This window comes from Rhinoraja longicauda, chromosome 7, assembly GCF_053455715.1.
Source record: "Rhinoraja longicauda isolate Sanriku21f chromosome 7, sRhiLon1.1, whole genome shotgun sequence".
NCBI lineage: Eukaryota > Metazoa > Chordata > Chondrichthyes > Rajiformes > Arhynchobatidae > Rhinoraja > Rhinoraja longicauda.
In genome coordinates, this window is record NC_135959.1 from 48,556,224 (window position 1) to 48,844,581 (window position 288,358).

General features: G+C 43.6%; 3 protein-coding genes across 16 annotated transcripts; 1 reads left to right on the forward strand and 2 right to left on the reverse strand.

The window, feature by feature from the left end:
- Positions 1 to 4,842: 4,842 nt before the first annotated feature.
- On the reverse strand, positions 4,843 to 43,568 carry aasdhppt (aminoadipate-semialdehyde dehydrogenase-phosphopantetheinyl transferase). Its single transcript, XM_078402505.1, has 6 exons — positions 43,274 to 43,568; positions 36,209 to 36,434; positions 23,094 to 23,215; positions 19,592 to 19,753; positions 15,373 to 15,450; positions 4,843 to 10,164 (listed from the first exon to the last, which is right to left on the reverse strand). The coding sequence occupies exons 1-6, from the start codon at positions 43,454 to 43,456 to the stop codon at positions 10,003 to 10,005; spliced, it is 933 nt and encodes a 310-aa protein (XP_078258631.1). The 5' UTR covers positions 43,457 to 43,568; the 3' UTR covers positions 4,843 to 10,002.
- Positions 43,569 to 43,709: 141 nt separating this feature from the next.
- Positions 43,710 to 52,818, forward strand: msantd4 (Myb/SANT-like DNA-binding domain containing 4 with coiled-coils). Of its 2 annotated transcripts, none has more exons than XM_078402521.1 (3): positions 43,710 to 43,870; positions 44,641 to 45,118; positions 47,357 to 52,818. In XM_078402521.1, exons 1-3 carry the CDS (start codon positions 43,866 to 43,868, stop codon positions 47,963 to 47,965), a joined length of 1,092 nt encoding a protein of 363 aa, XP_078258647.1. In that variant the 5' UTR covers positions 43,710 to 43,865; the 3' UTR covers positions 47,966 to 52,818. The 2 variants fall into 2 exon arrangements, with proteins under 2 accessions (XP_078258647.1, XP_078258648.1); XM_078402522.1 differs by lacking the exon at positions 43,710 to 43,870 and adding an exon at positions 43,893 to 44,007.
- Positions 52,819 to 56,793: 3,975 nt separating this feature from the next.
- LOC144595252 (glutamate receptor 4) lies at positions 56,794 to 229,757 on the reverse strand. Of its 13 annotated transcripts, none has more exons than XM_078402511.1 (16): positions 229,261 to 229,757; positions 227,448 to 227,606; positions 201,616 to 201,855; positions 169,009 to 169,193; positions 157,102 to 157,155; positions 155,063 to 155,224; positions 135,555 to 135,722; positions 129,233 to 129,337; positions 122,154 to 122,264; positions 99,372 to 99,578; positions 85,298 to 85,671; positions 68,795 to 68,993; positions 66,444 to 66,691; positions 61,178 to 61,292; positions 58,228 to 58,362; positions 56,794 to 57,870 (listed from the first exon to the last, which is right to left on the reverse strand). In XM_078402511.1, exons 1-16 carry the CDS (start codon positions 229,346 to 229,348, stop codon positions 57,706 to 57,708), a joined length of 2,715 nt encoding a protein of 904 aa, XP_078258637.1. In that variant the 5' UTR covers positions 229,349 to 229,757; the 3' UTR covers positions 56,794 to 57,705. The 13 variants fall into 13 exon arrangements, 12 of the variants coding, with proteins under 12 accessions (XP_078258637.1, XP_078258635.1, XP_078258636.1 ...); XM_078402509.1 differs by having other exon boundaries at positions 58,155 to 58,362; XM_078402510.1 differs by lacking the exon at positions 61,178 to 61,292 and adding an exon at positions 61,851 to 61,965.
- Positions 229,758 to 288,358: the final 58,601 nt, after the last annotated feature.

A 288,358-nucleotide genomic window follows, 5' to 3' on the forward strand; every position in this document is an offset into this window, starting at 1 on the left:
GTAAAGTGAAGGTGACCGTCCCCCTTTTCAGCACCTGGAACGGGCCCTGGTAGACCGGCTGCAGAGGGGGGCGGTGGGAATCCCGCCGGAGGAAAACAAACTCGCAGTCCTGAGTCCGCCGGTACGTGCACTGCTGTACTCCCGTGACTGGAGGTCGGGATTGGGGCCAGGGAACCTACCCGAGCCCGGAGAGAAGCCAAAATTGACGGGATGGACAACGGCAAGGGGGAGGATAAGGGAATAATGTCACCTGGCACCCGCAGGGGCGAGCCGTAGACGAGTTCCGCCGAGGAAGTACCCAGATCAGACTTAGGGGCAGTGCGAATACCGAGGAGGACCCAAGGTAGCTGGTCAGCCCAGTCAGGGCCGGTCAGGCGGGCACAGAGGGACGCCTTCAGCTGTTGGTGGAAGCGCTCCACCATCCCGTTAGCTTGGGGATGATAGGCGGTGGTCTGCTGCAAGCGGGACCCATACAGCTGCGCAAGCGCGGCCCAGAGGGACGAGGTGAACTGGGCGCCCCGGTCAGTAGTGATGATGGCCGGGACGCCGAAACGGGCAACCCAATGTAACGCCAGGGCCCGTGCACAGGAGGCCGCCGAGGTGTCTGACAACAGAAGAGCCTCCGGCCAACGAGTAAACCGGTCGACCACCGTTAGGAGATGAGTATAGCCCCTAGAATAGGGCAATGGACCAACCAAATCCACGTGTGGTAAAAACGGACGGGCGGAACCACGAAATTCTGGAAGTGGCGGTGGACCTTGGAGGTCTGGCACGGGACGCAGGCACGGGCCCAGGCGGCCACCTGCTTCCGCAGGCCGTGCCAGACAAATCGGGCGGCCACCATGGCCGAGGTCGCCCGAATGGACGGGTGTGCCAGGCCATGAATGGCCTCAAAAACCTTACGCCGCAGGGCGGTCGGCACAACCGAGCGAGGGCGGGGAAGGGAAACGTCGCACCAAAGTGTGGTACCTGTGGGGCCGCACGCTACCTGGGCCAACCGCAACCCCGAGGAGGTGGAGGCGTACGCTGAGGCAATTCCTTCCAGGTGCTGAGCCTCCGCCAGCTCCTGGAAATCCACCTCGCCCCCCACCGCAGCAACAGAGGAATTGGCCGGCCGGGACAGGGCATCAGCAATGGCGTTAAGACTACCGTGGCGAACATCTGTGGTGAACTCAGAAATGAGGGTGAGGTGCCGTTGCTGGCGGGCCGACCACGGATCAGAAACCTTAGAAAAAGCAAACGTGAGGGGTTTGTGATCCGTGTAGGCAACAAAAGAGCGGCCCTCCAAAAAATACCGGAAATGGCGAACAGCTAAATAGAGAGCCAGGAGCTCCCTGTCGAAGGCACTGTATTTCAGCTCAGGTCTAGTGAGCTGCCGGCTGAAAAATGCCAGAGGCTGCCAGTGACCGTTGACCTGTTGCTCTAAGACCCCACCCACCGCCACGTCTGAGGCATCCACCGTCAGGGCCGTGGGGGCGGAGGAGCGGGGGTGCACGAGCATGGTGGCATTGGCGAGGGCCAGCTTAACCGCGTCGAAAGTCGCCTCTGCAGCTGTGGACCAGACCAACTCAGCGGGGTTACCCGCGAGGCATTGAAAGAGGGGGCGCATGATCCGAGATGCCGCAGGCACGAACCAGTGATAAAAATTCACCATGCCCACGAATTCCTGCAAGCCCTTGATGGTGGTGGGGAGGGGAAAAGAGCGGACGGCGTCCACCTTAGCGGGCAAAGGAGTGGCACCGGCCGGTGTGACCCGGTGACCCAGGAAATCCACCGTGGACAGGCCGAACTGGCATTTGGACGGGTGGAGGATCAGGCCGTGGTCTTGCAGCCTCTGGAACACAGTGCGAAGGTGGACCAGGTGCTCTGGGACTGAACGACTAGCAACCAGAATGTCATCGAGATAAATAAACATAAAAGACAATCCGCGACCCACATGATCCATGAGACGTTGGAATGCCTGAGCCGCGTTTTTGAGACCGAACGGCATATGCAACCACTCAAATAACCCAAACGGAGTAATCGTAGCCGTCTTGGGAATGTCCGGTGGGTGGACAGGGATCTGATGATATCCCCGCACCAAATCGATCTTCGAAAAAACCGTAGCGCCCTCGAGGCTGGCTGAGAAGTCCTGTATGTGAGGGATCGGATAGCGGTCTGGCCGGGTGGCAGCGTTAAGACGCCAGTAATCCCCACATGGTTTCCACCCCCCAGATGCTTTAGAGACCATATGCAAGGGGGAGGCCCACGGACTGTTTGAAGGACGAACAATCCCCAGTCGTTCCAAATTCAGGAACTCCTCCCGAGCCATGGCCAGCTTGTCGGGAGGTAGGCGTCGCGCCCGGGTGAATACAGGCGGCCCCTCGGTAGGGATGAAGTGGACGACACCGTGCTTATCCGAAGGAGCATCGAACCACTGTACGAGGAGCTGCGGGAAGTCGGCGAGGAAGTCGGCTCTCCCCCCCTCTCCCCGCACCTTTCACTAATGCGCTCCCCCCCCCCCGGACCTTCCACTAATGCGCTCCCCCCCCCGGACCTTTAACTGATGCGCTCCCCCCCCCCCCCCCCCCCGCTCCATTCACACCCCCTCAACTCCTTATCATCCCCCCCCCACAACCCACCCCCTTATCCTCTTCTCACCCACTCCATCCCCAGCCCCATTACCCCCCTCTCTTCCACCCTCCATTCACCCAATTCATCCCCCCTGAACCCCCTTTGAAACTCCCCCAAACCTCTACTAATGCGCTCCCCCCGGACCTTTCACTAATGCGCTCGGGAGGGGGGGGGGGGGCCTCCCCCCGAGCACAGCCGCCCATCCCGGCATGCCTCACGCCTGCCATTCCTCAGATCGGGCCGCGCTGACCGCCGGGAGGTGGACTCGCCTCTCCCGCTCCGAGAGGGGGGCACCCGCCCGACTGACGGCAGTGCTGAGGGGGATGGTGGGTGAAGGGGGGGATGGACTGGGTGAGGTGGGAGGGGGCAGGAGGAGAGGAGGGGAGGAGGAGGAGGGGGGGAGCGCACTCCATTCCCACCTCAATCTCCCGTTAAAACTCTCCCAAGCCCCTCCTGCATTAACTTAAATTGTTTTCAGGTTTTTGTAAGAGCCCCACTCTCCCACTCCATCCACACCCCCTCAACCCCACTTATCATCCCCCGCCACAACCCCCTTATCCTCCCTTCACCCACTCTATCCCCCTCATCCACTCCATCCCCCTCAGCCCCCCCTCCCCCACTCTCCATTCACCCAATTCATCCCCCTTGAGCCCCCTTTAAAACTCCCCCAAACCTCCACTGCATTGGTCTAACACCCTCCCCGTACTCAGCCACTCCATACCCACCTCAACCCCCCCTCACTCAGGCACTCCATTCCCACCTCAAACCCCCCCCTTAAAACTCCCCCAAACCTCTCCTGCATTAACTGAAATTGTGTTTAGAATTTTTGTCAGTGCCCCGCACACACACTCCTTTCCCTCCTCAATCCCCCTTAACTCCCCCAAACCTGTGCTGCATTCATTTAAATGGGCTTCAGGCTTTTTTAATTGCCGCACTCACCCACTCCATCCACACCCCCTCAACCCCACTTATCATCCCCCACACAACCCACCTCAACCCCCTTATCCTCCCCTCAACCCCCTTATCCCCTCTCTTCCATCCCCCATTCGCCCAATTCATCCTCCCTGAACCCCCTTTAAAACTCCCCCAAACCTCAACAGCATTGGTCTAACACCCTCCACTTACTCAGCCACCCCATCCCCTCACTCACGCACTCCATTCCCACCTCAAACCCCCCCCCCCCCACCTACCTTAAAACTCCCCCAAACCGTTCCTGCATTAACTGAAATTGTGTTTAGGATTTTTCTTCAGAGCCCCACTCACGCACTCCATTCCCCCCTTCATCCCCCTTAAAACTCCCCCAAACCTGTGCTGCATTAACAAATTGGTTTCAGGTTTTTTTTTAACGAGCCCCACTCACCCCCTCAACTCCTTATCATCCCCCCCCCCCACCCCCTTATCCTCTTCTCACCCACTCCATCCCCCAGCCCCATTATCCCCCCCTCTCTTCCACCCTCCATTCACCCAATTCATCCCCCCTGAACCCCCTTTGAAACTCCCCCAAACCTCTACTGCATTGGTCTAACATTCAGCCACTCCATCCCCCCGCATTCCCGGGTGGGGGCAGGGGAGGGGCAAGTGGGGGTGGCTAGGGGGGATGCAGTGGGTTAGTAGGGGGAGGAGGGGGGGATTGAGTGGGGGGTTGAGGGTGCTAAAATACAAGAGGCTTTGGGTCTAGGCCTCACTCAATCATACCCTCTCCCCTTCCCTGCCCCCCCCCCCCCCCTCTACGAGGAATGGGTCCAACGGGTCCACTTGGTCTAGTATAATATATATTTCAAAACAATTTAGTCATAAAGCAGTGGCACAGTGGTAGACTTGATGCCTTACAGCGCCAGAATCTCGGGTTTGATTCCAACCATGGGTGCTGTCTGTACAGTTTGTTCGTTTTCCCTGTGATCACGTGGGTTTTCTCCGGTTCCCTCGTACACGCCAAAGTATAGGTTTGTAAGTTAATTGGCGACTGTAAATTGTCCCTCGTGTAGGATAGTGCTGTTGTATAGGGTGATCGTTGGTCAGCATGCACCCAGTGCGCCGAAGGGCCTGTTTCCAAGCTGTTATCTCTAAATTAAAGCTAACACCTTAATGCAAAATGTAGGTTTTATTGATTGAAACCAAAAGCTTTCAGATGTTTTTGCCTTTCAGTTCATGGGATTTTTTTTCTCCAAAAGGGTCAATCACAAATAATTGCATTGTGAACTATCTGTAACCAACAGGAGCGAACACGGCTCCAAAATAAGACGCTGACATCTATGTATGACATTGCTTCAGGAGATTGTTACAGAGAAATACTCTAATAGTCTGCTTCAACTCTTCATATGTGGTCTTCTTGTAGAGTGACAGCAGCCTTTGTCAGATGCCATAACAATTTGAGTCAGAAAGCTGGACTTGGTAATTTGGGAAAAATGAAAGGTCACATCATGTCAGTCTGGAGTGATATTCATTTGACAGGTACAAGCTATTAAGAAGCCACAGCATGGAAAATCGCAACGTTAATTTATTTTGCCTTGTGATCAAGAGAAACAATGTTAGTGTGCCATTTATTAGGTGTTTTTACAAAAATGCCACTTTTTAAATTATATTCTAAATATAGTGCATTTAAAACAATAATTTTGATAAAATAAGAATACAGCAGATTCCAGCAATAATCCATTCAACCCTCTACTGTTCAACATATTTCCCCCATATTCCAGGAATGATGAACTATTAAATTTATTAAAACAATGTTCATTCAGATGATAAAAATTAGAAAAGAAATTAAGGGACATAATATACAGTGCCCTCCATAATGTTTGGGACAAAGACCCACCATTTATTTATTTGCCTCTGTACTCCACAATTTTAGATTTGTAATGGAAAAAATCACATGTGGTTAAAGTGCACATTGTCAGATTTTATTAAAGGCCATTTTTATACATTTTGGTTTCACTATGTAGAAAGTACAGCTGTGTTTATACATAGTCCCCCCATTTCAAGGCACCATAATGTTTGGGACACATGGCTTCATGGGTGTTTGTAATTGCTCAGGTGTGTTTAATTGCCTCCTTAATGCAGGTATAAGAGAGCTCTCAGCACCTAGACTTTCCTCCAGTCTTTCTATCACCTTTGGAAACTGTTATTGCTGTTTATCAACATGGGGACCGAAGCTGTGCCAATGAAAGTCAAAGAAGCCATTATGAGACTGAGAAACAAGAATAAAACTGTTAGAGACATCAGCCAAACCTTAGGCTTACCAAAATCAACTATTTGGAACATCATTAAGAAAGAGAGCACTGGTGAGGTTACTAATCGCACAGGGACTGGCAGGCCAAGGAAGACGTCCACAGCTGATGATAGAATTCTCTCTATAATAAAGAAAAATCCCCACCTGACAGATCAGAAACACTCTTCAGGAGTCAGGTGTGGATTTGTCAATGACTACAGTCCGCAGAAGACTTCATGAATAGAAATACAGTGGCTACACTGGTTAGCCGCAAAAATAGGATTGCCAGGTTATAGTTTGCCAATAAGTACTTAAAAGAGCAATCACTGTTCTGGAAAAAGGGCTTGTGGACGGATGAGATGAAGCTGAACTTATATCAGAGTGATGGCAAGAGCAAAGTATGGAGGAGAGAAGGAACTGCCCAAGATCCAAAGCATACCACCCCATCTGTGAAACATGGTGGTGGGGGGGTTATGGCTTGGGCATGTATGGCTGCTGAAGGAACTGGCTCACATATCTTCATTGATGATACAACTGCTGATGGTAGTAGCATAACGAATTCTGAAGTCTATAGACACATCCCCTTCTATTTCCTTAAAAATTGACTGCTTTTTAGCTGTTTTTAAGACAAGACAAGGCAAGTGAACGGGCCGGTGGCAGTGGTGGCTTCTCTCCTGAGTCTAAAGGGCCTGTCCCACTTAGGCGATTTTAAGGCAACTGCCGGCGACTAGACTGTCGCCGACAGTTCGTCGTCGCGGGTATGATCGTGAGGAGTTTTCCAAGTATCGTAGTGGATCTTACCGCGTCGCTGAGAAATCATCCGGAGTGAAATTTCTCGGCGACAGCTGGCTTGTCGGCAGGTATCGTTGCTTATTGCGGGTGCTGTCGCCTGCTGTCCCCAAATTTGCTAGTTTCACTTAGATGCATTTAGAAGCACATAATATTAAAATAAGCAAAGTCATTTCAAGATACCATAAAATACTTGTGTTTAACCAATTTATTTACTGTCAGGACATTTGACAGGTAGATTGGAGACGACAGTTTGACGGTCAGGTAAGCGTGGGAATTTTTGCGATGTTTATGGCCATCAGCGATTACATTTAAAGTAGGCTCCCAACCCAGATATGCAACCCAGAAACCAGATATGCATCTCCCGTACATTTTCAAAGAATGCCCACACACTTTTCACAAAAATCCATTTAACCACTTTAAAAATTAAATTTCTTAATACTGCCATTAGTAAACTGGAAGTCAATCCAGTTTATGCCTTGTTACCGTGAAGCTTGGTTTTTAAGTAACCCATACAAGTAGATATAGTTCAAAACTCTTACGTATTTACCAACTTGTCAGTGATTTCAGCGAAAATTAGGACCGGAGAAGCATTGACAGCGTGGGGATTTCATGATGTTTCCGAAGACGGTGTAATCTCGACCTGACTCGGCATTGTCGTGGTCATTGTCGTCGGGTAAAAGAAAATTTCGGTGATCTGCTACGACTTTGACAGTCGCGGGCAGTCGCCTAAAAAATTGCCTAAGTGGGACAGGCCCTTTATTTAGTTTTATCATTTATTGGGACCTTTTTTAAAAACCTTTTATCACACAAGGAAATCTTCGTGCTACCAGCCGGGACTAATTTTGTGATTTTTTCCGGAAATTTACTGCTCTTTAGCTGTTTTTAACCTTGAAAACTTTCCTGCCACCCGGCCCAGCTGCAATATACATCATAGAATACTATAGCCTCGCCCGCACCATATTTGACTTCTAATATTGAAGATTGAATCAGTATCACGCTTGGATCCGGAAGACTACGAAGCACATCAACACCTGTGTTGTACTTGCTTCTGACGATTGCCTGTTCCCAACTTGGATTGAGGATTTGTCATGTATGTGAGCCCAGAAGCTGTACGAAAATATGTTGCGTGGAAAAGGGTTGAAACACTCAGCTACCCCCTTTCTAGGCTACCCTAGAGGTCACCTACCATTGTTTATTATTGTTAATTTACTGGCTGGGGACATCAACCTCAACCCAGGGCCAAAAGGCCAGCACCGTGGACATAAACCAAAGTATCCGACTGATTTGTGCCTATTTGCTGTTAAAAACTCTGGCATTCAATGCTCGATGTGCACAAGCTGGTTTCACCTGAACTGCTCCAATGTGTCAAACGACATTCACTCCAAAAATCTAAATGTCATCTGGTTATGTCCATTGTGCGATGTCATCAACTTTGCTAGTTCATTTTTTGACTCGTCAAGCGACCTTACAAGTATGCTCAGCTTGAGCAATTCATTTGAAAGTCTTACATCTCTGAGTGGTGACTCTGATTGTGACATATGGAATCATGTGAATTTAAGATCATCCAGCCCAAATTGTGCTGGTCACTTACACAAAAAAACACTTAAAAAAATTGTTTCCGGGTAGTTTTGTGCAACGACATCCTTCTTTGGTTGGGAAGGGGAATGAGAACATTGTGATCGAGTCTGTGGGCACAAATATTTGAACATAGAAAATAGCAGGAGTGGATTATTCTGCCTAGTCTATGCTTTAATAAGATAAGAAATACATGCCATTTCCTGCATTAATCGAATTTCTGTTGAACCCCATTATCAATATCTATTGATCTTTCTTAAACCTACTCAGTGAAAGGGTCTCCGCAGCCCATTTGTATAATTAATGCTAAAAATTCTTCACCCTCTGAAGAAATCCCTTATTTCCCCTGTTGAGTGGTCAATCTCTGATTTTGAGATACAACCGCTGTTCCAGATACCCCATCCAGGGAAACATCATTTCTGTCAAGCACTTAATGAATTTTGTATTTCAATTAGATCGCTTTCATTTTTCACGCCTGTGTCGTCTCTCCTCATACAACAAACCTGGTATTTCAGCAATAGGGTGAACTTTTCGCTGCACTCCCTCTACTGCAAGTATATCCTGCTTTAGGAAGGGAGCCCAGACCTGTACACAATACAGGTTTCTCCAGAGCTCTACATAATTGGAACAAGACGTCTTGACTCTTGTTCTCCAATCCTGTGCAAGAATCCTTATTTCTATCTTTTCTACCAATGTTGATAACCTCACGTTTTACTTTTTCATTTCATAAGTTCTAGGACCAGAATTAAGCCATTCGGCCCATCAACTGTACTCCGCCATTCAATCATGGCTGATTTATCATTCCCTCTTAACCCCATTCTCCTGCGTTCTCCCTGCAAATCCTGACACCCATACTAATCTAGAATCTGTCAATCACCGCCTTAAAAATACACAATGACTTGACCTCCTCAACCTCTGTGGTAATGAATTCCACAGATTCACCATCTTCGGACTAAAGAAATTCCTCATCTACTTTCTAAAGATACGTCCTTTTATTGAGACTATGGCCTCTGGTCTAAGACTCTCCCACTAATGGGAACATCCTCTCGACATCCACTCTATCCAGGCCTTTCACTAGTCGGTTTCAGTGAGGTCCCCCCTTGTTTCGTCCTGTTCTCGTGTTCTTTCCCATTTATTTAAACTTTCTACGCCCACCTGAAGTCTATCTGCAGTCTTACTGCATTGTCACCAAACATGGATACATTACACTGGTTTCACATCCAGATTATGAACAGCTTTGGATGCTGCATCAATCCCTGTAACACCCCAATAGTCACAGCCTCCCAACCTCAAAATAACCCATTTATTCCTACAGATTTCAGTATATTTATCAGTCCTGGTCAGTAAAAATGCAATCCAATTTTGTTTAATAGTGTGGCATCTTTTCAGCCATTCCTGCTCTTAATCTAAAACTCAGAAATTTCCAATGGAACATGGTTAGCTGGAGTAAAAATACTTCAGAACATATCCTTAAACCTTGAAGGGTTTTAGTATTTTATTACAATAGTGGATTCCTTCATGAATCATGAGAAACAATAGTTTACCTACATATATTTATTCTGTTGTGAAATACTTAGTTGAAAAGCATAATGTGTGTTTTTAAAGCATCTCAGCACATCAGCGTGTCTATGAATCAGTAGTATGAAACCAATGCCTTTGACAAAACCCAAAGTGCACATCAAACATTCAGTATAAGGTTTTCTCTCTCTCATCCCGAGGAAAAGAGAAAAATAGATTGCAAGTGCCTCCGTCCGCCGCCCAGTTTCTGTCATAGTTACTACCTGGGTTTCCACTACTATTCTGCTTCGAGCAGCACCAAGCTATACTGGCATCTTACGCTGGCGACTTGGTTTCTCTTCTTTGGCTTCAAAGTTTTTCCAGTACATAGGATCATCTGGAGCCATGGTAATAGCTGATGAGGTTAGATCCTGATAAGTCAACAGTGTGAACTGGGATGGCTCCTGATTGATATTCTCTTGTACCTAAAGAAGTAAGAGCATTAATGTTAAAGATGTGTAAAAAATTATTGTAATAGTTGGTGAATTATAACTAATGTTCTTATACTTGTTTACAAACGAGCTATATTTGTCCACATATAGCCAGACATTGCATGGAAATTGCAGAGATAACACGAGAAAAAAAGGTGGTGTTGTATCATTATCCTTACAAAACGAGTTATGTTAACAGACACCATTGTAAAATTCATGTAGGTCTTCTAGACAGGACAAAAGTAATTTATTTGTTCATTCTTGCATATCAATCAACTGCCAAATGTTATCTTTGGTCAAGACAGTACTTTCATCACGTTCCCAGTGATGACAATAATATACACTACCTTTAAGCCAGGTATCTCAAAGTTTTATCATCGTATGATAGATTTGCAGATATATGAAGGAATTTGGAATGGGAATAGGGGAGGGGGGCATTGATCAATAATGGATCAACATTTTCTGTTTTAATTCATGCCTCAATCCCACTAACTCATCTGCAGTTACTAGTGCAGATAAACTATTCAATGTTTCCCTTCAGGATTTCCTTGGAAATAAATTATTAAAAATAAACCAAATTTTAGATTCCCACCCCCCCCCACTTCTTAATGACAATTGGTTCTTGGACAATTGGTAGACTTTTAGGACCCTCAAAAACATAACCAAAATTTAGAGCTCATAACTAATGAGTTTAAGAGGAAATATATCCAAGCAGCTCAGTTTTGCAAAACGTTGTCCTCTCTGTCCAAAAAGCATTTGTAAATATTAAAGAAGGGATGCAGAATAAAAGCAACAAAAAAAAAACTGCTGGAAGAACTTGGCAGACAGCATCTGTGAAGGGAAATAGACTGTTGACTTTTTTGGTCAGAGGAAGGTGTCTATTCGAATCGTCGACTGCCCTTTTCCTTCCGCAAATGCTGCAGGACCCTCTCAGTTCTTCTAGCCATTTGCTTTTTGCTCCAGATTCTAGTAGCTGCTGTCTTTTATTTCATACTAGATGACCCGTGGACCCATTGGGTCCCCGTTGTGGGGTTGGGGGTGGGCAAGGGGGGGGGGGGGAAAAGAGGAAAGGGAGCCACCCTCACCCAACTGCGCAGGCACGGCTGCCTGGTCCGGCAAGTGGGAGAGCACTGCACAGACGCGGCTGCCGGGCTGTTGAAACTCCCCCGGAGCTGGGAACGGGCGAGGGGGGAGAGGGAGCCACTCACCCCGGCTCCGGGCGATCAGCAGCAGGAGAGCGGACGCAAGGCACTGCTGCATGTTCGTCCTGCCAGCGGCCATCTTGTTTAAGATTCTCTCTGTTGCCGCGCTGCACTACGGGAGGAAGGTCAGGCACGGGGCACGCTGGGACGGGCACCAGTCCTCAACGGCGACCCTCCCCGCAACTGCGCATGTGCGGATCCGGCGGACACCTTCTTTGACCGTCTCCCATTGTGACTTCGAACACGGAGGTATTACTGCGGAGGCGCTGCTGGCAGGCATGGCAAGTGGGAGCGATTTATTGAAGTTTAAAATGTGAATAACTTTTAAAATATAACTACATCCAGATATACTACATCCACTGGCTCACCCTCATCCATTTTACTTGTTACATCCTCAAAAAATTCCAGAACATTAGTCAAGCAAGATTTCCCCTTCATAAATCCATGCTGACTTGGAACAACCCTATTACTGCTATCACATCTTTAATAATTGACTCCAGCATCTTCCCCACCACTGATGTCAGGCTAACTGGTCTATAATTCTGTTTTTTTTCTCTCTCTCCTTTCTTAAAAAGTGGGATAACAATAGCTACCCTCCAATCCACAGGAACTGATTCAGAATCTTTAGAACATTGGAAAATGATCACCAATGCGTCCACGATTTCTAAAGCCACCTCCTTGAGTAACCTGGGATGCAGACCATCAGACCCTGGGGAATTATCAGCCTTCAGTCCCATCAGTCTACTCAACACCATTTCTTGACTAATGTGAATTTCCTTCAGTTCCTCCGTCACCTTAGATCCTCTGTCCCCATGTATTTCTGGGAGATTGTTTGTGTCATCCTTCGTGAAGACAGAACCAAAGTACCTGTTCAACTCATCTGCCATTTCCTTGTTCCCCATAATAAATTAATCTGTTTGTCTTCAAGGGACCCACATTTATCTTAACTAATCTTTTCCTCTTCACATACCTGAAGAAGCTTTTACTATCCTCCTTTATATTCTTGGTTAGCTTACCTTCGTACTTCATCTTTTTTCCCCGTATTGCCTTTAGATACCTTCTGTTGTTCTCTAAAAATTTCCCCATCTTCTGGCTTACTGCTCATCTTTGCCATGTTATATGTCTTCTCTTTTAGTTTTATACTGTCCTTGTCAGCCACAAGGCTGTACTCCCCTTAGAATCTTTCTTCCTCTTTGGAATGAAGTGATCCTGCATCTTCTGGATTATTCCCAGAAATTCCTGCTATTGCTGTTTCACTGTCATCCCTGTTTGGGTCCCTTTCCAGTCAACTGTGGCCAGCTCCTCCCTCATACCTCCATAGTCCACTTTGTTCAACTGCAATAGATTTTAGATTTAGAGATATAGCGCGGAAACAGGCCCTTCGGCCCACCGGGTTCGCGCCGCCCAGCGATCCCTGCACATTTATCACTATCCTACACACACTAGGGACAATTATTATTATTATTTTTTTACATTTGCCCAGCCAATTAACCTACATACCTGTACGTCTTTGGAATGTGGGAGGAAACCGAGGATCTCGGAGAAAACCCACACAGGTCATGGGGAGAACGTACAAACTCCGTAGACGGCGCCCGTAGTCAGGATCGAACCTGAGTCTCCGGCGCTGCATTCGCTGTAAGGCAGCAACTCCACCGCTGCGCCACCGTGCCGTCCGTAATACTCAACAACCAAGTCTGTAGCCTCCTTTTGCTCTGGTATTTTATTTTTCTTCACATGTTGATATGATGTAATAATGCAAAACTATAATGTTTTATTCTTAATTGTTTACTGTATGTCATGTTGTTACTTGCGAGCAAAGCACCAAAGCAAATTCCTTGTATGTATATATACTTGGCTCATAACATTTATTCAATTCAATTCAATTTACTTCTGATTTTACCTTCTCCCTCTCAAATTGCAGATTAAAACTTATCATATTATGGTCACTACCTCCTAATTGTTCCCTTTCCTCGAGTTCCCTTATCAAATCCGGTTCATTACACAACACTAAATCCAGAATTGCCTTCTTCCTAGTAGGCTCCAGTACAAGCTGCTCTAAGAATCCATGTCAGAGGCACTCTACGAACTCCCTTTCTTGGGGTTCAGTACCAACCTGATTTTCCCAGTCTACCTCGATATTGGAATTTCCGATAACCACCCTAAGATTACTTTTGTTACATGCCAATTTTAACTCCTGATGCAACTTGCACCCCATATCCAGGCTACTGTTTGGGGGCCTGTAGATAACTCCCATTAGGGTCTTTTTACCCGTACAATTTCTCAGTTCTATCCACAATGACTACATCTGATACACCTCGCAAAGGACTGAATTTAATTCCTTACCAACAGAGCTACCCCATGCCCTCTGCCCACCTGTTGGTCTTTTCGATAGGACGTATAACCCAGAATATTCAGTTCCCAGCTCCGATCCTCTTGCAACCATGTCTCTGCAATCCCCACAACATCATGCCTACCAATCTCTAACTGAGCCTCAAGCTCATCCACTTTATTTCTAATACTTCGGGCATTCATATATAACACTTTAAATTCGGTATTCACCTCCCCTCTCACACCAGTTCCTATTTCACCTGCCCTTACTCTCTTGTCACTTCTTGAACTTTCTATCCCATTAATTCGGGTGTCTTTCGTAACCTTTCCTGTACTCGTTCCCTTTCACCCCATCCTTATACTTCCAATGTGTCGACCCCTCCCCCCGCTATTTAGTTTAAACCCACCCATGATGTAGCACTAGCAAACCTGTCTGCCAGAATCCAATTAAGGTGCAACCCGTCCCTTTTGTACAGGTCACCCCTACCCAGAAGAAATCTCAGTGGTCTATAAATCTAAATCCCTGCCCCCTGCACCAGCTCCTCAGCCACATATTCACATCCCGTTTCCCTGTTCCTGCCCTCACCAGCACGAGGTATTGGATGCAAACCAGAGATAACCATCCAAGAGGTCCTGCGTTTCAGCCTTCTTCCAAACTCTCTACTCACATTGCAGAACCTCCTTCCTCTTCTTCCCGGCGTCGTTTGTGCCGACATGCACAACCACTTTCGGCTGCTCTCCTTCCCCCTTGAGGATGCCCAGCAATCGGTCCAAGATGTCTTGGACCCTGGCACCAGGGAGGCAACACACGATCCTCGAGTCTCGCCCGTTGTCACAGAATCTCCTGTCCGTACCTCTCACTATTAAGTCACCTACCAACAAGGTGCTACTTGGCGCCAGGATTTGATTGAAAGACCTGTCCGCCGCTCAGACTGGAAGTGTCGTCCGTCTCGACAGCTTCCAAGAGGGTGTACCTGTTTTCAATAGGCACAGCCACCGGGGTCTCCTGCACTCCACGGTTACTTCCCTTCCTCATCATCACCCACCTTCGCTCATCTTGTATCCTTGGTATAAAAACATCATTGTAGGTCCTGTTCAGGAAGCTCTTGTTTTCCCGGATGGTCCTGAGATCATCAGCTGCTGCTCCTGTTCCCTAACACGGTCCTTCAGGAGCTGCACCTGGACACAATTTTCACAGGTGTAGTTGTCAGAGGCACCAGCAATGTCCCTGACTTCCCACATCCTGCAAGTTACACTTCAACAACTTGCCTGCCATTATTTCAGTAGACAAATCCCAATTGGTTGTGCCTCTCACCTTCTCTACCTTTGAGCGCCGTCTCCTCGCCTCAGTCTACTCGCCGAAGACTTTCAGCCAATACTCGATCTCGCTGCTTCTGGCTGCTGCTTCTCTCCGACCTTCACGGTAAACACTTGAACTTGGCCTTTGGCGCTCTTTTTAAATCTCCGTTCCCTCTGACTCACCCTCTTTCAGCCAATATTCGCTCTCGCTGCTTCTCTACTCGCTCTCGCTGCTTCTCTTTCTACACATTTTGTTGATTGTAAACTTAGACGCTACTGCTACACAAAATTACACAGCTGCATTTTATTAACTTATAAGTTGCTTTTAAAGGAGGCAATGCAGACAGACCTTGTTTAGATAAAATGTTATTACCTCTCCTGGGTATTTGCCGATGGTGTCTTGTTTGCCAAGTGCAACAGCAACATGATGACGATCATCCAGCATAGTTTCCTGATTTAAAAAGAAACATCATTTACAGTTTTGTATACATGGAAATAAAATAAATGAATATGACGGTTTAGACTGAGATTTACTGCAGGCAGAGGCGATTAGTTTAATTTGGCATCATGTTAGGCATGGACATTGTAAGCAGAAGAGCTTGTTCTGAGGCTGTACTGTTCTATGTTCTAAAATGTAAAAAAAACACCAAAGTACCTGCTTTATGTTAGAAGAATGGAAATGCAGTGTTTTATTCTGGTGTTGACTGAGAATCCTCATACATGAAGCATGCTATTAGCATACAGATACAGGAAGCAATTATGTAAAATGGAATGCTCCTTTAATGCAAGAGGTTGGAGACAAAGAGAAAGGAAGTCTTGCTACAACTATACAAGACAGTGTTGTTGTTTTAAAGGACAGAGACATTTTGGATTTAAAGGACAGAGACATTTTGGATGTTATCCTTTGGTCTGAAGATATCCAACCAGGAGCTGGTGCAGTGAAGGTTACCGAGATGAATCCTAGAATGAAGGGACCATGTATAAAGAAAGATTGAGGGAAAAATGGGGGGCGACTTCAATGAAAAATACAAAACTCCATGGAAGCTTTATAGATTGTCCGAGTGTGAATGTCTAAATCCAGCCTCAGGGTAAGAGATAACCTCACTTTAAACAGATGAAGAGCCATCTCTCATTGGAAGACTAGACAGTTTTGGAATTCTCTACACCAGAAGAGGTTGGATGGTGATCTATTAAGAATACCAATGGCTAAGATGACAGATTTGGGTCTTGTGGTTAAGTCCCGCTTCCATGTAAGGTTACCCCTCATGATGAAGATCTTCGCCCTACACAACAATTCCAGTGGATTCTGAGGGATAAAATATACATGCATCTGGGAAGGCAGTGGTTAATCAGTGATAGTCAGCATTGTTTTATGAATGGGAGATAGTGTCTCACGAATTTGATGAGTTTTGTTTAAAATAACCACGGTGGTTGAGGGCAGGACTGCAGACATAGTCTATAAGGGTTTCAGCAAAGCCTTTAAGGTTCTGCATTGCAGGCTGCTTCGAAAGATTAGATTCCATATGGTTCAGGGAGAACTAGCTAACTTTATACGGAAGATGGACACAAAATGCTGGAGTAACAGCGGGACAGGCAGCATCTCTGGATGTTCGGAATTGACTTAAAGGTGTGAAACAAAGGGTGGCGTTTGAAGGTCGTTTTTAAGACCGGAAGCCTTTGACTAGTGGTGCAAGGCCTGATTAGTAAGTTTGCAGATGATACTAAAATAGGTGGTGTCATAGAAAATGAAGAGGTATATAACAAGAACTAATCAACCAATCCCCTCCTGACTTCCTACTTCAGCCAACACCTCTTCCATACTACCTAAGTGTTGATGTTATAATTCCATTATTTTGTTTTCAGCTGGTCTTTGTCTGCTGTTTGTGTGGAGTAAATGGCACTTGCTACTTCATCACTCAATCACCAACACTTTTGATGCTTGTGGTATTACTCCAGAATGGAGAGTTGTCTCTCATTGCCCACTGGCTGCAATTTTTCTCTGTCTCCTTGGTGACACTCCATAAAATGCTGCTTGGAGTTCCTAGCTGGACATTCAGCTGTTTAGTCCATGTATGGATCACAGTTGCAATCAAGAATCTCTTGTTCTAGTAGAACTCATGAGCATTGATGGGAAGTATTTGGCATCTAAGAGCAATGCTGCTGACATCTTCTATCACAACTGATGACTGAGTACAGTAATGGTAAAGCAACTGCAGATGAGATTGGGCCTGCTTTTAGAGGAAGATATTTTTGGGCAATGTTTCCACTTGCTCAATAAATGTGAGTATTGTAGCTACCTTGGGGGCAGCTGCAAATAACCCAAGTCCTCCAAACAGCTTCCAATTTCAGTTATAAACTCTACTCCAGGGATTTGTGTATTGAGACCATGAAAATAAAAGCAAGGCACTGTTATTAAATGTTTACAATGTTTAGATAGGCTCTACGCATGGTCATGGAAAAAGGTATAGCATATAATTCAATCTAATACCACTCATTGAAGGGAAATTGTAATTATGAAACACAAATACTTTTTTTCTGGAAAATAAAAATAATGTATCCAATTGTGGTTTGGCGAGAATGTTTTCAAAGTATTGGCAGGTTTTTTTTGTTTTTTTTTGGCAAATCAATAATGAACAGGCAATCTTACCACATGAAAAATTAAATTACCAGTGGAGCTTTTTGTATGTTGAAAATATGAAATGCACTACCCAGTTACTTTTGAGGCAGATTTTACAACTTTGCAAAACCTAATTTATTATCATATCATATCATATCATATATATACAGCCGGAAACAGGCCTTTTCGGCCCTCCAAGTCCGTGCCGCCCAGCGATCCCCGTGCATTAACACTATCCTACACCTACTAGGGACAATTTTTTACATTTACCCAGCCAATTAACCTACATACCCTGTACGTCTTTGGAGTGTGGGAGGAAACCGAAGATCTCGGAGAAAACCTACGCAGGTCACGGGGAGAACGTACAAACTCCTTACAGTGCAGCACCCGTAGTCAGGATCGAACCCGAGTCTCCGGCGCTGCATTCGCTGTAAAGCAGCAACTCTACCGCTGCGCTACCGCTAATAACATACAGGGAAAGGATAATGTTATTGAATCATATCTCCAATTGAATTGGTGGCACATATAGAGGCATACAGAGACTTACAGTATCACTGACAGCTAAAGCACGATTAGCTTTCAGCTATTCACAACTTTATCAACAATTTGGCAAAGTGGACCAAATGTTACATTTTCAAGTTTGCTGATGGTATTAAACTATGTGGGCTTAAGTGTGGACAAGGATGTGGAGGAGATTTCAGTGAACAAAGATAAGCTGAGTGAATGGGCAAAAACGTGGCAAAGACATTCTAATGTGGAAAAATATGGTGCTACTTACAATGGGCACAAAACAAAAGCAGAGTAATTTTTATTAGTGATGCAGATTTTGTAACTCTGGTATTGAAAGGAATCAAGATATACTTGCACTAAAGTCAATGAAAGTTAACATGGAAGTGTAGCAAGCAAAAAGGAATGCAAATGGTATGGACACAAGCAACTACAGATGCTGGGTTACAAAAAAAGACAAATGCTGGAGTAACTCAGCGGGTCAAGCAACATCTCTGGAGAATGTGGAAGGTGACATTTCATGTTGGGACCCTTCTTCAGACCGATTATCTTGCAAATTATATGTTGGTTTTAATAAGAAGTTGAGAGCACAAGAGTAAAGATGCTCTACACCTATTAGATAGAGCACATTTAAATTTAATTTAACAGCTACATTTAATTGTAGAAAATTCAAATATCCTAAATTCTTTTAAAATCTGCTAAGTATAAAGAAATTACAGGGCACTTGTGTTTATCTAGCCAATCGCTGGGACATGAACATTTTTAGATCCAGATGCTATTCCAATCCATTTCTGTGTCTTAAGTAGACATTTATCAAAACATGTTCAATTTAAAGGTATTGCACTTTAATGACAACTTGCATTTATATAAATCTATAAGATAGAAAAATGCCCCAATGTCTCTCAACAGAAGGGTTAATAAACTGAAAATGGTTGCCAATGTGGCAATAAGAGTTGGATCAAATTCTGCTAAGGAAATTTTGAAAATGCAATGATTTAAAAAGAGGAAGTGTGATAGCTAAAAATACAGCTCCTTCTGCCGCACTCCTGATAGAACAGATAAGAGATTCGATTAAAATAAATAGTGGATTGGGAATTTTGCAGGCTGGGAGGTGGTGTAGATTATTGGTACTGGAGAGTAAGAGCCCATAGATGGATTTAACCCATGCAATCACAGGGAGAACATGCAAACTCCGTACAGAAGCACCTGTAGTCAGGATCAAACCCGGGTGTCTGGCACTGTAAGACAGCAACTCTACCGCTGTGTCGCTCTATAAATGTTATCTTTATGTCTGCAGATAGTCATGGAGGATGAAGTGCAATTTTAAGTTCCATGTATTAAATAATGGTCAAAGATGGGGAAACAAAATCAAGAATACCCATTATTCACTCGAACAAGTAGAAGCAATTAGTGAGTATTTTCAATGAAGAGAACACTGAATAACTTGCACTAAAGTTATGTTATTTACCTCAAACGCCCAGTTTTCTTCCTGTTCTCCATCCAAAAACATTATGGTCTCCTTTTGAACATGGCCTTCTTGTAAATGTAATGGCGAGACATGGAATTCAATTCTCTGCAGATCAAATCCAACGCCAACGCCTACCGCCTTTATAAAGCTTTCTTTCAGAGCCTGGAAATTAACCCATTGCATCTATCAGATATTATTTTAAGGTTTTGTTTCCAAATTAGAAAATCTTCAGTTGTGAAACTTAAAATAGAACAAAAAAATTTGGTATGGTAATCATTACAATAAACCATGTAACCATTATGAATTCACCAACACTTAGAAATCAGATGAAGTACAAGAAAATAAAGTATAATATAAAGGTAATTTTCTTGACAGGTGCCTTCTTAAAACTTAATTCATAAATTGTATCTGTATTAAGTCATTCATTCCTTCAAAAGAGCTATGATGTTTGTCAATCATATTTAGTCATAGTCATACCCTCTAAACCTATGATAGACACAAAAAGCTGGAGTAACTCAGCAGATTGAAGGGTCTCGACCCAAAACGTCACCCTTTCCTTCTCTCCAGAGATGCTGCCTGTCCCGCTGAGCTACTCCAGCTTTTTGTGTCTATCTTCAGTTTAAACCAGCATCTGCAGTTCCTTTCTTACACATTCCCTCTAAACTTATCCTATCCATGTAACTGTCTAAATGTTTCTTAAATGTTGTGATAGTCCCTGCCTCAACTACCTCCTTCGGCAGCTCATTCCATACACCCACTACTCTGTGTAAAAATACCCCTCAGATTCCTATTAAATCTTTCAACTTAAATTATTCTTAGAATAATTTATTCTAAGTCTACTATTACTATTCCTAATAATAGTAGACTTAGAATAGTAGAATAACTATTACTTATTCTACTATTATTGATTAAAGTATGGATTTATAGTATAAATTGAATATTATAATTCAAAACCAAATTAAAGTTCCCTTAATTGACATTTGACTAATTTGATAGTTATTTTACCCTTCCATACTTTTTTGACAAAGGTACTGCATCTACTACTCTTCAATGACAGAGTATAAATTTGTGTAAGATGGATTAAAATAATTAGACTGAGCTTCTATTTCCCTTTGAACACTAGCCCTTGGAGTTTTTGCTCTAACAATTGTTTTGCACCCTCCTCCAAGACTAACAAATTCTTCAACCAGCATTTGATGCAAAATATTTACAGCTGAGTTTTTCACCTCTGCAATTATTCTGCTTCCTTTACCTGTGTCATCCAATTCCAATGTAGTTTTTATTTAACCTTGCTTGGTGTTTTATCATCCCCTAGGAGCCTTTTGCATTAGTTCAATTTCCCTTTCATCTCTCAATTCCACTTTCAGCATTTCTCATGGTTGTCTCTAAAATTATTAATATTTTATTTGAAGTCTTTCTGTTTAGGTCTAAATTAGTTTTCAGGAGATTTTTGATTTATATACGAAAATGTAACATCTTGTGGTTGCATTTGCATTCTCTGCCTTTAAAATCAAGTCCCAGAGTTACTCAGAGTTCCAGCAAACTACCTGTACATTGAGAGCATATTTAAAATAGTCATGTAGGCCAGTGGTTGTGCAGATCCTAGTTTCCTTCTACATTTACAAAGCTCTCAAGATACTGTAATTTAAACTGAGAATTATAAAAAGATATAGTACAGTTGTTGCCAACACCATTTGTGACAAACACAAGTTTCCAAATCTGCTGAATTTCATGAGCTCCATCTGCACTTTATACAACACAAAGTTGGTCTTGCTACTCAAGTCTGAAATAACCAAGGGATCATCAGCAGCACCTCACTAATGAGAAGGTTTCTTAAGAATGACATGGCTTTACCTTTGATGCCAATTTTGTTGGGGGGGGGGGGGGGGGGGGTGTTCATGCGATGCAGAAAAAGAGGCCAAAGATAAATAATACTAGGGGAGGGGGGGAGAATCAATAAATATTTTACCACGTTTGTCTTTTGTGCGCAACAAAACTCTATCTTTGGCATCAAAACATTACATCTTCCTGTTTAGAAACATTCCCCCCCATTCAATGCTCATCCTAGAACTGGACGGCACTCCTCTCGTGTGATACTGCCAAAAATGCTCACGTTAAATCAATCAGGAGCAGATCAATGTGCGCATGCCTGCATGATACAAACTCTCTGGATGATAGATCACTGTGCGACTGTTTTACAACAATGTCAAAAAATGAACCTTTACTAATCCCGAATGCCATTGCTCCCCAGAATAACAAATTGTGTGCTATTAACTATCTTGGCCAGCCTAGAAACAATAATGGACAACGTTATTCTGTATCCCTTTACATGATCTGTTAAGAGATTCATAAAGGACTTCACCAAATGAGGATGGCGATTCTGTCTAGGAAGTTTTGCAAACACGCTTTACATCAAAATATGAAGACTACAATTCATTTAATCTGAAAATCGTTCTTCAAAAGTAAATTACAGAAAAAAATTACTCCAACTTTCTGTTTTTAGTTTAATTTCTTGCTATGCTTTGTTCACTACTTTGATTACAGTGGATCTTGCAGTTTGGATGAACGCGTTTACAATGATCCTTGTATTTTATGTTGTGAACTAATTTCATTTGGGATAATACAGAAGTGACACTAAATGTGGAATTAGTTTGACTGATTTTGAAAGATAAGATTCAATCCCACTGCAGATGGGCTGAGATGTCTGAACATTAGATCATAAAATCACAAGACATAGGAGCAGAATTAATCCCTTCAGCCCATCCAGTCTGCTCAGCCATTTAATCATGGCAGATCTATTGGTGTAAATAATGCCCTAATAAACTATTTACTCGATAGCTTAAGACTGGTAACTTGCATTATGTCACTCTAGGACCACAATTAAAGATGATCCACAGAGCGGGATGAAATTCAGCCCATCATCTAAATGTGTTGCCATGCGTGGAGCATCCCACTGTTCCATTGTTTTAGTAACCCACAATCTTGCTTTAAATAGTTGGCCCTCAGTGATCCCTACCTCAACCATTTCCCAAATGCTCCGTGAACCAAATTATCCTAATTCCTCTCCACGGAGAATTAAAATATAGTGCTATATGATTCTCCACATAGCTATTTTTTCTTCTTTGTTATAACCCATTTTAAATTAAAGGTACCTTCGGAAAAACAGCTGTCTATCTACAATGTTCTTCTTCAATTATAGATTTCACTCAGATAAATTCACCCGATACGCTCTCTGACTTTAATATCTTTTTTGTCGTGGTGCATGTCCAAAACTGGACACGTTGTAAACTGGCATGACCACTGCATCAGCGCATCATTGTTTTTTACAACCATACTCTGTCCTTGTACGACTAACCTTGTGACATGTCCAGTTAAAATAAACACACAGAAGTCACCTGTAAAGCAATATACCAAAGCATATTGCATTTTATATTGCAAAACCTGTAAACCTGTCTTTATTTATCTATGTTGAAATTGGCATCTTTTTAAAAATGAAACATACCCAATGTCTGTAAAACATGTCCAGTTTTTCCCATTCATCACCTGCTGTATGGATGGTATTCCATTCATGATCTGTGAATTGTCTTTTCATAATTCGGAAAAATTCTGCAACAGAGGTGCTACCTAATAAAGGATAAGAAAATGTCCCAATTATTTCACCATTTATTTGGTAAACAAAGCTAAAATAAAACCTACACAATGACGGAATTTCAAATGGTTTGGCTAAGTTGTAGATGGGTCAGTTAGTTAATTTACAGGCAACACAAAAATTTGAGTTGTGTATTGTGAAGGTTGTCGCCAAAGAATATAGTAGAATATAGATCAGTCACAGATATGGGGAAAGAAATGGCAGATGGAGTTTAATCCGAGCAAGTGCGAGATGTTGTACTTTGGGAGGTCAAATGTGGGGAGAGTTAATGTGGGGAGAGTTAATATCAGGACTCTTAATAGCATTGATGTACAGAGGATCTTGGGGTCCAAGCTCATTACCCCCTGGGAGGCTGGACAAACTGGGATTGTTTTCTCTGGAACTCGAGGCTGAGGGGAGAACAGATAGTTTATAGAATTACAAGTGTAAATGGTCAGACCACCCCGCCACTCATGGTGGAAATGTCAAATACAAGAAGGTGTAGCTTTGTCGGGGGTGGCTGGAATGGGCTGCCGTGGTGGTGGTGAAAATCGATGTGATAGTGACATTTAACAGACTTTTAGCTAGGCTAATCTAGTCCACCGCAGGGTACAGATACAGAATAAAGGGAATGACGTTTTTGTGCAAGATAAAGTCCAATTAAAGAAAGTCCCAGGGTCTCCAATTAGGTAGATGGGAGTTCAGGACTGCTCTCTAGTTGGTGATAGGATAGTTCAGTTGCCTCATAGCATCTGGGAAGAAACTGTCCCTAAATCTGTAGTTATTGATTTGTAGTGATTATAGCATTTTCTACAAGCAAATTACACAAGACCGCAAAAGAAAGACAGCAATTTGAAAGGATAGAACAAAAAAAACATTCCTACATTTTGAACACTATTCACTTCATTAAAAAGACTTATTTGCCATTAATTTAAAAGCTGTATAAAGTAACAAATTGAATGCTGCAGAGCAGCCAGCTCAATGCAATACTTTTTTAACAAGATTTATTAACACAGTATTAACCTGCTCAAAGACGCGAGAGATGCGAGAAGTGTAATAGATGATAATCGCATTATCAGTGTTTATAAGCATCCATTTACAGTGCTCAGATCGAATTATTCAGCATCAAATCCCGGCAGCTTTCCGAAGAACTTTAGTTAGTCAATGAGTCAGAGTTAGAAACAGGCCTTTTTGCCCACTGAGTTCGCCCAACATTGAAGTATCCATTTATACAAATCCCATTTTATTCTCATGTTCTCAACAACTCCGCTCAGCTATTACCACTCACTTACATTGGAGGCAATTTACTCCTCCAATATACAAAGCATTTCACTGCACCTAGCTACATGTGACAATAAAGTATAAATGAATTAAATGCTGTCTGATATGGCTGTCTTTGTGTAGAACCACAAGCGATGGGGGAGATATTAAATAACTACTTCCTATCCTTATTCTACTCAGAAGATCATGGAAGCCAAAGGCATGCAGTTGTGATGTTTTAGATCATATACAAATTGCCAAAGAGGAAGTACTAGTTGTTGGTTTTAAAATGCATTAAAATCCCTAGGGCCTCACAGAGTACATCGCCAGACCTTGGGGGAAGCTACGAAGGAAATTGCGGCAGCCCGAGAGATATTTGCACGGTCAGGCACAAGTGAAGTTCTGGAAGACTGGAAGGTGTCTAACGTAATTATTTAAGGGTGGTAAAGACAAGCCAGGGATGTACACGCCAGTGAGCATGACAGCCGTGGTGGGAACGCTGTTGAAGGAGATTCTTAGCAACAGGATCTACAAGCATTTTGATAAGCATGGACTGATTAGGGATAGTCAGCATGACGTTGTGTGTGGGAAATCACATCTCACAAATCTGAGGTAAGTTAGCTAATTTGATTCAAAATTGGCTTGGAGGAAGTAGTTGCTGAAGATTGCTTATCTGATTGGAAGCCTGTCAGGCTTCCACAATGGTCAATGTTGTTGACCACAAGGGTCAATGTTGGGTCTCCTTTCATTTGTCATATACATTGTTGACGATGTTAGTAAATTTGCAGATTATACCAAAATTGGTAGTATTGTAGACAGTGATGAAAGAATTCGACGTTTATAACAGGATGTAGATCAGTTGGGAAGGTGGCCAAGGAATGGCAATTGGAATTTAACTCTGGCAAGTGTGAAGTGTGCATTTTGGTATGTGAAACCAGGGCAGGACTTGCACAGTAAATGGTAGAGTGCTGAAGAGTGTTGCAGAGCAGATCTGGGAGAACAGGCACATGATTCCCTGAAAATGGCAAGTGGGGTGGACAGTAGAGTGAAGGTAGCATTTGGCATGCTCGCCTTCATTGGGAAGGGTATTAAGTACTGCAAGATGTCATTAAATTGGAATGGGTGCAGACGAGATTCACCAGGATGTTACCCCGGCTTGTGGGCTTGACTACCGAGAGTGGTTGGATAGGCTGGAACTTCTTTCTTTGGAGCATAAGAGGTTGAGGGGTAAGCTTAGAGGTGTACAAGATCATGAAGGGCATGGTAAAATGAATGCTCAGTCTAAAATTCAAGGGCATAGGCATAGATGAGGGGCGAGATTTCAGAGGGACATCAGTCGCAACATGCTCACTCAGAGGGTAGTAAGTATCTGAATGAGTTGCTAATGAAAGCTGTAGAAGTGGATTGAATTATGACTTCTAAGAGCCATTTGGACAGATGGATAAGGTTTAGAGGGCTATGGGCCAAATGGGACCAACCCAATATCCCAACTTGGTCTGCAAGAACAGGGTAGGTTGAAGGGTCTGTTTCTGTGCTGTACAGCTCTATTGCTCTTTCACTGTGTTGCAGCTGGTTTGATTGCAAAGGCTGTATGCTGATATTGATATATATTACCAAGTTATTTATAGAAGCTTTCATAGAAGTACTTACATGAACATTTCAGTGCTGATTTTATGCATGACTGTTTATACAGATGCCTTAAATGTTCTGGATTTACCAGATTACAAGAACACGGGACCACTTTATATTAGAAATTTAATGGCTGGGAATTATAAATAACATTTACCCAAGAGGACATTAAATGAACAAGCAACTTTCATCATCAAAAAAAAAAAAAAAAAAAAAAAAAAAAAAATCACAATAAAAATATCTTGGATAAATATAGTGGCTAATAAAATTCCCCTAACTACTTGGTTAGGCTTGCATGTCAGTCTCACATTCTATTTTTGGTTGCAAAGCAAGTTGTTAACTGTACATTTTTCCTCCCTCGATATGGCATTTTAAATTTGACCGAAGAGAATTTGTCTAAGGCATTTTGAAAAACTGTGAAGTAATGAGCATAAAATACAACAGAAGAGTCCAATCAAGTAGTTAGAATGGTTCATTGAGTAACAAATCTGGAACATAAATATCAGGAAAGTTTGCAATAAGATCCCAGTGCATCAGTCACTGAAAGGAAGCATGCAGGTACAGCAGGCAGTGAAGAAACCAATGGAATGTTGGCCTTCATAACAAGAGTTGAGTATAGGTGCAAAGAGGTCCTTCTGCCGTTGTACAGGGCCCTAGTAAGACCGCACCTGGAGTACTGTGTGCAGTTTTGGTCTCCAAATTTGAGGAAGAATATTCTTGTTATTGAGGGGGTGCAGCGGAGGTTTACTAGGTTAATTCCCAGAATGGCGGGACTGTCGTATGTTGAAAGACTGGAGCGACTAGGCTTGTATACACTGGAATTTAGAAAGATGAGAGGGGATCTTATCGAAACATATAACATTATTAAGGGGTTGGACACGTTAGAGGCAGGAAACATGTTCCCAATGTTGGGGGAGTCCAGAACCAGGGGCCACAGTTTAAGAATAAGGGGTAGGTCATTTAGAACAGAGATGAGGAAAAACTTTTTCAGTCAGAGAGTTGTAAATCGGTGGAACTCTCTGCCTCAGAAGGCAGTGGAGGCCAATTCTCTGAATGCATTCAAGAGAGAGCTAGATAGAGCTCTTAAGAATAGCGTAGTCAGGGGGTACGGGGAGAAGGCAGGAACAGGGTACTGAATTGAGAATGATCAGCCATGATCACATTGAATGGTGGTGCTGGCTCGAAGGGCCGAATGGCCTACTCCTGCACCTATTGTCCATTGAAAAAGGAAAAAAGCAGAATTGATGAAAGTCCCTTTAAAATCCCCAACAAATTTAAACCACGAAAAATAAAATACTATACTGTAGGAGTTGCTCGCCACCGTCAAAACGACTGGCTGTCACCAACTAACAATTATCATACTTAAAAAGGTACTTAGGCTTTAAGTAATTTGGTTTAAAGTGCCATCTTCAATTTGTATGCACAATGAAAGAACAGAAAAATTGAGACCCGATGGAGGGCATTTTTGTTAAGCTAATGGTATGGCTTTTACACCTTGGCCAACTTGTGCAATTGATGGCCAAGTCTGAAGTCATTGAAGCATTTCTTGCCAAATTATTACACTTTAAGCATCTTTGCTACTTTCACAATAATTCTTTTAAAGCAGGAAATTAATTCACAAAATCCTATCCTATCATTAAGGTTGGAGAGAATATATAGTGGCGAGGATAGGGAACTTACAGAAAACAAGTTCAGGATTATGGGGTTTTTCCCACCGGGTGGCACCGTCAGTGATGGCAGCCTCGCCTACTGTCTGTCTTTTTTGTTATTTTTAGTGTGTTTTAAAAAATATGTGTTAATGTTCTCTGGTTTGTTTTATGTGGGGGTGGGGGGAATCTGGGGAAACTTTTTTTCAATCTCTTCCCTTGCCGGAGATGTGATTTTTTTTCTGTATTGTATCTTCGGTCGCTGCAGCCCAACATCATGGAGCTGGCGGCCTTGCTCGAGACTGACTTTGAACACCACTGCGGGGCCGTGGACTTACCATCAGAGCTTGTGATTCCTTGCCTGGGATCGATGCTCCAACTGCGGCCTGTGGATTTGAACATCGAGGAGCTCACAGTATCGGGTAGAGACTGATGTCGGGAAGCTCCAAGCCGCAAGAGGTTCAACCAGCCCCGACTCGGGAGTCTGATTGCCCGGTATGCGGGAGCTTGATCACCCCGATGCGGAGGACTCGACCGCCGGTTGCGGGAGCCAAGATTGCCCGATAACGGAAGGTTCGAGTGCCCCGACCGCGGGAGAACAAAGAAGGGAAGAAGATTGAACTTTTTTTTTGCCTTCCATCACAGTGAGGAATGTGGGAGTAGTCACTGTGGTGGATGTTCATGTTATTTGGGTGTCGTTGCTCTTTATTGGCATGACTGTATGGCAATCTGAATTTCACTGTACCTTAATTGGTACATGTGACAATAAATTCACCCTGAAACCTTGAGATAGTAGAGGGATCAGTGCTGGGACTTCAATTATTTAAGACCTACTCATGATTTGGATCAAGGGACCCAGAGACCTGCAGTCAAATTTGCCGATGTACACCTTGAAGAGGATTCTCCAATCTCCAATGTGATAGAAATAGGTTTAGGTTGCGGGTGATAAGTTGGCAAATTGCATAATAATGTGGGAAAACATGAAGTCGTTTAATCACGAAGGAAGAACGAAAAGCAAAATGATTTAAATGAAGTGAGAATACAAATATGGTTGTAGTTCAAAGAGATCTGGGAGCCCTAGAACATGAAACATAAATGTAGCATGCAGACACAATAAATAAGTAGAGAGGCTCATGTCATACAATTATTACAAGGAGTGCTGGGTAAAAATGTAGGGAAATCTTGATGCTATGTTTCAGGGCATTGGTAAGACCGACCTGGAGTACTTGCACTTAATATTTAAAAGTTAGAATATACTTGCATTGCAAACTACAAACGTTTAAGGATTAATTCTCATAATAAGAAGCCGATGAATACATAGAAGTTGAACAGGATGTCCAAAATCCAAGAATCTGGATGAATAAGATCTTATCAATCTTAAGATTATAATATCTTTAAAATTCTGAGGGAAATGACGGGATGGAAACCGACGGAATATTTTCTGTTCTGGTGTATCTAGCACATGGAAACAGTTTCAAAATAAGGAATTGCCCATTTAAGACAGGTGACAAATAATTTCTGAGGTTCATGACTCTTTAGAACTCTCCAAGCCAGGGAGCAGTACAGACAATTATTGAGTATATTCAAAGTGGAGATGGCAAATATGTGAAGTAAAATGGAGTCATAGGATGCATAGAAAGAATGGGAGTGTAGCATTCAGTTTTGGATCATCCGCAACCTTAAAAGGTTCAGTGGACTCTTGTTTCTGCTTCTCATCAATAGAAGTCTGCGTGTTTAACTCATAAGCAACATCACAAATTTATAAAGTGAAGAGCAACCATTCGTCCCAGCAGAAATTCCTTGACATTGAATGACAGTAGTTTTATACAAGTTTTGTTTTGTAAGCATGAGACAATTTGAAATTGATTCAATACTCATCAGACCCATTTGACATTCTACTCTCAAAAGCTCAAAGCATTATTCACGGAGGAGCAGGATTTATCTCGTGCCTCATCCCTCAACCAACTGTGCCAAAAGAGGGTATTTCCTCCTCTACCTCATTATCATTTGAGAGACAATGCTGCACGCAGGTCTCGGCCTAATTTCCTCATGTTACCCCAGTCACTACGCAAAGATAATTCTCCAGTTGTGAAGCACCATGGTTCTTAAATTATATTTTTTACTTCTTACAATTATGAAGTTTTTATTCCAACAACCTACATATTTGAATCCTCCTTTGAGAAGTTATTGAACAGTGCTAAATCTGTCCTCCTGAAATTAATTCTGAATCAGAGCAAATATTGTAGTATTCAATCCACAATAAATCTGATAGGGAACGCGTTACAATTGGCCCCATTCCACGTCATGCCATTTAATCAAGATCCTGATTTATTCTGAAGATTACCTAAAGCTGCCCTTTGTGATCGTGGCAGCTTCAATGCATTCTGATAAGAACACGGTTTGACTGCAGCTCCACTGTCTATAATTCAGTCAGACAATTAAGAATTGAATGAGTTACTGCATTAAACCATACCAAGATTTATTGCTCCTTAAATAGCTTAAGAACATACTCACCGACCAGCAATAAATAGTCTTTGGAAGCATGGCCAATGCCAATATTGCCTCACTGAAATCTCCACCCCAAACTGCAGCATCATCTGTGCTAATTTCTGGGGACTGTATGCATGACTTCTGAGACGAAGCAAGGTGACAAAGGACAAACTAATATTCTTTCACAACCAAATATCCACATCCCTAAATTCCATTTAACATTGATATATGTGACTCTCCTTCCATCCCCGTAAATGTTACACCTCCAATCCATCAAACAATCACATCTAATTTTGGTGACTACAATTTGTGCCTGACTTCCCATTACTATCTCCGATAGACAGATATGAAGACCAACAGTCAACACAATGAAGCCCATCTGTTTTTGGCTTGTAAAGGAAAATGTATCAGATTCAATATAGAGTTTGATATGCTGATTGCAGAAGGATTTCTGGCAGGCGATTTGACTATGTTAACCCTGACTGAATTATGCACTCTGTCTTTTGCACAAATTTGATGGTATAGTGTTACGATAAGAATATCGGATTGGTTCAGAGATCTTAAATTGGGCAAAAAAAAATTGGTCCAAACTAGTCACACAAAGAAAAGACAAACTTTAGAATACGTCAAGTGCCATGCACTAGGCATCTGGACTATATTCCAACCCATGCAATGAACGTGGATATCACTGATCTGTTGGCAAAACCAAGCTCCCGTTAGGCAATAATAGTGGGAAAGCCTGTCTGTATTATCATGCCAAGAAATAGCTTAGGGCCGAGTACATGAAATCACTCCTCAATTCTGCAGCTGCTGCTTGAATGTACAGCTGACTCAAGTTTTGCATGACCTTGAAACTTATTCTGATTTCTCTCGGTAGCAAGCTATTTGATAAGCATTGCCACCCACAATGCAAATTAAGTGAAGATCAGTGATGCAGTGGAGTGGAGAGCAATGAGGGTTTCGGGACTGGAGGATGCCATGGAAAGTGAGACAAGCCCACAAGAGGCATTTATCAGATTGAGAATTTTTCCAATGGACCAAAGTTGAAGGCAAAGAGTATCCTTTCAATCAGTGAAAGATCTTGGTTTTCTATTATTGTCAAAATGCAATTCAAAACTCAATTTTAAAATCTTGCCATGATATACAAAAACAAAAGTTCAATGATTGAACCATTTTCCTTCAGTACAAGAGATCAACTTTGTTCTTCTTGTCACCACATCTCTTATGTCTCCTCGATGCTTCGACAACCAGAAATGGACACAAAGCAAGGTTATATAACTAGACACTTTGCTTGTGACTGCCTCTGACCTATCTTCCATTGCTGTGGTTACATTATTTAACATTCTGGTGGCTTTGTTGGTTGCTGCTCTGCACCAAGTAGAATTATTAATCGTCAGGTTGCACAGATTCCTTAGCCGCTCTCAACCAGTTTTTATGCATTTCAATTTTGTATAGTTTACTACAATGAAGAATGGTGACATTTAGAACCGTAACAATGAATGAGAAGTCTGATGAGTAGTAAGCCTCGCAGAATATTGCAATTTGTATTTTGTGGATCTAATCACAACTGCAGCTCAGAAGCACCATCTTGTGGAATTTGTTCATAATTACTGTGAGGGAATACATTTCATGCAAACTTAGATTTTAATTGTAACAGTGACCTCCTCACGTGTTGAAATGTCAGTTAATTGAAACTATTCAGCGGGTAGTCCATAGAGCTCAGAAGACGATCGGAACACAGCTACCAGCCTTGGAGGCCATCTACAACACACGATGCCTCAGAAAAGCCACCAGCATTCACAAAGGCTCCTCACACCCCTGCAATAGTCTGTTTGAACTTCTACCATCGGGCAGACGCTACAAGGCCTTCTACGCCCGCACCTCCAGACACAGGAGCAGCTTCATCCCCAGGCCCATAGCTGCCATGAACTGTCCTGCTGAGCCGGATGGTCACATCGCACAGTGAACCGGCACAGATCTACTTGCACTTCATTCTGTTTTAAAACTGTTTCTAATTTGTTTCATTGGGTTGTTTAAATTAATACTGATTAGCTAATTAATTTATTGCATCGTATGGGAGGCGCATTCCCAATCTCGTTGTACCCCTGTACAATGACAATAACGATATATTGTATTGTATTGTATTTTCAAGCTGGTCAAGTGTAATGGCCATTGCTGCAACTTCACGAAGCAAGTAGTGAATATATAGGGATTTCCTGGGTTATGAATGGCCCAATTTACAATAAATTGACTTTACACAAATTGTCCCATCCATTTTTAAAGCATTTTATGAGACAATACAAGTTGATTTATCCCAGGAGGGAAATTGACCTGCCAACAGTCATATAAAAACCACAAAATACATGAAACATTAAATTAAAGTGACAAGTGGAAAGGCTTGGGGGATGTGCAAAGATTGCGGAAGTGGGGGGGGTCAGTCTCAGTCTCACACACGGCAGGAGGGGGAGGAAATGTAAAGTTAGATAGTCACAGGGAAGAAGGATCTCCTGTGGCGTTCTGCTTTGCATCTTGGTGGAATCAGTCTGTTGCTGCAGGTATTCCACAAGTTGACCAGTATGTCATGGAGGGGGTGAGCTGTATTGTCCAGGATGTTCCGCAGTTTGAGGAGCATCCTCCCCTCCAAGATCACTTCCATGAATCCAATTCCGCCCCAAGGACGGAGCCAGCCTGCCCGATGAGTTTGTTGATCCTATTGGCATCCGGAGCCTTTGCCCTGCTACCCCAGCACACGGCAGCGAAGATGGCACTGGCTACCACCGATTGGTAGAACATCTGCAGCATCTTACTGCAGAAGTTGTAGGAGCAAAGCCTTCTCAAAAACAGCTGGCTCTGTCTCTTCTTGTACAGGGCCTCAGCGTTCCTGGACCAGTTCAGTTTACTGTCCAGGTACAACCCAAAGTATTTGCACTCCCTAGTAAACTGCACATCCACACCATTGACGGAGACAGGGGTGTTCCTCTCCTCCTAAAGTCCACCACCAACTCATTGGTCTTGTCGGTGTTGAGCTGCAGGCGATTCAGCCTATACCACTCAACAAAGTCGTTGACTACACCTCTGTATTCAGCTTCCTTCCCCTCACTGATGCAGCCCACAATTTCAGGGTCATCTGAAAACTTCTGCAGGTGGCAGGAGTGTAGATGGTAAATAGGAAGGGCGAGAGGATCGTCCCATGTTGCTCACCACCATGCTCGAGACATCGTTCTGTTGCCTGACATATTGTGGTCGTCCAGTCAGGTAGTTGGTGATCCAGGACACCATAGAGCATCCACCTGCATCTTCATCAGTTTGCTCCCAAGCGTGTTTAAAGCACCGAAGTAAAAAATCATGACTTTCACAATGCTTCCCGGCTTACCCAGGTGAGCATAGGAACGATGGAGCAGATGGATGATGGCATCCTCAACCCCATCTTTGATTGGTAAACGAACTGCAGTGGGTCCAGGTAGGGTTTAACCAGAGGTCGCAGGTGAGTGAGCACCTCCAGGGACTTCATGATGTGTGAAGTCAGCACCACCGGTCTATAGTGATTGGAGGAGCTAGGGCTTGGCCTCTTTGGTACAGGAAACAGGCAGAATGCCTTCCACATCCAGGCTCAGGCTGAAGATATGCTGGAGTACTCCACACAACTGGCTGACACACGCCTTGAGTACCCTGGGGCTGACACCTTCGGGAACCGTGGCTTTGCCTGGGCGGAGTCTGCTCAGCTCCTTCCTCACCTGCTCAGCCTTGATGGTCAGGCTTGACAAAGAAAGGGCAGAGGAAGTGGACCAGGGGGATTGAGGGGGAGAGTCTGTCAGGGCGAGGGTGGGCATAGGTCAGACCATCAAAATCTATTAAAAAACAGGTTTAGCTCGTTGGCCCATTCCTGAAGGCCCTCTTCTTCTGGTTGAGATGGGCCTTTATGTCACTGGTGACCCAGGGCTTGTTGTTGGGGAAAGAGTGTACAGTCTCCTCAGAGACAACATTATCCACACAGAACTTTATGTAGCTGGTAACACAGTTCGCAAGTCCATCAAGGTCCTCTCCACTACAGAGTGCATCCCTCTTTGTGACCTCAAAACAACCCTTTAGAGCATTATTGGCCTCTTGTGACCACCTCCTCACTGACTGTGTGGTCACAGGCAGCCTGTGGACCATTGGTTTCTACCTGGGTAGGAGGTAAACCAGGTTGCGGTTGGATCTTCCCAGTGGCGGAAGAGCAATGGAGCCGCAAGCCTCTTTAACATTGGCATATAGCAGGTCCAATGTTTTCTTATCCCTGGTGCGACAGTCAACAAACTGGGTGACAGTGGGTTGGGTAGTGTCCAAAGTCATGTGGTTGAAATTTCCTGAGATTGCAATGAAAGCACTCGGGTGCTGTGTCTGGAGTCTCACGGTGACCGTGTGGATGACATCACATGCGCGTAGCGGGTCGGTGACGGATGAATGTAAACAGCCATCATAATGGCGTGTGAGAATTCCCTGGGCATATAGTGTGGACGGTGATGCACAGCCCTCAGTTCAATGTCCGGGCTACATACACGCTCCTTAACAGTGATGTGACCAGGGTTGCACAATTTGTTGTTAACGAGAGTAGCAAGTCCCCCACCTTTACACTTGCCACTCTCTCTGCAGTTCCTGTCCGCCTGAACAGTCTGAAAGCTGTCCACACTCGCGCTGAACTCAGGGATGTCCTCGTGTAGCCATGTCTCCATGAAACACATCGGTAATAATAATAATTTGTTTCATGGTATTTGTTAATGAATGATAGATTATGTATTCCATTAGTTTAATTATGGGTAGCATTAGGGTTATTATTCAATGAAATGAAAGAGCTGTATTGAATATATGTAGAAATATACAATTCTTGTAGCTGTAGAAAATAGACGGTGAAATCAGCTAGGGGATAGTTCTAAGGAACAGAACCCTTGTGTAAATTAGGGACTGCCTGTACACACAACAGAAACTAACCCTGGAAATGCCCCAGAGATCTGGCAATGCTGATATTAGTGCATCATACTCACTTTTATAAAACCAAATCACTAAAATTGCAACGAGATAACATTTTTATATTGGCTGCTCCAAGCGACCGGAATGAATACAGCTTGCAGTGGCATGGAGCGGCGGTAAAGAACATTGTCATATTGTCTGGCAAGACCAACACCTGCATCTCCAACCCAATGCCATTGCTAGGTAATGACTAACACTTAAAAAATAAATTTGGACAGGCAGGGTACAGGATGGTGTCTAAAACGTGGCAACTCTTGTGTACTGACCTAGTGTGGTCTATCGTCTTACACTCTTATACTTAGTATGACCGTGCCTAACGTGTAGTAGGATTGTCACTAAACTGTATGCAAAACGTCACTGTAGGTGGTACATATGTAGAAAGTAGCATTGAACCATCCATTACTTACTGTGTTTTAGTCATATTTATTGTCGTAATGAATTCAAAATACAAGCAGAGGGCTACAAGGCAGCACTCATGGAAATGTATGGGCCTGGGCAAGTTGGGCTGAAGAGCCTATTTCTGTGCGGTATGACTATGACTATGATAAACCAGGTTCATTCCACTTTTACTTAAAATATGTAGTATACGTCATCATGCTATTGCTGCCGTTTTTCTATTAAAATTCTTGAGCAACCTAGAAAAATGTTGTAAGTTTTTCTTTCCCATTGAAAAATAATACTCTTTGAACTCAAAAAGACTCAGTCACCATTACTGGACAGGGCATAAGCTAGAGAGAATGGAAAAGATACTCAGGGCTGCCTAAGGAAATGATGCAAAGACCATTCACTAAATATTTTCTGCCCGCTTGGAAGAAATCAGGAGAAAGTATAGAGCATTTCTACATGCATGAATGAATTGATAGATATTCTTCCTTAATCCAAGTTTTATTTCTCTACTCTTAGCTACTATGAACTAACAATCTATTTATCTTGAGACAATATCTCAATTTTTCTTACCTGGAAAGTCAGTCTTCATGATATCCACACCAACTTGCAAAATAGGTTCTGCTGCCAAAACAGTATAATCTCCTTGATGTGAAATATTAAAGTTAAAATTTGGGATGATGTTGAGGACAGGAATGGCAAGAAACGGTTTTCCTTTAATCGTCCGTTTTAGCTGGATTTCATTCCAGGAAATCTTCATCTTTTCAGCAATTAACTTCCTGATCATGAGTCGTCCACTCTTTAAAAGAAATTGAAGAGGAACTGAGTCAGTGATGCAAGAATGGAAAGTTGAGACTGTTCAATTGTACAGATATTTGCAACAGTGCAATCAATTCAAATCACAATGAATGGATCTGGTAAGGACAGTATCTGGTCCAGCTTTAATGCTTCAACTGTCTGCTGACATTTGCTCTGCAAACTCATCTCAGTGACAACACAGACAATTTACCAAAAACCTATCAACATCTACAGAACAATATCTAGAAAAATGTTCTTTGTGATCACATTTTTCTTTTTAATTCCAGACGATGGCTCCAAACGCTATGTCAATAATTTTATCACGTAATGATTGCTCCACTGAAATGCTGATATCCCTTGATTTTGAAAATGCTGAAATAGTTATATTCTCAACTGACTTTATTCTATTCAAAATACAGTGCTAGCTCTGTAATTGAAATATTGCTGGATATGAGGGTGGTAATTCTGTGACATTCCTTGCCACGGATAGCTTTGGAGGTCATCATAAGGTCATATGTGATAGGAGCAGAATTAGGCCATTCAGCCGATCAAGTCTACTCCACCATTCAATCATGGCTGATCTATCTCTTTCCCCTAAACCCCATTCTCCTGTCTTCCCATAAACCCTGACACCCGTTATTGTATATTTTTAAAGCATAGAATGACAGGTTCTTGATTAGTGTGTCAAAGATTATGGGGAGAAGGCAGGAGAATAGGGTTGAGATGGTGAGATAGATCAGGCAGGATTGAATGGCTGAATAGTCCAATTCTGCTCCTATGACTTAAGAACTTACGAATGAACATGTTTGTAATGTATGCCTTGAAGGACTAAAAATAAAAGACTAATATTCATTACGATAGATGAAGCATCTTTAGTATTCTTGTTACACTACACTATTTCATTTTCAGTTTTAAATAAGCACCAGGCCAATCAAAATTGCTTTGTTGATTTAAAATATTACGCTGCCTGTTGTGCCAAGAATCCTGAAAGTTAATTAATAATACACAGGAGGTCCGTGTCATATAAACATTATTAAGAACCTAAGAGGTTTAATTACCTTTTTTCCCCCTCTAGGCAACATGCGTTTGAACCTAGTTTCTCTTAAATGAAAAATTTACATCAACTATTCACATTGACTAACTTGTACAATATCAGCATTTTGTTTGCTTAGGCACATTAATACGACATAAGCTTCCAATTTGCTGGGGTAATTGCTCTCAAATTACCAACTATCCACATTATATTTGAAACTCAATGAGGCAGTACAGTGATCAATTTTAGTTTAATCATTCAAGGGGGAGATATATTTAATAGAGTAGTCACTCAGATTTCCTATGTAGATCCTTGGCAAGAAAACTAAGCAGATCTAGCCTATGGAAGGCGATCTTGAAGTATAGAAAAATTGGAAGGATAAACGCTGAGATTACATTTTCCCTCTTGGGTTATGGACAATCTCACATTAAGGTGTTGCTGCTTTAAGTTGTAGGTTGAACGGTAGAATGGGGCGCCAGGACATCTACTCTTCGAACCAGTGCTCTTGCAAGCATGTACAGCGCCGCCGAGTACGCCGCCCCAGCATGGTGCCGCAGCTCTCATACTAGCAGGCTAGGCGCCACCCTCAACGACATCACTGCGGATCATCACTGGCTGCCTACGCCCTACTCCGACAGATCTCCTGCTGGTGCTCGCAGGTATTGCACCCGCCAAGCTTCGCAGAGAGTTCTTCACTCATAGACTGGTGTGCAAGGCCCCATCGGACGCCAAACATCTTTTGCACCACCTCGCCCAGGATTCACAGCAACTGGGACTTGAACGCCTGTCATGCAGCGACCCTCTATGGCTCCGGTTTCAACATACTAGGAGCATGGAGAACCAGCTGGGAACAGAGATCTCGACCTCCTCAATTCAATTGTCGCACCGAACACCACAGCCCCATCCGGCTCGGACATGCCCCGCAAAGAGTGAGTCGCCCTGAACCGGCTCCGCACAGGGTCAGCCGGTTCAATGCCAACATGCATCGTTGGGGGTTGCGTTCATCAGCAGCCTGCGTGTGTGGAGCAGACCAGCAAACAGCGCAGCACGTCATTTTCGACTGCACCGTCCCCCGTCCCCATGGTGGAGGGGTAGACCTCACAGCCCTTGACAACAGCACATTGCAATGGCTACAGCACCTGGACGGTGTTACATAATTTCTGCTGCCTCAAACGCAAGAAGAGGTTGTAGGTTAAAGTAAATTTCTTCCAAGAATTATGAACGTTGGAAATGTCTAACCCAATGGTTGAGTCATCGAATATATTCAAGATGGAGATAGATTTTAGGATTATAGGGAAATCATGGATTGTGGGAAACAAGTAAGAAAGTAGAGTTTCGGCCAAATGTTCTTACAGGAAAAATATATGTTATTACAATAAAAACAGAAAAAGTTGGAAATACTCCATAGGTCAGGCAGATCTGTCAGTTAACATTTCACATTGAAGATTTTGGATGAAGTGACCAATATCAGGGTTAGAGCTCCAGATGTATGCGTTAAAACATGGAAGTTTAAAATGTCCAAGAAATTAGACGCCATTGCATTTGCCCATACATTCTATTTGCTACACTATAACAGAATCCAGCAGCATAAAAAGATGTCAAGAATAAGTTCAATGATCCTGTAAAAACTGGTGCGCTTAAGCTATTTTACTTTAAAATTATGTATTTTTAATTATATTTAAATTATTTTAATCTCTTTGATTTTAAATGCCTCTGACTGGCAGCAAACCAACAAAGTTTGAAAAAACAAAGTGCTGAAGTAGCTCAGCAGGGCAGGCAGCATCCCTGGAGAACATAGTGGGTTATCTCTAACAACCCCGCTCCCATCTCCTCTTCCTCCCCACACCCCCTTTTCTTCCCCGCCCGGACCTGTGCACCACCTGGACTTTGGGCTAGCTCTTTAGCCCTAAAGGCTAAATCTAATTCTTTTGAAAACATCCAGTGAATTGGCATCCACTGCCTTCTGTGGCAGAGAATTCCACAGATTCACAACTCTCTGGGTGAAAAAGTTTTCCCTCATCTCAGTCCTAAATGCCGTATTCTTAAACTGTGACATCTGGTTCTGGACTCCCCCAACACGGGGAACATCTTTTCCTGCTTCTAGCCTGTCCAATCAGAATACTTCAGAACATTTTACTCACCAATAGGCACTGATTTTAAAGAGAAATGCAATTTTATGGAAACGCATACTCTGTCAATACTCAATTTCTTACAATGAGTTCGGTATCTTGATAAGCGCAAGGAATCATGGGATTTGTCAAGGATCATTCGGGATAAACAAAGAGCGTTGCTAGCGAACTTAATGGCTAAACGGCCTGTCCCACTCAGGCGATTTTTTAGGCGACTGTCAAAGTCGTAGCAGATCGCCAACATTTTCTTTTACCCTACGACAACGCCGAGTCAGGTCTATACAAGTCACTTTTTTTGTTTGATTACACCGTCTTCGGAAACATCGCGAAATTCCCACACTTATCAATGCTTCTCCGGCGTCCTAATTTTCGTTAAAATCACTGACAAGTCTGTATAAGAAAATAACTGCAGATGCTGGTACAAATCGACGGTATTTATTCACAAAATGCTGGAGTAACTCAGCAGGTCAGGCAGCATCTCAGGAGAGAAGGAATGGGTGACGTTTTGGGTCGAGACCCTTCTTCAGACTGATGTCAGGGGGGCGGGACAAAGGAAGGATATAGGTGGAGACAGGAAGATAGAGGGAGATCTGGGAAGGGGTAGGGGAAGAGAGGGACAGAGGAACTATCTAAAGTTGGAATTATTTGAGAGTTTTGAAATATAACATCTTGCCCGGGTTACTTGATAACCAAGCTTTACGGGAACAAGGCATAAACTGGATTGACTTCCAGTTTACTAATAGCAGTATTAAGAAATTTAATTTTAAAGTGGATTAAATGGATTTTTGTGCAGAGTGTGGGCATTCTTTGAAAATGTACGGGAGATGCATATCTGGTTTCTGGGTTGCATATCTGGGTTGGGAGCCTACTTTAAATGTAATCGCTGATGGCCATAAACATCGCAAAATTCCCACTTACCTGACCGTCAAACTGTCGTCTCCAATCTACCTGTCAAATGTCCTGACGGTAAATAAATTGATTAAACACAAGTATTTTATGGTATCTATGCATGCTTGTTGACTTCTGATTGAGTTCTGCATGTACATGTGTAAGTAAAGTTGTGGAGTACAAAACTTAGTCACGAGTCTTCTGACTAATCATGTCTCTTCTGATTCCCATTACATTAGATAATTATAATCAGCATTTGACATTCTAATTTTCAGTTATAATCTTGTGATTGTATAAATTAGTTCAATATACTTGCACTAATTTCTTTTGCATTGTAACTTGTACCGTATGTAATGGACGTGCTTACAGATTGTGATTTGATAAGATCCACGCAGCCAAAACAGATAATAAATAAATGCCCAGCACTGAGATGCATTCTCAACTGCACAGAAATATTTATAGAATGACCACGGCATCTACAGTTACAGGCTTTGACATGGTCCGACAACAAGAAACACAACACTGTGAAACTATTGGTTCCAATTGCCCCAAACGGCATGATCACATTCTTATCAAAAGCTTGGTGTGGGCGATCATCTGAGACACACATTGTTAGGAAGAGTGGATTTTGAACTTAGTTGATCCTGGCGATTGCATAATGGCGGATAGAGGATTTCCCATACAAGATGACTTGATGTTTTGCCAAGCCTATTCCCCTTCCCAGTGGTGGTTATCAGTAAATGATCAGAGAAAAAGTCATGTTGAACGGGCCACAGGTCATTGAAAGTGGTTTAACATCCTGAGAAACACTTTACCGAAGTGGGCTAGCAAGCGACCAAGGTAAAGCCAATTAAACCATCAAAATCACCGTAGTTTTGTAGCAATGAACCATAAATACACCTAGTTAATAGTTTTGAAAGTAGTATTTTCTTAACGCGACAAAGCAAAACTGGAAAATACGTATGAAACGCAGGTCTGTATACAGTAGCTCAACTGGCGAACGTTTATCCTGAATGACCTATGACCTGGTCATGAGCAGTTGCAATACCGAACTCACTTATAGATTATTATCCAGCAACAGGACAATTCAAAACCATTAGCATTGTACTATACCACTTAAAAACCACTTCAATTTTCATAGAATTTTCAATAACTAAGAAAGAGATTTTAACCTTGATGTCTAGTGTGTTTTATCAGAAAAACGGCTAGGTTATGTCCCAATGTTATCTGCATGTTAACACTTCATGAGAAAGAAATATACTGCCACAAAAGATAGCATAGTTGCTATAAATCCAAAATAACAATAGAATATGTTGGGAAATACTGTTTGGAAGCAGGTCAAGCAGTATCTCTAGCAAGAGAAACAAAATGAACATAAATAACCTGTCATTAGACCTCTTTTACATGGGTGAGACGAAGCATCGACTAAGTTACCGTTTAGAAGAACACTTGTGCTTGGTCCACATAGGCCAGCCAGTTCTCCATGTTACTGACCATTTTAACTGAAAGGAAGCATGCAGGTACAGCAGGCAGTGAAGAAAGCCAATGGAATGTTGGCCTTCATAACAAGAGGAGTTGAGTATAGGAGCAAAGAGGTCCTTCTGCAGTTGTACAGGGCCCTAGTGAGACCGCACCTGGAGTACTGTGTGCAGTTTTGGTCTCCAAATTTGAGGAAGGATATTCTTGTTATTGAGGGCGTGCAGCGTAGGTTTACCAGGTTAATTCCCGGAATGGCGGGACTATCATATGTTGAAAGACTGGAGCGACTAGGCTTGTATACACTGGAATTTAGAAGGATGAGAGGAGATCTTATCGAAACGTATAAGATTATTAAGGGGTTGGACACGTTAGAGGCAGGAAACATGTTCCCAATGTTGGGGGAGTCCAGAACAAGGGGCCACAGTTTAAGAATAAGGGGTCGGCCATTTAGAACTGAGATGAGGAAAAACTTTTTCAGTCAGAGAGTTGTGAATCTGTGGAATTCTTTGCCTCAGAAGGCAGTGAAGGCCAATTCTCTGAATGCATTCAAGAGAGCGCTGGATAGAGCTCTTAAGGAAAGCGGAGTCAAGGGGTATGGGGAGAAGGCAGGAATGGGGTACTGATTGAGAATGATCAGCCATGATCACATTGAATGGCGGTGCTGGCTCGAAGGGCCAAATGGCCTCCTCCTGCACCTATTGTCTAACTCCTCTTTCCCATATTGTCCTTTCTGAACTGGGCCTCCACAATTGCCAGTATGCAGCCACATGCAACTGGAAGAACATCATCTTATTGTTTGCTTGGGTAACTTACAACCCAACAGAATGAACATTAAATTTTCCACTTTTAGGTGGCTGAACCCAACCACCCACTTTCCACCCCCTTCCTTGTGCCCCACCTGGATGGGCACCCCTTTCTCCCATTATGCCGCAACATTCCCCTTCCTCCTCTCGGAGGCTGTGACCGCTCTGCTGGTCCGGCAAAACGGATAATCCAGAAAAGGCGAAGCTAAGACACAAAATGCTGGAGTAACTCAGCGGGACAGGCAGCATCTCCGGAGAGAAGGAATGGGCGATGTTTCAGGTCGAGACCCTTCTTCAGACTGAGATCAGGGGAGAGGGAGATGATAAGGAGGTATTAGGTGTGAAAGCAGGACAAAGGGCATGGAGATCAAGGAGGACGTCAGAGAGCAGGAGGAATCGCAGCGAGAGTGGATATTGCTGAACCCCCTTCGGAGGGAGGAGGAGAACTTCTTCCTCTGGAACCCAGGCAGTGTGCCGGAAAATCGGTAGTGGACCTGTGTGTGGTTACCATGGCGGCCTTGGCGTCTTTGGCGAAGATAAAGCGGCCGATGCGCTCCCTCTCCTCGTCCTGCACACAGCGAGCCGCCAGCAACCACTCGGAGCAGTGGGGCCGCCAGGAGCCGTAGCCGAAAGCCCAGCGCACGCCCTCCATCCTGCAGCCGAGCCCCGCCGCCTCCTTGCACAGTTTCATGCACCCCCAACCCCCATTAACGGAGAGGAGCGGCCGGCCATTCGCCCCGCTACAGCCGCCGGCTGCTCCAGGCGCCGCTCGCTCACTCTCCCTCCCAGCACTGTTCCGGAAGGTTCGCTGCCCGCAGACCAATGAGGAGGCGGAGGCGAGGGTGGGCGGTACAACGCCCTCTGACTGACAGGGTTAACGGCCAATCGGAGAGCGGGTGGGCGAGGCGGGGGAGAGGCAGGTCACTTCCGTTGCTAGGTTCTTTGTATTGGGAACGTGGATGCCGCCGCTGCAACTTGTACCTCTTTAGCTTCTTGCACTGGCGCCACCAAACTCTCTTCTGTGTGCTTTAATGTACATTTGGGCTGATTGTGTGTAGTCTTAAGCAGTCTCCGTTCATTTTCTCTCTGGGATTTGCTCTATGAGGTACTGTGCCGGTGTAACAGTATTGTGGCCTGTGGCGCTTATGAAGTTGTGAAACATAGGACGTTATCTTTGGAACACCTATTTTATGTTATCTTTATTCATTTAACAGTTAAACTTTGAATATTCCAGGGGCATATGTAAGTGGAAGTATAGCTTTCTGTCAAATGCAAGAGTTGCTCATAAATAATGTGAAATATACATATTTTGGAGCTTTTCCCCATGTTGTACAGATTGGGTTATTAATGGATGTCTTTCAATTGTTAAACATCTTGAGTGAAATATATAAAACATTAATATAACTACAAATATATAGAAGAAATAAAAGATGCTTGCTGGAGTGGGAAAGTTAATGTCTAGGATTCCTGACATTTATGGAATGAGTTCTACTCATCTGAGTTTGTCTCAAGAAGGCTTCTGACCCAAACGTCAACTATTCCTTTTCTCAAGAGATGCTGCCTGACCTGCTGAGTTATTTCATCATTTTGTGTCTACTTTCAGTATAAACCAACATCTGCAATTCCTTTCTGCATATCTCATCTGAGTTTAGTTTTGCGTCAGAACTGTGATGCTTTGCTCCTGGCCAGAAAAAAAATGGCAGTGTTGTAGGAAAGCACTGATATTCATAATTTCATAATGTTGATTAATGTTCCTGAAACCTGTTTCTGCATTTGTGAGCTTGTTTCTATTGCCCATGTCTTCTGATGTAATATATGGATTTAAAAAAGTAATGTGTTCAAAGAATTAACTAGATTTTATTTAATTTGTTTTAGAATGAAACAGTTCAAGAGGAAAAGGAAAAGCAATTTTACACTGAAAGAAACTGAAATCTTACTGAAGGAAGTGAAGGATAAAAAAGAAATAGTATATACACAGCAACATGATGCAGTAACCAATGAGTTAAAATGGATGGCTTGGAAGGAAATAGCAGAAAAAGTCAGTGCTGCAAGTAGTGGTGAACAACGTACTGCATATGAAGTAAAGAAGAAATATACTGATTTAAAGTGTTATTTGAAGAAAAGAGGGGAATGCTTAGACCGGATGGAAGCAATAATGACTGACTGCAGCCCTAGTTCACTTCACTGTTTTAATCACAATGTATTCAATGGTGGAACATCTTGTCATTTTGAAGATTCTTTATTGGTCAATGATCCAAGTCGATCTCTTTGTGTAATCAAAGTAGAAGGTGTTGCTGATGATGTGGAAGAGGAGGAGGAGGAGGAGGAGGACCAGGAGCCACAAAATCCAGAGGTTTGTCCATTAATTATTAAAGCCTGATCTAAGAGAGGATGTGGTTTCTGACGTGTTATGGAGTTTTATTGGGAGGAGCCATTTGCAGAACATCACAATGATTCATAGGTTGGAACACAATTTGTATTGAATTATTAATGAATATAAAAGTGGGGTTGCATTGCAGAACTGTCCATGCATTCATCCACAAGAAGCAAGTGCGACCATGGCAGTCCACAAGCTATCACTATCTTGCACTTCACATTTCTTTCGCTCTACCTTTATGATTTTGAACAAATCCATTGTCTTTACCACGGAAACCACCCAATAATGTTTCTTGCAATAGTTTTTAATTTTGCAATGATGTACTACAATATGGTGGCACAACTAGTAGATATGCTGCCTCAGAGCTCCAGGGACCTGGGTTCAATCCTGACCCATTTGGTGTTGTCTGTATGGATCTGCATTTTTCCCTTGTGACTATGTGGCTTTCTTTTGGGTGCTCCAGTTTCCTCTCACATCACAAAGACTGAAAGATTGATAGGTTAATTGACCACTGTAAATGTTCCCTAGTACATTGATGGGGGGTGGAGTAGGGTAGGGAGGTGGGGTGTGAAGAGTGGCAGAATTGACGAGTCAGTAAAGATTAAAATGGGTCAGGATGTAATTAGCATAAGAATGAGTGCATGATGGAAAACATGGACTGAAGTGCCTATTTCCATTTAGTTGCTCTAATTCTATGACAAAAAAAAACAGGCGATGCTTCCATATGTTGCTGCAAGTTTAAGTTTTAAGTTCTGAGCATATAATGCAAAATACAACTGCCGGAAACATTTAGTAAGTGCTGCATCATATAGCGATTATGTTTTTAAATTTGGCGTTGTTTAAAATTTCAATCTTCACGCATGTACATACTATATTGTACATGTACAAACACTTATTTGAATACAGTAATGCAAATCATTCGTTTTTAAAGTGAGGACTGACTTTAAATGGTGGCACATAGACTGGAGAATGTGGCATGTTTTTGTGAACCATTTCGTTAAGGCAGATTGTCTGAAATAAAAATTATGCTTGCAAACCACTTACCTAAATGACAAAAAAAAAATTCTAGATAGTGCTAGTGAGGACAGCATTCATTGTCCACCGCTATTTATCTTTGAGAGGATAGTAGTCAGCTGTCTTCAATTATAGTAGTCCTGCCTGTGAACATGCTTCCACAGTGTTATTGGGTGGGGATTTCCTGGCTTCAGATCCAGTGTTTATGAAAGAATGGTGACATATTTCACAATCAAGATAGGACCGATGTGGGTTAGCAGGAAGACTGCAGTCTTGCTGGTAGACATTGTGGTTTTGGTGGGTGCTGTTGGAGTAAGAGATGTTTTGTGAATGGTACACTACAGTGTCTGTGCTGGTGGTGGGGGAAATGAGCGTTTAGTGGAGAATAGGGTACCAATCAAGTAGGCCGCTGTGCCACCTTTATAAGTTAGAGAAAAATATAAATGTTTTTAATTCAGATTTGCATTCTGCTTAATGCACCAGTTTAGTTTAGAGATACAGCGAAGTAACAGTCCCTTCGGCCCACCAAGTCCGCACCTACCAGCGATCATCCATACATTAGTTCTATCCTACACAGGAGTGACATTTTACCTACCTGCCAATCATTGTTACCAATTAACTGACAAACCTTGATAGACACAAAATGCTCGAGTAACTCAGCAAGTCAGGCAACATCTCTGGAGAGAAGGAATGGGTGATGTTTCGGGTCAAGACCCTTCTTCAGACTGAGTTACTCCAGCATTTTGTGTCTACCTTTGATTTAAACCAGCATCTGCAGTTCTTTCCTATACAACCGACAAACTTGCACATCTTTGAAATGTGGGAAGAAACCGGAATATTTAGAGAAAACCCACGTGATCACAGGGAGAACATATAAACTCCGTACATATAGCACCCGTAGTCAGGATCGAACCCAGATATCTGGCGCTCTTCAGGCTGCAGCTCTATTGCTGTACCACTATGCTGCCTTGCACTGCACTATACACTATATGTATGCCTCAACAGGGTACACAATATGCATGCTTAAATAGAGGACTTGGTAAAGAAGAAAATAAGGTGATATAAAAATAGATAATGATTAATTTAGCTGCAAATTGTGTGCTCTCAAATAAGTGGGCACTAAAGAAAATTGTGCAATAATACTGCTCAAATCTTTTCTTGCTCAATGTTTTAAAAAGTATTACATTGTTCATCTTTCAGATTAGAAACATGGAGGAAGAATCTGGCGCTATTGCAAGTTCACTTTCTATTATTCGGGGATTGGAAGAAACCGAAAACTTTTCTGAAGCAGAGGGGCATTCTTCACGTTCAGATCTACCTACAGCATGGAATTGCAGCCCAGATGCACTTTTCTTTATTGAGAAACAGCGGTTAGAATTGGACAAACAACGCGTGGCCCTAGAATCTGAAAGACTGGAGGTGGAAAGAGAGCGTTTGCAAATTGAAAGAGAAAAGTTGCGTTACCTGGATATTGCAAATGAAAGGCTGCAGTTGGAAAAGGTTCGCTTGCAGCTCGAGAAAGAGCGTTTGCAAGTCAAGAGAGAGAAATTGAAGCTATTAACAATGCAGGCCAGTAAGCTACCTCGGGAGAAGGAACGTAACTCACTGGCCGAAAGTACAAGTTTAAAGTCTATGGATATTGAAGCAGAAAAGTTAAAATTGGAGAAAGAGAGATTGCAGCTAAAAAAAGAGAGACTGCAGTTCTTGAATATCGAGGCTGAAAAGCTCCAGATAGACAAAGAGCGCCTGCAAATTGAAAGAGAACACTTGCAGTTGCAAAAACATTGCCAAAAAAATAATTCCATTTAATTATTGGCATATTTTTAAACCTAAATCTTTATCCATCGTTCTAAAGATTTTTTTTTGCTGCCATGTGTTATAGAAAATGCCATCCACAGTCCATTTTTATCTGTACATTTATGGACTATCCTCGTTTTGTTACTAATTTCATGATCTCTTTCAGGGAGATCGAATCTTAATGTCAACTTTCAAATTCAAATTGTTTAACACGAGGCAACAGCACACAATGCAAAATGTTAAATTTGAATTTTGATCGTATATGCTTAAGTGGTATTAACTTAGGATTTTGTGTTTATTGGAAGGATCTTTTCCAATAGTAAAATGAACTAGTAAATTTTTCTTAGTAAAATTCTTATCGAATTTTTCTAAAGATAGGTCCTGATCCAAAATGTTCTCCAGGGATGCTGCCAGACATGCTGAGTTATGCCAGCTTTTTGCCTCTTTCCTTGGCAAACTAGCATTTGCAGTTCCATGTATCTAGATTTTTCCTATAATTAGTTTCCAAAAGACTTGCTGGCTTTGACATTAACCACATTAATCATCTTCAAAGGAATTGTAACCAAGTTGTTTATTCACTAATGACATTTCACACCAATACCTATATATTTGGGCTCTCGTATGTTTGTTATTATTGACAGATCTACATTTTTGAGCTTGTGTCTGAAACCATACCTACAGCAACTCCTAATCATGTCTACAAGGAGTATAAGAAACAACATACCATAAGATTGTGAAATATTTTTTTAATGGTATCCTTTGGGTTGTTACCCCATTTAGACCACCTTTTAATAGTTTTTCACTTTCATTCAACTTGATTGTCCTGATTTCTTCTGTGAAATCAATTAATTTGTAATTCTGATGTTTTATTCGTGCTTTCAATTTTCAAACACAATTCAGCTGATCAAGCTCAACTTCTTTTAGAGACTTTCCTACCTTGTTTGTCCTGATCAGATTTGGTCTAGGGCCATGGAAATGAAAAAGATGTGTCTTGCGGCATTGTGTTAGCTAGTCCCTGGCACTACATAGTACTACGAGAGAAACACAGAAAATCCATCTCTAGCCAAATTATGTTGGAACATTTAGGTTTGATCTTCAAAATACTACTAAGAGTCCTGTGCAATAACTCTTTTTCTCACTGCTTTTAAGCTGTCATAACCAAATAACTCCATTGTTTTTTAAAAATGTCAATAGGGGCATTGTAATCCTGAGCCTGTGAGTTAGTGAGAAACGTTTCACTGGAATTAACGTTGTAAGTCATTTCCAGTGGAAAGATGCGATATTTCATGACTGCAACTTTACGGTTAGTACAGCCAACCTCTACCTCTAGTTTTGAGATTTACTTTTGTTTACATGGAAGTAAAACAGATTTTTTTAAATCACTTAGTTTTATGATATTATCATCCCATTTCAGTTACTAAATGCTAGTTCATTTGGGTAACTCATCGTTGATGGGGTGTCAAGATTTATAACTTATTTGCACAGTAGATAAAATATCTGTATTATTAGAAAGTTTGCACTGTGCTTTTAGTAAATTGAGGCACTGTGATAATTAGACTACTGACCTCTTATAATTCAGTTGCTTTAATATGAATCCACTTTTCAGCCTAACAAAGCTAATGCTGTAAATTTTCTTCATTTGAGGTTTTAAATACTGGATTTAATAAATTATTGTTCAGTTTTAACGATTTCCATTCAGCACCTTTTGATAGGTTTTCTGGGAGGAAGTTTGCATGTAGAATTAGTGATGATGATATCTATCCTCCCAATTTACTTGCAGAAGAAAGAAAAGCAACAATTTTGCTTTTGCTAATCTGTAATATGCATTTTTGTTCTATTCAAATAGTATTTAGAAAAATTAGTGAATTACAAGACAGAGATACTGTGCATAGTTTTAGGAATACAGTGAATTAAACTACATTTCTAGTCCCTTGTAGTTATACCTTCTAATCCATATATGAAATTTAGGAAAATATATCAAAGGTTCTTGTTAAGTACCAAAGGGAAAACTAAGATAACAATTAGTCTGTTGTATCAATAAATATGCACTACTATTTCACTTGGCTGACAAAGGTTAAACATGTTTTTGTTACTTGCACTAAATGTGCAAAATATCACTGGCTGCATTAAAAAAAAATGCATAGACATTGCTATATTGCATGTTTAGTGCAAGCAACCATGGAGAAATTTCTAGCCCAAATAGTTTAAAACCAAGTTTTTCCATATACGTTTCTTGTCGCTTGTAATAAGTGGAACTGGGCCATATAAACCAACGTAGTTATTTCATTTAGACTGACAACATCTGAGACTGCAGAGAACTTCAGTTTTCTTAATCAAGGTACTTGGTCCTGGTTGCTACTCGGTAAAAAAACACATACCTCGCGTTACTAAAACCCTTAAAATAGCAGTCCATTGAGTGTGGGTTTGAATTTCATTTCTCTGCCCAGTTTCTTGTATGAGAAATGGCCACTGCAGGGAGATATTGTGTGGTTGGACCAAACAATGGATCAAACAACACAAGAATTCAGGGTATATTTATAGTTAAGTAGCAAAGAGAAACTACTTAAGGAAAACAATAGTCAATATATTATACTGGCAGATCTATGCACTCATTTTGCTTTTTAAGTCAACTTTCTTTGAACGACAAATAAGTGACTGTAGTGGTGATGTGCAGCCTTAACTTCATGTTTGGAACTGACAAGTAAAATTCTAATTAAATTGTTAAATATAGTTTCGTACCAATGGTCCATATTAAGGCCCAGAAAATGTAGTGAGCTACTAATTCTGAAACCCAGGCAGTTCATGTAGTAATTATAGTTGTTATTTACTAGTTTAAATTGCTTAAATTCTGTGAGTGTAGATTTGGAAAGGGATATTGGCTTATTGAAGCAGTGTTGACCCATTGATAGATCGATAATCTGCTTATAAGTTTAATTAGATTAAATATTTTAACTTTACGTGGCCCCAGAGCGTCACCTGAATAGTTTCTAAATATTCTCAGTCAAAATTCTGGTGGTGCTCACAAACCTACAAAGACAAAAAAAACATTTCTGGTCAAATTATTGTATATGCTATTAATTGGTCATAATGTTGGCTTCATCACTTGAGTCCAGAGACCAAAATGAAAATGTAGCTGATTTTCTATTTCTCTGATCGCTACCTGGTACCCCCATGAAAGGATTTGCATTTGCAATGATCAGGTAGATGAAACTTACTGTGTGAAGTGGTATTTGCGTCCACGATCTGCAGAATATTATTCTAGTTACTGTCTGAATGGTGAGGGAAATAATACATTGGACTGGATTGCATTGACTGTCAGGAATTCCAACTGGAATAGCTATTTTTCAGTTAAAAACTGCAGTGTCCTAGAAAGAGCACAAATTACTGGAGTAACTCGGTGGGTGAGGCAGCATCTTTGGAGAACATGGATAAGTGATGTTTCTATATCGTCGCCTATCCATGTCCACCAGAGATGCAGCCTGACCTGAGTTACTCCAGTACTTTGCGTCCTTTTGTGTAAACTGGCATCTGCCATTCCATGTTTCTGCAGTGTCCTAGACTGTGCATGCGGTATCTTGTGTGGAAGTCTGGAGATGTAGGAGGCAAAGGGGAAGATAAGGTACTCTAATTTATGCTTTATGCTTTACTACTGATAAACCCTCGCCTCCAGCTTTGGTGTGTGTCTGGGGCATTTTGTGGGCTGGGCCTCTATATTGAGGCCCAGTTGTGATCATGCCACTGGAATCCAGTGTGCAGGCAGTCAGTGAGGCAGGACCTCTGTATCCAGCCACAGTACGTGCGAGTGAAGGCTGATTCAGGGTGAGGCACTGTGCCAGAATGATTCAGTCCCTTGTAAATACTCTAAAATACATTTGGAACAAAATTTATGCTTTACTTAAATGTGTAGTTTCTAATCCACTTGCAAAGTAATGTCAAATTACATTTCTATATCAATTTATTTTTTTCCCCATAGCCATCAATGTTTTCTCCAACAAAGTGGCATGGACTGGTAATTCTGATACTGAATGTTGGAGCCTGCGATAAGTTTATTCAGGAAATGTTCTTTTATGATCACCTTAGCTACTAAATCATGCAGATACTTTTGTGTCATGTTTTCTTTCACAGTTATACATGGAGTAGATTTTTGTGTAAAGGAAAAATATTCCTGTGAGCGAACTCACCAAAAATAAACGTTGGTATTTTCTAAAATATCTTTCTGAAGAACGTGTCTTGAATGTGTTTCTTATTAAAAACAATTCTATAAAAAATATTGTATAACTCTGAGAACTTAAAATATGAAAGATCAGTCATGACAATCATAAAATTTCTGTCCTCTGCCCCCTCCATTGCCAGAGTATAGCCACACGCACACTGGAGGAACAGCATCTCCTATAAAGCTTGAGTAGTTTACAACCCAGCGGTGTGAATATTGAATTCTCCATTTTCAAGTAACACCCCCTCACCTCCTCTCTTCCTGTCATTCCCTAAAATCAGTTCCTCATTGACCTTTTATTCCCCTGTCTTTTTCCCCCTCCCTACACTTCATGCTGCCGTAGCAAGACCATCAGCACAATCAAGGATGAGTCTCACCCCAGTCACATCCGCTTCTCTCCCATCAGGCAAGAGGAACAGAAGTGTGAAAACGCAGACCTCCAGATTCACCAACAGTTTCTTTCCAGCTGTTATCGGGCAACTGAACCATTCTATCACCAACTAGTGAGCGGTCCTGACCTGCCATCTACCTCATTGGAGACCGTCAGACTATCTTTAATCGGACTTTACGGGACTTTATTTTGCACTAAATGTTGTTCCCTTTATCCTGTATCTGTACATCGTGGATGGCTTGATTGTAATTGTATAGTCTTTCTGCTGATGCATAGCATGTAACAAAAAAGCTTTTCTCTCAGTTTCAATTTAGTTTATTGTCATGTGTACTGATATAGTGAAGAGCTTTTGTTGTGTGCTCTGTACCTTGGTACATGTTGTAATAAACTAAACTCTTCAAGGGAACAAAGGTCCGTCAATGAATAGAGCTTGTGGCTAAGTTTCTTGGAACCTGGTGTGTGACTCATTGCAAGTTACATTTTTTCTGGTGAAAGTGTGCCAAGGCAATAAATATTGCCGTTAGTGCTGACTCTGTACATGCCAAGATAATGGGGTATGAGCAGCATTTTTACCTGCCTCTGCCAGCAAGTCACTGGAACATTTCGAACATTGCCTTATGGCACAGGAGACCATTTGGCCCACTAATTCTATGCTAGCTCTCAGAACAATCCCATTATCCCACTTATTTACACACAGCTTTTCTCTCATGCCCATCAACCTCTCATTATTTTCCCTTTGACCATCCACAATATAGATAATTTACAGAAGCCATTTAATGCACCACGTAGCATGTCTGGGAGGTGGAAAAAAGCAGTCAGACAGCCACCAACCTAATAGGGGGCTACAACAGTCTCAGTGCTGATAGTCCAACTATATTCTCTCCTTATTGTTAACAATTCCCCCCAGAATCTAGCAGTCACCTACACACAAGGGACATTTACAGTAGCAATTTAACCTACCAACCCATCCATCTTTAGGATGTGGGGGGGGAACTCGAGCATCCAGAGGAAACCCACATGGTCACGTGTGCAAACTCAACACAGACAGCACTGGAGATCTGGATTGAACCCATTGAATCTGGAGCTGTACCGCATCCTGCGACAGACACGCAAGACTCTTAATCTTTCTCACAGTGTCACTGCACCTCATTTCGCACAAGTCTCTTGGTAGAATAGAGCTAACTTGGACCATAAATGGGTAACCATTCAACCCACATCACCCTCATTCTAGAACCAAAGTACGTCTGACAAGTAAACACTCTTAACTCTGAACTTTTGAAGGTCATCCTAACGTTATTGCACTGTTGATGCTTGCATATCTTCAAAGAGGTCAATTTCCAAGTCTTAAGTTTAGTTTAGAGATCCTGCATGGAAACAGGCCTTTGGCCCACTGAGTCCACGCTGACCAGCGATCCCTGTACACTAGCACTATTCTATACACTGAGGGCAATTTATAACTTTACCAAAGCCAATTAACCTACAAATCTGTACATCTTTGGAGTGTGGAAGGAAACTGGAGCACCCTGTGAAAACCCATGCGGTCACGGGGAGAATGTACAAACTCCACACAGATAGTACCAGTAGTCAGGATCGAACTCAGGCCTCTGGCACTGTAAGACAGCAACTCTACCCCTGTGTCACCATGCCGCCCTAGTCATTTGTTCACACATTCATGGAAACCATAAGAGAGATTGGGCCTTACAGTCAACATCAACAAAACAAAGATCTTCAACCAACCTGCTTCCAGCAACACCATCCAAGACAGAGACCTTCCTGAGGTTCTGTGGCTGCAGTACCTGCCTGGAAGGTTCGTTGGTCGGCGGGGCCGGGAGGGAGCTGGAGACGTCAGATGTGAGGAGCATGAGGAAACTATTCCACATCTCTCCACCCCCCACTCACCCCAACTACCATGTTAAGCAATTTCTGCCTGTCTTGTGGCAAAGTCTGTAGATTCCACACCGACCTCACCAGCCAGTTCAGAACTCACAAAGCTGGAGAGGAAGTAAGTCATCCTGCCTCTCAAATGCATGCCTGCTTTAACCCTTCCATTTCTCAGTGTACTCCCACCATACACTAGGGTACTGTGGAATTTACCTCTATCCCATTGCGGACATTGGATTTTACCTATCGAACTGATGCACTACAATACTGAGAACTATATTCTGCACTCTAGCTTCCCCTTTTATCCACCTATTGGACTTAGGTTTGACTTTATTGATAATATTAACTGATAATTGATAATATTAACAATTATAATTGATAATATAATCAATTGATAATTGATAATATTAACTTTATTGATAATATTAACTGATCTAATGGATGGCATTCAAAACAAAGCATTTACCTGTACCTCGGTACATGTGACAATAATAAACCTACACCTAAACCTGCTTCTTCTGTTTACTGTGTTGATATCTTTCATTCTTAACAATGTTTTACACGTAGGCTATGTGCTTCAAAAACAGTGTGCAATTCAAAAATGTATAAATTAAATATATACGCGACTACACTGTCAGTAGTAAATTTGAGCCTGTTATTCCAAAAATACCAGTGCATAAATCAAGCTTTGGTATTAAGAGAACAAGCGCGTTATTTGCTAAACCCATAAATCAAACATGCATAAAACACAAGGTGAATGTATTTACCTTTGTGTGTTTTACAATAAAAATGTTACAAGTGAAAATGTTGCGGTGTGATCCTGAAAGGTTTGTGTGAAAACAGCAATGCAACTCAATTTTATTTTAAATAAAAACCCTCCTCATCCTTGCAAAGACTGTAAAACAACTCACTAGTTTTGAGAAAGACACAAAGTGCTGGAATAACTCAACGGGTCAGCCAGTATCTCTCCGGGTAGGCGACTTTCAGGGCAGGATCCTTCTTCAGTTTTGAAGTTCACAGTGCTGTAAGACTGAAAATCCTGCTGCTCGGAAATGCCAGTGGTTTATCATCTGGTTCACCAGGCCGCTCGGTGGTTGCTGCACGGCCGTCCCACTTACCAGGATGGATCCTGCTATCCTTAATACTTACCTGGGCTCGGTTCGTATGCTCCCTTCCGATTCAGGGCACCCAAGATCACTTGCTGTCTTCAGTATCACTGAGGCCTTGGTTTCTCTGGTCCATTGAATCTCACCTGGTTTTGTTTTCAACGCTGCCTCGAAATTTACTGATTTCACTGGAGCATTTATCATGCCACTGTAAAAATTTTGAAACAACTATTGCTTTTCAAAAGGTTCATAGATTATACATCACTACAGCACAGCACAAGGCCACAATTTGTTTGTTTCATTCCTTTGAAAGAGCACTTATCCCCTTTCTCCATTGTCATATTATTCTCTCCCTATAGATTTATTCAATTCCTGTTTAGAAGTTACCGTTGAATTTTATTCCCCAATCGTTGCAGGTTGTGCATTCCATACAATCTGTTATTTCATATTTACTAGACGGGCGTGGACCCATTGGGTCCAAACCTCTCCTGCGGGCCTGCCAACCCCCGTTGGGTTCAAACCTCTCCTATGGGCCCGGCAGCCCTCCCTCAATCGACGACCCGTGGACCCGTTGCCATCCGGGGAGTTTCCCCCGGGGCCGGGGGGTGTGCGAGGGGGGAGAGGAAAGGGGAGAGGGAGCCATTCACCCCGGTCCTGGGTGGCCATCGTGGCATCCAGAGCGACCCGTGGACCCATTGGGTGCAAACATCTCCTGCGGCGGCAGCTCGACGGCGACGGCCGTGGCTTTGAGGGGGAAGAAGCCCTGGTGGGCAACCAGTGCGCTTTGAGCACACGCGCTGATCTGGCGGCCATCTTACGCAAGTATTAGATCAACAGGCCCCAACTGCGCAGGCGTGGACCCGTTTGGTTCCCATTGTGACGTCGAACACGGAGGTATTACTGTGCAGGCCTGGCTGACGGGCAGGGCATGTGAAAAAGGGATTTATTAAAGTTTAAAAAGTGAATAACCTTTAAAATATAGCAACCATTTGAACCGCAGGCCAATGGTGAGTAAGGTGGGCCTAAAATTGTTGTGCTATCATGTATCGTTTTGGCTGTATTTCGGGAACAAATATATCCACAAACCCACATACAAACATATCCACAAACAGACAAGATGAGTTTTAGTAATATATATATAGACTATATAAGGTCATAGAATATTAAAATATGAAGTAGAATACTCTATGAGGTGTGGATTTTACTAACATTCTGATATTCAAATAAATATAAGAATTATTCAGTTTTATTCATTTTAGTGGGTACAAAAACACAATTTATTACACAGTACAATATTTTGTTTTGACTATACATTGTAGACTGAGGTGTAAACGAACATTCCCTTTCAAGTTAGACATATGGCAGTTTGAATTCTGCAATAATTGTAATGAATAAAATGGAAACATCAAACAAGAAGACAATGTGTTTTTTTCATTACAAAATTATTTTTATACGTTAATAAGATGTGGCATTATTTCTCTATATTGCAACAGAATCTTCCCTAAATGGTTAAAAAAGATTTTTATTTCCACTACTGATTTTTTTTCTCATTAACATACTTTCATTAAAAAGCAAGCATTTTGTTTTGTTCCTTTCAAAAAAAACTTTCCTTTTTTTAAAGAAAAAAAATAACATTTGCAGTAAAATTTTCACAAATTTTACATATTTATTATTTCCCTCCATGGTTCCAAGGTTTGTTTTCCAGGATAAGTGGTTCACTCCCCTTTACTCTATGGATATTCCGAAATTTAGACACAGGCTAATATGTTCATTAATTGCTATTTTCATAATGTGTCTCAAGACAAAAAAGCCAAGTGTGATTTCTTCTAGCAATGGGTCCTTCACATCTGGATTTCTACTGGTAATGATTTTGTTTCCTTATTGGCATGTATTTCTTCACATGCTTTTAGTTTCCTTGTTCGGCAACCTTGATGGATTTTTTCCTGTTGTCAGATCAGAGTTGGGCTGTTTTAACCATAGCTCATGCACACTTTTTCCTGATAGTAATCTGTTTCAAGCAAGTTCCCTCCCACCCTGCATTTTTGCCTTCACTTTAAGTGAGGATCCTTGCAATGTTGTCACAATCTGTGCTGCTTTCACGTCAGTCACAGAGACTGTTGTCTATGATTTTTTTTTAAGGCACTCAAATAGTATTTGGTTTTTATGGTAGATCTGATGCTACTATAGCCAATCCTGGGTTCTGTCTAATGGTAGGAACAGTGTGCACAGCCTTTGAGCAGTCTGGAGTCAATACACGGCCATTTTCTCCGACGCTTCCAGTTATGGATAATCTGGCTTTGTTTCTCATAGCTTCTGAAAAAGTCAGCTGAATTGAAAAGAAAAATAATATTACTTAATGACCTTATTCAACTAAAAGCAACAACAAAACACAATAAACACCAAAAAAAGTAATTCTTAGCTAGGAAATAAGCAGGTGAACACTATAACATCCTCTTAAGTATTTCTTTTATGGCCATAACTCAATATATAAGCAAGCAGTACCACTTGACATCATACCACAACACTTCATTACAAATGCACCACCCACTTTATTAGGCCCTAAATCCTACCCCTAAATTTTAACACTTTCGGTTCCATATACGTTGTAACCTTCTCTATATGTTGCTAAATTCTGGGTATTCTGCGAGGAAGTTGGATTAAAATTCTGTGTACTCTTTGCCACCTTCATTCTCTTCGCTTCTGCCCTGGACTTGTAACAGAATTCTACCAAAGCCACCAGCATTGCCAAACCAAGGCCTCCAACTAGAATATAGAAGACTCCAGCTACGTTGCTAAGGCTCAAAGCGCTCGTCTTGTCCTAAGAAGAGAAAAGGCAACTTAATTAGATTTCTGTACAGAATGCACATGCAACAAGGACAGGACAGTACATAACTACTGTAATACTACAATATACACTTAAAGTAATCAATCCCTTGAACAACCTGATTAAGTGACTGGAATTAAATAAAGTGTGTATATTATTTTATAATATATATTTTATATTATATTATAGAGCTAGGAACATAATGAGATGAATCATACCCCAAGAGAAGATAGGCATTGATATTAAAATATTCCTTTAGATCTTTGTATTAAACTGTTCGTCCTTTGAAATTTTACATAATTACAAAGAGTGAACAATGGAGACAGAATAAAAATATTAATATGCAAATATATTTTTTAGTGTAGCAAGTAAGTTAAAGAAAATCTATATTTTCCAAGTTTGGCTCTGATTTTGTTGAATGAAATGTAGTATTTTTTACAAGAATATGCTTGAAACGGTGGGTAAAAGAAGTTGGTTAAACACGGTCGGGGAAAGACATTGACTAATGGAGATTCACTTTGTCCTCAGGAAGTTCATTCAATGCAACGTATTAGTTATGTGGGAAGCAATAATTTTAACGTGCCCAATTGTTTTTTTGCATTATTTTTAACCTCTACGTTCTGCTGGGTTGGATTGCTGGCTGCTTGTAAAGTTTGCCTGAATTTCAGTCCATTGTTTGTGTCAGATTATCATCAAAGGTTTTTTGAAACATTGGCGTGATGTGTTTGGCTGAATTTGCTGACTGTCACCTGAAGGCAGGTAAGTCCTGTGTTTGTGGAGTCTTGCCTCAGCTAGATACAAATTGAATGATGGTTGCCGGCTTACTAGCCTTGAAGCTCCATCACTGATCTCCATGTGAGGTAGAGCGGCAGAGACTGATTCTACTGGGATTCCCCATGATAATGCTGGGGAATAGTTTAATTTCATGTGTACCAAGGTACAGTGAAAAGCTTTCTTATTGGGTGCATGATTACTATCAATCTGTCCACAGTGTACAGATACAGGATGAAGGGAATAACATTTAGTGCAGGATGAAGTCCAATGATGTTCCACATTGCAGTAGGATCAGAATTTCCATCTTTTAAAATCAGAACCTTTGAAATAATAGGAAAAAGGCCAGTTACTAATGATTTATGACTTATCAGTAACCTACTGGTTAGTTTACTTTAGTTTATTTTAGTTTAGAGATACAACATGGAAAAAACACGCTATTCGGTCCACTGAGTTTACGTTGACCATCGATTACCCCGTTCACACCAGTTCTACGTTATCCCACTTTCTCTCCTCTCCCTCACTTTGGGGCAATTTGGGACATGAGGGGAAACCGGAGCACCCGGAGGAAACCTGCCATTCATAGGGTGAATGGGCAGACTTCACACAGACAGCACCTGAGGTCAGGATGGAACGTGGGTCTCTGGTGAGGATGTGAGGCAATGGCTTTACCCGCTGTGCCACTGCGCTGCCTATGCTCAGTGAATTTTATTATTTGATTTTTAAAAGTTACTTCAAGTAATTTTAATAATATTTAAATATCTTAAATATTTGTATATCAGACAAATTTGGAATTAAAAAACAAAATTCTCGGCATCATTGACGGTAATTCTTGGGCATGGCCTTAGCTGTACATTGGCTGAGGGCTAGTCACTGCTGAAGCTCCAATGTGCATCAGTGCCTGGGATCAGACCAGGGTGATTAGATCGAGATATCTGCAGCAGATTAGTATGACGTCGATGCAGATTCGGCAGATGGAGTGGGGAGATGGGACTTTTGAGGGAGGGGCTGAATTAAGCTCAATATAGTGTGTAATGCTACAAGAAGGACAGCTTCCCTTTGAATATAAATCCATTTGCTCTTTTTATTGAATGGAAAATATATCTATAGTGGCAATTAAAGAATGGTGCAATGGTCAATGTTTCTCCAACTGGTTATTTATGTTCTATTCTTCGTCAGATTGTTTTGCATGCAAATCAACTGCCGGATTTACCTATTTAATAAAGGCTAACACTTCTGAAAATTAATTAGCTATATGTGTCTGATATCTACATTTTAGCGTAATTATCCTATCATTTTCAAAATATACAATGCATTTAATAAATAGTGTTTCTGTTCTAATGAACAGACAAAAGAGGACCAATAATTGTACGTGTTTTATATAATTCATTCAGCTAAACGGATTGTTACTGGTCAGAGTCATGGCTGGGCAAATTCTTGATTAGTATGGGTGACAGAGGTTATGGGAAGAAGGCAGGAGAATGGTGTTGAGAGGGAAAGATAGATCAGCCACGATTGAATGGCAGAGTAGACTCGATGGGCCAAATGGCCTAATTCTGCTCCTATCACATGTACTTTATGAAATTATTTACTCCTGAAAAAGTTATGTTGTGTGACATTTATTGATTGCTTGTGAAATTATAACAGATTACTTCCAATGGGCCGGGATAATCGGTTTTGATTATTGATTAGTCTGTGACATTGAATATTAAAGTACTGTGTTTTCCAAGGGATCAAGGGATATGGGGAGAAAGCAGGAATGGGATGATCAGCCATGATCATATTGAATGTCAGTGCTGGCTCGAAGGGGACGAATAGCCTACTCCTGCACCTATTTTCTATGTCTATGTAATATTTTGTGCGTTTGTATGACTGTGTTTCAATTTTGTGTGAATTGTACATAAATATTGCATCTTATGTGTGTTGAATATTACAAATGTCTACATTTATCTACCATGATTAGGTAAATTTACATTTACATTTTACCCCTAAACTGTTCTGAGAAGACAACAGTAGGTCCCAAACTGCAGCGACTGACCTTACTTCCAGAGTCCTTGGCTCCACATTCACCTTTATCGTACCACCATTTGTTTTTCAGCTTGTCTAAGATGCCTTGCTCACTGAGTTTCAAAACTGCAAGGTTTACCGGAACTCTTCACGTGGAAAATAACATAAATAACATTGTATATGTTATTTTATGTTATTCAATTAAAGCCACACAGAATTTCATTACAAAGTGATAAAGCAAAGCCCCAGTGGCTGTGTACTGCATGGGCCTTATACAGACGCAGGCATACAACTGGGACCAACTATATCGCTTTAAATAACAGGCACATACTGCTAGGAACATATTTAAATAAAAGCAAGAGCAAATACTGTGAAACCAGAAATATTGGCTGGAATTCTTAATGGACTGCTCCCTAGCTTAGGATTTATGAAAGTTAAACAACTTGATGTATTATTAAATGTAAAGTATCCATATACGCATCATTTACAGCATCATACTGTGTGGGAAAGGGGAAGCAAATATTAATGCTTTGACAGTACTTACATTAACTTGCTATTTTAGTTAAAAAGGAATAAAATCCGTAGCAGGTTGACTCGCTGCTGTTGTGCATTGGTCAAAGTTACCATCGAGCTCGAATCATACTCTAGCAGACGTACCTATTACCAGTGCACTGTTACCCACTTGTGGCGACATTGAGGCTAACCTTGGAGTCACCTCCCCCGCTGCCACACTCTCCTTTGTCGTACCACCATTTGTTTTTCAATTTGTCCAAGAGGCCTTGTTCATTCAGTTTTAAAACTGCGAGGTTAACAGCATTTCTTGAAACGATAAAACATACTTGTAAGAAAGTGCACAGCTGTTAGAAACTGAGATGGATGAGGGCAAATAGTCATCTCTTCTATTCCATGCTAAATAACACCTTCATTTCATTTGCACCTTTGAGTCAGCAAGCCTGCTTTAACAAACTTGCTTTATAAACTGTTCAATGCAACTAGGCTATGGGTCTTCTTGCTAGCAATCTAGTGAGGGGTTATTTTGACTTCTCGCAAAGTATGTCAGGTGACTTTGAATTGATTGCTTATTATACACTCTGCCATTTTCTTTGCTATTGACTCGAAAGGATGAAAAATTCAAACAGAATCTGTAACAGGCAGCCAATCCAAAATCACCCACTTCACACCATCTCCAAAGAGTTAAAATGACCCCTTCACTAAGAGGGTGGTTTCGGAGTTATCAAAATATACACAATAAATGCTGCTACCACAATCATGAATAAATAAAGAATGGAAGGCAGAAGTAATAAGGTGGTGACAATATAGTCTTTCACGTTGATAGAAGCATAGAAGGGATTTGTCCCACTGAGATATTGAATCTCTACTTTCCTTTATTCAGCTTAATAATATTATTGTTTTGCTGGTGTAACATAATTTCTGCTTTAAAAGTTGAGTTCAATTCAACTTCAACAGCCATTAAGCTATTGCATTTCATAATCTAGCACCATTTTGTGGAAAAATGTTTCCTAACATCTGCCTCTAAGTTTAAGCTGTTCCTATGTCTTTGGATTTGCACAATATTGTGTGCAGAATTGACATAACCAGCCTTCTCCAAATATCCAGCACAGTACATATAAGTGGTGTCAATATGGGCACAAATAGAACTTTTCAAGATGTCTGTAGTAATAGCTAAGAATAGAATAATTATATTGAAGGAAACATGGAGGGTGATATCTCTGCAGTAGTGCCTGCTGAAGCAATAATACATCCGCAGTGGGAATCTCTTCATCATGAACTTTAATACTCCAACAGCTCATATCGATTAAAGAGCTACTAAGGCAAATCTACTGCTGGCACTGTCCTTTGATAATTGCACTTTACTTTGCTGTATACTCTTTTTCTAAACTAAAGGAATTATATAAGTTTCTTAAACATCAATCTTGTTTTGTTCAGATGAGGAAGCACTTCCACTTCGCAGTTTGTCCCTGCTACCTGAGAAAAAATCCTTGTCCATCAAATATGCTCGATTGGTTGCTGTGCTGAACCTAATCTGCAAACTGCAGTGGGCTCTGCTCCAAGCCGTAGAATAAAAATCAGAGGCAGCAAATGGTAGACATGCTGTCTTAAAGATATGTATGGAAGAGGTAAAGCTTTCTGGACCAGGTCAGCCCAATAAAAAACATGGCTAACATTTTTGCATACTGGGATATGCAACTAAATGCTTCTGAAAAGAATTTTTAAATGTACTGCAGCATTATTATTGAAAAGGAAATTTCCTTTATGCTCCTTTTAGTATAGTTCAAGCAATGCATAATATTCCTTTCATCAGGAAATGTCCCTTTGCCCTTTTTATTGCTAAATTTCCTTTCTGGTTAATGAAAAATGCAAACTGTGGCATTTGCAAAAAAATGATTTTGTATCTCATTTGAAAAGTGTATGGAATAAGATTTTACTTGGTGCAGAGCATTTCCTACATAAACGTAATCTCTTACCTCAGAGACTACGAAATGTGCAGAACAGTTCTCTGAATCTGTCACTTCGCAGTTTAACAGAAGGGTGGGACGCAAGATATGATAAAACATTTTCCAGGATATGAATTTCCTGATTACAGGTACAGTTTCATCAAAATACTTCCTTGGAAAAAAACTGTGGAAAGAATGCCTCTTCCAGTAGTTCATGGAAGATCAACATTATTGGGCAAGGAGAAAAATATCCACCTGACCAGCTGAAAAATAATCTACCTCATTTAGTTCAAATAAAAACAAATAGGGGATATTTTGGAGTGGATTATCAATAACAAACCCAAACAGGGGTTGGAGGGTCAGTCTCACAAATATATTAACACCTGAACATAAACGACAGATTTCCATAGTGCTGCAACTGGGAATTATAAAATGGCTGTCCCACTTCTGCATCAAGATAGAGCTTCGGTCTTAATTGCCAAACGACATGACACAACAAATAAGCCAAATGAAGAGACAAATATGCCAGGTTTAGAGATAACTGAGCATTATTCATGATTGTTGCCTGTGTCATCAGATTTTCTGTTCATCACCGGTACGCTAGTTATAGGATGGCCAATAGCAAATTTATTAAGGTTACTTCAGGTTAGCATCCCTTTCCTCTCACCTCATCAACAAGACAAGAGCAATAATGTTAATGAAGTACTGTCAGCGCCAGATCTTACCGAACACAAAATGTCCTGATGAACGTATTGTTGTACCTTCACGAGCATTTGTTTAAATACCAAGGAATTCGATATCTAACTCACATGGTGAAACATCACTAATAGGATTCAGAAGCCAAAGGAGAAGACCTATTGGGCAGGAAGGAACTGCAGATGCTGGTTTATACTGAAGATAAACACAAAACGCTGGCGTAACTCAGCAGGTCAGGCAGCATCTCTGGAGAAAAGGAATAGGTGATGTTTCAGGTTGGAACCCTTCTACACACTGAAAGAGAGGTGTGGGGGAGGGGGTGGGGGGGGGGGGGGAGTGGGTACTCTCTGTTGTCAACTATTATCACATTCTGAGAATAAATATTGATGGGCAATAAATGTGCATCAGTCTGCAATAAACCAGCATTATTGACATTTCAATAACAAGAAAAAATGGAACAGCGAATTTGGTAATATATGTGGATTTCAGTTGGTCTGCTATCTGAGTGACCAATTCTACTGCTTTTGTCACCATGCAAGCTGAAACCCATTGGTTACAGTTATCCCTGTATGATTCATACCTAAACTCAGAAATCCGTTATGCCAGTCCACAGGGCAATTACCTCAATTAGAGTAACAATATCCAATCTCTCCCATTGCACAAACTAAAGAGGAACAAACTAATAATGTGAAGCTGCGATTTTAAAACGTATTCAGGAAGAAAACAATGCAATAGAGGTATGGCATCTGCACACATCCGGTTGTAAGAGCAGAATATGAATGTGTAACTGGGGAGATGGGGACATACTCCCAATGACAAAACTCAAACAAGGCTAATTCTGTGATCACGATCAGCTAGTGGGTGTTGCACAACATGGACAAATGGGTTAACAATGCAGCTTTTAAATTTAGTTTAGAGATACAGGGTGGAAACAGGTCCTTCAGCCCACCAAGTCCGTGATGACTGGCGATCACCCATACACTAGTTCTATCCTACACACCTTAGGGACAATTTACAGGCTGCAATCAACCTACAAACCTGCACGTCTTTGGCATGTGGGAGGAAACTGGAGCACCTGGAGAAAACCCATGTGGTCACAGGGAGAACGTACAAACTCTGTAAAGACAGCACCCGAGGTCAGGATTGAAACAGGTCTCTGGCGCTGAGAGGCAGCAGCTCTACCTCTGTGCCTATGTGCAGCTGTTACACTTTAATAGGCATGGACTTTGAATGTAGGTTTTTTTTTGTCAGAGTATATTTTCTAGTATATCTCCTACTAGGTAATATATTTTAAACTGAACATAATAAATATACATAAGTTTTTATATTTGGAGGTAACACTGTCTATTCTACAATATGTGTATTAGCAGCCAAACTAGAGGGGGTGTAAGTAAACTGCTTGCAGTCTAGCACCTTGAACACTGTAGGCGCTGGATACATACACAAGCTTTTTCTTCCTTCTTACTACATTTTCAGGACTAGAATGGAAAATAAAGTTTTGTTGCTGCATAGTACTTAATTTAGTTTTAGTTTTAGAGATACAGCGTGGAAACAGACCCTTTGGCCCACCGAGTCCACGCCGACAATGACCACCCTCCACTAGTTCTACCCAACACCCTAGGGACAATTTACAGAAGCCAATTATCGGACAAACCTGCACGTCTTTGGAATGTGGGAGGAAACCGGACCACCCGGACAAAACCCACGCAGTCACAGGGTGAATGTACAAACTCCGTACGGACAGCACCCGTTGTCAAGATCAAACCAGGGTCTCTAGCGTTGTAAGGCTGCAACTCTACCACTGCGCTGCTCTGCTGCCCCACATTCTACTTTCCAAATTTCTGCATTCAGATTCTCGCATGTTTGGTGTGCTGGTTCTGCAACGCCTCCATGTTGTGGAAATACTAAAGTGGATTAGTATTGGTTCTCTCCTCCCTCCTCCCAAAGATCTTAGCACCACTAATGACCGTACAGCTTATTCTTTTCTTAATAAAGGACCACTCTTTACCTGTGCAATCTTCAAAGGTGTGAAATGAAATCATGCACATACCATAACCACACAATTGAAAAAAAAATACAAGGAACATCAGGGTAGGTGGAACACTATAACAACACAATGACATATTGTTATACTATCCCACCCACCTTAATGGGGAATTCTTGGGCGTAGCCACTCCGTATCCTTTGGAATCCAGGTTGCCTCCTACTTTCATGGTATCACACGGCTTCCTCTGCTCAATGTATTCATTCATGGTGGACTCCAGCAGGAAAGCGAACTTGCCCTTGGATTTACGGACTCGGGCAACGCCCTCGGCGGTGGTCTTGGTGAAAACGGAAGGTTCTGCTGATTTCATGTAGGCCCACATTTTCTCATATATTGCTATTTTTGACCTCTGGAAAAGGCAAAAACAGAATCAGAAAACATGGATTTACGCCGTACCATTGACATAGTGACACACAGCAAGGCACTTAATCAGAAGAAGAATGGATGCTGTACAATAACCGAGGCATTCAGAAGGATGAGTGCAAGCGAGGCCAGGGAGAAGGGCATGAAGGAGGATCTTAAATGAAGGAGAGAGTTATCAAGGAGCAAGTGCTTGGGCCAGAGTTCCAGAGAATAGCCGAGAGAATGGCCTGCCCACTCATGCATGGCGAAGTGTTGGAAAAGGGGGTTTCCTATTATGGTCTCCCACATGGGAGACCATAGGTATATATTGGCCAGATGGTTTGTGTCTGGGCAATGCTGTGGAGTGATTTGGAAACTTCAAATATTTTGAACGTTTAGGGGAGAAACAGCCACTGTCTGCCATTTAGGTGCAAAGGGGACCAGTTTTTTTGTTGTAGCTTGTCCTATACCCAAGATACACCTGGGTTCTGTGTTCGGTAAAAAAATTACTTTTTACCGTAGTAGAGTCATAGTCATACAGCATGGAAACAGCCCTCTCCGTCCAACTTGCCTACGCCGACCATTATAGTAAAATGATACAAAATTATGTTAGGCTATTTTTTTTAATCAACCATGACAGACATCGGAAACAGGGGTTAGGGTTCATAACTTCTTCTATTTCTGTATTGACTCCCTTGTTGACTGTTCTACACTGGATTAATTGCCAGCTTGTATTTTTAAAACTGCCCAAACATTGATTGCTATGGCATGCTCCCCTATCTCCCATTGTGCCCCATCCATGTTGCTTTTCCATTCACCTGCTTGGGATGTATCTTTAGGCTGCTGCCAGTGAGACAGGTGGCCTGATATTCATTCTCTTACATGGGAGAGATACCTGCGGAAGCACAACAGGTCCAATTAATATTAACAAGGCAGGAGGCACAACTTGACACTGGTATCAGGCCTCTCATGTAGTGGCATGCACCTTCTCCCAAGGTATAGAAAGACCTAAAAGGAATTTCCATGCAAGGAACCGAGCAAAGCTGGCGAGGATAGGAAGATGTGTTCAAGCCCATTTGTTGGACAATGAAGTTACAGACACATTGGATGTTGAGCCAGAGTGGAGCTTTCAAGGGCAGGAGAAAAAAAATCACATTTGGATTTTGTAAACTTTTGATGTTATTTTTGGCATAATGCTCAATGGAACTACATTAGATGGGGCATCATGGTTGGCATGGACGAGTTGGGCCGAAGGGCCTGTTCCTGTGCTGTATGATTCTATCAATTTATAAGGCAGAGAGCTCTATAAGCATTGGGATCAACTTGGCCTCTCCATATGTTCCCTTTGTCCTAGAAATCGTTCTCTGGGCTCTTCTTGAAACCTAAAACTAACTTGTTTCCTCACACTTTCTAAGTTGCAATGAAGAGCCTGAGCCAAAACATTAACTCTGTTTCTCTTTCCATGGACACTGCCTGTTCTGCAGTGTACCTCTGCCATTTTCTGGTTTTATTTCACATTTCCAGCATCTACAGTGATCTTTGATTTTCAGATGCACTGTTTCATTTCCGTTAATTCCAGTAAAATACATGTAGCAGTCCTGAAGAGATACTTTGCTAGGAAGCTTAACGTGTGATGAACACAACATGGTGCATGGAAGTAAGCAGAAATGAATGCCAAAGTAGAAAGTAAAGAAATTATCAAAAAGGACAAACATGCCTTGAAGCAATGGGCAACAACAATTCTGTATGTACATATCAATCTGTGAATCAATAGAATCTTTAACCTGCTCTGTCAACAGAAGCAGTTTTCATCCATATCCAAATTTAAAAAATATTCATTCTGTCCCCTTTCTCTTTCAGTCAATTCAGCCTACTCTTCACCAAATACGTCAATTCCAACCATTTGCAGCTCCAAAACTACGATGTGACAGTGAGAAGTTAATCATCTTAGTCTTTCGCTCGTACTGTAATTTCCTATTTTCCGCGATTTCATGTCAACGACACGTGCTGATCTTTGCGTTCGATCTGTCCGAATATTGATTTGCTCTGTTAATGTAGCACACTGCCATGGGCAATTCCCCCATCTTGTCAGCTGCGCAGAAAGACTTACTCTGAAAAACTCTTTTGTTGAGCCTGAGTCCAGGGTTCCATAAGCAATCTCAGTTTGCTTCGAAAGATCTTCAGCACTTTCTATAGGTGACACCATACGCTCTACGGTTAGGAAAGCAGCAAGGTTGGCGGTATAGGAGGAAATAATAATCAGAGTGAAGAACCACCACACACCTCCAACAATGCGTCCAGACAGTGACCTAAATATTGAAAGAAATATACATAGTTTAAATAATATTCTCAACAATAAAAATGGCACAATTAATTCAACAAATTACAGCACTTTACAAGATGTCATAAATTAAGATTTGTTATATCTTCCCACACTGGAAGTATTTCAAATTCAAATCCACTTCATGAACCTTTATTTAAAATGCTTCAGTATTTTTAAGTAGCCCAAAGGCAGCAGCTATGAAAAAATACTTGTTTGATGGGGGGAGGGAGTTGCGTAGCTTGGAATATATATGGTATCTTCCGATTGATTGAGTTGATAGAGCGTGGAAACAGGCCCTTCGGCCCATGACGACCATCGATCACCCGTTCACACTAGTTCTATGTGATCTCACGTTCTCACCCACTTCCTATCCAGTTGGGGGCAATTTACAGAAGCCAATTAACCTACAAATCCGCTCGTCTTTTGGATGTGGGAGGGAACCGGAGCATCCGGAGGAAACCCACCCGCTCACTGGGAGAATGTGCAAACTTCACACAGACAGCACCTGAGGTGAGGATTGCACCCAGTTCTCTGGCGCTGTGAGCCAGCGGCCTCTACCAGCTGCGCCACTGTGTACTTCCCCTGTGGAGACACAGTGTGCTGATTATGTGAGGCAACATCGTGAGGTCATACAATTCTATTCACTCTGATGAGAAGCTGTGCTCTAAGAAACTAAACTAAACTAAGTCACAGGTACTTTGTTTCCAATCCCTGCGCTTTCTTTTTATTGAGCCTTGCATCCGCTCTTTGACATGTAGAATGGACAACGGATTATACTTTACAGATTGACATTGATACCGCACAGATACGGGCCCTTTGACTCACTGAGTCACTGTTGACCTCTACCACCTACACTAATCCTACCTAGTACATTCTCCCCCACATTCCCATCAACTCTCCCCAGATTCTACCCCTCACCTACATGCAAGGTGTAAGTTACAGAGACCAATAAATCTACCAACTGCGCATCTTTGGGACGTTGGTCACAGGGAGAACGTGCAAACCCCACACAGATAGCGCCCGTGGTCAGGTTTGAACCCGGGTCTCTGATGCAGTGAGGCAGCAGCTCTACCAGCTATGTCACTGTGGTGACCTTTAATTTCACCATGGAAACACCTTGATTTTAATTATGGGCATTTTGCTGTTTTCAAAGGAATAGCATACAAAAATAAGTGGAATATAATTAAATTCTATTTGACCTAGATTCCTTTTGGGATCTGAGTTATATTTTGGAAGTATATAAATACTGTATACTACTGTATAACTGTATACTGTACTACACTTGAAAATCAGAAGACAATGCAATTTAAACCCTATAACGTCTAGGAGACAAATACCAAAGCACATTACAAGCCTTTGTGATGGTTTTAATATACATGGAGATATTATTTGGTGCAAATAGAACCTAGGAAGGAAAAGTCAGTTGAAACCGGAGAGTAAAACCTTCTGCTCTATCAAAAAGCCACATTTTCTGTGGATTCCAAGTATTCTGTTTGTGTTTTGACGACACCTGAAATAATGGCACCAATCTTTAGAAAAACCCCAGCATGCTCAAAATTCATTGATCCTCATACAACTGAAAACATTGGATTGGAATATTAACATGAATTTTCATCTAGAGTTTAGTCACTATAAAAGATGGGAGACTCTATAATAACCCACAGCACATTAACACAGTGACGTCAACAAATGTGGTCCATGTATACACATAGAATGTCACACTTAAGATATCTTGAAGCTGCAGTAACCCTTGCAGTAAATATTTTTTTTAAGGAGCTAAATGGGGAGATCGTAAACCCGATTTTGAAAAGAATTTACTTGGAATAATGTGCTTTAAGATGTCACTTTTTAACAAAATATGTATTTGACTTCTTTATAAATGGACACAAAGTGCTGGAGTAACAACGGGTCAGGCAGCATCTCTGGAGAACATGGATAGGTGACGTTTTGGGTTGAGAGCCATCTTCAGACTGATAGATGGGGAGGGTGGGGAAGAAAGCTGGGAAAAAGAAGGGGCAGGACAGTGCATGGCAGGTAATAGGTGGAGGCAGGCAAAGGGGGCATGGGGGGGGGGGGGTGTGGTGGTTGATAGGCAGATGGTTGGAACAAAGGCCAGAGATAAAAGCAGAAGGTATGAGACAGGATTGAAGAGTTACTAATTGCGAGGCTAGAGGGTGGAAAGTAGCAGGAGGGGAGTGGGAGAAGGAGGGGTGGGGGCATTGGGGAGAAATACGTGGTAGTCAAGGTATGGCACAGGGGAGGAGAGTGGGAGGAGGGGGAAGAAAAAGGGGATAGTGTGGGGGGTGTTAAAAGGGGGCTACCTAAAATTGGAGAATTCAATGTTTATACCATTGGATGGACACAAAGCGCTGGAATAACTCAGCGGGTCAGGCAACATCTCTGGAGAAAAGGATGGGTGAAGTTTTGAGTCGGGACCCTTCTTGAAACTTGGGTCCATTCGATTGTAAGCTACCCAAGCTGTGACTTCTTTATAAAAAGACTTTTCTTGGAGAGAATGGGTAGGAAGGAGCTGCAGTTGTTGGTTTACACCAAAGATCGACACAAAATGCTGGAGTAACTCAACGGGTCAGGCAGCATCTCTGGAGAAAAGGAATGGGTAATGTTGCGGGAAGGGACTTAACCCGAAACGTCACCTATTCCTTTACTCCAGAGATGCTGCCTGACCCACTGAGTAACTCCAGCATTTTGTGTCTTGTGTCTTTCTTTGTTAGTCATGTATAGTAACTTCACATAAATTATTTGCAAGACCACCCAAACTTAACTTCAAGCAGCAAACTGAATAAGATAAGTAGCTGAAACAAAGAACAGTTATCTCAGTAGACATATGTGCAGTACGTATGTCCATTAAAAGTCTCAGCTAAGTAAGTAAATGAACAGGATACTGCTGCTTTAAGATGTGACTCTCTTGACAACACAGTGTTAAAGGATTAACCCAGACAATTGGATGGTAATAATTACTGGTTACTAAAAGCAGGAAAATTAAACTGTAATGTATAAACCAAAGGACAACCACAAAAATGGATGGAGAGAAAGGTAGAAGACAACAAAAATTGATCATACAAGAAACCAAAACATGAAGATATGGTAAATATTGATTTATTGAGACGATGAATGTACAGAGATACAGAGGACAAAATAACAAACATCAACACATAAAATTACTACATTGTCAGCACCATTTCCTTAAAGAAGAAGCACAAAAACATCTTACATATCAGGCAGTTAAAATATCCCTACTCTGGGTTAAATTATATGTTAATATTTCAAGTGTGATCTTTATAAAACAGTGGTTAATCTTTAATACTTGGGTTTGGCTTTTTCTCAACCACTGGCAATGGAAGACATTTTTACTGACACATATCATTGATCTTTCTTTTCCATACTGCATTAACTGTACAATTATTATAACTGCATTCATACAGACAGACAATTAAATATTAGTACTTTACATGTTTCTAAATTGATTGATATCAAGATTGTTAAGAGTTTAATTTCCTCCTGCTGGGAATTTCAGCTAAACAGAAACATGACTGTAACACAGGGCATACCAATACTAAACGCACTGTTTTATACTCACCTCTACTTATTGCTAAAATGAGCAGATGGTGAAATACACTTGTTGATCTTATTTTATAATATAATGGTTAGCTTGTAAATTTAAAAGCATTGTTGGGAATAATATTGTTTTACAGTGTAACCAATGAATTGCATATTCTACTTTCACTATAACCAAAGGCAGAGGGTACTGTGCAGAAGCCTTTTCTTCACTGAACTATTAGTGATCTTCCTCCACTGTGGCTAGCAGAGGGAATTTCAATCAACGTCATTTCAACAGACTTATACATAAGATCAGTAAACATACATCTGTAAATTCACCATGATCAAATTTAGGACTCTGAAATGACAGTGACCTAACAAATGGTGGAAGATTACAGGACTTGTGCCCTAACAATGGTCCATTGGACAGGCTGGTAACAGCTAGTATAGTTCCAAATATAAACAGACACAAAATGCTAGAGTAACTCAGCGTGACAGGCAGCATCTCTGGATAGAAGGAATGGGTGATGTTTTGGGTCGAGACTCTTCAGACCTGAAACTTCACCCATTACTTCTATCCAGAGATGCTGCCTGTCCAACTGTTACTCCAGCATTTTGTGTCTATCTTCAGTTGAAACCAGCATCTGTAGTTCTTTCCCACACATACATAGTTCCAAATGTACTGCTCCCAAAATGCAGTCTTCCTGCAGCATTGGATGCTTTTAATTTAGTTTAGAGATACAGCACGGGAACAGGCCCATCGGCCCATAGAGTCCACACTGACCATCAATTACTTGCTAACACTAGTTCTATGTTCAAAAGTTCATAAGTTCTAAGAGCAGAATTAGGCAATTTGGCCCATCGAGTCTACTATGCGTTCAATCATGGCTGATCTATCTTTCCCTCTCAACACCATTCTCCTTGGTATCTCACTTTCACATCCACTCCCTACACACTAGGGGAAATTTGCAGAAGCCAATTCACCCACAAACCTGCTTGTCTTTGGAATGTGGGAGAAAGCTGGAGCACCTGGAGAAAACCCATGTGGTCGTAGGGAGAACGTACAAACTCCGCACAGACAGCATCTGCAGTCAGGATCGTACCTGGGTCTCTGCCACTGTGAGGCAGCAGCTCTGCCAGCTGCGCCACTGTGCCATTCTTGAGAGGATTCAGACATCTACAGTGAAGGTTGAGGTAAACATCATCTGCTCACTATGATACTGTAAGTAATTTGTGTTGACAAAATGTAAATTACATCCAACAATGACTTGGCCTTGGGGGAAAAAAGTTACTTTGCATTTCTACTTTTCTTCATAAGCCATTGTTCCACAGTAATGTTGACTGAGCAAGCTACCACTTTCATGAGGATTGATCCGCTTTTAACAAACAATGGCTTTCCTGTTGCCATCTACGTAAAGCTAATGCTGCTACCGAAGGGATGTACTTGCATCTGAAATCTATTTTCTTTCCTTATTACAAAGCCAGCATAGAGTCCATGCTTTTTGGACTATACTTTTATTTATACTATACTATGAGGTAGCTGAGGTAGGTACTATCGCAACCTTTAAGAAACATCTAGACAGGTATATAGATAGGATAGGTTTAGAGGGATATAGGCTAAACACAGGCAGGTGGGACTACTGTAGGTGGGACATGTTGGTTGGTGGGTCTGTTTCTACACTCTATGACTATGACGTTTGAGCAAGTCATAGAGTCGTGCAGCACAGAAACAGGCCTTTTGTCCAAATTCGTTCATGCTGACCTGGATACCCATCTATGACAGTCCCATTTGCCTGCATTTGGTCCTTAACCCTCTAAATCTTTCCTATCCACATCCGAGTGTTCTTTTAAATGCTGTTTTGTACCTGCCTCAACTACCTCTGATTAAAAAAAGATACAAGGTGCTGGAGTAACTCAGCGGGTCAGGCAGCACCTCTGGAGAACATGCATAGGTGACGTTTCGGGTCAGTATCCTTCATCAGATTCCTGTTTCCTCTGGCAGCTCGTTCCACACACCCATCACCCACCGGGTGAAAAAGTCGCCCCTCAGGTTCCCATTAGATCTTTCCCCTCTCACCTTAAAAGTAATTAACATAGGTTAGCTTTCACAAAGCTAGAAAGAGTAAATGTTTTGATTGTTCATTTTCAGAGATGAAATATATAATGAGAAAAATAAAACAGAAAAGTCAGGCAGCATATGCAGTTTCAGGTCCAGGACCCATGAAAAGGTCCCGAACCATCAATATTTCTTTTTCCGCAGATGCTGGCTGACCTGCTGAATCTTTCCACAAATTTCCATTTTTATTTCAGATTTCCAGCATCTGCAGTTTTTATTTGCCAATCTGAATCTTACTCAATGTCCGTGGATGTTTATTTTCTAGTGGCATGGCAAGATCTTAACCCTCCACAGCCCCAGAACCCATTCCAACACCTCTCCAAAGTCAACAAAACCCATGCCAATACCTCTCCCAAGCTAACATCAGCTCATTTCCTTTCTACTGAGCTAAAGCGGATTGAATATGCAGTTTTAATTTTAGAGCTACAGCATGGAAGCAGGCCCTTCAACCCACTGAGTCCCCATCAACCACTGATCACCCAAATATTAGTTCCATCCTACAATTTACAGAAGCCAATTTATCTGCAAACCTCTATGTTTTTGGAGTGCAGGTGGAAACCGGAGCACCTGGAGAAAACGCAAGCGGTCACGGGGAGAATGTACAAACACTGCACAGACAGCACCCGTTGTCAGGATCAAACCCGAGTCTCTGGCACTGTAAGGCAGTGACACTGTTGTTGCACTAATGTGCCGCCCCAAAGTTAACTACTCCCAGTCACTCAGTTTAGTTTAGATTAGTTTATTACTGACATGTGTACCGAGGTACAGTGTAAATTCTTTGTTTGTGTGGTATCCAGTCAGAGAAAAGACTATATATGAATACAATCAAGCCATCCACAATGCATAAATAAAGGATAAAGGGTACAACATTCAGTGCAAGGTATAACATTGGAGTTTGATAAAGTCCGATTAAAGATAAATTTTAATGGAACTTCGACAAACACCTCCCTCCCCCTCCCCTCCTCTTTTCCCCCCCTTCCACCACAAAGTTAGTTAACCAGTTCCTCAGTTCGTAATGATGCAAGCTTCTTGTGCTCAGCTATTTCTAGCCAACAATCAGCCTATCAGGGAACCTCCTTGCCTGAGGTTATCTGTTGCCGGCCCCGATTTATACTGTTTTATCTTCGCTGCCAGTTTTTTTCCCCACTTTCCAAACTACAATCAGTTTGTAGAAGGTCCCTACTCGAAAAGTCATCAATCCATTTTCTCCAGAGATGCTGCCTGACCCACCCGCTGAGTTACTCCAGCATTTTGTGTCTATCTTTGATATAAACCAGCATCAGCTGTTCCTTTTTATTACAATCAGATTAAAGTTATTTCAAAGGTCTCCAATGAGGTAGGTGGGAGGTCAGGGCCTCACTCTAGCTGATGAGGAGATCCTGAACTGATTTTAAGGCAGAGGGTTGCTTGCGATTGCAGTACAGATCACGTTAGTGAGTGGCATTGTCTATTGACAAAAAAGCATTGAGATGATAACCTGGATGAACTAACAGAATTTTATCACTGTATTTTAAACAATGAATAAAAACCATCAAACTGCATGTCGGCACTATGTGCATGCAGCTGCCTGCTTCTCATTTTGCATTCTGAATAATCGACCCGGGATTTGTGCCTTACTTTCTCAACTGCGGAAATTTTACAAGAGGCAGGAAGTGGTTTCAAAAAAGTACATTGCAAATTAAAACGGGATGCTTAGAAGCCATTCTAACAAACACGCTTAATTTGTCAATGGTTTTGTAAATCAGTTGACAAAACACACAAGAAATCAAAATAAAGCTGGTTCTCTTCGGATGCCTAGGTTATGAATGCCTTAATGATTTGGCTGCACCACGTGACAGCCTAAATTTTGATAGAGATCCGACTCCAAAGGAGCACAGATGTGCATTCAATGGAGACTAATAGAAAGATGTCTTGCAGCTGCAAGCTCTATAATGGGAGCACGGGCTGACAGCCACATACACAGCTTTGTGCATTGATTTATGAACAAATAAGTAACTGATTGTGATGTATAATCTGGAATGGACAAAATGTTTGTCTTTGTTCCCTTACCTCTTAAAAAATTATATTCACAATTTAAAACTTGCTAATTACACCAATCACTTACTGCAATATTGTTAACCTTGAGATAATTTTTTTCAGGTTAGCCTAAAAACTAGCGATGATGATTTATTGAGTGAATACATAACATTTCCCTGGTTTTCCAGCGGAAGATAAGAAAGCAATTAACTTTGTAGGTGTAAACGTAAGGTGATTGCATGATATTGTTTGTGGTGGTTTACATTTCCCATCTATTTTATGTTGTCTCACTCACACAGAACTGTTTTTTTAATTAATGGTAATGCGGTGTAGTAATTGCCCGATGCAATTTTTTTTGCTGGTTGGGAATGAAAGCATGTTCTCTAGATTCAGCTGAGAAAGCTTTTCCTCGCCTCTGAAAGTGTATTCACTCCTGACCCCTTTCAGTTCAAGAACGAAAGTATTCTACTCTCCGGTACTTAACATCCCTCATCTTACAGAAAATACATAGCAAAAACATTCTGGCGTGAAATATTCGGCGCTCAAATGCTCAGGTGGCGTGAGCAAGGATAAAGGCTCATGGCGGGCAGGGAGTAGCTTATTAGAAGATGGCAGGAGATACCATCCATGACTTACCAACTATTGAAATGAATGGGTTGGCAATCTGGCTCATTTTCCAAAAAGCACCTGCTGTGTCAGATGTAACTTGCACCCAGAAATATATGGCCATTATATTGGCCATTATATTCGCGCAGTGATAGAGTTGCTGCCTTGCAGCGCCAGAGATCCATGTTTGAGCCTGACCAGGCTTGAGCAGTCTGTACGAAGTTTGTACCTTCTCCCCTTGACCGTGTGGGTTTTCTCTGGGTGTTCTGGTATCCTCTCTCATTCCAAACACGTATCAGTTTGTAGATTAATTGGCTTTGGTAAGAATTATAAATTGTCCCTAGTGTGTAGGATCATGCTAGTGTACAGGGATCGCTGGTTGGCGTAGACCCGGTGGACAGAAAGGCCTATTTCCTCGCTGTATAAACTAAACTAAACTCAACTCAACTAAATTAAACAAAATTAAACAAAATTATTCTACGTTTTTTCAGCCTGCACCACAGACTATAATTTAATGTTTCAAAATAATTTTCAAAATAACTTTAACAATAGGTACCTGGTTTAGAAAAGTACTAGAGCAGGAATTTGGAAATAGAGGTTAAATGTACAACCTTCAGCAACTGCTGCAATGTTTCATTTTCCTAAAAAAAACTAAACTTGCGCAATTAAACATTTCGGAACTTCTCAAAATGACCTCAATATGTTTATACAAGCGAGGTTATCATAAAATAGAAACAGTAAAATGCAGATCCAGCATTTTCTTAACAGGATTGAAAATCAATTGCTTTATCCTTAACAACTTCCAATTTAAAAATAATTCCGTATTCATGAAAAACTAATGTGCTAGGTTTGATTACCGATACTCATTCAGGCCTGTGAACTAAACAATAAAGTCACTTCCAACTCTGATGCAAGACAGAGTCCTGCAGTCACAGGAATATTAAAGCAAACACAAAGTGCTGGAGTAATTCAGTAGGTCAGGCAGCATCAGTGGAGTGAGTGGATAGAGGACGTTTTGGGGCAGGTCCCTTTTTCTAGGGGGTAAAAAAAGGTGGGGATGGGACAAAGCCTGGCAAGTGATAGGTGATTGGTAACCAGACCAGCACAGGAGGAAGCCAGTTGGCACATTATGTATTGATCAGCCTGTCCCGCTGAGTTACTCCAGCATTTTGTGTATTTCTTCGGTTTAAATCAACATCTGCAGTTCCTTCCTAGCCATGGATACTATTCTGGTTTATCCCCTTCCCAGTTCTTGGTTCACAGTCTTGTAGCTATGTCTCTTCAAATGCTCATCTAGATACTCGATAATTTGGGTTAGGGTTCCTGCCTCAACCACTCCTATGTGCAGTGAGTTCCACAGCATCACAAACTGTCTAATGAATCTTTTTTATTTAATTCTGCTCGAATCCTTTAACCAATTAATCTAAGTCAACATCGTCCAATTACTATCCTTTTTGCTGACGTTAAAGGGTCCAGCATGTTAGCCTTTCAGGAAACTTTATCATTTGACCCATCTCGATTAAAATCTCTCCTGTGCTTCTTTTTGCTCCAAAGAAAACATCTACAGGCAAGCTGATCTCTCCTTGTAATGATTTCTGCTGAGTGAATAATTCCCCATAAATCTCCTCTGTAATGTCTCTAGTGCAATACCCTACCATGGCAAAAGATTCTATTTACCCTATTTATGCCTCTTATAACTTTCCCTGTGTCTATTGGGTTACCCCTCAGTCTCCACTGGTCCGGGGAAAACAAACATAGGCTTTTCAAACTCTTTCCTTAATCAAAGTCCTCGAAAGCAGGCAAAATTCTGATGAGTCCCTTCTGCACTCTCTTCAATGCAGCCACTACCTTCCTTTAGTTGACGATCAGAAGTTTAGTTTAGTTTAATTTATTGTCACGTGCACTGAGGTACAGTGAAAAGATTTTTTGTTGCATGCTAACCAATCAGAGGGAAGATTATACATGAGCCATCCACAGTGTACAGGTACTTGATAAAGGGATTAATGTGAAGTGCAAGATAAAGTCCAGTAAAGTCTACCAGTGTTACCAATTTCGGGGAACTTTAGACTTTGGAGATACAATGTGGAAACAGGGCCTTCGGTCCACCAAGTTTACGCCGATCAGCGATCACCCCGTACATTCGCACTATCCTACACACTCAGGACAAATTACAATTTGCAGAAGCCAATTAACCTACAAACCTGTGCGTCTTTGGAGCATGGGAGGAAACCGGAGCACCCGGAGTAAACCCACGTGGTCACGGGGAGAACGTACAAACTGTGCACGGACAGTAGGAGTGGGAATAGATCAGACAGCCTCCGAAGCATTTTCTGTCATTTAATATGATCGTGGCTGATCTGATTGTAACCTTAGGTCCCTGTTCCCATCTACCCGTGCTAACCTATCACCCCTTGCTTATCCATCTGCTTCTGCGTTAATAATATTCACAGACTGTTTCCACAACCCTCTGAGAGAAAAGAGATTCCCTCATCTGTCTTAAAGGGATGACTCCTTATTTTTATACATGACCTCTAGGTTTTTTTACACATAAGGCAACATCATCTCCACATCTCCCTTTCAGGATTGAACCTGGGTCTCTGTCGCTGTGAGGCAGCAGCTCTACTGCTGTGCCACTGTGCTGCCCCTCTTAACAAATTCTGCCCTATCTAGATCCTCGCACCAAGGCAATCCCAGTCAATATTGGAAAAGTTAAATCCCCCCACTAGTATAACCCCTCTGCTCCTGCACCTGCATCTGCCCCTCTAATATTGTAATTGGCATACGGTCCTTTTGGATAGGTATGTGGATATGCAGGGAATGGCAGGATATGGGTTATGTAATGAGTAAGAGTGTAGTCTTCAAGAGGTAGTTCTTGATTAGTATGGGTGTCAGGGAATATGGGGAGAAGGCAATGTGGTTGAGAGGGAAAGATAAATCAGCCATGATTGAATGGCAGAGTAGATTTGATGGGGCGAATGGCCTAATTTTGCTCCTGGGACTAATGAACACGTGCAGGCAGATAAGAGTTGGGCTTGGTATCATGTTCGGCACAGATATTGTGGGCCGAAGGGCCTGTTCTTATTCTGTACTATTCCATGTTCTAATTCCAGGGGGGTGGCCTAGAATGTAACCCCAGCAGCATCATCATCCCAGCCTTATTCCTAAATTCCACCAATAAGGCTGCCTCGGATAATCCCTCCAGGATTTCCGCTCCAAGTACTTCCATTATGTTCTCCTTAATTAACGGTGTGAATCCTCCTCCTCTTCGCATCCCCCTCCATCATGTCTGAAATTACTGTAGCCTGTATTTCCCAGTTCTGATCCATGCTCGAAGCTCATCCGACCTGCCTCTGTGGCTCTGTGCATTAAAGTAAATGCAGTTGAGCCTGTCAGCCGAGCCATTCTCCCTAACCCACCTCTGCCCATTATGCGCACTGGACTTGCCTGATTTATCCTCCATATTTTTCTCCCTCAAGCTGCGTTACCACTACACTTCCCAATGCCACACCCACCCACCCCCTCCGCCAAATCAGTTCAACCCGCCCGAATAACGTGAGCAAACCTCCTTTAAAGGATGTTGGTCCCCGTCCAGTTTCACTTGTACTTCCCCAGCTGCACTTTAACTTTCCAGTTACTTTTCATTGGAATCACACAACGAGTAAAGAGTGAAGGAAGTTGATTTTTATACAACACATTCAATTCTGAGCATTTCCTGAAGTGCATAGCACAAAAGGTACAGCACAGGGACAGGCCCTTCAGCCCACAATGTCTGTGCTGAACGTGATGCAGAGTTAAAGTAATTTTCTCTGACTGCATGTGATCCTTATCCCTCCATTTCCCACCCACACAGTCACAGGGAGAACGTACAAACTCCATACAGACAGCATCCGTGGTCAGGATAGAACCCGGGTCTCTGGCGCTGTAAGACACCAACTCTACCGCTGGAGCCAGTGGTGGAGAAAAGGAATAGGAGGGTCAGAATTCAGTTGTCAGTGTGATCATGGCCAGGTAATGGTGTAAACATGTATAAAATGGCATGTGAGTGTGTTAATGCCGCCTTCCTGAGCTGATCTAAAAACTGCAAGATAGACCATTACACAGATGTCTTTTAATGAGAATGTGTAGGAAGGAACTGCAGATGCTGGTTTACACAAAAAGCTGGTTACTCAGCGGTTTCAGGCAGCATCTCTGAAGAAAAGGAAGAGGTGACGTCTCGGATCGAGACCCTTCTTCAGACTGAGAGTCAGGGGAGAGGGAAACTAGAGGTATGAAAACGTACAGAGAACAAAAGAATGAAAGATATGAAACGAACAAACCATGTCCAAGTTGTCGAGCTGTGACTTGAACAAGGCCAGCAAGGATGATCAAGGAAAGGTGGAGCCCATAATGGTTCATTGTTGGTTGTGGAAGAGGTGATAACGAGTGGGTGCGAAGCAGGTCGACAGTGAAACTAGTATGATGACTAGAGTGGGGGAGGAACGCGTAATATTCAGCACATCACCGGCCTGATGCCACACTGTTCCCACTGCCACACCTCATCCGTACCAAAATCCTATACAGCTGCAATATTACAATGAATCTCAACTCTAACATATCAGGTGCAGCGTTCTCATGAGGCAGTGCATAGCTTCTATCTCCCAGCTGTTATCTGTCCAATCTCACTTCGCTTTGGAAGAGTGTACAGTCCCTGCAGTATCATCGGATTTATGAATCATGGCTTTACCTTAAAAAAGAGGTGTTGACATATATAATCCTAAATTAATTGTCAGATGGCATTGCAGATTAACCAAACACATGCTTTTAATTGATGTGGACTATGGCACTGATGGATCACTGGAATGAAATGATATAAGAGGCTATTCCGCTCATTCCTCCCCTGAGAATGGTGATTCACTGCTGCAGCTTCTGTTATTAGTGTGGTAACCCTGGGGTGTTTGCTCTGTAGCAGTAAAGGCAGGACTATTCCAGGTATTAATCACTCTTAGCCCTTTATCGTTCTCTATCTCTTTCCCTTTATCCTGCAGCTCCCGTTCAACGTGAAGTCAGAACTTGAGATTAATCTTTTTTATTCCATCCATTAGTTTCCCTTGTACATTGACTTTCATCAATGAAAACCTCTAAACTTACCTTTTAGGTTCTTTAGTGCTGGCATTAGCCTGGTGGCCTGTTCTCGGACTATTTCTAAGGAGTGGATTTATTTTTTCAGTGTTCACCTGTGAATGTACTCTAGTGAATGAGGCTGAATCAAAGTAGTGATCTGCTTTGGCGTATATAATATTCCGTATTATTGATTACTACTTTAGAGATACAGCATGGAAACAGGCCCTTCGGCCTACCAGGTCCCCACCGACCAGCGATCACTCCGCACACTAGCACTATCCTATACTCACTAGGACTATTTACAATTAACAGATAGTATGCTCACTCGTGCAATTAACAGATAATATACTCACTGGATAATAGATAATATACTCACTAGGGACTATTGACAATTAACAGAAGTCTACAAACCTGCACGTCATTGGACTGTGGGAGGAAACCTGAGCGACCGGAGAAACCCATGTGGTCACAGGGAGAATGTACAACCTTCGCATGGACTGCACCCGTGGTCAGGATCGAACCCGGGTCTCTGGTGCTGTAAGGCAGCAACTCTATCGCTGTGCCACTGTGGCGCCCTTGTCATAAACATCTTAAATGGCGGAGCAGGTTCAAAGGGCCAAATGGCCTTTCCTCTCCGTTTCCAAGTTCCCATGTTATCAATTTGAAACATGACTTCTGTTTCTCTCTTTGGAAATGCTGCCTGTCCCACTGAGTTATTTCAATGCTATTTTATTTCAACCGAAAAACACATTGCTGTTGGAATCATTGAGATGAGCAACATCTGCTGACAGATGCTGCTTGACCTGCTGAGTTCCTCCAGCGGTTTGCTTTTCGCTCCAGATTCCAGCAATCTTGTCTATTTTTACTTTGCATTTTATTCCTATTAACTTCCACGTATTATGTAGGCAACCCACAGTCAAAACAGCGTCAATAAAATGGAGACACAAGAAATTGCAAGTGCTGGAATATTGAGAAAAAACACAAAGAAGGAACTTAATGGGTCAGGCAGCATTTGGGGAGGGAATGGACAGGAGATGGTTCGGGTTGGAACCCTTCCCCAGACTGCAGAAGTCCGAAGAAGTGTCCCGACCAGATATGTCACCTGTCCATTTCCCCCACTGATACAGAGTTCCTCCACCATTTTGTTTTTTGACCATCATAAATAAAGGGTTGATCTTCATGTTGGTTCTTCTGCCTTATTTATTGCCCTTTCACACCAACGTTGATTAATTGGAATCTATATCTAAACGTACAAATCCAGCGAGTTGAGTTGGAACATGAATCTGGTTGTACAAAACAGAATGGTGTCATAGAAATGAGAAGCTTTTTGACGTATCTGAACCCTAAGTCTGAAATTTGTTCCTTCTAAATATAATCCAGAAAAATCCTGAGACCTTGAATCAATTTTACAATCTGTACACTGGTTAGTATGAATACATAGAACATAGAACAGTATAGCACAGGAACAGGCTCTTCGGCCCACAATACCTGTGCCAAACATGAGGCCAAGATGAACTAATCTCATCTGTCTGCGCATGATCCATATCCCTCCATTCCCTGCATATCCACATGCCCATCGAAAAACCTCCTAAATGCCATATTCGTAGCTGCCTCGACCACCCCACCGCTAGCAGCGCATTCCAGGCACCCACCACTCTATATAAAAAAACATTTTCTGCACATCTCCTTTAAGTTTTGCATAGGAAGCAACTGCAGATGGTGGTTTACACCGAAGAAATACACAAAATGCTGGAGTAACTCAGCGGGTCAGCAGCATCTCTGGAGAAAAGGAATAAGTGGTTTCGGGTCGAGACCCTTCTTCAGATTTCAGAAATAGAGTCTGAAGAACAGTCTTGACCTGAAACATCGCCTACTCCTTTTCCCCTGAGATGCTGCCTGACCCAGAGTTACTCCTGCACTTAGTGTCTGTCTTTAAATTTTGCCCTTCTCACCTAGATAAATCCTCTAGTCTTTGAATACAATAATCCCTCTGTGGCCTTTGCCCATAGCCTTGGAACCATCCTCTCACAAGTGTATCATTGTCTAAGTCTTTATTAGTCTTAGAATTGTTGCCATCCACATTATTTTGGGCATATTCCACACATTCGGGAACAGTACATTTTTCACTGGGACCTATTTTGTTATATTATTTTACAGCTCTATAATTTTTTTATTAACATTGAAAAGGATAAATTTTCTTTGTAAAAATATATCAATACATTTATTTAGTACATTTCACTGGGAGTTAATGTGAGTTCTGCCTCCATCAAAATAAAAGTGTAGTTACAATGTAACAAGATTACACATGCAGTTTCCATTATAAATGCCGCTTTAGAAAATCATAATGGAAAATGTTGACAGAAATGTCTATTCAACGGTACACATTTCACATATATTAGAGATCTGCATTGACATATGGTCCAAAGTGAGCACTTTTTTTCCTGAGAAATGAAAAGTTACTCAACAAAATACTTTGTTATTAGGGTCCAATTTAGTTTGTTTTTTTCATTTCAGATAAGGGTGCATATCGGAAAACAATGGAATTTTATATACACCTGGACGATTGACCGTAAAATAAGGTATGCAGCAAACACACGGTAGTCCTCCAAGGGGACAAGATCAGCATAACTTTATGCATTTTACGGTCTACTCATGGTGTATATAAGTTACGTGCAGAAATCCGTAAATGATAATTTCGAGGTCATTCGCACATTTCACTTATCTATGAATAAAAAACGCAATCATTTTTTTCTTGGAACCTTACTGTTTGTGAAAGCATTCAAATACATTTTCAAAAGGGTATGCTTATACTGAGACTAGAAAAGGTAATGTATATGCACCATGGCATCAGGCTTGACCATAAAATGCACAGAGTTAATAGATAAGTGACCAACCTTGGCGAAATATCGCATCCTTGCTGCATAAAGGCACCCAGTGAAAACCAAAGACTGTTAAAAATGCCAAACTCATTGGGAGGTTGGTCACTCGACGATTCATCTTGTCCATCTTCTGGTTCTTCCGTGTGCCACTCGTATGGACTGAACCTGCTGACCAGGAAGAGGACCACACTGACTCCGATGTAGGCAAAGACGATGCACATCCAAATCTCGTACGCCAGCGGGTCAAGGAAGGAGAAGACGCCGGGCTTGGACTTCTGGGGCTTCTTGATCATGATGGAAATGCCCAGGCTCATAAAGGGCTTGGAGAAGTCAATCACCTCCTCTCGTACTAACGTGATGGTCAGTGGTGCCACACCGATCTGTGCTCTCTGCGGAATGGGAGAAAATTCCTGTTTTAAACACATGCATTAAAGTACACAAGTGGTAAATGACACATTTGAAGTCAACCCTCAAAAGACAGCCTCCAAATCTCCAAAGATGCAGTTACTTTTTCTGCTTTCTTTAAGATTATAGCAATAAATATCTAAAGTGTTTAAATATTTAGATTCCCTTTTTTTGAAAAAACAGGCGGCACAGTGGTAAAGCAGTGGAGTTGCTGCCTCACAGTGCCAGAGACCGGGTGCGATCCTGACAATGGCTGCTGTATGTGTGGAGATTCTACGTTCTCCCTGTGTCCGTGTGGGTTTTTTCCGGGTGCTCTGGTTCCCTTCCACGCTCCAAAGATGTACAGGTTTGTAGGTTAATTGGCTTCGGTGAAAATTGTAAATTGTCCCTCGTGTGTAGAATAGTGTTAATGCATGGGGATCAATGACCAGTATGGACTCAGTGGGCCAAAGAGCCTGTTTCCGTGCTGTATTTCAAAAGTCTAAAGTGTAAGTGAAATACACCACAAAACAATGACTTTTCATTATTAATCTCGTAGCCTCACACCATCATTGGCACATTTTTTTGCTAAATTTCAGTAATTACAAAAAAAGTTATTACACTTTCCTTTGTGAATTTTCAAGGAAGCATTTCATCAGATGCAGCTAAAGGAAAGGCACTCATGTAAACTCATATTTGTAAACCCAGGTTAGCACTCAAAAGCACAGAGAGGAAGGCAATAAATAGCTCTGACATACAAACATCGTATTAAATCTTGATCAATATATTCTACATTAAACTGATTGGAACATGATCGTTGCCCAGAGTAAACTTAGACCACATACTAGAAACAACAAAAGGCCACAAAGCGCTGCAGTAACTCAATAGGTCAGGCAGCATCTCTGGAGAACATGGATAGGTGACATTTTAGGTCGGGACCCTTCTTCAGACTGAAAACAATGCTGGAGGGCTGGTTGAATGGCTGAGTTTCCACGTTGCTATCATCAGTGTCCCTGGATCCCTACTCTTGAGTCAAAAGTTGCTGAATAACTTAAATAATACCAAGCCTCAGAAAACTGAATTATCTACTGTTAATTGGTAACCAATTAATTGTGGGTAACCAATGTTAATTGTGGGCAGTGGGCAGGTTTCATAGACCTGCACAGGAGGGTAGACGCTCCTGCCCCCACGAGTCTCGGGCAGATGAGGCTCGTCAGCCTGGGAAGGCAGTCCATCTAGGAGAGGGAAAACTCTGATCTAAAACCTCCACTGCCTTGTGGCCATATCCAGTCATGGAAAAGGCTCCAGGATTAAACCTCAAGAAAATCCGGAGTCGGAGTCCCGAAGGCAGTTCGTCGTTGTCTACAACCTCGTTCTGGCAGCTCCTGCGACGGCGCTGGTGCCAAACTGTAACGGCTCTGCTGTTCCTTTGGATCAATCAGTGACGTGGAGAGGGGGGACGTGCTGCATGGGCAACAGCCTGTCCTTCATATGACATCGCCCAGGCTTGCATCCGACCACACATCACTGCAAACCTACACCTACAAAAGATTTGAAGGTGCTCGACATCGATGTGGAGTCCTGGGAGAGCCTTGCAGCTGACCGTACAAGGTGGAGAGGTACCCTGAACCAACATCTCAAAACGGGGGAAGAGAAACTGATGAACGCAGCGGCAGACAAGCGGGCACACAGAAAGGTGCGCAGCAACTTCAACAGACCAGAGTCCACACACAAATGCGACCTTTGCGACAGAGACTGTCACTCCCGCATTAGTCTCTTCAGCCAAGTCAAGTCAAGTCAAGTCAAATTTATTTGTCACATACACATACTCGATGTGCAGTGAAATGAAAGTGGCAATGCCTGCGGGTTGTGCACAAAAATAATTACAGTTACAGCATATAAATAAAGTTAATAAGTTACTAAACATAGCACAAAAAGTGTCGACAAAAATTTAGTCTCTGGGGTTATCAAAGTTGACAGTCCTGATGGCCTGTGGGAAGAAGCTCCGTCTCATCCTCTCCGTTTTCACAGCGTGACAGCGGAGGCGTTTGCCTGACCGTAGCATCTGGAACAGTCCGTTACTGGGGTGGCAGGGGTCCCTCATGATCTTGCTTGCTCTGGATCTGCACCTCCTGATGTATAGGTCCTGCAGGGGGACGAGTGTAGTTCCCATGGTGCGTTCTGCCGAACGCACTACTCTCTGCAGGGCCATCCTGTCCTGGGCAGAGCTGTTCCCAAACCAGACTGTAATGTTGCCGGACAGGATGCTCTCTACAGCCCCAGAGTAGAAGCAATGAAGGATCCTCAGCGACACTCTGAATTTCCTCAGTTGTCTAAGGTGGTAAAGGCGCTGCTTAGCCTTACCCACCAGTGCGGCAATGTGCGTTGCCCACGTCAGATCCTCTGCGATGCGGACTCCCAAATATTTGAAACTGCTCACCCTATCCACAATAGACCCATTTATCTCCAGTGGCGTGTACGTCCTTGGATGTTTAGCCCTTCTGAAGTCCACAATCAGCTCCTTTGTTTTAGTGACATTCAAGAGGAGGCTATTGTCCTGACACCAGAGTGCCAGATCAGCCACCTCCTCCCGGTAGGCCTTCTCATCGTTGTTGGAGATCCGGCCCACCACCACAGTGTCATCAGCAAACTTGATGATGGAGTTTGAGCTGAACCTGGCCCTACAGTCATGTGTGTACAGGGAGTACAGTAGGGGGCTAAGGACACAGCCCTGGGGGGATCCTATGTTCAGGGTGAGGGAGCTAGATGTGTGTTCCCCCATCCTGACCACTTGGGGCCTGGCAGTGAGAAAGTCCAGGACCCAGGCACACAGAGGGGTGCTAAGCCCCAGTTCCAGCAGCTTCTCAACCAGTCTGCTGGGGACTATTGTGTTGAATGCTGAACTAAAGTCAATGAACAGCATCCTCACATAGCCCCCCTGGCTGTCCAGATGAGAGAGAGCGGTGTGTAGAACCTGGGAGACCGCATCATCCGTGGACCTGTTCGGACGGTATGCGAACTGTAGTGGGTCCATGTTGCGAGGAAGGAGGGCGCAGATGTGCTTCTTGACTAGCCTCTCCAAGCATTTCATGACAACCGAGGTGAGGGCCACCGGTCGGTAGTCATTTAAACACGCTGGAGAGGCATTCTTTGGCACCGGTACAATGATGGATCTTTTGAAGCATGCAGGGACCACGGACTTTGCCAAGGAGAGGTTGAATATTGTGGTGAGCACTGGAGCAAGCTGAGTAGCACAAGACTTTAGTACTCGCCCAGATATACCATCTGGGCCTCCAGCTTTCCTCGTGTTCACACGCGTCAGAGCCCACCTCACCTCATGCTCGGACACCGAGAATGTGTGCACATCCCCGGCGGTGGATCCCCCTCCAGCCTCGCTAGCCAGCGCCCCTTCGGTGCTGTTTTTAGACGGCGAGCTGGTGGTGTTACCCGTCTCAAACCGTGCGTAAAAAGAGTTCAGGTCATCAGCTAAGGAGGAGCCGGCACTTCCGGTTGAGGGGGTGCTGGACCTGTAGCTAGTTATAGTCCGTAGCCCCTGCCAAAGGCGCCTGGTGTCCTGCTGCTCCATCTGTGACTCCATCTTGTCCCGGTACCTCTTTTTTGCATCCTTCACTGCCCTTCGCAGTCGGTAAGACTCTCCCTTGTAGTCGTCCATGTTGCCGGATGCCAGGCCGGAGTTGTAAGCAGCGGTGCGAGCATTCAAGGCCACGTGAATAGACCTGTCCACCCAGGGTTTTTGGTTAGGGAAGATACTGACCCTTACCGTGGGGATGATGGTATCGGCTATTGTGGCAATGAAGTCCGTAACCGCTTCCTCAAACTCATTTACGTCTCTGGAACTTGCTTGGAACATGTTCCAGTCGACTTCGCTCAGTGCATCTTGCAGCATGGCCTCTGAATGGTCAGCCCACCGCTTTACGTCCCTCGTCACTGTCGCTTCCCGTACTATCCGTTGTTTATACTCCGGCAGCAGGAAAATGGCAGCGTGGTCAGATTTCCCAAAAGGAGGGAGAGAAACGGCCTTGTAGCCTTTCCTGAACGGCGTGTAGCAGTGGTCCAAAGTTCTTTCCCCCCTGGTGACACACGTGATGTGTTGGTAGAAGTTGGGCATGACCTTTTTGAGCCACAAGCGACGCTGCTCTAGCCGAGGTGTGGAGCAAGCAGCCAACTAGGATGCATCACCCATGGTCAGCCATGACCGAGGGGCCTAAGAATTGGTAACCACCAACTAAAGTGTTGTCCTGATCTACCGGCTACCTCATTGGAGATCCCTCTTGTTATCACACCTTCCCCAGCCAACAATGGACCGTTATGGGCTCCACCTAAGTTCATCTGTTGCCGGCCCTGATTTCTTCTGGCCTTTTCTCGCCTCCAGTTTATTTCTGTCCTCCCCATCTGAAGAAGGGTTCTGACCTGAAATATTCTTTTCTCCTTGACCCTGCCTGACCCACTGAGTTACCCCATTTTGTGTCTACCATCGGTGTAAACCAGCATCTGCAGTTCCTTCCTACACATCCTAACCAATTTTTATGATGAGTGAGATTGACCTTGGAGCCAGTGTTGTCAACAATGGAGGAGAGAGGTCTTCACTCAGTAACAGTAAAAGGCTATTCCCATCAGACAAGAGGTACAGAAATGTGGAAATACACACCTCCAGAATCAGGGATACACCTCCAGAATCAGCATACTATCTGTTACTGAACCATCCTATCAACAACTAGAGAGTGGTCCTGAGCTACCATCTACCTCATTGGAGACCCTCGGGCTATCTTTAATTGGACTTTACTGGACTTTATTTTGCTCTAAATGTTATTCCATTTATCCTGTATCTGCACACTGTGGGGAGATTGATTCTAATCATGTATACTTTCCGCTGACCTCAGAGCACGCAACAAAAAAGATTTTCATTGTACCTTGGTACCTGTGACAATAAACTAAACTAAATTAAACTAAACTAAAATTGGTGGTACTTGGTTGTATAGTCTGTTCTATAGTCTTTGTAGATGTATAGTTTCTTCGTTGACTGGCTAGCACGCAACATAAAAGCTTGTCACTGTACCTCGGTCGGTACACGTGACAATAATAACCTATACTAAACTAAAAGATCTCAAGCCATTAAAGTATGATTAGCATGGATGAAAACTAACTGTATCTTGCATGGACCACAGAAGATGCACAGCAAGCACAAATGTAAATGCACAGCAATAATGATGATGCCTGCTAAGCCAGGCTGTTTTCCACTAGGAGGGAGCTGTCGATTTGTTTAATGCAAACACATTGGGGTCAGATGGCACTCTCCAGTACCTCTGCAGGGTTGAATCAATACTAATGGATAGAGAGTTTTGAAACAAACTCTCATCACAATATCCTCTTGGTTGATAAATCAATAGACAATAGACAATAGGTGCAGGAGTAGGCCATTCAGCCCTTCGTGCCAGCACCACCATTCAATGTGATCATGGCTGATCATTCTCAATCAGTACCCCGTTCCTGCCTTCTCCCCATACCCCCTGACTTTGCTATCCTTACTTGGCCTCCACTGCTTTCTGAGGCAGAGAATTCCACAGATTTACAATTCTCTGACTGAAAAAGCTTTTCCTCATCTCTGTTCTAAATGGCCTACCCTTGATTCCTAAACTGAGGCCCCTGGTTCTGGACTCCCCCAACATTGGGAACATGTTTCCTGCCTCTAACGTGTCCAACCCCTTAATAATCTTGCACGGTATTGAGATTACACACGTGAAGGGTAAACGTCCCACATATTGCTTTATTCAATAAATGTGCCACTGTCTGAATCATACAGTCATAGAGTCATACAGCATGGAAACAGGCCCTCCGGCCCAACGTGCCCTCGCCAACCAACATGCCCCATCTACGTTAGTCCCACCTGCCTGCCTGGGCCCTCTAAACCTAATCTATCCATTTATCCGTCTAAATGTTTCTTAAACGCTGGGATAGTACCTTCCTGCCTACTCCAGCAGCTCGTTCCACACACCTACCACCCTTTGTGTAAAATAGGTACCCTTCAGGTCCCTATTAAATTTCCCCCCCCTCACCTTACTCCTGTCTTCTGGTTCTCGATTCCCCTGTTCTGGGCAAAAGACTGTGCGCTTATTGATCTATTCCTCTCATGATTTTGTACACCTCTATAAGGTCACCCTTCATCCTCCTGTGCTCCAAGGAATAAAGTCCTAGCCTGCCCAAGCTCTCCCTATCGCTCAGGCCCTTTAGTCCTGGCAACCTTTCCAACAAGACAACATGTTTCCTATAACATGGTGACCAAAAGCTATGGTACTAAACTATGCTGAATCTCCTGGATAGGACCTCATACTCCACTTGGGTAGCTTACAACTCCAACAGTATGAACATTGATTTCTCCAATTTCAGGTAACCTCTGCAAACCCCCCCCCCTCCCCAAATCACCTCCCTTTCTCCCCCATTCTAACCCCTCTCTTCCTCCCCCTTAACTTCCCTGTATCCCATCTGGATTCCCACCAACCTCCTCCCCCGCTACTTTCCTCCCTCTGGCTTCACAATCTGCAGTTTTTCAATCTCAAGTCACAACTTCTGTTCTTATCTCTGGCCTTTGTTCCATTCATCTGCCTATTGCCTGCTTCCACCTGTTACATGCCACGTTTTACCCTGCCTCTCTTCTCTTCCAGCTTACTTCTACGCCGCCCGACAATCAGTCTGAAGAAGGGTCCCAACCCGAATCGTCACCTATTATCAATGTTCTCCAGAGGTGCTGTCTGACCTGCTAAGTTACTCCAGCACTTTGTGTCTTACTGCATTAGTAAGAGTAATTGTGAAAATAAATATACATTTGCGTCACGTGCCTGGTTTCATTCCTTGATGAGGTTTCTACGGAAAGATCAGTGTCTTTCCTGTGTCAGGAATCTGATTACTAACTACCGAAGTTTGTTTTGATGGTGTCCAGAAATCTGCTCTGCTAGACTGTTGTGCACTCTGACAGCTTTCAGCAGGAGCACGTTAAGAGGTTAAAGCAGTGCGACCGTTTCCATTTCAGAGCGGAGATAATTAATGCAGCAAGCTGAATGCTTCTTGAGAACATCTCTAAAAATCTCCTTCAGATACACAACGGATTTATGAAGGGCATTGCTGATAACACGCATCCAGCTCATTACTCCTGCACTAACTGTGGATATGCTGTTCACTAGTCTCACACACTGATCTCGAAGGCAAAATTTATCCCAAAGAGATCATTTAAGAATTTCATTGTTGTGTCTTGGACACATGACAATAAAACACTCTTGACTCTTACCCAATTTAAGGATCAGCCATAATTATTGTAAAGGCCTATTCTTATGCGTTTAAGGGGAATTAAACCTCCCTATAATTTTTTCAGTCAACTCACGTTTGCAGCATCTGAAGAGCTAATATTTTTGCAACCTTGCCACACCTGACTGCACAAAGGCAATCATCCATGTCCGGGTCTCATACGTCTCAATCGATATTAAACCTGACAATCTCAGCACTTCGCAAAGTGATCGTCCATTAGAACAAGCATGTTGGTAAAATTACTTAGGCACAGATATTGAATTGAATGGGGATTGGAAGAGATGTTATTTACTCGTGTGGACGGTATTTGTAATCGTCAGTCAATTTCCCATGGGTTTACATATATTCAGGGAACCAAGACTGATAATCAAATCAAGTAGGGTAAAAGAATAAGAGGATTTGGTTTCATTTAGTGACAGCGTGGTAACAGGCCCTTCGATCCACCGTGTCCACGCCGACCAGCTATCAACCCCACACACTTGGGACAATTAACGATTTTTACCGATGCCAATTAACCTACAAAGCCATACATTTTCGAAATATGGGAAACTGGAGCACCCGAAGAAAACCTACATGGTCATGGGGAGAACATACAAACTCTGTACAGACAGCACCGGTGAGTCAGAATCGAACCCGGGTCTCTGTTGCTGTGCCACTGTGCTGCCCTGGTGGTGCAGGATCAAAGGTGCAGATGATGCGATTCTCCCCCTAATGCAAAGAGAGGATTCCCCGGACTTTCACCTCAATGAGGGTAAATAAATCTTCCCTTCCTCCTGAACGAATCATAAATACACGCAACATGGAAACAGGCCCTTCGTCCCAAATTATCCATGCCGACCAAGATACTAAACTAAAGATAGACACAAAAAGCTGGAGTAACTCAGCGGGACAGGCAGCATCTCTGGAGAGAAAGAATGGGTGACGTTTCGGGTCGAGACCTTTCTTCACACAAATACTCAGCTGGTCCCATTTACCCACATTTGGCTCATATCACTCCAAACCCATCACCATTTGTTTGAAAAAGTTGCATCTCAGGTTCCTATTAAATCTTTCCCCTCTCCCCTCTGGTTCTTGATTCCCCTACTCTGAGTAAAAGACTGTCCATTCACCTGTCTATTCCCCTCATGATTTTTACACCTTTACAAGATCACCTCTCAGTCTCTTGTGCTTGAAGGAAGAATGTCAGAGCCTGATCAACCCCTCCCTACGGCTCAGGGCCTCGAGTTCCATCTATATCAGCGTAAATCTTTTCTGTGCCCTTTTCAGCAAACATGAATCCTGAAATTTGTCTAGCAGAGGTTCAGGAGGGGGTTGGGAGGCGGTGGTTAAAAGGTGCAGCTCACAGCTGCAGGCCACAAACCAGACTCCCAACCATTGAATGATCATCACACAGACTGGACTCCCCACCATTGACTCCACGTACACTTCACACTGCCTTGGTAAAACAGCCAACAATATCAAAGACCAGTCCAACCCCGGTCATTCCTTCTTCTCCCTGCCCCCATCCAGCAGAAGGTACAGAAGCTTGAAAGCGTGCACCTCCAGACTCAGGAACAGAACTTTTCACTGTACCTCAGTACACGTGACAATAATACACCTGAACCTAAACCTAAACATAAGCCTATGTCAACATTCAGGGGAAGGTGAGGAGAGCGGTGCAGGGCTTCCCTTGGAGCCAAGGTCTTGCAGTGATTATCCTTCCAAGATTCAGCTATATGGGGCTTTCCGATTTTAATTGGGGAAATAAGAGTAGAAGCTATGCTCACAGAACATCCAAGAAATTAATTTTAATTTTGGAACTAGCTCTTACAGAACGGAATTGGTGCTTAAACTGTATGTATTGACTGTATGTATACACGAGGATGAGGGGTGGTCTTATAGAGGTGTATAAAATCAAGAGAGGAATAGATCACGTTGTCACAGAGTAGGGGAATTGAGAACCAGTGGACACAGGTTAAGGTGGGGAAAAGATTTATTAGGAGTCTGAGGGGTAACGTTTTCAAACAAAGGGTGATGGGTGTAAGGATTGAGCTACCAGAGGTAGTTGAGGCGGGGACTATCGCAATGTTTAAGAAACAATTAAACAGGTACATGGATAGGACAGGTTTAGAGCGATATGGGCCAAACGCAGGCAGGTGGAACTGGTGTAGCTTGGACATGTTGGACAGTGTGGGCAAGTTGGGCCGAAGGGCCTGCTTCCACACTGTATCACACTATGACTATGATGCAAAAATGAGATATTATAGAAGTGAACAGATTAGCCTGGATTCAGTGGGCATTTCGGCCCACTGTTTCCATGCTGGACCTTTCACTCAATCAATCACCAATCTCTCCTCTATTCTACCAGAGGAAGCTGTGATGCTCTTGAAACTGAAAACTGCAGTCACAGGGCCACCTCGAGGCACGTCTGGTATTGCAGCGGCCATGTGTTTGCCCTTGGGATGCCTGCCGTTCACCATGAGCCTTGCAGTGAAATGCAGCGTGCAAAACAATACGTTTGGTACATTGACATGTAAGAGGCTGGGTACTTGCAAGGAAAGGGTTAACTGATGATTCCTTGGCATGGATATCATGCCATGGGCAGTTGTACGATGCCTCTGTGAATAAGAGTGCGGTGAATAACGGTATGGTCTAATTAGGTGCAGAAGTACAAGAGGGCATTGAATAGACTAAACAAGCATCTGCTGATCTTGCTTCACCTGCTGACTTGCACATAACCATCAGCAACCTCAGAGTCCGAGGGACTCTTTGGCTTTGGACTTCAGATTGTCCATCCAATATGGCGCTCAAGCCAGGCGCCCCTTTGTGTCCTGGTCACAGAAGTGGATCTGCAATCACGCATTACAATTGCTCCACTCTTTTAAATCTCTACTCTGACAGCAGCATTTCTTACTTTAACTATGCTCTTCTTAATCTCCCTTTATCATGTATCTGTGAATGGCTCGAATGTACTCATGTATTGTCTTTCCACTGACAGGTTAGCATGCAACAAAACCTTTTCACTGTACCTCGCTTGGTACATGTGACAATGAACTAAACTAAACTAATTTCAGACCGCGATCGGAACTATGCCAGGACCTTCGGGTTCTCCAGACCAGGCCATCGCAAGCAGGAGTCTCGGATGAACCTCACCTTCGGGGAGAGAGAGATAGGGACTTCACCGACAACCGGGAGTCATCACTGGTGCCAGGGAAGAGGGAACATCATGGCAGAGTCATCAAAACCGGGGGTTTCTGATGAGCGGAGTGGCCGTGAGCATAAGTTAGTGTATTAATGTTAAGTTGCTTCTAAGTAGTAAATTAGATTATTTAATATTATGTGTGTGTGAGACTTTTTTCTTTGAGGGGCAGCGCAGTGGCGCAGCTGGTAGTGCCATTGCCTCAGCGCCAGAATCCCTGGATCGATCCTGACCTTGGGTGCTGTCTGTGAGGAGTTCTCCCTGTGACCGCGTGGTTTCCTCCAGGTGCTCCAGTTTCATCCCACATCCCAAAGCCGTGCAGGGTTGTAGGTTAATTGGCTCTGTAAATTCCTAGTGTGTAGGGAATGGGTGAGAAAGTGGGATCACATAGAACTAGTGTGAAGGGGTGATCAATGGTCAGCATGGACTTGGTGGGCCAAAGGGCCTGTTCCCATGCTGTATCTCTAAATATATACCAGATCCACGGAATCTAAGTGTAATATTTCACACGACAGTGCTGAAATCAGAATGGGTGTTTTAAAGACATTCTAAATACCAATTATGCACAATATTTACTGAGCACATGTTTGGAGTATTATAAAAATAAATGGGCATCTGCACATTAAATAAGTAATAATGATGGTTACATTGATGGGCCTTGTTTTCAAAGTGTTGATATAAAGACATGGATCAGTGAGTTCCAGGGAGAAGATTTGAAATGGAACTAACTAGGCTCTTCTGGCTTCAGTGCATCAATAAGTGTGATTCCCGTAACCCATCCCAGCACATAAATAGCCAAACTACCGGATACAACATGGCTAGTTGTAGAGCAACCAACTTCACACCGCATCATCTCAGAACTTGTCCCTGCCACCAAATCTCAGCAATATTGTTGGTCCATCCTTGATTGCCCTTCGTTATTTCAACCACTTGAAGTTCTGTCTGGAACTCAGGAGAGTTCCCTGTCTGGAACTGAGGAGAATCCCTTGGTTATACCAATTCTTTAGGAAGCATTGTCCAACTTCCCTTGATGAAACCAAGATAATTTCTCATTGCTTCATGATTGCAGAGCAGCACTTTCCAGACACATTTGAAACCTAAGACAGACACAAGTGCTGGAGTAACGCAATAGGTCAGGCGGCATCTCCGGAGAAAAAGGATGAGAATCGTTTTGGGTTGGAACTCATCTCCAGACCTGAAACGCCACTCATCCTTTTTCTCCAAAGAAGCTGCCTGACCCACTGTTACTCCAGCATTTTGTGTCTATCTTCCGTATAAACCAGCATCTGGAAGTGGCGGCGCCTAACGGCAGCGGCTCACTAGCAGTCTGTTCGTCTTTTTTCCTTTTTTTTTTGTTGTGTATCGGTGTTGGGATGGTTTTTATATATTTTTTTGGTTGTGTATGTGTGGGAGGGGGTGGTGGTGTGGGGGGGGGGGAACTTTTCTCTTCCTCACGGCGTGGGGTGCGGCTCGGCTGCGGGGCCTAACATCGCCCGGTGCGGCTTGGCCGCTGGACTTTACATCGCCCGGTGCGGCTCGGCTGCGGGACTTAACATCGCCCGGTGCGGCTTGGCCGCTGGACTTTACATCGCCCGGTGCGGCTTGGCCGCTGGACTTAACAGTGCCCGGTGCGGCTCGGCCGCTGGACTTAACAGTGCCCGGTGCAGCTCGGCCGCTGGACTTAACATCGCCCGGTGCGGCTCGGCTGCGGGACTTAACATCGCCCGGTGCGGCTCGGCTGCGGGACTTAACATCGCCCGGTGCGGCTCGGCCACGGGACTTAACATCGCCCGGTGCGGCTCGACCACGGGACTTAACATCGCCCGGTGCGGCTCGACCACGGGACTTAACATCGCCCGGTGCGGCTCGGCCACGGGACTTAACATCGCCCGGTGCGGCTCGACCACGGGACTTAACATCGCTGGTGCGGCTCGACCATGGGACTTAGCTGCGCAAGGCTTGGTCGCGGGCCTTTCATCGCCCGGTTCGGCCGCGGGACGTTTCAGCGCCCGGTGCGGGGACTGTGCGGGTCGGTCGGGGACGAGCTGTCTGTCCGTGGGCGTGGGGAAGAGAGTGGAAGTTTTGTTGCCTCCATCACAGTGAGGGGGTGTTTGGAGTCACTGTGATGGACGTTTGTGTTGGGGTTATGTGTCTTGTGTTCTTTTTTTCTATGACTGCTATGTAGTTTCGTTCGGTACTTCGGTGCCGAACGACAAATAAAGCTCTGTTATACCTGTTATACCTGTTATCTGCAGATCCTTCCTACACATTTGAAACCTATCTGTTCTTGTTTCCAGATGTTTTGATCTTTTGAAGAATTTGGCAATGAGGATTGTCAATATAAACTGCAAGTGTGGGGATGAAGGGCGAGCCCTCGTGTAACATTCAATATAAACTGCAAGTGTGGGGATGAAGGGCTAGCCCTCGTGTAACATTCAATACAAACTGTAAGTGTGCAGATGAAGGGCTAGCCCTCGTGTAACATTCAATAATGTGCACGGAAAAACCCGATTCTTACACTTACAATTCCATTCAATTTGGATTTTAAAGCAATGTGTATAGACTGTTCTTACAAGGGCTGAAATTCCTTTGTGCGCATCATGTTACCCAAATTTCTCAGATGCATTTTTAAAGAAAGTTGTACAACATAAATAGACTTACAACATTGTCAAATCATGTTCACAAACAATTGTTAAAACACACACCTCCAGATTCAGGACCAGTTTATTCCCAGCTGTTATCAGGTAACTGAACCATCCTATCACCAACTAGAGAGCAGTTCTGATCTACCATCTACCTCATTGGAGACCCTCAGACTATCCTTAATCGGGCTTAATTGGACTTCATCTTGCACTAACCGTTATCCATTTATCCTGTATCTGTACACTGTGGACGGCTTGTCTGGAATCATGTATAGTCTTTCCGCTGACTGGATAGCGCGCAACACCAAAACGCTTTTCACTGTACCTCGGTACACATGACAATAAACTAAACAAAACTTCTATCAGGTCACCCCTCAACCCCGGCATTCCAGAGAGAACAATCCAAGTCTGTCCAGCATCTCCCAGTAGAAAATGCCCACTAATCCAGGCATCCTGTAAACTAAACTAAACTAAACTAAATTTGGTAGTGCATTAAAATCAACATGAAAGGGGAAGCTGAGATTCAGAAAGTTAGGGATAGGTTTCTTTTTGTCTAGAAGGTACTTACCCCATAAACAAGTTCTCCCACCATTCCATTCCAGATTTTTGTATCTGGATCCCTTGCTCCGTATTTCCCATCAGGAACGATCTTGAGTTCATACTTTATCCCAATGTGTTTTGCAATTTCCGAAGCTAAATCCACACAGTATCCCTCGTACTTGTCATTCCCTTCCAGAGTGTCGTGGTTTTTCTTCAGCATAACATATGGACCCTCCTGATAACGAAAGAACAGATTCATAAAGTGCAAAAAATTAATGTTTAATAAATTCATTTTGCCGTTTTAAAAAACTCTGCCAAGCAGAGTCTCCGATAATATTATTTATCATTGGCATTGTTCCAGGTTACATTGAGGATTAAAATCATTCACAATGAAAGACAAATTGTATTTCCTGCGGTTTTCATTCAGTTTAAAGCGAACATAAGTTGTACGTCGGCAAGTCTTATCAAGAGAGACTGCATAAAACCGCAATGCTGGTGCATAATGCTTCAGCCTTGGAGGGCAATGGCTGAGGCATCACAGCTTTCTTGATACGGAGTCACCTACATTTGCATTTAAACTATATTCCGCTTCGAGACACTTTGCTAATTTTTCAACTCATTGGTAATTAGGACCGTTGATATGAATTGCAGGTGAACTGACAAAAGATTTGCCTTGTTTAATATAGAACTTTACATTTCCTACATTCCCGTTGAAAGCTTAAGCCTGACTACAATTGGCCAAGATCTTCCATTTCAACGTCTGGAGATCAACCTAGGTCTTCCGCATCTGTCGATGGCTTTCAAAGCATTTCTGATTCTTCTGTGCCGTCAGGTCCAAATTCCTCAGATGAATAACAACATTTAAAAGATATTTAGACAGGTGATGGATAGGAAAGGTTTAGAGGGATGTGGGCCAAATGCAGGCAAATGGGACTAGCTTAGATGGGGCATCTTGGTCAGCATGAACAATTTGGGCTGAAGGGCCTGATTCCAGGCTGTATGACTCGATGAGTTGCTAGCCTTTGTTACCAAGGTCAGGTCAACATTACACACTAGGCTTCTTCTGGCCTGGTAAAGTCTAGTCTCAAAGGACAACTTTCACGTATTAGTTTTGGAGTGATGATTTCATCACCCTAAGGCTCACTGGATTACTACTGTTGGTATCTTCTCTGGTAGACAATTTAAGGTAATTCTCGATCATCGATCACATGTAATGGTGTCTGTGAGCACGCACATGCAGTGAGAGAGAGACTTCCAAGGTTCAATCGCTGTCACTTCCCTGATATTTAGAAGCTAACAGCCCGTAGTCAGGATGAAACCCGGGTCTCTGGCGCTGTACGGCAGCAGCTCTAGCACTGCGCCACCTAATCTGCCAGCATTAGAGAAAAGAGCAATTATTGGTTACTTCAGGACTTAGCCAGTTGTGATAGATAATGCTGGTAACTTGAGACTGTACATTCAATATTGTGCCTTACAAGTGCAGCATGCCAAGTCAGAAGAGGAGTAGCTGTTCCTCAACCTTACATTGGGGTTCCTTTAAGCTAAAGACAGAGATTGGGCTGGAGAATTAGAGTGAGAGGCTACTGGAAGATCAAGATCAACTGAACAGAGATGTCCTGCAAATCAGTCATCAATCTAAGTTTAGAAATAAGGAACAGCAGATGCCGGTTTACTGGAAAGGGCACAGAGTGCTGGAGTAACTCAGTGGGGCAGGCAGCATTGGTGACTTTTCAGGTTGGTACTATTCTTCGGACTGAAAACAATGTTGGTTGACTGGCTGATTTTCCAGCAATGTATCATTAGTGTTCCTAGATCCCCACTTTTGAGTCAAAAGTCGCTAAATAACTGAAGAAGGTTCCTGAACTGAAATGTTATGTTCTCCACAGATGCTGCCTGACCTGCTGAGTTAAAGTCACAGTCTTACAGTTTGGAAACAAGGCCCTTCGGTCCAACTTGCCCACACCAGTCAACAACGTCCCATCTACACTAGTCCCACCTGCCTGTATTTGGCCCATATCCCTCTAAACCTGTCCCATCCATGTACCTGTCTAAATGTTCCTTAAATGCTGTGATCGTACCTGCTTAGTTGCTTCACTCAGTACCTGAGTTACAGTACTTCAGCACTTTGCACCAATCTAAGTTTACTTTTTCCGATGCAGAGAGAATCACATGGTGAGCATCGAATGTAAAAGTTAATTGGAACATGTGCGAATAATTCACTGTTTAACGTGAAGGGAATGAGTTTGGGTCTCTGAATGGTGGAAAAATAAAAAAATTGAAGCACAGAAGCTGCATCTCCAGCAATTGTACAGGATCAGCATCTCTTCTCTCCAGACACGTCACAGCCTTTACGATTCAGATTAAATACAACCATTTCGATAACTGTCTCTTCCAGCGGTGTCAGTTGTTTTTCATACATGTTTCATCATCACTAAAACACTCTTTCCTTGGGAATTATTATTGATATTAACCACATTTTCTTGTTACCCCTTACTGAAAAATGTGAAATGATTTTATTTCTAAAATAGCTATATTTATATCAGATTATTCACTGGTACTTTATAAGACGGTCTATAAATTAAGATGCATGTTTTAAAGAATAGGACACTTTCACTTTTACAGTTTGCTATTCATCATCACTCTTGTATTGGGACATGAAAAATAGAGTATTATATCATAACTGTTTGAATTTAATCCAAATGGTACAGAAGCACTATCTTTGTGCAGGTATCGTAATAATGTCAGAGAATGGATTTTAAGTGCATACTTCACTAGGTTAAAGGAGTACAGATTAATTGCAGATGGCAATCTCTAAAATGCCGTTTCTCTTCCAATTTATTCTCTCTGGAACTGGATTCACAATTAGTTTTGAATGGGGATAGAAGCCTTCAGTAGAACTATGGAGAGAGGCAATCAAATAAACATTTCCATAGTAATGAGTGACCGGTTAAATGCAGCATAGGCTCTCTGAGTTTTTTTCTTTTTTTTCAGTGATTTTTTCCCAACAAATCAATTCATTTGCATACATCAAAAATAAAGAATAGATGTGTTTTTGACCATGGAAATGAAACATAGTTGACATCACAATCACGAGGAAACAATGATCAAGTGGGAAAAGCCAGTTATTAGATCTCCTTGACCTAAAGCACCGAGGAAAGGTTTTAACAGTGTTTTCGAGAAATAGTATTAGGCAGACTGATGAGACTGAAGGCTGATAAATCCCTAGGGCCTGATGGTCTGTATCCCAGGGTACTCAAAGAGTTGGCTCTAGAAATCGTGGATACATTGGTGAACATTTTCCAATGTTCAATTGATTCAGGATTAGTTCCAGTGGATTGGAGGGTAGCTAATGTTATTCCACTTTACAAGAAACAAGCGCGAGAGAAAACGAGGAATTATAGACCTGTTAGCCTGACATCGGTGGTGGGGAAGATGCTGGAGTCAATTATTAAAGAGGTAATAACGGCGCATTTGGATAGCAGTAAAAGGATTGGTCCAAGTCAGCATGGATTTATGAAAGGGAAATCCTGCTTGACTAATCTTCTGGAATGTTTTGAGGATGTGACAAGTAAAATGGATGAAGGAGAGCCAGTGGATGTAGTGCATCTAGGCTTTCAGAAAGCCTTTGATAAGGTCCCACATGGGAGATTGGTGAGCAAAATTAGAGCACATGGTATTGGGGATAGGGTATTGACATGAATAGAGAATTGGTTGGCAGACAGGAAGCAAAGAGTAGGAATAAACGGGTCCTTTTCAGAATGGCAGGCAGTGGAGAGTGGAGTGCTGCAAGGCTCAGTGCTGGGGCCGAAACTGTTTACCATATATATTAATGATTTGGATGATGGAATTAGAAGTAACACTAGCAAGTTTGCAGATGACACAAAGCTGGGTGGTAGTGTGAACTGCGAAGAGGATGTTAGGAGGTTGCAGGGTGACTTGGACAGGTTGAGTGAGTGGGCAAATGCATGGCAGATGCAGTATAATGTAGATAAATGTGAGGTTATCCACTTTGGCGGCAAAAACAAAGAGGCAGATTATTTTCTCAATGGTGTCAGATTAGGTAAAGGGGAAGTGCAACGAGACCTGGGTGTCCTTGCACACCAGTCACTGAAAGTAAGCGTGCAGGTACAGCAGGCAGTGAAGAAAGCTAATGGCATGTTGGCCATAACGAGCGGATTTGAGTATAGGAGCAAAGAGGTCCTTCTGCAGTTGTACCGGGCCCTGGTGAGACCACACCTGGAATATTGTGTGCAGTTTTGGTCTCCTAATTTGAGGAAGGATGCTATTGAGGCAGTGCAGTGTAAGTTCACGAGGTTAATCCCTGCGATGGCGGGACTGTCAGATGAGGAAAGATTGGAAAGACTGGGCTTGTATTCACTGGAGTTTAGAAGGATGAGAGGGGATCTTATAGAGATGTATAAAATTATAAAAGGACTGGACAAGCTAGATGCAGGAAAAATGTTCCCAATGTTGGGAGAGGCCAGAACTAGGGGCCACTGTCTAAGCATGTAGAGGAGGCCATTTAAAATTGAGGTGAGAAGTAACTTTTTCACCCAGAGTTGTGAATTTGTGGAATTCTCTGCCACAGAAGGCAGTGGAGGCCAATTCACTGGATGAATTGAATGGATAGAGTTCTAGGGGCTAGTGGAATCAAGGGATATGGGGAGAAGGCAGGCACAGGTTACTGATTGTGGACGATGAGCCATGATCACAATGAATGGCGGTGCTGGCTCGAAGGGCTTAATGGCCTCCTCCTGCACCTATTTTCTATGTTTCTGTGTTTCTATGACCCGAAACGTCAAACCGCCCTTCCCCCCCTCCCACAACTATCTTTCAGTCTGAAGAAGGGTTCCGACCTGAAACGTCATCTTATCGTTTTCTCCAGAGATGCTGCCTGACCCGTTGAATTACTCCAGCATTTTGTTTCTATCTTCGGTATAAACCAGCATCTGCAGTTCCTTCCTACACAGTAGATTTCCTTTCTGGAGATAAATGGCTGAATTGCAGAAATGTGGCAACCCTCTTCATTGCCCTAAGTGTTCAATTATGCTAGACATAGAATAGCAGAGAATGAGGCCATTCAGCCCATCAGATCCAGAGAATTCCACGAGTCCCATTAACCCTAACCTGCTTTTGTTTCCCTGTAGTCCTGCAAGTCTTTCTCCCACACGCACATCGTCTCCCCTTTGATTCTTTAAGCTATTAAGCTACAGTAAATGGTCATTTACAGAGGCCAGTTAACCTAACCAGCAAACCTGTGGGATGTGGGAGAGCACTTGAAGTAAACCCAATAGTAAGATAGAAAACACACAAATTCTTCAGTTTTCAGTTTAGTGACGCAGCATGGAAACAGGCTCTTCGCCCCACTGAGTCCACGCCGACCATCAATCACCCGTTCACACTAGTTCTATGTTATCCCACTTTCTCATCCACTCCCTACACACAAGGGGTATTTTTTGTAATAGAGGCCAATTGATCGATAATCAAATTAGCATTGCATCCTGAATAATTTAGTTTAGTTTAGTTTAGGGATGCAGCATGGAAACATGGCCTTCTGACCACCGAGTCCACACCAGCCATCGATCTCCTTTTCATACAAGATCTATGTTATCTCACTTTCTCATCAACCCCCTACACACCTGGGGGCAGTTTACAGTGACCAATTAACCTGCAAAACCCACACGTCTTTGGGATGTGGGAGGAAACTGGAGCACCCGGAGGAAAGCCATACGGTCGCAAAGAGAACATGCAAACTCCACACAGACAGTGGGTGAGGTCAAGATCAAACCTGAGTCTCCGGCGCTGTCAGGCAGCGCCCCTACCAGCTGCACCGATCTTAAGGAGCAACTGAGGTTAGGGTCGACTCGGGGTTCCTCTAGAGGGGGACACGGTGGTGTAGCAGTAGAGTTGCTGCCTTACAGTGCCACAGACCTGGGTTCGATCCTGACTATACACAGGTTGTACATTTTCCCTGTAACCATGTGGGTTTTCTCCGGGTGCTACAGTTTCCTCCCACATTCCAAAGACATACAGGTTTGTAGGTTAATTGGCTTCTGTAAATTGTTCCTGGTGTGCAGGATAGTGTCTGGAGTGGTCGCTGCGCGGTAGGTGCAGACTCGGTGGGTCGAAGAGCTTGTATCCACGCTGGAAAGCAAAATCTAAAGTTTAATCTCTAAAGTAAAATCTAAAGTTTAAAAGCTGTGAGGCACAGCGCTAACTACCCTGTCAGCAAATCAACTGGGATGGAGAACTTTATGGGCAGAAGCTGGTTAAGACTCAGCAATAGCAAATAAGGTAAAATATAATTGATGTCTGCAAACATTTCAGGCTGTTCCTGCCTCATCTGATGAAAGGAAAATAACTGCTAGGCCACGTTTAGAGTATTGTGTTCAGTTCTGGGCACCGTGTTATAGGAACGACTAAACCAAGTGGACCCGTTGGGCCCAAACCTGCATTGGTTCAGCACCCTCTCCTCTGCCCCCCTCCCCTCCCCTCCCCTCCCCTCCACTTCTCCCCCTCCCTCCCCCATCCCCTCCCCCTCCTCCTCCCCCCTCCCTCCACCCCCTCCCCCTCCCCGCTCCCTCCTCCCCTTCCCCCCTTTCCCTCCCCCACTCCATCCCCCTCAACCCCGCTTATCCTCCCTCCTTCCCCTCCCTCCCTCCACCCCCCCCCTCCCTCCACCCCCCTCCCTCATTTCCTCCCTCCCTAGGAGATAGATTTAAACTTTAAAATGTGAATAACTTAAAAAATATAACACCGATTTCAATGAAACTTCTTCCATTAGCACCAAAGGGATGACGGTCAGTAAGGTGGCCCTAAAATTGTCACGCTATCATGTACCGTTTTGGCTGTAGTTCAGGAACAAACAAACAAACAAACGAGAGTTTTAGTATATAGATGTTATTAAGTTGGAAAAGGTGCAGAGAAGATTTACAAGGATGTTGCCAGGACTCGAGGGTCTGAGCTTTAGCAAGAGGTTGAGGGCAAGAGGATGAGGGGTGATTTTATAGAGGTGTATAAAATCATGAGTGGAATAGATCGGGTGGACACACAAAGTCTCTTGCCTAGAGTGGGGGAATTGAGAACCAGTGGGGATAGGTTTAAGGTGAAGGGGGAAAGATTTTATAGGAATCTAAGGGGTAACTTTTTCACGCAAAGGTGGTGAGTGTGCAGAACGAGTTGCTGGAGGAGGTAGTTGAAGCAGGGACTATCGCAACATTTAACAAACAATTAGACAGGTGCATGGATAAGATAGGTGTAGAGGGATAAGGGCCAAATGCAGGCAGGTTGGACTAGTGTAGATGGGACATGTTGGTCGGTGTGGGCAAGTTTCTGTTCCCACACAAGGACCTGTTTCCACACTGTATAACTCCATGACTATATCTCTAGGTGCAGAGAGTGGAAAATGCATATTTATATCAATGTTATGATACAACATTCAGCACGCCATTCATATATCAACCAAGTTCTCAAGTGATGGTGCCACTTCCCACCTGGAATGCTGCATTATTACCACTAAAATGAAGTTGCCAAGAATATAAGATTGATATTAGTTTTAACAATAATGGCATAGTGAAGTCAAAAATTGAATACCGAATGAGCTAAACTCATGTTTTGGTAAGAGTTTCTACTTAAGATTTTAATCAATTTCCTACAGCATGTGACAGAAATATATTTTAACTAATAAAATATATCATTCGTCTAATTTACAAGGTGCTGCCTGTAGACAAATATAAGCTGATAAAACATGAATTGTGAGACAGGGAAATGATTGAATATTTGCAGAGACAATAAATGTAATGATTTGTAGTGACATGCATATGACTCATATTGAAGGGTTTTTGTCACGAGAGAACTGAATATGGACGTAGATTATTCAGCCCTTCTAGATTATTCTTCCGCAATACATTTCAGTCTTGTTAGCAGAGCGTCATACGACCGCGAGGCAGTTTACACTTTGCCCCTTTACTTGAATGCGCATGAGGTAGATGTCAGAAATGTTACAAAACTCACATTAACGGTAATTGAAAAGGAGTCTCTGCTATATCAGAGGACCTCCTCGAAATAATCACAAAGTCAAAGACTGTCTGATAAACTCTGCATAAAGACATTAGAGATTTTGTAAATACATTAAGGGAAAAAGGGGTGAAAAAGATGGAGTCAAAACAGCCCACATAGTATCATTGATAAGATGTATCCACAGCTTCAAGTGCACCAGCACTTAAAACCCTGACCAGTTTAGTTTTAGTTTAGTTCATTATTGTCATGTGTACTGAGGTACAGTGAAAAGCTTATCGATCTATTGCATGCTATCCAGTCAGCGAAAAAACTAAACGTGATTTCCATGGTGTACAGATGCAGGATAAAGGGAATAACGTTTGTTCATTTAACTAAGTGATTGTCCAATTTTCATTTCATTTGTTATCCTTGCTTAGATTATTATCCTGCAAACAGACACAAAATGCGGGTGTAACCCAGCGGGTCAGGTAGCATCTCCAGAGAAAAGGAATAGATGAGCCCAGGAATGAGTAGGTGAACCTATGATGAGCGTTTGTCTGCACCGGGCCTGTATTTGCTGGAGTTTAGAAGAATGAGGGGGGACTTCATTGAAACATACAGAATAGTGAAAGACTTGGATAGAGTGGATGTGGAGAGGAGATTTCCACTAGTGGGGGAGTCTAGAACTAGAGCTTATAGCCTCGGAATTAAAGGACATTCTTTTAGGAAGGAGGTGAGGAAGAATTTCTTTAGTGAGAGGGTGGTGAATCTGTAAATTCTTTGCCACAGAAGGCTGTAGAGGCCAAGTCAGCGGATATTTTTGAGGCAGAGATAGATAGATTATTGATTAGTACAGGTGTCAGAGGTTATGGGGGAGAAGGCAGGAGAATGGGGTTAGGAGGGAGAGATAGATCAGCCATGATTGAATGGCAGAGTAGATTTGATGGGCTGAATGGCCTAGTTCTACTCCTATTCCTTATGACCTTATGATGTTATGATAAACCAGTATCTGCAGTTCCTTTCTGCATTATTATCCTTCAAAGTGGATTAGTAGTATTTTATAGAACCTGCAGAATTTCCATCCCACTGGTTTCCATAAAGATTAGGTTGCTGACCAGTGACAGGGATGAAGAGCAACCCCATGAATGAATACTGCACAGGTTGTATATAGCACACACAATCATTCCTCAATTATAACCACCCAGGAACTATTTAATCCACAGACAGCATTGCTAGTAAAATCATCTGGAAGAAATGCAAATAGTAATCAATTCAAATTGTGCTGGATATTATATTTAACTAACGTCAACCAAATCATGAATGATATCAGATAAATATAATGCTTACTTCTTTCCTAATTTGTTTATTTTTGTATTAAGAGAGTTGAAAATAACTTCCACAATCAATGTCAGGATTTTAACTCAATCAAATAATCCATTATTTATAGTCTAATTCCAATTAACAGGGCCCTTTCTTTGGAGACAAATATAAATGATGAAGCAGAAAGCATGAGATGGGAAAATGACTGATGCTGATGCACGGCACTGAAGAGATTCTGATATATCCCAACCAAATATAATTCAATTTTATTCATGACATTTCTGCAGTCTCACAGAAGCACTTTACCCCTTTACAGAAAATTAAACTGACATCAGACAGCATAGCATCATGAGAAACTAAAATTAGGCCTCCGATGTATCGTTGTGTGCAATTTTCCACAACATGATTTAGAAGAGAAGATTCTTGGTTGAGGTTAAATGGCTATTGTTTCCCCAGATGTTATTAAAATGAAGGTTCCAGTAAAGATTCTGTTGGACATCATATAGTTTAGTTTAGTTTAGTTTAGAGGTACAGCGTGGAAATGGGCCCTTCAGTCCGCCGTGTCCGCGCTGACCAGTGATCATCAGCACGCTAGTTCTATCTTACACACTAGGGACAATTTATAGAAGCCAATTAACCTACAAACGTGCATGTCTTTGGAGTGTGAAACCGGAGCATCTGGAGAAAGCCCATACGGCCGCAGGAAGTGCGTACAAACTCCATATACACAGCACCCGTGGTCAGGATTGAACCCGGGTCTCTGGCGCCGTGAGGCAGCAACTCTACGCTGAGCCACTGTGTGCTGCCCCTTTCTGCTGACAACACAAGCACGATGTCACCCAATTAATGAGCTGAAAGAAAATTCACAAAGTCTCTTATTAATATTGCAGTGAAAATGTAAAAAATTGTATTAGCATGACTCACCTTTCTGATAGTATTTGGAATCAAGTATCCACCTGAATCCAGTACAAATTTAGGCTGCAGATGGACTGATTTGATCATTCACAAGAGAAGGCCTTCTGAATGAGGGATGGCAGTGTTGTAAAAGGGACACAGATGACATGAGATGGGATCAACTATCATGTTTTTTGTTACACATTAAAAATAAAGGGGTAGAGCTAATGTCACAAAAGCAAGATGTGATGTTTTTAATGGTGCATTATGTTCTTCACTGCTATGGCACCATTGTAGATTCACACAGTGTGAATGCTCATTAGACTGTCATTGCGCAGTTTAAATATAGAAAGTTGTTATCCGGAACAATTTGCGAAATTTATTTTCAGAGAAAAATAGTTTCTGTAATTGGAATGTGATGTAATCACCGCAGAAGATTTGATGGAAATTAGGTCGACTCATGAGATAAAATTTTATCTGGATGGGAGTTGCAGCTGGATACTCATTGTTACTGGTTTCTATTTCCTCTGATTATCATCTTGTAATTTGTGGATCACAATGGCCAAGGATGGAGCTCTGCACCCTCTTGACAGAGTCGTTGATACAGAATATATGTCAGCTGTTCTTCAGTGCATATTTACTTTCCTAAGAGGAGAATGAGGAAGTTCATCATGTCTCCAGTGACTCTTACTAACTTCTACAGATGCTCCATAGAAAGCATACTGTCAGATAGCAGAGCTTTGCATCACAGCTTGGTTTGAGAACAGCTTAGTTTTGGCTTTAGTTTTTAGAGATACAGCGTGGAATGATGCCCGTCTGCCCACCGTGTCCACGTCGACCAACAATGACCTATACACAAGTTCTATCCTGCACACCAGGGACAATTTACAGAAGCCAATTCATCGACAAACCTGCACGTTTTTGGGATGTGGAAAGAAACCGGTGCACCCAGAGAAATCCTCACGTGGTCACAGGATGAATGTATAGTCCATACGGATAGCACCCGGAGTCTGGATCGAGCCTGGGTCTCTGGCGCAGCAGCTCTACCACTGCAATTCTACTGATCAGCCAACCTATATTTTAACCTGAATCAGTTATAAAATGAAAAACAGAGGTCCCAGCACTGATCCCTGCAGAACATGACTGATAGAAACATAACACTTGGGCACAGTAAGGTTATTGGCTGGAGCCTCTGCCTATTGGCCTGGTATTTGGAAAGAGAATACTAAGCCAGTAGATGTAAGGTGTATTTGGAGTGACCAATGCAATCTCTTACCGTTTCAGGTGTGATGAGACTATCACTAGAGATCTGTTGGGCTTGTATAGACTATTATCATCATATCATATCATATATATACAGCGCGGAAACAGGCCTTTTCGGCCCACCAAGTCCGCGCCGCCCAGGATATTTTAATACTGATTGTCAGCTGCTCAAGGTGATGAAGAGAAATGGGGTCCCAACCACTGCAGACACAAAAGTTAGACACAAAACGCTGGAGTAACTCAGTGGGTCAGGCAGCAGCTCTGGAGAAAATAGAATAGGTGACGAATAGGGTCAGGACCCTTCTTCAGTCTGATTATTTGCCATAGCCCTTTGGAAGAATTCATTCATTATTTAGCTTGTCTGAACAATTTATGATGAATGGTTTATAAAAAGCACCAACCACCTTCTTCCAATCATCCACCTTCCAATGGGAAAGCAGGAAGATCAGGTTGCGTGGTCATGGAGTCAGAAGATCATAAGGTCATAAGTGATAGTAGCATTAGGCCATTTCGCTCATCAAGTTAACCGCTATTCAATCATGGCTGATCTATCTCTCCCTCCTAACCCCATTCTCCTGCCTTTTCCCCATAACCTCTGACACCTGTACTAATCAAGAATCTATCTATCTCTGCCTTAAAAATATCCACTCTACAGCCTTCTGTGGCAAAGAATTCCACAGATTCACCACTCTCTGACTAAATAAATTTCTCCTCATCTCCGTCCTAAAAGAACGTCCTTTAATTCTGAGGCTGTGACCTCTAGTCTTAGACTCTCCCGCTAGTGGAAACATCCTCTCCACATCCACTCTATCTAAGCCTTTCACTATTCTGTACATTTCAGTGAGCTCCCCGCTCATTTCTCTGAACTCCAGCGAGTACAGGCCCAGTGCTGACAAACGCTCATCATAGGTCAACCTACTAATTCCTGGGGACATTCGTGTAAACCTCCGCTGGACCTTCTCCAGAGCCAGTACATCCATCCTCAGATATGGCGCCCAAAATTGCTCACAATATTCCAAATGCAGCCTTAGTCAAGCCACAAGGACATGTTCACTTTGCATGCAGAATGTGACTTCTGGGAGCTCTCAGCTGAACAGAGATGGAATATTGAAGGGCACTCCCTCACCTGCAAGCACCAATCATTTGGACTTTACTTCAGACTTTGGAGATAAAACACAGGAACAGGCTCTTCGGCCCACCGAGTCCACGCCAACCAGCGACCACCCAGTAAACAAGCACTATCTCCTACACATACAGGCAATTTTCAATTTTACTGAAGCCAGCTAACCTACAAGGCTTTGGAGTGTGGGAGGAAACTGGAGGATTCGGGGAAAACCCACGTGGTCACGGAGAACGTAGCAACTCCACACAGACAGCACCCGTAGTCAGAATCAAACCCAGGTCTCTGGTGCTGTAAGGCAGCAACTCTACCACTTAGCTGCTGTGCCACCCCTTGCCAGGCTCTGTTCCGCTTCCCCCCCTCTGTTCCAACTTTTGTTTTATTGTTGTATTAATCACTATCATCAGTTGTTCACTCTCAGTAGACATCTTTCTTTTTATACCCGTTAACTTGAGAACCTGCTGAAAATGTACAGATGCCACAGACGGACATTAAGAAATGACAACAAATGCATGGAAGATATATTTAAAGAGGGAGAGAGAAAGAGAGAGAGACAGGGAGGGAGAGAGAGAGAGAAAGACAGAGAGAGAGAGAGAAAGACAGAGACAGACAGAGAGAGAGAGCGAGCGAGAGAGAGAGAGAAAGAAAGACAGAGACACAGAGAGAGGCAGAGGGAGAGAGAGAGAGAGAGAGAGAGAGAAAGACACAGAGAGGGAGGGAGGAGGAGGTGCGGGAGGAAGGAGAGAGAAAGACGAGACAGAGAAAGGAGAGAGAGGAGATAAGGTGGGTGGAGAGAGAGAGAGAGAGAGAGAGAGAGAGAGAGAGAGAGAGAGAGAGAGAGAGAGAGAGAGAGAGAGAGAGAGAGAGAGAGAGAGAGAGAGAGAGAGAGAGAGGAGCAGGAGGGAGAGAGAGAGAAAGATGAGACAGGGGAGAGAGAAAGGAGATGAATAAGGAGAGTGGAGAGGGAGCGGAGAGAGAGGGAGAGAGAGAGGGATAGAGGGAGGCGAGTTAGAGGAAAAAAAGGATAGAAAGAGGCAGAGAAGGAGCGAGAAAGAGAGAGAGGATATAAATATAATTTATTTTGCAGTAATGACTTTCAAGCTGCTGTCTGTTTCTAAGGCTAGAACGTGTTCATCAGATAAGGCCACTAAACTTATTTTTGGTATTACGGTCTTTTGAAAGACTGCAATGGCTCCTGCCCCCATGATGAACACCAACTTTGATACATTTCATTTTAAAGATCCATTGTTACTCACCATTTATTTTTGCTTTCCGTGTTAATTTAGCAGAGCAATAACTATGAGAAACTGTGGTCAGCTCTGCATGATGTAATGTATTCAGTGCTCTCATTAGGTGTAGGTGTCATTTCACCTTGAGACCAACATCCAGTGTGAACAGCCTCCTGCTTTGCAAATAATTTGTACTTCCCGATTTGACTTGAGTCTAATTAATACCAAATTAGCAAAGTACAGTGGGGAGATTTCAGGCACCACTCCTGCTGAGTAGCCATGTACCTGGGAGTGAATGTCAGAATTTTGGATTTACAGTTATTTTGCTCATTTGTATTAATTGCATGCAGAACGCGCTGAATTTCTGATTTGCCTGTCAGGCAAAACGCTCTTGCTGAGAAAGCAAGTCGCAAAATGCAGCTTTTTGCTTAGAACACTGAGGGAGAGCTTTTTTTGCATTTAGCTGAAATGGACATTTTTATTAATGTTAATGCAGTCATTGGCTCCGTCCCCAACATTTTAACACCTTTCAAAAGTGTCGTTCTTCACTCTGACATGTGCCAGAGAACATGAAATGGCTTCTGGCCATTTTGAAGCAACATTTTGATGGTGGAGAAGCGGGCCCTCGGAGAGCAAGCAAGGCTGGCGAGAACGAAGGGTGGACCCAGCAAGGGGGGTGGGGGGCTGTCACGTGCAGCGACAGGTAGTAGATAGGATTGTTCAGTGAACCTTTGTAACTTTGTCATCGCCACAACATGGCGACACGTGCTACCTAGTCGAGGTCTGCTGCATAATTTTAACAAGATGCATGTAAAACAAAGCTTTTCACTGTACCTAGGTACATGTGACAATAGTCTCATTGAATCCCTCTCTCTCTCTCCTCTCTCTCTCCTCCTCTCTCTCTCTTTCTCTCTCTTTCTCTCTCTTTCTCTCTCCCTCTGTCTGTCTCTCTCTCTCCTCCTCCTCCTCTCTCTCTCTCTCTCTCTCTCTCTCTCTCTCTCTCTCTCTCTCTCTCTCTCTCTCTCTCTCTCTCCTCCTCTCCATTCCTCCTCTCTCCTCTGTCTGTCTGTCTGTCTGCGTGTCTGTCTGTCTCTCTCTCTCTCCTCCCTTTCCTTCTCCTCTCCCTCTCTCTGTCTGTCTCTCCCTGTATGTCTGTCTGTTTCTCTCTCTCTCTCCCCTCTCCTCTCTGTCTCTCTCCCTCGTCAGCTCAGACTCGATCTTCACCTTGTACACCTCCCACAGTAGTAATTAAAGAGAGCATCTGCCACTTGCTGATCAGCCACATTAGTCGCTGATCGATTTCTACCGGCTATTGCCACAAATTCTGTTTGCTGCAGGTCTGAAGCTGCTGCAGGCTGGGGGAAGAGCTGTCCTTGGTGCTGAAATACACTGCTGTGACAACATTTCTGCACAGATAAATTGCTCCCAGGCACTGATGTATGAGCTGCTTGAAGATGGACGAGAAGCAGCTCTGGAGCAGTGCCCTCAGTTGGTGGCCTTTCTGCTGGTGATGTGGGGGGAGCAGTTCTCCTACCTAGGGTACTAGCTACATGAAGAGGTTGCATCCACAAGCTTGGAAGGACATAAAGCTCTGGAGTAACTCAGTAGATTTCTGCACCTCTGGAGGACGCTTTGGGTCGGGACCCTTCTTCAGTAGAATTAGTATGATTAGCATGGGTAGGCAATGTGAAATGCATCATCCTCCCGCTCATGCATGCTTCCTGGGCCTTTGTACATTCATGGCTCCACTCTGCCTCATCCACTAAGGCACCCAGAGCTCGTGCTGGTGGTAAGGATGCCCATTCCCTTCTCTGCCCAACATGCCCGCCAGCAACCATTCTGAACCTTTGTAATAACTCCCGCCAGCAGGGGGAGCTAATGGGTCGGTCCATGTTCTCCAGAGATGCTGCATGACCCACTGAGTTACTCCAGCACTGTGTGTCCTTTTTTTGAGCTAATGAGCACTTGCCCTTCACATAAGTGATGCAAACAGTATTTCAATTGACACTGTAGAAACAAGCAACCAAAGTCTGAAGATGGGTCCAGAATCAAAACGTCACTCATCCGTTTTCTCCAGAATTGTTGCCTGACCCGCTGAGTTACTCCAGCACTTTGTGTTTATCTTCAATTGATACTGGTTGGTTTCAAGTGATGCTAGCCACTTACAAAATGGACCCAACAGAGATCTGCCGCTGCAATAAATATTGCAGTTGGCCATATTCACAATGATCTGTCGGAGACAACATTTTTTGTGCACCTCCCCTGGATTAAATGAGTGCGGGTTTTTCATGCATCGCAGTGAGCATTTTCCCCAGGTATCCAATGTTGTTCCTGTTCAGCCTATGACTACTATTGACACTGTTATTAGAGTCAAACAGGCCCTTCAGCCCAACTTGCCCACACCGACCAATATGTCCCATCTACACTCGTCCCACCAGCCTGCACTTGACCCATATCCCTCTAAACCTATCCTATCCATGTGCCTGTCCAAATTGTTTTTAAATGTTGCGATAGTACCTGCCTCAACTGCCTCCTCCGGCAGCTCGTTCCATACACCCACCACACTTTGTGTAAAAAGGTAATGCCTCAGATTCCTATTAAAACTTTCCCCCTCACCTTAAACCAATAATATCTGGTTCTCGATTCCCCTACTCTGGGCAAGAGACTCTGTGCATTTAACCGAGCTATTCCTCTCATGATTTTGTACACTTCTATAAGATCACTCCTTATTCTCCTGCGCTTCAAGGAATAGAGTCCCAGCCTTCTCGACAAGGTTCCACATGGTAGGCTGCTCTGGAAGGTTAGATCGCAAGGGATCCAAGGAGAGATAGCTGATTAGATAGAAAATGAGCTCCATGGAAGGAAGCAGAGGGTGATGGTGGAATGTTGCTTTTCAGACTGGCGGCTTGTGACTAGTGGTGTGCCTTAGGGTTCGGTGCTGGGCCCGTTACTGTTTGTCATCAATACCAATGATTTGGATGAGAACGCACATGGAATGATTAGCAGGTTTGCAGATGATACAAAAGTGGGTGGTTTTGCAGATAGTGAAGATGGTTGTCAAAAATTGCACCAGGATTTTGATCGGTTGGGCAGGTGAGCTGAGGAATGGTTGATGGAATTTAGTACAGAGAATTGTGAGGTTTTGCATTTTGAGAAGACTAACATGGGCAGGACCCACACAGTGGATGGTAGGACTCTGGGGAGCATTGTAGAGCAGCGGGATCTAGGAGTATAGGTACATATTTCATTGAAAGTGGCACCACAGATATTAAGGGTGGCCAAATAATTGGCTTCTGTAAATTGTCACTAGTGTGTAAGATAGAATTAATATACAGGTGATGGTTGGTCGGCGTGGATTCAGTGGGCCAAAGGGCCTGTTTCCGCATTGTATCTCTAAACTAATTTCCATCATTCACTGTTTTTCCCCCGATATCATCCCTGTGGTTCCATTTTAACAACTTTTCAGAGGCAATCTTCATTGGAGGCTCTGATTTACTCAGGATGGTCTTCAATACATTTCCAATTGCCACACCAGATGAAGCAATGCAGAGCTTCCTACCCACATGACAAAGAGGTTGTCAGGCAGTCAGTGTTCAGATAAATGTAATAAACTGTTCCAATTCTGTAAAACTGCAACAAGCCAGAGGGTTTTTAAATCAAAACAATTTATTGCAAACCTTCCCTTAAGCAATTAGATTCTAACCCTTTCCAAATCCCGATCTTAAAAGGACATTGTCCCTTTTGGGAAGTGGGTCTGGTTTACTTATATTAATTTTCTTCTCAGATTATGAATGCTTTGCTCTAAGCCAGGAATATTCCAAGTAAGCAGAGTTGAGAATGCAGATAATTAATCCAGTGTCAGTATCCAAACACCTCTGTAACACAGACATGAATTTACTCAGGATCAGCATTTGCATTCAACGAATTATACGTTTAATTTAAGCTGCTGATTCACTGCATATCGATATAACTTGGTCAGGATGATGACTTTTGTCCATAAAACTTAAACTCTGCTCCTACTAGACCAAATGCAACTCATCTTTACAGATATAGATTTTACTTTAGACTTTAGGGATATAGCACAGAAACGGGCCCTTCGGCCTACCGAGTCCATGCTGACCAGCGATCACCCCACACACTAGCATGATCCGAAACACTAGGGACAATTTCCAATTTTGCCGAAGCCAATTAACTTACAAACCTGTACATCTTTGGTGTGTGCCTTACAGCCACCAAAGACCCAGGTTATATCCTGATTATGGGAGCTGTCTTTACAGAGTTTTTACGTTCTCCCTGTAAATGTGTGGGTTTTCTCCGGGTGCTCCGGTTTCGTCCAACAGTCTACACATGTGTAGGTTAACTGGCTTCTGTAAATTGTCCCTAGTGCGTAGGATAGATCTAGTGTATGGGTGATCATTAGTTGGCGTGGACTTGGTGGTCCAGAGGGCCCGTTTCCACGCTGTATCTCTAATCTAAACCAAGATCTTTGGATTGAAGTTTTACCTGTAACACAGATCAGTGTGCACTGTTGTCAGGGCCTTAAACTATGCTCAGTTTTAGTGTGTCCCTCACAACACATAGTACTGGACCTATGCATGTTAGATTGTGGCCCTGGTCACAGGCAAAACTTACTCTGGAATACACATGAGTCTTGTTCAGAACTGAGCTATCGTTCATTGCCTGGGTGGTTTTCCAGCAGCGGTTGATATTTGTCTAGGCCTGTGCCCCACACACCAGTCAGCATAGCAGCCACGTCACACAGCTGTTCAGGGCAAACTCTAACAAATACCCTGCACCACATCCCAGACTTTCCTGTCAAAGGAGAGTTCTGGAAGGAAGAAGGCAATGGTCTCATTTCCTCTGGAGACATCACAAGGACAGCGTGTGCTATGACCAATGCGCTAACCATGCACGAAAGATGCCAGGAAGGATCTTCTTCACCATCAACCGACGGTGCCTTGGTGCTTGTTGAAAGCCTTAGTGATAAGACATTTCTGCTGCTTTCTTCTCATAGATCTCCTTTCAGGGCAGCACAGCGCTGCAGTGGTAGAGTTGCTGCATTACAGCACCAGAGATCCGGGTTCGATTCTGACTACAGGTGCTGCCTGTATGGAGTTTGTACACTCTCCCTGTGACCATGTTGGCTATCTCTGGGTGCTCCAGTTTCCTCACACATCTTATCTCAACTCTTATCTGCCTGCACATAACCCATTCCCTGCATATCCATGTGTCTATCCAAAAGGATCACATGCTTTTCCAAAATTAGAGGGTCTGTTGTGTAAGCAAAGTGTAAGAGCAGAAGGAATATATTAGTGGGGGATTTTAACTTTTCTAATATTGACTGGGATCCTGACTATGGGTGCTGTCTGCGCAGAGCCGGTACCTTATTCCAGCGACCGCATGGGTTTTCCGCAGTTTCCTCCCATATTCCAAGGACGTACACGTTTGTAGATTAATTGAATTCTGTAAATTGTAAATTGTCCTTGGTATGTAGGAAAGTGCTAGTGTACAGGGTGATCGCTGGTCGGCACGGACTCAGTGGGCCGAAGGCCTTGTTTCCACGTTGTATCTCTAAAGTCTAAAGTTTAACGTCAGAGATCTTCGGCCAGGGGAACAGTTACCATTTCCCTCTGACCAATTTAATTGCTTGAGAGGCCATTACAGCAGATCTGCCACACTCCCGCAAAATTAGTAGGTCTGTCTTGACCTTGGCGAGGAAACTTACTGCCGCAACACATCCCATGGAGCTTTTGGCACTCTGCTCATTAATCTTTAATCTACCTTTGAATAAAATATACGGTTCAACGGCAAATACCATTAGCGTCGTAGTTCCCGCATGTCCTTGTTGTGTGTGAACTGCAGTACTTGCCCTAGACTGAGGTACAAGACAATGTACAAGTCTGGGTCTGCCCCGGTTGCTCATTACCACCATGGAGCAGCAGGGGGCGTTGTTGGGGGAGGGCACCGGTAATATAAAATCCTATCGCAGCAAATCATTTGCCTGTCTTTTGAGGCCCGTTTGCAAATATTGCTTACATCATCTTTTAGAACATAAAACAGTACAGTACAGGAACAGGCCCACATTTGTTGGAAACATGATGCAATCATCTCATCTGCCTGCACATGATCCATATTCCTCTGTTCCTTGCATATCAATGTGCCTATCTAAATGCCGCTTAAACACCACTGTCGTATCTCGTATCTGCCTCCACCACCATCCCTGGCAATGCATTCCAGCCCCACCCCCCCCAACCTCTATGTAAAAAACTTGCCCGGCACATCTCCATCAAGTAACCGTGGCATTCTTTCTCTCTTCACCCCTTCCCACCCTTGTTGTCCTGCTAGTTCTATGGTTTGCATCCATAGATCCCTCTGTTAACACTTCTTCCACAGTCAACATTGGACCAGTGTTGGTTCCATCTTTCCTTGGCCATCGTTGCAGGCTCTGATTTGTTCTGAACCTTTTCATACCTCTAGTTTCTCTCTCCACTGACTTTCAGTCTGAAGAAGGGTCTCGACCCAAAACGTCACCTATTACTTTTCTCCAAATATGCTGCCTGACCCGTTGAGTTACTCCAGCATTTTGTGTCTACTTTCGTGTAAACCAGCATCTGCGATTCCTTCCTACACAAATATTTAATATTTTGATCCAGTTTCCTGGCTGACTGAGTAGTTGCTTCTTGGATGGAATGTGTATGCAACAAATTATTGTTGGATCATTAGGTTTTGATGCAATGATACGGGGCACTGCTGAGTCTACAACTGGATTACTGCATACAGTATCAATCTCCATATTAAAGCAAGGATGTGCTGCCTTGCAGGAAGTCCAGAAAAGATTCACTGGGTTGTGATAAAGGGATTGATGTGTGGTAAAAGGTTGAGGAGGTGTTCAGTTTAGTTTAGTTTATTATTGTCACGTGTACTGAGGTACAGTGAAAAGCTTTGTTGCGTGCTATCCAGTCAGCGGAAAGGCTATACATGATTACAATCGAGTTGTCCACTTTGTACAGATACAGGATGTAGGGAATAAGGTTTAGTGCAAGATAAAGTCCAGTAAAGTCCGATTAAAGACTGTCCGAGGGTCTCCAATGAGTTAAATGGCAGCTCAGGACCGCTCTCTAGTTGTTGATAGGATGGTTCAGTTACCTGATAACAGCTGGGAAGAAACTGTCCCTGATTCTGGAGTTATGTGTTTCCACATTTCTGTACCTCTTGTCTGATGGGAGAGGGGAGAATAGCTCTTTACTGTTGTTGAGTGAAGACATCTCTCCTCCATTGTTGACAACACTGGCTCCAAGGTTAATCTCACTCATCATAAAAATTGGTTAGGATGTGTAGGAAGATGCTGGTTTACACCAATTGTAGACACAAAATGCTGGAAAAACTCAGCGGGTCAGGCAGTATTTCTGGAGTAGGTGATGTTTCGGGTCCGAACCCTTCTTCAGACTGAAAGTAGAGGTGGGGAGGGTGGAAATAAACTGGAGGCTAGAAAAGGCCAGAACAAATCAGGGCCGGCAACAGATGATCTCAGGAAGGATGGAGCCTATAATGGCCCATTGTTGGCTGGGGAAGGTGTGATAACAAGAGGGATACAGGGATGCGAACAGTGGAACTAGTAGGACGGGAGAGAGGGAATGCAAGAGTTACTTGAAATTAGAGAAATCAACGTTCATACCACTGGGTTGTAAGCTGCCCAAGCGAAATATGAGGTGATGTTCCTCCAATTTGCATGTGGCCTCACTCTGACAGTGGAGGAGGCCCAGGATAGTAAGGGCAGTATGGGAATGGAAATAAAAGTTGGTTGTCAACAAGACTTCCTTCCTGTGGTGATGTGTGGTGATGTGTGGTCCTGCTCCATCCACACTGTACAACCCAGATGATTTATTGATATTACCAATGAACACTTTGCCAAATTCAGCACTGCAATTTAAAGCAGGGTTGAAATGTTGCCCACTCCTCTCAGTGGCTGACATTATCTATAATAAACGCCCCTACAAAGCAAAAAAAACTTTTGCACTATCCTCTTGTTAATAAAACAACATTTGATCATCCATGTCTCCAATTCATCTCGTTGGAGTTCCTTCTTGATCTGGTAATAATACATTCAGCAATGCCGATTGGAATAGATAGGGTAAACGCACAGAGTCTCTTGCCCAGAGTGGGGGAATCGAGAATCAGAGTGCATTGGTTTCAGGTGAAGGGGGAAAGTTCTTATAGGAATTTGAGGGGTAACTTTTTCTGCAAAGGGTGGTGGGTGTATGGAACGAGCTGCCGGAGGAGGTAGTTGAGGCTGGGACCATCGCAACATTTAAGAAGCAAGACAGGTACATGGATAAGAAAGCTTTAGAGGGTGGTATGGGTCAAATGCAGGCAAGTGGGATTAGTGTAGCTGGGACATGTTGGTCGGTGTGGGCAAGTTGGGCTGAAGGGCCTGTTTCTACACTGTATGACTATGACTCTAATGCGATTAAGGACAAATATACCCTTTGTGTAGTGAAGATGATAACAGTCGTAGAAATGCTGACTCTATCAAATAAAGATGTGACATTTTACACGCTGAAGCAGTTGAAGATTTGCCAGCAGTACTGTGACACTGTCCAGTTTACGCAAGCAACTCTGAACACTGCATCATCCAATTTCCCTGGCCAAACCTCTCACTGTTAAAGAAATGAGGAAGAAACAAGTAGGACGCAAAGCACTGGAGTAACTCAGCAGGTCAGGCAGCACGCTGGAGAACATGGGCAGGTAACGTCTTCAGACAATTAAACAGACTCACAGTCATCGCCCTTTAAAAGGGCACTTGCCTGAAATGTTCAATTATTTCTTTCCCCACAGATGCTACCCAGCCTGTTTAGATTTGCCAAAGAGATTTGCTGTTTTTATTTCAGGTTTTGAACATCCGCAAGATTTTGCTATTGTACATGTATAAAAACACGGAAGCACATTTGTATTAATTAAGTAGAGAAGGCAGGGAACACTAGCTTACCAGTATAGTAGTGACGTAAACAGTCCGATTCTCTAAGCCGGAAGTATCATTCGGAAACATCATCTCATTCTGAATTAGAACTAGTTTGTCTGCATCATTCCAGTAGCCAATCTATGAACAAGAACATTGGTAATTAATGACAGGACATTGTATGGATGAGAAAGTTGATAAAAGTGCTGAGACACCACAGGCTTTTCCACTCTGGACTGGAACCTTTCCACACTACACTGGAACTGCTACTGTTAATAATTGCAAGGCCATTAGGGTGGCACGGTGGCGCAGCGGTAGGTTGTTGCCTTACAGAGCCAGAGATCCGGATTTGATCCTGACCATGGGTGCTGTCTTTGTGGAGCTTGCATGTTCTCCCTGTGACTGCATGGTTTTCCACCTGGTGCTCCAGTTTACTCCCACACTCCGAAGGCGTGCAGGTGTGCAGGTTATGTCGAAAGGAACTGCAGATGCAGTCATGTACTGAAGATAGACACAAAGTGCTGGAGTAACTCAGCAGGTCAGGGAGCAGCACCAGAAATGTTGCCTGTCCCGCTGAGTTACTCCGGCACTTTGTGTCTATCTCCAGGATTGTAGGCTAATTGGCTTCTGTAAATGGTCCCTAGAGTGTAGGAAGGAACTAGTGTATGGGTGATTGCTGGTTGAAGGGCCAGTTTTCACCCTGTATCTCTAAACTAAATTAAATTAAACTAAACTAAACCAAACTCAACAAAACTGAACTAAACATCTGGTCTGCTTAGTGATGCCCCTTGATTCTCACCAATCTATCTAACTGAAATAGCTTGCATCCTTGGACTGAATCATTATTTTAAAGATGTCAATCTAATCGCCTTGAAGTCTCAAACATTTTGAAAGTAGGAAAGCCCAAACTGTGCAGACCCAATGGCCCTGAAACTAAGTACCTTTTTTGAGTCCTTTAAATCAATGATTATGCAAGGAATTTAATACTGGACACTGCGTACCAAAAGAGGCCTCACCAGGGTTATACAAAAAGAGGATAATTTCTTGGAGACTCAAGAAACTGCAGGTACTGTAAATTTGAGCAAAACACAGCGCTGAAGGAGCTTCTATCCGGGAAGGGAACTGTCAGGAGACGTTTCGGACCAGTCTGAAGTTCATAAGTTATAGGTGCAGAATTAAGCCATTCGGCCCATCAAGTCTATTCCGCCATTCAATCATGGCTGATCTATCTTTCCCTCTCAACCATTCTCCTGCCTTCTCCCCAAAACCTTTGACACCCTTACTAATCAAGAACCTGTTGCTCTCCACTTTAAAAACATCCATTGACTTGGCCGTTACAGTCGTCTGTGGCAATGAATTCCACAGATTAACGACGGGGTGGCATGGTGGCACAGCGGTAGTTAGTACCTTACAACACCAGAGACCCTGGTTCGATCCTGACTATGGGTGGGCCGAAGGGCTTGTTTCCGCATTGTATCTCTAAACTAAACAAACTAAACATTAGCTCTATGCAAGTCAATTCCCCTAACATATTTAGAAATCTTTCCAATCTGCTGTTTACATCTAGCAGTCTATCACTTATTAGTATCTTTGTGTTAGCAATGAACATCCAGGCACTTCCCCAGATACTTTCATCCAATCATTAATAAATGCGATGAACAGTAATTTTCATAGCACCTTCAGTCCACATGTCGAACCACTGCCATTATTGACAAACTTGCCTCTTCGGGAACAAATCTAATTCTTTATCCGGCCTAAAATTGTTTGCCCGATCAAATGACTAAATATCCCAAATATGTTAAGTTGTACACTACCATTGAAAGGACAATAAGATCATAAGACATAGGAGCATAATTAGGCCATTCGGCCCACTGAATCTGCTCCGCCATTCAATCATGGCTGATCTATGCCATTCTCCTGCCTTCTCCCTGTGACCTTTCACACCTTTACTAATCACCAACCTATCAATCTCTGCTCTCAAAATACCCAATGACTTGGCCTCCGCAGCCATCTGTGGCAGTGAAGTTCCACAGATTCACCACCCTCTGACTAAAGATATTCCTCCTCATCTCCATTCTAAAGGTACATCCTTTCATTCTGAGGCCGTGCACTCTGGTCCTAGACTCTCCCATTACAGGAAATACCCTCTCTACGTTCACTCTATCTACACATTTCATTAGTCAGTAGGTTTCAATGACATTCCCCCCTCATCCTTCTAAACTCCAGTGAATACAGGCCCAGAGCCATCAATATCACAACTCCCTCAGAAAAGGTAAACAGATGGGTGGGACTTTATGCCTTTCCAGACTCATCAAAGGGTACAACACTTTCTGTTTTCTTCCACTTTTTCAGATAGCGGGTCTAGCAATGTTGTTTTGATCTCGTGGCGCAGTGGTAGAGTTGCTCTCTCACGGCGCCAGACACCCGGGTTCAATCCTGACTGCGGGTGTCGTCTGCACAGAGTTTGTACATTCGATCCTGACTACGGGTGCTGTCTATTCAGCGTTTGTACGTTCTCCCTCTGAATACTTGGGTTTTCACTGGGATCTCCGGTTTCTTTCCACACTCCAAAGATGTACAGGTTTGTAGGCTAATTGGCTTGGTATAACTGTAAATTGCCCCTAGTGTGTGCATAATAGTGTAAGTGTGGGGATCGCTGGTCGGTACAGGCTCAGTAGGCTGAAGGGCCTGTTTCTGCGCTGTATCTCTAAACTAAACTAAACTTAACTAACATCTGCAGTTCCTCCGGGTACGTGTTCTGTTCTTGTTCCATTGCCGGATACGTTTGTAACTCCATTCGTCACCAAACCTCCTCCTTCATGTTCTCACCTTCCTTTCAACACCAGGGTCAGCAGGGCAGCATGGGTGCTGCGAGGAGAAATGTTGCCACTCAGCTGCAGTGAAGCAGGCTTGATCCTGACCTGCTGCGCTGTCTGTGTGGAGTTTGCATGCTTGAACATTTTCATTGCGACTGCATGGGCTTCCTCCAGGTGATCGATGGTCGGCATTGACTCATCAAGCTGAAGGCCCAGTTTCCATGCTCCATCATAAAACTGAACTAAACTAAACTCATAGGTGGATCCTGATAAATCCTACAAGATATGGACAAACAATTGTTTCTGGTGTGCGGGAATTTAACAAATGTAAGGGAGGCTTATTCTTGGTAATTTAGGGGAATGGGAAGATTTTTCTCAGAAAAGACAGTTAATTATAATTATTTCTTCACAAAAGAGTTGAAGTTTTATTTTCAGAGTGAAGCAGGTCAATTGTTGATGTACAGTTAAATTATGGTTTAAAGACTGATTTCTATTTTTCTGTAATTTAAATACAGGGGAAACTTCACACCAAAAATGGGAAAGGTGTATTTAACCATTCTAAGTGTTACACTGCGGTACTATTTAACAGGAATTTGCTAGCCCTGGGCTGCTAACGGCACTCATGTACCTTCTAAATTGCTCGTTTCCCTCTCCCCGACTCTCATTCTGAAGCAGGGTCTCGATGAGAAATATCACCTATTCCTTTTCTCCAGAGATGCTGCCTGACCCGCCGAGTTACTTCAGCTTTTTGTGTCTATCTTCGGTGTAAACTAGCATCTGCGGTTCCTTGCTGCATGTTCTCATTAAAAGACAACTGTGTTATGGTCTATCTTGCAGTTCTGAGATCAGCTAAGAAAGGTGTCATTAACACACTCACACGCTGCTTTATACGTGGTTTACACCATTACCTGGCCATGATCACACTGATAACTGAATTCTGTCACTCTGCCGCTTTTAATGAGGGGTTCATCTAAGTGGCATTAAATCATTTTCTACCAAGGTCAGGCAACTGGGAACAGTGAACTTTTATTTTAAAAGGATCACATGAATTGCAAAACTGATTTTGATGCTTTTATCTTTGTCCTTTTGGTAAAAGACGCCACAGATAGCATTCTCACAAAATGCCACTGACAACCATTGGAATAATTGAGCCATGACAGATTTGATTAGGTTACGTGCCTGAAGAAATGGCCAATAGTATTTTTGCTGCATTAAATGTGGTCATAGATTCACATGCAGCAGTGCAAATTGCTGGCTTTGCAACCGAGATCTAGACTGAAGGCACAATGTGGGAGTTTCTGCTGTGATGTGTGACCGCAGTAAATAATTCCTGACTGTTTTACCAAGTGCAATGCAGTGCACCTGCTGCAATCTCACGGTAAACACTAAATCTGCAGATTGCATTAAGGGCTCTAATACAACAATATCACTGAACAGTTCATAATCAGATAATACCTTAATGCACAACATGAAACCAAAGCCACTAAGGAATTCAGCAGTCCGATTATTTTCAATCATTTGTTCAATTATATCATGCATTGTCCCAGGCGTCACTATCAACGTTCATCTTTCTGTGTCCTTCTCTCTTCCTACAGTCTTGCAAACCACAGAGCTGTCTCTCACAATGTGGGCAGGTCCTAATGAATGAAATCTCCCAGGGTTAAAACGAAAACGCAAGCCTTTTTGCAACTGCAAAAATGCTGGTTAATTATATAAAGTCGAATACAATCTGTTGAATTGCTCCCTTTTTCATATCGGCTGCGGATGTACCCAATCGAACGAGAGCAGGCCAGAGTGGAAACCTTTCTGATCGGGCCTATTCCAACCGGGCAGGTCATGAAGTAGACAACAACTCCTCTCCCTCGTCTCAGCCAAGATCTGATAAGCCAGAAACAAAGGGTGGCTTTATGTTTTGTAAGGTGGTTTCTCCAGGAGATAGTTTAGTTTAGAAATGCAGTGTGGAAACAGGCCTTCGGCCCACTGAGTCCACACTGACCATCAATCACCCGTTCACACTAGTTCTATGCTATCCCACTTTTTCATCCACTCCATATACTGGGGGCAATTTATAGAGGCAAATCAACCTACAAACCCACACGCCTTTAGGATGTGTGAGGAAACTGGAGCACCCAGAGGAAACCCATGCCATGCAGTCATAGGGAGAATGTGCAAAATCCACACAGACAGAGGTCAGGATTGAACCTGGGACTCTGGCGCCGTGAGGCAACAGCTCCAGGTGCTGCACCACTGTCCCACCTGTGCCGGCAGGTGTGCTGATGATGAAGCAAAACGACCATGAATCGAGTATGTTTTTTGGGTGCTTCCACGCTTTTTGAAGGAAGTAAAGCTAGTCCTGAAATGTGGTGCTGAGGTGAAAGATCAGCCAAGATGTTCTTGATGTGAGAGGGGAGAAGAGGGAGTGACCGGGATGAGACTCGTTCTTGATTATGCTGGTGGCCTTGCCGAGGCAGCGTGAAGTGTAGATGGAGTCAATGGAAGGGAGGCTGGTTTGCGTGATGGTCTGGGCTGTGTCCACAATGAATTCTGATCAACCAGGCTACCACACGCAAGAAAGTGATTTGTCAGACTCACTATTTGGTTCATCCCCTTCCTGACTTGACGTAAAACAGCTCGAATTGTTTTTACTTGAACTTGTCTCTGGCTAATCTGTTTTAAAACATCACTGGGTCAACTTGTGCTTTCAAGATCATTTATCTTTGTGTCCGAGCAGCAGTCTTTAGAGGCCGTATATTTAAGATAATCACCAGTAAATGTAAAAGAAGCTTTGGGAGATATTTTTTTATGCATACAGTAGTTAGCAGGAAGCCACTGTAAGAAATATTGAGATGACAAACATATAACACATTTAAGGGGATCCTTGATAAACACTAAGAAAGGAATAGAAAAATGTGAAACAGTCTATTCTGGCAGAAAATATTAAAAGTCTATCATCTAAGTGATGAGTCAGAACCTTTAGAAAGGAATTTCTTTAATCAGAGGGTGGTGAATCTGTGGAATTCATTGCCACAGACGGCTGTAGAGGCCGTCATTGGGTATTATTAAAGCGGAGATTGAAAGATTCTTGATTGGTAAGAGTGTCAAGGGTTATAGGGAGAAAGCAGGAGATTGGGGTTGAGAGGGAATGATAGATCAGCCGACTGAATGGCAGAGTAGACTCGATGAGCCAAATGGCCCAATTCTGCTTCTATGACTTATGAACATGAGAGATTACAAAGCTTTGAGATGCAGACAGATATTGGTGCCTTATATAATGATTCATAAAATGATAGCATGCAGGTTCAGCTGGTATTTAGAAAGGCCACCAGAACATTATTGCTTATTGCTGAAGAGCCATATACAAAAGTGGGTGATTATGGTTCTAGTCTACAGGGGAGGGCTGAGACCTCATCTGGAGTACAGCTAGGTCTCCTTATTCAAGAAAAATATGCCAATGTATTGGAAACAGTGTAGAAAAGGTTGACCAGACTAATATGGAATGGGTGAGTTGTTCAATGAGGAAATATGTGGGCAGACTAGTCATATTCAGAGTTTAAAAGAATCAGAGATTTGACCAATACATGTAAGACCGTGAGAGGTCTGGAGAGGGGAGATGTGGAGATGATGTTGCCTTATGTGAAAAATGAAATTAGAGGTCATGTATAAAAATAAGGAATGATCCCTTTAAGACAGATGAGGGAATCTCTTTTCTCGAAAAGGGTTGGGGAAACAGTCTGTGAGTATTATTAAGGCAGAAGCAGATTGATTCTTGATAAGCAAGGGGTGAAAGGTTAGCACGGGCAGATGGAAACAGGGACCTGAGGTTGCAATCAGATCAGCCATGATCATATTAAATGACAGAGAAGGCTTCAGGAGCTGACTGATCTATTCCTGCTAGTACTTTGTAGGTTTGTACGATACATTGATGGAATTAGACTTAGTTGTGTGATTTGGAGCATTAACACCAACACAGACATTGACTGGATGACCTGTCAGTGCAGCAATACAATACAATTATCAAACAGAGTTTGATTTTTGGTACTTCTGATCCCTGTCTCATTTGTAGGCTATCCCATGTCTAAATCAAAGCAAGCAATTAAAAACTTTGTTTGCACATTATTGTTTGTCTAATGTCTAAGATGCCCTGAGAATGATCTTCCTGACTGACTTTGCAACAAGCAGAGAACAGAGAACTCCAGGATTTTGTGTCTATCTTCAGTCTCTTGTAACCTGCTTTGAGGTGGAAGATTGATTAACACCAGTGGAGGGCTTTTGTTCTTGCTCAAGATAACTCACCCTTCTGTGGCCAGCACTTTTCAGCTCAAATACATCTATTGTGAAGTTTGTTCGCCGTCCGTAGTTGTCAAACTGAACATTCCCCGTTAAACCTTGGATCCGTACCTTCCGATGATTCAAAGAGAAAAGATATGCATTACATCACCATTTTGATAGAAATCTTTAGCACAGCTTAACATTAAGATCACTTTCTGTTCTAATTTTCTTCTATCTATCCTGTCGCAGGGCTAAGATAGCGATCTGTGGGTCATGATCTCCTGGTTTCCAAATACTTTAACTCCCCCTCCCATTCCCATAATGACCATTCTGTCCTGGGCCTCCTCCACTGTCAGAGTGCGGCCAGATGCAAAATGGAGGAACAGCACCTCATATTCCTCTTGGGCAGCTTACAGCTCAGCGGGATGAATGTTAATTTCACTAATTTTAAGTAACCCCTTCATTCCTGCTCTCCCCCCTCACCCCTACCCATCCTAGTCATCCTACTGGTTCCACTGTTTGCATCCCTGTGTCCCTTTGTTATCACCTCTTCCCCAGCCAACAATGGGCCATTGTGGCCTTCACCATGGCCTTGGCCATCTGTTGCCAGCCCTGCTTTGTTCTGGCCTTTTCTTACCTCCAGTTCCCTCCTCCCTACTTTCAGTCTGAAGAAGGGTCCCGACTCGAAACATCACCCATCCTTTTTCTCCAGAGATGCTGCCTGACATGCTGAGTTACTCTGGCACTTTGGGTCTATCTGTGGATCTGTGTGAGCCAGCAACCAAGTACTAATGAAGTGAATAGTTGCGATCTGGGATGGCTGCCTGATTGATTGTCTATGGATTCAACAGTGACTTTAAAATAGCAGTGGATACATATTTGTAAAGGGAAAATCTGTCAAGCTCTGTGAGAAGATGGGGGATGTAAAACTAAGGCTTTATAAAACCACATTTGGAGCATTTGGAACAGTTTTGGGCCCCATATCTGAGGAAGGGTGTGCTGGCGTTGGAGAGGGTCGAGAGGAGGTTTACGAGAATGATCCCAGGAATAAATGGGTTAACATATGATGAGCATTTGATGGCACTGGGCCTGTACTTGCTGGAGTTTAGGATGAGGAGGGGGGGGGGGAGGGGGGGGGAGGGGACCTCATTGAAACTTACCGAATAGTGAAGGCCTGGATAGAGTAAATGTGGAGAGGATGTTTCTACTAGTGGGAGAGTCTAGGACAAGAGGCCTCAGAATAAAATAATATACCTTTAGAATGAAGATTAGGAGGAATTTCTTTAGCCAGAGGGTGGTGAATCTGTAAAATTAATTGTCACAGAAGGGCGTGGAGGCCAAGTCAATGGATATGTTTAAGGCGGAGAGTGACAGATTCTTGATTAGTAAAGGTGTCAGGGGTTACGGGAAGAAGGCAGGTGTTGAGAGGGAAAGATAGATCAGCCATGATTGAATGGCGGAGTGGACGATGGGCAGAATGGCCTAATTCTGCCCCTAGAACTTATGACCCTGAAGAATGAGAGGAAGGGATCCTTTAGAGGGTTGTTTCAAAGCAGCAAATGGCCTCCTTCTGTCTTAAGATTCAATGATTATTCATGTGTGAACGTAGGAAATGAGTGCTAGCAGGTCACATGGCCACCCTGAGTTCCTAAATGTCATCAAAGCAGAAAGCCTGAACCAGCGGACATCATTAAAATATTCTGGGAAGCCACAAAAAATAATCATTCGGGGCTGGATGAAGACAATTAAAATGTCATGACTTCAATGACTCTCAGTCTGAAGAATGGTCTCGACCCAAAACGTCACCTATTTCTTCTCTCCAGAAATGCTGTCTGACTCTCTGAGTTACTCCAGCATTTTGTGTGTATCTTCGGTGTGAACCAGTACCTGCAGTTCCTTCCTACACATGACTACAATGATCGCACCTTTGAGAGTCATTTAAGGTGAAACAGAAAATTGTGTACTTAAAAAATGTCTCCATAACTTTGCCACTAATAGTGTTCTGAGAAAACCTTCCTCGTGTGGAACAATGGGTAGCATTTTGCCTTCTGATGGGCTGTTAAATGGATTGGGTTTAGAGCATTAATGTAGCTCTTTTGAGTGCTGTCTCACCCTGGGAGCCAACACAGTTGTTAAGTTGTACTCATTGCATCGAGATGGAAACTCACAGTGCAAAATGCAAGCTGACATCCTTCATTAGAATTCAAGTCATTACATGGCCACAGGTGGCCATGAACAGTTTAGTTAGAGCATATCTCATTCACTTCAATGAAAAATATAGATGGTCCTTGAACAAGACAGAAAACTCATTATAAACGGTATTGATTTTTAGCTGCAGTTTTCATCCAGAACCCCCCAACCCCCTCACCTCAGTCTTTTTTTAGATTCAACGTTATACTCATTAAAATCCCCAAACTATTCTACTCTTCATCTTTCACGCAAAGGGTGGTGGGTGCATGGAATAAGCTGCAAGACGAGGTAATTGAGGCAAGTACTATCGCAATGTTTAAGAAGCAATTAGCAATTGTGTAATGAACTGGATTTGATAAGGGAACTCAAGGTAAAGGAGCAATTAGGAGATAGTGACCATAATATGATGTTTTAATCTACAATTTGAGAAGGAGAAGGGAAAATCAGAAGTATCAGTATTACATTTGAGCAAAGGGGAATATGGAGGCATGAGGGAGGAGCTGTCCAAAGTTGACTGGAAGGAGACCCTAGCAGGAATGACATTGGAACAACAATGGCAGGTATTTCTGGGGATAATACAGAAGGTGCAGGATCAGTTCATACCAAAGAGGAAGAAAGATTCTAAGGGGAGTGAGTAAGAGGCGACCGTGGCTGACAAAGGAAGTCAAGGACAGTATAAAAATAAAAGAGAAGAGGTATACCATAGCAAAGATGAGCAGGGAGCCAGAGGATTGGGAAACTTTTAAAGAGCAACAGAAGATAACTAAAAATGCAATACGGGGAGAAAAGATGAGGTACAAAGGTAAGCTAGCCAAGAATATAAAGGAGGACAGTTAAAGCTTCTTTAGATATGTTAAGAGGAAAAAAATAGTTAAGACAAAAGTGGGTCCCTTGAAGACAGAAACAGGTATTATGAGGAACAAAGAAATGGCAGACGAGTTGAACAGGTACTTTGGATCTGTCTTCACTAAGGAAGACACAAATAATCTCCCAGATGTACTAGCGGCCGGAGGACCTAGGGTGGCAGAGGAACTGAAGGAAACTCACATTATGGAGGAAATAGTGTTGAGTAGACTGATGGGACTGAAGGCTGATAAATCCCCAGGGCCTGATGGTCTGCATCCCAGGGTACTTAAGGAAGTGGCTCTAGAAATCGTGGATGCATTGGCGAACATTTTCCAATGTTCTATAGATTCAGGATCAGTTCCTGTGGATTAGAGGGTAGCTAACGTTATTCCACTTTTTAAGAAAGGAGAGAGAGAGAAACCAGGGAATTATAGACCAGTTAGCCTGACTTTGATGGTGGGGAAGATGCTGGAGTCAATTATAAAAGAAGAAATTGCGGAACATTTGGATAGCAGTAACTGGATCGTTCCAAAGGGGAAATCATGCTTGACTAATCTTCTGGAATTTTTTGAGGATGTAACTAGGAAAATGGACAAGGGAGAGCCAGTGGATGTAGTGTACCTGGACTTTCAGAGACCCTTTGATAAGGTCCCAAATAGGAGATTAGTGGGCAAAATTAGAGCATATGGTATTGGGGGTAGGGTACTGACATGGATAGAAAATTGGCTGGCAGACAGGAAACAAAGAGTAGGAATTAACGGGTCCCTTTCAGAATGGCAGGCAGTGACTAGTGGGGTATCGCAAGGCTTAGTGCTGGGACCGCAGCTATTTACAATATACATTAATGACTTAGATGAAGATATTAAAAGTAACATTAGCAAATTTGCAGATGACACAAAGCTGGGTGGCAGTGTGAAGTGTGAGGAGGATGCTATGAGGATGCAGGGTGACTTGGACAGGTTGGGTGAGTGGGCAGATGCATGGCAGATGCAGTTTAATGTGGATAAATGTGAGGTTATCCACTTTGGTGGCAAGAACAGGAAGGCAGATAATTATCTGAATGGTGTCAAGTTAGTAAAAGGGGAAGTACAACGATATCTGGGAGTCCTTGTTCATCATTTACTGAAATTAAGCATGCAGGAACAGCAGGCAGTGAAGAAAGCTAATGGCATGTTGACCTTCATAACAAGAAGAGTTGAGTATAGGAGCAAAGAGGTCCTTCTGCAGTTGTACAGGGCCCTAGTGAGACCACACCTGGAGTATTGTGTGCAGGTCTCCAAATTTGAGGAAGGACATTCTTGCTATTGAGGGAGTGCAGCGTAGGTTCACGAGGTTAAGTCCCGGGATAGCGGGACTGTCATATGTTGAAAGAATGGAGCGACTGGGCTTGTATGCACTGGATTTTAGAACGATGAGAGGGGATCTTATTGAAACATATCAGACTATTAAGTGGATTGGACACGCTAGAGGCAGGAAACATGTTCCCGATGTTGGGGGAGTCCAGAAACAGGGGCCACAGTTTAAGAATAAGGGGTAAGCCATTTTGAACAGAGATGAGGAAAAACTTTTTCACTCAGAGAGTTGTGAATCTGTGTAATTCTCTGGATGCTTTCAAGAGAGAGTAAGTTAGAGCTCTTAAAGATAGCGGAGTCAAGGGATATGGGGAGAAGGCAGGAACGGGGTACAGATTGGGGATTATCAGCCATGATCACAGTGAATGGCGGTGCTGGCGCGAAGGGCCGAATGGCCTACTCCTGCACCTGTTGTGTATTGTCTATTGTCTGTAGACAGGTATATAGATAGGACATGGGCGGATATGGGCCAAACGCAGGCAAGTGGGACTAGAGTACTTGGGACATGTTGGTCAGTGTGGGCACGTTGGGCCATAGGGCCTGTTTCTACATTGTATGACTCTATCTTGTACGATGGCAGATATGAAAGGGACAATTAGCTGATCCGTTCTCAACCCTATGCCAAGATTGTTTAGTTTAGTTTAGTATAGTGACACAGCATAGAAAAGGGCCCTTCAGCCCACTTACTCCGTGCCGATCAATGATCATCCAGTACACTAGTTCTATCCTACACACTCGGGCCAAATTACAGAAGCCAAATAATCTTCAAACGTGCACGACTTTGGGATGTTGGAGGAGACGGAGCACCCGGAAAAAGTTCACGCAGTCACGAGGAGAACATACAGATCCCATACAGGCAGCACCCATTGTCAGGATTGAACTCTGGTCTCTGGCGCCATAAGGCAGCAGCTCACTGTAAATTGCCCCCAGTGTGTGGGGAGTGGATGCAAACGATGGGATAAAATAGGATGAGTGCAAGTGGGTGATCGATGGTCAGTCTGAAGAAGGGTCTCGACCCGAAACGTCACCCATTCCTTCTCTCCAGAGATGCTGCCTGTCCTGCTGAGTTACTCCAGTATTTTGTGTCAGCATAGACTCAACGGACTTGAGGGACCTGTTTCCATGCTGTATCTTTCAGTCAATCTGTTTATTTATTTGAATGTTTCTATTAGCAACATATAACAACAATTCAAAAGTTGTTGAGAACAGTAAGCTCTCAAAGTCCGTGTGCATGGCAGGAGTGGGCTACATGCTGCAATGCCTGAGCTGAGACTTGCCATTTGGACCTTGCTCTGCCTCATGTGATGGCCCTCTGATGCAGGGGTCAGCTCGGACAATTCTTTACGTGCAATAGTAAGTGAACACAGGGCACCAGTGTTGGCAGGTCTGGACGGTGGATCAGGGATGGATGGATTCCAGATCTGGGAAATTCTTTTAAGGTGAGAAGGGCAAGATTTAATAGGAACAACTGAGGGGTAACTTTTTCACTCAGAAGGTGGTGGGAGTAAAAAATGAGATGCCATAGGAGGTAGGACAGGCAGGTGTGCAACAGCATTTAGTTTAGTCTAGTTAAGAGATTCAGCGGGGAAACCGGCCCTTTAGCCCCCAGAGTCAGTGCTGACCAGCGATCCCCATACACTCGCCCTCTCCTATACACTTGGGACAATTTACAATTTTTACTGAAGCCATTTAACCTACAAACCTGCACATCTTTAGAGGGCGGGGGGCAACCGGAGGTGGGCTCTGCGGCTCCCCGGCCACTGAATTTCTGCTTGTTTCACCCTTCCTTGTTTCACCCTTTCGGCCGTGTTTCATCCCTCCCGGCTTTGGCTTGCTCTTTACCCCTGTTACTCGGTTATCGCGGACAATCGGCAATAACCAGATTCGTACAGGTGTCCGAGGTTATGGGGAGAAGGCAGGAGAATGGGGTTAGGAGGGAGAGATAGATGAGCCATTACCTGCTTCAATGCCCGATCGGTGTCAATGCCTTGAACCCAAGGAGCAGCAGGGTTTGCAAGGCAGTCTCCGGCATTTCCTTTCCTCGAGATCCCAATTCGTTGTCTTCGGAGGTAGCGGAATGCTTCAGCCATGACTAGTATCCCATCGTACGTTAATGCTGATGTATACTGGAAGGAAAAGTATCCATGTTGGTCAAGTTATCCGATGTTCAGCCTGTGCTTTACATTCAAACTAAACACAGGTCCACCACCGATTTTCCGGCACCCTTGGTTCCACATCCTTGCCGGATTATCCGTGTGGTCGGACCAACAGAGGTCACGACCTTGGGGGAGCTGAGGTACCGGCCCACAAAGTTGGCCAGTATCAGTCGGCTATGGGAATGGATCTGCTGCCTCTAGCTGGACAGGAGTTCAGGCCGCAGGTGGCAAATTCGACGCGGCGATCAGCGTTGAAGTCCTGATGAGGTAGAGATCAGCCGTCTCACCTGGCCTTGCTGCCACATTTTTGGGGTGACTTCCAAGGGGACGGGGGGATGGGGACGGGGTCGGGGGGACATTATCCAGATTAAAAGGGGGCTGGACCACCAGTTGCTGGAAAATCGGTGGTGGGCCTGTAGTAAAATAGCAGCCATAAGATTAGTTTAGATAAGTTTAGAGATACAGCATGGAAACAGATATACAGGATACCTCCGCACAGTCTGCCTTAACCTACCTGATTCTCCGGTATATCGGTGAGACCAAGCGCAGGCTTGACAATTGTTTCGCTGAACACGTCAGCTCAGTCCGCCTTAACCTACCTGATCTCCCGGTTGCTCAGCACTTTAACTCCCCCTCCCATTCCCAATCTAACCTTTCTGTCGTGGGCCTCCTCCATTGTCAGAGTGAGGCCCAGTGCAAATTGGAGGAACTGCACCTCATATTTCGCTTGGGTAGCTTACACCCCAGTGGTATGAACATTGACTTCTCTAACTTCAAATATCCCTTGCTTTCCCTCTCTCTCTCCATCCCCTCCCCCTTCCCAGTTCTCCCACCAGTCTTACTGTCTCCAACTACATTCTATTTCTGTCCCACCCATTCCCCTGACATCAGTCTGAAGAAGGATCTCGACCCAAACATCACCCATTCCTTCTCTCCGGAGATGCTGCCTGTCCCGCTGAGTTACTCCAGCATTTTGTGTCTTACTTCTTTGTATATCTTTCATTTATTTGTTCTATGTCTCGCTAAAGCACCATCTATATCGCTTGTTTCCCTTTCCCTTGAAGTCTGAAGAAGGGTCTCGACCCAAAACGTTACCAATTCCTTTTCTCCAGAGTTGCTGCCGGACCCACTGAGTTATTCCAGCTTTTTGTGTCTATCTCCCTTCCATTGACTCCCTTCTCCCATCTACCATCAGGCAAGAGATACAGAGGTTTGAAAACGCACACCTCCAGATCCAGGGACAGTTTCTTCCCAGATGTTTTCAGGCAACTGGACCATCCTATTAACAACTAGAGAGCGGTCCTGACCTACCATGACCTCATTGGAGGCTCTCGGACTATCTTTTTATCGGACTTTAATGAACTTTATCTTGCACTAAATGTTATTCCCTTTATCCTGTGTCTGTTCACTGTGGATGGTTTGACTGTAATCATATATAGTCTTTCCGCAGACTGGTTAGCATGCATCAAAGGCTTTTCACTGTACCTTGGTACACGTGACAATAAACTAAACTAAACTAAACTAAACTAAAAAGAAAGGCTAGGGCTGTAATACCCAAGGCCCTCTAGGTAACAAAGTGCATCGAGCTTATGGCAAGAGAAAAAAAGGAAGCTTACATCAGGCACCGACAGCTCACTACTCCATGAGTTTGTAAGTGTGCAGAACATGAATGCGTGAAATTAAAAAAAAGAAAATTGGAAAAGCGAAGAGAGAGTATAAAAGTACTGGCAAGCAAGATGATAATGAAGAGTAAGCCGCCTAGGGACCAACACGGCCCTGTGAGTGGAAGCAGAGGATATATCTAACGTTCTTAATGAATGTTCTGCAGTAGGGAATGTTGCTGTTGCTGTTGTAGTGTGAAAGGGTTTAGAAAGTGGATAAGTGATCAGAACCTGAACCTGGGGTGGCACGGTGGTGCAGCGGGTAAAGTCACAGAGTCATAGAATGATACAGGGTGGAAACAGGCCCTTCGGCCCAACTTGCCCACACCGGCCAACAATGTCCCAGCTACACTAGTCCCACCTGCCTGTGCATGGTCCATATCCCTTCAAACCTGTCCTATCCATGTACCTGTCTAACTGTTTCTTAAACGATGGGATAGTCCCAGCCTCAACTACCTCCTCTGGCAGCTCGTTTCATACACTCACCACCCTTTGTGTGAAAAAGTTACCCCTCGGATTCCTATTAAATCTTTTCCCCTTCACGTTGAACCTATGTCCTCTGGTTCTCAATTCCCCTACTCTGGGCAAGAGACTCTGTGCATTTACCCGATCTATTCCACTCATGATTTTGTACAGCTGCTGCCTTACCGCTGCCTTGCAGCTGTAAAGCTGCTGCCTTGTAGTGCCAGAGATCCGGGTTTGATCCTGGCTACGGGTGCTGTCTGTATGGATCTAAAACTGGTGCCAAAAAGTGAAGATAATGGTCAATGGATATGTTTATGACAGGAAGCCTGTTGAATGTGGTTCTTGGTCCAGAGTATTCAGTTACTTGCTCTCCTGCGGCTGCGGCTCGCTAGCAGTCTGTTCGTCTTTTTTCCTTTTTTTTTTTTTTTTTTTTTTTTTGTTGTGTGTCGGTGTTGGGATGGTTTTTTTTTTTTTTTGGTTGTGTATGTGTGGGGGTGGTGGTGTGGGTGTGGGTTGGGAGGTGGGGGAAACCTTTCTCTTTTAGGTCTCTTCCTCACGGCGCGGGGTGCGGCTTGGCCGCTGGACTTAACATCGCCCGGTGCGGCTCGGCCGCTGGACTTAACAGTGCCCGGTGCGGCTTGGCCGCGGGGCCTTCCATCGCTGGTGCGGCTCGGCCGCTGGACTTAACAGTGCCCGGTGCGGCTTGGCCGCGGGGCCTTCCATCGCTGGTGCGGCTCGGCCGCTGGACTTAACAGTGCCCGGTGCGGCTTGGCCGCGGGGCCTTCCATCGCTGGTGCGGCTCGGCCCCTGGACTTAACAGTGCCCGGTGCGGCTCGGCCGCGGGGCGCAACATCGCCCGGTGCGGCTCGGCCGCGGGACTTTTCATCGCTGGTGCGGCTCGGCCGCTGGACTTAACATCGCCCGGTGCGGCTTGGCCGCGGGGCCTTCCATCGCCCGGTGCGGCTCGGCCGCGGGGCCTTCCATCGCCCGGTGCGGCTCGGCCGCGGGACTTAGCTGCGCAAGGCTCGGTCGCGGGGCCTTCCATCGCCCGGCTCGGCCGCGAGACGTTTCAGCGCCCGGTGCGACTCGGCCGCGGGGACTTCCATCCCCTTGCGGGGACTGTGCGGGTCGGTCGGGGACGAGCTGTCTGTCCGTGGGCGTGGGGAAGAGAGTGGAAGTTTTGTTGCCTCCATCACAGTGAGGGGGTGTTTGGAGTCACTGTGATGGACGTTTGTGTTGGGGTTATGTGTCTTGTGTTCTTTTTTGTGTATGACTGCTATGTAGTTTCGTTCGGTACCTTGGTACCGAATGACAAATAAAGCTCTGTTGTTGAACTTAATACACCTTGACCAAATTAGACTTAAATGTAGATGACGCAATAAAGAAGTTTGGAGCTGATCAAGAATTGGCCATTTGATCGATAGTGAAGAGAATAGTGTTAATCTGAAGGCAGATACGGATGGGCAGAAAAGTAGCACTTAATCCAAAGAATTGGCTGGGCAGAAAAGTAGCACTTAATCCAAAGAATTGTGAGGTAGTACATTTGGGAGGTACAGCAATGTGTGGCTTTTTGCAACTTTGTCGGCACCAGGTACATGACGACTCTTGCGTACTGCTTGAGTGGGGACTGCTGTATGATTTTACCGGGTTGCATGCAAAACAAAGCATTTCACTGTAGCTAGGTACATGTGACAATAAAGTGTAAACTCAATTACTGAATCATTGAATAGTGCACGATAAATAGGTGTATATTGAGTGGTTTAGCACAATGTAAATCCAGAGGCTCTTAAGGTTAGCAGATCGGGTAAATAACATGGTTGAAAAGTCATGTGGGATGCTTTTCTTTATTAGCTGGGATATAACTATAAGGGCAGGGATATAACACTATTTCGGTCACAGTTTGTGTACTGCCCGTTATCCTGGTCAGCATGTTATAGGGTAAACACAGCATCAAATGCAGGTAGATGGGGCTAGTGGTGACGTTGGTGTGGGCAAGTTGGTCTGAAGGGCCTGTTTCCATGCTGTATGCTTCTATGGCTCTAAATGTAAGTGGTTTAGGTTTATTATTGTCACAGCTTTGTTTTGCATGCAATCCAAGCAGAGCAGATATACCATATATAGATACAATCAGTTCAAACTCAGTACAATAGATAGAGCAAAAGGAAAGATGCAGAATGCAGAATATAATTCTCAATGTTATAAGGCATTGTCGCGCATTAGTTCCATAGATACATTATTAAGCGAGCGTTGTTAGGAAGTGAGAATTGTAACTACGAGGAAAGATTGGCTATGTTTAGAACAAAGGTGCCTGAGGGAAGATTTAATTTAGATTTATAAAATTAAGACTAGCCTGCATAGAATAAATAGGAAGGATATGTTCTTCTTTACAAGGGCTCAAAACTGAGGGGCATAATTTTAAAATAATTGACAAGCGGATTACAGGGGAGATGAGGACATTTTGCTGTCACCCAGAGGTTGGTAGGGGTCTAGAATCTACTGAGGAACGGGTGACAGAAGCAGAAACCATCATTACCTTGACCGATAGACACAAGGAACGGCAGATTCTGGTTTACAAAAAAATGGAATGTCATCTGTCCATGTTCTCCAGAGATGCTGCTTGACACGCTGAGTTACTCCAGCACTTTGTCTATTACCTTGACCCGTTTGCGTATTTGAAGAGCCACAATCTGCAGATCCATGGACCCAGTGGAGAATTTGCCGGAGTAGCCCTTCTTCAAATAGCACAGTCAGGATTGTCTGAAAGCCTCCTTTTGATTGAGTTTAGTTTATACGTGTACCAAGGTACAGTGAAAAGCTTTTTTTGGCACATGCTAACTAGTCAGCAGAAAGACCATACTTGATTACAATCGAGCCGTTCACAATGCCCAGATACCTGATAAAGGGAATAATGTTTAGTGCAAGATGAGCAGTAAAGATAGTCTGAGAGTCTTCAATGAGGTAGATGGCAGCTTGGGATGGCTCTAGTCGATGAAAGGATGGTTCAATTGTTTGATTACAGCTGGGAAGAAACTATCCCTGAATCTGGAGGTGTATGTTTTCACACTTCTGTAGGAGGAGGGGGAGTTCAACGAGATCTGGGTGTCCTAGTGCATCAGTCAATGAAAGGAAGCATGCAGGTACAGCAGGCAGTGAAGAAAGCCAATGGAATGTTGGCCTTCGTAACAAGAGGAGTTGAGTATAGGAGCAAAGAGGTCCTTCTACAGTTGTACCGGGCCCTGGTGAGACCGCACCTGGAGTACTGTGTGCAGTTTTGGTCTCCAAATTTGAGGAAGGATATTCTTGCTATGGAGGGCGTGCAGCGTAGGTTCACTAGGTTAATTCCCGGAATGGCGGGGCTGTCGTATGTTGAAAGGCTGGAGCGATTGGGCTTGTATACACTGGAATTTAGAAGGATGAGGGGGGATCTTATTGAAACATATAAGATAATTAGGGGATTGGACACATTAGAGGCAGATAACATGTTCCCAATGTTGGGGGAGTCCAGAACAAGGGGCCACAGTTTAAGAATAAGGGGTAGGCCATTTAGAACGGAGATGAGGAAGAACTTTTTCAGTCAGAGGGTGGTGAAGGTGTGGAATTCTCTGCCTCAGAAGGCAGTGGAGGCCAGTTCATTGGATGCTTTCAAGAGAGAGCTGGATAGAGCTCTTAAGGATAGCGGAGTGAGGGGGTATGGGGAGAAGGCAGGAACGGGGTACTGATTGAGAGTGATCAGCCATGATCGCATTGAATGGCGGTGCTGGCTCGAAGGGCTGAATGGCCTACTCCTGCACCTATTGTCTATTGTCTATTGTACCTCTTGCCTGATGGGAGAGGGGAGAAGGTCTGAGGTAAGACTTGTCCATGATTATGCTGGTGGCCTTGCCGAGGTAGCCTAAAGTGTAGATGGAGTCAATAGAATGGAGGTTGCTTTGTGTGGTGGTCGGAGCTATGTTCACAGGTTTTTGTAGATTATTTTGTGGATTTTCATAGATTTTTGATGCTTGCGTGAAATTCTGGCAGACCAGAGACGTTCATGGATTTACTTCACTGCATTGGTAACACACCTTCCCTGACAGGTAAATGTATGCGGTGCTCACCTCAACTCTGCTCCCAATCCTCATCTTAACTTCATAGCCGCGCTTGGTCTCAGCCTTCAGTGGCGACTGACAGACACTGAAATTATTACCTATAAATAATGTCCCAATCTCCACATTACTCCACTTGACCATGAACTTGCGGCTGAGAAATTAATTATTCTTTGTAAAGCGACTGCTTGTGAATTAAGTTTAAAACATAATTTCTGAAGCATTCAACCCATATGAATTTAGGAGGTCCTGACATACCGATTCAACAAATTATATTGAATTTGATGGCTCGGTGCAGAGCTGCCATGGGAGTTATTTCATGGAGGCTATCAAAGAGAATTGAGATTTGGGAGCAATACCTTGTTTGAGACTGATTAAAAGATAGATGAATCCTACAAATAGAAATGTTTTCATCCATTTTCAACTACTTTGTTCAAAAACATTACATACTAACTAAGAGTCATAGAGTCATGCAGTGCAGAAACATGCCATTCGGCCCGACTTGCCCATGCGGACTATTATATGATGGGAGCTCTCCCATGCCATTCACCAACCATGTAGACCATTTTGTTAGGACTCCAGGACATTCTTCACAAGGGCTGCCTGTACAAAATGCATGGCAGGAGGTAGCAGCTGGGCTCAGTGCTCTCCTGGGGAAAATTGAACGCAAACACATTGCTTTTCCTTTCACTCTATAATGGGATGGAGATGAGACCACATGCCACACTTAGGCACACACTAATTATCAGTTTGAAAGTGCGAAGTATAATGAGAAATTAGCAGAACTGGCAAATTTTTTGCTTAATTCACTATAATGAGCAAAAGTATCAAGTACCATAATAAAATTAGGAAAAGTCTTACTTTTGGCAAGAAAAAGTGTTTAACTAATCTTTTACTGAAAGAACAGAAATAACCTGTCTTATAGAGGTGTATGAAATCATGAGTGGAATAGATTGGGTGAATGCACAATCTTTTGCCCAGAGTAGGAAAATCGAGAACCAGGGCACATTGGTTTAAGGTGAAGGGGGGAAGATTTAATAGGAACCCAAGGAGTAACTTTTTAACACAAAGGGTGGTGTGTGTACGAAATGAGCTGCCAGAGGAGGTAGCTGAGGCAGGTATTATTGCAACGTTTTAGAGACATTTAGACAGATAGGATAGATGGGCCAAACGTAGGCAGGTGGGACTAGTGTAGATGGGGGATGTTGGTCAGCATGGACAAATTGGGCCGAAGGGCCTGTTTCCATGCTGTATGACTCCATAACCATTCATCACAACTGCATTACATTCATTGTTACAATAACACGCTTTAGCCTCTTAATGCAAAAATGAAAAGGTCTGACAGATATTTCTTGAGAAAACCAGGGTGGTTTAACGTCAAAACCCTGCAGTTGAGTTAAATTTCTCCATTGGGATTTCTGCAAGGGAACATGCCTTTCTTTGTGAACGACCCATAAGAAGCTAAGCAGAAGGTGCATTGCTTCGTAAGAATGCAAGATATGAAACAAAGCCATTTGGTTCATCAATCAGATTGTCACTGAGGTCGTGCGTGGGCCGTAGTTCTACTGCGCTCAGTTCCCTCCTGTATTGGCACCAAGTCTCTATTCTCCACTTTAGCTGAATGAGAAAACGATTGATTTATTCTCTGCGTGGTTCCACTGAGTCTGCCTTCACTGCATTAGTCGACTGTCTGTTCCTGACGTTAAACAGGCAGAATGGCCACCGGCAGAATGTTCAGTTTGAGACTTCAGTTTGTGATTCTGTTTTTTCTTCAATAATCATTTTAGATTATTCTCACTCCTCCCGCTAACATTCTGCATTAAATTTCCATGTAATACTAACACACACACACACACACACACACACACACACACACACACACACACACACACACACACACACACACACACACACACACACACACACATTATCAGTTTCAAAGTGCAAAGTATAACGAGAGCCTAGAAATCAGCAGAACTGGTAAATTGTTTGTTTCAATTCACTATAATGAGCAAAAGTATCAAGTACCATAATAAAATTATGGTATGTTGGCATCACGTGGCGCACGGTGGCACAGCAGTAGAGTTTACTTACTGCCAGAGACCCGGGTTTGATTCTGACTACGGGTGCTGTCTGTAGAGAGTTTGTACGACCCCCTCGTGACCTGCGTGGGTTTTCTCCGGGAGCCCTGGTTCCCTTCCGCTCTCCAAAGACGTACAGGATTTTAGGTTAATTGGCTTTGGTAAAATTGTAAATTGTCCCTAGTGTGCGGGATAGTGTTATGCGTGGGGATCGTTGGTCGGCGTGGACTCGGTGGGCCGAAGGGCCTGTTTCTGCCCTGTATCTCTTAACTAAACTAAAATTAGGAAAAGTCTTACTTTTGCCGGGAAAAACTGTTCAGCTAACCCTTTACTGTAAGAACAGAAAGTTGTAGAGGTGTACAAAATCATGAGAAGAATAGGTTGGGTAAATGCACAGAGTCTTTTGCTCAGAGTAGGGGAATCAAGAACCAGAGGGCATAGGTTTAAGGTGAAGGGGGAAAGATTTAATAGGAATCTGAGGGGCAACTCCACACTGGTTGCTCTTTAGTTTACATCAAAGCAATGGCCGTGACAGCACATCAGCACCTCTACTTCGTTAGAAGGCTTAGAAAGTTCTTTTGCCCAGAGTAGGGGAATCGAGGTCCATGTAAATCTCCTAATCGCCTCCTGTGAAGATCTACTCTTTGTGTAGCTGGCAGGATGCAACCAACTATACAGCAAACAAAGTCATGGCCAAAGTTACTCAGGGTCAAATATCAGAATATGACTGCAACATTGTGCAGCCAGCAGGTTCATTAGTTAATAGGAATAGACAGCACAGGCAGCCAGATTTTCCTTGAGGAATTAATGGTTCAAAGCCTAAATTTTAATGTAATTCGTGATTTCTAAACCCGTCTGTGAGTTGCATTTATGGGAAAATGTAATAAGCTTCAGACCAAAAAAAAAAATTATTGTGAAAGGAGGAACTGCAGACGCTGGTTTGTCCCAAAGAAAGACACAAAGTGCTGCAGTAATTCAGCAGTTCAGGCAGCATTTCCGGAGAAAAAGAATAATTGACGTCAGAGGTTGGAACCCTTCTTCAGATTGAAACTGGGGGTAGGGTGCCCAGAACTGCTCACAATACTCTAAATGTTTTCTGATAAGTGCCATATAAAGCCTCGGCATTACATCCCCGTCTTCTCACAGAGCTTGACAGAGTTGCCCTTTACAAATATGTATCCACTGCTATTTTAAAGTCACTGTTGAATCCATAGCCATCACTCAATCAGGCAGCCATCCCAGATTGTAACTATTCACTTCATTAGTACTTGGTTGCTGGCTCACACAGATCCATAGATCGACACAAAAGTGCCGGAGTAACTCAGCGGGTCAGGCAGCATCTCTAGAGAAAAAGGATGGGTGATGTTTCGGGTCGGGACCCTTCTTCAGACTGAAAGTAGAGGGGAAGGAACTGGAGGCAGCAAAAGGCCAGAACAAAGCAGGACTGGCAACAGATGACCAATGAAGGATGGATCCCATGATAGCCCATTGTTGGCTGGGGAAGGTGTGATAATGAAGGGATACAGGGGGTGCGAACAGTGAAACTAGTAGGGCGACTAGGTTGGGGGAGAGCGATCTAAATATTATTGCGATTTCTCTTGGAGTCAAACAAAGGCAAGCAGTGGGCTTCACATACACGCCAGGGAAACAGCAGCAAAGCATTCGCAGGCTGGTCCATGGGGAATGTCAAGGAGATCCCTCCTGAAGCCTTCCGGAGTGGGCTGATCAGTTAACAGCTCACAGAGTTCATAGCCCACAGAATGTGGCAACACAAGGTTAACAAGGTGTATGTTATCATCATATCATCATATCATATATATACAGCGCGGAAACAGGCCTTTTCGGCCCACCAAGTCCGCGCCGCCCAGCGATCCCCGCACATTAACACTATCCTACACCCACTAGGGACAATTTTTTACATTTACCCAGTCAATTAACCTACATACCTGTACGTCTTTGCTTATGTTATGCTTGCTGTCATTGCTAAGGGGGCATTGAATAAGAGTCATGAAGTCTTGATGCAGCTCTATAAGAGTATGATTAGGCATGGAGTTCTGGTCACCCCATTACAGGAAAGATGTGGAGGCTTTCGAGAGGGTGCAGAGGAGGTTTACCAGAATACTGCCCAGATGGGAGAGTTTCGGCTAGAGGGAGAGGTTGGACAGACTTGGGTTGTTTTCTCTGGAATGTCAGAGGTCGAGGGGAAACAAAAGAATTATCTGAAACTATGAGAGGCATAGATAGGGGAGACAGTCAGAACCTTTCTCCCAGGGTGGAAAAGACCAACACTCGAGGGCATAGCTATAAGGTGAGAAGGGGAAAGTGTAATGAAGATGCGCGGGCAAGTTTTTTGTTACACAGAGTGTGGTGGGGGCCTGGGACACACTGTCGGGGGGTGGTGGTGGTGACAGATATGATAGTGGCATCTAAGGCTTTTGGATAGGCACTTTGAAGTCCAGGGATTAGAGAGAGATGGATCAGTTTAACGTGGCAACATGTTCAGCACAAATATTGTGCTGTCCTGTGCTGTAGTGTTCTATGTACAAGGCAAGTTAAACCTAGAGGCAGAGAGTCTTTACGTTAGGGTTTACACTGCCAATTGTGGATAAAGGAAGGGCAGTATATTGGCTGAGGAAAGGCTTCCAGCTGTCCCACTGTACTGAGTGAGGAGAGGCATTCATTGACCATAAGATCAACAACTGCAGCGAGGGTCAACTTCCAAGGAGAAGACATAAAGTTTATCAAAAGTTGAGGACATGTTGACTGCTTGGAAAGGAGTGATTTAGAGTCAAGACCACCCCTGCTTTACTCATCAACACCAGAGGCAGAGATGGAGCCTCTGGACACTCGTTGCATGCTGATTAGATGCCCACCCAAATTCAGAAGCAACGACTGTTGAAAGGGCAGCAAAGGAAGCAAACTGCTCAGAATTACTGGGATCAGGTCACAAGGAATTTTGGCCCAATGTCCACAAAAATATAAAATGACCCTGTTGGGTAGGAGACATCGAATCAGCTGGAAGCCATTGATACGTTTGACAGCAACTCTCGGTGGTGCATTCAGTTGTATTACATTTCCGACCACAGACAAATGCAATTCCCATGCTCCCTTACAATGTGCTACATAATATTTTTAGTTTAGTTTAGTTTAAAGATGCAGCACGGAAATAAGCCCTTCGGCCCACCGAGTCCACGCCAACCATCCCCTAGACCGGCACTATCCAACACACTAGGGGCTATTTTTACCAAAGCAAATTAACCTACAAACCTGTAGGAAGGAACTGCAGATGCTGGTCTAAACCCAAGATAGACACAAAAAGCTGGAGTAACTCAGCGGGACAGGCAACATCTCTGGAGAGAAAGAATGGATGACATTTTGGGTCAAGACCCTTCTTCAGACTGGTTATGAAGAAGGGAAACGAGAGATATGGACGATGATGTAGAGAGATAAAGAACAATGAATGAAAGATATGCAAAAAAGTAACGATGATAAAGGGAAAAGGCTATTGCGCTGTTTGTTGGGTGAAAATGAGCAGCTCGTGCTACTTGGGTGGGGAAAGAATAGAGAGAGAGGGAATGCTGGGGCTACCTGAAGTGAGTGAAATCAAGATTCACACCATTCACACCATTGGGCTGAAAGCTGTCCAAGCGAAATATGAGATGCTGTTCCTCCAATTTGTGTTTAGCCTCACTCTGACAATGGAGGGGCTAGGACAGAAAGGTTCAGGTGGGAATAGGAAGGAGAATGAAAGTATTTAGCAACTGGGAGATTAGGTAGGTTCAGGTGGACTGAGCGAAGATGTTCAGCAAAACGATTGCCCAGTCTATGTTAGGTCTCGCCGATATTTAAGAGTCCACATCTTGAACAATGGATACAGTAGATGAGGTTGGAGGAGGAGCAAATGAACCTCTGCCTAACCTGAAAGGACTGTCGGGAGGCCTGGACAGTCGAGGGAGGATGTGCACGGACTGCTGTTGCATCTTCTACCGTTGCAGGAGAAGGTACCTGGGGAGAGGGTGGTTTGGGTGGGAAGGGATGAGTTAACCAGGGAGTCAGGGAGTTGCATGTCTTTGGAGTGTGGGAGGAAACCGGAGCACCCGGAGAAACCCATGCGGTCACAGGGAGAACGTTCAAACTCTGTACAGACAGCACCCATAGTCAGGATCCAACCCGGGTCTCTGGCGCTTTAAGGCAGCAACTCTCCCACTGCAACACCATGCCGCCCCAATATGAACAACATGATTTGACGGCAGACTAATTCAGCTTTATAGCACTTGGGAAGGTCAAGATAGATGAAAAAAAAGGCAGGCAGGACAAGAAGGTTAAGACCCTACCATTTGGATTCACTCAAATTATTAGGGAATAATAATTAGAGGAAATTATTAGAGGATAGTTTTACACGCAACCACACATGAAGAGAATTCTGTGAACCATATTATTGTGCAACTATATTATAAATAGGGAAGATACAAAGTGCTGGAGTAACTCAGCGGCTCAGGCAGCATCCCTGGAGAACATGGATAGGTAATGTTTCAGATCAGGTCCCTTTTTCAGACTTCTTAATCTGCAGAAGGGTCCCGACAAAAAAACATCACCTATCCATGTTCTCCAGGGATCCTGCCTGATCTGCTGAGTTACTCCAGCACTTTGTGTCTTTTCTTGTTTTGCTATTATAAGTGATCTTGGTGCAAAAGCGAACCACAGTTTTACTGTCAATTGGGATGTAGAAACTTCATCTATTAGAAATTCTTAATCTGTAAGTAAGGAAATGCGATTCTATTTCTGAATCTTATTCATCTGTGTCCAACTTTGAATCTTGGGGGCTTCAATTGTCCTAATGGGATTTCCAGCATTTGCAGTGCCTTTTGGTTTTTTTTTCAATGAATGCATTCGCTTGGTTACCATCAAATCTGATGTGTGAATAACTACTTCACTATGTATCTGATGGAGCTGGAGGTTTCTCAGGAGGCACGCAGTACATACATTAATGCTGTGGAAAGCTGACACAGCACAGAAATAGACAGAGAGCATACTGATCTCTGAAGGCAGGGAGACAGACTGAAGAGATCACAGCAACAATTTAAATTAAAGACCAGAAGTTGCTTCCGCTTTTCATGCATATCTGATAACTGTCCTTGCACCTGGGATGACTCTTGCTTTTAATCAGTGCAAACCATGAATCATAGAACATAAAACTGTAGAGCACAGGAACAGGTCCTACAGTGTCTGTGCCGAACATAATGCCAAGTTAAACTAATCTCCTCTGCCTGCACGTGATCTTTAGACTTTAGAAATACAGCACAGAAACAGGCCCTTAGGCCCACTGAGCCAGCACTATAATGCACACAAGGGACAATTTACAATTTATTTTACCGGAGCCAATGAACCTATCATCCTGCACGTCTTTGGTATGTGGGAGGAAACCAGAGCACATGGAGAAATCCCACGTGGTCAATTATGACTCTGGTATAATTCTTGTCCAGTTTGCCCGAGAACACTTTCCACCCAACCATCACTTCCCTCTGCTGCCCTGGCGCGAGGCTCCCAGAGCTTTATTTCCCACTGTGCAGAAACTTCCCCGGTCATTCCAAGAGGCAAATGACCCTTTCCTTTCATTCCATCAGGGGCCCGTTGGAGAGTGAGGAGGGATGTCGTGAATGAAGTGGAAACCCGGTTGGTGGATGGGGGGCCTCCAGGAACGGGGGGGGGGGGTGGGTTCTCCTTGAACGAAGGGGGGACCCAGTGGGGGTGGGGGGGGGGCTGTTGCCAAATGTGGGGGCAGGCAGTAGATAGGACTGTTCGGTGAACTTTTGTTACTTTGTCAGCGCCAAAACGTCGAGACACTTGTGCACTGCCTGGGTGAGGTCTGCCACATGATTTTACCGGCTTGTATGTAAAGAAAAAAGCATTTCACTGCATCTAAATACATGTGACAATAAAGTGTCATTGAATCATTTTTGAGAATGAATACAAAGCATGTTTCCAAAGGTGTCGTGTACAAATGGAGAGAGTAGAGTCTTCATAAATTAGAGACATGTAACAGAAACAAAAAAAGTACAGACAAAAGTACAGCCAAGAGACATGGTACTAAATCATGTGTGTTTCCTTGTCCAGTAAGTCTTGGGGAACAATCCCATTTCCCATTCTCGTTCAGGAGAGGTGCTATCTGAATGGCGTTTGTACGTTCTCCCCGTGACCGCATAGGTTTTCTCCGGGTGCTCCGGTTTCCTCCCACACTCTCAAGCCTTACACTCTAAAGATGTAGGTTAATTGTCTTCGGTAAAATTGTAAATAGTCTCTAGGACGATGCTAGTCGGCGCAGACTCTGTGGGCGAAGGGTCTGTTTCTGCGCTGTATCTCTAAAGTCTAAATATATCAGGGTATATTACACGAGATGCACATTTATCACAATTGGAATACAATCTGAAATACATTTGCAGGCTGTTAAATGCTGGATTAATTTTCAATATGCTCTGAATTTTAACAAGACAGGCTGCTTTGAAGAATGATTTTCACTCTGTCCTATTTTGCTTTTGATTATTTAGATACAAACATCTATAGAAACTTTATTACTGCAACCTTTCCTTCACTGATAAGCTGAATAAGTTGCTCTGCGAGAGGTTTCCTTTCTCACAAATTACCTACTCGTTCAAAGTAACTCAACTAATTATTTTCGTGATAAGGATCTGGATCGTCTGAAAGCTAACAAGTGGGGAAATCTCTTTATATTGCCTGCTCGCTTCAACTGGTTCATTCACTCACCCGAAACCTGCATCGTCAGCTTCAGACTGATGTTAAACCTTGGATTCAGTGCCGGCTCAAGGACACCACCTATAAAAAACCCCTGCCGCTGGAGACTACAGCAGAGCACGCAGAGAAGAGCAGCGGTGGAGGACACCGACACATCGCCTGGCCAGGCCAATCCCACCAACTCCGGCCCAGTGCCGTCGCCGGGACAACGGGCCTTTAATGTCAATTTAAGACATTACATCATGAAGAACATTCAAACTTGAAGGGTAAAACTTGAAGATTTAGAGGGATATGGGCCAAAGGTGGGCAGGTGGGACTAGTGTAGGTGGGACATGTCGGTCGGTGTGGGCAAGTTGGGCTGAACTGCCTATTTCCGTGCTGTATGATTCTATGACTCTTTAGTACAAGATTGTGTTAGAAAGGTGTTGACTTGTGTACAGCCTTAATGTAATTTATTATTAAGGTCTGATTGTGCTTACGCATAATAATATTTTTACTGAACTGTATGCAAACAATGGATTTCACTGCACCTTGGTGCCTGTGACAATAAAATAGCATTGAATCATTGAACAAGAGATTGCAGATGCAGCAATCCTGAGACAACACAAAGTGCTGGAGGAACTCAGCGGGTCAGGCAGCATTTGTGGAGGGAATGGACGGATGACATTTTGGGTTAGAACCTTTGTTCAGACTGAGTCACGATTGGCAGTGCCCTCGCCAACATACTTCCCTCAGCCAACAACACTGAAAAATGTTTACTTGAGATGCTTTACTCTTTGTGCTACTTTTCTGCATGCAGTCATGTTGGGCTTTGCCTATACAATTACAGTAATGCACTTGAATGGTAGTTTATTGGTTGTAAAACACTTTAAGAAGTGCTGGCAATCCAAAATAGTGCTATTTTGTACTTTGAATTATTTTTTTAAAGATTGTTTCCAGGATGAGGTTGTCTCTAGAAACATTGCCATTTATTGCCTTTCCTTGATTGCCCAAGAACTGCAGAAACAATCAATTAGTTTTGTTTATATAATATAAGAAAATAACTGCAGATGCCGGTACAAATCGATTTATTCACAAAATGCTGGAGTAACTCAGCAGGTCAGGCAGCATCTCGGGAGAGAAGGAATGGGTGACGTTTCGGGTCGAGACCCTTCTTCAGACTGATGTCAGGGGGGCGGAAGGATATAACATTATTCCCTTTATCATGTATCTGTATACTGTGGATGGCTCGATTGTAATCATATGTGGTCTTTCCGCTGTCTAGCACACAGCAAAAGCTTTTCACTCTACCTCGGTACACATGACAAGAAACTAAACAAAATTAAAATTAGTTTTGTTTAGTTTCTTGTCATGTGTACCGAGGTAGAGTGAAAAACTTTTGCTGTGTGCTAGACAGCGGAAAGACCACATATGATTACAATCGAGCCATCCACAGTATACAGATACATGATAAAGGGAATAATGTTTAGTGCAAGGTAAAGTCCAGTAAAGTTTGATTAAAGATGACCTGAGGGTTTTCAATAAGGTAGATGGTAGGCCAGGACCACTCTCTAGTTGTTGAGAAGGTGGTTCAGTTGCCTGATAACAGCTGGGAAGAAACAGATCCTGAATCTGGAGATGTGTGTTTTCACACTTCTGTACCTCTTGCCTGATGGGAGCGGGGAGAAGAGGGAGTGACTGAGGTGAGACTGGTCCTTGATTATGCTGGTGGCCTTGCCGAGGCAGCATGAAGTGCAAATGGAGTTAATGGAAGGCTGGTTTGTGTGATGGTCTGGGCTGCATCCATGAACATCGAAAAATGCTGGAGGTCTGCAGTTACATAGAGGGCAGACTGGACGAGATTTTGTCCACTGAAGGAAGTTAGTGATCCAAATAGTTTTTCCAACGTTCTAGGAGTGTCGCAGTTACTGTTAGAGACACTAACATTTGTTAAATTTCAGATGCTTTTAACTGTGTGAACTTAAATCTCCCAGCAGCCATTTGCGGGACTTGATCTTGTGACTGAAACAACTCTCCAGAACTCTCACTGTGTGTCTGGTAACTGGATACAGCTGTAAATCTACGTTTCCAATACCTACCCAGCACAAGGGACCAAAACGTTGTCAGGAAGAAGCTGACAACTTCTTGAACCTGGTGGTCATGGTTTTCAGAGTCCTGTACCTTCTTGTCGATGGTAGGAGTGAAATGAGAGCATGGCCAGGTGGGTGTGGGCCCCTCATGATACTGGCTGCCTTTTTTGAGGCCATGCCTCCTATAGATCCCTTTAATGGTGGGGAGGTCAGTGCCTGTGACCTCAGTGTTTACCACTCCCATCACATCTTTAGAGAAAATTGACAGCCACTTGGGCTGCGCACACTAACCTACACATACTAGTGGCAATTTCACAACTTACCGAAACCAATTAACTTACCACTTTGGAGTGTGGGAGAAAATTAGAGCACCCGGAGAAAACTCTCGTGGTCACAGGGAGAATGTGCAAACTCCGTACAGACAGTACCCCTGGTCAGGATTGAACCCGGGTTTTTGGCACTGTAAAGGGCCCATCCCACATAATTGTTTTTTGGGGCGATTGCCGGCGACTGTCATAGTGTAGCAGTTCGCCGAAAAACCGTCGACTAGACCCCCCTACGACAATGTCTACGACAATCTACAATAACCTGCCACCTAGTCGATGTCAAGCTACCGACAACCGGCGACCCAATCGTCATGAGTAGGACGTCCACCTATGACCGCACCTACGACAACCTACGACCACACAGGCAACAACCTACGACAACCAAAGTCAACCTATGTCCACCTGTGACGCTACGACAAGCTACCACCATGTCGGCGACAACTGAAGACAATTGAAGACAATTCACATCATTCTCGCCGCTGGTTTTGATGCCGGTACCTGTCGCCGGTTGACGTAGGTTGACGTAGGTAGTCGCCAATGGAATCCACCGAAGTCAGCACTGGCGACAACCTACGTCACCTGGCGACAAGATATGACAGCACCTACGTCAAGTTACGCACATTGGCGTCAAACCCACTGTCACCAAAAAAATTTCAACATTCTGAAAATCCAGCGGCGACCAGAAAGACGCTACGACTCTTTGGAGACTACTCACGGCTATACAGGCGACACCCCAGTGACCATGTGACGACAGCCTAGTCGCATGTGGTCGCCAAACAAATCCCCCATGTAGGACAGGGGTTTAAGGCAGCAATTGTGCCGCTACGCTGGCCTCACCTTTGCATCTATTTTCCCAGTCCATATTAAACTATTTTATCCATATACTATTGTAATAGTCTTTATTTAAGTTTCAGACACAAGCCAATCACCCTGCTATGGAAACTCCTGTAAATACACTAAGCTCCCATTTCTGCAAAACTACAAGTGAAAACAATAGTTATATTTGATCAATAGTACAGCAATTTTGGAAAGAAAAGGCTGAAGTGGCAATATCAGGTCAATACAACATCACACCATACCCCTGCCACTCACTGAAGATTAATGGAATAGAGATTGGGGGATTAAAAAGAAAACTATAAATTGGCTCCTTTATAATGTTCTTCAAAGTAATCATCAGTTTCATGAAAGTGCAGTTTGGGGAGCAGATTTGTTATTTTACACTGAAGATGGACACAAAACACTGGAGTAACTCAGCAGGTTAGGCAGCATGTCTGGAGAAACGGAATAGGTCACATTTCAGATCGAGACCCTTCTTCAGACTGAGAGTCAGTGACGAGGGAAAACTAGAGTTATGAAAAGGTACAGAACAGATCAGAGCTGGCCCCAATGGCCAAAGGACCCACAACAGTCCATTGTTGGCTGTGGAGGAGGTGATAGTGAGGAGATAGGTAAAGACTACGGTGGGGGAGGGGCAGAGAGAGAGGGAAAGCCGGGGTTAATTAGGGAAATTAGGGAAATAAATATTCATACCACTTGGTTGTAAGCAAAATATGAGGTGCTGCTCCTCCAATTTGTTTTACACCGTATTTAATACTGCACTATTTTAGTTTTAGTTCAACAACTGTAGTTGAAATTCAATTTTTGGAATACAAATTTAGAAAAAAGCTTGCCTGGGAATTCCAGTGGTCAACAATGTATGCCTGAGACATTCCTTGAATTCCATACAGAGGGTCCAAAACATTTAAAGTGATCAGAACACTGAACAGGCTGCTAACTTAGTAGGTAATCTCAATGCTACAGGTTAATCCACAATTATTTCACGCCTTGTAAGGATGTACAGCCACGGCTATCTTTTAACATGTGGTAAATGTACCTTCAATTGAGCGTTGTCTGTTCCTGGAAACTCTCTCTGATCCAGTTTCTTCCAGCGATGCATGAATTTAGTAACAACAGGTCTGCTGTAATCCACGATTTGGAATCCGGTCACGTTAGCTCCACCGTGCATAAATCTATCCAGCGGTATATCCTTGAATCCCTGCCGACACAATAGGAATTATATGCAATTATATTCTTATTCATTTGTCCACATTACAGGTAGATCCATCCACACACTGAATGGAATACTCTATAATTTCCCTGGTTTTAATGGATAAAATGGCTGGAGTCTTCGTATCCCTTGCTGCAGTTTGGAAGAGAATCACCAGCAACAACCCTTCCTGCCCTGCCATGGCGCTCCACACCGGGTCCAGGGGCAAAGCCTAGTTTTGGATACAGTTCTCATCTGGCCCCTTAGCTTTACGCCAACCAATGGCGGCACAACAGCGGTAGAGCTGCTGACGTACAGCGCCAGAGACCCGGGTTCGATCCTGACCCTGGATACTGTCTGTATGGAGTTTGTTCATTCTCGCTGTGATCGTGTGCGTTTTCACCAGGTGCTCCGGTTTCCTCCCACATTCCAAAGACGTCCAGGTTTGTAGGTTAAGTGGCTTCTGTAAATTGTCCGTAATGTGTAGGATAGAACTAATGTCTGGCAAACGGTGGTTGGCACGGTGGACATTGATCACCCTTCTCTCATTGCCACTTGAAAGCAGTGCCTTGCTGAGGCAGGTCAGAGGGCAATTAAAAGATAAAGCCATTGCTTTATCTGTGGGGTCACAGGGAGGTCAGGCACCATGCTGTCTTCCCTTGAGGGTATCAGATGGTTTTTTTTAAAATGTCGATGGAGTTATTTTGTGGATACCGTGACTGAAAAGGGATTTAAAAAAAAATCCATAATTGGTTTATCTAATTGAATTTAAGTTCTCCAGTTGTTTTGGTGTTATTTGAACTCAAATTTTTGGTTAAGACATCAGCCCTTGATTTTGGTGTAATCACTATATCCCCATTATCATTGTATCTTTGCCAATACAACATTGGTTATTTGGTCTAAACTGTTTCATGTAGCAGTGGTCAATTATTTCAGGGAACGTTGCATTTGAAACTCAGTCTCATTGTCCATCAGCACCCTATATTTTTTCCATTAAATATATCTCTACTTTTCTCATTCGGTTTCCCACACAAGTACTGTATTTGCAGTGAAGGACAGGGAGTTTCTCTTCCACGATATGGCCTTTAGACTTTTAGAGACACAACGTGGAAACAGGCACTCTGGCCCACTGAGACCATGCCGAACAACAATCGTTGTACACTAGTTCTATCTTACACACTAGGGACAATTTAAGGAAGCCAATTAACCTACAAACCTGCACGTCTTTGGAGTGTGGGAAGAAACCGGAGCACCCGGAGAAAACCCACATAGTCTTAGGGAGAACGTATGAACTCCGTATTGACAGCACCCGTAGTCAGATTTGAACCCGTCTCTGGCGATGTAAGGCTGCAACTCTAACGCTACGCCCGTCTTCTCCTATCTCCGAGTCCCACCTTTCCAATTTTCCTCTTCTTTTCCCCTCCACACTGCTCTGTCCCACCTATTTCCCTCCGACATTACATTTCACTCTCCTCTTTCCTTATTTTTACACCATTTTGTCTCCTTTTCACCTCTTGCCTTTGTCACTTATTCAATCCATCCACCACCCCCCCCCCCCCCCCCCCCCCACGCCCCATCACTGTGTCAAACTATCACTCGCAAGGCTTTGCCCCACACCTTCTTTTAAGCTTCCCCCCCTCTCCATCAGTGTGCAGGCTGCTGAACAGAGACATCATCATGTCCATTCCCTTCACAGATGCTGCCTGCCAAGTCTAAACAGCAGCGTGAACTCCACAGCATTGTCCCGTCAGCCACTCCAGTAATGAATGGACTGCCATTTGCTCTTCATGGGCAAGGAAACATTAAACCAAAAATTATGCAAGCTGAATCTTTAAGGAGCTGGATGATATGGCTACTGAACAGGAAGGTAACAATCCAGTGCTTACCAAGTTGGCCAGGACATAATGGTAGCCTCTGACGTGTTTACCGACACTTACAATCTGAACAGAAAGAGAAAGAAACATTCATCAGCATTATTCATCAGTATGGAGTAACACAATGCAATATATAATTTTAGTAACTGTTAAAACAAATCGCTCAGGCAAAAGGAACTGCAGATGATGGAATCTAGAGCAAAACACAAAGTGCTGGAGGAGCTTGGTGGGTCAGGCAGCATCTGTGGAGGGAACGGACAGAAGACATTAATATCCGGACTCTCGCTCTGTGCATTTGGTGGCTACCGACTACTAGATGTCTGTGGGTGGGATACAGTGAGCGATGTGAGCAGAAATCCTGTCAGATTCCACTTCACCATGAAGGGTGGAATTCAGCCTCTGAGAATGATCCCAACCCGTATCATTGCCTATCTATTTTCTCCGCAGATGCTGCCTGATCTGCTATGTTTAGCCTTTAGAAATACAGCATGGAAACAGGCCCTTCAGCCCACCGAGTCAGTGCTGACCATCGATCACCCCATACACTAACACCATCCCACACACGAGGGACAATTTACAACTCTTTTTACCGAAACCAATTGCCTACAAACCCATAGAGTTTGGGAGGAAAACTGGAGCGTCCGGAGAAAACGATCACGGGGAGAACATACAAACTCTATACAGACCGTGGTCAGGATCGAACCTGGGTCTCTGGCACTGTAAGGCAGCAGTTATACCACTGCATCACTGTGTCATCCTTTCCTTCAGTACTTTGTGTTTTGTGTAAAATAAATTATTGGTTTAACAAAGCTTTAAAGCTTTATTTTGAAAACATTGTTATGAATGAACGAAAATTATGTACAAAAATCCTGGGTTATGGATTGGAAATGTCCCTTCAGTTTGGTGGGTGGGGTTTGAATTTGGAACAGAGCTCTATTCCATGGGATTGCTACTACATTATCTCACGGCAGTATCACCTGTAGGTCCCTTCAATGGTGCGGAGGTCAGTACATGTGATGGAACGTGGCAGGTAATTACCCACCCAGGTTGTGCCCTCAATGTCAGATAGGACTTATGCCTGCTCCTAGCTTTCGGCTTTCTGAAAAGACTAAAACTTGTCAGCAAGCGAAGGCAAACAAGCCTCGAGGAGAGTGATTACCTCAGACGCTGCCTGAGATGAATTATTAAAGATGTTACTCCTCACTTCAGTCACTGTGCAGCCATCAGAGCAGCACCCTGGGGCAGGTAACCCTGGGGTGGCACAGTGGTGCAGCGGTAGAACTGCTGCCTTACAGCGCCAGAGACCACGGTTCAACCCTGACCACGGAGTTTGTACATTCTCCCCGTGACCACATGGGTGCTCTGGCTTCCTCCTCCACTCCTAAGACGTGCAGGTTTGTAGGCTCATTGGCTTCTGTAAATTATTCCTTGGGTGTAGGATAGTGCTAGTGTACGGGATGATCACAGGTCAGCGTAGACTTGGTGTGACAAATGGCCTATTACTGCACTGTGTCTCTAAAGTCTAAAGTAAAGTGCTCCTGTTGAGGAGTGGGCATGATAGGCTATGAATCAGATGCTGGTAAATGTGATTACTACAGATTCCTACAATGGTTGGTATAGACATGGAGGGCCGAAAGGCCTGCCTCTATGCTGTATGACACTGCAGACACTACTCATACACTGGCAGATTTCTGGCCTCCCAATATAAATGATGTTTATTTGATCCTCTCAATATAAATGATGTTTATTTGATGCTCTTTGCAGATTTGAGAGGCCCATTTTCTTTTTGCCCCCTTTGCCTTAGATGGAACGAGACAAGCAGTTTTATTAATACTGCAAAATCTATTTTGTATCCCATTAATGCCATGTCAACCGATTAATTACAGACCTTCCAAATGTCAGTCCCTTCTCGCTTGTGTATAAAATAGTGACCCGTTTGAACATGTGTCATTTTTGAAAATGAGCTTGGGGTCCGTATGTTTCAATGGCTTTGAAATCTGTGTCACTCTTGTTGATTAGAAATGTCATTTCCACCATTCTGCAACGTTGATGGTTTTGTTAATTATATTCTGTTATCATTTCACAGTTTACATCGATCTCCCTCCTTGCCAGCGCGTCCAGAGACACTGTTGCCTGCTGTTGCGACTGGCTGGGCAGGGGGGAAGGGAGGAAGGAATACAGCGACTGATACTGCAGTCCAGATCGGTTAGGCTCAGCTGCTCTCTCTGGTTATCCCCTGATGCATGAAAAATATACTCGGTCAGAGAGAGCAGAATTCCCCTGCACAAGAAAGGAAAGCAGAATTTTTCTCTGTTAATAGAGACACAAAGTGCTGGAGTAACTCTGCGGATCAGGCAGCATCTCTGGGAAAAAGGAATAGGTGAGGAAGGGTTTGAAGAAGGGCTCCGACTCACCTATTCCTTCTCTCCAGAGATGCTGCCTGTCCCCTTGAGTTACTCCAGCATTTTGTGTCTATCTTGGTATAAACCAGCATCTGCAGTCCCTTCCTACATGTATTCTCTGATAATGTTGCACTTATCAATAATTTGGACTTTACTTTAGCGAAACAGCGCAGAAATAAGCCCTTCAGCCCACCGAGTCCGCACCGACCAGCGATCACCCCGTACACTAGCACTATCCAACACACTAGGGACAATTTTACAATGTTTTACCGAAGCCAATTAACCTACAAAACTTGAACGTCTTTGGAGTGTGGGAGGAAACCGGTGCACCTGGGGAAAATCCACGCGGTCACGGGGAGAATGTACAAACTCCATACAGACAGCACCTGCAGGCAAGATCGAACCCGTGTCTCTGGCGCTGTAAGGCAGCAATTCTACCGCTGCGCCACCCTGCTGCTCCAATGCAGCGTTAAGGAATGCTGCGCAGATTAATACAAACAATGCTCTTTTTACCATTCTGGATGAAATGAATATTTTTTATGAGTTAGTATGTTTGAACTAAAACAGTCTCGTGACTGCAATTCGCTCTTTCCTTTCAGTCTGCAGAATAGGGACATACCATTCAAAGCTGATCATAGAAAGATAAAGGTATTGGGAGCTTTCCCAGTGATTAGACTTATGAGAAAATCATTTTTGTTGGCTGAATGATCAGAATGCATCAACCAAGATTTGGCTGCATTTGGAGTATTGTTTGCAGTTCTGACCGGCCCACTACAGGAAGGATGTGGAGGCTTTAGCGAGGGTGCAGAAGAGGTTTACCAGAATGCTGTCGGGATTACAGGGTTTTAGCTATAAGGAAAGGTGGACAAATTTGGATTGTTTTCCCTGCAGTGCCAGAGGTTGAGGGGAAAGCTGATGAGAGTTTCTAAAATGATGGGAGGCAGTAGGCCGTCAGAACATCTTTCCCAGGGTGGAAATGTCAAAGACTAGAAGGCACAGCTTTTGGGGACGAGGGCCAAAGTTTAACGGAGATGTGTGGGGCGACCGCCTGCAACAGGGGGTGGTGGTTGAAGCAGGTAAGGTGGTGGAATTTATGAGACATTTAGAGAAGCACATGGTTATGCAGGGAATGGATGGATATGGATCACGTGCAGGCAGATGAGATTTGGCATCAAGCTTGGCATAGACATTGTGGGCCAACGGGGTCTTCCTGTTCTGTACTGTTTGATCTTCCATGTTAAGTCCCGAGTTTTAGTGTTACGTTTTCTGGGTCTGCACTTCCCCCCCAATTCTGCATCCACAGGGTCAGGCCGGAAGCAGCCAATTAACCTACAAAACCTGAACGTCTTTGGAGTGTGGGAGGAAACCGGTGCACCTGGGGAAAACCCACGCAGTCATGGGGAGAACGTACAAATTCCACACAGACAGCACCCGCTGTCAAAAACAATATTCATAGCTGTAAACTATCCTAGAAGTGTTAATTATTACTGAACTTGCACCTACTTTATAGCAGCATGAAGTAATCTTGAGTAAAACACAAAATGCTGGAGTACCCCAGCAGGTCAGGCAGCATCTCTGGAGGACATGGATAGGTGATGTTTTGGGTCAGGTCCCTTCTTCAGACCGATTGTGGTAGGGGGGTGAAAGCTAGAAAAGTGATGGGAGCGGGGCAAAGCCTGGCAAGTGATAGGTGGATACAGGTGAGGAGGGGTGGGGGGGAGGGGGGGGGGGGGTTGACGGCCAGTTCGATGGACAATGGCTAAAGATGAAAAGGGGACAAAATGGTGTCAATAAGGAGAGGAGTGAAGTGTAGAAATATGGGGAGGGATAGTGTTGGAAATGGACCAGGGACAGGTGGGGGGGAGAGAAGCGAGGAGAAAGGGGGCAGAAATAGGGAGAGGTGGGTGCACATTGGGGGGCACAGGACAGAGAATGGGGAAAGAGGGTGGTCGGGGGAGGGGTGTTACCTACAATTGGAGAATGCAATGTCCATACCATTGTGTCGTAAGCTACCCAAGTGGAATATGTTTTATTGTACTTTAATTTTCCTAAAAGCATCATTGTTGGTGAAATTGTTCTCCATAAATAGAGCTAAATGGATTGGCAAACCATTTTACAGTATGCTTAAATTTTTAGAAGAAAATGGCCAGTGGCAATAAGCCTTCTGCAAGATGTAAAAGGGGTCTGCTGGCACCCATTATACATTGTTGCACAAAGTGGAAATCTAACATCTTGTAAGTGACCTTGTTGAACCATGTATCGGGCTTGATCAGATTCTGACAAGGTGGACCAAAGAACTCATGAACATTGGTCTCAGCTTGACGTCCAGGCTATCTGTTCTCAAAAGGGAGAATATATCCACAGAGATGAACACTCTTGTCAACTCGTGAATACGACTTTATCCTTTGAATGATGTCATCTTTTTCTGCATCTCATTTTAATTCACTCAGCCACTGCAGTGGCAAGCAAGCTCTCAGCTGACAGGACTGGAAGGTTGGACTGATTAAGCAGTGCAGTACTGGACTATGCAGAATTATGTGTTATCCTATGATAGGCAGATGCAAGCTCAGTTGAAACAAATTCACACTAAACAGAAAATGTTTTCACTCAGGCCGGCACGGTGGCGCAGTGGTAGAGTTGCTGCTTTGCAGCGCTTGCAGCGCCGGAGACCCGGGATAGATCCCAACTACAGTATTGTCTATACGGAGTTTGTAGGTTCTACCCCGTGACTGCATGTGTTTTCTCCGAGATCTTCGGTTTCCTCCCACACTCCAAAGACGTACAGGTTTGGAGGTTAATTGGTTTTGTATAAATGTAAAATTGTCCCTAGTGTGTGGTAATGTGTGGGGATCACTGGTCGGTGTGGACTCGGTGGGCCGAAGGGCCTGTTTCCACGCTGTAATTCTAAACTAAACGAAATAAAACTTTTCCATCTTACTTGTGTACCCTGTCTTTTGGAGCAACTCCAAATACTAAAACTCAGTCGCATTTCCTTGGAAGTGGCGTCACAGGTAGATAGGGTGGTCCTAAAGGCTTTTGGCACTTTGGCCTTCATCAGTCAAAGTATTGAGGAGAGTTTGGGGATCATGTTGCGATTGTACAAGACGTTGGCGAGGCCGCATTTAGAGTATTGTCTTCAGTACTGGGCACCATGTTATAGGAAAGATGTTATCAAGCTGAAAAGGGTGCAGAGAAGATTTATGAGGATGTTGCCAGGACTCGAGTGCCTGAGCTATAGGGAGTGGTTGAGCAGTCTAGGGCTCTGGCCCTTTTGGTGCAGGAGGATGAGGGGTGATTTTATAGAGGTGTACAAAATCATGAGAGGAATAGATAGGGTAAATGCACAGAATCTTTTACTCAGAGTATGGAACTCAAGAACCAGGGGACAGGTTTAAGGTGAATGGGGAAAGCTTTAATAGGAGCCTAAGGAACAACTCCACATTGGTCGCTTTTTGGTTTACATCAAAGTAATGGCCATGAAAGCACACCAACACTTCTACTTCCTTAGAAGGCTGAGGAAGTTCGGCATGTCTCCAAAAACTCTCACCAACATCTACAGACGCACTGTAGAAAGCATTCTATTGGGATGTATCACGGCACGGTGTGGGAAGAGCTCCATCCAAGAACGCAAGAAATTGCAGAGAGTTATGGACATAGCCCAGACCATTACATTAATCGACCTCTCTTCCACGGACTTCATCTACACTTCACACTGCTTTGGCAAGGCCACCAGCATAATCAAGGACCAGTCTCACCCCAGACACCTCCCTCTCCCATTAGGCAAGTGGTACAGAAATGTGAAATCCTACACCTTCAGATTCAGGAAGAGTTTCTTCCCAGCTGTTATCAGGCAACTGAACTTTTCTCTCACCAGCTGGAGAGTGGTCCTGACCTCCTAGCTACCTCATTGGAGACCTTCAAACAATCATTAATCAGACCTAACTGGACTTTATCTTGCAATAAGCATTAACCCCTTGATCCTGTATCTGTACATTGTGGACAGCTTGATTGGAATCATGTATAGTCTTTCCACTGACTGGATAGCATGTTACAAAAAGCTTTTCACCGTACCTCAGTTCACGTGACAATAATAAACTAAACTTAATTAAACTAAACTATATCTGTTGCTGGCCCTTGTTCTGGCCTTTTCCTCCCTCCAGTTTCCTCCCCTCTACTTTCAGTCTGACTTCCAACCTGAAGCGTCACCCATCCTCCAGTGACGGTCGCCTCGGCAGGGGTCGAGCTGCCTCTCCGTGGTGCGGGGGGAAGAGAGTGGAAGTTTTGTTGCCTTCCATCACAGTGAGGGGGTGTTTGGAGTCACTGTGATGGATGTTTTTGTGTTGGGATCGTGTGTCTTGTGTTCTTTTCTTTTTTTGCTGTGTTTTGTGACTGCTGAAATTTCGTTCGGTATTTATACCGAATGACAATAAAGTTCTGTTCTGTGATGCTGCCTGACCCGTTGAGTTACTCCAAAACTTTGTGTCTCTCTGCATCTAAGCTGATTACATTTGCATCAATCATGAAACGCAGATTGGCTGATTTTCATGATATCTTTACAGCTGCCGAAAGGACCCAAGGTTGAAATATTTATCATTGCTATGACTTTGACTAAACATGGAAGAGAGGGCGGCACAGTGGCACTTTGTGTCTATCTTCAATAAAACTCTTAATTTAGTTCATATTGAAGTTATAGTTCTTAAGGCTAACAGAATCAAGGGATATGGGAAGAAAGCAGAAACGGGGTACTGATTTTGGATGATCAGCCACGATCACATTGAATGGCGGTGCTGGCTCGAAGGACCGAATGGTCCTCTCCCATACTCCTCTATGTTTCTCTAAGTTGTTTTATCTCTGTGGTACACATCATATGGTTGTGTGCAGATCCATCTCTTAGGAAGGTGTATCGGGGTTGCTCGGTAAATGGTGAGCTACCTACACTTACCACTGTCCTACCTCCTCTTAGCTGGAGAAGCCACTTGCTCCCCAATGCTGGCTTGTGATAGACAGGACGCAGCAACCTCCAAAATCTCAGATGCTTTGACAGCCAACTAAGCCATGGCCTCAGGCTCACTGGCTGTCAAAAGTGTTGAAAGACACAGAATATCACTGAATCCATCTTACAGTTAGGATCATTCAAAATCTATCAAAAGGTATCAAAAATTAATCATACCATCAAAAAGTGCAAAGGTTGCAATTAAAAAAAAAAAGTTTTATTGAAAATAATGGAAGCACCAGACAACACAAAAAAGGAGTGGGTAGAAAGGAACTGCAGATGGTGGTTTATACCAAAGATGGACACAAAGTGCTGGAGTAACTCAGCCGGTCAGGCAGAATCCTTGGAGAACATGGATAGGCGACTGTTTGGGTTGAGAACCTTCTTATTCCATCATTTTGAGTCTATCCTTGGTAAACCGGCATCTGCAGTCCACTTCGCCATTCAATCATGGCTGATCTATCTTTCCCTTTCAACCCCATTCTCCTACCTTCTCCCCATAACCCCTGACACACTTACTAATCATGAATATGTCAATCTCCGCCTTGAAAATATCCATTGACTTGGCCTCCACAGCCGTCTATGGCAATGAATTCCACAGATTCATCACCTACTAACAAGGTATGTCCTTTTATTCTGAGGCGGTGACTTCTAGTCCTAGACTCTCCCACTGGTGGAAACATCTTCTCTATATCCACTCTATCCAGGCCTTTCACTATTCGGTAAGTTTCAATTAGGTCCCCTCTAGTCCTTCTAAACTCCAGCGAGTTCAGGTCCAGTGCCATCAAATGCTCATCATACATTAATTCAATCATTCCTGGGATCATTCTCATAAACCTTCTCTGGACCCTCTCCAATGCCAACATATCTTTCCTCAGATATGGTGCCCAAAATTGCTCACAATATTCCAAATGCGGCCTTACCAGCGCCTTATAGAGCCTCAACATTACATCCCTGTTTTTGTATACAAGCCCTCTTGAATTAAATGCAAACATTGCATTTGCCTTCCTTACTATCGATAGTTAACTTTTTGGGAATCCTGCACCAGCACACAGTGCCTTGGCATCTGCGATTTCTGAATTCTCTCCCCATTTAGATGCAGCTTGCCATGGGCTCGGTGGGCCAGTTTCCCAGTTTCCCATTGGAGCAGTCGCAATGTCAGCAGTGAGCATCTCTCGGGAACTTTGGTACTTGTGTATAAGATCATGAGGAATAGATAGAGAAAATGCACAGTCTTTTATCCAGAACAGGGGAATCAACAACCAGAGGGCATAGGTTTAATGTTGGGGAGGGGGGGGTGGAATAATTTAATAGGAACCTGTAAAATATAGGGGCAACTTTTTTTTTACGCTACTTTTGAATGAGTTCCCATTTCCTACAAAGTCATGTTCAAATTGCAAAACCACATCAGTAGAAGCTTCCTCATAATACATAGCCGTTACTGAAATTCTGAATTCACCCACTTTATTGATTAAAAGATACAGCATGGAAGCATGCCCATCGGCCCACACTAACCAACGATCACCCATTCACTCCCTACATGCGAGGGACAAATCACAGAGGCCAATTACCGTACAAACACGCACGTCTTTGGGATGTGGGGGCACCCGGAGGAAGCCCACACAGTCACAGGGAGAATGGGCAAACTCCATTCAGACAGCACCCGAGGTCAGGATCGAACCCTGGTTCTCTGGTGCTGTGAGGCAGCAGCTCTACCATCTGTCCCACTGTTTGTGTTGCATATGCCGTTCAGAAATGCTGTTCACAGAATGAGTGTTTCCAGTGTCGGTATCATAATGAAGGAGCAACAATTATTTTCAAGCCCCTACATCAAAATTTAATAGACTCAGATGTTTAAACCTAATGCTAATAACTATCATCAGCTCCTACAGCGGGCACTAATAACTATTATTACCTAATTCAGTAGGTGGCCATTTGTAATCATCATTAATGCATCTAAAGTTATTAATGTTATTAATGCAATGCAAGGTTCTCTCCTGTTTTCAGATATGGTTTGTTGTTCATAAAGTTCTGAATAGCGCAATTATAGCATTTAACACCAAAACTCACATATTAACAGGTGACCTATAATAATTTACTTATAAATAAAAAGTAAAATTAAAAGATTACAACAACGTCGAACTAAATTGTGACAACACAATGAGGTAAGGTGTTTGTAAATCAAAGGGATGATGGTAACATTGTGATGTCTTGGAGTTTTAGTCCTACCGCATAAAAATAGGCCCTTCGTCCTAACTTGCCCATGCCAACCAACATGCCCCATCAGCACTAGTCCCACCTGCGTGCGTTTGGCCGATATCCCTCTAAACCTATCCTATCCATGTACCCATCTAAATGTTTCTTAAATGTTGTGATAATATTGCAGTATTTAAAGCCAAACGTTGTGCAGTATTTAGAGTCAAATATTTGTATGTGCTCACACTGTTGTATATAATTTATAAATGAGACTAGCATCTTGAAGAATTTTATTTCTCCCAGCGTCTGGAGTCCCACCAAAAGCTGTTTGGTTAATCGGTCAAAACAAAGTGAGTCTGAGACATCTGAATGGGGAGCTGTGCAAAGTCAGATAGATCAGTGTGAAGGAACAGGTAAACCTCACAGTAGTAGCAAAGGTCTAACAGAAATAGTCAGGCTGGAAAGGGTGCAGGGAAGATTTACGAGGATGTTGCCAGGATTTGAGGGCCTGAGCTATAGGGAGAGGTTAAGCAGGCTAGGACTTGTTCCTTTGAATGCCAGAAGATGAAGTGGTGATCTTATAGAGGTGTGTAAGATCATGAGGGGAATAGCTAGGGTGAATACACAGTGTTTTACCCAGAGTAGGGGAATCGCGAAACAGAGGACATAGATTTAAGGTGAGGAGAAAGGTTTAATAGGATCCTGATGGGTACCTTTTTCACACAGAGAGCAGTGGGTATATGGAACGAGCTGCCAGAGGAGGTAGTTGAGGCAGGTGCTATCGCAACAATTAAAACACATTTGGACAGGTACATGGATAGGAAAGGTTTAGAGGGTATGTAGATGGGGCATCTTGGTCAGCGTGGGCAAGTTGGGCTGAAGGGCCTGTTTCCGTATGATTCTATGACGCTATGACTATGTTAGAAATAGGCTGGATGGAAACTATCTGGTGTATCATTGCCATCCCCTCCCTCCCCCAACCCCTGCCATGCAAGCCCTTTCTGTCATTGTTTACATCATTGACCACATCACCCTTCTCCAACATGTCTTCACTGTCCAAGTCATAGGCTTTGCCTGGTTCCACTGTTAGTTAACCACCAATGGTTTTTATTTGCACTCTCTATGTTAGGTCCAAATTTCGCCAATGATCTTTGCTTGGCACAAAACTCTTCTTCACTGACACATCACGGACTGACACCACCCTGACCACATTCTCATTTCACTCCTGCCATCTGAAAGAAGGTGCAGGAGTGTGAAAACTGTGCCCTCCAGATTCAAGAACAACTTCTTCCCAACAACCATCAGGCTATTGAACACTACCAGCACCAACTAAACTACAAACTATGAACTGTCCAGGATGTTCTATGGACGTTGGGCTTTAGTTTTGCACTAATATTGTTTTTCTTTCATTTATTGAGCTACTTGTTTATTGTGTTATCTATGAGCACTGTGTTTACATACCTTTTATGCTGCTGCAATTAAAATGTCTATATTGCCTGCATATTTTTTTATTGATTAGAGTTTAAAAATAATTGATTGACAATAATTCTGGATCTGCATTGGTTTAAAGCTAATGGAAATCGAGTATGAATCTTAAATTCCAGGTTGGTTTAAAATTCTGTCATTTACATTGTCACTGCAGCCTGTGAAAATAATCCCAAAGTCTGAGTGTTTTGACACAGCTAGGTCCCAGTCGAATAAGTCTGCAAATGAAATGTATTCACCATTGTAGTCAAACTGTCAGCAACGTCATTGGTTTTATTTTGTACCAATTTCTAAAGGATTCCACAGATTGATACATGACAGTAACATGTCAAACTCGGTCAAGATTCAGTGCTGGTGCATTGGCAGGAGGTAGTGTGCTTCCAAGACCATTCATACTCGATTCAATGAGCAGGAACTGCTTAAACCTTGCTTAAGATATGACGGGCACTTTAAATTGAACAAGGCTGCAATTGATATTCAAGGATGGTCTCATAGCAAATTGAACGATAACGTCACACCTCGATCCTTTAGCTTCTGCAGACAGACATATGATGACCTTTCCAATTTTCAAAGTATGAACATCCTTTGTTCTGTACCACGCCACAGTATTCCCAGAATAAACTGATCAATCCTAATCTTATTTTAGCTCTGCTTTTGATGCCCGAAGTCCCACTGCAATCTCAGAGGTACATATTACTACCAAGAACTTGCTGAAGGGAAGGTGTGATCCGGTTTCTAACGACACCGTTTTTTTCCTCTGCAGTAAGCATTTCTACAACGTGCAACGATGTTATTGAGATGAGGAATGAATGACTAATATCTGACTGGGATCAGTAGCATTACCTGCTCCATGATGTTGTGGAGTCTCTCTACTTCACAATCTACCACAAATCTCTTCTCCTGTTTCCGTTCCAGGTCTTCTAATAGCCGTCGGTAGCTGGCGTCATTGAAATTCTCAATGCAGATGGCACTGACTTGCCAGCCATTCTGCCCGGCTTTCTCCATGATCGACTGCAGTATAGAATAACCTGCATTAGGTCAGAAAGCAAACTTAATTTAGGGAAAATGCAACCGCTGTGGTGGATGGATGAAAGTGTTTAGAAGGCATAGAGTCACACAGCGTGGAAACTGGCCCTTCAGCCCAACTTGCTCATACCGACCAACATGCCCCATCTACATTAGACCTACCTGCCTGCGTTTGGCCCATATCCCTCTAAACATCCTATCCATGTACCTGTCCAAATGTTTCTTAAACGTTATGAAACGTTCAGCTATCTCCTCCGGCAGCTTGTCACATATACCTACCACCCTTTGTGTTAAAATGTGGCCCCTCGGTATCCTATTAAACCTTTCCCTCTTCACCTTAAACCTATGTCCTCTGGTTCTTGATTCCTCTGATCTGGGTAAAAGATTCTATCTATTCCTCTCATGATCTTATATACCTCTTTAAGATCCCCTCATCTTCTTGCATATGGAATATGGGCCAAATGCAGGTAACTAACATAGATCTATGAGTGCATGAAAATGTTTAATTGAGTGCTGGAGATAATCTAAATAAGAAAAAAACCATGTAGCTCTCCTTGGGGAAATTTAAATAGCTGAAACAAATGTGCTGTCACACGTCCGTTATTTGGGCGGCACAGAAGTGCAGCGGTAAAGTGGCTGCATCACAGCACAAGAGACCTGGGTTCCATCCTGACCGTGGGTGCTGTCTGTATCTAGTTTGCATGTTCTCCCTGTGTCTACGTGGGTGTCCTCCATGTGCTCTTTGTCCTACCTGTTTGCGTTTGGCCCATGTCTCTCTAAACCTTTCCAATTCAATTACCCACCCAAATGACTTTTAATTGTTTCAATTGCCTGTTTCTGTGCTGTATCACTCTGTGGCCCTATGGATTACACAATATAGTACAAGTATGACTGAAAGAAGAATCACTCTGTGGCCCTATGGATTACACAATATAGTACAAGTATGACTGAAAGAAGAAACTGTGCTTATTTAAAAAAAAAAACACAATGAAGGTCATTTATTGGATTAAAATGTTAGATTTTTGTTATCAAGGATATCTAAAGGAAGGTCACAAACTAAACAAAAGTCAATCAAATTATCTCGGCTGAACGGCATTGATCAGGAGATTGCATCTGACGAGGAGATTAATGCATCTATTAAACATCTGACATGTCTTCAAGATTTTATCACCAAATACATATTTATTCTGTGTTTGCAGAATCAGTGCAGTGTTAGGAAAGAATCTCATTTTCAGAACGGAGAGCAGACAGACCATTATTGATATCTGTGTGCCAGCTTCAGGCATGTCTACCCTTTGACATATTACTGCACAGTAGACTGCATTGAATTGCGGAAACGGCACAGTGCAGCAACAGAATCAAACTGCACTGGGAATTGGAGACGCTAAAAGGTGGACTTTCAGCGAGAATTTATTGCTGATCAAGCAGGACATCGAAGATGTGGATTATAGTGTGGATACTGCACACAAGGTGGCCACTCGCTCCACTGAGTCCGTACCAGCACAATCCCGTCACTCTCCGTGCCACCTTCGCTGAAGGTGTGCTTGTTATGTTTGCGTCTATCCAATTCCCCGTTCAAAATCTCATGCAAACCTTCCTTTCACTGCATGTGCAGATAATGAGTTCCAAGTCAAAACCTCTCTCCAATACAAATGTCTCCATAGATGCTGCCTGACCAGCTTTTTCTGTTTTCAAGTATCTTTGTTATGCACACAGAGACACAAACACACACAAACACATACGCAAAGACTCAGACACACACATATACACACACCCACACACACACAGACACAAACACATACGCAAAGACTCAGACACACACATATACACACACCCACACACACACACACAGACACAAACACATACGCAAAGACTCAGACACACACATATACACACACCCACACACACACAGACACAAACACACACAAACACATACGGAAAGACTCAGACACACAGATATACACACACCCACACACACATACGCACACACATACCCACAAATGCAAAGACACACAAACACACACACAGACACGCACACAAACACACATGCAACGACAGACACACAGAGACGCACACAAGTACACACGTACAAACAAGTACACACGTACACACATAAAAAGACACATACATACACAAACACACACACACACACACACACACACACACACTCACACAGACCCAAAGACAGACACACACAGACACAAAGACACAGACACACAAACAGAGTTTGTCAACATGTTAAAATGCCTATTCTTGATACGATATCATGCAATCTTATGCAATTTTAACTCTTTTACCTTTGTGTCGAAGTAATCAGTGGTAAAGTTGAGCGATGGTGATGTTCACCAGGGGTGAAAAAAATTGATTGAGTTTTACCTAATTTTCATGTTCAAATCATTGCCTGCTGCTCGTAAGGGCACTGACCCTCTGTGGGGTATTTTTCCCACACGGCAATGTAACAGCACAATGAACTATGGTAAGGTTTATAATGAAGGAATTGGTAATGACAAGTATAAAGCAGTCTCTGACTAACAACAACTGCGGTAACTTCTAGGATCTCTGTACAACGTTACAGTGACACTGAACAACTATATATCATCTGGCCTGTAATGGATTACTTAATTATGATAATAAAATTGATAGTCAACCATATCGCCTGCATATATTGACCATCTCATGTACAAAATCATGAGAGGATTACTCCAAAGACGTACAGGTATGTAGGTTAATTGGCGGGTAAATGTAAAAATTGTCCCTAGTGGGTGTAGGATAGTGTTAATGTACGGGGATCACTGGGCGGCACGGACTTGGAGGGCCGAAAAGGCCTGTTTCCGGCTGTATATATATGATATGATATGATATGATTAGATCAGATAAACATATAGTCTCTTGCTCAGAGTAGGGGAACCAGAGGACATAGGTTTAAGGTGACAGGGGTAAGATTTAATAGAAACCTAAGGGGTAACTTCTTTACAAAAAGGGTGGTGGGTGTATGGAACCAGCTGGTGGAAGAGGTAGTTGAGGCAGGTAATAACACAACTTTTAGGAAACATTTAGACTGGTACATGAATAGGTTAGGTTTAAAGGAATATGGACCAAATGCGGGCAGGTGGGACTCGTGTAGATGGGCCATGTTGGTCGGTGTGGGCGGGTGGGACTCGTGTAGATGGGCCATGTTGGTCGGTGTGGGTGGGTGGGACTCGTGTAGATGGGCCATGTTGGTCGGTGTGGGCGGGTGGGACTCGTGTAGATGGGCCATGTTGGTCGGTGTGGGCGGGTGGGACTCGTGTAGATGGGCCATGTTGGTCGGTGTGGGCAGGTGGGACTCGTGTAGATGGGCCATGTTGGTCGGTGTGGGCGGGTGGGACTCGTGTAGATGGGCCATGTTGGTCGGTGTGGGCGGGTGGGACTCGTGTAGATGGGCCATGTTGGTCGGTGTGGGCGGGTGGGACTCGTGTAGATGGGCCATGTTGGTCGGTGTGGGCAGGTGGGACTCGTGTAGATGGGCCATGTTGGTCGGTGCGGGCGGGTGGGACTCGTGTAGATGGGCCATGTTGGTCGGTGTGGGCGGGTGGGACTCGTGTAGATGGGCCATGTTGGTCGGTGTGGGCGGGTGGGACTCGTGTAGATGGGCCATGTTGGTCGGTGTGGGCGGGTGGGACTCGTGTAGATGGGCCATGTTGGTCGGTGTGGGCGGGTGGGACTCGTGTAGATGGGCCATGTTGGTCGGTGTGGGCGGGTGGGACTCGTGTAGATGGGCCATGTTGGTCGGTGTGGGCGGGTGGGACTCGTGTAGATGGGCCATGTTGGTCGGTGTGGGCGGGTGGGACTCGTGTAGATGGGCCATGTTGGTCGGTGTGGGCGGGTGGGACTCGTGTAGATGGGCCATGTTGGTCGGTGTGGGCGGGTGGGACTCGTGTAGATGGGCCATGTTGGTCGGTGTGGGCAGGTGGGACTCGTGTAGATGGGCCATGTTGGTCGGTGCGGGCGGGTGGGACTCGTGTAGATGGGCCATGTTGGTCGGTGTGGGCGGGTGGGACTCGTGTAGATGGGCCATGTTGGTCGGTGTGGGCGGGTGGGACTCGTGTAGATGGGCCATGTTGGTCGGTGTGGGCGGGTGGGACTCGTGTAGATGGGCCATGTTGGTCGGTGTGGGCAAGTTGGGCCAAAGGGCCTATTCCCATGTGTATGACTCCATGGGTCTATGGCTCTGAATCAGGGCTTTGAATAATTTTTTTAATTGTGCTTAGTACAGTTATGATTCCCTGGTTCATGCTTGAGTTTCAATAAAAATAACTTGTTGGAAATGAGAACAAAACATAGACCGTAGAACAGTGCAGCACAGGTATTGTTGCCCTTTGGCCCACAATGTTTATGCTGAACATGATGCCAAGTTGAACTGATCGCATCTGCCTGAAAGGTTTGAACATACAGTCTCGAGTGCGATAATAAAACGTAATGCTCCATCTCAGTTTAGTAATTGAGCACAGATTGGAAGGAGATGTTACATCTTTCTGATCTGCGGCTTACTGTTTTAAATGTTATTGTGCACTCAACACTTGAGCTATCGGAAACATAGTCAAAAGCACATTGTACAATTTAAAGAAAATGAATGCACCTTGCTTCTCACATCTAAAAATGAACAAATGCTTGGTAAATGTTCGAGGCAATTTACCCACGTTTCGGGTAGCAGCCGGAACTTGTTGTCAAATTTCTGCCTTAAACTGCCAATCTTTAATCTGGTTCCTTCATAATCAGATGCATTTCACACAGTACATGTTCCCTTCTAACTGGCAGTAGATTTTATCAAGAGACCAGCAATCACCCTTACACTAGTTCTATCCTGCACGTTATCCTACATCCTATACACAATTTACCTACAAACCTGCACGTTTTTGAAATGCGGGAGAAACAGGAGCACCCGGAGAAAACCCATGTGGTTACATGGAGGACATACAAACTCTGAAACAGACAGCACACAAAGTCAGGATCGAACCTGGGTTTCTGGCGCCGTAAGGCACCAACTCTACCTCTGTGTTCCCTTTAGCATATTTCAGGGTTTAAAAAGGACCGTTTCTGTTGTAGACACCCAAGACCAGAATGATCTAAAAATTCTAATTACAATGTTTTTCACCGGTTTTACAATCGGTTTTAGAAAGATGAATGTATACTATTGTACACTATTATACACTCAAATGGGGGGGAGGGGGCTCGCTGAAATCTAGGGGGGACTAGGCAGGCAGTGGATACGACTGTCCGTGAACTTTTGCAATTTTGTCGGCGCCAAAACATAGCAACACTTGTGCATTGCCCAGGTGAGGTCTGCTGTATGATTTTGCAAAACAAGGCATTTCACTGTAGCTCGGTACATGTGGCAACAAAGTCTCATTGATTGAAGTGACCTGTTGAGTACTTCCAGGAATTTCTACTTTTTTAATAAAACAGGCCATTTGGCCCAAATAGTTCATTCTAATATTTGTGCTTTGCTCAAGCCTCCGCCTGGCTTACCTCTTCTAAATCTGATAGTGTATCTTTCCACACCCTTCTTTCTCATGTTTGTTTCACCCCCCCTTGAAGGCAACTGTGATAATCCTCCATGCTGCTCATTCCACTGCTGGACATTGAAGGGCTGAATCCAATGGGGACACCCCTCAAACTAGGGAGTAGCCATCAGCTGGGCGGCACAGCAGTGCTTAACAGCACTGATAGAGACCCAGGTTCAATCCTGTCTACAGGTGCTGTCTGTATGGAGTTTGTACGTTCTCCACGTCACCCGTGTGGGTTTTCTCTGGGAGCTCCTGTTACCTCCCACAATCGAAAGAAGTACAGATTGGTAGGAAAATTTGTAAATTGTTCCTAGTGTGTGTAGGATAGTGTTAGCGTGCGAGGATCGCTGGTCAGCGCGGACACGGTGGGCCAAAGGGCCTGTTTCTGCATTGTATCGCTAAACTAAACTAAAAAAACGAAACCTCATAGGGCCACATGAATGGCAATGGTGTGCTGTGTAAAGGTAGGTGCTAGCACCACTGAGTATGACACTACTGAACGTATAGACTCTAATAATCCGTGAAGCATTCTTGCACGGTGTTTGTTTTCAATATACATTTTATTATGAATAACATTTCGTTTTGAATTCACATTTTTTTTCCCTGTGGTAATGAGCTCCACTTTTTCGATAACTTATACTGACAGTCTCTGGTAATGCTTTCCATCCTAAATTGAAGCATTATCTCTGAATCCACTCTCTAAAGACCTTAATTAGGTTACGATGAACAAGCTGGATCTATTTCCTCTTGAGAAAAGAAAACTGGAGAGCAGAGAAATCATCAAGAGACTAGAATTGGAGGATTTCAGTCACCCTGGAGAGATATCCAGTGAGAATGGGCTGAAGCCAAAAAAGGATTTAAAAATAAACAGGAGAAATGAAAAACTAAGGCACGGATTAACTGGGAGAAATGTAGAAACAATGAATCAGTTGCTGGTTTACCAAGGAAAGACACAATAAGTGACGTTTCAGGTCGAGAAGGGTGTGCCTGACCCGCTGAGTTACTCCAGCATTTTGTGTCTATCTATGGATAGGTAACATTTGGGTTGGGACCCTTCTTCAGACTCAACTGGGAGATATTGTTCGTCAATATGTACAAGAGTGATGAGTGAACTGGATTATAGAATAATGGAAATTGGAGCATAGGCATGTTGCAGCACAAAACAGGCTGTTCAGCCCATCAGGTCTATGCTGGCTCTTTGTAAGGCAATTCTATCATTCCCGTTCCTCTGCTCTTTACACCATTCTTTTGAAGTGAGTTAGAGAAAAGGGAGCAGCATTTCAGATGATTTTAATGGGGGCAATCAAGGGAGGATGGCCCAGAAAGCTTAGGGATAGACAAATCCAGGCATAGCAAGGCTGGGAATATAGGTTGACAAAAAGCTGAGCGATGTGGGTAGAAGTAGGCATGGTAATAGGCTGAAGAAGTGGAGTTATAAGATCAAATGTGAATGACAGCTAAGATTCAGACAGGTGCAAGGCAGGGGGTGGGGAAGGACAAGAAGGGATTGGTTAACATTGTCAGCTAACATGGGAAAAACATGTTTGGGAAATGATCCACAATAGAGAAAAACATGTTTGCATTTTAGGACCATTCTAGGACAGTATACAATTTTGATAGATAGACACAAAGTGCTGGAGTATCTCAGCAGGTCAGGCAGAATCTCTGGAGTAAAAGGATGGGTGACATTTTGGTTCGGGACAACCGTGCCAACCAACAATCCCCATACACTAGTTCTATCCTACAGTTACAAAAGCCAATTAACCGACAAATCTGCACATCTTTGGAATGTGTGAGGAAACCAGAGCACCCGGGGTCAACCCACAGTCACAGGGAGAACGTACAGACTTCGTACAGACGGCACCTATAGTCAGGATTGAAGCCGAGTCTCTGGCACTGTAAGGCAGGAACTCTACCACTGCGCCACTGTGTTGTCATATCAAGATTCAGGCTTCCCATTTCTGGAACGAGATCACTATTTACATTCCAGATTCGAGGCAGATTGCTTTGAAAATAAATGAGCTTTTAATAGACAATAGACAATAGGTGCAGGAGTAGGCCTTTCGGCCCTTCGGCCCATTCAATGTGATCATGGCTGATCATTCACAAACAGTACCCCGTTCCTGCCCTCTCCACATACCTCCTGACCGCTATCATTAAGAGCTCTATCTAACTCTCTCTTGAAAGCATCCAGAGAATTGGCCTCCACTGCCTTCTGAGGCAGAGAATTCCACAGATTCACAACTCTCTGAGTGAAAAGGTTTTTCCTCATCTCCATTCTAAATGGCCTACCCCTTATTCTTAAACTGTGGCTCCTGGTTCTGGACTCCCCCAACATTGGGAACATGTTTCCTGCCTCTAGCGTGTCCAATCCACTTAATAATCTTATATGTTTCGATAAGATCCCCTCTCATCCTTCTAAATTCCAGTGTATACAAGCCTAGTCGCTCCAGTCTTTCAACATATGACAGTCCCGCCATTCCGGGAATTAATCTCGTGAACCTACGCTGCACGCCCTCAATAGCAAGAATATCCTTCCTCAAATTTGGAGACCAAAACTGCACACAGTACTCCAGGTGTGGTCTCACTAGGGTCCTGTACAACTGCAGAAGGACCTCTTTGCTCCTATACTCAACTCCTCGTCATGAAGGTCAACATGCCATTAGCTTTCTTCACTGCCTGCGGTACCTGCATGCCTACTTTCAATGACTGATGAACTAAGACACCCAGATCTCTTTGTACTTCCCCACTTCCTAACTTGACACAGTTCAGATAATAATCTGCCTTCCTGTTCTTACCACCAAAGTGGATAACCTCACATTTATCCAGATTATCCAACTGCATCTGCCATGCATCTGCCCACTCACACAACCTGTCCAAGTCACCCTGCATCCTCATAGCATCCTCCTCACACTTCACACTGTCACCCAACTTTGTGTCATTTGCAAATTTGCTAATGTTACTTTTAATCCCTTCATCTAAGTCATTAATGTATATTGTAAATAGCTGCCGTCCCAGCACCGAGCCTTGCCGTACACCACTAGTCACTGCCTGCCATTCTGAAAGGAACTCGTTAATCCCTACTCTTTGTTTCCTGTCTGCCAACCAATTTTCTATCCATGTCAGTACCCTACCCCCAATACCATGTGCTCTAATTTTGCCCACTAATCTCCTATGTGGGACCTTATCAAAGGCATTCTGAAACTCCAGGTACAGTACGTCCACTGGCTCTCCCTTGTCCAATTTCCTAGTTACATCCTCAAAAAATTCCAGAAGATTAGTCAACAATGATTTCCCCTTCATAAACGATCCTGTTATTGCTATCCAAATGTTCCGCAATTTCTTCTTTTATAATTGACTCCAGCATCTTCCCCACCACTGATGTCAGGCTAACTAGTCTATAATTTCCCGTTATCTCTCTCCCTCCTTTCTTAAAAACTTTTGTACAACTGCACTTGGTTAGTTGTAGAAAATACCTAATTAATCTTAATTAATACCTAATTAACCAGGACTCGTAGCTGAATTAGAAGATTATGGTTTCAAAGCTTCGGTGAACCTGAGAGTGAGACTCATTAGAAACTTTCAAAAAAGCTTTCCTACATTGACTTGTTGGTGTTTACATTAGTCAGAGTATATTTTGAAACATATGTTACCGAGTGCAAAAAGATCAACTGAAGCTACCGAGGAGATGTATACAAACAGACCTGTTATTAGCCTATGACCTAAACTGTCTAGCTAACTAAATACTGCATTGCAAAGGGATTACTGAAGTAGGAGCCTGGGCTTTGGATTGAAGTTATTTTTTTCCTTAGAGTGCAGACCCAGTGACAGTAATCATACATCTTAGTCATTAAATAGCTGCTTTGCTCCAGTTTCTGCTAAGGTTTAAATATTGGACAAGTCCCACCTGATTTGGAACTATTAAGCTATCATCTTATTAACATGGCTGGCATGCCTCATTTTAAAATGTTCCTAACTCCGACACATTTTTCACTTCTCTGTGAAGCGCAAGTCACCTAATTTTTTTAAATCTGAGTCAGAGTGCAATGCCCTTCACTACTGCAGGACCGTGATATGAAACCCTTGATAAATGTCGACAGTGCGAAATGATCCAGAATGCGTTAGCATGGCTGGCGAAACAAGCTTTACCCAAGAGGGCTCTGTAGCTCTGTTTGCCAGCAACAACACCACAGCAACTGTGAGGATAAAAGTTGCATTTCCGACCTTATGATTCTGGCTTCAGGGGCTGCCTCTGGTCAGAACAGCTCCATACCGACATGCTTTGTGAAAGCAGGGATGGTGTGGTGGCTCGGTGGAAGAGTTGGTGCCTTACAGCGCCAGAGACCCGGGTTCGATCCTGACTACGGGTGCTGTCTGTACAGAGTTTATACGTTCTCCCCATGGGTTTTGTCTGGGTGCTCCGGTTTCCTCCCACACTCCAAAGACTTACAGGTTTGTAGGTTAATTGGCTTCTGTAAAATTGTAAATTGTCCGCACTCTGTGTAGTGTAGTGTAAGTATACGGGGATTGCTGATCCGACATATCCCATGCTGTATCTCTCCATGTTGTATCTCTAAACTAAACTAAACTACAGCAAGAGTCAAGATTTAATTGACACATGTACTGATAAAGAAACAACAAAGTCCTTCAGATAGACACAAAATGCTAGAGCAACTCAGCAGGTCAGGCAGTATCTCTGGAGTAAAGGAATGGTGACGTTTTGGGTCGAGACCCTTCTTCAGGCTGAGAGTCAGGGGAGTGGGAAACCAGAGGTATGAAAAGGTACAGAATTCTTAAGATAGACATAAAGTGCTGGAGCAACTCAGTGGGACAGGGAGCACATCTGGAGAAAAGGAACAGGTGATGTTTTGGATTGGAACCCTTTTTCAGACAGAATGTAGAGGGGGGAGCTGGAGGTAGGAAAAGACCTGGACAAATCAGTGCCAGCAGCAGATGGCCATTACAATTCTCAGTGGCAGCAGCATATCAGGCCTGTAAACACAATATACATAAATAATATACAATAAAAAAACAAACAATGTAACAACAACAATAGTAGTGCAAAGAATTCCCTAAAGTCCTTAGTGCAACCAAAGGTGGGTGGCGTGGTGGCACATCAGTAGAGTTGCTGCCTTACAGTGGCAGAGACCCGGGTTCGATCCTGACTATGGGTGCTGTCTATACGGAGTTTGAACGTTCTCCTTTTTTTTGCCTGCTCCGTTTTCCTCCCACTTTCCAAAGACATGCAGGTTTGTCGGTGAATTGGCTGTTGTAAATTGTCCCTCGTGTGTAGGATAGAACTAGTGTATGGGTGATCGATCACTGGTCAGCGTGGACTCGGGGGGTTTGAAGGGTCTGCTGCCACGCTGTAACACTACACTGAAAGACAGTCCATTGAAGTTCTTAATTGAGGTTAGTATTATATAGTGTTAAAGAAACTAGTAGTTGTTGGGAAGAAGCTATTCTTGAACCTGGTGGTCACAGTTATCAGACTCCTACACCTTAGGCCTGGTGTGTTTAGAAACATTTCTGCGCTTAGCTTATGACGGAAAGAAAATGGTGCCTGAACGCAGACAGTACACTGATGGTTGGGAACAGGAGTGGCTGGCTGGGGTGGTGATGGGACATTTGACATTTGTAACTAGAGATGAGTAGGAAGGATCTACAGATAGACACAAAAAGCTGGAGTAACTCAACTATTTCGCTTGGGCAGCTTACAACCCAGCGGTAGGAATCTTGATTTCTCTAATTTCAAGTAAGCCTTGCATTCCCTCTCTCTGCATCCCTCCCTCGCCCTAGTGGTCTTGCACGTTTCACTGTTTGTATCCCTTCATTTTCAACTCTTCCACAGCCAACAATGGACCATTGTGAGCTCCACCTTTACTTGGTCATTCGAGCCGGATCTGATTTGTTCTGTACCTTTTTCCTACCTCTAGTTTCCTTCTCCCGTGACTCTCAGTCTGAAGAAGGGTCTCGACCCGAAACGTCACCTAGTCCTTTTCTCCAGAGATGCTGCCTTACCCGCTGAGTTACTCCAGCACTTTGTGTCTATCTTCAGTATAAACCAGCATCTGCAGTTCCTTCCTACACATTTAGATGCAGAGAGGTTCTGCAGCAGGTACAGGGACGAGGGAGCTACTTCAACACCAATTGCACTCCAAACAAGTTGTGGTGGACAGCATATTTTTGATGCTGACTATGTTGCTAATGAGCTCCAGAGTATGTAGAGCAAACCTATCACGGTGTGAGTCAAAGTTTGACGCCACTTCTGTCTTCCCTTGACCATGGGCATCTAAACATGCTTGGATGCAGCAAAGATCCCTTGCTATGGCCTTTTATAAGGACTGAGTGCAGCCTTCAGGCTTGTTATTGATTGATTCCTGTTGGTTGATGATAAATATGGGCAGCACAATGGCGCAGCTGGTGGAGCTGATGTCTCACACAACTGAGTTTGATCCTGATCTCAGGTGCTGTCTGTATGGAGTTTGAATGTTCTGCCTGTGACCAGATGGGTTGCTTCCAGCTGCTCCGGGTTCCTCCCACATCCCAAAAACGTGCAGGTTCGTAGGTTAACTGGCCTCTGTAAATTGTCTCAAATGCGCAGGGAGTGAACGAGAAAGTGGGATAACATAGAACAGTTGTGAATGGGTGATCGATGGTCGATCCTGGGCTTGAAGCCTGCCCTTGTTTACGGACCCTGGGTGGAACAGCCTGTCATTCAGCTTTGTGGAGCTCTGGTCCTCGATGGCTCCGCTCCACACTATGTCATCTTGCCTGGGAGTGTCGGCCAGAGGACAGCCAATTGCAGGAACGTTGATTGAGAAGCAAGGCTGGAATTAGGATGGGTGCCATCCCGAGAAGACAACAGGTTCACGCTTCAGTGACCCACTGCCACGTGCCTGGGATAGCACCTGGGTATTTGCTAGAGGACAGATGACCTGGGAACCTGAGGCCCACGTTACAACTCCCTTTGACACCAAAGCCTTGGTGGCTGCAAGCTGAGATCAGATGAAACAACGGTGTAGACAGTAGAAACGCTACCTTACAGCTCCCCTGACCTGTGTTCAATCCTGACATCGAGTGTTGTCTGTGCAATTATGTATGTTACCCCTGTGACTGTGTAGAGCACAAAGTGCTGGAGTAACTCAGCGGGTCAAGCAGCTTCTCTGGAGAATATGTAAAGACGACGTTTCGGGTCGGGATCCTACTTCCTTATAACATATTGATCTCCCAATATCTTGTGTTTATCTTAATGGATAGTCAATGGTCCCCATAACCAAATAAGCTCCAAACTACATAGCATTGGAGCAATGTGTTTGTATTTGCACTATAACTGTTGTATGTGTGTGTGTGTGTGTGTGTGTGTCTCTATGTGTATATTACTGAACATGTTTTGTTGTTTATGTTGTTTACAGAGCACTATGTTTACATATCAGTTGAGTTGCCGAAAGTAAGAATTTTATAGTTCCGTTTCGAGACACGTGACAATAAGACATTTTGACTCTTGACTCTTCTCTTAGACAATAGACAATAGGTGCAGGAGGAGGCCATTTGGCCCTTCGAGCCAGCACCACCATTCAATGTGATCATGGCTGATCATTCTCAATCAGTACCCCGTTCCTGCCTTCTCCCCATACCCACTGACTCCGCTATCCTTAAGAGCTCTGTCTAGCTCTCTCTTGAATGCATTCAGAGAATTGGCCTCCACTGCCCTCTGAGGCAGAGAATTCCACAGATTCACAACTCTCTGACTGAAAAAGTTTTTCCTCATCTCAGTTCTAAATGGCCTACCCCTTATTCGTAAAGTGTGGCCCCTTGTTCTGGACTCCCCCAACATTGGGAACATGTTTCCTGCCTCTAACGTGTCCAACCCCTTAATGTTTCGATAAGATCCCCTCTCATCCTTCTAAATTCCATTGTATACAAGCCTAGTCGCTCCAGTCTTTCAACATATGACAGTCCCGCCATTCCGGGAATTAACCTAGTAAACCCACGCTGCATGCCCTCAATAGCAAGAATATCCTTCCTCAAATTTGGAGACCAAAACTGCACACAGTACTCCAGGTGCGGTCTCACTAGGGCCCTGTACAACTGTAGAAGGACCTCTTTGCTCCTATACTCAACCCCCCTTGTTATGAAGGCCAACATTCCATTGGCTTTCTTCACTGCCTGCTCTACCTGCATGCTTCCTTTCTCCTCTTGAAACAGAATCTTCTGGCTATTCTCTGGGGATTTCTCCCAATTTTCATCTAAAGTTAGGATAGGGAATTGGAAGTATTATGTAAGTTTTGCCTTCAAATATCTAAGTGTATCGCAATGGCTTCATCACTGCGCTGCTTATTTTTGTTAATTTAATGGAAACTGATGGGGAAAAGTAGCCTGGGGAATGATATTTTTGCTACTGATGGTGAGATCACTGGCACGGCATCGCTGTTAATTTCAACGATGAACAAAGAACTGAATGCACCTGAACCCTGTGGGGCGACGGAGCGACAGAGTACTTGGGGTCCAGGATATTGCATCTTCTTCATAACATACAGTTATTAATTATGACTGGTGGGACGCAGTCGTTCAACAAATGAGGACTGAAACCGAATGAAGCAAGTGTCAAAGGTCAGGAAGGAAAGCAGAGGAAGCCTAACAAAATCATTGTGCGTTCGCTGGAAGCTGGACAAGATGACCAAGAAAACTGTGCAGATTGGCAGGACAGGCGTTTGTTCTCCAAAAATCTACAGGCAACTGGACACAAAGTGCTGGAGTAACTCAGCAGGTCAGTCAGCATCCCTGGAGAACATGGATAGGTGACGGTTCGGTTCAGGGCCCTTCTTCACACTCACCAAAGGACCCAACCTGACATGTCACCCATGCATATTCTCCAGAGATACTGACTGACCCGTTGCGTCATTCTAGCACTTTGTGACCTTTTCTTTCTAAACCAGCATCTGCAGTTCCTTGTTTCTACAGGCAACTGGGCTGACTCATCTTTCAAATAAGGAGTTTGGTAATCTGGAGGGTTGTAAATATAACAGTGAATCGGCTCAACAGTTCAATGGTTCTTTATTGTCACGTATGCACTGCACAGTCAGTTTCTTTTCCCATAACTCACACATGCACAAGTCACCATATTTTAGCGCCATGTACACAGATGGTATAGATTTGTAACACCTTGGATGCTGCCAGCACTTTTGGTTCACTGTGGTTTATATCTAGTGAAGGTAACGGTTACATTAAGGGTGGAGGAGTTGCTATATGTGTCTTTATGGTTTATGCCATGGTTAATCACGAAAACAATGAATAGTCAGGCTTGCAACTTCAGCTGAAGACTGACTGGCTCAATTCTTGTGTTTTGCTTGATACTCTACGTGGAAATTAGTAAAGGCATGAAAATGGTAGTTAGCTCCAGACCGCTTCAGTAAACCCACATTACGGTACACTGACTAACGCACAGGATGCACGTACACTCCAGACTGAAACGTGAAGGTTCCTGACCCGAAATGTTGCATACCCATGTCCTCCAGAGAGGGTATGAACAAGGCACTCGACACGAAATGTCACCTATTCCTTTTCTCCAGAGATGCTGCCTGACCCGCTGAGTTACTCCAGCATTTTGGGTTTTGACAAATTTATAGTTTTGAATTTATCTAAACATACAATCACTCTGTGTTGACTTTGTGGTGTATGTGAGTCTTCAGTGTAAAACGTTTCTCTCCTTATATAGAGTTGCTCCTTTCTTTCTTCTGAAACATGAATGTAGTGCACAGGAGCTCCAAGGATACCAGATGGTGGGGTCGTTAATACATTAAGGGCTATGACACATAGCCAATTACTGTAACACTTTTGTATCAGACTTGTCTGGCTGTCACAATAAACAGTTGATTTTTTCTTAATGCTCTATTAAGACTGAGGGAATGTAATATCCTCAGCTCTGGTCTGATTCTGAAGAGCCCGTAATACACTCTTTGACAGGCACAAAATGCTGGAGTAACTCAGCGGGCCAGGTAGAATCTCTGGAGAAAAGGAATATGTGATGTTTCGGATCGGAACCCTTCTTCACAGTAAATGAGCCTGAAGAAGGGTTCCGACCCGAAACAGTATCTTTTCCTTTTCTCCAGAGATGCTGCCTGACCCGCTGAGTTACTCCAGCATTTTGTGTCTATTTTCGGTGTAAACCAGGATTTGCAGGATTTTGTGTCAGGTATACATGTCCTAACGCTGCTGGACCTTCTTCACGAAGTTTTTCACTTCATCGGCGGTTAGTGTGATCTTACTTTATATGATGTCATTTTCTTCCCTGCCCATATAAGAAATATTTCTGCCTGTCATTCAGTTTTTCATTTCTTTCCAATGAGGCTGCAACCACAAGAGCCACAAATTACACGGCCACGGTAACTTTATCTGATCCCACATGTCACAGGTATTGACTCTGTCAGGGAAATTCCCTTTGTTCCACCCACTCTATATTGCTCCCTGGTGAGATGCAAAAGCTTGAAAGCAAATTCCACCAGGCTCAGGAACAACTTCTTCCCTGCTGCAATCAGACTATCACCAAAGGCTGGCACGGTGGCACAGGGGTAGAGTTGCTGCCTTACAGTGACAGAGACCCGGGTTCGATCCTGACTACGGGTACTGTCTGTACAGGGTTTGTACGTTTCCCTGTGACCGCGTGCAAACAAAGATTATCATTGTATTTTGGGTACGTGACAATCGTAAAATAATACCAATAAATTATTTAATTTTTTCCTGTATAAGGGGCCCCCATATGAAATATGAACTGTTTCTCTTTCCACAGATGCTGCCTGACCTGCAGAGTTTTCTCCAGCATTTTGCATTTTCTGCTCTTATATAATTTTTGGCTCCGTTTTTGGTATCCTACTTGTACAAGTCTAGCCTGCCGGGCAAATCCCGTCTTTCCGCTCACTGGATCGCATGCAATAAAAAGCTTTTCACTGTACCTCAGTACACGTGACTTTACATTCAATTAAAAATGTTATAATACAATGTTAGAAAGTGAATGTAATATCATGTTCCTCTGGTTAGGTGTTTTGTTGACCTTTCACAGATGCTATAACGTAGCGCAGCGGTAAAGTTGCTGCCTTCCAGCATCAGAGTCCCTAGTTCGATCCTGACTATGAGTGCTGTCAGTACGGAGTTTCTACCTTCCCCCCATGATCTGCGGGGTTTTCCCCGGGTGTTCCGGTTTCCTCCCACACTCCAAAGACGTAAAAGTTTGTTGGTTATTTGGTATAATTGTAAATTGTCTCTTGTGTGTAGGATAATGTTAGTGTGCCGGGATTGCTGGTCGGCTGGACTCGGTGGGCTGAAGGGCCTGTTTCCGCACTGTATCTCTAAACTAAACTAAACTACAGTGTTTTTACACATTATGCAGAGCACAGTATTTCCTATCCTCTCCCCGGAATCTACCAAATCAGACAGATGCTCAAAGATAAAAGCAGAAAATGATAGAAATGCACAGCTAAGTGATGACGGGCCCCATTGCAAACATTAACCTTTTTCTTTTCGATGTCCACTGCCCTGCTGCGCATTTCTCTGACTTCCTGTCTCTACTTCACATTTGCAGTGTTGGTGTCTTTCCATTTATGACTGAATTGTTAAGAGATGCGTCTCAAGATAGTCTCGTCCTTTCATTACATGGACAACTCAAAGCAAGCAGACTCTGTGCTGAATGAATGGAGCATTAACAAAACTAGTTCACATGTAAATAATGCGACAGTGCGCAAAACAATCAAAACAAAGAGTGTGGAGAAGGAAGCAAACTGGACATTGTCATAGCAACAGCCAGAGATATAGCCAGGATTCAGTACAAGAGGAGATAGCCCAACGAGCATTAGACAAAACTGCTTCATGTTTTTGGACTTTGATTTAAGTTACTTGAACAGCAAAACTGCTTTAAAAATACCTCAAATTTTTACTTTTTAATCGTTTTGATATTGCTTGGGGTGAGATGTTTGATTCTTGGACGTCGAGACCAACTGTACCCCATTCAATTCACGGTCCTGATTAACGTCACATCGTTCAGCACAGACCTAGGATTAAAACGTTTCGATCTGTAGTCTCTGTACTATGGATTTTGCTGCCGTAAGCTGCAAGATATCAGGATCTCATTAATTTAGTTTAGAGATACAGCGCGGAAACAGGCCCATTGAGTCCGTGCTGACCAGCTAGCACCCCATACACTAGCACTATCCTACACACACTAGGGACAACTTGCAATCTTTACCGAAGCCAATTAACCTACAAACTTGTATGTCTTTGGAGTGCGGGAGGAAACCAGAGCTCCCAGAAAAAACCCACACAGTCACTGGGAGAATGTACAAACTCCGTACAGACAGCATTCGTAGTCAGGTTGGAACCCGGGAAAGCAAGTATGACCTGAGCCAAGATCTCAGAAATAGCATCATCTGCACCATGAGTCAGTTGTTGGTTTTGTCAGTGTTAGCTATCTCTGTACCATTGCTGTAGAGTGAAGCAACCTGCAAGCGTTTGCTTGACAGACCCAATGGAAGTAATAAGCTTTAGTCTGAGAAGAGCCATAGGGCAGGTTTAGTTTAGTTTGGACATACAGCGTGGAAACAAGCGATTGAGCCCACTGAGTCCACAGCAACCATCAATCACCCCATCATACCATTTCCATGTTATCCCACTTTCACATCCACTCCCGACACACGAGGAGCAATTTACAGAGGACAACTAACCCACAATCCCGCACCTCTTTGAGATGTGGGAGGAAACTGGAGCACCTGGAGAAAACCCATGCAGTCACAGGGAGAACGTGCAAACTCCACACGGACAGCACCTGAGGTCAGGGATCAAATCGGGGTTACCATTTACACCACTGTGCCACCTTATTCCCTGCTTAATCGATGCAGTGATAACTCCCTGCAGCTTATATCTTTCTTCTCCACTTGTGGTCATACAACCAAGCCTTGTATCATCTACAAACCTCCTAATCGTGATTACTACTTGTAAATCTGAATATATTATATGAAATACTGAAAAGAAGATGCCCTGTGTATACAAGTGCTTATGGACTTCCAGTTAATAAAATGCCCACCATCCATCACTTGACCCCATCTGACGAGATGGAAAGTTTTCGAAGAACCCTTCACCCCACTTACGTTGAAAATCAATGGTAACCCCAGAATATTGAGAACATATTGATGGTAATCTATGGAGAGAGGAGAACTTCTCTCACTTCTTTAGGTTTAGATTTATTATTGTCACAGTACTGAGGTACAGTAAAAGCTTTGTTTTGCATGCTATCCAAACAGATCAGATATACCATACATGGGTACAATCAGTTCAAACTTGTACAACAGACAGAGCAAAGAGGAAGATACCGTAAGTTTTTATTATCTTGAAATAAAACCCCATAACCCTGACCATAACCTAGGGCGCTCAGCAGTAGAGTTGCTGCCTTACAGCACTTGCAGCGCCAGAGACACAGGTTCGATCCCTGACTACGGGTTCTGTCTGTACGGAATTTGCATGTTCTCCCCGTGACCTGCTTGGGTTTTTGTCCGAGATCTTCGGTTTCCTTCCACACTCCAAAGACATACAGGTTTGTAGGTTAATTGGCTTGGTATAAGTGTAAATTGTCCCTCGTGTGTGGAGGATAGTGTTAATGTCGCTGGTCGGTGCAGACTCGGTGGACCGAAGGGCCTGTTTCCATGCTGTATCTACAAAACTAAAACTTATAAAAAATTCCAAGAATGACCAATTCATCCAGAAGCTGAGAGCTAATAAATCAATCATTCTTACATGATTCTAACGTATGCAGCAGATAAACATGTATGACAGAAATTTACTTATTGAGTTACAAGCAAAAAGAGGTTAAGCCAAAGCTAATGTGTGAGCCATAATGTCATTCAGCTGTGTGTGTGTCTTGGCACTGAGGGAGCAGGGACATTACCATTGCAGTCAGAACTGTGGTGGTTTGAGGGCCTCCAGTGAGTGAGAGTAGCTGGATTGCTAATGGCTGTCAGCCGACTGTTCTCAGCATTCGTTGTCACAACTCAAATGGTAATGTGCTAATTCCAACACAAATCATACATCCTCCCTCAAATTAACATCTTCTCTCAATGGATATTACGAAAGCACATTTGTTAACCTCTCGGCCCAAGGAGATCAGCACAGAATTTCTCAACAAGCACTTTTATGTCACTAATATACTCTTAATAAGGATAATCTTTTGCCATATGTCTTTCAGGGCAGCATGGTGGCACAGTGCTAGAGTTGCTGCCTTCCAGTGCCAGAGACCCAGGTTCGATGCTGACCACGGGTGCTGTCTGCACGGAGTTTTGTACAGTATGTTCTCCCTATGACTGCATGAGTTATCTCCGGGTGCTCCGGTTTCCTCCCACACTGCAAAGATGTACAGGTTTATAGGTTAATTGGCCTCTGTAAATTGTCCCTGGTGTAGAGAACAAGTGTGCAGATGATCGCTGGTTGGCAGGGATAGGTGGGCCGACGGACCTGTTTCTATGCTGTATCTCTGAAACTAAAGACTAAAGCTCCTAACTTTGGCATCTTTTAGAGAATGCATCTCAGTCCTCACTCTATTGTAATTAATGACAACTTCTTTCCTCAATACCTTCATTAATGTTAACAAGTTGAAGCATGTGATAACTTGTGCCTTTATATGTTACTTCTCAAAGAATTTTCCCCATCCTGTCGGTTACAACTTAATCAAGGTCCAACAAATGACATTTATCAGCAGTAAATAGTTGTGTTTCCATCATGGACCTCGTCCTTCCACTAAATGAAAGCAGAGTCACTTTGTTCCCACCAATAATAGATCCATCTGTTATGCCTGCAAATGAACATGACAACAAAACCACTCAAAGCAAATAAGTTTAGGAGTTGAAGATAGACACAAAGTGCTGGAGTAACTCAGTGGGTCAGGCAGTATCTCTGGAGAGAAGGAATAGATGATGTTTTGGGTCGGGACCCTTCTTCAGATGCTGAACCTGGTCCATCTTCAGTATAAACCAGCATCTGCAGTTCCTTCCTACACATTTTGTCTGCTCAACCACAAAATCTCCCCAACATATACCTACTTTGAGGAAGTGTCCAGTATGAAGAAGGTCCTGACCTGAAACATCACCTATTCCTTTTCTCCAGAGATGTTGCCTGAACTGGAATGTGGGAGGAAACCAGGGCACCCGGAGAAAACCCACACAGTCATGGGGAGAACATACAAACCACCATACAGACAGTACCCATAGTCAGGAGTGAACCCTGGGTCTCTGGCGCTGTGAGGCAGCAACTCTACCGCTGCTCCACCGTGCAGGAATGGCTTCTCTGTGATGACGTCTATGTCCACTGATGAAAATTGGCATGCAGCCTCCTTACCTCCCTTTTCTGAAGTCAATGATTAGTTCCTTGGTTTTGTTGACATTGAGCGAGATTCAATTAAATCAGTCAGATTGGCCTTTCCACTTGAAATGTCAGGGATAGGAACATATTGAAAGTACACAGAAATGGATGTCTCTAATAATAGGCAAACTTACCACATGTCCTAACCAAACCGCGTTACCATTTACTTTACATCCAGGTAAACAGTCTTAATCAGTCCACCAAAGATACATACAAAGTGCTGGAGTCATTCAGCGGGTCAGGCAGCATCTTTGGGGGAAAAGAGTGGGTGATGTTTCGGGTCGAGACCCTTCTTCAGACTCTCGGTCTGGAACTGGGCCTAGAATCCAGGTGATTTGACGGCCTCGGCCTGCTGGCAGCGGGGGAGAGGCAAAGATCGGCGGAGTCAATGGTCGCGGCCCGCCGGTGGCCACAGTGCAGGTAAGGGTTGGCAGTCGTGGAGGTGGTGGAACATGTGTGGGCCGGGAATGGCTCCAGCAGCCTGGCCTGGTGGTGATGGTGGGCAGGTCTCTCCGCTATAACCGAAATCCATTATAAGAGCTCCATAATTACGAGGATTTACTGTATTACTGAAATTTAGCCTCAGCCACAGCAACCCCCCCCTCAACATGAAGACTTTTTTCCTCTCTTCCTGCACCGTTTGATTTATTTCATGTGTAGGAAGGAACGCAGATGCTAGTTTATACCGAAGAAAGATACAAAATGCTGAAGATTTTCATTTATTTCATGTCTCACCTGTAACCTCTCAGCTAACAATCACAATCTGCTATCATACACTAACGTAACTATTTTGATTATATCACAAAATACCCTATGCCACAACACAATGAATTCCCTTTTAAATCAGCCTTCCTTTGTAAATGTGTTTCTTTGTACCAGTCAGGTTTGTAGTGTATCAGTACACTATTCTCTCAAAAGCCTCATTATCCTTCAGAAACCATGGGACGCGATACAATAGCAGTATTTTGAATTGTTAATCAGGTTTATATTGGCTCATTGTTAGCTCTTACCTTTTGTATGTTATTCTGTTAAAACCGAGAATTCTGTTAACTTTTATTGCATCCTTATGGAAGGCTAGTGGCCTTCTCCATTCAGTAATGCAATCTTACTGCTGGTTATTTACTGTTGGTTATATTAAATCTGAAGAAGGCAAAAATCTAGAGGGAATAAAGCCAATTTCAGGAAAAGCTCCAACAATTCTGGTTTGGGTTCTGGTTGTTTGCTGTGCAAACACCTCATAAGTCCATTGCCTGGGGAGGCACAATGGCGGAGCGGTAGAGTTACTACATTGCAGTGCAAGAGGTCCGGGCTCGATCCTGACTTTGGGTGCCGTCTTGTATAGACTTTCTCCCCGTAACTGCTTGGGTTTCCTCCAGGTTCTCCAGTTTCCTCCCACATTCCAAAGATGTTAGGTACGTAGGTTAGTTGGCTTCAGAAAATTTGTAAATTGTCCATAGTGTGTAGGATAGTGCTAGTATATGGGGAGATTGCTGGTGGGCGTGGACTTGGTGGGCTGAAGAGCCTGTTTCCATGCTGTATCTCTAAAGAAAAGTCTAAAATAATTTCTGATTAGTTTATTCCAATATAAGTCATGTTTTACGGCAGGCTCGCCCCCAGAAAGTGAGTAGTGTTAGATTGAGATTAAGGTATTTGTAGAATGTAAAGAAGTAAAGTTCATGAGAGTCTCTTGCCCAGATTAGGGGAATCGAGAACCAGAGGACATAGATTTAAGGTAAGGGGGGAAAGATTTAATAGGAACCTAAGGGCTAACTTTTTCATATGGGTATATGGAACGAGCTGCCAGAGGAGGTTGTTGAAGCAGGAACTATCACAACATTTAAGAAACATATGGACAGGTACATGGATAAGGTTAGTTTAGAGGGAAATGGGCCAAACGTAAACAGGTGGGACAAGTGTAGATGTGACATGTTGGTCAGTGTGGGCAAGTTGGGCTGAAGGGTTTGTTTCCACGCTGTATGACTCTGTCTCTATGAGAGCACTAACTTCTGCCGTCAGTGCTGTTTTCCACAGCCACTTTTGAGTTCTGCGTGGGGACGTGACAAAACATCACTTCAAATTAATCTCACAAAATAACTTCTGAAATAATTTTGAAACATGCCCCTATCCCTAGGTTGGTGCGGAAAATCGATTGCTCGTCAAGTTTCATCTCATCTGTCCCGGGTGATGGTGTAAACACATCAGGCGCTGAGTTTCAGGACTCAGCTATTAACTTCACACATCTATTCGTAGAGTTCTTGATAAAACCATTTTGGCTTGCTTGTCATTTTCTCCTCTTCTCTCTCAGCTTACAATATGAAAAAGCCCAACTTAAGTTTATTTAGTTTATAGTTATATATATATTATTTATTTATTTATTTTGTTGTGCAACGGTGGCGCAGCTGTAATGTTGCAGCCTTACAGCGCCAGCAATCCAGGTTCGATCCTGACTATGGGTGCTGTTTGTACTGGAGTTTGTACGTTCTCCCCGTGACCGCATGGGTTTTGTACCAGGTGCTCCTCTTTCCTCCCACACTCCAAAGATGTGCAGGTTTGTAGGTTAATTGACTTCGGTAAAAAAAAATGTAAATTGTCCATAGTGCATAGGATAGTGTTAGTGTACAAGGATCGCTGGTCGGCACAGACTCGGTGGGCCGAAGGTCCTGTTTCCACGCTGTATCTCTAAACAAAACTAACTTGTCATATGAGGAAAGATTGAAAAGACTAGGCTTGTAATCACTGGAGTTTAGAAGGATGAGAAGGGATCTTATAGAGACATATAAAATTTTAAAAGGACTGGACAAGCTAGATGCAGGAAAAATGTTCCCCCAATGTTGGGGGAGTCCAGAACCAGGGGCCACAGTCTTAGAATAAAGGGGAGGCCATTTAAAACTGAGGTGAGAAGGAACTTTTTCACCCAGAGAGTTGTAAATTTGTGGAATTCTCTGCCACAGAGGGCAGTGGAGGCCAAATCACTGGATGAATTTAAGAGAGAGTTAGATAGAGCTCTGGGGGCTAGTGGAATCAAGGGATATGGGGAGAAGTTGGTTACTGATTGTGGACGATCAGCCATGATCACAATGAATGGCGGTGCTGGCTCGAAGGACCGAATGGCCTCCTCCTGCACCTATTTTCTATGTTTCTATGTAAACTAATCTAAACTAGGACCTGATCACATTATTGATATATCTCAATACGCGTCAGACATTTATCGATAAAGTGACATGACTTGGTTTTGCAACAGCTCTGCCCAAAATGCAAGAATTTGCAGAGTTGTGGATGCATTCTGTCTGCAGCTACTTGATGCATCCCCTTTTGGGAGTGCACGCTATCGTTATCTTGGTGCATCTCCTTTTGGGAGTGCACACTATCTTTAAATGCCAGTAGATATTTTTGTTCCCCACAACCAAACTGCCCCACCATCAAAAACAGTAATGATGACGTAATGGCAGCCTGTGCTCCTAGGATTTGGGTCCTAGCCTGCTCAACCTCTCCCTCTAGTTCAGGTCATCAAGTTCTGGTAAGAGGTTGTGTTCAGGTATCGTGGTGTCAGAGGTTATGGGGAGAAGGCAGGAGAATGGGGTTAGAAAGGAGAGATAGATCAGCCATGATTGAATGGCAGAGTAGGCTTGATGGGCCAAATGGCCTAATTCTGCTGCTATCACTTATGATCTTATGAACATCCTTGTAAATCTTCTCTGTGCTCTTTCCAACTTAATGACTTCATTCCAAAAGCAGTGTGACCAAAACTGAACACAATTCTCCAAATGCGACCCCACTAATATCTTGTACAACTGTAGCATAAAGTCCCAACTTCTACACTCAGTAAATAGAAACAAAGAACTGCAGATATTTGTTAAAACACAAAAGGACATGAAGTGCTGGAGTAACTCAGCAGGTCAGTCAGCATCTCTGGAGAACATGGATAGGGGATGTTTCGTGTTGAGGTCAAAACATCACCTAATTCCTCTTAGTTCTTCGTTTAGTTAATTGTCATGTGTACCAAAGTAGAGTGAAAACTTTTTTTGTTGTGTGGTATCCAGACTTATCCACATTCTCCAGAGATGCTGCCTGACCTGTGGAGTTACTCCAGCATACTGTCATTTTCTATACTCAGCAACCTGACTGACGGAGGCCAATGTGCCAAAAGCCTTCTTTACCACCCAATCTACCTGTGGTGCCGCTTTCAGAGAAGTATGCGGTTTCACAGCAGAAGTGAAGCTGGACCTGTCCATATATTTACATATAATGCAGCAGCAAATGTCAGAGTACCCCTTGCTTTCAGCATGTACCAGGCAGGGTCTGTTTTGATTACTGTATGTCCCCCAGTCCTGGACTCCTGAGCCAATTGTTTCTTACAATAGCTATTACCAAATATATATAGGCCAGCACAGGTCAGACATGTTATCTGACTTCAGGAGCAATAGGGTCCCAATCCATTTAACCTTGTATCACTCTTATTCTTGCACTGCTTGACTGCCTGAAACCCCAAAGCATTAGAAAATATTTTTCCACCCCATTGCATATCAAAAAATTTCTGAGAAATCAGAGGCAGTTCACTTCTTTAGTTGTGCTATTTTCGGAGTTGTTCCATGATTCAATTAAGGCAACGTCCCTGTTAAAATTTTAATTCACTCTCACCTTGAACTATTTCTAACTTTGCAAATCTGATTGTTTTCACAGCACAGAATAATTCACAGTTCCTTTGAACAGTACATTGCAGGAACACAACTCAAATAGTTTCAGGTAAACATGTCTGGGCCCTCGACACAAAAATAACATATCCTAAAGATGAGGTGAGAAACAAAATGGCTCCTCTCACAATAACAACCTTTTACTGCTGCTGGAACAAGAGCAAAAGAGTTCTACCTGAGTAAAACACAAAGTGCTGGAGTCTCTCAGTGGGTCAGGCAGCATCTTTGGAGGACATGTGGATAGGTGATGTTTCGGGTCCGGACCCTTCTTCAGACTGAAGTTCTTCCTGATGTCCCGACCAATATTTATCCTCAAAGCCACTAATAAAGTAACACTTAATCTCATCACCAGGAATCTGGTTTGCAGAAACCGGTGCCTTACATTAAAACAGTAACTTTAGACTTTAGAAATACAGCATGGAAACAGGCCCTTTGGCCCACTGGGTCTGCGCCGATCAGCGATCACTCGTACACTAACACTGTCCTGCACACTAGGGACAATTTACAATATTTTAACCGAAGCCAATTAACCTAAACCTTGAACATCTTTGGAGTGTGGGAGGAAACCAGAACACCTGAAGTAAACCCATGCAGTCACGGGGAAAAAGTACAAATGCTCTTTTGGACAGCACCCGTAGTCAGGATCAAACCCGGGTCTCTGGCGCTGTAAGGCTGCAACTCTACCACTGCGCCACCGTGCCACCCTAGATAATTTTTGTGTCTATCTTGCACTGTTGTCTGCCTTCGCCGGAGTCCCCTTCTTCAGGCTGAAGTTCTTCCTGATGTCCTGACCAATATTTATCCCTCACTAAAGTGCATCACTAAAGGGCCTGTCCCACTTAAGACGATTTTAAGGCGACTGCCGCCGACTAGGCTGTCGCCAACAGTTCGCCGGGGTGTCGCAGGCATGATCGTGAGGAGTCTTCCAAAGATCGTAGTGGATCTCGGCGCGTCGCCAAGAAATCAAACGGTTTGAAATTTCTCAGCGACAGCTGGCTTGTCGCCAGGCATCGTTGCTTATTGCGGGTGCTGTCGCCTGCTGTCCCCAGGTTTGATAGGTTCTCTTAAGATGCATTTAGAAGCACATAATATTAAAATAAGTAAAGTCATTTCAAAATACCATAAAATGCTTGTGTTTAACCAATTTATTTACCGTCAAGACATTTGACAGGTAGATTGGAGGCGACAGTTTGACGGTCAGGTAAGCGTGGGAATTTTTGCGATGTTTTTGGGCTCAGCCATTACATTTAAAGTGGGCTCCAAACCCAGATATGCAACCCAGAAACCAGATATGCATCTCCCGTACATTTTCAAAGAATGCCCACACACTTTTCACAAAAATCCACTTAACCACTTAAATTCTTTTTTTAATACAGCTATTAGTAAACTGGAAGCAAATCCTGTTTATTCCTTGTTACAGTGATGCTTGGTTTTTAAGTAACCCATACAAGGTGTTATAGTTCAAAACTCTCAAGTACTTACCAACTTGTCAGTGATTTCAGTGAAAACCAGGACACCGGAGAAGCATTGACAGCGTGGGAATTTTCGCGATGTTTCAGAAGACGCTGTAATCTTGACCTGACGGCATTATCGTGGTCATTGTCATTGGGTAAAAGAAAAGTTTGCCGATCTGCTACGACTTTGACAGTCGCCGGCAGTCGCCAAAAAGATTGCCTAAGTGGGACAGCCCCTTAACAAAGCAACACTTAAACTCATCATCATTTGCAGAAATCTAGTTTGCAGAAACTGGTGCCTTGAATAACTGGTGCCAGAAGTTAATAGTCTTCGAAAAGGGCCTCTGGGCAGCTTGAAATTATGGAAGGTGATATATGAATGGAAGAATGCTCGCCTTTTACAATGGAACAAAAAGCAATGCATTGTATAACATCTATCCATTCATTCCACCAAGTTACAGCTCAGGCAATGAAGACTATCTATCCCTTCATCTATCCAGGGTTAACATTAATGACCATAAAACAAATGATAACAGCTGTGTGTACTGAACATAACTGATCTGGATTACCTACACATACACAAAAATAACCCATTTCTAGGACCTTAGGCTGTTTTTATTTCCCAGTGACTGGCTTTAAGAGACTGGCTCCCTTTTAATTAACATTGAAAGAGCACTCGAGGATGTTTCTCTTCCCTGCTTAAGAAATATTACTCCCAGAGCCAATGGCACTTACAAAGAGTCATGAACAACTCAAAGCTACAAGTAAGTTGTAATTCTGTTTGAAGTTAGGGTGAAGTGTGAGCGGTGATTTACATCTATTTTGCCAGGAAGGTCAAGGACGATGGTGACATCATTGTTCACGCCCGCACCCCTGCTCTCACCGCCACCATTTTGATGAGGGCCTTCAAAGAGCTACACAGACACATACCAAAAAAAAGAAAAGAACCATTTAGCTTTTGAAATCTGACAGACTTTCACATCAAAAGGATCCTGAGGCAGCTTTGACGTAATACTGCTGTTTGCTATGTGGCCAAATCAGCAGCGTCGTTGACTGGTCCAAAAGAGAAACGTTTTCAGTTTTCAAGCATCAGGCGGCACAGTAGCACAGCGGTAGAGTTGCTGCTTCTCATCGCCAGAGACCCGGGTTTGATCCTGGCAACAGGTACTGTCTGTACGGAATTTGCACATTCTTCCTGTGACCGTGTAGATTTTCTCCGGGTGCCTCGGTTTTCTCCCACACTCCAAAGACATGCAGGTTTGTAAGTTAATTGGCTTTGGTAAAATTGTAACTTGTTCCTAGTGTGTGGGATATTGCTGGTGTATGGGGTGATCCCGGGTCAGCGCGGATACGGTGGGCCGAAGGGCCTGTTTTCACGCTGTATCTCTAACGTCTAAAGCTGTTCATCTTGGGGTCCAGGAGCCACATACTTCACTTGGGAATATTCTTCAACTCCCTGTTAGCACCTACTGGCCTCCACTGTGCATCCAACTGATCTTCAATCTCCATCTCAGCAGCAGGTTGCTCGGAATGCATTTTGCTAACAAAATAGAAATAAGGTGCCTTGCCAACAATCTGTCTGTCCATTCTTCTTTTTTGTTATTTTTAGTATGTGTTAAAAGTATGTTTTCGTGTTCCTTGGTTTGTTTTATGTCATAGCCCAGAACATCTCACAAACCAACAACACTTCCATTTCCACTTCAAGCTGCCTCGGCAAGGCCACCAGCATAATCAAGGACCAGTCTCACCCTGGTCACTCCCTCTTTTATCATGCAAGAGGTGTAGAAGTGTGAAAATGCACACCTCCAGATTCAGGGACAGTTTCTTCCCAGCTGTGGTCAGGCAACTGAACCAGTTATAGTGAGCTCCTGACCTACCATCTACCTCATTGCAGATTATCTTGCACTATCCAATTTCTCCAGAGATGATGCCTGACCCGCTGAGTTACTACAGCATTTTATGTCAATATTTACCATTAAAAGGGACTGAAATAGAAAGGCGAGGAGGAATGATTCATTGTTTGGTTGTATTTAATACAGGGGGGAACCCATTCAAACCATTGTGACAAAAGTGTGCACAAAAATGGCTTTTCCCGAAATGTGTTATTTTCATGTTTTAGTCAGCTGCTTAATTAGTCCAGTTCAAGGTGACCATGCAAAGCTCTGGACCAAAGAGATGTTAAACTTCCATACACATGCGTACACACACAGCCATGGACACACACAAACACACATGAACACACACACAAACATGCACATACACAATAGACAATAGGCAATAGACAATAGGTGCAGGAGTAGGCCATTCGGCCCAGATATCGTTGTACCCTATGTCGAGCCTACTGTTTGGGGGCCTGTAGATAACTCCCATTAGGGTCTTTTTACCCTTACAATTCCTCATTTCTATCCATACTGATTCTACATTTCCTGATTCTATGTCACCCCTTGCAAACACACAAACACACATGAGCACATACAGACATGCATACACATATGCGTACACACACAGGCATGCATACACACAAACACACATGCATACACACAGACATGCACACACATAAACACCCATGCCTGCACACACAGACATGCATACACATAAATGCACATGCGCGCACACACATACACACCCACAAGACATGAAATTTGGACGAAAATGGAATCAAGGAACTGAAGATGCTGGTTTATACCAAAGAAAGACACAAAGTGCTGGAGGAACTCAGCGGGTCAGGTAGCAAAAGGAAAAAAAGGATGGGTGATATTTCAGATCGGGACCTTTCTTCAGACAATAGTTTCACTTCGGAGATAAGCTTCAGTAAACCAAAAGCACATTAATTGTGCCATTTCCTTTCTTCTGAACAGTTCAATTAATTGGCACCAATAATATGCTTGCCAATTTCTCCATAATCAGGAAATAAGTACTATTCTGTGCCGGATTATGGCGTGTGCGAATGAAAAGGCATCCTCACTGTTGGCCCCATGAAAGTTATCAATATTTACCTTTAGAGAATTGAGAAGTGGGAAAGAAATGCAGTCTTGGTTTCCTTATGATGTGTCAACAGGAAGCGGACAGATGTGTTGCCTGCTCTCATCTCAATGCACTGAGATGGTACCAGTAGGTGGCAGTACCATCAAGCAGTCTGTATGAGCATCAAGCACATGGATTGCACATTTCACTCATTACCGATGGATTAACCATGGAGGATGAGGTAATATCATCTGTTATTTTGCGACTGAGAAATTCTGAGGGTCACAAAACTTTGAAAAGGTTTTGAAAATGGCACCTTTACAAAGACGAAGGAAAAGACACAAGAAGAGGAAAAGAAGGCAATAAACTTCCGGCAGTCCATTTCCATACAAGAGACGAAACAACATATTCACCATATTTGGGATGACACAGTCGAGCAGTGGTCGAGCTGCTGCCTCACAGTGCCAGAGCCCGGGTTCGGTGTTGACTACGGGTGCTGTCTGAACGGAATTTGTACACTCTCCCTGTGACCATGTGGGTTTTCTCCGGATGCTCCGGGTTCCTCCCATAATTCCAAAGGTGTACAGTTTTGTAGGTTAATTGGCTTTGGTAAAAAAAAATTGTCCCTCGTGTGTAGGATAGTGCTAGTGTATGGCGTGATCACTGGTCAGCGCGGACTTGGTGGACCGAAGGGCCAGTTTCTGCGCTGTATCTATAAAGCCTAAAGCTAAAAAATGTTAATTATTGCTAGGTGACTTTATATTGGACAGACCACCATTTGATCATCTAGACACTTTCAAAGGGCTTAAATCACATATCAAATAGTTTAGCAGTTCTTTAGTACACAAGGATTATGAGTTGGTGGATTATCAATTTATATTCATTAAAGCATTAAAGCAAATCTCAAAATTCAATCTTGATCACCACATGGGGCTGTCCAAATCTGCTCTTCCATCTGGCATTTGATTGAAATGATCAAAATGAATAAATTAGAAGAATAAACCTGGAAAAAAACAGTTTACTAGAATGCTGCCTTGAGTAGGTGATATTAGCTACAGGGAGAGGTTGGACAAACTTGGACTGTTTTTTCTGGAACGAGGTTCCTGGAGGTTGAGGTGTGACCTGATAGAAGTATGTACAATTATGAGAGGAATAGATGAGGTTGAAAGCCAGAAGGTTTTTAACCCAGGGTGGAAATATCAAAGCTTAGGGGGCATAGCTTGAAGGTAAGAGGGGCAAGGTATAAAGGAGATGAGCGGGGCAAGTCCTTTGACAGAGGGTGGTGGGTATCTGGAACGCACTGCCATGGGTGGTAGGGGAGGCAGATACGATAGTGGTGTTTACCAGGCTTATTGATAGGCACATGGATATGAAGGAAATGGTGGGATAAGTTCATAAGTCATGCAAGCAGAAGAAGGCTATTTACCCAACGAGTCTACTCCGCCATTCAATCGTGGCTGATCTATTTTTCCCTCTCGGTCCCATTCTCCTGCCTTCTCCTCATAACCCTTGACACTCTCACCATTCAAGTATCTGTTAATCCCCACACAATGACGTCCTCCACAGCTGTCTGTGGCAATGAATTCCACAGATTCACCACCCTCTGACTAAAGAAATCCCTCCACATCTCCTTTCTAAAGGTCCATCCTTTCTAAAGGGATATGGATCATGCACAGGCAGCTAAGATTGGTATAACCAGGCACCGTTCAGCCCAGAAAATGTGGGTCGAAGCACCTGTTCTTGTGGTGCACCTTTTTTTGTTCTACATCCGATGTATTAAAATACAGATATTGTAACACAGAATAAAACAGTCAACGTGGATGTTGGCACCCGTGTGCCCAAAACATGGCCTGTTTAGTTTAGTTCTAGGTTTTGGAGATACAGCACTGAAACAGGCCCTTGGCCCACGAGTCCACACCGACCAGTGTCCCCACACACTACCACTATCCTACACACACTAAGGACAATCCTACACACACTAAGGACAATTTACAATTATACCAAGCCAAGCCAACCCTGTACATCTTTAGAGTGCGGGAGAAAACCAAAGATTCTGGAGAAAACCTACGCAGGTCACAGAGAGAACATACAAACTCCGTACAGACATCACCCTTGGTCAGGATCGAACCCAGATCTCTGGTGCCGTAAGGCAGCAACTCTACCACTGCGCCACTGAGCTGTAAGGCAGCAACTCTACCACTGCGCCACTGTGCTGTAAGGCAGCAACTCTACCACTGCGCCACTGTGCTGTAAGGCAGCAACTCTACCACTGCGCCACTGTGCCGCCCTGTTCTACTCATCCTTGACTGGAGCATTAAATGGATGCTGTAAACACACAAGTTCAAAGCTGAGTGGTGATATATTCAAACTCACCTCGATCAGTGTCGTACAAGAAGACAAATTTAGTCCACTCATAGTGGTCGAGCAGGCTGAGTAATACCCCTCTCAAAGATGGCCGTAGCTGGAGCACGAACTGGCTCTCTCCCTCTGTCGGGAAACTTGGCGTGATCAAGGAAATGTGCAGTGCTCCACAGAAAGATGTCAGTGTGTGCACAGACCTCTTGTCGTACATGCCGAAGATGGCGAACACTCCCCTCGAGTACTGCGAACAGACTGCAAAGAGAAGAAGAATAAATTCCAATCAGTCTTCATTCACATCAGCATTTTTGGTTGTGTTTAGTGGTAATTTTAGACATCCAGTGCATGGAAAAGCACCTCCGAGTTATATCTGACAGTTGAAACAGTCAAAATATAGTGTTCCAAATACTGTGCTTCATTATGAAACTTCAGGAAAGCATTAGGTTGGAGGATTAGATAAATCTAATTCAATCTCAATCATTAGAATAGCAAATTTATCACCTTTGAACATAGAATAGTACAGCACAGGATCAGGCCCTTCAGCCCACAATGTCTCTGCTGAACATGATGCCAAGACCATCTCTTATCTACATGATCGTAATCCATATCCTTCCATATCCATGTGCCTATCCAAAAGCATCTTAAATGCCACTGTCATATCTGCCCCAATCACCAACCCTGGCAGTGCGTTCCAGGTACTTACCACCCTCTGTGCCATAAAGTTGTGCCGCACATCTCCCCTAAACTTTGCCCCTCTCACCTTAAAGCTATGCCCTCTAGTATTTATTTTTCCATCCTAGCCAAAAGGTTCTGACTGTCTAAAAAGGTTCTGCCTGTCTATCTATGCCTTTTATAATTTTATATACTTTCAGTAATTGGTTTACCGAAGCCAAGATAGTAACCAGATTTATTTATAACTCCATATTCTTAGTTCAATTTGATTAGCATTTAGTTTGTGGACGTCTAATGGATTTGGTAATTAAATTCAGCAGAATTCGTGTTCTTCCTCTTTGTCATCTGCCTTCTTTGTACAATTACAATGGGATCTTGATCAACTCGGTCAATGGCTTAAGGAATGGCAGATGGATTCAGATAAATGTGAGATGTTGCAATTTGGTAGGACAAACCAAGGCAGGACATACATAGTGAACGGTAGGAACCTGGGCAGTGTTGTAGAACAGAGAGAGCGCGTGGTGCAGGTATGGAACTCCACGATGGTGGCAACAGAAGTGAACAGTCTGGTGAAGAAGACATTTGGCACACACACTCTCACACTTTAAGATGAGAGGGGGAAGATTTACTAGGAAGCTGAGGGGCAACTTTTTCACTCAGAAGGTGGCAGGTATATGGAATGAGCTGCCAGAAGAGGTAGTTGAGGCAGGTACAATAGCAACATTTAAAAGACAATTGGACAGGTATGTGGATAGGAAAGGTTTAGAGAGATACGAACTAAATGAGGGCAAATGGGACTAGCTTAGATGGGGCATCTTGGTTGGCATGGACGAGTTGGGCTGATGGTTTCATGACATGCCTTCATTGAGTACAGGAGTAGGGTTGACATGTTACAGCTGTACAGGTTGGTGAGGCCACATTTAGAGCACTGTGTCCAGTTCTGGTTGCCCTGCTATAGAAAGGGTCTCATTAGACTGGAAAGGGTAAGGAGGAGATTTACAAGAACATTACCAGGAATGGGTTTGAGCTCTAAGGAGAGGGTGGATAGGCTGGGTCTTCTTTTCCCTGGAGATTAGGAGACTGAGGAGTGGCCTACTAGAGGTATATAAAATCATGAAGGTGTCACAATAGCCCCATCCTTGGATGTCGCTCTGATCTCTTTAACTGAGTGAGTGGCCAAAAGAGGCCAATCCACAGCATCATTGGTAAGGGCTGGGTCCAATTAGCTGATTTTGGTTTGGCCACTTGAACCTGGTTACCCTACTCCCTATAAAACCCAGATATTCTGGAGGAGGGCTTCTATTTACCCAGCATCTGCAGTTCCTTGTTTCTCCAATAACCTTGGGCTGAGGGAGAAATAGACTAGCCATGATCTAGACGAAGGAATAAAATGTAAAATATCCAGGTTTGAGGACACAAAGCTGGGTGGCAGTGAAGAAAGCAAGTGGCATGTTGGCCTTCATAGTGAGAGGATTTGAGAATAGGAGTAAGGAGGTCTGACTGCAGTTGTACAGGGCCCTGGTGAGAACACCTGGAGTATTTTGTGCAGTTTTGGTTTCCTAATTTGAGGAAGGACATTCTTGCTATTGAGGGAGTGCAGTGTAGGTTCACCAGATTAATTCTCGGGATGGTGGATCAACTGGGCTTGTATTCACTGGAATTTAGAAGGATAAGAGGGAATCTTATAGAACCATATAAAATTCTTAAGCGATTGGACAGGCTAGATGCAGGAAGAAATGTTCCCGATGTTGGGCGAGTCCAGAACCAGGGGGCAGTTTAAGAATAAGTGGTAGGCCATTTAGGATTGAGATCAAGAAAAACATTTTCACCCAGAGAGTTGTGAATCTGTGGAATTCTCTGCCACAGAAGGCAGTGAAGGCGAATTCACTGGATGTATGCAAGAGAGGGTTGGATATAGTTCTTGGGGCTACAGAATCAAGGGATATGGGGAGAAAGCAGGATTTTGGATGATCAGCCATGATCATATTGAATGGCAGTGCTGGCTCGAAGGGTCGAATGGCCTACTCCTGCACCTATTTTCTATGTTTCTCTGATTGAATGGTGGAGCAGACCTGATGGGTGGAACTGCCTAATTCTGTTCCTATATCTTATGGTCTAGTACCCATATGATCATAAAACCATCATTATGGTGAAGTTTATATTCCTCACAACACGTGCTTTCTCTCAGACAGATTTCCAAAGTGATGGCAATAAAAATGAATTGCAATTAAAATTCCTAATCACTAAATTCTGAGCAAACTTGCTACAATGTAACACACTTCCAACATCCAATCACTGTGCAAATCTGGATTTCAGCAGAAGGGTGAGGTCAGGGTGGTGCAGCAGGTGGAGCCGCTGTCTCATAGTGCTAGAGACCCGGGTTCGATCCTGACCTTGGGTGCTTTCTGCATGGAGTTTGCAAGTCTTCCCTGTGACCACGTGGGTTTCCTCCCACGTCCTAAAGACGTGCGTGTTTGTAGGTAAAATGGCCCTCTGTAAATTGTCTCTAGTGTGTAGGGAGAGAGTGGAATAACATCGAACTAGTGTGAACGGGTGATTGATGGTCGGTGTGGACTGGGTGGGCAGAAGGGATGCTGTAGCTCTAAGCAAAACTAAAAATAAGTTTAGATAGCTAGTCAGCACGCTGTGCTTTGTTGTTTTAAACAAAAAGCAGAAGCTGATGGAAGCGTATGGTGCTTGGCTAAAGAGCAGCCTGTGAACATTATCATGATGACATTCTGACCAAGATCAGTCAGTGTGCTTCACATTGCTGCCTGCATCCCTCTGGCTTCACACCAGCATCTCTGACGCAGAGCATGGAGAAATCCTCAGGCCGATTCAAGACGTGCCTCAAATTAATGATTTCTACAGATGGTTGCAGGGAGCAAGCTCATCTTTTAAGGCATGTCCATAATCTATTTGCTGGAAGCCAAATGCAAAAAATAAAATAATCACGGCTTTGTTTATTTTTTAAGTACAAATTTCCCTTTCCTGTACTCTGGCACTAGATTTAATTAGACATTTATTTGGTGGATTTTTTAATTACCCCACGGAGCCCCGCATGATAAAACAATGTACACAACCCACATCAAACAAATGTCTGCAGAGTAAGTAGCCATATAATTCATCAATGATAACTATGTTGGAGATAGGCAGTGGGATCTCAATGGAGATCCAGTTATATTCTGTTTTTACACATTTGTGATTTGTTTCAACTTTTTCCCCCAAAAGAAATAAAAAGATACCGATTCAAAAATCTCCACGTTATTAAACTAAGGAACTCCCTGTCACCAGTGGCAGTTTCAGACGGGCAAGCCAGTGGAATGAGAATGGGACAACATCACCAAGATTAGCTCAACCCACTGAGATCCCAGCCAGGAAGTTCAAAAGAATGCTTGTGGTGGTAGAGCCATAGAATTAGAATCATACAGCATGAAAACAGGCCCTTTGGCCCAACTTGCCCAGAGCAGCCAAGATGCCCCATCTACACTAGTTCCACCTTGCAGCTTTTGGCCCATATCCCTCTGGAATATAGTTCTCAGTATTGTAGCGCATCAGTTCCATAGAAAAAGTCCAATGTCCACAATAGGTGAATCAGTTCACAAGCCTGGTGACAGAGGGGAAGAAGCTGTTCCTGAGTCTGGTGGTGTGCACTTTCAAGCTTCTGTATCTTCTGCCAGATGGGAGTAGGGAGAAGTAGGAATGACTAGAATTGGACAAGTCTTTGTTTTCTGTTTTTACAACTAATGTAATCATTATTACAGTCTAGGAAATGAGAGTCAATTTTCATATAGCAAACCTGGACAAATGACAATGTGATATAAGAGCAAGATAATCCAATGAATAGGGAATAAGTATTGACGAGGATACTGGGAATATCCCAGCTTCCCTTCTTCAAATAGCAACACAGGATATTTCCCATTCCTGGTTGCCAAACACTTGAACTCCCCTTCCCATTCCCATACTTACTTTTCTGTCTAAGGCTTCCACCATTGTTAGAGTGAGGCCCAACGTAAATTGAAGGAACAGCAATTCATATTTCACAGGCAGCTTACAACCCAACAGTATGAATTTCTCCAATTTCAAGTGATCCTTGCATTCCCTGTCTCTCCGTCCCACCCCACCCCAGTCGGCCTGCTAGTTTCACTGCTTGCATCCATAAATCTCTTCGTTATAACCTCTTCCACAGCCAACAGTGGACCATTGCGGGCTCTAGCTTTCCTTGGTGATCGGTGCCGGCTCTGATTTTTTCTGAACCTGTTCATACCTCTAGTTTCCCTCTCCTCAGTCCTTGAAGGAAGTTCTCAACCCAAACGTCACCTATTCCTTTTCTCCAGAGATGCTGCCTGACCCACTGAGTTACTCCAGCACTTTGTGTCTATCTACAAGATATTTATGTTAATCTGAGGGATCTAACAGCACCAAGGTTTCCCTTTATTTCCACAGCCATGCCTGGTAGAATCATAGTCATACGGCATGGAAATGGGGCCTTCAGCCCAACTTGTACATACCAACCTAGATGCCCCATCTAAACTGGTCTCATTTGCCTGTGTTGAGCCCATATCCCTCTGAACCTTTCCTATCCAGGTACTTGCCTACCATGGAAAGGGTGGCATTTGCCTAGCAGAGCACTCGGTGTAGATTTTAGTACACAGTCCTCTGGAAAGTGTCTGAAACTAGAACCTACTAATTCAGAGGCAGTACTCGAGAGCCTGAGCTATAGGGAGAGGTTGAGCAGGTTGGGACTATTCCTTCAAGCTCAGGATGATGAGGCATGATCTTATAGGGGTACACAAAATCATGAGAGGAATGGATCGGATAAATGCACAGAGTCTCTTGTCCAGAGTAAGTGAATTGAGAGCCATTGGACACGGGTTTAAGGTGAAGTGGGAAAGATTTAATAGGAATCTGAGGGGTAACTTTCACACAAAGGGTGGTGGGTGTCTGGAACGAGCTGTCGGATGAGGTAGTAGAGGCAGGGACTATCGTAATCTTTAAGAAACAATTAGACAAGTACATGGATAGGACAGGTTTAGAGGGAAATGGGCCAAATCCAGGCAGGTGGGACTAGTTTAGATGGGCATGTTGGTCGGTGTGGGCAAGTTGGGCTGAAGGGGCCGTTTCCATCCTGCATGACTCTAAGTAGTACAACCAATTGAACCGCGGCGGACATGCACACAATACCACTCGGTGCAGCAATGGCATTTATGTGGTAATGAAGCAAGATCACCTGCGGAACTCTGCCTCCAGTTGCATTCTGTCACTGCAGTGTTTCTCAGTTCAAATCACAAGTGCAGCAGAGTGCAATGTTCCTCAGATCTGTCAGCACGTTAGTGTGGGTGAACGCTTATAGCCTGCAGATTTCGTATTAGTCAATATTCCTCAGTGGCCTGACCTTTGCAAGTACTATCTTTTCGTTCAATCCTAGGACCACCGTCTCCGGTAATTCAATCCCCCTGCTCTCACCCGCCCCCTCCTGATGCCAGCCTCTCCAGGGAGCTCTTGCAAAAGTCCCAGTCAAGGGGATTGAAGAGTAAATGCTGCCCAGAAATGCTGGGTTTAATATCTGCGGGGTGTGTCCTTACCAAATAGAGATGAGCAGTCATCATAATAATGGGGATATCAATGAGCAGAAACAAAATGGCATCAGTCGCATAAACACCATTCAATGATACTTTATTGTCACATGTACAATGTACAGTAAAATCATACCGGTTGCATGAAAAACAAAGCATTTCACTGTAGCTAAGTACATGTGACAAAGTATCATTGAATGGTGTTAAGGTGATCGATGCCATTTTGCTTCTGATCATTGATATCCCCATTATTATGACCTCACATAAGCAATACACAAGTGTCGCCACGTTTCTGGGGGCTGACAAAGTTACAAAGGTTTACTGAACAGTCCTGTCTACTGTCGGCCACCACCCGGCTGGGTCCACCTTCGTTAATGGTGGAGGGGGGGAGGGGAAGCAGTCAAAGGCAAGATGACTTGCTTCCCCTCTATTCTGTTTGGATAGTATACAAAATAAAGCTTTTCACTGAACCTCAGCACACATGACGATAATCAACCTAAACCTAAAATGGACCCAAACGACAACCTTTTGGTGGTGGTGGTGATATGGAACATGCTTCCAAAGGTTAGACACGAAGTGCTGGAGTAACTCAACGTGTCAGGAAGCATCTCTGGAGGAAAAGGATGGGTGACATTTCGGGTCAGGTCAACCCGAAGTGTTGCCCATCCTTTTTCTCCAGAGATGCTGCCTGACCCACTGTGTTAATCCAGCACTGTGTCTATCTTTGGTATAAACCAGCATCTGCAGTTCTTTGTTTCTGCATCTATGCTTCCAAAAAAACTGTAGAAATGGGTACACTTACAATGTTGGAAATTCATTTGGTCAAATGAAGACACATGGGACATGCTTGGATTTTTGTAAGATGGATGAGCTGGGCTGAAGGGCCTGTTTCCATGAAGTATGACTCCAATTCAGGGATATGATTGCAAACTATCCACCTGGTTGGATGTGTGCAGTCTCAACAACACCAAAGAAGTTTGACACCATGTGGGTCCCTCATCCTGTTTAGTTCATAAGTTCTCTCAATCAATCACAATCACAATAATACTTTATTAGCCAAGTATGTTTTGCAACTTACAAGGAACTTCATTTGCCATACAGTCATAACAATAAAAAGCAACAGGACAAACAAAATACATTTTAACATGAACATCCACCACAGTGATTCCTCCGCATTCCTCACTGTGATGGAAGGTGAGAAAAAGTTCAATCTCTCACTTCTTTGTCCTCCAGCAGTCGGGGGCCTCTAACCTTCCGTAGACGGGATGATCTTGACTCCCATTGTCGGCGGCGAGCCTTCCTCATCGGGGCGATCAAGCTCCATCATCGGGGGGGGGGGGGGGGGGATCTTAGCTCCCCCGCGCCAGCGATCTACCCCGGGTCGGGACCAGTCGAATGTCATGTGGCTGTTGGAGCTCCCGACTGGTCTCAACCCGATGTGATAATCTCCAGGGTGCGGTTGGAGCTCCGATCCAGGCAAGGAATCGCACGCTCAGATGGTAAGTCCACTGCCCCACAGAGGCTCAAAGTCAGTCCCAGACAGGCCTCCAGCTCCACGATGTTAGGCCACAGAGCGACCGGAGATATGACCCGCAAAACAATTGGATCTCCGGCAAGGTAAGAGATTGGAAAAAAAAGTTTCCCCCTCCCCCTTCTCCCACCCCCCACATAAAACAAACCAGAGAACATTTGCACAAACTTTTAAAACTTACCAAAAATAACAAAAAAAGTTCAAAAACAACAGACAGGCTGTAGGTGAGGTAGCCATCATGCGGCGCCCCCCTGGTGGTAGCAGAATTAGGCCATTTGGCCCATCAAGTCTACTCTGCCATTTATTCATGGCTGATCTATCTTTCCCTTTCCAACTCAATTCTCCTGCCTTCTCCCCATGACACCTGTACTAATCAAGAATCTATCAATCTCTGCCCTAAAAATATCCATTGACTTGGCCTCCACAGCCCTTTGTGGTAATGACTTCCATGGATTCACCACCCTCCGACTAAAGAAATTCCTCCAACTTTCTAAAGGTACATCCTTTTTTTCCTGAGCCTCTGGTCCTAGACTTTCCCACCAGTGGAAACATCCTCTCCACAACCACTGTATCAAGGCCTTTCACTATTCGGTAAGTTTCAATGAGGTCCTCCCTCATCATGTTTGATTGACCCATCACTTGCAACTGATGCAGATGGGTTTTGTCTGCTGCATGGATCAAGTGCAATTAGTCACACAGCAATGACAGATTCGGACGTTCGATCCTGACCTCGGGTGTTGTCTATGCAGAGTTTGTACGTTCTCCCTTTGACCGCGTGGGTTTTCCCCCAGTGCTCCAGTTTCCTCCCAGACAAAGACGTACAGGTTTGTAGGTTAATTGGCTTCTGTGAATTGTAGATTGTCCCTAGTGTGTAGGACAGTGCTAGTGTAAGGATGGTCGCTGGTCAGTGCGGTCTCGGTGGGACAAAGGGCTTGTTTCCATGCTGTATCTCTAGAGACTAAAGTTAGCAACTCCCATGCCTGCAACACCCACCTCCAGGACAATGGGCCCATGGGAACACCATCACTGGTAGGTTCCTCTCCAAATCACCCGTCATCCCCTGTTTCAAAAATACATCACTGTTCCTTCATTGTCACTGTGTCTAAATCCCGGTGGAGCCTCCCCAACAGAATTGTTGGGGTATCTTCACCAGATAGAATGGAATGGTTCAAGGCGGGTGACATCTCAGTCACTTTCACAAGAGCAATTAGGCATGGGCAATAAATGCTAGCATTTCTGGTCAATCTAGCGATACATAGAGGAAAGGAAAAAATGCATTCTGCTTTCCGACTGCTCATTTGTTGTTCCAACCCAAAATAAAGACCTACTAAATCACAAAGGGCATTAAAACATTTGCAAAGGCAGGAAAGCAATTCCATCACAGCACAATGTTGTGGAATGGAGAAAGTAGCCCGATAAGGTTTAGGTTTTTCTCGTCGGATGTACCGGTGCAGTGAAAAGCTTTTGTTTTCCATGCTATCCAAACAGATCAAACCTACATAGAAACAATTAAGTCAAGAGTGTTTTATTGTCACATATCCCAGACAGAACAATAAAATTCTTACTCATCTTGATAATCAGTTCAAACTCAAGTACAATAGCTAGAGCAAAGGGCAAGATACAGAGCGCAAAATATAATTCTCAGCATTGTAGCGCATTGTTCTATGTTGTTGGAATATTAACTGGGGGAGATCCAACACATTTTATATTGTGATTGAGAAGCTGTACTTGAGTGATTGAGACCATTTGATGAAATAAAGGTGCAGAGGTTGGCGAGCAAACTCACTCGACAAACTAGTTCGTAACCTGGTTTCAATAACTAGTTATTTAAATGGTGCTCCTGCAGCTGTTAGTGGCCTGAATACTGGGAGAGCTGTCATCTAGTGAGTCGGCTGCCTAGCTAGAGCTGGCACGGTGGTTGTTGCCTGGCTGTGCCAGAGACCAGGTTCGATCCTGACTACTGATGCTGTCTGTACTGAGTTTGCACATTCTCTGGCGTGACAGTGTGGATTTTCTCCGGGTGCTCCAGTTTCCTCCCACATTCCAAAGACGCACAGCTTTGTAGGTTAATTGGCTTCTGTAAATTGTCCCTAGTGTGTATGATAGTGCTAGCGTACATAGCGATCGCTAGTCTGCGCAGAATCGGTGGGCTGAAGGGCCTGTTTCCACGCTGTATCTGTAAGGTCTAAATCCTAAGAAATGGGCAGATTGCAAACCAGCTTCTTGCCTCCATTCTCCTCTCCACCATCTTTTCACAGATTACTGCAATGCATCGTTGCAGGGACAAGTAAATTGAGGTGATCCCAGCAGACAGACCAATCCAATTCGAGAGTCTTCAGTTCAGTCTCACCAGCCTGCCATTCATGTTTCAAAAAGTGAAACTACCTGAAATGTATTATTCATACACTTCTGCAGCAAATGATAGATTGTTAAATGTTGTTTGTTGCCGTGTCTAATGAGACCTTCATGTTCATTATTCATATCTGACCTTTACTGTGAGGGAAACTGGGAGTAAAAGCAGCAGCCTTTTTCAAGAAAATGTTTCCAAATAACATCAATAGAAAGCCAGATCCCTTGTATTTAAAATCTTGTGCATGGCAATCCGCGACTGCCGAATAAATCTCTTAAAAAGCTTGTTCATTCTATTGTGTAGGGAAGAGCTGCAGATGCAGGTTTACACCAAGGATAGACACAAAAAGCTGGAGTAGCTCAACGGATCAGGCAGCATCTCTGGAAAAAAGGAATAGGTGACGTTTTGGGTCGAGACCCTACTTCAAACTGAGAGTCAGGGGAGAGGGAAACTAGAGGTATAAAAAAGGTTGTTCATTCTATTGTTTGATGAATGAAACAGCTTTGTTGATGTGATTACAGTAACAAATTGAAACTGCTTTAACTTTGCACAGTGGTCTCCGAAACAAGATCTACCAATTCTAACAAGTCTCCCCTTACCTGAGAGAATAGAAGATTCTCCATTTGATAGTTGAGATGGTGTTTATCACAGACATGCACAGTTCAATTGTGTTTCATCATAGAGCCAATACAAAATCCTCCTCATGACCTACAAAGCCCTCCATAACCTGGCCCCATCCTACCTGACTGACCTACTCCACAGACACACTCCCACCTGCACCCTCCGCTCTGCTGCTGCCAATCTCCTGTCCCCCCCCATCCGGACCAAATTCAGATCCTGGGGGGACAGGGCTTTCTCCATCGCTGCTCCCACCCTATGGAACTCACTACCCCAAACTGTCAGAGACTCCTCCTCACTCACCACATTCAAAACATCACTGAAGTCTCACCTCTTCAGCACTGCCTTCAACCACTGAAGGTCACCTCACCTTCTGTCTCCTTTCTCTGTTCGTTTACTTATTTATCTATTTACTCACTTCTCTATGTTCTAGAAATCCCTGTAAAGCGTCTTTGAGTGTTTGAAAAGCGCTATATAAATGTAATGCATTATTATTATTATTATTATCTCAATACTGCTTCTCTGCCACAACATACAATATAATAAAAACAAACTGCTGATGCTGGTTTATATCAAAGATAGGCACAAAATGCTGGAGTAACTCAGCGGGTCAGGCAGCATCTCTGGAGCCAATGGACAGCTGATCTTTTGGGTCAGGACCCTTTTTCAGTCTGAAGGGTCCTGTCCCGCAATGTCACCTATCTATTTTCTCCAGGGATGCTGCCTGACCCACTGAATTACTCCAGCATTTTCTGTCTCTCTGCCATATAAAATGTGTTGGATTTCCCCAGTTCAGACCAGTTAATATTCCGAGAACATTGACCTATCTAAGAACACTAACGCTGGTTTACTTACAAATGGAAAAAATGAATTTATTATTACATTTATGGAATAATAAATTACGATCTGAAGCAACAAAATACCAAATGTCAATTTTATTGATAATTTTCTTGGGTCTGATCGGTATTACATACTCGACATATGGTATCACTTATCATTGTGCTATGGGGGGGGGGGGGGGAAGAGAGGAATGGTGCACATAATTAATTTGCTTACACTCCTATGACTTGTGTTCAGCATAGCGCATTGAATATTTTTTATTGATTACTTTCTCTCATTATATAATCAGGATTGGTTCTTTGAAACATAATTAAATGTTTCAGTAGCCTGATAGTTTATTTATGCGCTGGAGAAATCTGTTACAATGACTTAAAGTACTTTAAAATTGTAAATGCTGGTGTAAAATTAAATTATAAACCATTTTCTGGCCCGTAACAACACAGAACGTAGAACACCACAGCACAGGAACGGGCTCGTCAGCCCACAATGTCCATGATAGCAAGATAAACCTTGTGGCACAAAGTCTATCTGTTACAGCAGAAGACAAACTAAATCAACCATAATATTTATCATAAGATTTAGAAGGAACAATTCATGGTTGCTGCAGCTGCTGCCTTGGTATAATAAACATGAAAAATAGACCTTGATCTATTTTAGCAGATGATCTTTCTTTTTACATCCAGGCATGTTTACACACTCATTCTCTTTCTCACACATGTGCACACACAAAATTTATCATTTGCATAAATGAAATGTTTCTTCTGTCTCTCTCACTCATAAAGCTCCCTTCTCTCTCTCATATATGCCTACAACAACTCTCCAACCTGCACACACAAGTGTACAGTCTTGCTTTCTCTTACATCCACACTCCATCTTTCTTTCTGTTTTCCTCTCACTCACACAGACATATACACAAACACAAAAGCACACATGCTCTCTCTCTCTCTCTCTGTTACACAAAGACTCACAGACACACACAAGCACATACACTCACACACACACACAAGCACATACACTCACACACACACAAGCACATACACTCACACACACACAAGCACATACACTCACACACACACAAGCACATACACTCACACACACACAAGCACATACACTCACACACACACAAGCACATACACTCACACACACACAAGCACATACACTCACACACACACAAGCACATACACTCACACACACACAAGCACATACACTCACACACACACAAGCACATACACTCACACACACACAAGCACATACACTCACACACACACACAAGCACATACACTCACACACACACAAGCACATACACTCACACACACACAAGCACATACACTCACACACACACAAGCACATACACTCACACACACACAAGCACATACACTCACACACACACAAGCACATACACTCACACACACACAAGCACATACACTCACACACACACAAGCACATACACTCACACACACACAAGCACATACACTCACACACACACAAGCACATACACTCACACACACACAAGCACATACACTCACACACACACAAGCATGTACAGCACTCTCTCTCTCACACAGACTCATTCTCACAAAGCAAAGTTGTTCCAGTCACACTCTCACTTTCTATTTATCTCTCTCTTTCAAAAACTGACACATATGCATCATCTGTCTCTCCCACACAGTCTCTCACTAATTAATAGTCTTGCTGTCACACACAGATTCTATGTGAAATAAAGGAACTGGAAATCCTATCTGTTATACACACATGCACAAATACATACATATGCACTCATACATAAAATCTGCATATTTTTCATACACACATGTACAGTATCTCTAACACACACACAATGTCTTTGCTTCGTATACAATTCCTTGCTCGCTCTCTCTCGCCCAACTCTCACTGTCACATACAAGTTGACATTCGTGCATGTGAAAGAAGGAACTGCAGATGCTGGTTTATGCGGAAGATAGACACAAAATGCTGGAGTAACTCAGCGGGACAGGCCGCATCCCTGGAGAAAAGGAACAGGTGACTTTTCAGGTCGAGACCCTTCATCAGACTGAGAGTCAGGGAGGGGGATACTAGAGGTATAGGCAGGTAGCCACTGGAGCCCCCAGAGAAAACCCACGTGGTCACGGGGAGAACATACATTTGTGTATGCATACACACAAACACATACTATTTCTCTTTGTATAACTCTTTCCTAAATGCTTCAAATTTTTCTCTTTCACCATACCTGAAAGATAATAACATTTAAAAATATATAGCTAGCCTTGTATATTTAATTGCTGAACAATGAAAGATGTTCCATTATCAAAACTCCAAGATTAAGGTCTTTGCCAATCAGAACAGCAGTTCACTACGATTCACTTGGAGGGTGGAAAACATTCTCCTTTATAATAATTATTATTATCACATTTTCAAATACATGAACTGCTAAAGATTATTTTTCCTCTATTTTCCAACTTTTTCTGGATCATCAATATGAAGGCATAAATTGAAAGCAGGGTATTTGACCCCTTGTGTTTGGCCCAGCACACATTTTGTACATTACATCATCACTCCTTGCCCTCACTAATCCCTTAACTCACTTAATAACCACAAAGCAATTGATCTTTATCTCAAATATACAGAGACTGAGTCGTCGCAGTCTTAAGTAGAGAATTTCAGAGATTCACTACCTTATCTCTTCTCATCTCAGTCTTTAGCTCAAATATGCAGCGTTGAAACAAGCCCTTTGGCCCACTGAGTCCGCGCCGACCAGCGATCACTCGTACACTAGTTCTATCCTAGAGACAATTGCAGAAGCCAATTAACCTACAGACCTGCAAGTCTTTGGAATGTGGGTGGAAACCGGAGCACCCGGAGAAAACCCTTGTGGTCACAGGGAGAATGTAAAAACTTCGTGCTGTCTGATCTATGACTTTACTTTCTAGGATTCCCAGGTCCCTCTGAACACCAATACTTTCCAACCTTGGACTATTTAAAATACAATCTGTCTTTCTTTCTTCCATTCCATCTGATTTATCCCTGCCCATTCACCTTTTTAGAGATTAAAACCTGCACATCTTTGGGATGTGGAAGGAAACCGGAGCACCTGGAGAAAACCCACGCAGTGAGAGGGAGAACATACAAACTTTGTACAGACAGGTAACGTTTCGGGTCAGGACCCTTAGGGTTATAGACTATGGAAACAGGCTGACCAGGATGCCCCATCTACCCTTGACCACCTGCTCACTTTTGGTTCATATCCCTCTAAACCTTTCCAACTTGTCTTCAGACTGATTGTCCGTTCCCTGCACCCGCCGAGTTCCTCCAGCACTTTGTGTTTTGCTCATGTTTCCTGCATCTGCAGTTCCCTTGTGCAGTCCCTGCTATTTTTCAAGTGCCACTGTTACCACTTCCTGACTAATAGATCACAGTATATTCCCCACCAATGGTGTTATGTTAACTGCTCTGCAGTTAGCAGTTTTCTCTTCATTCTTAACTAGCGTGGTTAAATTTACTACCTTACAACTGTGGAAATTGTTCTAATGTGTATGATATTTTGCAAGGTCAGCCAGTGCATCCATTATTCCCATGGCCTCCTCTTTCAAAGCCCTAGAACGCAGGACATCAAGTCCTGGAGATTTATTTTCTCTCAGTTCCACTTATATCTCTCGCACAGACCTTCCACCAATTCTAATTTATTTTGAGTTTCTCATTCATTTATAATACTCCTCTATTTCTGATTACCTTCTTTCAGACAGGCAGGCAAAAAATAGGTGTTTAATTTCTCTCTATATCTTTATTTCCCAATATATTTCCCAATTTGTAAGGGATCCACATTTAGTTTTGTTATCTTTTTATTTTTACATGCCCATAGAAACTCTTACAATCTTTTCTTATATCTCTTGTTATCTTCCTTGTATTCTATATAAAAATGCACATGGAGTAACTCAGCAGGTCAGGCAGCATCTCTGGAGTACTTGGTCAACGACGTTTCAGGAATCCTTGCATGTAAAGTCATAGAGTCGGGACCCTTCTTCAGACTGATACTAGTAGGGTGGGAAAAAGCTGGAAAAGCGATGGGGGCGGGACAATAGACAATAGACAATAGGTGCAGGAGGAGGCCATTCGGCCCTTTGAGCCAGCACCAAAGCCTGGCAAGTGATAGGTGGATACAGGTGAGGAGTACGGTTGGCATATGGGTGAACAAAGCCTGGCATGTGTTAGGTGGATACAGGTGAGGAGTACGATTGGCATATGGGTGGACAAAGCCTGGCAAGTGATAGGTGGATACAGGTGAGGAGTACGGTTGGCATATGGGTGGACAAAGCCGAGAGATGAAAAGGAGACAAATGGGTCCGTTTAGGAGAGACAAGCAGTGAAATGTAAAGCCAGAGGAAGGGATAGAGGAGGAAAGGGTTGCGGGGAACAAGTGGAAAGGGGTGAAAAAGGGGGTGGTAGGTGGGTGGTTACCTAAAATTGGAGAATTCAATGTTCATATTGTTGTATTGTAAGCCACCCATGCAGAATATGAGGAGCTGTTCCTGCAAACTCGTATTCACTTTTCCCTTTTCTTGAAATGCCTCTTTTGTTGTGAACAAATATGGGCTTCCACTCATGTATTATTTTCAGTAACACCAGTGAATGGCAGCAATAGAAGCAGATAGCTTTATTCCCCTATCTGACTTTTCATTAAATATTACAAGTGCAAAAATTGTTCGTTTTACCTTTCCTAAGAACAACGTTGGGCACTTAGGGCGGCACGGTGGTGTCGCGGTAGAGTTGCTGCCTTACAGCGCCAGAGTTCTGGGTTCGATCCTGACTATGGGTGCTGTCTGTGCAGAGTCTGCACATTCTCCCTGTGACCCTGTGGATTTTCTCCGGGTGCTCCAGATTCCTCTCACACGCCAAAGACGTGCAGGTTTGTAAGTTAATTGGCTTCGATAAAATTATAAATTGTCCCTAGTGTGTAGGATAGTATTAGTGTACGGGGTGATCGTTGGTCGTTGCGGACTCAGAGGGCCGAAGGGCCTGTTTCCACGCTCTATCTCTGAAGTCTAAAATCTAAAGTCACTTTAAGAAACCTGTAACTGAATATTAGTGATCAGCCGAATAGAAAAAGCAATCACGTTTCAGGAAATTACCAATATCACAGTGAAGATCACAGATTTATTTTCCCATTTGTAGATTCTGTGTCGGTGTGATGAAAATTCATCATCCGATCAACCCAACCATTAAGAATGATCCGTTATGAAAATACTTATCAAAATGACAGCACCTATTTAAATATTGTAGACTTCATAGCTCCGTGCAGTCTCATTCTCATAAGGACAACACTCAATTCTTGGTGGTTACTTTATTTACAATATAGGATTAACCCAGGATTCCTCTGCCAACTTCCCAAAATACCTGCTACTATCCACAGGCTCAAAGAGCGAGTCCAGGTAATTTGTTGTTAAAGGTGTAGGAAGAAGCTGCAGATGCTGGATTATGCCAAAGATAGGCATACAATGCTGGAGTAACTCAGCGGATCAGGTAGAATCTCCGGAGAAAAGGAGTAGGTGATGTTTCAGGTCAAGACTGAAGTGTCTGAAAATGTCTGAAGGGCCTCAACCCGAATCGTCACCTACTCCTTTTCTCCTGAGATGCTGCCTGACCCGCTGAGTTACTCCAGCATTTTGTGTCTGTCTTTGTTGCTAAAGGTTCTGAACTTCACAATTACGATTTCTCCCCTGAAAGGGCTAACCTCATTTATACTACGGTATGCTTTGGAAATATCTGCTTGTTAGTGGTGCAAATGTCTTCATATTATGTACTCTTTGACCTCAGTTCCTGAAATCGGCTCCCAAAATTAGAACCCAATACTGCAGGCATGCAATTGATTTCTGCTACCAATAAGAAAATAGCGTTAACATTCATCTTATTACGATTGAAAAATCTGCTATTCATCTTTATTCACAGTATTTTTAGTTCAGAGTTGCTTTAAAGAAGTGCACAAGGGCAGTTTACTCATTCAATGTAATCTGTGATACTAATGCATTTATAACCCAAGCTGCAATCATGATCTATTTGAAAGCTTTGGAGAAGACAGGAGCTGTCTGAACTCCTGCAGTGTGGCATTATGTACACAGTGGCTGCACCTTAAACTGAAAAGCTTCAACATTTTGCACATAATGCAAAATCTGGCTAAATACAATTTCATGTTTTTGATGCAGATTCCTGGTGCCTGCTAAAGAGGCCTTCTTGCAAAAAGGTGTGCAACAGCTCAATGAACTGAAAGGTATAAAGCCAGCGATAGATACAAAGTGCTGGAGTAATGCAGCAAAGTCAGGCAGCATCTCTGGAGAAAAAGGATGGGTGACGTTTCGGGTTGGGACTGAAAGTAGAGGAGAAGGAACTGGAGGTAGGAAAAGGCCAGAAAGCACAGTCTGCAACAGATGACCAAGGAAGAGTGGAGTCCATAATGGGTCCTTGGTAGCTGGGGGAGAGGTGATCAAGAAGGAATACAAGGAATTGATCAGTGAAACTAACTGGACAACTAAGCAGGGAAGGGGGGGAGGAGAGAGAAAGAGAGAGAGGGACGGTGGGAGGGGGAGAGGGAGGGGGAGGGGGAGGGGGAGAGGGAGAGGGAGAGGGAGAGGGAGAGGGAGAGGGAGAGGGAGAGGGAGAGGGAGAGGGAGAGGGAGAGGGAGAGGGAGAGGGAGAGGGAGAGGGAGAGGGAGTGAGGTGAGGAGTGAGAGGAGGGAGTAGGAGGGGTGGTGGATGTAGGGGTGGGGATTGGTGAGGGTGTTGGTGAGGAGAGGAGTGGGAGTTGGTGTGGGTGTGGGTAGAGTGTTGTGGAGGGAGGGGTAGTTGGTTTAGATGGATGTGAGAGGAGAGCAGGGAGGGAGAGGTTGAGTGGAGAGGGAGATTGGTACATTAGAATTAGAGCACATCTGAGTTTATACAAGGTCTGTAGGTGTAATAGTGAGATAAGGGATCAGTGTTAGGTCATTAATGGTCAAGGGTTTAGGCGGAAGAGTACTGTATGGACAGAGTGACCAGCTGCTTTAGACACTGCTTTACTAGTAGCTAAATCATGATGATTGAGACTGATGATGCAGCATATTCTTCGTTGACAAGATGTGCAGATGCACGAATCACTTGCCAAGTGTTAGGAGAATCAAGATCAGAGACACAGGTTTAAGGTGAGTCTATCAGCAAAACACTGTTAAATCTTAAATTGTATTGTACTGTACACAATTCTTTGCTCGATACTTTTCTTTTGCAGCTTCTGGAGCATTGCGTTTCTTAATGAAATACCAGAGGAATAAGTCACAGATTGACCCAGCTGATGCTGATCAAAGCATAGGTCCACACTGCAGCTACAACTATCAGCTCAAGAGAACAAGACTCTGATTACTTTTAACATTATTTCATTTCTCATTCCTTATGCCAGCTGAGAGCCATCTCCTGTAAAACTCCAAAGGTTAAATTTAAGGGTGCTGATGTAATTGAATGTTGCAATGGTGGGACTTACTCTTTGTGTATAATTTAAGTATTGATTGGTGAATAGAACTATAAACTTCCTTCCACAGTAATCTTATTTGGATGAAGGAGATACAAGAAACTGCAGATGCCTGAAACTTGAGCAAAACACAAAGTGCTGGAGAAACTTAACGGGTCAGGCAGCATCTGTGGAGGGAATGGTTCAGACTCAAGATATGTATGATTGGCTCCAATGCAGCGATGGCCAAAACACAACCATGTGTTGAGTGAGAATGTAGGAATTGTCTTCATTAACCAATTGTAAGAATTATGATCTTCATTAACCAATTGTAACAATTATGATCTTCCAAAATTGGAGGAACAGCACCTCATATTTTGCTTGAGTAGCTTTCAACCTGGCGGTATGAACATTGAATTCTCTAATTTCAAGTATCTTTATCTTACACTCCCCTTCCCTCCTCCCTCCCTAGTCGTTTTTACCAGTTCCACTGTTCTCCACATTGTTTTTCTTGAGATCACATCTTCCCTAGCCAACAATGGACCTACCAGGCACTGCCCTGCCTGAGGTTATAAGATCATGTGATAGGAGCAGAATTAGGCCATTCGACCCATCATGTCTACTCTGCCATTCAATCATGGCTGATCTATCTCTCCTTCCTAACCCAATTTTCCTGCCTTCTCTCCATAACCTCTGACACCCATACTAATCAAGAATCTATCTATCTCTACCTTAAATATATCCACTGACTTTGCCTCCACAGCCTTCTGTGGCAAAGAATTCCACAGATTCACCACCCTCTGACTAAAGAAATTCCTCTGCATCTCCTTCCTAAAAGAACATCCTTTAATTCTGAGGCTATGACCTCCAATCCTAGACTCTCCCACCAGTGGAAACATCCTCTCCACATCCACTCTATCCAAGCCTTTCACTATTCTGTACGTTTCAATGAGGTCCCCCCCTCATTCTTCTAAACTCCAGCGAGTATAGGCCCAGCGCTGTCAAATGCTCATCATATGTTAACCTTCTCATTCCTGGGATCATTTGTGGCCAACCCTGATTGGTCCTGGTCTTTTCTGGCTTCCAGCTATTCACCTCCCCCCCCATCTTTCAGTCTGAAGAAGGATCTTGTGTCTATCTATGATCTACCAGTGCTTGATGCCAATGCTGAGTAGAACATACCTGTAAGTGATATTAAAAGTTTATAAAATAAGAAGACTAAATAGAGGATAAAAAATCTAGCAGACTGCATATGTATTTATAAAGCAGATAATCTTTTAGATTATTTTAAGCGCTGCACATAGAGAATGATGTGCTAAATCAATATTTAAGACACATGGAAATCAGCATATACGTCTCTCATAGGTTGACTGCAGTCAGGGATGTTGTTTCATGTATGTGCCAGTAGAATAACACAAAATTGTTCTTCTCGATCTTTATGTAGGCAAAGGCTAAAGCCAAGACATTCCTGAAGATTGAATCATACGAAGTCGTGACCTCCAGCAGTAAGACGATTGATTCGTTTTTTGGGGACTCTGGTCAGCTTTAGCTTAAGGGACAAGTGTAATGTTCCATGCATTCTCAAACTGGCTTACATTAGCTTGACAATTTTTTGGGGGAATTAACTTGATTTCACAAAGGACAAAGTGAAAAATCAATTTTTAGACCACAAATATCGCTTTTCTTTTGTTGCTCTTTCCCCTGTGCATGCAAGAACTGAGTAGAATAGAATGCATGCATTGAACTTACAGCATGGTATCAGGGTATTTAGAGTCAGACAGCTTGAAAACAGGCCATTCAGCCAGAACAAAACAGGGCTGGCATCAGATGATCATGGAATGGTGGAGCCCACAGTGGCCCATTGTTGGCCGGGGAAGAGGTGATACCAAAGGGATACAGAGACGCAAACAATGGAACCAGTAGGATGACTAGGGTGGGGGAGAGAGGCTTTTAGATAGACAAATGGACGGTCTATCTGCAAATTAACCTTTGGGAATCTTGCACCAGGATTCACAAGTCCCTTTGTTCCTCCAATTTCTGAATCCTGTTTGCATTTAGAAAATAGTCTATGACTTTATTCTTTCTACCAAAGTGCATGACCCCATGAGTACTGGAACTCCAAGTACCCAGTCTTCTCCAACCTGTTCTTTGAAGGCAACCTGCCCATTCCAGGTATCAGTCTAGTGAAGCTTATCTGAATTGCTTCCAAAGCATTAATGTCTTTCATTAAATAAAAATACTTTTCAGTACTCAGATGTAGCTTCACCAATACCTTATATCAATGAAACAACCTTCGGCATGGTGGCACAGGGATAGAGTTGCTGCCATACAGCACCAGGGGTCTGGGTTTGATCCAGGTTACGGGTGCTGTCTGTCTGGTGTATGTATGTTTTCCCCATGACCATGTGGGTTTTCCCCGGGAGCTCCAGTTTCCTCCTACACTTCAAAGATGTGCAGGTTTGTATGTTAATTGGTTTCAGTAAAAATTGTAACTTGTCCTTGGTGTGTAGGATAGGGCTTGTGTAGCGGGGATCGCTGGTCAGCATGGTCTTGGTGGGCAGAAGGGACTGCTTCCGCGCTGAATCTATAAACTAAATTAAATTAAACTAAACTTCTGCACTTTTGTTCTCAATTTCACTAGCAATAAGGAGTAACATTTTGTTAGCTTTCCAAGTTACTTGCTGTTCCCCCACACACACTAGCCTTCTGCAGATTTTGCACGGGATACCCAGATCCCTCTGGTTATCATTACTCTGCAATGTCTCGACATTTAGATGATGAGCTCTTTTGAATTATCCTTCCAAAATAGAACATTTCACATTTAAATAGAACACTCTCCTCCCTGTGGTCATGGAGAAAAATGAATGGACTCAGATATTTTGAAGATAAATGTTTTCACTCGGACGGTGGTGGGTACACGATAAAAAGGCCAGAGAAGATAGTTGAGGCAGGTACAATAACAATTCTATGCATACCTCCTCACTATTCCCCTCGTGATTTTACACACCTCTATAAGGTCACTGCTTAGCCTCCTGCCCTCCAAGAAATAAAGTCCTAATGTAAATTACTAATGTACACTTCCTTGAATTGTTTCAGGAGGATTCATACCGAGGAGGAAAAGGAATGGTTTGAAGATAGACCCAAAGTGCTGGAGGAACTCAAAGAGTCAGGCAGCATCTCTGGAAAAATACAATATGTGCCGATTCAGGTCGAGACCCTTCCTCAGACCGAGTGTTGGGGGAGAGGGAAAATTAGAGATAAGAAAAGGTACAAATCAGAGCTGGCACCACTACTCCATCAAATGGATGCACTACTTCACGAAACTGATGGGTGCCTCGAGTGCATTGTCAAGTGTGATGGTAGAGGCAAATACCATCAGTGGTATTTACGGTAAGAGGATTTTAGATAGGAAATGGATATGCAGGGAATGGAGGGAAATGGATCACATGCAGGCAGAGGGGATTAATTTATCTTGGCCTCATGTTTGCCAAAGACATTTATTTTTCTGAGGACATGGTCCTGCTGTACTATGCTATAAAGTGATAAATTCACTATTCTAATGATTGAGATCTAATTAGATTTATTAAATCCTCCAACCTAGTGTTTTGCTGAGATCTACTAAACCTTCATAACGAAAGACAATATTTGAAACACGATATTTGATTGCTTCAACTGTCGGATACAACTTGGAGGTGCTTTTCTTACAACGAGTACCAATATTTAATGCAATACAGGCCCACCACCGATTTTCCGGTTCACAAACACGAAAGGTGTGCTGAGAATATACTTTACGGTATGAAAATATAGCTGTGTTTGTATGACTGTGCAAAGACGCATCTAACTTTCACTCTTACCCCAGACAGTATCACTGCTGCTTTCTTTAACATCATTAGTAGCACCATGTGCCAAAATGGGGCATCACAATAGATACTCAATCATTTATTATCAGAGTCTGCATTGCATATATTCTACCCTGTGTAACTACTAATTTTACAAAAGATAGACACAAAATGCTGGAGTAACTCAGCAGGTCAGGCAGCACCTCTGGGAAAAAAAATAATAGGTGATATTTCGGGGACGGAGCCCTTCTTCAGACTTGTCTGGAGGGGATAGAAGGCCGTCTGGGGTGACCACGAGGAGGACCATTGAAGACGGGAGAAGGGGTCACGACTGAGTGGTGAGGACGCCTCCCCATAGAAAAAGGCACGGAGGCGATGGAAGAAAGCTCTCCATCATGGCGGGCTCGGAACTTATTGCGGTGGGTGCTGTCTGAAGAAGGGTTCCGGCCCAAAACCTCACCTATTCTTTTTCTCCAAGATGCTGCCTGACCCGCTGAGTTACTCCAGCACGTTGTGTCTATCTTCAGTATAATTCCGCATCTGTAGTTTCTTCTTCACTCATTTTACACAATGAGTTGGTCCACCAAATTAATCCAAAAATCACAAATCTGGAGCTAATCTAAATCATAATTGTTAGTTTTTAATCGGACAGTATGTTATTGTTCGCAGATCTTCCTTGGTCCTTTCACCTTACTCTACCCCTTTGGAACACATTGGGTAACCACGGATTCAGTTCTATGTGTGCTTTGCAGTCTCTGCCTCCACCATCCTCTACTGCTGTGCTCTAAGACTACTTCTTCAGTGTCCAGTCTTGGCTGAACCACATTTTGTTCCTGTCACTAAAAGACTGATGTCTTTGATATTACCTCCTGCAAAGAAAAAAACTCTCCTATTATTATTACATGAACAACCTCCTGCGTTGAGTGCCCTCAGACTGAGACTTCCTCAAGTGGCTCATAGTATCCTAATCCACTCCAAACTGCACTTCAAATCTCACATTTTCTCCATTACAGACTAAACACCTCCATCTCTACTTCACTGCCAACAGATCCCTCTGACTATCTATAGTTAAAACTCTCAACCATCTCTGGCACAGCTTTATTCCAATGCAAAGGAATGAGTCTGAAGAAGTGTTCTAACCTAAAACGTCAACTATCCATGTCCTCCAGAGATGCTGCCTGACCTGCTGAGTTACTCCCGCACTTTGTGTCTTAATTTGGTATAAACCACCATCTGCAGTTCCTTGTTATTACATTTAATCTAATGCCTTCTCTCCATCCTCCCAGCCTCTATACGCACTTGGCAAACCTTGACTCATCCAGATTACTGTGTTACCTAAATCCTGACTCAACTCAAGACGCGCTTACCCTTTGCCTTCCATGACCTGCATTTAGCAATGCTACAAATGAAAAAGTCTCAGCATTATGTTCAAAACCTTCCGTAGCTTTGTCCTTCCCAATCTGTGAAACATCAAGTTACGCAGAAACTGACCACCTGACTCCCGATAGAGTCATACAGTATGGAAACAGGGCCTTCAGTCCAACTTTCCTATGTCGACCAACATGCCCCATCTACACGTTCCACCTGCCTGCATTTGGCCCATATCCCTCTAAACCTTTCTAATCCATGCACCCTTCCAAATGTTTTTAAACCATCTGATAGTACCTGCTTGAACTACCTCATCTGGCAGCTCGTTCCACATAGCGACCAACCTTTGTGTAAAATAGTTGGCCCTCTGGTTCCTATTAAATCTTTCCCCCCTCACCTTAAACCTATCTCTCTATGTGACAGCACTGATGCATCTTTTTCTTCCACTGGAAGCTGCATTCTCAATTGACCAAGCCCCATGATTTGAAAATGATTTAATAATTGTTTCACTTATTCCTTCAAGACCTTTAGAAGTCTTCACTCACATTGCCTTTTACTCCTCCATTTCCTTTACTGTGTATGAGTGAAGTTAGATATTTTTCTATATTGAAAGCACCATCTACAGGAAAACCATTGTCCTGGTCTAAATGTAATGCTTATTGACAGAAGTGTAATGTAATTAAAAATAGACGGGTTCATCACATATTGTGCATTCTTTGTATAGTGTATGTAAGCACCAGCCTGCCCTTTGTCAGTTGAACACCATGAGTGGTGGAGACAATTGATATTTACCACACATTGTTAAAATATTCATGGATAGTTACCTGCTGCACATTTTCATTTGCCTTTACAAATGGGAGAACATTAATCATCTTGACAAAATTACTGAAACAGAAATATAGTAGTAATTAAACTTTGCTGTCAAACTGCTTTGGAGAAGGTGATTTTTAAGCATGATGTTCTGCCTTGGCCATTTTAGGTTGGATAAATGTCCTATTGTTTTTAAATCAAGAAATCAGGGTAATTTGATGAGATCAGTGGGGGAACAGGTAACCCAACTTCCACACAAGGAGTAAAATGATATTTGACTGAGGTTTATTAACCCAGTGGCCACATAAGATCGTTTTATTTATCATCCTACGTGGATGTTTCCAATTTAACCTCAAATTGGAGGGAGTCTTCAGCTTATTTTAACAATGAAAACCTGCTGTCTGGGAAATTATGGGAAACTTCTCCCATTCATTTTCTGCAGCTGCAAAGACACTGCGATAGCATCATGCAAAAGTAATGATGCAGCCAAACTCTGTTTCCCTCTGCAAACAAATAAATTATACTGCATTAGGAGAAGTGGCTTCTTGACATTCTCCAAGCCTCCAGCCCATACCCTCAGCCGTCATCCTGTGTGAAAAGCATTTCAGGACATCTAGTGCAAAAACATATTTTACTGACTGCCACTATTAATTACTCATGGGCTCACAAGGGCAAGGCTTCAGTACATTTTTAAAAAGGCCACTCGCGGCAGTCTTGACTTCTGCAGCGCAGTCAGTTCTCGTCGGTCGACAAAAGCTCAAAGCCCTTTGCTACTTACAGGCATTCGTTACCGCGAAACTGTTGGCTGTTTCAATGTTGTCCACGTGCGGAACCAAATTGAAAGGCGCTTCAGTCGTGTTGGGGTTAGTGTTGTGGAGATAAATTGCAAACCGAAAAGCACTGTATTCCTGATCAGAATATCTCATGAACAGCCCTCCTGCAAAACAAAAACAATGGAGGTCTCATCAGCTAAGAGCAATCCATTAGCGAGCTTCTATGGTACCAATGCTGATTCAGTGTGCTAATGTTATTGGGAACACATCAACTGTTACAAACAATAAAAGCAGCAAGCGACAACAAATTCTGGCGAAAGTAGTAGCGCCTTTGCAATTTGATGCTGAGAGCATGTTGCCTGTAGTTCTTCATGCAAACTTGTGAGGTTTGTGGGCATCATATTACTCTGCTGATCATTAGAACCAGCTATCCATCTATCAGGAAGAGCAAGTGGTCCACTTTTACCATGCCCGTGTCTGAGTGGCAATATTTTAATGCAACGATGGGATGTTATAACGTGCAAAACTGTGCCAAATGCAAATAGAAAATAAAAGATTATCACACACTCCAACATGCCCGTGTCTGAGTGGCAATATTTTATTGCTAATCTTCCCTAATGCAAAGATGAAATGCTATAACGTGCATAAGTGTGCCAAATGGATATAGAAATAAAACCCCATCACACCCTCTACACAACCCCCTGAATGTTTACAGATGAAATGCCGTCAGCCGTGTGCTATGCGTGCGATGAAGTCAGAATGGCCACATCGATTATCCGCTAACAGCCCGGGCTGTGAAGAACACTCTCATGCGCTGTGAACTTCCGATACCACGGAGAATCTCAAGCCACGCTTAAAAAAATGAATGCCAGCGCCACAAAAGGGAACCGGATCGCCGATGAAATGTGAACTTTTAAGCACAGGTCATTTTGCACCGGAGGCAGGGATCGAAGCCCTTCATTAACACGGCCTTGGTAAATGACATTCCGTGCACTGGAAACGCCAGATAAACACATCGCCTCCTCAACAATAACATAACTTTGCAGCAAGTGCGAGATAACTCGAATGCAATTTTAAACAATTCAACCGCTTTTCGCCAGAACTTGTCTGTACACAGAGAAAAAAATACATTCAATTCCAATTTATTGCTCCGTTTCATGACCAAGACCACATTTATTTGTTTATTATATGAGAGAGAGAGAGAGGGAGAGAGAGAGAGAGAGAGAGAGAGGGGATGGAGAGATCGGGGCAATACATCTATTGCAAACGCTGAATGTGATCTGATGCATTGCTACACGGGTGTGTTTTTAATTATGCATTTCCCCGAAGCTCTAGCCCACGACGAGGAGGGAATAAAAGCAAAATGTGCACATATTAGATCAACTTTTGCCAGCCGCTGGCGAACGGCGGCAGCAACAGCAGCAGCAGCGAGAACGAGCAGTATCCCATTATCATCCTCGCCTGCACAACTACTGCAGTGTTGTAGCACAACAAAACCGCCACAACTACACTCCCTGCAAAACATCGCTTGCAAGGAGCAAAACACCCACCCCACTGTTCCACAGCTCACAACATTTTGCAGATAATTAACTTCCAATATAATGTTATATATACATATATGTATATATATGGATGTATATGGATAATCACAAATCCCAGGAGGAAGGGGACGGGGGTAACAGATCCCGTTGGGTTGTATTTTAAAATGCACCAGATGGGCGCACTGAGATTGTTACACATACTCACTATGCAAGGAACACTTAATCAGAATAAATACCAAGCGACGGATCAACCCCCCCCCCCCCCTTCCCCGCTTACCGATTTGAACACTGGTCGGAAAGGCTCCGAGGGCGAGCCCCAAGAAGCCGGAGCATAGCAAGACAATCTGCCTGTCGATCCGCCTCATCTTCTCCTGTTAGATGTGTTGGAGAGCATGGAGGGCGCAAGGAGGAAGGGACACGGCGCTCTCTTTCCCTTCTAACGATCCAACCTTGGCATTATATGTTATTTTTTCCGCAGTCTTCACAGTCAGAGCGAATATGTCCAGCTGGATGTGGTGGCGTTGGGGACCGGTGCACTAGCAAGATGGTGGTGGTGGTGGTGGTGGTAGTGTTTGTTGGTGGTGGTAATAGTGGGAGCATCTAACGCTGGCAGGGGAGATGAGACATGCGCTATCTATCTACCTCCACAGTCCTATTGACCAGAGATGATGGCAGACTTTATTGAGCAGCATGGGACCATTCTCACCCTGGAGCCAATGATCGCTTTAAGACTGACCCTTGTCATGCTCCCGGCACTCGCGTAATGCAGCCGGATCCCCGGGAAATCATTTCATGTGAGTTTTCTTCACGTGATTTATACTGAGTCCAATATGTTTCCCCCCCCCTCCCCCCCCCCCCCCCCCCCCACCTTCTGCTGGGCATCGATATGTGAGTGGGTCTGTGTTGATCTGAGTGTACGTGCCCTGTTGTGTGAGTCGGTGCAGGGGTGAATGAATGAATGAATGAATGCATGCTGTGTAGCTCGGTGCAGGGTTGAACGTGCAGTCCAATGCAGGTTTAAATGTATACACCATGTCCACACTGGGACCTTGCCCCCCTGCCTCTGGGAAACAGTTTATTCCATTATTGCTGCTCCGCCATGAAGAAGCAATCGGCGCAGCGCGGTTGAAGAACCTCAACACGACCCCCACCCCCCAAAACCCCCCCAAAAGTGCCAGTGAAGTACTTTCCAATTGCAGATGTCGGCAAAGTTCGGGCAACGGGTGCACACGAGCTCCCACATTCAGTAATATTGTAACGACCAGAGGGTCTACTTTCCCCCCCAGTTGATGTTGGTTGAACGGTTATATGAGGCATCAGGGAAGAGGAGGAAGCGGTGTTACAATGTAACCGCAGCTTCCCAGAGAGAATAGCAGGGGGCACATGTTTAAAACAGAGGACATATGTTTAAGGTGAGAAGAGCAAAATGTAATACGAACCCCAGCACAGGGAGTGGTAGATCTATGGAATAAGCTGCCCGAAGTGGTAGTTGAGGCAGGTAATATAACATCATTTAACATTATTTAAAACTCAATTGGCCAGGAGCATGGATAGGAACGGTTTAGAAGCAGAGAATCATACAGCTGCCCAACTTGCCCACACGGACCAACTCTATGATTATTCTACACATCTGGGGTAGGAAGACCTCTGAGACAGCGGCGTGGGTGTCAATGCCTCAGAAGGCAGTGGAGGCCAATTCTCTGAATGCATTCGAGAGAGCTAGATAGAGCTCTTAAGGATAGCGGAGTCAGGGGGTATGGGGAGAAGGCAGGAACGGGGTACTGATTGAGAATGATCAGCCATGATCACCTTGAATGGTGGTGCTGGCTCGAAGGGCCGAATGGCCTACTCCTGCACCTATTGTCTATTGTCTATAATGTCTGCTCATCCACTTTCAACAGATCAGGGAGATAATTCATGGAGGTTTTCCTCTTTCTTACAAGTTTTGCCCAGTTATACACTAACCCCAAAGTTGGATTAAACAATTAGAAATAGGATTTAGTGTGGTTCACCTGAAAGCTCTCAGAGGTTAATTGCAAACTGGAGAATCTGGAAATCCTTATGTAAGCATCCTTTACATGTGCGATGACGTTATCTTTGATGTGTGACATCATTTGGGAAGTTATTAAGCCTGGAGTGCTGTCATAAAACGCTATAAATTATATAAAACTATTTGATTTTTCCAGACTTTGGTAGCCCTATGCACGGCTCTGGTCAAAGTATTAATATTTCACCATATTTTGATTGATTCATTGAAAGATACAAGATAGCAACAGGCCTTCAGCCCACCGAGTCCACACTGACCATGAATCACCCGCTCACACTAGTTTTACGTTCCAACATTATCGCATCTATTCCCTACACACTAGGGGTAATTTACAAGGCCAATTAACTTACAGACCCACACATCTTTGGGAGGGAACCGGAGCACCCAGAAGAAACGTATGCAGTCATGGGAAGATGTGCAAACTCCACACAGACAGCACCCAAGGTCAGGATTGAACCTGGGTGTTTAGCACATCGTGACAGCTCTGACAGCATTGCCGCAGTGTGCCCTTCCACTTTGCTGCACTTGATGTCTCAAATTCTTGTCACAAATATGTATCTCAAATTTTCTATATTCTTCATTCTACATTCTTTATATGAGAAGCGGCACAGTGGCGGAGCAGTGGAGTTGCTAATTCACAGCGCCAGACACTTGGGTTCATAAGGTCATAAGTGATCGGAGTAGAATTAGGCCATTCGGCCCATCAAGTCTATGCCGCCATTCAATCATGGCTGATCTATCTCTCCCTTCTAACTGCATTCTCATCCCTTCTCCCCAAAACCTCTGACACCTGTACTAATCAAGAATCTATCTATCTCTGGCTTAAAAATATCTACTGACTTGGCCTCCACAGCATTCTGTGGCAAAGAATTCCACAGATTCACCACCCTCCGACTAAAGAAATTTCTCCTCATCTCCCTCCTAAAAGAATGTCCTTTAATTCTGAGGCTATGACCTCCAGTCCTAGACTCTCCCACTAGTGGAAACATCCTCTCCACATCCACTCTATCCAAGCCTTTCACTATTCTGCATGTTTCAATGAGGTCCCCTGATCCTGACTATGGGTGCTGTCTGTATGGAATTTGTATGTTCTCCCCGTGACTGCTTGGGTTTTCCCTGGGTGCCCCGGTTTTCTCCCACACTCCAAAGACGTATAGGTTTGTAGGTTAATTGGCTTTGGTAAAATTGTGAATAGTCCCTAGTGTGTAGAATAGTGTTAGTATATGGGGATCGCTGGTTTCCTTACTGTATCTCTAAACTAAACTAAACTAAACTAAACTAAACTAAGCAATTACCTACTGTATGTTGTTTGTCTTAACCTTAAGTTGCCTCGGTTGCATGCCAAGTCAAACATATCTTTGGAATTGCAAATGGGAAGAATAAAGATAAAAATTTGTGAGGACATGTTCACACAGAATAGTGTGGATCAGCAGAGAAACTCTAAATGTTATGAAAATGTTGGACATATACAACCAGGTAGTCAGCAGCTGTAAAACACAATGAGCTTAACATTACTGTTGTCATCCTCTGCCAGGGCTGGTTTGATGAAGACTGCATTCTTGATATGTAACCTCTTCCTCTTTACAGATCCACTGGCCTGTTGTGCTGTTCCAGCATCATGTTTTTCTATTTCAGAACAGAATGTGTTGGGCTCTCTAATAATAATAGTTAGTGTATTTGTCATTCCACTCCTTACAGATCATGCAACGAATGGGACGAAACAGAGTGCCTCCGGGGCCCATAGTGCAATACAAATGAAAAACATATAGACAGGGGATGACAGTGCAGTACAATACGATACAGTACAATACAATACAATACATATAGACAGGGGATTAAAGCATGTTAACGGTAAATGAAGGGAACTCTTAACACTGGCCGGGGCCATTACTATGCAATATGGGGCTGAACCCCATTATCAACCCCAGGGTTAATGAAAAGAGGAATCAGCAAAGACTGATCCATCATCACTTGCCTTGGGTCTCGCCTATCTGAGTGGAAATCTCATCGCTGGATCTGAGGGAAATAATGTGTTTTACAAATGTGACACATGCATTTTATTCATACAGAGTCCTTCAAAAAGTTAGCTTTTTAAAGAAAACAACGATTTAATTTTATTGTCTTATTTGGGGCTTCATACCAAGTTGTTTTCCATCGAATTGTGCTGCAACCTATTTTTTGAGTAAAATCTGTATCAAATGGCTTGGGAGGTCCCCGAAAGAATGGTTCTGCTACAGTTACCCTCTTTAGTCAAGATTTGGAGCTTCTTGGGTGGTGGAGCAAGAATCAAGGTGGCACGGGGGGGGGGGGGGGGGGGGGGCGTGGTAGAATTGCTGTCTCACAGCACTAGAGACCCAGGTTCGATGCTGACAAGGGGTGCTGTCTGCACAGAGTTTGCACTTTCTCTCTGTGACCGGGTTTTGTCCGGGTGCTCTGGTTTCCCCCCACACTCCATGGACATACAGGTTTGTAGGTAAATTTACTTCAATAAAGATTGTAAATTGTCGCTAATGTGTAGGATAGTGCTAGTGTGTGAGGATGGTTGGTTGGCGTGGACTCGTGGGCCAAAGGGCCTGTTTCCGCATGGTATCTTTAAACTAAACTAAACTAAACTAAAATTACCTTCAATGTTACAGAATTTATAAGTAAAATGTAGCCCTTACATTTTCAAATCTAAATAATTTTTAATTTTTAGTATATTCTTATGGAGGTTTTTAATCAGTTCAAGCAATTTGTCTGTCTATTCCTGTGAATGTTGGTCTGGATGTATGTTGGCTCATAAGGTTTCATGAATATTGCCATAAGAAAAACGCATCTAGATTTTCCAGCAAACAGAGTATAATAAATAGAGACAAAAAGACTGCAGATGCTAAAATCCCGAGTAAAACACAAAGTGTTGGAGTAACTCAGTGGTTCAGGCAGCGTCTGTGGAAGGAATGGATAGGTGATAGTTTAGTTTAGAGATACAGCGTGGAAACAGGCCCTTTGGCCCACCGGGTCCGCACCGACCAGCGATCCCCGCACATTAACATCTACACTGACTAGGGACAATTTTTACATTTACCAAGCCGATTAACCTACAAATCTGTACGTCTTTGGAGTGTGGGAGGAAACCAAAGATCTCGGAGAAAACCCACGCAGGTCACGGAGAGAACATACAAACTCCGTACAGACAGCACCCGTAGTCGGGATCGAACCGGGGTCTCCGACGCTGCAATCGCTGTAAGGCAGCAACTCTACCGCTGCGCCACCGTGACCGCCGTGATGTTTTGGGGCGGGACTCTTCTTCAGACTGATTGTAGTAGACCCAACCCAAAATGTCACATACCCATTCCTTCCACAGATGCTGCCTGACCTGCTGAGTTACTCCAGCACATTGTGTTTTACACTGTACAATATATGCAGGTTTCATACTTCGCACATAATAAATCAATAATATTTTTGATGATATTTGTAATTATATATTTGCAAATCAGAAGTCTGCCCTTTTTATTTCTCGCAATGTATAGTTAAGAGTTTCCTTAATGTCTAGAGTCCCATGACAGAAGGAATGTACCTACTCTATTTATTTACTTACTTTTTTTTTGGTTTTATGGAAAACAGTATTCCAGAGTCTTTGATTTAGTCACAGAATTCTAAACTTATTTATTGAATATTTTGAGTACTCCTTCTGCATCTGATTCTTGTTATTATTTCTCTTGTTCAATGTGTACTTTTTCATCGCTTGCACTCAGCTAATTTTTACCATGGGAAAAATAGCAGTTCAATAAATAATAATAATAATAATATATTTATTTTATATAGCGCCTTAACACATGCACAAAGCGCTTTACAAATACAATTAACATAGAAACAAACAGACAAACTATCCTGACGGAAAAGCGGCGAATAATCAACGCCAGCGTCCTCTCACGTCAGGGTCCGGCAGTAGACATTAAAGAACACAAGACACACAGATACAATTTTTTACACAAAACAGCCATCACAGTGATTGCTCTAGGCATACCCTCACTGTGATGGAAGGCAAAGTCTTATCTCCTCCTCGTTCTTCTCCCGTGGCGCCACGAGGCGATCGAGGCTCCCAACCCCTTGAAGCCCCCACCGGGCGATGGAAAGTCCCAGGGTCGAGCCGAGCAGGCCGATGAGAGTCCTGAGCCCCCACCGGGCGATGTAAAGTGCTGCGGCCGAGCCACGCAGGGCGATGAGAGTCCTGAGCCCCCACCGGGCGATGTAAAGTGCTGCGGCCGGGCCACGCAGGGCGATGAAGGGCCTGCGGGCGGGTTGAACGTGCCTCGTGCTTCGGGGCGGTCGAAGCTGCTGCGGCTGGAGCTCCCAAAAGCCGGTCGCCAGCCAGGGACCTGCGAACTCCAGATGTTGCGGTCTGCAGGGCCCACGGCCGAAGCCTCCGAGATGGTAAGTCCAGGCCCTGCGACCGGAGTCTTCGAGGTCGATCCCAGCTGGAGGCCGCCGACTCCACGATGTTAGGCCGTAGCGCGAACGGAGATACGACACGGTAAAGGTCGCATCTCCGTTGAGGAGCAGATTTTAAAAAAGGTTTCCCCCACCCCCCTCCCCCCCCTTACATACACAGAATTAAAAATAAAACAAAACGTACATTTAACATCAACATTGACTAAAAAACACAACAAAAAAAACGGAGAGACTGCCGGTGAGCCGCAGCTGCAGAACACAGCCACGCCCCAAATAAAGGCCTGAATTTTCTGCCTTCTATTTATGTAAACATTATGCAAACATCACGACTCGAGGGTCTGAGCTGTAGGGAAAGGTTGAGCAGGCTGGTACATTTTTCCTTGGAGCGCAGAGGATGAAAGGTGATCTTATAGAGGTGTACAAAATCACGAGAGGAATAGATCGGGTAAATGCACAGAATCTTTTGCCCAGAGTATGGGAATCGAGAACTAGATGACAAAGGTTTAAAGTGAGGGAGGAAAGATTTAATAGGAATCTGAGGGGTAATTTTTTTACACAAAGAGTGGTGGGTCTATGAAACAAGCTGATGGAGGAGGGAGTTGAGGCAGGGACTATCAGAACATTTAAGATGCATTGAGACAGGTACATGGATGGGATAGGCTTAGATGGATATGAGGCAAACACACGCATGTGGGACTAATGTAGGTGGGGCATGTTGATCTGTGTGGTGCAAGTTGGGCCAAATTGCCTGTTTCCACGCTCTTTATGACTCCATGACTCATAATGCTGCAATTTACACAAAGTTTCATGCCTAAAGTTTTTGAGAACAGCATTAATGCCTGTTTTAATCAGGAGATTAAAACCAATTTGAATCAGGAGATTAGCATGAGTAATTGTCAGTGCAGAGTAAGAGATTTTAAAGGATTTTAAAATAAGGGCCATGACCAAATATTTCTTTTAATTCCTTTGAGTTGGTAAAATAGTAATCTTGTGAAGTTGATGAAGATATTCAAGAGAGACGGAGCTGAAAAACCACGTCCTCTGGAACAAATGAGCAAAATCTTAAAATCAGAGTTTAAATATTTGTGAGTAAAATTAAGAATAATTTCTGCCATACACATTGAAATCTGGTATATCATCCTCCAATAGGTTTGTGCGTGTTCTGCCTGATTAATCTTTTCTGATCTAAAATTGGCAGATTTCTGTTGACTAACAGTCCATAATGTTGAGTACAGATGTTGTTCAGTAACAGTTGCTTAATTTAGTTTATTATTGTGAAGTGTACTGAGGTACAGTGAAAAGCTTTTTGTTGCCTGCTATCCAGTCAGCGAAAAGACTAAACACTGAACACAATCAAGCCGTCCACAGTGTACAGATACAGGGTAAAGGTAAAAACATGTAGTGTAAGGTAAAGTCCAATAAAGTCTTATTAAAGATAGTTTGAAGGTCTCTAATGAGGTAGATGGAGGTCAGGACTGCACTCTAGCTAGTGAAAGGATGGCTCAGTTGCCTGAAGAACAGCTGGGAAGAAACTGTTCCTGAATCTAGACGTATGCGTTTTTCACACTTCTGTACCACTTACCTGATGGGAGAGGGAAGAAGAGGGAGTAAGAAGGGTGAGACTCATCCTTGATTATGCTGGTGGCCTTTCCGAGGCAGCTTGAAATATAGATGGAGTCAATGGAAAGGAAGTTGTTTTATGTTTCCACATCTCTGCAATTTCTTGCGGTCTTGGATGGAGCTGTTCCCAAACCATGCTGTAATGCACCCCAATACAATGCTTTCTACTGCTCATTGCTTGGGTTTGATGAAATCACATACATGCATAACCTATTCAATTTATTCAAGGTGAGCCTGAAGTAAGGTCCTGACCTGAAGCATTGCCTATCCATTCCCTCCACAGATGCTGTCTGACCTGCTGAAATCCACCAGCACTTTGTGTTTTGCTCAGGATTCCAGCATCAAGAGTTCCTTGTGTCTTTAGTTTAGTTATGTCTGCTCTTTGGCATCTACAGATCTACAGATGTATGAAGAATAAGTTGGGAAAGCATTTGTTGCATTCACGGGACGAGTAATATTTCAGTTTTAAAACGGAGATGGAAAAGATTAAACAAACATAATTAACTTTTTATGTTTTTATGTTTTTATGAGTCAAGTAAAAGTCAAGCACTGAACAGAAGAGCAAACTGATATGATTGAATAGCGAGGTTAAAGAAGGCATTAGGGATAAATAGAATATAGATTCTGAGGCAGACATAATTATAAAATGAACTTATATTCAGATAAGACGAAGGAGATGTCTTTTGAGAAAGGTTGAGTAGGATATATGAGTAGGATATAATTTGGTATATCTTAGTGTATAAAATTATAGGTAGAGAGTCAGAATTTTTTTCCCAGGATGGAGAAATCAAATTCTTGAGGGCATAGCTTTAAGGTGAGAGGGGCAAAGTTTAAAGGAGATGTGTGGGGCAACTTTTTTGCAAAGACAGTGGTGGGTGTTTGGAACACACTACCAGGGTTGGTGGCTGAGGTGTACGATAGTGGCATTGAAAAGATTTTTGGATAGGCATGTGGACATTCAGAAAATGGAGGGATATGGATTATGCACAGGTAGATAAGAGATGGTTTTGGCACAATGTTTGGCACAGACATTGTGGCCCGAAAGGTCTGTTCTTGCGCTGTCCTGTTCTATGTTCTGCGATAGATCTTTATCCATTAAAGTCTAGAAGAATGAGAGGTATTCTTATTAAAACATGTAAGTTCTTGAAGGGTTTCCCAGGGTAGATATTGAATGAAAGTAACCTCTCATGAGGGGGATTTACAGGCATTGGTTCGGAAGAAGCAGTGTTTCGGGTTGAGACCCTTCTTCAGACTGAGAGTTATGCTGCCTCGTGATCCTTAATGCTTTCCATTAACGTGGTGACACTTGTGTACTGCCTCGGTGGGGTCTGCTACATGATTTTACCAGATTGTTTGCGACACAAAGCACTTCACTGCACCTAGCGACTCAGTGGGTCAGGCGGCATCTCTGGAGAACAGAAATAGGTGACATTTTGGGTTGAGACAGCTCTCAGTCTGAAGAAGTCTGAAGAGCTGTCTCGACCCAAAATGTCACCTATTTCTGTTCTCTAGAGAGGCCGCCTGACCCGCTGAGTTACTCCAGCATTTTATGTCTGTCTTCAGGGAATGTTGTGTTGGAGAAGAAGGATGTGACTAAGTGACTAAACTCTGTTTATAATTTCTTAATCTGATTATAATTCAGTCCTGATTATCATCAATGATTCAGTCACCACTGATCTCTGCGATGGAGTATTCCAAAAATTGGAAACAGAGAGAATTCTCAAGTTCAATGATTCAATGACACTTTATTGTCACAAGTCGCTAGGTGCAGTGAAGTGCTTTGTTTCGCAAACAATCCGGTAAAATCATGTAGCAGACCCCACCTAGGCAGTACACAAGTGTCACCATGTTAATGGATCACGAGGCAGCATAAAAACCTTTCCAATGAAAAGGAACAATATCAGAAATTTAAAGATTTTTACCTCAATAAGTCACAAGATCAAATGGTTTCAATTCAGGGACGCTGGTAAATTTACTGAGGAGACTACAGACTTCCTCCCCGTGTCTCTCAAGGGTAATTGCAATAAGATAACATCCTTGGAATAAGAAAGCAGCAGAAGGTGACCCCAGTTTTAACAAGGGTCAAAGAGAAAACACTGAAATTACAGGCTTACGAGCAGCACCTAAATCATCTAAACAGCAGTGGAATTTGTGGCTATTTGTCCTCGTAAGAATTTTGTGTATTTGGAGTCAGGATATAGGTCTTGTTAATTTCTGCTGACAGGGGTGACATCACTGAAGTGACCATTGAATGATTCCCATTCAAAGAGCATGTGCTAGTTGAAGCATGAGAGTTGTGACGCAGCTGGTGGAGCTGCTGCCTCGCAACTCCAGTTGCCAGGGTTCAACCCTGACCTCCGCTGCTGCCTGTGTGATGTTTGCATGTTTTCCCTGTGCCCGTGGGGTTCCCTATCACTGCTCTGGTTTCCTACCACATCCCAAAGGCTTGTTTGGTTAAGTGGCCATTGTTAATGTCTCTAATGTTTAAATTCATAAGTTGCAGGTGCAGAATTAGGCCATTCAGCCCATCAAGTCCACTCTGCCATTCATTCATGGCTGACCTATCTTTCCATTTCAACCCCGTTCTCCTGCCTTCTCCCCGTAACCCCTGACACCCTTACTAATCAAGAATCGATCAATCTCCACCTTAAAGATAACCATTGACTTGGCCTCCACCTCCTTATGTGGCAATCAATTCTACAGTTTCACCATTGTCTAGCTAAATAAATTCCTTCTCATCTCCCCTTTAAAGTTACGTCCTTTTATTCTGAGGCTATGCCCTCCGGTCCTAGACTCTCCCACCAGTGGAAACGTTCTCTTCATATCCACTCTACCCAGGTCTTTCATATTCAGTGGGTTTCAATGATGTCTCCCCTCATCTTTCTAAACTCCAGTGAGAACAGGCCCAGTAAATGGTAGAAACCAGGGGAATTACTTTAATTCTGTTTAGTTAAGATCAGGAAAACACACAGAGTCTCTTGCCAGAGTAGGGGAATTGAGAACCCGAGGACATAGATTTAAGGTGAGTGGGGAAAGATTTAAGAGGAACCTGAGGGGTAACATTTTTACACAAAGGGTGGTGGGTGTATGGAACAAGCTGCCAGAGGAGGTAGTTGAGGCAGGTACCATCGTTAGACAGGTACATGTTTAGGATAGGGTTAGAGGGATATGGACCAAAGGCAGGCGGGTGGGACTAGTGTAGATGGGACATGTTTGTCGGTGTGGGCAAGTTGGGGGCAGGGCCTGTTTCCATGCTCTATGACTATGACTCTACAGCATGAAAACAGTCCCTTCAGCCCACTGAGTCCACGCCAACCATAGGTCACCCATTCACACTAGTTCTATGTTATCACATTTTCTCATCCACTCCCTACACACCGGGGACAATTATAGAAACCAATGAACCAACAACCTGCACATCTTTGGGGGAGGAAACTGGAGCACCCGGAGAAAACCCAAGCAGTCACAGGAGGAACAAGTAATCTGCACACAGAATACACCTGTGGTGAGGACCCAACCAGGTTTTCTGGACCTGTGAGACAGCAGCTCAACCGACTGCAGAATTAATGTGAATGTGGGGAAAATAAAATGGAATTGATGTTGCATTAGCAAGCGTTAAAGTATGGGCCTGGTGGGCTGAAGGATCTGTTTCAATGCTCTATGATTCTATTGTATCAAATAGGCACCAGAGACACCATTGACTGGAGCAGGATGTTTTCGATACTATGAGGAAATGGCACCTCCAATCCCAAAGAGGTCTGTAACAAACACGATTCAACCATTTTACAACTGACTGGCCTCAGTGCTGTGAGTAAAGGAAAATTAAGATGTCTTAGAACATGGAACAGTACCGCACAGGAATAGTGCCAAAATTGATGCCAAGTTAAACTAATCTCCTCTGCCTTCATGTGCTCCATATCCCTCCATTCCTTGCATATCCTTGTGTCAATCTGAAAGCCCCTTAAATGCCAGCATTGTATCTGCCTCCACCACCACACGTAGCTGCGTGTTGCACATGTGTGAAGTGCAAACTCGCAGTGAAATTATTTTCTTAGGAACAGTCCAGTAGAGTATTGCCAATACCCAATCACACCCCCAATTAGCAAATATGTAGAAGTAGTCTACTGATCTCGCATGCAAGAGGCGCCATGCTTTGACGCCATTTTCAAAACCCAGTCCGCGCTTAAGTTATATGAAAAACGGTGCCCGTTCCAAGCAAGCCCCAGGCTTCTGCGGGCCTCCAGTCATTGCCTTCCTTGGACGTGATATCCCTTTACTCGCCCGTCCACCTTTGTTCCCCGGGGTGCCTCCCGCAACCAACCTTAAAGGCCCAGTAGGCCAGACCCCGGTTCGCTCTCCTCTGCTACCATTAGCAAATTTGCAGATGATACAAAGCTGGGTGGCAGTGTGAACTGTGAGGAAGATGCTATGAGGTTGCAGGGTGACTTGGACAGGTTGTGTGAGTGGGCGGATGCATGGCAGATGCAGTTTAATGTGGATAAGTGTGAGGTTATCCACTTTGGTGGTAAGAATAGGAAGGCAGATTATTATCTGAATGGTGTCAAGTTAGGAAAAGGGGACGTACAACGAGATCTGGGTGTCCTAGTGCATCAGTCACTGAAAGGAAGCATGCAGGTACAGCAGGCAGTGAAGAAAACCAATGGAATGTTGGCCTTCATAACAAGAGGAGTTGAGTATAGGGGCAAAGAGGTCATTCTGCAGTTGTACAGGGCCCTAGTGAGATCGCACCTGGAGTACTGTGTGTAGTTTTGGTCTCCAAATTTGAGGAAGGATATTCTTGCTATTGAGGGCGTGCAGCGTAGGTTTACTAGGTTAATTCCCGGAATGGCTGGACTGTCATATGTTGAAAGACGAGCGACTAGGCTTGTATACACTGGAATTTAGGATGAGATGGGATCTTATCGAAACATATAAGATTATTAAGGGGTTGGACACGTTAGAGGCAGGAAACATGTTCCCAATGTTGGGGGAGTCCAGAACCAGGGGCACAGTTTAAGAATAAGGGGTAGGCCATTTGGAACGGAGATGAGGAAAAACTTTTTCAGTCAGTGAGTTGTAAATCTGTGGAATTCTCTGCCTCAGAAGGCAGTGGGGACCAAGTCTCTGAATGCTTTCAAGAGAGAGCTGGATAGAGCTCTTAAGGATAGCGGAGTCAGGGGGTATGGGGAGAAGACAGGAACAAGGTACTGATTGAGAATGATCAGCCATGATCACATTGAATGGCGGTGCTGGCTCGAAGGGCCGAATGGCCTACTCCTGCACCTATTGTCTATTGTCTATTACTTGGTTTCTGCAAAGATTGTAAATTGTCCCTCGTGCGTAGGATAGTGTTAGTGTACAGGGTGATCGCTGGTCAGTGTGGACTCAGTGGACCGAAGGGTCTGTTTCCATGCTGCATCTGTAAACTAAACCAAACTAAATTAAACTAAAGTGTACATGTATACAAACAAGCTGTCCACAGTGCACAGACAAAGGGGACGATATTCAGTGCAAGATACAACATTGAAGTCCGATTAAGTCCAATTGAATATACAGATAGTTCAAAGGTCTCCAAAGGCAGATGGGAGTCAGGAGTGCAGAGATCAATATCACGGCATCATGTTCAGCATAGACATTGTGGGCTGAATGGCCTCCTGTGCTATACTGTTCTATGTTCTAGGAAAAAAAACTGCAGATGCTGGTTTAAATCGAAGGTAGATACAAAATGCTGGATTAACTCAGCGGTCAGGCAGCATCGCAGGAGAGAAGGAATGGGTGACGTTTCGTGTGGAGACCCTTCTTCAGACAGATGTTCTATGTTGGTATAAAGATGGTCACTGCGTGAGTGTGTGCCTGTTGGTTTGAGTGTGTGTCAGTCTAGTTGTCAGTTCTCCTATTACTCATCTAGCGATGATATAAAAATAGCAAACAAATGGACACAGTCCCTTTGCAGTTTAGAGAGGTGATCTGAATCTAACTAATGATATTTTACAGATGCAAAATTCTGTCAAGAGGTGAAGAATTGGTATTCCATGTGTTTGTGGGAGATATTATGTTAGCTTAGTGCAGCATTAAAAAAATGAAAATATGTGCAGCCAATTGACTGATGCCATGCAGCTATAATGACCCTGAGGCACAGTTCAGTGATAACCTTCACAATTCAGAGCCACGGTGAGAAAGGGGGCACTGATACAAAATGAGAGGCTGCACATTTAAAACTGAGGTGTGTAGAAATGTTCTGCTGGAGGATAGTAGATTTCTGGATCGCTCTGCCCCCGATGCTGGTGGGGATGGATCATTAGAGATATTTACGATGGAGAGAGCTAAATATTTCAAAGATCGAAGAATTGAGGCTTATGGGGAACTAATACAGCACAGAGGTTGAGGCTAGCATCGATCAATAGTGATATCAATCATTGGCAGAGCAGCTTCTAACAGCTGGTAGCTTTCTCCTGCTCCAAATTTCATAAGTACATAACCCCTGACACCCTCACTAATCAATAATCTGTTAAGATCCGCCTTAAAAATATCCATTGACAGCCTCCACAGCCTTCTGTGGCAATCAATTCCACCCATTCACCACCCTCTGCCTAAAGAAATTCCTCCTCATCTCCTTTCTAAAAGTATGTCCTTTTATTCTGAGGCTATGGCCTCTGGTCCTAGACTCTCCCACTAGTGGAAACATCCTCTCCACATTCAGTCTATCCAGGTCTTTCACAATTCGGTAAGTTTAAATGAGGTCCTCCCTCATTCTTCTAAACCCCAGCGAGCACAGGACCAGTGCAGTCAAACATTCATCATCTGTTATTTTAATAATTCCTGGGATCATTGTTGTAAACCTCCTCTGGACTCTCTCAAACGCCAGCACATCCTTCCTCAGATATGGGGCCCAAAACTACTCACACCACTCCAAATGTGGTCTGACCAAAGCTTCAGCATAACATCCCTTTGTCTATATTCTAGTCCTTTGGAAATAAATGCTGGCAATGCAATCGCCTTCCTTACTACCAATTCGACTTGCAAATTAACTTTTTGGGAATCCTGTACCAGTACTTCCAAGTCCCTTTGCACCTCCGATATCTGAATTCTCTCCCCCATTTAGAAAATAGTCCAATAGCAGCACGTCCTTCCTCAGATATGGGGCACAACATTTCTTGTGTTCTTGTACATTATTTTATTCAATGCTCTCTCCTTCCCATTCATCAGTGCATGGGAGATGTACAACATAATTCCTATTTTATTTTAAGACTTCTTTGAAATGAAAGCATAATTATTGCCTCTATTCAAAATTTTCATTGAGAAACATAAAAACGTGGCACTTTTAATGTGCAATAGTGGGGAAGATCCAACTCCACAGAATATTAGTTACAACCAATAGCTATGCGATCAGACTCAGGAGATTCCACTTAATTGAAAATAACAACATATTTTTTTACAGAAGTTCTGATTCAAAACATACCCCGTAAAAAGAAAGCTAAGAATATTTACTTGACTCTTCTGGAGAATAATGTGAACAGTTTTGCAATGTAAATTAAATCATAATTATGGGCAGTTTATGTAGAATAAATATAGTCCTGCACAATTATAATTGTTCATTATAATTCTCCTTTAATTTTCTCTCTTGCCTTGCTGGAAGCAATAATTTGTAACAGTGAAGTTCTCAAGGTGGAGGTGACACCACGAATTGAAGAATGGCTATCATTGGTTTCCCTCGTTATTGGATGGTATTCAGTTGTTTCACTGAATTAAGCGTCGCACAGTGAGGCCAGTGCATCTCACCTGATAACTGTAACTAAAAACACAAAGTGCTGGAGTAATTCATCGGGTCAGGTAGCAACACGGAGGGAAACAGACAATGTTTCGGGTCAGGACCCTTCTTCAGACTGCAGATTGGAGTCAAATTCAGATTAGGGTCTGAAACCGAAATGTTGTCAGCCCAATCCCTCCACAGATGCTGCCTGACCTGTCAAGTTCCTCCAGCACTTTGTAGTTTGCTCAAGATTCCAGCATCTGCAGGCAGTTCCTTACTAGTCCGGTAGCATGTGGAACGATTTTGTACTTGCCACACTCCTGATTGAGATGAGTGGCTCGGTGGTGCAGTGGTAGAGTTGATGCCTTACAGTGCCAGGGACCCGGGTTTGATCCTGACTGTGGGTGCTGCCTGTACGGAGTATGTACATTCTCCCCGTGACTGCCTAGGTTTTCTCCAGCTGCTCCAGCTTCCGTCCACTTTCCAAAGACATACAGGTTTGTAGGTTAAATGGCTTAGATAAAATGTAAAATTGTCCCTGGTATGTAGGATAGTGCTAGTGTACGGGGATCACTGATCGGTGTGGACTCGATGGGCCGAAGGGCTTGTTTCTAAACTAAACTAAGATGACCACAGAGTTTGAAATAGCTGGATTGTGCTTGATTCAACCTACTGTCTGCATTCATCTTCACTCGAGCTTCATCATCACCCCTCCCTTCCATAGCCATGCAAATCTCTCAAAATCTTGGCACCATGCATACCCAGAGGAATTGACCAGGGTGTCATATTCTGTATCCCCATTCCTATCACCATCTTGGCTCCAAAGATTTGTTTCATTGTTTATAAATATCGCAAATAATCAGAAGCAGTAACATCAATTGAAATTCATTTAAACCTTAAGAAAAAAGTTTGAAGTTATTTAAAAACACATTTTAAAAAAAAACCTTGGCTATTTAAGATTCTACATTTGCAGTGAAGAAATAAAATTTAAAAAACAAAGAAATAAATTAAACTTACTGATCTGAACTTACCTGCTTAATGAAGGTTGACCGTCCCATTCAGGTCAATAAATACATCAATACGATCAATAAATTGTATGAGCATGATGGGGTCAGATATGAAATGTATGTGGTAAATCCAAGGGGCAGAGCAGGAAGACAAATGTTCTTGAGTCTTTGTCCACCCATCTGCCAATCTAAACCTCCCCTCACCTGTGATAGACACACAATGCTGGAGTAACTCAGTGGAAGAGGCAGTATCTCTGGATAGAAGGAATGGAGACCTGAAACATCACCCATTCCTTCTATCCAGTGATGCTGCCTGTTCTGCTGAGTTACTCCAGCATTTTGTGTCTGTCTATCTTCGGTGTAAACCAGCATCTGCAGTTCCTTCCTAAACTCCTCCCCACACCTGTATCCATTCTGGGCTCCAGCTTTCCTTGATCATCGTTGCTTTTTGCATATCATTCATTTGTCCTATGTAACTTCTATATCTCTCGATTCCCTTAACCCTGATTCTCAATCTCAAGTAGGGTCTCACCTCCGAAACGACACCTGTTCCTTTTCTCCAGAGGTGTTGCCTGACCTACAGAGTTACTCCAGCTTTTTGTGTCCATCCACCTATCACTTGCCAGGCTTTGTCCCACACCCACCTCTCTTTTCCAGCTTTTTCCAGATTTTTCCAGCTACTATCTACCTCATTGGAGACCCTTGGACTATCTTTGAATGGACATTACTGGACGTTATTTTGCACTAAACGTTATTCGCGTTGTTCCCTTTGTCATGTATCTGTACCCTGCGGATGGCTTGATTATAATCATGTATTGTTTTTCTGCTGTCTGGTTGGATGCAACAAAAGCTTTTCACTGCACCTCGGTACACATGACAACAAACTAAACTCAAGCCCCCCTATTACAATTAGTGTGAAGAAGGGTCCCAACCCAAAATGTCATCTGTCCATGTCCTCCACAGATGCTGCCTGACCTGCTGAGCTACCCCAGCACTTTATGTTCTACGACAGATGTTTCTGGCAGGCGCTAAAGTGAAAAACATACTGACACCCTTACCTCAGTGAAATGTCAGTGTCATACGGCCAGTAGAATAAACCAAAATAGATTCAGAGAAAGCTGGTAGGGCTGCTGCCTCACAGCGCCAGAGGTCCAGGTTCAATCCTGACTTTGGGTGCTATCTGTGTGGAGTTTGCACGTTCTCCTTGTGTCTCCACATGTGTTTCCACCCACACCCCAAAGGTGTGCGACTTTGTAGGTTAATTGGCCTCTATAAAACTTCCCCTTGGGGAGTGGATGCGAATGTGGGGTAACATGGAACTGGTATGAATGCGTGATTAATGATCGACATGGACTAGGTGGGTTGAAGGGCCTGTTTCCATTGCTATTTTGTCAAGTGTGAGTCCATCTGGAATCCTCTCTAACCATAACTGTAAACTATGGATATATTGCCCTTTAATATGGATTATGCATCACTTCCTATTATTATAAATTTGCTTCGTTATTGAAGAGTAATATATCAATAACTTATTTGATTGTTGCAAATGACTCTTGTATTGAATATTGGTGACCATTAAAGAGGTAAGGAAACAAAAAGAGAGAAAAGTTAACCATTTATTTACATTGACTAACTCATCAACAATGGTACCAAGTGGTGAGGAGATTCTTCTGACCTACCAGAGTGCTGTCCTCAGAATCTTTCAATCTTAGTTTTAGTTTAGTTTAGCTTAGAGGTACAGCATGGAAATAGGCCCTTTGCCCCAACGAGTCCGTGCCGACCAACAATCACCCCATACACTAATTCTATCCTGCACTATTGTGTAGGACAAATTACATGTCAATTAACTGACAAACCTGCATGTCATTGGAATTTAGTTTAGTTTGGAGATACAGCGTGGAAACAGGCCCTTTGGTCCACCGGGTCCGGACCGGTTGGCCTACTCCTACTCCTATTTTCTTGTGTTCTTGTGTTCTTGACCGACCAGCGATCCCCGCACACTTACACTATCCTACATACATTAGGGACAATTTACAATTTTACCAAACCAATTAACCTACAAACCTGTAGGTCTTTGGAGTGTGGAAGCGGGAGATCCCGGAGAAAATCCCCGCAGGTCCTGGGGAGAACATACAAACTCTGTACAGACAAGAGCCCATAGTCAGGATCGAACCAGGGTATCTTTTAAGAAGGAGAAAAATGTAAAGAGGAATTAATGGGATGAATTGCTATGTTGGGGCCATACAATGTCAGCCTCGCCAGCAGTCTGACTCGCTCTTTTCTTCTTTTGATGTGTTTAGTCTGTTGTTAAATGTATGTTTTAGTGTATCTTTAGTTTTGTATTATGTGGGGGGGTGAGGGAACCTTTTAAAAATCTCTTTCCCCGACGGAGATGCGACTTTTACCGTATCGTATCTCCGTCCGCATTGCGGCCTCACATCGTGTCAGGGATCGACTTCAGGAGCTCCAACCGCGGGAGCCTGCGGACTTAACATCGTGAAGCTCGCGGTCCCTTGGTTAGGGATCGACTTCGGGAGCTCCAACCGCAGGAGCTTCGACTGTACCGATCGCGGGAGCTTCAATCGCCCTGACATGGGAACTTTGATCACTGGCTGCGGGAACTTCGATCACTCCGACTGCGGAGGGTTTGACTGCCCCGACCGCGGGAGAAAGGGAGGGAAGAAGATAATATGTTATTGCCTTCCATCACAGTGCACTGTGGTGGATGTTTATGTTAATTTTCATGTAGTTGTGTGTCTTGTTGTTTTTTTGGTATGACTCTTTGGCAATTCAAATTCCTTGTATGTTTTTACATACTTGGCTAATTAATTAATTATAATTACAATTACATTATGTATGGTCTGAGATCATGAAATATTGATAATATTGCTCAATTAACCAGAGAATGTTGAAAATATAAAGTAGGTTTATCAACCCTGGAAAGTGAAAAGATTAACTAACAACCTATTTTGTTGGAAACATCTCAGGAATGTCTCAGAGCTGGAACAATTCTTCCCTGATCCTCCGACAGCTCTGGGCGGCACACTAATGCAGTGGTAGAGTTGCCGCCTCACAGCACCAGAGAGCCGGGTTCGATCCTGACGATGGGTACTGTCCGTACGAAGTTTGTACGTTCTCCCTGTGATTGCGTGGGTTTTCTCTGTGTGCTCTTTTCTCCCACACGCCAAAGAGGTGCAGGTTTGAAAGTTAATTGGCTTCTGTAAAGTGTAAATTGTTCCTGGTGTGAAGGATAGTGTTAGTGTACGGGGTGATCGCTGGTCGGCAGGGACTCGGTGGGCCAAAGGGCCTGTTTCCACGCTGTATCTCTGAAGTCTAAAAGGTTGCTTTTTGCTCCAGCTTCAGCATCTGCATTCTCTTGTATCTCCTACAATATAATATTTCAGAGAGAGAAACAAGGAACTTCAGATGCTGGTGCAGGTTCTTCAGCTGCATTGGAGAGGGTCCAGTTTATGAGGATGATCGTAGGGATGGTTGGGTTCATGAATAATGAGTGTTTGACGGCGCTGGGCCTGCACTCACAGGATAGAGTGGATGTGATGTTTCCACGAGTGGGAGAGTCTAGGAAGAGAGGGCACAGCCTCAGAATAAGAGTACATCCCTTTAGAGAGGAGATGAGGAGGAATTCCATTTGCCAGAGGGTGATGAATCTGTGTAGTTCATTGCCACAGACAGCTATGGAGGCCAAGTCATTGGGTATTTTTTTTAAGTGGAGATTGACAGGTTCTTGATGAGTAAGGGTGTCAAAGGTTCCGGGGAGAAGGCAGGAGAATGGGGTTGAGAGGGAAAAATAGATCAGCCGTGATTGAATGCAGAGTAAAGTAGTGGAGTAATTCTGCTCCTATGACGTATGAGCTCACCAAGTCAACCATCATGCACCCAGTTACACTAACCCCATTCTAATCCAATCATCACACATTCCCATCAACTCCCCCAAATTCTCTCACTCACCTGCACATGGGGGGATTTAACACTGGCAACGGCATCTCAGTCCCTACTTGTCTCTAACAAGAGGCAATGTGATGCAGTTGTCTCCCGTTGCAGAGGGGCCTAAAAGAGCACTGTGGCGCAGTGGTAGAGGTGCTGCCTCACACCACCAGAGACCCAGGTTCAATCCTGACTATGATGCTGTCTGTACGGAGTTTGTGCATTCTCCCCGTGACCGCATGGTGTTCTCCGGGTGCAGACACACTAAGCTGGAGTAACTCAGCGGGTCAGACAGCATCTCTGGAGAAACGTAATAGAGATGCTGTCTGACCCGCTGTGTTACTCCAACTTTGTGTGTCTATCTTTGGTTTAAACCAGCATCTGCAGTTCCTTCCTACACTTTTCTTCAGGTGTTCCGGTTCCCTCCCATATTCTGAAGACATGCAGGTTTGTAGATTATTTGGCTTCCGTAAATTGTCCCTATGTGTAGGATAGAACTAGTGAAAGGGTGATTGCTGGTCGGCTTGGACTCTGTGGGCCGAAGGACCTGTTTCCAAGCTGTATCTCAATTTTTTTTTAAAAACCTGCTACCTTGCAACTGCCAGGGAGGACTAAGAACATTGAACTTTCATATCAATGGTCACCTACACGACAAAAGACTAACCAGTCCTAGCCCTGCTAATAGATTGTTGGGAATCAACAGTTTACTGGTAGAAGCCCTAATATGAAATTTAGTCATCTCAAGCTCGTCATTAAAGCCTGGATAAAGTATTGCTCCTTTAAAATTCCCCGCATGTATGGTTTCCTATTTGGCCATTCTCATCCTGGTGCATTTATTCATTTATTTATGCCCTTTCAATTATTAGTCACAGAGTCAAACAGGCACTTATTGCCCAAACTTGCCTATGCTGACTAAGATGCCCCATTTACACAAGTCCTACTTGCCCACGTTTGGCCCATATCCCTCTAAATCTTCCCTATCCATGTACTTATCCAAATGTCTGAAATATTGCTATAGCACTGGCCTGAACTACCTCCTCTGACAGCTCATTCCATATACCCACCTCTGTGTAAAAATGTGGAGCCTCGGGTTCCTATTAAATCTCTCCCCTCTCACCTTAGACCCATGTCCTCTATTCATCCAATTCTCTTTTGAAACTTATTTTCCCATTATTTCTGGTGGTACAGAAGCTTGAAAACCAGTTTCTTCTCAGCTGTTATTATGCAAATGAACCTTCCTGTCACCAGCTAGAGTTCGGTCCTGACCTCCCATCTACCTCATCGGATATCTGTGAACTATCTTTAAGCGGACTTTATCTTGCACTAATCTTTATCGCTAATCCCTTTATCTTGTATCCATACATGTGGAAGGCTGTATTGTATTCATGTATAGTCTTTTCCCTGACTGGAAAGCACGCAACAAAAAGCTTTTCACTGTACCATCGTACACATGACAATAAAAAAATTAACTAAACTAAACTAAACTAAACTAAAATAAAAAACTTTGGGTGGCACGGTGGCATGACGGTGGAGTTGCTGCCTTACAGTGCCTGAGACCCGGGTTTGTTTCTGATTACGGGTGTTGTCTGTACAGAGTTTACATGTTCTCCCTGTAACTGCGTGGGTTTTTACCAGGTGCTCTGGTTACCTCCCACATTCCAAAGATGTACAGTTTTGTAAGTTAATTGGCTTCTGCAAAATTTTAAAATTGCCCCTAGTGTCTAGTACAGTGCTTGTGTATGGGGATTGCTGATCGGCATGGACTCAGTGGGCCAAAGGGCCTGTTTCTGCGCTGTTTCTTTAAACTAAACTAAACAAAACAGGAATAGCACTTGCTGTGTATAAACATTCACATCAAGCAGTTTCTGGTTCCTTTTCAATTTAGTTTAAATCCATGTCCTTTAGTTATCCTTCTGTTGCTAGGAACAGCTTCTCCTTATATCATTGGAATCCTTCATCATTTCAAGCAGCTCATTGCGATCTCCCCTTAACCTCCCTGCTCTATTGCAGCTGTTCTTGTCTATCAATGTCCAAGAACCATGGTAGAATTCTAGTAAATCTCTTCTGTACTCTCGCCAAGGCTCTGACATCTGAATGCCCCCCAGAATTGGACACACACTTGAGTTGAGTGGTTTATAAAGATCTAGCCTAATGCCCTTGCTTCTGTATTCCATGCATTTTTAAACAGTCTCTCAACTTGTCCAGGCACCTTTGAAGGTTTGACTGAACACACCCCAGGTCTCTGTTCCTCCCAATTTTAAAATGTATTATTTATTCAATATTGTCGCTTTTCATTACTTTCACCTAAATGCATCACTCCATGTTAAATTTTGTCTGTTATACACTTGAGCAATCCACCTGTCTCGTCCGAAAGTGTATTCCTATCTACCTCATCTGCCTGTGATGTTGTGGGGGCTTGTGCTTTAAAATTATGCCTGTACCTAAATCCCAGTAGTTAACATCGATTGAAAAGTGCAATGTACCCAATGCAACCTTTAGAAGACACCTGAAGGAGAAAGTGTCTCCACTGATGTCTGCTTCTTATAAGTTTAGTTTAGTTTAAAGATACAGCATGGAAATAGCCCTTTGACCCACCGAGTCTGTGCTGATCGGTGATCACTAGCATTATTCTACACACCAGGGACAATTTTTACCAAAGCTAAATTAACCTGCAAACCTGTACGTCTTTGGAGTGTGGGAGGAAACCGGAGCAACCGGAGAAAACCCACATGGTCACAGGGAGAGTGTACAAGCTCCATACAGACAGCAGCTGTAGTCAGGATTGAACCCGAGTCTCTACTGCTGCACCACCACTCAGAGTAGCTCAACTAGCTACTTTTTATCTGTCACTGACTCTCTCGTCCCATGTGTGCCAATGTTGATAATAAATTTAGGAAGTTCTGCTTCATCAAACATCTCTTCAATGTGCATACACAGATGTAGGCTCTTGACCTTAATTCACCATGTCAGATGTGACTTTCCTTTAAAATATCTGTATATGCTATCATTTATTAACCCATAGCTTTTCCAAATGACAATTATGTCAGGCTGGTTGGTCTGTGGTTGATAAGTCAGTCCCATCACTCTGAGGTTTGGATAAGGTAGAGAGAACAATTTTCTCAATGTGAAAGTGTCAGTGATGTGAGGGCATAGTTTTAGATGAGAGGGGCAAAGTGTAAAGGAGATGTGCATTGAACCATTGAGCCATTTAACCCGCAACGCGCTACAAAGTGTGGTGGTGGAGGCAGGTACAAGAGTGGCATTTCAGAGGCTTTTGGATATACACATGGATATGCAGGGAATGGATCATGTGCAGGCAGAAGAGATGAGTTTAACCTGAAATATTTGGTGTGGACATTATGGGCCAAAGGACCTGCTCCTACATTGTATGTTCTAAAGGTCTATGTGCACATTTATTAAATAAACATGTAAAATTTGCAATATTCCAGTGGCAGAACTGTCACTGTCACGTACGTGCACCTGCTCCCACAGCTTTCGTTGCCTTCGTTTTTTCCACCTGCTCTCATGTGTCTCAGTCTCTGCTATAACGGGCAGATATAGTCTCTGCTATACCGCGGCACGATAGCGCAGCGGTAGAGTTGCTGCTTTACAGCGAATGCAGCGCCGGAGACTCAGGTTCGATGCTGACTACGGGTGCTGCACTGTAAGGAGTTTGTACGTTCTCCCCGTGACCTGCGTGGGTTTTCTCCGAGATCTTCGGTTTCCTCCCATACTCCAAAGACGTACAGGTATGTAGGTTAATTGGCTGGGTAAAATGTAAAAATTGTCCCTAGTGGGTGTAGGATAGTGTTAATGTACGGGGATCGCTGGGCGGCACGGACTTGGTGGGCCGAAAAGGCCTGTTTCCGGCTGTATATATATGATATGATATGATAACTACAAAATGTTTCACTTTACAAATTTTGTTTCTTACGGAGAAGATTGCCGAGCAAGCATTACTTTTATGTTTGGTATCTAGGCCCTAGATAGAGTGGATGTGGAAATAATGTTTCCAGTAATAGGAGAGTCTATGACCAGAGGTCACAGCATCAGAATAAAAGGTCATACATTCAAAATGGAGATGAGGAGGAATGGGTGGTGAATCTGTGAAATTCATTGCTACAGACAGCGGTGGAGGCTAAGACATTGGGTATTTTTGAGGCAGAGATTGATAGGTCTAGATTAGTTTACAGGGAGAAAGAAGACAATAGAATGCGGTTGAGAGAGAAAATAGATCAGCCATGGTTGAATGGCAAAATAGACTTGATGGACTGAATGGCCTAATTCTGTTCCCCTGTCTTATAGTCTTCCTACAGTGTTTATGTTTTGCCCACAATGGGCTGGCTGGGTGGTGAACAGCCAAACAGCAGCAACCTGGCATGGTGAAAGATGGTCTGTCCATCATCTCACCTGAAGGTCCCGCTCCCCATCCTTCTCCTTATGTCTTTCTTCCTTCCCCTCACATCCTTCATGTCCTTCTCTACCCTCACCTGCCCTCTCCCTTTCCTCAGCCTATACCTTCTCTCATCCCCACTTCCTTCCTTCCAACTACTCCCCCACTCCCCTCCCTTACTTCATCCTCTCCCTTTCCTTACCTCGTCCCTAAATCCCCTCCCTTCCTCATCCCTAAAAACCCCCCCTTCATCTGTTTCCCCTCCCCTTTGTTTACCACCACCTTCTTTTCCCAATTCCCACATAACTACCAGCACATCTTCACATCCCACCTAACCTTAACGCAAACCCAGAGCCCCCACCCTGGAGAGCAGCTCAGATTTTGGACCGCTGGCTGCAGCCCCATTCACAGTGCGGTGACTTCCCACCAGTCTCTATCCATGCTCTCACCTGGGTCTCAGGTACATGGTGGCAGTCTCTGTGGCGGCAGCCCAGGCACTTCCCGGTATCCACAACAACGCTGAGACTCCCCATCTTTCCCAGCGCCGGCCCCTTCCCGCCCGCGTCACGGCAGGACCGGTTATGGGCGTAACTTCCACTCACCCCCGGGAACTGGGGAGTGGGAAGGTGACAAATTATCCCGCGGGCCGGATTGGACCCTTCGCAGGCCGGATGCGGCCCACGGGCCGGTAATTTGACACCCTTACTTTAGACTTTAGATTTACAGTGTGGAAACAGGCCCTTCAGCTCTCCGAGTCCGTGCTGAACAGCAATATCTAGCAATATCCTACACACTAGGGACAATTTACTATTTACAGAAGCCAATTAATGGACAAATCTGGATATATATATATGGGTGTTTCCATAAATACAGCACTCAGTAGTGAAACTGAAGGTCTCCAAACTTCCAGGTTATTTTCCTTTGTTGTAATATTCCCATTGTTATATCCTGCATTTTAAGTAGTATTGAACATGGTGTATAGCCAAAATAATCAGATGACGCAAAAATAAATAAATCTGTTTTTACAGGAAAATATCAGATATGTCCCTATGTTTTCTTGCTTTTTTGTGACATTTTTCAAGCAGGATTCCATCAAATCCTTTGGCTAAACTGTACACTGCAAGGGCCAGGAAGCGAGCGGGCAAGGTCATCTCTGACCCCTCTCACCCTGGCCACAAACTCTTTGAAGCACTTCCCTCTGGAAGGCGACTCCGGACTGTCAAAGCAGCCACAGCCAGACATAAAAACAGTTCTTTTCCACGAGTGGTAGTTCTACTCAATAACCAAAGTAATTTATGTAGTTTCTTTTTCGCTCTGGTTTATTTTCACCCACATGTTTAGACCATAATGTTGTATCCTTATTGTTTTGATGTGTTTATGCTTTATTCTTAATTGTTAACTGTATGTATGTAGGGCTTTCTCCATCGCTGCTCCCACCCTCTGGAACTCACTACCCCAAACCGTCAGAGACTCCTCCTCACTCACCACATTCAAAACATCACTGAAGTCTCACCTGTTCAGCACTGCCTTCAACCACTGACCGTCACCTCACCTTCTGTCTCCTTTTTCTGTTCGTTTACTTATTTATCTATTTATTTTCTTCTCTATGTTCTAGTAATCCCTGTAAAGCGTCTTTGAGTGTTTGAAAAGCGCTATATAAATGTAATGCATTATTATTATTATTATTATTATTATGTTTGTGTTGTCATTTGTGAGCGGAGCACCAAGGCACATTCCTTGTATATGCACATACTTGGCCAATAAACTTATTCATTCATTCATTCTAATTTATACCAGAAAGATTACATTAATTTTGCAATTAAAGAACTCTCTATGAGCCAAATTCTGATTATGCTTATGATTTTTATCATTTATCACCCGATAAGATGGTTTTCTGATGCCCCAAGTTTTTGCACCAGAACTTGAGTAGCAGTGTCTATTTGGACACGTGTGAAATGTGTGAATTAAAAGCAGAGTAATCGTCTTTATATTTATTGTTTCTTTTTTTATTGTTTATATTTTGTGTTTAAGCTTTCCATTGAAATACTAATGAATAGAACTTAAAACCATGAAATAAAAATCTATTTTTCTCACCTATTTTACCGATGTCTCATTCTGTCGTTCCCCCTGTTGAGTAACGTCGTGAATGCTATTGATCGCGCTATAATGGGGGGTTTTTTGCACTCGTCGCGATTTAAAAAAAAATTCAGACAACGCGATTATAATAATATAAGAAAATAATGCTGGCGATTATAATGATGCTGGCGTGAACTATGGGCCTCGTGGTGGGTTAGGTGCCGACATTTTATAATGGAGCTTAGAAATCAGTAAGTGTCCTATATGTCTTCTATGTCTTATCAATAATTTTTTTTTCTCGTTTTTTTTCTCCAAATTTTGAAAGTATCAAATTTTGGTCGATTTTGATCACAAATTAGCTCAAAAGGATCATAGGTAGGCCCATTTTTAATGCTGTGGTACTTCATTATGATTTAATGACTTTCAAATTTGGCCACCCATGTCACAGCTTGGTACCCTTATTCACGGAAACACCCATATATATATATATCTAGGTTCCAGGTGTCAACTTCTGTACATCGGCGAGACCAAGCGCAGGCTCGGCGATCGTTTCTCTGAACACCTCCACACAGTCCGCCTTAACCTACCTGATCTCCTGGTGCCCAGCACTTTAACTCCCCCTCCCATTCCCAATCTGACCTTTCTGTCCTGGGCCTCCTCCATTGTTAGAGTGAGGCCCAGCATAAATTGGAGGAACAGCACCTCATATTTTGCTTGGGTAGCTTGCACCCCTGCGATATGAACATTAACTTCTCTAACTTCAAATGGCCCTTGCTTTCCCTCTCTCTCCATTCCCTCCCCCTTCCCAGTTCTCCTACCGGTCTTACTGTCTCTGGCTACATTTTATCTCTGTCCTGCCCACTCCCCTGACATCAGTCTGAAGAAGGGTCACGACCCGAAACATCACCCATTCCTTCTCTCCAGAGATGCTGCCTGTCGCGCTGAGTTACTCTAGCATTTTGTGTCTACCCTTTATATATATATATATATAGCAATTAGCCAAAACATTATGATCTGATGAGCCAAAACATTATGACCACCTGCCTAATATGCTGTTGGTGCTCCGTGTGCAGCCCCAAACGCAGCAGGGTGCGATGCACTGTGTATTGTGACATATTCCTCCCATGACCACCATTATAATTTTCTGTGACTTGTGCCGCAGTAGACCTTCTGTTGGCTCGGACCAAACGGGATAGCCTTTGTTGTCCTCGTGCATCGATGAGCCTTGGGCGCCCAACACCCTGTCTCTGGTTTGTCCCTCCTCGGACCACTGTCGGTAGGTATTCACCACTGCTGACTGGGAGCACCCCACAAGCTTCGCCGTTTCAGAGATGCTCTGACGCAGTCGTCTGGCCATAACAATTTGGCCCTTGTCAAAGTCGCACAGGTCTTTACTCCTGCCCATTTCTCCTGCATCCAACACATCAACTTCAAGAACTGACTGTTCACTTGCTGCCTAATATATCCCACCCCTTGACAGGTGCCATTGTAACAAGATAATCAATGTTATTCACTTTACCAGTCAGTGGTCATAATGTACAGACATTATAGTCTTGAGTTTGAGTTTAGTTTATTGTCATGTGTACTGAGGTACAGTGAAAAGCTTTTGTTGCGTGCTAACCAGTCAGCAGAAGACAACACATGATTGCAATCGAGCCATTCACAGTGTGCAGATACATGATGAAGGGAAAAATGTGAATACCGTTTAGTGCAAGATAAAGCCAGTAAAGTCTGATCAGAGATAATCTGAGGGTCTCTAATGATACAGGGAGTAGTTCAGGACTGCCTCTAGTAGGTGATAGGATGGTTCTGTTGCCTGACAATAGCTGGGAAGAAATTGTCCGTGAATCTGGACGTATGCGTTTTCACACTTCTATAGCTTTTTTCCCCAATGGGAGAGGGGAGAAGAGGGAGTGGCCAGGGTGCAACTCATCCTTGATTATACTGCTGGCCTTGCCGAGTCAATGTGAGGTGTAAATGGAGTCAATGGAAGGGAGGTTGGTTTGTGTTGGTTTGGGTTGGTTTGTGATGCATCCTGACAAAATGCTTTCTACTTGTACAGAGAAGAGGCAAAGCCATGCTTTAAGCAATGGCTTAGACTGGTGATCAGTGGTGAAGTGACAGTTTTTGCAGGAACCCGAAGCCAGATGCCCTCCAAGATCTCGTGTCATCTGTGGCGTGACCTTCCCTTGTCCAGCGCTGGATGCTGCTGACGACAGTCACAGCATCACCAGCTTCCAGCAGCAATGATGTTACAAAGTTGGCCAAGCTACTAATCACATGGAAGTCTGGAAACCGGTAGTAAAGGGCATTAATTTTACTTCATATTTTAAAAACAATTAAATAAAGGAAGGTTATCTTGGAAGCTGAAATAATAGTTTAGAGACACAGCATGGATACTGCTGTGCCACTGTCCCACCTGGTTAGTTATGCTGGACTTCCCAATAAAAGGGCTTAGTGCCTTTCCAGTTGCTCTTTTATCATTTGCTATATAATATACATTCAGATAATAAAGCATTCTGAAGAACATAGTACATAGAACATAGAGGGAGTTAGATGTGGCCCTTGTGGCTAAAGGGATCAGGTGGTATGGAGAGAAGGCAGGTACGGGATACTGAGTTGGATGATCAGCCATGATCACATTGAATGACGGTGCAGGCTCGAAGGGCCGAATGGCCTCCTCCTGCACCTATTTTCTATGTACAGCACAGGATAAAAGGCAATGTCTGTGCCAACAATTATGGTAAGACCAACTAATATCCGGTTCAATGATTCAATGATTAAATGTATTTTATTGTAAAAAACATCTCCTGTAAACTTTGCCCCTCTCACCTAAAATCTATGCTCTCTAATATTTCATGGATTCTGTAATATTTTAAATAAATATTTTCGAAGCATTCACATGATTAGATAGAGAGAGAACATGGAAAGGAATGAAAGAGAACATAGGAAGGGGCCCTTACTATAAAAGGCAGCACGGTGGCGCAGCGGTAGAGTTGCTGCTCACAGCGCCAAAGACCCAGGTTCGATCTTGACTACGGGTGCTGTCTATACGGAGTTGGCACATTCTCTGTGTGACCACGTGGATGCTCCGGCTTCCTCCTACATTCCAAAGACGTGCAGATTTGTAGGTTAATTGGCTTCTGTAAATTGTCCTTAGTGTGTAGGATAGGGCTAATATACAGGGATTGCTGAGCGTGGACTTGTTGGGCCGAAGGGCCTGTTTCCATGCTGTATCTCTAAACTAAATTAAACTAAACTAAACTAAACTAAACTAAACTAAACTAAACTAATACAGGGAGTGCACTGACCTTCCACAGCACCCACCATGTCAGCAAGCATCCCCTGCCCAACAGTAACAGAGACTACTGGTACACCATTGTCTTTGCTGCCTCAAACCCCTTGGAGCTGGAGTGGGAGCAGCTCATCTTCAATCCTAGGCCAGGATAGAGCGGATGTGGAGAGGAAGTTTCCACTAGTCGGGGAGTCTAGGACTAGCTTTCAGAATAAAAGGACGCACCTTCAGAATGGAGATGAAGAGGGATTTCTTTAGCCAGGTGGTGGTGGAATTCATTGCCACAAAAGGCTATGCAGGGCAAGTCATTGGGTATTTTTAAAGCAGAGATTGCACAGGTGCTTGGTTGGTAATGACATCAACGTTTATGGGGAGGAGGCAGGGGAATGGGGTTAAGAGGGAAAAATAGATCAGCCATGATCAAATGGCGGGGCAGATTCAATGGGCCGAATGGCCTAATTCTGCTCCTTTGTCTTATGGTCTTCTGAATTGTGATGGCCTTCTTGGGAAATATGCCAAAGTGATCAAGAATGGCGCATCCCTTCTCTAAAGGACATTACAGTTTCCTCATTGCCGATGTTGCTACTAGTTTATTTTTTAAGCATCACTGCAGATTTGTTTTAAATTACTTGAATTGAAATTGCCAGCTGCCAGCATAGGATTCAAACTCATGGCAATGTATTGATTGTCGGTGCCTCTGCATGCAAGTCCAGTCACTCTGCGCTTCTGAGTAATGCACAAACCGGCAAAATGAACTCTCCCTCAGGCAGTGAGTTTATCACAGATAAAAATAGCAGCACCACAAGGGAGTATTTCAGGTGATCTGTTGTCCTTGCAGATTCCTCTCACCACCTATCGGAAATGCACAATCTATCCTGGTTTTCCAATTAAGCACATGATTGCGGTTCAGACAATTTGTTTCATAATAGCCAAGGGATCACTGTCACTGGCCCTTAAACTGGAGATAAGATGTTATAGCAGTACCAATGTGTCAAATGATTGCCCCATGGCAAAACAAGGGAAGCATAGCTGTAGGGGCAAAGTTTAAAGGAGTTGTACAGGTACATGGATAGGATAGGTTTAGAGGATTATGGGCCAAACTCAGGCAGGTGGGGCTAGTGTAGATGGGACATGTTGGTCAGCATGGGCAAGTTGGGCCAAAGGGCCTTTTTCCACGCTGTGTGACTCGGCGAGTTTTTACACAGAGTGGTGGGGGCCTGGAACATGGTGCCAGGGGTGGTGGTGGAGTCTGACATGATAGTGGCGTGTTAGAGGTGCTTAGGCAGTAGGGTTGCCAACTGTCCCGTATTAGCCGGAGGCCCAGGCGCTGCCTGACGGAGGTTGCGTAGCAACCCGCCTCCCGGCCCGGGCGGCCGCCATTGGTGGAACGGGAGTACGTGGCCGCTGGCTGGGTGAGATCACGTGGGGTGTGGGGCGGTGACGTCACTTTGTCCCGTATTTGGGAGTGAGATAGTTGGCACCCCTATTAGGTAGGCATATAGTTATGCAGGGCATGGAGGGATATGGATCACATGCAGGCAGAGGAGATCAGTTTACCTAGGCACTAGGTTTGGCACAGACACTGCAGGCTGAGGGGCCTGTTCCTGTGCTCCACTGTTCTATATTTTTTTAATAATAAGTTTAGATTTAGGGTTATTATTGTCACATGTACCGAGCTACAGTGGAAAGCTTTATTTTGCATGCTAACCAAGCAGATCAGATATAGCATACATAGCTAGTCAGAGTAGGAATAGGAGGATATTTCATATGAATACGTGGCTTGAAAAATGGTGCAAGGGGGAGGGATTCAAATTTTTAGGACATTGGAACCAGTTCTGGGAGAGGTGGGACCAGTACAAACAGGACGGTCTGCACCTGAGCTGGAATGGAACCAATGTCCGAGGGAGAGTGTTTGCTAGTGCTGTCGGGGAGGATTTAAACTAATGTGGCAGGGGGATGGGAGCTGGAGCAGAGAGACAGAGGGGTGTAAAATGAGGGTAGAAGCAACAGGTAGCAAGGTGAAAAGTAAAAGTGGCAGGCAGACAAATCCAGGGCAAAAATCAAAAAGGGCCACTTTTCAACATAATCGTACAAGGGGTAAGAGAGTTGTAAAAACAAGCCTGAAGGCTTTGTGTCTCAATGCAAGGAGTATATGTAATAAGGTGGATGAATTAAATGTGGAGATAGTTATTAATGATTATGATATAGTTGGGATTACGGAGACATGGCTCCAGGGTGACCAAGGCTGGGAGCTCAACATCCAGGGATATTCTATATTCAGGCGGGATAGACAGAAAGGAAAAGGAGGTGGGGTAGCGTTACTGGTTAGAGAGGAGATTAAAGCAGTGGAAAGGAAGGACATTAGCTTGGAGGAAGTGGAATCGATATGGGTAGAGCTACGAAACACTAAGGGGCAGAAAACGCTAGTGGGAGTTGTGTACAGGCCACCTAACAGCAGTAGGGAGGTCGGGGATGGCATCAAGCAGGAAATTAGAAATGCATGCACTAAAGGCGCAGCAGTTATAATGGGTGACTTCAATCTACATATAGATTGGGTGAACCAAACTGGCAGGGGTGCTGAGGAAGGGGATTTCTTGGAATGTTTGAGAGATGGTTTTCTAAACCAACATGTCGAGGAACCAACGAGAGAACAGGCCATTCTAGACTGGGTATTGAGTAATGAGGAAGGGTTAGTTAGCAGTCTTGTTGTGCGAGGCCCCTTGGGCAAGAGTGATCATAATATGGTAGAGTTCTTCATTAGGATGGAGAGTGACAAAGTCGATACAGAAACAAGTGTTCTGAACTTAAAGAAAGGTAACTTTGAGGGTATGAGGCGTGAATTGTCCAAGATAGACTGGCGATTGATGCTGAAAGGGTTGACGGTGGACATGCAATGGAAGGCATTTAAAGGTCGCATGGATGAACTACAACAAGTGTTCATCCCAGTTTGGCAAAAGAACAAACCAGGAAAGGTAGTGCATCCGTGGCTAACAAGGGAAATCAAGGATAGTATTAAAACAAAAGATGAAGCATACAGATTAGCCAGAAAAAGTAGCATACCAGAGGACTGGGAGAAATTCAGAGTCCAGCAGAGGAGGACAAAGGGCTTAATTAGGAAAGGGAAAATAGATTATGAGGGAAAACTGGCAAGGAACAATGAATACAATGAAGTCAAACTTAAGTACAATAGATAGAGCAAAAGGAAGATACAGAGTGCAGAAAACAGTTCTCAGCATTGTAGCGTATTATAGTGCATCAATTCCAGTTTGAGCGGCACAGTGGTGCAGCGGTAGAGTTGCTGCCTTACAGCACAAATGACCCCGGTTCGATCCTGACTATGGGTGCTGTCTGTACAGGGTCCGTACATTCTCCCTATGACTGTGTGGGCATTTCTCTGGGTGTTCCTGTTCCCCCCACAGTCCAAAGGCATACAAGTCTGTAGGTTAACAGGCTTCTGTAAATTGTAAATTGCCCCGAGTGTGATAGTGCTGGTGTATGTGGTGATCGCTGGTTGGCGTGGACTCGTTGGGTCGAAGGGCCTGTTTCCACTCTGTATCTCCAAAGTCTAAAGTAGAGTGAAGTCTAAAGTCCACTAACCTCCCAAACTAGCCACCAACCACCTCAGCAATCCCACAGTGATAGAGACTGCATGTTCCACACAATAGCCAAGTGACCACTGTCTCTGGGCTTTAAGCTAAAGATAAGAAATTACATCAGTACCAATGTGTCAACTGATTGCCCAATTATTATACCTTGGCACACTTTTCACCACAGCATTTGCAGGACTCCAGAGGTCAGCCTTATGTCTCTGGGAGACAACAGGCTGTCCTAAGGAGATCTCACTCTCCCTACGTACGGCAAATGCTTGAGTACAGAGTTCCATCTGTGGACTGACTGTAAGCTGTTCCTTGGCTCTTTCCCTGAAGAGGTCAGCTTAAGCATTTTGGACTTTCCTTTGCCTGTTCTTGAATGACGCCTTGACAGATCTTGCTACTGTTGAGCTCCCTGCCCACCGCTCTCTCCCAAGTTAAGAAACATTGAATTTCTTTATTCGTCATTCAAAAACAGGTTTGAACGAAATGCAGTCACAAGGAACAAAAACACACAACTACATAATTCAACACAAACATCCATCACAGCGACTCTCCTCCAGGCACCTCCTCACTGTGATGGAAGGTAAGAAGAAAGTCTTATCTCTTTCTTGCTTCTTCACCCGCGGTCAGGCAGACAAAACTGCTGCGTCGAGGCATACATTTAACATTAGAAATAAGACAAGAAAGAAAAAGACAAACGGACCGCAGGCGAGCCGCAGCTGCTAGGGCAGCGCCGCCACTTCCAGAGACATGGCATATTTATTTACAGCATAAAAGCCCCAAAAGAGTGTAGGACCTGGGAATATAGCGTGAGATAATGAGGAATTACTTGTTGTCCTGGTCATGTCAGGAACATGCTCAGTTCCCTTGCCTCTCCAATGCTCATCTATTCCTTCAACTATCCAGCTCCTATGTTCTATCACCGAGCTCGTTACATCTGGAGGCGAGAAAAGGCAAGAACAAATCAGGGCCGGCAACAGATGGCCTCAGGAAGGTTGGAATTTATAATGAGACCGATAGTAGCTCAGGAACGCTCTGTAGTTGTTGATAGGATGGTTCCGTTGACTGATAACAGTTGGGAAGAAACTGTCCTTGAATCTGGAGGTGTGCGTTTTCACATATCTGTACCTCTTGCCTGATGGGAGAAGGGAGAAGAGAGATAGAAGTCTGAAAACCGTGACCACCAGGTTCAGGAACTGTTTCTTCCCAATAACCATCAGGCTCTTGAACACTAACTTCAACTATGAACTTCTATGGACTGTCTTTGGTCACACAAAGAATTTTGTTAATTTTTGCACATATTGTGGTTATTAAATTATTGGGTTTTTGTTTATTATATATTGTTCATGTGTATTGCCTGTTATGCTGTGGCAACTAAGAATTTCACTGTTCTGTCGTCAGTCCATATGACAATTAAACGCTCTTGACCACTGTTGGCCTTTGGCACAAACCCTGTGACTACGCACAATATTGCGTCCATGGGGAAATCACTTTACCCCAAATCACTGTGTTTGTGTGTGAGTGTAAGTGCCTGTGTGTGTGTGTGCGGGTGTGCAAGTGTGTGCGTGAGTGCGAGTGTGTGCGTGTGTGTGCACATGTGTGCGTGTGTGCATATGCCCTCCTCCCCTCCCCCTCCTCCACTGCCCCTCCCCTCCCCTCCTCTCCCCCTCCCCTACACTCCCCCTTCCCCATCTCTCCCCCTTCCTCTCCACCCCCCTTCCCCTTCCCCTCCCCCCTCCCTCTCCCCCTCCCCTACCCTCCCCCTCCCCCTTCACCTCCTCCCCACTCCATCGCCCTCAACCCCCTCATCTCACTCCTCCCTCCCTCCCCCTCTCCCCCTCTCCCCCTCCCTCCCTAGGACATATATTTAAACTTTAAAATGTGAATAACTTTAAAAATATAACACCGATTTCAATGAAACTTCTTCCATTAGCACCAAAGGGACGATGGTGAGTAAGGTGGGCCTAAAAGTGTTGCGCTATAGTGTACCGTTTTGGCTGTAGTTCAGGAACAAACAAACAAACAAACGAGAGTTTTAGTATTATAGATGGGCCAAATACAGGCAAGTGGGACTAGTGTAGATCGGACATGTTCGGAGGTGTGGGAAAGTTGGGGTGAGGGCCTGTTTCCACACTCTATGACTCTATAAGTGACAGAAGTGGTCACAGAGTTGATCAGCAGCTTACAAACAGTACGATGAAATTAGTCCCCTCCACAGTTCCACAACTTCATTACTTACATTTGGATGAAGCACTAGGGGGAGCTGTTAAACTTTTTTTAGGGTGTAAAAGTGGAGTTAATGCAAAAAGTGGCATAAGTCCAAGAAACCTTTCCAGTGAATGGAACCCAAGTATATGCATTGGGTTTGGGTCATGTTGGGTCAGGTATACATTCTGTACAACACACATGCTTTCAGGTCAGGTTGGATCAGGGCAGCTTAGTACTTTGTAAATAAAGCCCTAGTTCCTCCCCTTGCCTGCTTGAATAGTCTATCCACCCCACCTCTAATAACTCCATAACATTTCAGCGTATTCAAAGGAAATGAAAGAATAAACAAGACCTCCCACTCAATGGCTTGTTGGAGACAATTATACTCAAAGTGACTCTGGAACAAAAACATTTACAGTTCTTTGAGCTCTGGTGGAGTTCAGGCTGTCTGTGGTTCAGACAAAATGTGCAAGGAACCAGATGCTGGTTTACACCAAAGATAGACACAAAAAACTGGAATAACTCAGCCGGTCAGACAGCATCTCTGGAGAAAAGGAATAGGTGATGTTTTTGGTTGAAACCCTTCTTCAGGCCAAGTTTGGTTGCGTTTTGCAGACACGTGGAAGTGCAGATGCAGGTTTGGAAAAAAAATGATACAAAGTGCTGGGGTAATTCAGTGAGTCAGGCAGCATCTCTGGAGAACATGGATAGGCAATGTTTTGAGTTGAGACCCTGTCTGAAGAAGGGTCTCTAGAGATGCTCTCTGACTCGCTGAGTTACCCCAGCACTTTGTGTCTCTTTTTGGTCATGTTTTTGTTTTATATCCAAGCAGCCAATACTCTGAAGAACAGCCATTCAGGTGAGGGGTTTGAAGGGTGTAAGATACACATCATTAAAAATACTTTGACACAATAATGATGAAAGCATTCTGAAGAGTTAGCATGTAAACTTTCTTAATCTTTTCAACTGAACAACAGTTGAACAACAGTTTAAGTGATGGAGGGTCGGACAAATTCAGGGCAATTTAAGCAGATTTGGCGATGAGTTTGGGAGAGATTTTGGCTAATTAGGTGCTGAACTGTTCCAGGGGAACAGGTGAAGGGATGTGAAGCAAATGGTGTAATATTTGCAGATTAGATAGAAAATGATTCATGATTGTTTTTGCTATTGACTTAAGTAGCAATGAACAATGTCCTCTTACCAATTTGCCCATGGACCTACCAGGCCCCCAAACAGTAGCCAGGATAGAGGGTGCAGGTTAAATCAGGTGATAAAGTTGGCATGTAAAAAAGGCAATGCTCTGGTGGTCATGGGAGATTTCAATATGTAGGTAGACTGGGAAAATTAGGTTGGTACTGGACCCCAAGAAAGGGAATTTGTAGAGTGCCTCCGGGATGGATTCCTAGAGCTGCTTGTAATGGAGCCTACCAGAGAAAAGGCAATTCTGGATTTAGTGTTATGTAATGAACCGGATTTGATAAGAGAACTCAAGGTAAAGGAGCAATGAGGAGGAAGCAAGTTTTGATCTGCAATTTGAGAGAGAGAAGGTGAAATCGGATGTGTTGGTATTGCAGCTGAGCAAAGGAGACTACAAGGGCATGAGGGAGGAGCTGGCCAAAGTTGACTGGAAAGAGACCGTAGTAGGGATGACGGTGGAACAGCAATGGCAGGAATTTATGGGAATAATCCGGAAGACGCAGGATCTTTTCATTCACGGAATGAAATTTGATAAGGTGCCACACATGAGGCTGCTAAGGAAGATGAGAGCCCACGGTATCAAAGGGCAGATGCTCGCATTGATAGCAGGTTGGCTGGATGGCAGAAGACAAAGAGTGGCAATAAAGGGGGCTTTTTCCGGTTGGCTGCCAGTGACTAGTGGAATTCCGCTGGGGAATCACCAGTGCTGGGGCCACTGTTCTGCATGTTGCATATTAATGATTTGGATGAGGGGATTGAAGGCTTTGTGGCTAAGTTTGCGGATGATACAAAAATAGGTGGAAGGGCAGGTAGTGTAGAGAAAGCAGGGACTCTGCAGAAGGACTTGGACAGGTTGGGAGAATCAACGTGTGGCGAAGTGTGGAGTCATGCATTTTGGTAGTATGAATAAAGGCGTACACTATTTTATAAATGGGGCTTATATACAAAAACAGGTATGTAGTGCCAAGGCACTGCCACTGGTATGGCCGCATTTGGAATATTGTGAGCAATTTTGGGCACAATATCTCAGGAAGGATGTGCTGGCTCTGGGGAGACTCCAGAGTAGGCTTACGAGAATGATTCCATGAATGAGTAGGTTAACCTATAAAAAATTATCTTTTCAACTTACCATAGCCGTCTTCAGCGTTCGACGACACAATAGGACCTGCCCGAGTGACGGGAGTGGCGGCCAATGAAGGAGGGGGGGGCCCACGATGGTCACCGGGGGTGGGACCCGCCAGAGTGACAGGAGTGGCGGCCAATGGGGGGGGGGGGGGGGGCTGCTGAGCCGACGAGCTGCCGCTAACTTTAATAAATGTGCTCCCCCCCTGCCGGGAGGACCATCCCGGCGTGCGCCGCGCCTGACCTTCCTCCCATGGTGCAGTGTGGCGGCAGAGTGTCCAACAAGATGGCCGTTGCCGCCGTTCACTGAGAGGTTTGTGTGTGTGCTGGGGTTGAGGGGTGATGGAGTGGGTGAGGGGGGAGTGGGGGAAAAAGAGGGTAGAGGGGGGATGGAGTGGGTGAGTGGGGGGGGAGTGGGGGGGGGGGGGGGGGGGGGGAGTGGGGGGGGGGGGGGGGGGGGGGGGAGTGGGGGAGGGGAGGGTGCTACGCCAATGCAAGAGAGCTTTGGGCCCAACGGGTCCACCCTGTTCTAGTGTTTCTATAAGATCCCCGTTGACTTTATTACTTAAGCCCATGGTAAAAGCAAAGAGAACATAAATAATTCAGACTCATTAGAGGCACTACCCTGCTGATTTAATATTTAGACCCCACATGAATACTGAGTCTGACAGTGATCTAAGATAAGAACACAAGCTATTCAGGAAGCTCATGGAACCCAAATTACAGCTGGAGAGAATAATGAGGATTGTTCCATGTGATGCCCACCGACCTCTCTGCCCACCTGCCGCTCAATGGACGTCTTGCTCTAAAAGGTTAAAGAGACTAGAGTTAGTGAGATGGGAGTCCCGCAGTCACGGACTACAGCCACTAATGTGCTCGGAGAATTGTTGCCATGTCATTTTCCATGCCACGATACAAGCTCCTGGACCTGGATGAAGGTTAGAATCACCTTTTTGCCAAACGGACAACTTGATTTTTCTGAAGCATTTGAAAATCGTCCGGACTCATTCTGGGATTCATGTCTCTGAGGGAGAAGGTGGTGGCTTCAAGGTATGACAAAGTCTTGAGGAGATAACCCCAGGCCCACGTTTTGTGTGATTGAATGCCCGATTTGTAGCACACTTCTGTTTGGTCAACCGGGATAACTCTGAGCTTCCAGTTGCCTATCACTTTAATTCTATATCCTTCTCCCGTTTTGACTTCTTTGTCCATGGCTTCCGAGACTGTTCCAGGGAATCCCATTGCAAGCTCATGGGACAGAATTCCAGCTTCCCATTGCAGGGTTGTACGCACAGAGGATACTGGATATATGGAACGAGTTGCCAGAGGAGGTCGTTGAGGCAGATACCTTAACAACATTTAAAAGACACTTGCTCAGGAACATGAATAGGAAAGGTTTAGAGGGACATGGGCCAAATATGGGCAAATGGAAGTAGCTTAGATGGGGCACCTTGGTTGCCAGAGATGAGTTGGGCCAAAGTGCCTGTTTCCATGCTGTATGACTCTGTGACTCTATCACTGTATGACTCAAAATTGGATGAAACGATTACAAATAACTTTTCCTAAATTGTATTTGAACTGACCTGTTCTTTTGAAAAATCATTAACATGTAAAGTTAACAGGCTGTTTGACTTGCAGAATTTTGACTTTCTCCTTTATCTTGGATTTCCATAATGGTTTTATGTATGTCGGAGATCGTGTCTCATGAATTTTATTTAGTTTGTTTTGAAGAAGTAACGAGGAAGGTTGACGAGGGCAGGGACGTAGACGTTGTCTATGTTGTCATCAGCAGGACCTTTGATAAGGTACTGCATGGTAGGCTGCTATAGTTTAGCTTAGGATAGTTTAGATATACAGTGTGGAAACAGGCCCTTTGGCATACCGTGTCCACGCCGCCCAACACTATCCTACACTAGGGACAATTTCCTAATATACCAAGCCTATCAGCCTACAAACCTGTGGGTTTTTGGATTGTGGGAGAAAACCCACGCAGGTCACATGGAGAACATACAAAACTCCATAAAGACGGCCTCTTGTAGTCAGTATCCAACCCGGGTCTCTGGCGCTGTGAGACAGCAATTCTACCACAGCATCACTGTGCCCACTTGCTAGGTATTTCAACTTTCTCCTTTATTTTGGATTTCCTGAATTGTTTTATGTGTGGGAGATCGTGTCTCATGAATTTGATTGATTTTTTTTCAAGAAGTAACTTGTAAGGTTAAAGAGGGCAGGACAGTAGATGTAGTCTATATGAACTTCAACAAGACCTTTGATAAGGTTCTGCACGGTATGCTGTTGTGGAAGATTAAATCACATGGGATCCAGGGAGAGTTAGTCAACTGGATACAGAATTGGCTTAATGATAGGAACCAAAGGGTAGTGGTGGAAGGTTGTTTTTCAGACGAGGCCTGTGAATAATGGTGTGCCTCCGGGATCGGCGCTGACCCCACTGCTGTTTATTGTCTATTATGAATTTTGATGAGAATGTGCCAGGCATGATTAGCAAGGTTGCAGATGACACTAAGTAGGTGGTATCATTGACAATGAAGGCCCCATTGCAGAAGCGTCCACGTTGCGGGACTGGAAACTGGAAGTGTCCTGAGCTAATTCTGCTACCACCATCTATTGTACAAGTGATGGCTCCCACTGATTGTCGCCGGAAGCTTGCGCCCCTTTCAGGACGGACGAAGACAGTGATGTAACATTTGAAACATAGATGATGGACGCGAAAGAAGAAGATTGACAATGAAGATGGTTATCAAGAATTACAGTGGGATCTTTATCATCTGGGTAAGTAGGGTGCGAAATGGCTAATAGAGTTTGGTTTAGTTTATTATGGTCACGTATACCAACATACTTACTTACTGCCCATTATGCCTCCTGGCATGTAGGGCAACAACGAAGGTTCTCCGCTCCTGTCTGTTCTGGGCTAGTTTCTAAACACTACCCCAGGTCAATTCCATAGTTTTCATTTCCTCCTCTACAGTTCGATGCCATGTGGTTTTCGAGTCTCCCTCTTTTCCTTTTCCCTTCTGGTATCCAGTGCAGGGCTATTCTTGGGATGCTGTCTGGTTCTCTTCCTTTCGGCTTTCACCATTGACATTCATCCTAGCGTCTGTCGATAGCCCTGGAAGTCCGTCATGCCCAGTGGTGTTGATTGCTTCAGTTGTTGTTTCCGTAACATATTCGTTTTACGAGGCGGGGTTGTTAGCCCCGTGCTCAACCCCCAACCTGGAGGACCAGTGGATCGCTCTTCGTCTCGTCTCTACCCTTCGGCCTGTCCAGCATGGGAAACCCTAACAGGAGACGAATCTCCCACTGACATAGCTCCAGGGGTCACTGAGACACACAAGCTCCCCGACCACGACAAGGTTGCAATCCAACGGGGAGATGTATACCAAGGATCAGTGTAAATCTTTTTGTTGCATGCTATCCAATCAGCGAAAAGGTTATACGTGATTACAATGAAGCTGTCCCCAGTGTACAGATACAGGATAAAGGCCATAACATTTAGTGCAAGATAAAGTCCAGGAAAATCCGTTTAAAGATAGAATTGTCTTCAATGAGGTAGATGGGAGGTTAGGATCTCTCTCTAGTTGGCGAGAGGATGGTTCAGTTGCCTGATAACAGCTGGGAAGAAACTGTCCCAGGCAAGACTCTGGAAGTGTGCATCTTCAAACTTTCTTGCCTGATGGGAGAGGGGAGAAGAAGGAGTTTCCAGTGTGAGTCTCAACCTTGATTATGCTGGTGGCCTTGCCGAGGCAGCATGAAGTGTGGATGGAGTTGATGGAAGGGAGGTTGGTTTGTGTGATGGAGTGGACTGTGTCCACAACTCTGCAATTTCTTGCCGTCTTTGGGTGGAGTTGTTTCCAAAACATGCTGTGATGCATCCTGATAAAATGCTTTTTACGCGCATCTGTAGAACCTGGTGGGGGTTGTTGGGGACGTGCTGAGCTTCTTAAGCCTTCTAAGGAAGTAGAAGCGTTGGTGTGCTTTCTTGGCCATTGATTAATTCAGGTAAGTGTGGACACCTACACTCAGTCCGCCTTGGTCTACACGATTTCCTGATTGCCAAACATTTCAACTCCCCTTCCCATTCCCATAGTGACCTCTCTGTCCTGGGCCTCCTTCACTGTCAGTTAGGAACAGCACTTCATATTTCACGGGCAGCTTACAACCCAGCGGTATGAATATTGATTTCTCACCTTTCAAGTAAACCCTGCATTCCCTCTCTCTCCGTCCCTCCCCCACCCTAATCATCCTGCTGATTTCACTGTCGTCCTGCTTAGTTTCAATGTTCGTATCCCTTCGTTATCACCTTTTCCACAGGCAACAATAGACCATTGTGGGCTCCATCTTTCCTTGATCATCTGTGCCAGCTCTGATTTGTTCTTTTGTTCTTTCATTTTGTTCTTTTCATACCTTTCATTCATATGTTCTTTGTACCTTTGCATACCTCTAGTTTCCCTCTTCCCGACTCTCAGTCTGAAGAAGGGTCTCGACCCAAGAAATCACCTTCTTTTTTTCCTGACCCACTGAGTTATTCTAGCATTTTGTGTCTATCTTCAGTGTAAACCAGCATCTGTAGTTCCTTCCATCACGTTAAGTGTGAGGCGTTGCACGTTGAGGAGATAAACCAGAGCAGAACCTTCACGGTGCTCTGATTCAGCCTCCATTGAAGTCTCCACACTGATTCCCATGTGCTGCCTCCTTATGGATGTGCAACTCGGCCACTTGGTGCTGTGACCTGTGCCCTCAGTTATCACCATGGTGACAGGCTGGGAGGTATCACCATCACGGCTGGGAGGTGCAACTAGGCTGCTCCATAGCATGGAGTCCCCAACACTTGACGTCACTGCATTTAAGTTTTCCCCTCCCTGATCCATCCCCACCGGCTGCCTTACAGTGCCAGGGACCCGGGTTCGATCCTGACTATGGGTCCTGTCTGTACAGAGTTCATATGTTCTCCCTGTGACCGTGTGGGTTTTCTCCGGGTGCTCCAGTTTCCTCCCACACTCCAAAGATGTGCAGGTTTGTAGGTTAACTGGTTTTGGTAAAGTTGTCCCTAGTGTGTGTAGGATAGTATCAGTGTGCGGGGATCGCTGGTCGGTGTGGACTCGGTGGGCCAAAGGGCCTGTTTCTGTTGCTTCTACATTTTGACTGCTCCCCAGCAAAATCTCTTCAAGGTATGCTTAGTTTGAAGAAGTTCTCCTCCTCTCTCTGACGTGTGTTTTCTGAGACCCGATCAGAAGGGTCCCGATGGGAAATGTCATTATCCATGTTCTCCAAAGATGCCGCCTGACCCGCTGAGTTACTCCAGCACTTGGTTTGCCTGATTTCCTCTTCACTCTGCCAGCTACTGAGGCTGCAATGGAGAGAGCTCTTTAACACCACTGACAACTGCTGTCTTTTGTGAATGCACAATTTGATTGAAGTGCTCAAATTAGAGAAAACCGTGACAGTGATTTTTTTTTACCAAGCAAGAGTCTCCCAATTTAGTGACTTCTTTGGATACGTACAATTTGTGTTCGGGGAAAACACAATGCCTGGGTGGGTCGTGCACCAAAAAGTATGAAGTCCAATTTCTAACATTCATTTTCTAATCCTGAGTATGTTTGTGACTGATTGGATCTGGATCACTACTCTCTGAGACTGTTTCTAGTTTAATTTTGTGAAATGCACCAACGGGCAGCTTCCAAATTGTGCGCTGCAGAGGTAACCACAGCTCAATGCGAGAGATAGCAAATCACTGGGTTTATTACTGAATCCCTGACAGTGTGGTCTTAAAACCCACCTCTGTGAAGACCCATCTCAATAAATTATTCTGCCTGGCTATAGAAATTGCAATTTAACAGCTCACAGTAAAAGCTCCCTTCAGGTCATAATGTCACTATTGATCTAAAATAAATTTTCATGGAATTCATGAAAGTTTTTTTTTGTACACAAGTACACATTTGTTGGACATGATTAAGACTTTGGCCCCACCAAACAAAATATTGATGTGTAGGAAGGAACTGCAGATTTAGTTCAGTTTAGAGATACAGTGCAGAAACAGGCCCTTCAGAGCACCCAGAGAAAACCCACGCGGTCACAGGGAGAATGTACAAACTCCATATAGACAGCACCCATAGTCATGATCAAACCTGGGTCTCTAGTGCTGTTAGACAGCAACTAGAGTATAGTATAGTATAGTATAGTATAGTATAGTATAGTATAGTATAGTATAGTATCGTATAGTATGGTGTAGTTTATTGTCATTTGTACCGAGCTTTTTGTTGCATGCTGTCCTGTCAGTAGAAATACTTGATTACAATCTGCTGCTGCTCCACTGTGCCGCCACCCTTCTTGGGATGAATACCCTAACTTCCAACCCACCTTGTTGTGGCCTTTGCACTTTTTTAACCTGCACTTTCTTTGCAGCTGTAACATTATATTCTACACTGTTTATTTCCTCTTTTGCACTACCTGATGTTTCTGTGCATGGTATGATTCTTCTGGATAGCACACACACTGTATCTTGGCAAAAGTGACAATAATAAGCCAATAACACCAACAATAATATCAGCACTGGCGCATTGATTATTTTTGCCAATTACCTATGTTAAGGGGTAACTTACAGTAGCCAAGTAACCTTCCATCGCATCTTTGGGAAGTGGGAGTAAATCAGAGAATCCGATAGAAAGCCATGTATGCAAACTCCACACAATACAATACAATACAATACAATACAATATATCTTTATTGTCATTGTACCCAGGGGTACAACGAGATTGGGAATGCGCCTCCCATACGATGCAATAATTTAAGTAATTTAGACAACAGCAACCCAACTAAACAAATGTAACAGTTTTAGACAGGGTAAAGTGCAAGTTGATCTATGCGTTGTGACCATCCGGCTCAGCAGGATCGGTTCATAGCAGCTATGGCCCTGGGGATGAAGCTGTTCCTGAGTCTGGAGGTGCGGGCGTAGAAGGCCTTGTATCGTCTGCCCGATGGAAGGAGTTCGAACAGACTGTTGCAGGGGTGTGAAGAGTCTTTGTGGATGCTGGTGGCTTTTCTCAGGCATCGTGTGTTGTAGATGCCCTCCAAGTCTGGTAGCTGTGTTCCGATGGCCCTCTGAGCTCTATGGACTACCCGCTGTAGAGCTTTCCTTTCTGCCTCCGTGCAACTGAGGTACCACACAGGGATGCCATGCGTTAGGATGCTCTCTATGGTGCAGCGGTAGAAGGTCGTCAGCAGCTGTTGGGGTAGACCAGACTTTTTCAGTGTTCTTAAGTAGAACAGTCTTTGTTGTGCCTTCTTGACCAGCGCAGCAGTGTTATTGGACCATGTTAGGTCCTCCGAAATGTGAGTGCCCAGAAACTTGAAGCTGGACACTCTCTCCACACTGTCCCCATTGATAGAGATCGGGGCATATTCCCCGTTATGTGACCTACGGAAGTTGATGATCAGCTCCTTGGTCTTGGTGGTATTTAGGGACAGGTTGTTATCCGAGCACCAGTCCGCCAGGTTCTGCACCTCCGCTCTATAGTTTGTTTCATCCCCGTTGGTGATAAGCCCGATCACCGTTGTGTCGTCTGCAAACTTGACAATGGTGTTGGTGTCGAATGCAGGAACACAGTCGTGTGTGAAGAGGGAGTAGAGCATGGGGCTCAGAACACAGCCCTGTGGTGTGCCGGTACTCAGGGTGATAGTGGAGGACAGGTGCGGGCCCATTCTCACTGCCTGCGGTCGTTCCAGCAGGAAGTCCAGGATCCAGTCACATAATGACGAGCTGAGGCCTAGCTGGTGGAGTTTGGTGATGAGCTTGGTGGGGATGACGAAGTTGGGATTGAAGCCAGGGCCACTTGAGATTTGAGAGAGCTGTGCTAAACGCTGTGCCATTGTGCCGCCCATTTCCCTGTGATTTTAAATGACAGAGATAAAGCTCTTTTAGAGATGTAATTCCTGTTGCTCTACATCAAGGATATGATTCCTTTCATGATGTTACTGTGTTGTTAAGACACACTAATAATGCTGATGGCTCATTTTCTCAGCAATAAGTAGCAAATCCATTAAAGTTACACTCACAGGGCTTTTTCCATTTGAAAATCCCTGTGCAATACTGCATAGTTAATGGAAAATTCACTCATTGCCATGCTAACAATGTGTGACACTAGTCAGGAGAAAATTCTACCAGTCTATTACTTGAGGGGTTGATAGTGTTTTAACTTGCAAATCAGAGCTTGGCTATTCCAACACTACTTAAAGTGTTTTTTGATATTAATAAAATGAGACTTGCAAATTCACCAGGATATTTCTTCAGAATTTAGAATCATAGTCACCGAGCATAGAAACAGGCCCTTCAACCCAACATGTCATGCCCAAAGTGATGCCTGTCTACAATAAACCCCTTCGCTGACATCAAGTCCATATCCCTCCATGCCTTTCCTATCCAAGCATATTTTAATTGTACCTGTCTCTCTCATCTCCTCTGGCAGCTTGTTCCATGTAATCACCTGAGTCCCATATCCTCTCGCCTTAGACTCCCCTACCCTGGGATAAAGACACTGGCTATCTACCCTATCTATGCCCCCCCCCCCTTAATCTTGTAAATCTCTGTAAGAATCATCCCTAAACCTTCTGTGCACCAGTTAGAAAAAAACTGTCCAGTCTGAAGAAGAGATCTAACCCGAAACGTCACCTATTCCTTTTCTCCAGAGATGCTGCCCGACCCTCCAGCACTCCAGTTACTCCAGCACTTTGTGTCTATCTTCAGAAAAAATGACTAATCTTTCCTTGCTTGCCATTCCAGGCAACATCCTGGCGAATATCTACTACACTCGGTCTAATGCTGCTACTGTCCATCCTTCCTCTATTGTGGCAACCAAAACTGTAAGCAAGACTCCAAATGTGGCCTAACCAAAGGTTGTGCAACGTAACATCCCAAACTCTTGTACTCAATGGCCTGACCTATGAAGGCAAACATGTCCAAAGCCTCCTTGACTTCCCTATCTATGTGTCGCTGTTTTCAGGGAACTAATAACTCATACCCCAAGGTCTCTCCTGAATACTGGCCATTTACTGTTTATGCCAAATACCAGTATTTGGCATTTCAAATACATTACCTCATATTTGCCTCATTCCATCTATAATCACTTCATCCAATTTTCTGGTTGATTAATTTCCCACTGTATCCTTAAACCATCTTCTTTGGTGTCTACGACTCAACCAGTTTCTGTGCCTCTACAAACTTATTACTCAAATCAACTATATGCAAGTCATTTATATGTATACCAAAGATCCCAGCACCAATCCCTATGTACACCAACGATTGCCAGCATCCAGTCCGAGAAATTCCCCTCCACCAGACCATCACACAAACCAGCCTCCCTTCCATGGACTCCATCTACACTTCATGCTGCCCCGGCAAGGCCAGTTCATAATCAAGGACCAGTCTCACCCCGATCACTCCCTCTTGTTCCCTCTCCCATAAGGAAAAAGGTACAAAAATGTGAAAATGTACACCTCCAGATTCAAGGGACTGACCCATCCTCTCACCACTAGAGAGTGGTCCTGACCTCCCATCTACCTCACTGGAGACTTTCGAACTATCTTTAATCGAACCTTTCAGGATTTTATCTTGCACTATGTTGAAAGACTGGAGCGACTAGGCTTGTATACACTGGAATTTAGAAGGATGAGAGGAGATCTTATCGAAACGTATAAGATTATTAAGGGGTTGGACACGTTAGAGGCAGGAAACATGTTCCCAATGTTGGGGGAGTCCAGAACAAGGAGCCACAGTTTAAGAATAAGGGGTAGGCCATTTAGAACTGAGATGAGGAAAAACCTTTTCAGTCAGAGAGTTGCGAATCTGTGGAATTCTCTGCCTCAGAAGGCAGTGGGGGCCAATTCTCTGAATGCATTCAAGAGAGAGCTGGATAGAGCTCTTAAGGATAGCAGAGTCAGGGGGTATGGGGAGAAGGCAGGAACGGGGTATTGATTGAGAATGATCAGCCATGATCACATTGAATGGCGGTGCTGGCTCGAAGGGCCAAATGGCCTCCTCCTGCACCTATTGTCTATTGTCTAAACAGTCCCTTTATACTGTATCTGTACAATGTGGACGGCTTGATTGTAATCATGTATAGTCTTTTCTTTAACTAGATACCATGCAACAAAAAGCTTTTCACTGTACCTCGGAACACATGATAATACTAAACTGAACTAAGCTGAACTAAATTAAACTATACTAAACTAAGCTAATCTAAAATAAGCTAAAATAAACTAAGCTAAGCTAAGCTAAACTAAACTAAACTACCTCCTATCACCAAGATAATTTTGGATCCTGTTTGCCAACAGGATATTCCCCGCACAAAACCAAGTGGAGTCCTCCTAATGGGTCCCTGTCTTTCCAAGTTTCCAAGGTTACGTTTCAGGTCGGGAACGGACCTGACCCAAAACGTCACCACCTATTTTCTCCAGGGATAGTGCCTGACCGGCTGAGTTACTCCACCATCTTGTGTCTATCAAACAGAAAGGAACTGGATTGGCATCATTCAGACTTAATCCTGTTCATTTATGTCGTATTATCAATAAGCTACGTCTTAATGATGAAGATGAGTGAAGCAAGCAGTCTACTCCTAGGTACTCCTAGTGCTGCCCATGGAGAGAAAGAAAATAATCCATTCAAAAATATCCGAAGGGACTTATGAGAATCAGGTTTTGATGTGATACCTCATGGGTATGGGAAGTACATCAGAAATTCAGGAATGCAGTACTATAACCCTGTCTGGTTTCCATGGATCTGCTAATTGGATTCTGTAGCAGGAGCGGAGTGTACTAAGTTATCTTCGTGAAATAATTTTTGAGCAGTCATAAAGTCATGATAGAAATAGTTTTAGGCTAAAAATGTACCATGAATGATAACCAGATGAGTGGGATCTAGTAAGTGGGTGTGTGTGCCTGTGTATATGTGTATGTATGCACACACACATATATATATATATATGTTTTATAAATATATGTGTGTGTGTGTGTGTGTGTGTGTGTGTGTGTGTGTGTGTGTGTGTGTGTGTGTGCACATGAATATATATATATGCAGACATATACACATATACACAAAATGCTGGAGTAACTCAGCAGGTCAGGCAGCATCTCGGGAGAGAAGGAATGGGTGACGTTTCGGGTCGAGACCCTTCTTCAGACGAAGGGTCTCGACCCGAAACGTCACCCATTCCTTCTCTCCCGAGATGCTGCCTGACCTGCTGAGTTACTCCAGCATTTTGTGAATAAATCATTTGTACCAGCATCTGCAGTTATTTTCTTATACACATATACATATATATATGCAGACATATACACGTATACATTTATATACACACATACATATATATATATATGTATACATACATATACATATACATACACACACATATATATTTATTGAACTTTTTGTTTATCATATTGTTTACAGAGTACTATGTTTACATATTCTGTTGTGCTGCTGCATGTAAGAATGCCACTGTTCTGTCTGGGACATTTGACACGATTCTTGCCTCTTATCTCTTAGATGGTGTGATCAAAACTGTCAAGAGCAATAGAGTGATTAAGAAGGGTGCAAAAAGGCAGAAGGGTGTCATCACAGAGGGTTTGTTACGTACAGGTCAATTAATATCTATACCGTGGGAACTTAGAAAATGCATGTCAGCGACTGATGACAGAGAATAATTTAGAATTGTTGTGAGTCACTTCCAGGCACTGAAAGAGCGATGGAAGACGCTGATAATTGGAGCAAGTGGAACATTTGACAAGAGAGTTTGTGCAAGAGATTGTGAAATTGCCAGAGAATGTGAGAAGACAATAACGCTGGCAAGCTGACAATGCTGAAGGGTGCAGATAACAAATAACTAGGGGGAGAAATGTTGAGGAGCAAAAATATATTCCGCGCATAAGAGAAACTTAGCGAGGAAAAAGAAAAACAATGGGATAAGGAAGAAAGCTTTGGACATTGTGTAAGCTTCCTGTACAATTCCATCCTAGCTAAATTGTTGTGAAAGTGATTTGACAAATTAACAAGTTCTCTACTGCGTGTATCAGAATTTCAAATATCATTACATTTGCTAAATTGTTCGCAAGTGGCTCGGCGAAGAAAGTGATGCTGGAATTAGTGATTCTTGCTAGAATCCTGAAACTTCTCCAAACCAGTCGATATGACTAACACATTGGTACATAATCCCTATCAATTTACTTTTGAAAATAATTGTGCAGCTTCTCCAGATTTGTCACAAGACACAGCATATTCAGAGCTGCCAAGTTAGTTTGCTGCCAATACGATTTATCAAATGTGGAGCAATAAGAACAACTTTTATATTTCCACACTACAAAATAGTCAAGCTGCTTTTTCGTGGAATAAGAAGACACTGAGTGGGAAGGAGGAGAGATGATGGTAGATTTGATGAAAAGCAAGGATCATACACCATGAATATGATAGATTTACCTCATTGGTGACCCTTAGATTATACTTGATCGGACTTTACTGGCTTTAACTTGCACTAAACGATATTCACTTATGTATCTGTACCCTCTAAATTGCTCGATTGCAATCATGTATTGTCTTTCTGCTGACTGGATAGCTTTTCACTCTACCTCGTTACACATGGCAATAAACTAAACTGATGAGATGATAAAGGATTCTGCCAAGCCATTGGTTATTTTTAAAGCGGAGATTGACAGGTTCTTGACGAGTAAAGGCATCAAATGTTACGGGGAAAAGGCAGGAAAATGGGGTTGAGAGGGAAAAAATTGATCGACCATGATTGACTGGTGGAGCAGACTCAATGGGCTGAATGGCCTCATACTGCTCCTATGTCATGGTATTATGGTCTGAAAAGGGTCAGCATTATTGTGGTTTATTGTGTGCTGCATTATATCGCAACGGAGACAAGGTTAACTTTTCATGAAGGTGAAGGTGACAATGATAAAATTAGCTTCAGATTTAGATCAGTTTATTGTCATGTGCACCGTGATGCAATGAAATCCCATGTTCACATGAAGCTCAGAGTAAACTGTAGACACACAGTCATGATAAATACAATGGAAAATACACTGACAAGTGAAAAGATTGTAGTGCAATCCAAAGTAATGCAAACAAATTACATTACAGTAATGGAGTAACCGAATGAGGTAGATTTAAGAGTAAGAATAACAGACAGTTCCTCTGGGAAAGGGATGTAAAAGGGGTGATTAGTTTAGGCTCCTAAGTGCAATGTGGAAGAAGCCATTCTTCCACAATGAGGTGAGGGGGAGGAGGGAAGGACAAAGGAGGACCCCGGTGTGGGGGGACCACCGTGTGGGAGGGAGGGGGCGAACAAGGGTGGACCTGGCACGGGACACTTTGTAACTCTGTTGACGCCCTTAACTGGTGACTATTTGCATACCTTGGGTATGCAAGCAAAAAAATTCACTGTGACTTGTCACATGTGACAATAAAGTATTCAATTCAATTAATTCTTAAGTCTGGATGAACAAGCTTTCAAGTTCTAACTTTTTTTGAATGAAGTTTATGATGGATGCTTAATGGCTGATGTAGACAGTGGGCTGAAAGGTCTGATTCTGTGCTGGATAACTATGACTTTATGGAGATAGTATGTAGGAGCAGCATGGTAGCGCAGCTGGTGGAATTGCTACCTCACAGAACCAGGGACGTGGGTTTGATCCTGACCTATGTGTGAATTTTGCACATTCTCTCTGTGACCGCGTGGGTTTTCTCCGGTTGCTCTGGTTCCTTCCCACATCCCAAAGACATGCGGTTTTGTATTTTCTTTGGCCTCTGTAAATTGCACCTTGAGTGTAGGGAGTGGTTGGGAAAGCAGGATAACATAGGAGTAGCGTGAATGGATGATCGATGATTGGCATGGACGCAGTGGGCCGAATGCCCTATTTACACAATCTATCTTTAAACTCTCTAAATGAGATGAATTCTAAATTAGGTGAGATCTATTCACACACCAGCCTAAGGATGAAAGCAACTGTACTATTGTCAATTGGTTAGTTTAGTTTAGTTCAGAGATACACTCCAGAAACAGTCCCTTCGGCCCACCGAGTCTATGCCGACCAGTGATCCCCATACACTAGCACTATCCTACACACTAGGAACAAATTACAATTTTTACTGAAGCCAATTCACCTACAAAACTGTATGTCTTTGCAGTGTGGGAGGAAACTGGAGCACCCGGAGAAAACCCACGCGGTCACGGTCAGAAAGTACAAATTCTATACAGACAGCACTCATAGACTCATAGTCAGGATTGAACACGGGTCTCTGGCGCTGTAAGGCAGCAACTCTACCCCTGCAACAAGATTTTGAGATGGCAATTAGAAATGCCTCCTTCATAACTTGTCAAAATAATGAGAGGAAAACATTTGCTGCAAAAGGGACAGTACCTCAAGGGTAGGCAGAAGTCCCTCCAATATGTGATGCACTGATCGGAAAATAGTGCAATCCATTTTTTGTCAATAATACTGTCATGAAAAAGAATACAATTGACTGTTCTTACTTTTACTCTTAGCAACACTTTGGCAACATGAGCATCATATTACTCAGCATGGCATTGAGCAATTGAGTGAAAGACAAAATTGCTAAAAGGTGTCATTCTGTTCTGATATTTGGTATAATTCTTCATGAATGTTAGGGAACCATACCCATTAATGCTATGTCAATCCATGTCTTTAAATTACATTGTGATAATGAACATTAGTTGAGATTAGTTTGAGATTGATTTAGTTTATTGTCACATGTACCGAAGTATAGTGAAAAGCTTTTTTGTTTTGTCCAGTCCTGATCCACCATCTACTCCATTGAGGACCCTCGGGCTATTTTTAATCGGACTGTACCAGACTTTATCTTGCATTATAGGTTATTCACTGTGGACGGCTCGATTGAAATCATGTATCCCCTGACTGGATAACACACAACAAAAAGCTTTTCCACTGTACTTCGGTACATGTGACAACAAAACTAAACTAATCTCAAAACCTAATCTCGAACGTATTGTGCTGTACATAAACTCTTTGACTAGATCTCAACTCCATATTTTAAAAATACCCTAAACAGTATGTTTTAAATATAAGTGTCAACAATAGACAAAAAGCAAAAGAATGCTTGTAAAGAGATGCTCATTAAAAATGGCTCATCTATAAATAGTCATGATATTATTTGTGCAATAATTATGTATATATAATGTATACATCTATGTATAATGTATCTATGTATATAATTATATGTTATACTAATCAGTTATAAAGGGAAGATAAATATGAGAGAGACACAAGGAATGTGCAGTTACTGTGCAGTTACTGTGCAGATACTGGAATCTTGAAGGAAACTGTTGCATTGACCCAAGGGTCAAGCAGCATCTGTGGATGGAATTGACAGACCATGTTTCCGATCGGGTCCCTCCTTCACACAGATGGGAGGGGGAGGAATATGAAAAAGAACTAGAAAAATAAATATGAAGGAAAAAACACAAAGTGCTGGAGTAACTCAGCGGGTCAGGCAGCATCTCTGGTGAACATGCATAGGTGACGTTTTGGGTCGGGGCCCTTCTTCCAATGGATCAGTCACCCGAAATGTCACCTAGCCATGTTCTCCAGACATGCCACCTGACCAGCAGAATTATTCCAGCACGTTGTGTCTTTTTTTGGTAAACCAACATCTGCGGTTCCTTGTGTATCAAAGATAAATATGTTGGCCAAATATAAGAAGTGTGTTCTAAGTGAGGTATTGAGTGGGAATCTCTTTGCGGGGTGATGAGAATGTGAAAGTGGAATGGTTACAATTAGGAAACAGTGGTACATTTAATTAAATGAGATTATATCAGTGGTTCTTGTAATTTGCTGAGTTTAGTGTTAGAGCTCTGGTACTGGGATTGCTGAGAATGCATGACAATATGCAGCATTGTTTGTGTCTCGCTGTGGTTAAAAAAAGAAGTGAATGTGAAAATGCCACTAATAAAAATTGGCTGTAAAGTGTCCATGGCTAGGTCTAATGTTCGTTCACCAGGTCCAACTCTCAATGATGAAACATGAGGGGAATAGATAGGGTGAATGCACAGACTCTTCTACCCAGGATAGGGGAAGCAAAAGCAAGAAGACAGAGGTTCAAGATGTAACATGAACGAGGTGCAACATTTTCACTCAGAGGGTGGTGAGCATTTGGACAGAGCTGCCAGAGGCGAGCAGAGGCAAATATTACAAAACATTTAAATGACACAGGCAGGTGCATGAATATGAAAGGTTTAGAAGGATATGGGCCAAATGCGGGCATACGAGACTAGCATAAATGGGGCATCTTGGACACCTTGGTCAATTTGGGTCGAAGGGCTGTATCTGTGCAGTATGATTATATGACACGATTATTCTGTGATTCTAATTCAGTTGGGGAATACATGTGAATCTAGTTTAGTTTAGCTTAGCTTAGACATACAGAGTGGAAACAGGCCCTTTGTCACACCGAGTCTGCACTGGCCAGCGATCACACCATTCACTAGCACTATCCCACATAATAGGGACAATTTACAATTTTAAACCGGAGCATCCGGTGAAAACCCACTTGATCGCGGGGAGAAAGTACAAACTCCATACAGATAGCCCTCTTAGTCAGGATGGAACCTGGGTCTCTGGCGCTGTAAGGCAGCAAATCTACTGCTGCACCACTGTGCCGCCCCACTTGGAATTGTCCAGAATCATCATTGATACTTAGTTCCTGTTTTAAAGGATGTCAAAAAACTTATTCCAGTCAGGGTTGCGACTCCAATTGGGAGTGTAAGAAAATAACTGCAGATGCTGGTACAAATCGAAGGTATTTATTCACAAAATGCTGGAGTAACTCAGCATGTCAGGCAGCATCTCAAGTGCTGCCTGACCTGCTGAGTTACTCCAGCATTTTGTGAATAGACTCCAATTGGGAGGTACGTTACAGGCATTGATTGAAACAGATTGTCATAAACTGTAAGTTTCAGGATATGAAGCTGTTCTCAATCAGGTTGCAGCTCACAACTTCCCAATGTGGTTGAGTAATGTTACCAAGGTCACAGAGCTAGAAGAATTGGGTGGCTACCTCTTGCTGTGGGGTCAACAAGTTGTGTGTATGAGATGACTAATGCCAAGCAGATTCATAGTTCTCTGCTGCTGAGTAGGATAAGGCTGGTTTAGTTTAGTTTAGTTTAGAGATACAGCTTGGAAACAGCCCTTCGGCCCATCGGGTCCACACCGATCAGTGATCCCCGCATATTAACACTATCCTACACACACACTCTAGGGATCATTTACAATTTTATCAAGCCAATTAACCTACAAACCCGTGCGTTGTTGGAGCATGGGAGGAAACCTGAGCTCCTGGAGAAACCCCACACAGGTCAAGGGGAGAACGTACAAACTCCGAATAGACAGAACCCATAGTCATGGGCCAACTCCCAGACTCCCATGGGCCAGAGTCATAGAGTCATCGCGTGTTACAGCGTGGAAACAGGCCCTTCAGCCCAACTTGCCCACAACGGCCAGCATGTTGCAGCTACACTAGTCCCACCTGCCCGCGTTTGGCACGTTATTATTGTAACATATACCAAGGTACAGTGAAAAGCTTTGTTTTGTATGATATTCTATCGTCAGGTAATACACACATGAATACAAGCAAGTACAATACGTAGAGCAATTGGGAAGATACAGAGTGCAGAATGTAGTTCTCAGCATAGTAGCGCTTCAGACCTATACACAAAGTCCAATGTCCACGATCGGGTAGAGGTGACTCGGACAATATGGAAGGAGGGTCAAAAAAACCTGTTAATTTTAAACATAGAACATAGAACAGTGCAGCACAAAAACAGGCCTATTGGGCCACAATATCTGTCCCAAACATGGTGCCAAACCCATCACTTATCTTCCTACACATAACCCACATCCCTCATTGCCTGCATTTCCATATGCCTATCCGAAAGTCTTTTAAATGCAAGTAACATATTTGCTTCAACCACCACCCCAGGCAGTGCATTCCAGGCACGCACCACCTAGAAAGATGCAGAGTGTGGAATATGGCTTTCAGCATTGCAGAGCATCAGTTGCAGAGACACAGTCCAATGTCCACAATGAGGAAGAGGAGATTTGGACAGTACCCCAGCTTAGGAAAGACCGCTCAGAAACCTGATAACAGAGGGGAAGAAGCTGTCCCTGAGTCTGGTGGTGCTCAGTTTCAATGTCCCAAAGCAAAACATTGCTAATGCCTGAAATCTGAAGTAGAACAGACAGTGCTGGCAAGACTTAAGATTGTCAGCTATCATGCAGAAAGAAATAGAGGTAATGTTTCAGAACAATGATCTTCCAACAGTAATGTGATTTTCTGTTTCTTGGTTTAGTGAATATATGCCCAAAGGATCAATATTGTACCACCAAAGGTCAATCAACCTGATGCACATTTCTAATCATCTCCAAAAATAACATTAGGTCTAATTTTCACAGAATTAGTGATTTCACCTTTTCCTTAATTTATAGACAATAGATAATAGACAATAGACAATAGGTGCAGGAGTAGACCATTCGGCCCTTTGAGCCAGCACCGCCATTCACTGTGATCATGGCTGATCATCCATAATCAGTACCCCGTTCCTGTCTTCTCCCCATATCCCTTGACTCTGCTATCTTTAAGAGCTCTATCTAACTCTCTCTTGAAAGCATCCAGAGAATTGGCCCCCACTGCCTTCTGAGGCAGAGAATTCCACAAATTCACAACTCTGAGTGAAAAAGTTTTTCCTCCTCTACGTTCTAAATGGCCTACTCCTTATTCTTAAACTGTGGACCCTGGTTCTGGACTCCCCCAACATCGGGAACATGTTTCCTGCCTTCAGCGTGTCCAATCCCTTAAAAAATTATATATTTCAATAAGATTCCCTCTCATCCTAAATTCCAGTGTATACCAGCCCAGTCGCTCCATTCTTTCAACATACGACAGTCCCGCTATCCCGGGAATTAACCATGAACCTACGCTGCACTCCCTCAATAGCAAGAATGTCCTTCCTCAAATTTGGAGACCAAAACCGCACACAGTACTCCAGGTGCGGTCTCACTAGGGCCCTGTACAACTGCAGAAGGACCTCTTTGCTCCTATATTTAACTTGTCTTGTTATGAAGGCCAATATGCCATTAGCTTTCTTCACTGCCTGCTGTATCTGCATGCTTCCATGCTTAATTTAGAAGTACAGCAAGGAATCAGGCCCTTCGGCCCACTGAGTCCACACCGACCAGTGATTAGCCCCAACGCTAGCACTATCCTACACACTAGGGCCTATTTATAATTTACAGAAGCTAATTAACATACAAACCTGTGCATCTTTGGAGTGTGGGAGCAAACCAGAGCACCTGCAGAAAACCCATGAGGTCACATGGAAAACGTACAAACTCCGTACAGACAGCACCCGTCGTTATGATCGAACCTGGGTCTCTGGCGCTATAAGACAGCAACTCTACTGCTGCACCACTATGCCGCCCTGTATCAACCTAACATGTGGCAGGTTTTGTCTTGCCCCTACCTCTTTTCCAGCTTTCTTCGCTCTATTCAATCCGAAGAAAGGTCCCAACCCGAAATGTCCTCCAGAGTTGCTGCCTGAGCCGCTGGATTGCTCCAGCACTTTTGTGTATTTTTTTCTTGTAAATCAACATCTGCAGTTCCTTGTGTCTCTCTCGTGGTGATATTACATAGTTATTTGAAACAAAAATCTGTCACAATTTATGCCTGCCTTGCATCTCTGGTGCATATAATAAAATGACACAGATGTGGAGCGATGATATAACTGCACTAGAAATTCATAATTTTCCATGCACTAAACCTACAGTGATGCAATTTAAAATGTGCTGGATTTGTGTGGTGATTAGATGCTGCATTTGAAATAATTTTCACTTCAAAGTGTTTTAATATGTTTAAAAAAAATAATTCTGATCCTAATTTCCTCCATTTGCAGATGCAATCAACTCTACAACATAAATCTACTGAAAAAGTCTAATTATTTCCTTCAGTCTCACTGGAACCTGGCTTTCAATGCAATGTAATGGCAGCTGTTGGGAGTGAAATGAAAACACAATTTATTCTCAAGCAATCTGCCGCAGTTGGTAAAATGGGAGATTTGTTACTCACTGGCAAAAGCACATCTTGTGAGTTAAAACGGTCTGAATTGTTAGATGATCATGTATTATTAAATGAGACTGATGATCCGCATCATTTGGGCCAAATTGCAACCAGTCAGATGCCTCTGAAACAAATATTGAGGATCAAATTGGAAATAGTAAATGGTGGAATGATTGAAGTATAATTCTTCCATTCACTCATGATTGCACTGCTCAGGAGAAACCTTAAAAACATTTGATAATCTGGAGTACTTGGATCAAAGAAGAAACACTAAAGCACACTATGTTTATGAGATGCAGGAAATGTATGCATAAAATACCAAAAAAATCATGTTTTAGACAATGACATGACTATTTTTATTGATATAGATGATTATTGGAAATAACTCTTCAGCGAGACGGAGATCTTTCAACTTTCGATGCTCAGAGAATCCTGAAGTGATAAAGCAGAGTCTGTACTGCCCATCAACCACCCATTCACCATAATATTACGAGGAACCCTTCTGCAGACTGAAGAAAGGTTCCGACCTCAATCGTCAC

Coding starts and splice junctions, on each gene's coding strand:
- aasdhppt (XM_078402505.1), bottom strand. CDS start 43,456: ATGAAACTGTGCAAGGAGGCGGCGGGGCTCGGCTGCAGGATGGAGGGC. Junction 36,435..43,273: donor AAGACGCCAAGGCCGCCATG/GTAACCACACAC, acceptor TTTCTTTTAAAG/AGTGGACGACTCATGATCAG. Junction 10,165..15,372: donor TCGGCAAATACCCAGGAGAG/GTAATAACATTT, acceptor TTACTTCTTTAG/GTACAAGAGAATATCAATCA.
- LOC144595252 (XM_078402520.1), bottom strand. CDS start 229,348: ATGAGGCGGATCGACAGGCAGATTGTCTTGCTATGCTCCGGCTTCTTG. Junction 201,856..227,447: donor TTTCGCGGTAACGAATGCCT/GTAAGTAGCAAA, acceptor TTCTCTTTGCAG/TCTGTTCGCAGTACTCGAGG. Junction 58,363..61,850: donor GCGGGGGAGGTGACTCCAAG/GTTAGCCTCAAT, acceptor TTCTCTTCTTAG/GACAAGACGAGCGCTTTGAG.
- msantd4 (XM_078402521.1), top strand. Junction 45,119..47,356: donor AGGAGCCACAAAATCCAGAG/GTTTGTCCATTA, acceptor TTCATCTTTCAG/ATTAGAAACATGGAGGAAGA.